Genomic DNA, 237482 nt, shown 5'->3' with positions numbered 1-237482 from the left:
CATTTATTTAACTGAAAGTCTACCACAAAGCATAAACAAAACCTTCATCCCAGCTTCCTAGTTAAGAGATTGAGTCAGACTCAGTCCATCTGCCCCCAGGTGAGTCTACATCTTGCCTCTATCCAGTCTCTTCAGCTGGAGCTCTCTCAGTTCAGATCTCCTGCTACCACCTGGATAGAGCCCTTCTCAAGAGTCAGGGGTCTGTGCAGATCTGTCAAGGGCAGCTCTTCCCCTGGACAGCTTGCTGTTCCTGGCAGGCCAGGTTTCCTGCCACTGTCTGTGACTCCCCCTGCTAAGTCCTCCTGGATCTCTGCCAACTGCAACTCTTTCTCCAGAATTCTCCCATCTCTAGGAGCATCCATCTCTAGAAGTTCTCTAGCTCCAGAAACACATCCTATACTCTCCCTGCCTTAGTAGCACACCTTCTACTTATTTCCCCAGGTAGCTCCCATCCCAAGAAACTTCCTCTTTCTCTCTCTCACCCTCTTCCTCCTTTAACTGAGCTTGGGGACCTTTATTAGGTCCAGGTGCTAATTTACTACTTAACCCTTAATTGGCCACCTGGCCAGTCAGTTGCCCCCAGATAGGCCTTCAAAAGGCAGTCACAGGCAGACTGAGGCCCCAATTTGCTTTAAGAGGTCTGTTGCCCTTTGACAGGCCCAATCCGGATTAGGGGGTCATTGTGCTCAGCACTGTACAAACGTATAGGTAAGCATTGTTCTTGCTCTAAATAGCTAACAGTCTAATTAGGCAAGACAAAGCAAGGCCTTGATCCTGCAAAGACACACCTTTGCAATGCAATGGGACAGCCTGTATGTACAATTAAGCATGTTCTGTTAGTGTTTACAGGATCCAGGCGCAAGTGAGCATGTAGCCACCTGCATAGAACTTGGGGGGAGGAGCATAGGTTGCAGGAGGAAAATGCTTGGAGGAGGCACCAGGAAGTCAGTCTGTGTGCACAAGGCTGGTACTCTAGCTGCAGTTGTTGTGGTATTAGTAACTAGTATGAGGTACAGGAAATGGATTGTAATAACATCAGGAAAGAAGTGGGATAGGAGGGAGAATGTAAGAGTGCTAAGGTCAGACGGTTACATAGATATACTTTCTGCACAACATGATGGTTCCAATTCAATTAAACTTTTTTTCCAATCATTATTTTAAAAGTTCCCTTTCACACTATACAGGCCGCCCCCACACACAACCTTCCTAAACACTGCTCATCTTTCCCAACTAGAAAACCTGACCCTGGGCCTCAATGCCTACTATTTTAGTCATTTTTCCCCCCCAACAACCCCTCTGCTGAGTATTGCTAATTCCTTTATAAAAAATGAACTACCCCTATAGTTCCATCAGCCAGTGAGTCCTCTTTCTCCATGTAAGATCCCCTCTTTGTAAAATGGGTAAGCCACCAGGGTTCCATCACTCTGCCTAATGTCCAGGGAAGGCAGGAGTTGATCCCTGCAGGTATCAGATGCAAAAGGGCAGAAAATCCATTGATGAGTTATAAAGCATACACTCTGAGGTCAGAGAATGTGAAAGTGCCATGAAGGTTTGTCTATTACCTAACTCGCAACACTCTTCCCCCCATTTTTCCCCACTTCCAGAAATCATTCTCCAAACCCACCAAAGAGCTCAGAGCTCAGCAGCAGGGCATCTAAGGCTGTAAAGAAAAAACCCTGATGTGATCTGGGGGGCTGCATTATTGCTTGGGCCACGTGTCCTCAAAATTCTGCCTCTGGAAACCCAGGGCTGAACTAATACCCTGCTCCTTCGTGCTCATGACAGTTGCTGTTGGTGTAGGCATTTCAGAGGAGAGAAAAATACTTTAGAAAATAGGAAAATGGTTATAAAACCACAAAGACTAGCAGTGGGATTCAGAGGCAGATTTAGTACCATAATGGGCTTTAACTCTTAGCTCCTTTTTGGATATTCACAAGATTTTTAAATGCATGGTGTCCCTTTTAAAAGAAATATTATCAAGCTAAAAGTAAAGGGCCAGATCACCCACTAGATCTGTCCCTGGGAACCTCCCTGTTTGGCTCTTACCCCCTCTTTGAGAAAGGGAGGCCCAGCCACTTCTGTATCACCATGTCCTGCTGACCCCCGGTGCTGAGGAGGGCACTCCATGTGATCCATGGTTTGCACAATAGTGAGGGTAGAGACTAGATGCACCAGGAAGAGGAGCTGGTGGGCTGGGATCAGGTTCAAAGGAGATATGGATTGTCCCTATCCAACCTCACTGAGAATTACAGGAAAAAGTAACAGCGTGGGGCTGTATTAACTTTTCTATGGAGTCTCCCCATGTGGGGTACAAAAGCAGCTGCTGCCAGACTGAGTACCTGCTGGGACTGCACTTGCTCCTCCACCTATTGTAAATGCTAAATTATACTGTCTATCGTAAAGCCAGATTTGGCCAGATTTTCACAGGAACAGAAAGATGCACCCCTGACACAGGGACCCCCCACCAATTTCAAGTCACTTCTCCAAGGCATAAAGGCACTGAAGTGTCTCAACAAAATGGTGGTAAGAATGTTTTTAACATGGGCAAAACAATACATTTTTCCCTAATCTTATTCAGAAAAACAGCTGAACCGTTCATTTTAGGTGAAATTTTTCAAAATAATTCAGCCTGAGGCAGACATTTGGAATGGAAAAATCTCAACCCAATTGGTTAAAGTTTGGAAAATTTGTACACAGCTGAAAAGAGGGTCTTATAATGGAAAGTGTCAGGGAAACTTAACTATCAATGTTGCTACTAGCCCTACTTTTAATAATAAATCAGCGTACCAAACCTATTACTGCTCACAGATAGGAGCATCTTGGAGATGAAATGGAGGGAAGAATTTGGTTTGATCTTTCTCCAGTCCTGAGAGGTCACAACAAGAAATATTTTTTATATCCACTCTTCCAATGTATGCACCAAGATAAGTGGATGGCATCTCTTCCCTCTAGGCCTGTGGCAGTGTTTCAGTTCACATAGTTACAGGGCAGTGTGGAGAGATAATCAGTTTAAACACTTCCAGGACAATCTCACTACAGTGGCTCTGGGCTTAGCTATAAACAGGGTTTTGAGAGTTCCACCACAGTACAATCCATATAATGCCAGAGAATTGTAATCCAGAATCTAAGCTTCCATTTTAAAAATAACACTTTTCAAATATGAACAAATGCAGCAGTGCTGCCTTTCTAAGTATGCAGACAGCCTAAAATAATGGCTCTGAGGTGTAAGCTGCTCCCATTCTTCTTACTGTGGTGTTAACTACAAATCCTAAGGATCCTAAACAAAATGTCAGCATTATTAAATATTTTGCTGCTAAATATGTTAGCAGAAACATCTGATGTGCTTATTTTACATTCCCAAATCCACATTTTTCTGGGTGCCAAAAATCACCACCCGTCTCTTTCCCACTTGCCAAAACATCCAGATTCCCCCTTGACAACTCCTAGGCTTTTGGTTAAACCTCACATTAGTAAAGATTTTTTTAAAAATCTACTTATTTTACTACTTCAGAAATGCTTTTCTATCTACTCAAAAGATGAATAAAGATGATCTCAGTGTTGAAGAAGAATTGAATGAATATCATGATGAGGTTACCAGAAATTATTAGTTTTACTACAGGAATGAAAGTAAGATATTAAGTCCCTAATTCAAGAAAGCATTTGAACAGTAGGGTCAAAGCAAATAAACAGAATTTAATATCAAAATGAATAGCACAAGTAATACTTTACTGACTGTAATACCCATTTTCATATTGAATTTAATAAAACTGCCATCATTGAATTTATCTGGAACTTTGGCACAAAATGTTCAGTCTGCTGAACCAAAATGCCACAGAAACCAGAAAGATTTTGCCACAGTGCCTCAGAAACTTGCAGGAGAATTTCAGTCCAGTTTGCTGCAGAGTTCATAACAGAAGGCCTTGGCTACAAATGTACTATCATACACTACAGTGAATATTTTCTAGGAAGGTGTCTGACAGTCACTGATGCTTCCTCCCATTAATGCTCCTCCTTCAGTTTGCCTGTAATGTGTGCTGTGTCAGACTCCATACTCCAGCTCAAGCAAAACATTGCCAAAAAATTATTTATTTATTTTGCCATACTTCTAATGCTTCTCTAGAGCTTGGGTCTGAAGCACAAGGATGGGTTGGTCTTCTCAAGTTAAGGCTAAACTTTCAAATTTTTCCTTGTCCATGAAGAGTAATTTGCATTTTCACAGATAGAGCTCTGTGTTGCAAACTGTGTTTGTATATAAAATCTCCCTGAATGCACTTCTGTACTTTCAAATCAGAAAACATGAGTAAGGAGAAACATTTCAAGATGGGACCAAATCTTCCACAATACCCTCCTTCCCTTGATACCAGCTACTAGGTCACTACGATGGTTGCCTATAATAGGCATGGCTGTGAGATATGGTTGATATGGATGCAACACTATGGGTGCAGGAAAATGTTAGTTAGAATCATGCCAAACAATGATTTGAAGGTATAATTGAGGCTATGTTGTTTATGGTTGCTCATGTCTTTGCCTTCATATTTCTCTTCTTACTCTTGATTCTAAAAACTGCCCCATTATTTTCTAAAATACCAAAAGTATTATCCTTATATTAGCCATATAACTATAAAATATTTTACAGATGTTTTGATATAGCACAAAAATCCTAGATTTAAGGAAAAGCTGGTCACTGGGCTGACTCTAGGGGAAGCAAATGTTATGTTGGAGACTGCAGTGATGAGTTTGTTTAACATGAATATTTCCAGGAATATTACTGAGATATGAATAAATGATAGACCCTTCAACCTGGTTCTGCAGTACCACTATAGGTGTAACCTTACTGGCATGGAGTTACACTGGTGAAATGGAAGGAGGAATCAGACCCCACAGCATAGCTATCCTTAAAGGCTTTCAGGTGAAGCCTCTGCTTCTGAAGATATGCCTTGCCAATGGCCAAAACTACATGGAATGAGAAGCTTTTATGTCAAGACATGAGTTTGTATAATCACTGCTGTAAAAATCAAATTAAATATTTCTGTACTTCCAAATCAGAAAATATGACTAAGGAACAACAAAGAAACATTTCCAAATGGCACTAAAATTCATATTGAAACACCCCTTAAGCTGCTAGTCAATATAGCCTCCGCTATTGTGTCAAACTTCCCCAGTCTGTCACTTTGCTAGAAATAAGGAAAAACCTCATCTGAACTAGATCCCACTGTCTGCTTGAAATAGACTCTACTTGTGGTCTTGGAAACAACTAATCAATAAACACTTTAAGATCAAGAATTTATTTCCCGTCACTATCATACCTTCTATGTAACTGGCATGAAACACTAGAAACCTTCTCTTCTTGTGTACTCAGTAGAAGTCCCCTTTCCACTAAAGTTAGCATTTAGTTCAATACATCCTATTTTGATCTCTTATCATGGAAATATAGCACGGACCATTGGTTATATTGGCTTACCACCAAGGCCCACTTGACAATGAAGTGGCAGCAACTTTGCCATCACTTCTGAAATGTTAACCTAGTAGAGAAAAAAGAATTGGTAAGCAGGCCACTCTGTGTTGGAGGATACTCAGGTTTGCACAACTGAAAGAGTGGTATACAATGTTACAACCAAACCCAGGGAGAACACGTTTCTAGCAATACCATACTTTATTTCATGATCAGTCAATCTGTACATCTTCCTCACTATCTAGTTAATCTTCTCTGAACTCTCTCCAATTTGTTAATATCTTTCTGGTCTTAATGTGGTCAGAGCTGGGGAAAGAACTCCTAGTTTTCCTCAAGTGATATTTTTTGATTAGGTACAACAGATATTATTTTAGTACGTCTGATATTCCAAAAATATTGGTATTTAAAATATTGGCTGGTCTGATTTCATACTGAAATATTCTTTTTGTATCTCTTGGGAAGTGGGGGATGCCATTAAAGAGAATTAAAAAAAAAAAGTCTGATTCTGCCTCTGACGTAATAGTGCAGAACTTTTCCTATGTAGAAAAAAAAAGATTAATTGTATAAATGCATAAGTAATTGAGTTGTATAAATGCACTCTGATGAGGCAAGATTTCAAAAACCATCAGCAATGGAAAGTACAGCACTATAGATCCACTGAACCACTTAACAATTGTATCCAAACCTCTGAGTACTTCTGACATTTGACCTACAATAAAGATAATTTATTTGGCCTCTTCCCCTCCACAAAGAAAACAAGCTAATGGCTTATTGTTTGATAAGTGACTTCAAAGGAAACATTTCTTATTCTTCAATAACAATATAAAATCAATTGTAGAGGTCTTTACTAAAGTGAAAGGTTGTGAAGACTGTTTCAAAAGTCCTTAGCTTAGCTCAAGAGTTTGCATAAGTAATGTGACTTTTTTCCCCTCTGAAAACTGTTTTCACTGAAAGTGTGAAATCCATTCAGTTATCACAAAGAAAATAATCTAAGGTCTGATAAAATTTATGTTCTAATATAGTCAAATACCAACTATTTCCTCCTACTAAAGCCTTATTAACCAAAATGCACAATTGATGTGTTTCTACTTCTTCCCATTTGTTATTGCAATGTGATTTTGTTCAGCTTATCAAGGAATTGCTATTTTCTCTAATTTTGTCTCTTGCAACAAAACAAAAACCAAAGATTATCAACAAGCAACTCAGATGAAAAATGCTCAAAGTTGTAGAAATTAGAGTGGTTATGATGTTTGCTGGGTAACTTATTTCAGCAAAGAGCCAAAAGTGTTGACTCCAAAGTAGCAGACTCGTGTGCATATCTCTTATGCCCTAATACTGCAAATGACAGAGAAATCCTGAGATCTAATTTTAAAACACAAATTAAACTGGACCTCTTTACAGAAGATAATAGTAAGGATTCCAGTCTCAAACACTGGAGTTCCTTTATAATTCTCTGAAAGAAAAACTATTTAATAGGCCCATATTTAGATTTAGTGTAAACAGGTTAAACGCCATTGAGCTCATTGTAATTGTACCCACCTACATTAAGTCTGAATTTAATCATTAACATTTTATATCAACTGCCTCAGCCACTCACAATATGAACCAAAGTTTGAAGTCTATTTTAGGAGTTACAGTAGATGGCTTGAAATTTTATAAACAAGACAATAAGGGTAACACTTCCAGTCCCAAGATATTCATTCTGGAATGAAAATGCTTTCTAGGCAAGGGAGAATATGATTTTAAATTGAGAGGCAGATAAAAATTGATAGTTTGTGTTTTCTTTCAAGAACATTTACCATAGACATGTCTGTAGGATTATGTGAACAAATCTTGTACCTTAAGTGTAAAATTCTGAAGTTGAGAATGTTTGGCTTAGTCTATGAAATCTTTTATTTTGAATTGTGCCTTCACTGGTCCTACATGTATTAGGTATGAAAGGTTGTGCAGATGACATTTATAGTTTTTTTTCATTTCAGAGTACAGTCAGAAGTGTTTTCATCTTTCAGGAAACAAATTTTATAGTGAAAGTAATCTTTGTAGGTTGGTCTTCTACTGTTGCTTCTACTGTAAAATTCTTGAAACTTCCTGACAAAAAAAATGTTATAATAATTTGATTGTAGTTTGGGGACTAAATTTTTTAAAGGATATTGGACAAAAACAGTGCAATTTCTCTAGGTCTCTCATGTGTACATGGAATGAACTGAAGTTTCTGTATTTGTTTTAGAATTTTTTCTTCATTTTATGGTAAGAATAATCCATAGTGTCATGAACTCTTCTTGACAGTACTAGAAGAGGAATCATGGCAAGAGAAGAAAGGGTGTTTACCATTTCCATCATGTTGACTGAATTGTCTCCCAACACTTGCCTTTCAAAAGAATGCTGTTTGGCAATCAGGATCCGTTAGCCATTTTGTTTCTGTCCTATTATACACGTAATTGGAACTGTCAAATATGGTGACCAAAAATTATTAGTTTTACTATAGGAATGAAAGTAAGCTATTAAGGCCCTAATGTGAGAAAGCATTTGAACGTGTGTCTAAGTCCATCCATGTACAGGAAAGCACTTAAAGCATGTGCTTAAGTGTACTTTCTTGAAGAGGAGGCTTTCCTGAATTAGGGCCTAAGGCACTGTGCAATTTCATCTGAAGATCTTAAAGCACATTCAAAATATTACAATAAATAAGAAAAAAAATGTGCAAATTGTGTGCTTGGGTTCTGTTCAATCACCAATAATATGAAACAGTTCAAAATGTAAGTGACAATTCTAAGCACTCTGTTAGTTCTGAAAGTGCAGTATGTCCTCTGAACTGGCACACTTACAGACTGAGTAATGGAACAGAAACTTGTACAATGCACAATCAACCTTCCTGCAGAAAGTGTTGAAGATACCTTGAAGATGTCTCATTTCCTGCATGGAGCCAGCTCTAGCCAATGCCAATTTACACCAGCCAAGGATGTGGTACACAGTGTGAAAAAGTTTAAGGGTTGGTTGAAAGCACCTCAGAAAGATTTTTAACACATAGATTAACTGAATATGTGAAAAAACAGATTGGCAAAACAAGCGTAACAATTGCTACATAGATAAATATATAGGCAATATACATAATGTCCTAAGAGAAAGTATACAGGGATAAAAATACTAAGATACTAAATAAATGATACTAAGTTGCACAAATATGTCATGGTTTTCATATACACAATATGTATGTGAAAATATATGGAGAATTTAATTGAATGTTTAAAGAAAATGTCTGTAACGAGCCCACTCATAGATTGCAAAGCCAGAAGTAACCATTGTGAATATGTAGTCTGACCTCCTGCATAACACAAGCCATAGAACTTCCCTGAATTAATTCCTGTTTGAACTAGAGGACATATTTTAGAAAAACATCCAATCTTGATTTAAAAATTGCCAGGGATGGGCAATCCACCTTGGTAAATTATTCCAACGGTTAATTACTCTCACTGTTAAAAATGTGCACCTTATTTCTTGCTGTATTTGTCTAGCATCAATTTCATGAGTATGAGCAGACATGATTCCTCTCTTAACAAGTTCAGCCCCGATCCTGCAATTCTTTGTGCTTCAGTGGACTGCTACCCCATTGATGTTGTGTTCCATGTATGTGCAGAGGTTTGCCCACAAAGAATAAATGGCAGGATGAGGGTACAGTGACCATATTTCCCAAAGGGAAAACAGGACATCATGTGGGGCTGGCCCCAGCCGTCTCTGCTCCTGCGGGGCTGGCCCGAGCTGTTCGCCCAAGCCCTCCTCCCCATACTAGACAGGGTGACCATATTTCCCAAAGGCTGGGGCTGATGTCGCTGCTCGATTGAGCCCTGTCTTCCCCCAGTGTGAGGTTGGGGCTGGCATCGCTGCTCACTCAAGCCCTGCCTGCCCCCTGCCGGAGCCCAGTCTCCCCGCTTTGCGGGGCTGCATCACCGCTCGCCCCCTGCACGTTCCTCCACACCCCCCTTGATCAGTTGGCAAGAGCAAAGGGTACAAATGTCCACTTTTGCCAAAAAAGTCAAGAGGGCAGGGACAGGGCTTAAAAAAGGGACTGTCCCGGCTGAAACGGGATGTATGGTCCTTCTAGATGAGGGCCTTACACTCAATTTTTCTTTAACTATAACTTAGTTAATTTTACACTCAGTCTTTACATGCATATTCAAGTTATAAAAGAAATGAGTAACAAATGTCACCTTCTCACTTGATATCTGCTCTCTGTGGGCCAAAGTTTCAAAAAAATGGCTAATTAATTCACTGAGTTTATATCTTTTGGTTAAAGATTCTCTACCACTTGTGGTTAAACCTCATATTGGTAAGATTTTTTTTAAATCTATTTATTTTACTACTTCAGTTATGGAATGCTTTTCTAGCTACTCAAAAGATTAATAAAGATGATCTCTGTGTTGAAGAAGAACTGAATGAATATCTGTGATGGAGTGATTAGGCCCAGAGACCCCTTGCTGGGGGCCTCAGTCTCTTGCCACACCTGTCCCAGAAAAGGAGCAGCAGAGGAGCTCTCCAAGCAGCCTATAGTGGCAGCAGGGAGGCAGCCAATCAGGGCCCAGGAGGGCCATATAAAAGGAGCTGCAGAGCCAGCTGGAGGACAGTCAGTTCCTTGCTGGAGTAAGAGGAGTGCAGGTGATACTCATGACTGGCCAGTGGGAACTGCAGCACCATGGACAGCTCAGTGATGGCATGCACTGGGAAAATGAGGAGTCTTTCCTAGCTGGCTGCTGGGCCTGAAGTTAGAGGAGCCCTGACGTACGGGTGAAGCTTTAGCAAAGGATGGGGCCGGGGGGAAGTGGCCCCGTGAACTAAAAGCAGTGTAGTTAAAGGGACATGGTGGCATGTGGCTGCTATTTTTAGGGTCTCTGGACTGGGACCTGGAGTAGTGGATCCCTCCCATAGGTCACTGGGGAACTGGCCTACAATTGGACAGTGATAAATCCCAGAAGGGGAATTGAACTACTTAGTGGCCATGATGAGGCCAGAATAGACCAAGAGGGTGAAACCATTGCCTCCCAGAAGGAAGCCTGATACCAGGGCTAAGACTATTTAAAGACTGCAGACACACCTGACCAGAAGGGGCACTCGTTAGAGCTGGATGCCACCCTGTTACATCTATCCAATTCATTCCTTCCAGCGTTGAGTATATTTAGTTTTAGTGTCTGCAGCTGGTAAACTTTATGGCAGTAGCCCAGAGGTTTTCAAACTGGGGCATGGCCTCTTGTGGGGGAGGAGGGGAGCATGGAGGAACGTTTGGGCCAGCAATACCAGGTGGCTCAGACTGGCGACATACAGCAGGACTCAGGGATACTTGCCACCTCCACTCTCTGACTCACCTCAGTGCACCACCCAGCCTGACTACAACCAAAAATTGTAACTCAAAGGGGAGGCTCAGCTCAAAAAGTTTGAAAACTGCTGCCAAAACAGTAGCCAAATATGCTAAAAGTGTAATATTTGAACCTAATCAATATTATTCAATGATGACCTACCTTTTTATTTGTGGGGTCTACTTACTACTCAAGCTGATTTGAAGTTGTTTGTATCTCAGACAAGGACCTAATGAACATTAATAACCTTCCTCCTTTTACAATAAGTGAAAGACCTACTTATGATCCTGTTTCAATCATTTGTGTTATTTTTCTTTTAAATTAAAATTGAAAAAAACGTGTGTGGACTCAGACATATTTCCCTACTAAAGAATTATCACATTTCTTCTATCATTGATGCCAAGAAAATTAGTCTTGCCCATTCTCTTTTTAATAATACTGTGATAGGATGTAAACTCCACATTGGCACTGAAAGATTAAGGGGAACTAAGGAACTCAATTAGTGTACCCACCTGGAGAATGGACCAGGACTAATTTAGAATGAGTCCCAGCTAGGGAGGAGCTAGGTGGTTACTAGAAAGGAAAAGCTTCAGAGTGGAGGGACAAGAAAGTATGTGGGCCTTGGAAGTCTTGCCTAAGAAGATGCTCTGGTAAGGGTCAGCAGAGACATGGAGCAAGTTCCAGTGGGGAGCTCTGATAAAAGGGCAGGATCTGGACCTAAAGGGAGAGAGTCTTGGAAGATGTTCAACTGAGGAATGGAGCAGGGGAAAAGGTCAAGCCTGAGGAGGGCAGAAGTTGGTATAAGTTTATATCTGCCACTGGAATTGTTGGAGGACCCTTGTGAGCCTTGGGCCTGAAGAAGGGTGAATCCTGAGAAGAATGCAGATACACAATGCTCCCAAGAAAAGGCTGTGGGAAAGGCCTGATGACAGGCTGAGGCAGGATAAGCCCAAGAAGGTAGTAGAGGATGGGTCTGAATGGACAGTCCTTGGCTGCTCACTATAGAATCCCTGGGCTGGAACCCAAAAGACACTGCTGGCCTGGGTTCCCCTATCATGCAGTGAGGAAGGTTGTGGGAAGTCCCTTGACATAAGGAGATATGGACTCTTGAAAGCCCGGAATCAAGAAGGTGTATGGATCATGGGGCCCTGAGTTGTGGGCTAAAGACCTGATGTAAGGACACTGGATTATATTGTTGGTGGAACTTTCTGTTAAATCAGGAAGGAGCACCAGAGATTGGGGGGAAACTATAAGTAACCTGGCTGGAGGGCGGAGTTAAGAGAAGAGGATGACCAGAGAAGGGCTGGAGCAGTTATCTGTGGGGGGCATTAGATGAAGAGAGCTATACCATGCCTAACCACAACGGGGTGGCTGCCAGTAGTGAGTCCACTCTTCTACATGCACATGTTCACTTCTAAGTGAATCTCCTCTAGCTGTCAGGAGGTTTTATCGTTCCCTTTTGGAGGCTGGAATCTGCAGGGTGATCAGATATAAAGACCACAGTATAAATGCTCAGTTAGATCAGCTACTAGACCAATGGCTACCTTTTGCACCTCCGATATGTTTTATTTTATGTTATATATGGTCTCCAAATTAATAATTTTCAACATTCACAATGTATCTTTTGCAGTGAATCTAGATTCATGAACTATAAAACTGTAAAAACACATACAATAACATAAATTGCTTTAATGCTAATAATAAGAATAATTGCATAGATACTGCATTTACAATGTGGTCAAGTTATGGCTGCTATGGAACACTTACCTTTGAATTTCTTGACTTTTAGATACAATGGGAAGAAAAAGAATATTAAGGTATTTCTTGGTTTGCTTTTAAGGAGAAAAAGAAGCTGCAGTAAGCATGTAGGTAAGATACATTCTTAAGTACACGGGATCTCATAGTAAACTAAAAACAGCTTAATTTATTTCTGTATATGGCTCCCCAGATAAATGCATGTACATGAGGGTATATCATTATGGGCTTGTCTATGTTAGCAGATTTAGAACCTGTCACATATAGTCACGTACACTGGACTTAAGCATTTTCAGCACACTGATTCTGCTTACCCTGTACTCAATGGCAAATCTTCCCGTGACTTCACTAGTACAGGGTTGGGATATATATCCTTTAGCTCTGCTCTGTCAAAGTCTTCTGGACCTGGTGCTCAAAGCACCTGACTTCCTGCTTCATTTCTAGCAACACAGCTGGTGTACCAGTGCTGAAACAGAGGCACAACATTTGCTGTTGTAGAAATAACAGAGGTCCACAGCGTGACCTATGCTGAAAAAGGAAGTGGAAACTCATGGATCAAGAATGAACAATATGCAATATTCAAACACTTATGAAGTCATTCTTTCTAAACCAAATTTCTTTAGGCTGCAGGTTTGTCATGGTGGTCATGGAAGTCACGAATTCCGCAGCAGCAGTAAAGTTTGGGTGTGGGAGGGGGCAAGGGGTTGGGGCACGAGGTGGGGTGAGACAAGCTCTGGGTGGCGCTTACCTCGGAGGCTCACCGAAAGTGGCAATGTCCCCCTCGCTCAGCTGCTAGGTGGAGGCGTGGCCAAACAGCTCTGCACACTGCCTCCACCTGCCGGCACCACCCCTGCAGCTCCCATTGGCCACGGTTCCTGGCCAATGGGAGCTGCGAAGCCAGCGCTCTGGGCGGAGGCAGTGTGCAAAGCTGCCTGGCCACGCCTCCGCCTAGCAGCTGAGTGAGGGGGACATCGCTGTTTCCAGGGAGACCCCCATGTAAGTGCTGCCCAAAGCCCATCTCATCCCATCCCATGCCCCAACCTCCTGCCCCCTCCCACACCCAAACTCTGCCGGTGCTGGATGGGAAGGTGCAGAGCCAGGCAGAGAGCCTGCTGGCCCCACCAACCCCCCACCCCATCACCAGCGGGGGTCCCAGGCCATGCGCTTCCACCCGTGTCCCCCACCCCCAGCTGCTGGGCCACCCTCCTCCAGCACCCATGGGGGCCCCTGGACAGCCTTCCCGTTACCCCCCCCCAACAAGTTTTATTCACTGATATTTTTATTAAAAGTCATGGACAGGTCACAGGCCCATGACCTGTCATGACTTTAAAAATACCCGTGACTAAAATGTAGCTTTAGTCATAAGGCCTTTGTTCTCACTAAGGACTAAGGGCCCACCTCTGTTCTCTCCTAAGTTCATGGAAATCTTCCATTACTTCACTGGTGTGTAATTAAGCATTAGAAACTTAAAAAATAAAGTTTTGCTCTTCACATAAAAATGTACATGCAAAAATACCTTAATATAATTTTTATATGGTCAGAAATCAAAAATGATCATTTAAACATGCAAAATTAATATAGTCTTTGGGCTGCATGAGAAACTTCAACTCAAAAGGTAACATTTTGTAAAAAGTTGAAAAGATGAGCTTATAATGAAGCATTGCTTCTGCGATAGCATAATATCCTGAAGGTATTTGTCGTGTCATTGAGGATGACACATTTTCCCTCCATTGCAGCATTCCTGTAGACTGCTCCAGGAAATCAAGCTGTGACAAACATCTGGATACCTCTGGACACAAATGGCATCACATTTAAAGATGAGCAGCTGGCAACAGAAAAATCAGTGGTCCATGTAAGATTACACATTACTACATGTTCTCAGTTCAACAGGAATATGAAGAGACTGAACTGCTGACGTCAACTGAGATTTGTGTGTCAGCAAATGTTCCTTTTCATGCCACAGACCATTCAGCCATGAAAAACTTATCTGGAGAACAATCTAAGGGATAGCTGACTAATATTTTTCCATTTAAAAAAGCTGTTATGACTGCATGCTTTGAAGAGCACAAGGAAATGGGAGACAATGGCACAAAATACTGTCTGCATTGAAATGACAGGTGTATAAGCCAAATGCATTCAGAGAAATCAGACCAGCCTAATCTTAAGAAATTCATCAGGCTGGAGCTATTGAAGCAACTGAAAGAGTTATTAACACAAAGTAGAGGTTGCTTCGTTATTTGTCCAACAGTGGGCCATGGATTCCTGGGATGAGATTTTCCATAAAAATGAAGCATGAGAAAACGGCAGCGCTATCTTTGTGAAACCAGAGCTCATCGTCAACACAACATGTATGATGGAGCAAAAGAGTATCGGTCTTGACCGTCAATATGGACAATATCTACATAACATCCATTTATAAGCTCCCAGGGGAGCGACTTGCCTTAGAGTCCAGGAAATTTAGGTCACAACAAAGCACACATGATCACTGGTGACTTCAATAGCCACAGCATCACATGGGGTTATAGCGAAAACAATGAGAATCGTGACTTGGTCAAGATGTGGACCGAGGTATACCACCTAAATCTGATCCATGATTCAAACCTCTCCGGGTCCTTTAATAGCTCCCGATGGAAAGGAAGATATAATCCAGACCTTGCCTTTGTTGATAGCAACATAGAAGTTATGTGAAAAAAAGATGTTGGAACCCATCCTGCAAATACAACACAGACCAATTGCAATCAGTGCCACAGCAGCCATAACTCCAAATCTGACATCAATGCGTAAACACATCAATTTCAAGAAAGCAAATTGGAGTGGCTTCTCTGAACACCTTGACAAAAAATGACTCGCATTGATCCAGCCTCAGAGAATTACAGTCTGTTTGTGAATCGTACTGCACAACACCTCCAAGAGGTATATACCTCGAGGATGTAGAACTGAGCACACAGTCGGCTTCACTCCCGTGCTAGCAGCTGAATATAAAAAATACCAACAAATGTTCCAAAGAGACCCCTTTTGGGAAGACACTATTGTGGCAGGGACAGCCTTCACAAGCTTCAAGAAGAAAGGCAACAGAAATGGAAGGAATACACGACCCACACTAGTAGGAAAGCATGACTGACCATTCACAAATTGAATAATGATTCAAAGAAAGTAGAGCAACATCATAGACCAGCTTCTGCTCAGTGTGAAAGCTCTGAACAAAAAGCCTAAAATATTAATTAGACAGCAAACTGATCTGGAAGAAAATTGTTTCAGTGCACCATACACAATAGATGAACTCAATGCCAGAATAAGTCACTTGAAGAACAGCAAAGCACCTGAACTCAACATATATGCATGGAGCAGATTAAGCAATCTGGTACTGCAACCAACTTATGGGTATTGTGCCTTTTTAACAATTGCTCGTCAACCCTTAGAATACCTAAAGTATGGTCACAAGCCCATGTGATAGCTCTATTGAATCCAGGGAAGGATGCCTCTGACCCAAAGAACTTCAGGCCAATTTCACTTCTATGTGGTATGCACACCCCATCCTCCTTTGGGGCATGGCAGGGTTGTGAAACCACCATGGTTACAGTCTTCCTGGAGGTCTTTAGGCTGAAAGCGGCACAGCCCAGAGGCCAGAGACAATATGGTGGCCCTTGGGGTCAGGGCAGTGCAGCCTAATGGCCAGAGTCAATTACAATGGGCCTTGCATTCAGGGTAGCACGGCCTAGCGGCCAGAGTCAATATAACAGTCCACCAACACAGGGCAGTACGGCCTAGTGGCCAGAGTGAATTACAGTGGCCCTTGTGTTCAGGGCAGCGTGGCCTAGTGGCCAGAGTCAATGTAACAGCCTAGTTGCCAGGACCAGGGGGTAGCCACCAGTGGGGCGGCAGCCTGGGTAGGGGGGCCTGGGCCCACCTGACTCCACTGGGCCCCGACCCAGGGCCCTAACAGTGGAGGAGTGGTCTGCCAGTGGGTCAGCTAGGAATCCCATGGAAACATGCTGACCTTACATGGGTGGGGGATACCATTCGCTCACCCTCCCTAGGTCACTTCCTACCATGCTTCCAGAAGCTGCAGTCCATGGGGCATCAGGGCCTCTGGACTCCTCAGTGCAAATGATTCCCTGGGACCCCATTGGCCACAGACCTGCAGTCCTACTGTCAGGATCTGTGGCTCTCTTCAGCTGGAGCCTCCGCCAAAGGTCTTTCCCCTCCAGCGGTCAGCCTAGAATGAGCTGGGCTGCTCCCTCTTATACTGAGGCAGCAGTTGGTGCATGACCAGCAAGGTCTGAGGGGCAGGACTTCATTCACCCATAGTGTGGGGTTAACCCTCTCTTGTCCAGTGCATGATATGCACACATACCTTTATAAACTCCTCATTCTCAGTCACCTCTCAGCTCATATCGAACAGCATCTAATACTAGAACAAGCCAGATTTAGACCAGGAAAGTACTGTACTGCCCAAATAGTAAATATCACCCAACATATTGAAGATGGATTCAACTGAGGAATGAACAGGTGCTGTGTTCATAGATCTATCAGCAGCATACAATACAGTCAACCACAAAATTTGCTTGCCAAAATCTACAATATGATGCACAACTACCACCCAGTGCAGCTTTCTCTTTTGGAGAACAGACACTTACAGAGAACTGTGCAAGAAACAGAGCCATTGGAGACAATAACTAAATGGCCTCCCACAGGACAGTGTGTTAGCCCAATCCTCTTCAACATATACACCAATGACCAGCCCATACAGAGCAATACAAAGAGCTTTATATACGCCGATCTATGCATCACTTCACAGGAGAAGGACCTTGCCACTGTCAAGAATAGACTGAAATGTTCACTGAGCAACCTCTCGACTTATTACAATAAGAACCAGCTGAATATGGTTGCCCTTGGGGTCAGAGCAAGAATATGACAACCTGACCAAGACACAGGTGATGGCCTTTCACCTACGCCATCAAGATGCCAAGTGGAAATTAAACATCACCAGGGGTGGAATCCCATGGGCTAATCATCTGAACCCTGTCTACTTGGGGTGACATTTGACCAGACCTTTTTCTTCAAAGCACACGTAGAGAAGACGAAAGGGAAAGTTACCACCCATAACAACATCCTCAAAGCTGGTCACCTCAAAGTGGGAAGCCAATCCATTTACTTTGTGAACCACAGCTATCACCTTGTGCTACTCCAGAGCAGAGTATGGCTGTCCAGTGTGAGAACAATCTGGCCATGATAAGAAATTAGACCCTGTTCTAAACAACAGTTGTCACAGAATAACCGGAAGCCTAAAGCCAACACCAAAGGAAAGCCAGTACTTACTGGCTGGCATTGCACCACCTGATATCAGGAGGAAGGTAGGAAGCCAAAGGAAAAGATCACAGCAGATGGAAGATCCAAGACATCTATTATATGGTCACACAGGAGTAATCAAATGCCTTAAATCGCAAAAGTGTTTTGCCTTTGACTCCAGCAGCTGGTAAGGCACAACTGAGGTTATGGAATGAAAGACTATATGTGCAGTCAGATGCACTGAAATAGAGCTGGAGCCTCAGGAGGACCTTCCTGGAGGGCTGATACAGATGGTCAATGTGGCAATGCCTGAACCACCTGTGCACATAAACTGGCAGATCAAAGACTATATGAGCAAATGGGGCTACTCTAATTACAAGAATATATTCAAGTGCAGTGAAGTGCAGACTATGGAGCACCTGCTTGTTTGCCAACTCTTTGGGGACACCGGTACAATGGAGGACCACGCTGAAGAAACAGAAAGAACCATAGCTTGCGCACGGTTCTGGAAAAACATTTACTTTGCAGCAAGGACATGAGAAGAAGAATTATTTGTCCATAAAGGAAGGCATGGTTCCATATCTTTGTGAAACAAAATGAGATGCCAACAGAAACTCGGAGTAAGGCTATAAAGTTAATATGTCCTCTTAGCCTTTTGTGGTGGAGGGGATGAGTGGTGGTTTGATGGGGGCTGCAGGGGTCTTACTCCTTTTGGGATTTATGGAAACATAGTTTAAGAGTTATGCTATGAGGATTATTGTGGATTATATGATATTGCAGTTTGATATTTCCCCTTGGCTGAGCAGCTAGCCAATATTCAAGCCTTTGCTGGGTTTGTTTCTATTAGGAGGAGACATTTATAACACTTAGGTATTTCTTTAGTGCAATCATTTTTCATTACACAGAATGTCCCCAAAGTCCTGTTTCCCTGAACATAGTAGGAACAAACTGGAGGCAGCTTCCATGCTCTCAATTTTTAGGAAGGCCTTTCCAGCAGTCCTGTGCCCTAAAGGTGCTCTCTCAACTACCTCTTGGGGTTACACTCCTGCAGCTTCTCTCGCTGCCTGCTAACTTCTTGTTTCTTTTCAAACACACTTGGACACAGCTGCAACCAAATCAGTGCAAGAGTCCCTGAATTTGAAATTGGTCCCCAAGCAAAATCCTTGGGCCACAGGCTCATCTTCTACTCAGGTCTGAACATAGAATCATAGAATATCAGGGTTGGAAGGGACCTCAGGAGGTCATCTAGTCCAACCCCCTGCTCAAAGCAGGACCAATCCCCAATCAAATCATCCCAGCCAAGGCTTGGTCAAGCCTCAGCTTAAAAACTTCCAAAGAAGGAGATTCTACCACCTCCCTAGGTAACACATTCCAGTGTTTCACCACCCTCCTAGTGAAAAAGTTTTTCCTAATATCCAACCTAAACCTCCCCCACTGCAACTTGAGACCATTACTCCTTGTCCTGTCCTCTTCTACCACTGAGAATAGTCTAGAACCATCCTCTCTGGAACCACCTCTCAGGTAATTGAAAGCAGCTATCAAATCCCCCCTCATTCTTCTCTTCCGCAGACTAAACAATCCCAGTTCCCTCAGCCTCTCCTCATAAGTCATGTGTTCCAGACCCCTAATCATTTTTGTTGCCTTCCGCTGGACTCTTTCCAATTTTTCCACATCCTTCTTGTAGTGTGGGGCCCAAAACTGGACACAGTACTCCAGATGAGGCCTCACCAATGTCGAATAGAGGGGAACAATCACGTCCCTCGATCTGCTCGCTATGCCCCTGCTTATACATCCCAAAATGCCATTGGCCTTCTTGGCAACAAGGGCACACTGCTGACTCATATCCAGCTTCTCGTCCACTGTCACCCCTAGGTCCTTTTCCGCAGAACTGCTGCCTAGCCATTCGGTCCCTAGTCTGTAGCTGTGCATTGGGTTCTTCCGTCCTAAGTGCAGGACCCTGCACTTATCCTTATTGAACCTCATCAGGTTTCTTTTGGCCCAATCCTCCAATTTGTCTAGGTCCCTCTGTATCCTATCCCTGCCCTCCAGCGTATCTACCACTCCTCCCAGTTTAGTATCATCCGCAAATTTGCTGAGAGTGCAATCCACACCATCCTCCAGATCATTTATGAAGATAATGAACAAAACCGGCCCCAGGACCGACCCTTGGGGCACTCCACTTGACACCGGCTGCCAACCATTGATCACTACCCGTTGAGCCCGACAATCTAGCCAACTTTCTACCCACCTTATAGTGCATACATCCAGCCCATACTTCTTTAACTTGCTGACAAGAATACTGTGGGAGACCGTGTCAAAAGCTTTGCTAAAGTCAAGAAACAATACATCCACTGCTTTCCCTTCATCCACAGAATCAGTAATCTCATCATAGAAGGCGATTAGATTAGTCAGGCATGACCTTCCCTTGGTGAATCCATGCTGACTGTTCCTGATCATTTTCCTCTCGTGTAAGTGCTTCAGGATTGATTCCTTGAGGACCTGCTCCATGATTTTTCCAGGGACTGAGGTGAGGCTGACTGGCCTGTAGTTCCCAGGATCCTCCTTCTTCCCTTTTTTAAAGATTGGCACTACATTAGCCTTTTTCCAGTCATCCGGACATGATAGTCTGTGTCTTGGGAAGTGGCTTTTATTGTTTCAGCTGTCACTAAACTAAGGGGCATTGAATTTCTCCCTCATTTAGCCTGATTAATAGATGGCTAGCATGCCCAGTACACCTAGGTGCTGGAACTAGGGGGTGAGTGGTGCTGCCGCACCCCCTGGCTTGAAGTGGTTTCCATTTTATATACAGGGTTTACAGTTTGTTTCAATGGCTCTCAGCACCCCCCACTATACAGATTGTTCCAGCACCCCTGCCGGTGCACTCCAGCGAGGACTGTGATTGCTCATAGGTCAACAACTTGCTTGCTGACAGCCACCAACACTCCAGCACCACTGTATAATGCAACAAAGACTCCCTGGATTTGTAATTTAATTGTATTAAGGATACATATCCGGTGTGTCTGGTTTGGACAACAGCTTTGGTGTGGACTGCTGATCCATTACAAGGGAGAATGCTTAATCTGTGGTAGTGCCATTTCACTTGTAAATACCTTAATTTGTTTAATCAAAAATATGGCTGCATACCATTAACAGTGCATATTTTTGTATTGAGGAGAATTCTACTCATCTCACACTTCACATATAAATCTCTTTATTAAAAACAAACGTACAGTAGACCATCTATAATTTCCCTATTGATTGGGAGACCCATTGTGAATTACTCAATCTTACAGGTTAGCAAGTAAATCAATATACACACAGTGTAATGGTGATGCATAACTCATTTGGAGCTGGGGGGAAATTTTGGAATGGCACTTTTTTCAGTGAAAAATACAAATTTGGGTTGACTGAACCATTTCATGAGTATGTCAGTTCTGGTAAATTGCTTTGGTTAAAAAGAAAAATCTTTGGAGATGTCGAGATGTCAAAGTGACCCATTTTGCAATTAATGAAATGTCCCGTTTTCACATTGGGTGGGTTTTTTTCTGGGCTGGATTCACACATTCTAGATTCAAAGATTCTAAATCTTTAGCCCAGAGGCTAGAGCACTTCCTGGGATATGGGAGACTCAGATCTATGGCAGGGATTTGAACACAAGTCCCCCCCTATTCCCCGCTGAGTGCTCTAATTCCCAGGCTTTGGGTGTTCTAGGGTCGAGTGTTCTCATTCTCTCCTACTGAAGCTGTTCTGTTTTGAATAGTTATTGGGCCAGAGAGAGCCACTGTAGCCCAGTGTTTAGGAAACGCCCCAGGGGAGGGGTTGGGATACCAGAGTTCCACTCACTGCTCCTCTATTTTGTGAATCTAGCTCTTCATTTCCTTTGCTTTTATTCTACCTATCCAAAACAAAACACTTCATTCAACCTGAAACATTTTCTGACCTTCAGTTTGACCTGAACCAATTTTTTTCTTTGGAACAGTCAGCAAACTGAAAAATCAGGTATTGACAACTCTAAACTCAATTTACTCTGTCCATGTATTTAAACAAGTGTAACATAGCTTAATACATTTAACGATATACTAATAATGAACTGTATAGTTTGCTAGTCAATAAGTCTTAGTAATATGAGACTTCAGTGTAATATTCTGCTGTTCATCTTTGAGAAATGGGGAGAGACTGCTGTTTAGTGTGTAAACTAGTGATGTGGATAAGGGAGGGTCCACTGTGAAATCACATGTAAGTGTAGTTTTTACTACTGTCTCTAGGGGGCAAGCTCTGGAAGCGGAGACCTCAGCATATCACAAAATGAGGCCCCAGTTTTGTAGCATATTTAAAGCATTTCCAGTACATTTCTCTAATCTGAAATTATATGTTTTAGAAGAGTGAGTTTCTCATGGAAATGTATAGCCTCATGGTAAAAAAAAAAGAACGTTGTGTTACAGTGAAAGAGCCACACTGGGGAAAACTCCATTCCATTGGGTGAAAACATAGCATACGATTTTAGAACATAAAGCAGCATATATTGTGAGTATCTAATCACAGAAATCAGATCTACAACAGACCTATCAGATTATCCAGTCAGTTTCTTTGTCAAGACTGAAACGAATTTTGCACAAACTTTATATATGTTTTGTAGGGAGTGTTTGTGCTTTCTGCAAATCTGAAAAACACACTTTTGAATAAAAGTAACTACTCTGTTTCAGAGGTGAGTATGGGAGGGATGAAATCTCTCCACTCCTCCACAGCCCAGGTAATGGATTAACATAATCAGTGTTGGTCTTCCCTTATAGTTTATTCTTATTTGGGTTTTACAAGAAAAATGCTATCAAGCATTGTAATCCAGTGCAAGCAGGGCAATCAATGGCAAAACCCACATTGACTTAAGTGGGCACAGAATCAACACTTGGATTGTAAATTCTTGAGGCAGGGACCCTGTTTTACAGTTTTTGGAAAGCATCAAGCACATTTGACATTATAAAAAAGAATAATAGCTTTGGATAAGTCTGATCTAAAATAATCCTGGCCCTTGATTCAGAAGCAATCTCTGATGGTTGGAACATTCTAACAAACTATTGCTTACCGAACCAAACATACTGCAAGGCTCCCTAGCTTAAAATAGAGGATTTAGGGTTTTTTTCTATGGCTTTTTAATCTAAGGCATTCAAATTTTTCAGGAACAGATTTGCAGGGTAAGGGAAAGAGGATTCGTGCTGCAGTGGCAGGTCTCCATGTTATGCATTAAGGGGCAGATAATACCAGGTATGAGTATCACCAACTATTATCCTAGTGGAGATTGTAACCTAGAGAATACAGAAAGGACTTTCTTTACTGAAAACTCTTGTGCAGTAAATGTGATATCCCTCTTTTGTTCAAAACAAACTTGTTTGTAAATGAAACATTGAGATTCAATTAAAGTAAAAATCCATTAGAGCAGTTCCAATAACATTAAGGGTCCATAAAAGTTTGGATATATGAGGCCAGTCAGACAGTACTGTTGTGGCCCACACCATTGCTAAGGACTTCTAATGCTGGCAAAACACTTCGACCAGATTCTCATCTTATTTATACTGGTTTTGTACAGTTGTAACCACATTGATTTCATTGCAGTCATTCCAGATTTACACCAGTGTCAAGAATCAGGCCCTTTATGGCCACATGCGGAAATTCTGTGAATATTGCAGATGAATTGTTAGTGCTCTTATGGTTGCCCCATCTCTGACAAAGTCTCAAAAATGCCTTTGCTCATGTTGGTTTAATTCTGTTTCAGTGCTACTACAGTAGGAATCCAGCGTTTGCAACTGTATTGATGCAGCTATTCCTCCCAGTGCAATCCCACCATGCTCCAGCCTTTCCTTCAGCAATTATTAAGGATGAAACTCCCTCTGCATTCTCTCTTCCCTGCCATGGTGAGGGTTATTGGCATTCAATTCTGTGAGATGATCACCTCCCCAGCTGGATTCAGCCACTGAACTAAACCACTGGAACTACAAACCAAATTAGCAAAAAATAACTATAATATTAGTATTATGGGATGGCTGGTAGCATACCTCTTATAAAGGTCGACTGAAGTTTCCCATTATAAGAACCTTTTACAGTTGCATATAATTTTGTCAAAATCTAACTGTTTGGGTTGAAATTATCCATTCTAGCTCTGCCTCAGCTAGAATCAGTCCAGCTGTTTCTGAGAATAAGGGTAGAAAAATATACAGTATTTTGCAATGACAGAAAAATGTGACCAATTATTTGAGAAGCTCGAGTGCCCCTGTGCTTTGGATAAGGTCTTGATATTTCGCAAGGCAATGACCTTTGTGGCAATGATGTGCCTTTTGCTATTTCTGTGAAAATGCATCCAAATTTGGGAACATTATAAGCCTCTGAAAATAGCATTTCCACATGCTCACTAGAGACTTGCTAGAGTTAAAGATTCCACCCTCACTGAGCGTGCTCAAGCCTCTCACATCTCCAGTGCTGACCAGACTGGTCACACACTATCCTCTACAGCGCAACTTTCAGGGTACATTATATATTGTTATCTCTTTTGACCCAAGCAGTCAGCCAATATTGTCTGTTGGACACTAGTCTCATGTGACGTAGAAGGTGGAAGGTACACAGAGAAAGAGGCAGGGAATTTCAAGGGAGGAAAAAAGGATAGTACAATGGTAGTGTAGTTGAATGCTGCCCTGGGAATCCAGATTCTACCCCTGCCTCTGCCACACAGTTTGTGTGTGATGCTAGGCATGTCACTTAAACCAAACTTTTCAGAGATTGTCACTAATCCTGTGATCTTCATTTTCTAGGTGCTTAACTTGAGATCTTGGGGTCTGACTTGCAGATCTGCTGAGCACTCACAGCTGCAACCGATGTCAATGAGAGCTGTAAATTCAAAATGTAAACTCTATAATGCTAAATACTCGGAAAAAATCTGGCCTTAGGTGTCTCAAATTGGGCACTTAAAATACGCTTCACCTTAATTCTCTTTGTGTATCTGTTCCCCATATATGAAATGGAGATAATACCATCCACTCACTTAATAGGGGCTTTGTGAAGGAAAAAATAGTGTGTGAAGCACTCAGATACTACAGTGATGAGCTCCATAGAAAAGTTCATTAGGAAATTAATAATCCTGTATTCAGATTATTTGAATAGTGTGCAGTAGACAAAGCATGGGGTTACACACTGAGTAGTGAGCACTGTCAGTCCTGTGCACTGAATGAGGCAAGGATCCTGTAGGAAAAAGTATATGATCATGTAATTAAAGCCTATATCACCATGCATACACACAGTGGGGCAACCCTAATTCTAGCATTTCCTAATGTTGAGTGCTTGAGATTCTAATCTTAAAATACATCTACACAGCAGGTGGGAGGGTGCTTCCAAGTGAAGGCAGACCTACACTAGCTCTGCTAAAGCTAGCACACTTTAAAATATCAGTGTGGCTGCAGTGGCATGGGAACCAGCTTGGGCTAGGTGTCCAAGTCCAACCCCATCTGATCCCAGGGTACTTACTTCTCAGAGACTAGGAGGTGGGCAGTCATGCCTAGTGTTTAGAGCAGGAGTCACTCCTAGTGGTTGAACAAAAAGACACTAGCCAGGAATTGGAGCTGGGTTACTTGAAGTGAGGGAAGGCAGGATCAGGGTTGGGTGCAAGACAGGAGCAGGAGCTATTGCAGCCAAGGGTGAATGCTTTGAGCAACTGCCAAACTGCCATGGCTTCTGGGCTTAAGAGCTGGTCTGCTGACTCTTCCCACCAAATCAGGCAATGTTGCCACTCAGACAGCCTACTACAGGCCAGCTGTGTTCATTAGGGTGCTCAGAGACTGGCTCTGCAGGCCCTGATTCCTGACAGTATGGCCCTTTGAGGTTGCCTCAGGGACCAGTTTCTGGGGATACTTTCAATAGAACTCTCGCAATAGGTCTGCGGTGTGGATGTTCTCTACTGGTTCCCGAAGCCATTCATCTGGCCACTCTGAGTCTACCAGGTACTGGATCCTTCCCCTAATTCACCGAGAGTCAAGGATTCAGTGGGCCAGGTACTCTTCCTGTCTGTGGACTGTATGGGTGGCAGTGGCAGATTGGAGTGGTTTGGGTTTGGGTTGTCAGCGTAGGGCTTTAAAAGTGACATGTGAAAGATGGGTGGATCTTCAAGGATTCAGGCAGCTGTAACCCTAAGGCCACTGGCTTTACCTGTTCTAAGATCTTGAAAGGGCCCAGGTATTGGTAGTCTAATTTAGTGAATGGGCAGCTCGATTAAAGGTACTGGTCAGAGAGCCACACCTTGTTCTCTACAGACAGATCAGGGGCCAGTCTGACAGTCTTGGTTTGCATGGTGTTTATAAGGCTTTTCTGGCAGACTACAAGTGTTCTCTGAGCTCCCAGTGTAGGTGGGAGGCTAAATCTGCAGCGGCTGGTACTGAGGAACTCATGGGTAAGTCTGATTGGAAGTGGAGGTGCAAACCATCGTTTGCAAAGACAGGCTCTTCTGGGTTGAGGCAGGGGTTGAATCTGTGAATTTGGCCCAGCAGGAAGAGCCAGTTGTCCTCGTGGTAACTTGGAAAGCAGCAAAGATCATCAACTTTTGGAGCAGTGACTCTCTCTGTTTGCCCATTAGTAGGTGTGTGGAGGGATTTGATGCTAAAGAGTCTGAGAAATTTCTACAGGAATCGGAAGACAAACTTGGATCCCCATCCAACACAGTGCCTGTCAGTAACCGTGGTAGTGAAAGCTCTTTTCTAGGAAGAGCCGAGCTGTCTCCCATGCAGTAGGAACAGCAGGGCACAGGATCAAGTGTACCATCTTAGTTAGAAGGTCAACACCAATCAGGATTATTGAGTGTTCCCAAGAGTATGGCAGTTCTACAGTGAAGTCCACTGATATAATAGACCAAGACTGCCAAGGAATGGGCAGAGGCTGGAGGACTCCTAGCATTTTTGATTCTGGCTTCTTGGTACAGGTGCAGAGGTCACAGGACCTAATCCTTGATGTAAGCTTGTAGGACTGGCCAACAAAAGCTCCTTGATACTAGATTCAAAGTCTTGAATTGGCCAAAATGGCCTGCAAATAGCAAATTGTGGTGCAGTTTCAATGCCTGAAGCTGAGATTGTACCTCCAGAACATACCTCCTTGAGAGAGGAGGCTTGTGACAGAGTGTGCATACCCCACATTGGACAAGAGGGGGTTAACCCCACACTATGTAGGAAATGTAGGCATGTAGGAAAGATATCAGGAGGGCCAAATCGCACCTGGAGCTGCAGCTAGCAAGAGATGTCAAGAGTAACAAGAAGGGTTTCTTCAGGTATGTTGGCAACAAGGAGAAAGCCAAGGAAAGTGTGGGCCCCTTACTGAATGAGGGAGGCAACCTAGTGACAGAGGATGTGGAAAAAGCTAATGTACTCAATGCTTTTTTTGCCTCTGTTTTCACTAACAAGGTCAGCTCCCAGACTGCTGCGCTGGGCATCACAAAATGGGGAAGAGATGGCCAGCCCTCTGTGGAGATAGAGGTGGTTAGGGACTATTTAGAAAAGCTGGACGTGCACAAGTCCATGGGGCCGGACGAGTTGCATCCGAGAGTGCTGAAGGAATTGGCGGCTGTGATTGCAGAGCCCTTGGCCATTATCTTTGAAAACTCGTGGCGAACGGGGGAAGTCCTGGATGACTGGAAAAAGGCTAATGTAGTGCCAATCTTTAAAAAAGGGAAGAAGGAGGATCCTGGGAACTACAGGCCAGTCAGCCTCACCTCAGTCCCTGGAAAAATCATGGAGCAGGTCCTCAAAGAATCAATCCTGAAGCACTTACATGAGAGGAAAGTGATCAGGAACAGTCAGCATGGATTCACCAAGGAAAGGTCATGCCTGACTAATCTAATCGCCTTTTATGATGAGATTACTGGTTCTGTGGATGAAGGGAAAGCAGTGGATGTATTGTTTCTTGACTTTAGCAAAGCTTTTGACACGGTCTCCCACAGTATTCTTGTCAGCAAGTTAAGGAAGTATGGGCTGGATGAATGCACTATAAGGTGGGTAGAAAGCTGGCTAGATTGTCGGGCTCAACGGGTAGTGATCAATGGCTCCATGTCTAGTTGGCAGACGGTGTCAAGTGGAGTGCCCCAGGGGTCGGTCCTGGGGCCGGTTTTGTTCAATATCTTCATAAATGATCTGGAGGATGGTGTGGATTGCACTCTCAGCAAATTTGCGGATGATACTAAACTGGGAGGAGTGGTAGATACGCTGGAGGGGAGGGATAGGATACAGAAGGACCTAGACAAATTGGAGGATTGGGCCAAAAGAAATCTGATGAGGTTCAATAAGGATAAGTGCAGGGTCCTGCACTTAGGATGGAAGAATCCAATGCACCGCTACAGACTAGGGACCGAATGGCTAGGCAGCAGTTCTGCGGAAAAGGACCTAGGGGTGACAGTGGACGAGAAGCTGGATATGAGTCAGCAGTGTGCCCTTGTTGCCAAGAAGGCCAATGGCATTTTGGGATGTATAAGTAGGGGCATAGCGAGCAGATCGAGGGACGTGATCGTTCCCCTCTATTCGACACTGGTGAGGCCTCATCTGGATTACTGTGTCCAGTTTTGGGCCCCACGCTACAAGAAGGATGTGGATAAATTGGAGAGAGTCCAGCGAAGGGCAACAAAAATGATTAGGGGTCTAGAGCACATGACTTATGAGGAGAGGCTGAGGGAGCTGGGATTGTTTAGTCTGCAGAAGAGAAGAATGAGGGGGGATTTGATAGCTGCTTTCAACTACCAGAAAGGGGGTTCCAAAGAGGATGGCTCTAGACTGTTCTCAATGGTAGAAGATGACAGAACGAGGAGTAATGGTCTCAAGTTGCAATGGGGGAGGTTTAGATTGGATATTAGGAAAAACTTTTTCACTAAGAGGGTGGTGAAACACTGGAATGCGTTACCTAGGGAGGTGGTAGAATCTCCTTCCTTAGAGGTTTTTAAGGTCAGGCTTGACAAAGCCCTGGCTGGGATGATTTAACTGGGAATTGGTCCTGCTTTGAGCAGGGAGTTGGACTAGATGACCTTCTGGGGTCCCTTCCAACCCTGATATTCTATGATTCTATGATTCTATGGGCAGCGGAAGTCCTGCCCCTCAGACTGTGCTGGGCATGCTCCAACTACTGCCTGAGTATAAAGGGGAGTAGCCCAGCTCATCCTAGGCTGCCAGGGAAAGACCTGGGGTAGAGACTCCAGACTAAGAGCCATCACAGCCTTTGCCTGTAGGAACTGGACACTCTGAGACCCAGACTGGAGGGCTGCAGCTGATGGAGCTGCAGGGAATCACCTGCACTGAGGAGCCCTGATGCTCAATGGACTACAATGCCTGGAAACACGGTAGGAAGTGACCCAAGGAGGTTGTGTGAGTGGTACCTCCCATGCGAGTGAGGTCAGTGTGTTTTGGTGGGAGTCCTGAGCTTGGGGATAGGTCCTGCTTTGAGCAGGGGGTTGGACTAGATGACCTCCTGAGGTCCCTTCCAACCCTGATATTCTATGACCTAGTGGCAGAGCACTCTGCCACTGTCAGGGCCCTGGGTCAAGGCCCAGTGGAGTCGGCTGGGCCTCCCTACCCAAGCCACCCCCCCCCCCCGGTGGTGGCCCCTTTCTCCTCCACCTGATGTGCTGAGACTACCTCTGAGCCCGTTTTCCCTGCCAGCTTGGGACAGGGACAGTACCCTGGCTTGTTGAGCCAGACATGCTAGCCTCTGCAAACACAGACCCAGGTCTGAACAATGTCCCCCCCAAAAGCTGCAGACTTAACTGAAAACAGCTTAAGAAGTGTCTCTAGCACCCAGACACCCAGTTCCCAATGGGATCCAAACCCCAAATAAATCTGTTTTACTCTGTATAAAGCTTATACAGGGTAAACTCATAAATTGTCCACCCTCTATAACACTGATAGAGAGATATGCACATCTGTTTGCTCCCCTGGGTATTAATTGCTTAGTCTGGGTTAATTAATAAACAAAAGTGATCTTATTAAGTTTAACAAGTAGGATTTAAGTGGTTCCAGGTAATAACAGACAGAACAAAGTAAGTTACCAAGCAAAATAAAACAAAAACATGCAAATCTAAGCCTAATACAGTAGGAAACTGAATACAGATGAAATCTCACCCTCAGAGATGTTCCAATAAGCTTCTTTCACAGACTGGACGCCTTCCTAGTCTGGGCCCAATCCTTTCCCCGGTACAGTCCTCGTTCCAGCTCAGGTGGTAGCTAGGGGATTTCTCATGACTGCAGCCTCCTTTGTTCTGTTCCACCCTCTTATATAGCTTTGGCACAAGGCGGGAATCTTCTGTCTCTCTGGGTCCCCACTCCTCCTTCTAAATGGAAAAGCCCTAGGTTTAAGATACACCAGTACCAGGTGACATGATCACATATCCTGTGAGACCCCAAGCCTTCATTCTTCCTGGCCTGACTCACAGGAAGGCTTGCAAGTAAAAAGAGCCATTTACAACAAATTGTCCTAGTTGATGGTAGCCATCAAGATTCCAAACCACCATTAATGGCCCACACTTTGCATAATTACATACATACATAATTACAATAGGACCTCAAAGTTATAGTTCATATTTCTAGTTTCAGATATGAGAATGGCACATTTATAAAAATTGGATGACTATACTCAGTAGATTATAAGCTTTGTAATGATATGTTACAAGATACCTTTTGCATGAAGCATATTCCAATTACATTATATTCACACTCATTAGCATATTTTCATAAAATCATATGGAGTGCAACGTCCCATTCTAGTGACAACGTTGGACACTTTGAGCATGATGGCGGATGGTAGAGGTGGTTTTGTTGAACTCTCTCCACATCAGAGCATACATGATGATTGTGGAGGGCTAGTCTTTCAGAGACAATTAGGACATCATTCAGGTAAATGATGACACATTGGTTCAGCATGTTCTGAAGATGTCATTTATAAAATGCTGGAAGATTGCCGGAATATTGGACTGCCCAAATGGTAAAACCAAAAACTCAAAGTGGGCATATAGAGTATGGAAGGCAGTCTTCCATTTGTCTCCTTCCTGAATCCTCGCCCAGTTACAAGCTCCATGGAGGTCAAACTTTGTGAAGATCTTGTCAAAGCGGAGTCTTTCAAACAGCTCATTAATATGTGGTAAGAAGTAGGTAACTGTTTCAGACTGTAATCTTGTTCAGAGTTCAGTAGTAGTCAGAAGGCCAGAGGGATCCACCTTTCTTCACCATAAAGGTGACCAGGGCCCCCACTGGGGACATAGAGGGGGGAATGAACCCTTTCTGTGGGTTAGCTCTGGAGGGCCTGAAATTCTGAAAGGGAGTAAATACACCTGAAGGGAACCTCTGCTTCCAGCTGGAGGTTGATAGGGCAGTCATAGCTGCAGTAGGGTATCAGCTTTCTTTTGGCAAACACATCAGCATAGTGTTGATATTTATCAGAAATCCCTGGGGCTGTTGGGGAGGTTCATGGGAGTTGCTGGGGTTGCCTTTGGATCCTCTTCACTTCTCTAAATTCTTTGGAGTACCTAATCAGCAACCTTTTATAGCTTGTCCCCAGTTGGCACTCAGGAAACAGGATTGTCGGCAAGACAGGAGTCAAAGCATGTGATGGCTGATCGCCAGTAGATGCATGTGTTGTGGGCAATGAGCTAGCCAATGCTAAGGCAAAGCGCTGAATTTGGTGCATGAATTAGCTCAGATTGGAAGGCCTCAGTGGCCTCAAAGGGTAGTTATCTCTAAGGGAGCCCTCTGGTGGTCCCAATGAGACGAGTGACTCTTCTATAGAATCCACTAACTCAGGGTGGGGTCCTTACGTTGGATGAGAGTCTTGTGTGCTCAGGTGAACTCCAGATCCATTAAACTGCCTGAGGCATCCTAGTCCACCAGCGCTTCTAGAGTGGTATCGGGTATCGCAGAGTGCCAGAGCCAGAGTTGAAGTTGGAGATTGTTGGATGCTGATTGGCCATAAGCAGGATACTGGTGGACAAGTTTTGGTGTGGACTGCTGGGGAGGAGTGGAGATGGAACTGGCAGGGCTGGTGGAAGTCGGGAGGACCAATTTTTTTTCTTGGCAGTGTTTGGTCAGGCAGTTGTTGATCTTGATTCCTAAATCGACTAAGGCATCCAGGCTGGTCAGTGATTCCACCCTGCCAGTTCATCATTACTATAATCATTTAAGCCAAGTCGAAAATAACCCTGGGCAGCCTTGTTCCATTCAGTGTCTACTACCAAACATCAGAACTCCACTGCATATTTAGCAACTGGCCAGTGTCCCTGACACAACACCTGAAGTGTGGCTTTGGCCATATACTAGTAACTTGGGTCATTAAAGATCACCACTATTGCTTGAACAAAGTCCTCAAATTGTCCCAGAATCAGGCATGATTTTTTCAGGTGCAGAAATGCCAAATCAGGGTCTCCCCAGTAACTTATCCCATTTGGGATTGCAGACATAGCAAAAATGAGAGCTGACTTCATTTAGGAACCCATGCAATTTGTCACAATCACCAAACTTGTCAGGCAGGGGAATCTTGGGCTCATGGGGAACAGCAGTCAGAGCTGACTGTCATGCAACTAAAGCTTGCAGGACTGCATTCTGCACCTGGAGGGTGGCAACCTAGCCTCGCAAGATCTATAGGGCTCCCACTTCCTCCATCACAGAGATATTGGGCCTTTGTAAGGATCTCTGGTCACCAGATCAGCTCTAGTTCCTTTATGGTTGATTGTTTTAGGGCTGCTCAAAGTGTCAGGATGTGGGCAGTTATGCCTAGTGCTAAGAGCAGAAGTCAATAGCCAGGAATAGAGCCCAGGTTCAGAGTTGGGTTACCTAGAGCAAGGCATGGCACAGGCTAAGGCTATGTTCAAAGGAGGGGCAGGACTGGGAACAAGCACGCACAGAAGCTATCACAATCGTGGGCAAATACTTTAAGCAACCCCCAGACTGCTGGGCTTAAGAACTGGTCTGCTGACTCTTCCTGCCAATCAAGCAGCCTGCTACTAGCCAGCTGTAGTCATTGGGCTGCCTGGAGACTGGATTTGCTGCAAGCTGTGATTGCTGACAATACTTAGGTGATTAGCTCATACTGCTACCACCACATTTTAGCATACTAGCTTGAGTAGAGCTAGTGCATGTCTGTCTACCTTTGTGGGGAAGCACCCTGCCAGCAGCTGTGTAGACATACTCTTGATGTTTTTCTACGTAGTTTTTTGTGTGTAATTATATGATGGAGGTTGGGTGGCTCCCAGCAAGCATGTCTTTGATGGTTAGTTAGATCTTGTTGAGGCTATGGATGTGATAAATGCTGCTCATTCAGGCCAGCTGAGGGAACAGTTAAATGCTCCTACTGAGAGCTGGGGATTGATTTGGGTGGATCTGAGTCAGAAACCCCTAGGATGGCTGAAACACCCAGGAGACAGCAAGGGAAGCACTGGAAGCGTGGCCCTGAGTAAAAGCCAACAGAGCTTTTTCAGCATAGTTCTGGCTGGGGAAAAAAGCTTGGAACTGGGAGCAGGCAAACTCTCTTGTCACTTGATCCTATTATGTTAAGGGAAACAGAGCTTTGTGTATCTTCTTTATAAACAGAATTGTCTTATACTTAGCTATCATCAATTTCTGCTCCTAATGGAAACCCACACGACCCCATATATCAGCTAACTGCTAGAGTCAAAAGGAACAATATATAATGTACCTTTTGAATTTATTATAATATGTATTCATCCAAGTTCTGGGGAACTGTGCAGAGAACCATAGGATAAGTGTTTTAATATACTAATGTAGCCATAGTTGGCTGAAGTGCCATGAACAGACATTTCAGTGGATTTATTTACCCAAACCAAAATGGCTCACTGTGGACACACCAAATCACTGCAGGAATAAGTGATGCTTGGCTGCAATTTTTAACACCCTTCTCTAGTATAAATGGCCTTGTAGAGTTATGTTGTAAATACCTCCCTTTGTGCACCGCATTGTGCTTAGATATAACATTCTGCATAGCTTTTGGGAGTTTAAATCACAAGCAACATGAATGCCCTTCCTGTCATAAGCTCTCTACTTCATATCCAATATTACTGCAATATTACTTGCTAAGTTAGTGTAGATCATATTGATGATACTTTAGTGTAGTCTTTTTGTGAAATTTTTCATTTTAGAAACAGACATTCTGCTTTATAATGTGTTTATATTAAACACAATACATATTAAAATGGTTTCAGATCAATTACAATCTATTATGTAAATATGTATTAAATATCTACCAACTGGACCATTAGTTGGAAAGATTTGTCTGAAATGCTGTAATAGGGTGATATGTTGGGGTGGACTAGGCCCAGAGGCCCTTTACTGGAGGCCTCAGTGTCCTGCCACACCTGTCCCAGGAAAGCAGCAGTAGAGGAGTCCTCCAAGCAACCTACGGTAGTTGCAGGGAGCAGCCAATGAGGGCCCAGAAGGGCCATATAAAAGGAGCTGCAGCGCAAGAAACAGTCAGTTCCTTGCTAGAGCTAGAAGAGTACAAATGGTACTCTTGACTAGCCAATGGGAACTGCAGCACCATGGACAGCTCAGTACTGGCAGGGAGTGAGAGAACTCCTGGCTGGCTGCTGGGCCTGAATTTAAATGAGCCTTGAGGTAAGTGTGAAGCATTGGGGAAGTGGCCCAGGGAACTGAAGGCAGTTTTGTTAAAGGAACATGGTGGTGTGTAGCTATCATTCTTAGGGTTCCTGGGCAGGGACTTGCAGTAGTGGGTGGGCTTGGGTCCCCCATAGGCCACTTGGGAATTGGCCTACAATTGGACAGTGATTAAGCCCCCAGAAGGGGAACTGAACTACTTAATGGCCCAGCTGGGGCCAGAGTAGATCAAGAGGGCAGAACCATTGCCTCCAGGGAGGAAGGTCTGAGAGTGTGGCCCAATATCAGGGCCAGAACTATTTGAAGACTGCAGGCCCACCTGACCAGAATGGGTGCTCATAAGAGGTGGGTGCCACACTGTTACTGGTGAACTTTTTTTTTTTTTAAACCTGTCCTTAAATACAGTCGTGTCCTGAGGAGTACAATAGCTTGATAAAACTAAAAGCACAAAGTCAGATTTCTCTTAGCAGGCTTTCTGACCATTAGAATGAATATTTTTAGAACTCCTCACTATTAGGGCCTTTAATGCCTCCACAACTGTGATTGGCAGGGGCCTTTTTCCCCACCAGCATGAGTCAGCCTTTTTTTCCAATTTTTTTTAATCAAACTATTGCCCTACAGTTCCCTAAAGCCAGCTTCTTCTAGTAGTACTTACATAACAACTGCTTTCCCTGATGGCCATCTTCCTGCTTTTAGTCTCCCCCGTACAACAATTCTCTTGATTCTTTCAGATCTTCCCAGTTAAAGGCCCCTGGCTACTTTCTTTACCACAGGCCTAAACTACTCCTGCTACTCTGAGGTACCTACAAGTCCTCTCCACTGAAGCTGGTGTAAATCTGCACAGCTGTGTTAAACCTAATGGGGCTAGGCTGATTTATGCCAGCTGAAGACCTGGGCCTAGTTCTCTAATCTGTTGTAGGCTCCCTCAGCTCTCTCAATACAGCTGGTGTGGGTCATAGAACTTGAAGGCTCCCTATGCTTATTCCGGTTTCTCTCTACTATGAAGCAGCTGAGGAAAGGAAAAATCCTATTCAGCCAAATGGGACACCAAAGCTGCCAACCAGCAAGTTGTCTGGTCGTCAGAAAGGAACTGCAAACTAACTTTAAAATCATGCATGTTAATCTCAACTAGCTATTTATACTTGGCTCATCACCACAGTATCTGAGAACCTATGTCTGACCTCAGTCTGAGAATTTAAACTGGTCTATTCTCTTAGGTCCCAGTCCTGCTGGTGAGACCTTCTGCAGAGTCCTATTGATTTTATTGGGACCCTACAGACACACAAGGGTCCATGTTTGTGCATCCCAGTGTAGAACTGTAACATTAGTTTCCATGTAAATTCTGCCAAGCAGCAGAAAGAATGAAGGCATTCCTATTACCCAGCTATTTAGTAAATTCTTTCTCTCTGGCTCTTCTTAATCCATTATGTCAGACTCCAAACTGGGAAGTTTCACAAAGTTAATTATATGTAGCTGCCTGGGGGGAAAAAAATGCAGACAACCAGCAGCCTTTCTTGACACAACTACATTTGATATCAAGATAACCTGGCTGAGTCAGCCTAAGAACATCTTTCTTAGCTTATCATGAAACAACAGTCTTGCCTTATAAAGCAATGGTTCCTAAGTCTTTGCCACTGGTACCTGGCTAGCTACCCTTCCCTTATGCAATGATCTCCAGGGTATGAATCCTCTGAACTTAGGGTTACATACAATTTTAAACAGCCTCAGTTATAGGGGAATTGAAAGTCAAAGCTGCAGTAGGAGCTTTTGTAGGCATGCCTGAGACAGACCTAATGTCTCCAGGAGCTAGAGTGCAGCTGCTGGTACAAACTCTGAAAGGCTGCAATGGGTACCCCCCTCTACTGCCTCGTGCTCCATGAGGGAAGGCAGAAGGCATTGCCTCTACCCCTTTAAGAGGCTAGTACCACAATGGACACAGGCACTGCACCATCCTTGTGTTTCCTGAATGCAGCGATTCTGATTGTGCCCAGCACGGAGGAAGTGACTTGTGACTATTCCCCTACCTCATGCACCTCTGTAGAGTGGGGCACAATTTGGATCTTACTGACCTACTCTTATAAAAAGGACCTACATTATTACTGATCCAGAACATTAGAATGACTGCGTTCTGGGTGATTGCTGCAGAATATAGTAAGGTTTTTTTTGGTTTGTTTGGCTGGGCTTTTTTAACAAATATTTGCAGACCATAAGCTGCCCTCAGACTCAAGGGCTGCATGGCTACAGCTGTGTCCTCTTTTCTTTCCCTGACCTCTTCCATTCTATCCTCCTCCTAACCTCAATGTGCTTTTGTGCAACTAGGATTGCCCATAACTTGGACAAAAGAAGGGCTTTAGCAGGACTGCTGAGGGAAGGGGGGAGACAGTTGGAAAAAGTAGGGCTTGAAAATCCCACCTAAATACAAAGCCCATGTTACATAGCAACAGTCCTACCTATTAATAGTTGAAAGGTGACTTCCCTGGGTCAATTACTGGATCCTTCTTTACTGCACAAATCATTATTCTCGCTCTGCAATATTACTAATTGTATTAAACTATTTTGTGTTATGCTGCAGAGGCCAAGATCAGATCATTTCTACCATTACTGCTAAAAGAAAAGGAGGACTTGTGGCACCTTAGAGACTAACCAATTTATTTGAGCATGAGCTTTCGTGAGCTACAGCTCACTTCATCGGATGCATACTGTGGAAATCGCAGAAGACATTATTATATACACAGACACCATGAAACAATACCTCCTCCCACCCCACTCTCCTGCTGGTAATAGCTTATCTAAAGTGATCATCAAGTTGGGCCATTTCCAGCACAAATCCAGGTTCTCACCCTCCGCCCCCCCACAGACAAACTCACTTTGGATGGGCTATTACCAGCAAGAGAGTGAGTTTGTCTGTGGGGGGGCGGAGGGTGAGAACCTGGATTTGTGCTGGAAATGGCCCAACTTGATGATCACTTTAGATAAGCTATTACCAGCAGGAGAGTGGGGTGGGAGGAGGTATTGTTTCATGGTGTCTGTGTATATAATAATGTCTTCTGCGATTTCCACAGTATGCATCCGATGAAGTGAGCTGTAGCTCACGAAAGCTCATGCTCAAATAAATTGGTTAGTCTCTAAGGTGCCACAAGTCCTCCTTTTCTTTTTGCGAATACAGACTAACACAGCTGTTACTCTGAAACCATTACTGCTGAGACTGGTCCCTAACATGCTTAGCTGAGGAAGATAGCTCCTGTATTGTTTTCCCTTTCTGTTCTCTACTCCTTGTAGAGAGGAAGTATGATGCCTGGAAATCTGTCACTGGATTTCCATGCATACCTCTTATAATTTCTGGAAAGGTGTGGGAGGGGAAGTTTATACAGCTGCCAGTCCTCTAATATGATTTTTCTAGAAGGGCCTGTCTAGCCCATCAAATAAAAACAGACCTGGCCACTCTGTACTTCAGAACATTGTCACCAAGAAATGAGAGAGGTGAAAGGAAGTGTCCCCTTCATTCTCCTGACATGATACAATTAGTCCAAGTATCCTCAGAGCTGTAAAGTTCTGAGCAGCCTGTGCCTGGAACTAGATTCTGATTTCGCAGGGGGAGAGCTGGCATTGGGCTTCTTAAGCAGGCTGTGTGCAATTGCTTAGGGCCCCAAGCAGCTCCAGAGGACCCCCCTTCTCATTATTAGGATGTGTTGTGTGCAAGCGAGCGTTCTCCAAAATATTCCTGCTTAGGGTCCCCAATGGGCTAGCATGGGCTGGGTGTAAATGCAGAATAGCGCTTCAGGGTTACACCAGTGTAAATGAGATCACACCCTCTGTCCAAACCCTCTCCCCATCCCGTCCCAGCCATGTTTGCAAATTCATCCCTCTCTCTCTGCCTGGGAAGAGCCGTGAGTCATGCAAGCAGCAATTCCCCGAAGCCCGCGCTCGCCCACATCCCACCACCTCTGCTGCAGAGCGCGGCGGCAGCCCGGGCTGCGCCCAGCAGGCAGGGAGGGCGGGGAGCGCAGGGCGCACCAATCGGGAGGCGCGGTGGGCGCGCGGGGCGGGACCGGCGTGACGGGCTCGGGCGGGGCTGACTCCCAGCCCGGCGAGCGCTGCAGGTGGGAAGTTGGTGCCGCCGCCGCTCGGCTCTCTCCCGCTCCCGCCGCCTTGGGTGCAGAGCGCGTCAAAGCAGCCGGGGACGGCGAGAGAGCGCGCGCGCCTCTTCCCGGGTGCCGAGCCGCAGCTGGGACTTCCCTGCCCTGTGCCCCTTGTCCCGGAGAAAGGGGCGAAGGGGAGCATCCTCCGGAGCGGCAGGAGGACCTGTTCCCTTGGAGGGCTCAGGTGAGGTGCCTCAGTTTCTCCCCCCTCTCCCCTCCCCTGCTCCTTGCCCTGCTGAGCCCCGGTTGTATTTGCACGCCCCGGCCAGCGCCGGATAACGATGCGCAGAAGGAACCGCTGTGCTGTCCTTGGCTTGAGGTCAGTGGGAAAGGCTGGTGGGCATCGGCTGCTCCTGCTTCCCTGCCTGCCTTCCCCAGTCTGTTCAGCCGGGGGGATGCCAGGCGCGGACTTCGTCCCTGCCCATGGACATATCTGCCCGTGCCTTGCCCTGTGTCTGCGGAGCTATAGGTTAAAACAGCTGCTCGGAGCGGGTATAAAATCTCACACTAGACTGCGGTGGCAGCGGGCTCACGTGCAGCAGCGCGGGTCTCCCAAGCTCTGTGAAGTGCGTCTTCCGTCGGGCACGGGGCTGCAGGAGCTGGGCGATCCTCTAAGCTGGGCTCGAAGCGGGTAACCTGCAGCTTTCAGCAGCCGGCTGATTTCATTGCTTTGATTTTCTTCCTTCTGTGCAAACCCAGGCTTTTCTCTCGCTCCCCCGCTAATAGGTAGTTTCGAGTTGCTGTGGGGCTTGTCTCTTCACTGTCAGTAGGAGTTGAGCTGCAAGCGCGCTTGCTTTCTGCTTCTCTCCAATGTTATCAGCTGCTGCGGCCAGCGACGGGCGCGGAGCGCGATCCTCCCTCTCCTCTTTGACTCCCTTCTCCGCTTCCGAAGCGGAAAGGTGAGAGGGGCCCGATCCTGCTCCCACTCAAGCCCACCAGATGGGGAAGCTCCCAGAGGCTTCCGCTGGAGCGGGTTCCAAGCGCAAGTTTGCTCCAGTAAAAGCCAATGGTAGTTTGGTTGGTCATTGACTTCACTGCTCCCAAGATCCTGCTCTGGAAGCTTGTGATCTATTATTTTGAAGGCTCTGACTCTTTGCAGATTAGGCTGTAGCGTTCTGTATGCTGCCAGTCATGTACAACTGTCTACTGCTGTAATGTAAGAGTCGTCTTTGAAATCCCTCGGCGCTGGGGAATGCCGCTCCCCCGTTTATATAAGGTACCCTAACTGAAAGAAACATGAAAGGCTTTAATGGATATAACGTAGGGGATTGTAGGTGGCTGTTTACATCTCCAGCTATTGATATCATAGGGTGGCTGGAGGAGAGGGTGTGCGATCTTGTAGGGTTCCTGTGAGTGTCCTACGGGCATTACTGGGCACGTTGCCTAAGCTAATGGACTCGCTGATTGTCCGAGCGTGTTGCTGAGATGAGACTTGCCCAGCCACTAATAGCTCGGTGGTTTCATTTCATTGTGGTTAAAAGGAGGCGCGGGTCGTTCAGATGCGTCTAAAGGGGAGGGCTGGGAATCTGCTGAAAGTTGTTTCCAGACACACGGGGAGCCTTAAATAGCCACAGGCGCAGGGTTGTAGCGCACTGATGACAAGCAGAGATCCTCAGAGTACAAAGTTAAACACTGAATCAGCAGATTCAAGGTGGGTTTTATCAGTGACGGGAGCTTGCTGGAGGTTTTAGCAGCATTATACAAACAACTCATTGCCTGGGTGCATGATGCTGATGTTACTACATGCATTCTTTTTGACTGCTATAAAAAGAGCCTGCGTTGTACACGTGACTCGGACCCAGGACTACAACGCGCTATAAGAACACCATTTTAAATGGTCTAAAAATTGTCCATTTATCCTTTTTTCTTACAAAATATAATGTTTATACTCAATATTAAATTCTAATTATAAATATTGGATATGTCCTAGCATGAAAATAAGATATATAATAGGAATATGAATGGATAAATAGAATGAACAACATGATTCTAAAAATCTTAACTTCCACTGCCTCAGGAATGAGTTCTTAGGGGCAATTTATGACTTTTAGAAGCATTTTGAAATGCATGTGGGTTGTGAAAGATATTGTAGGACTCAATACAATAACTTGAGCACTTAGAACTTGGCATTTTGTCAACAGTTCAGCATTGGGAAGCCATTTTTCTAACTTTTCCTGACAATTATAGAACCCAAAATGATTATTTTGGGACTTCAGGTGTGGTTTAAAATGGTTTTCCGCAGTTATTTGATTTGTAAGGCCTATTTTAACACCTGACATTGGCATTTTTGTCTGGCTGCAGGCTTTTGCCTCTGGCAGCATAATGGGAAAAGAAGAATCCCTAGTGCCACTATGTATCTCTGTAGAGTTGGGGCTACTCTCCTAATGGAAGTGTTAATAGTCTGGCTTTTTTTTTTTTTTTTTTTTTTTTTAAAAGGAAAGCCCTAGCCTTTTTTTGTTTTAAGTTGATTGTGGGTCAGCTTCCATTTCTGTTACATGAAAAATCTAACACTTGCTCATCCTTCTGACCAGATACATGGGTCTTTCATAGTAATACAAATACCATATACTTCCAATGTGTGATTCGCACCTCTTCATGTATAGTCCCTCTCTACTATTGTATGGATACTTTAGCTCAGGCATTGCTGCTTTTGATCGGAAAATGATGCCCACTCCAGCACTGAGATTTTTTTAAGATACAAAACCAAAACTTTTGCAATAACATTTTTTTCAAAAGTACTTCTGTAGAACAATCTTTTTTTCCTTTTGGATTTCATCAGAATGCAAATATCACATGTTTTAAGAACATTTTTCTATGGACTATTCTCCTTTTTCCTCTAGGACTTCCCACCTGGCATTCCTATGTCAGATCACACAAGCTGAACACTGCACTATTCTATAAATACTGTGCATTCCATTTTTTTTTCAGGAACGAAGTATGACCACTTCCAGCAAGTGCACTTAATATGAGGTTGTTTGCCAAATGGCCTTATTTTTCCTTGGTTGTAATTATAAGAGGAACATAGGAAAACGGATTAATTGATTTTTTTTCCCCCCAATCCTCCCCCATCCTTGCTGCTACAACATATCCTCCAGCGTGCGATTTATTGCAGACTCTTAAGAGGGAAAATTTTGTAGGAGTCCCTTGTTCAAACATTGGCTGCACACTGCTGCCTAGAACAAGCTTATGAAGGCACTTTGTTATCTAACATAACCTTATCTGCCATTCCAGAGCTTCATAACAAACTTACTGGAACATGGAATGACCTTAGAAAGGAATCTTTCAATATGACATGCGGCGTTCTTCTACTTGGAATGGAAATGCTGCACATAGAACTGACATTTTTAGATTGATGCTTCTAAACTGATTCTCTAAAGAGAGTATAGAAATGGGTGGTGCATTAAGTGGAGGGGGGATTTTTTGTTTTGTTTTGTTTACTTGTGGCAGTACCTATTTGAAGAATGGGTATATTGAGAATTTGCAAATTATCATGACATATATATTAGAGAAGAAAACAGATTGCATTTTAAATCTAAGGAAAATCAACACTACCTCTGTCATTTGCGACAGCCTTTATCTTACTAATAGTCTAGGAAGAGTTTGCTTCTGACCATTTATGCACACCTTCAGAAGCCCCAGGTTATTAAGACTAAAAGCTAGTTTGGTGTGCTAAAGCCTGACGGCAGCTCTGTTTTTAAACTTTTTATTATCTTACATTTTATACAGTATATTTCTTCCATTAAAAAAAATACTTCAGAGTACTTTATAAATTGTACGCAGGAATCACTTCATCTACTGAAATGCTGCCATCTCTGGAAAGGAATGCAGCAGTAGTTTCAGAATGCACTGGAACACTATGCAGCAGCTTAAGACAAGAACGGAGGAAAAATATTGAAACTGTAGGGGAAATTTATGCAGGCAGAATATAATGACCTAAGATGACATTTGGCCTGGGCACTGAGTCTAATAACTCTGCTCTTGCAGAGTTTAATGACAACTGGAGCATTGGTTTACATTTTGTCAGAAAGATGAGCCCTTTGTTTGCACAGTGCCCCCAAACATCATGCTGGAGTATTGTTTGAGTGCTGACTCAGTGGTAAGGTCCTACTGGATCTTAAACACACTACCACCTGGGGTATTTTTGGGAGGGTCTGACAGATATCATCCAGAAGCAATCCTGCTTAGCTTGTGAGATCTGATGACCTTCAGGCTGAGATAGTGTGGCTGTAGACTAAAACAGTACATTTGGGTTTGAAATTTTTAGCTGCAGATAGAGGAAATTTTGGGATTTGCATTTGTTTTATTGAAGGACAATGTAATTGGGTGAGTACCTCCACTTATGCTATATAATGTGTGAATCAAGCTGTGAAGACCTCTCTTGGAGCACTGAGGTATAATTTGAGAAAGGTAAACTAGGCATTACACTATGTAAAGTCTGCTGTGTCACATTTTGAATATCCAGAACACTCCATAACAAATTAAAAAACTTAGTAAGAGAACCAACAAAGTAAAAACCAGAGGCAAAAGGGCATCCTTTAAAAAGTGGAAGTTAAATCCTAGTGAAGAAAATAGAAAGGAGCACAAACTCTGGCAAATGAAGCGTAAAAAATATAATTAGGACATCCAAAAAAGAATGTGAAGAACAGCTAGCTAAAGACTCAGAAAGTAATAGCAAATTTTTTTAAAGTACATCAGAAGCAGGAAGCCTGCTAAGCAACCAGTGGGGCCGCTGGACAATTGAGGTGCCAAAGGAGCACTCATGGCCATTGCGGAGAAACTGAATGAATTTGTTGCATTGATCTTCATGGCTGAGGATGTGAGGGAAATTCCCAAACCTGAGCCATTCTTTTTAGGTGACAGATCTGAGGAACCGTCCCAGATTGAGGTGTCATTAGAGGAGGTTTTGGAACAAACTGATAACTTAAGCAGTAATAAGTCACCAGGACCAGAGGGTATTCACCCAAGAGTTCTGAAGGAACTCAAATGTGAAATTGTAGAACTACTAACTAGTCTGTAACCTATCATTTTAAATCAGCTTCATTACCAAATGACTGGAGGATAGCTAATGGGATACCAATTTTTAAAAAGGGCTCCAGAGATGATCTCAGCAATTACAGGCTGGTAATCCTGACTTCAGTACTGGGCAAACTGGTTGAAACTATAGTAAAGAACAAAATTCTCAGACACATAAATTAACATAATTTGGGGAAGAATCAACATGGTTTCTGTAAAGGGAAATCATGCCTCACCAGTCTACTAGAATTCTTCAAGGGGGGTCATCAAGCACGTGGACAAGGAGGATCCAGTGGATATAGTGTACTTAGATTTTTTGGAAAGCTTTTGACAAGCCTCACCAAAGGTTCTTAAGCAAAGTAAGCTGTCATGGGATAAGAGGGTAGGTTCTCTCATGAATTGGTAACTGGTTAAAAGCTAGGAAACAAAGGGTAGGAATAAATGGTCTGCTCTCAGAATGGAGAGAGCTAAATAGTGGTGTCCCCCAGGGGTCTGTACTGGAACCAGTCCTGTTCAACATATTCATAAATGATCTGGAAAAAGGGGTAAACAGTAAGGTGGCAAAATTTGCAGATGATAGAAAATTGCTCAAGATAGTTAAGTCCCAGGCAGACTGCAAAGAGCTACAAAAGGATCTCTCAAAACTGGGTGACTAGGCAACAAAATGGCAGATGAAATTCAAAGTAATGCACATTGGAAAACATAATCCCAACTATACATATACAATGAAGGTGTCTAAATTAGCTGTTACCACTCAAGAAAGAGATCTTGGAGTCATTGTGGATCATTCTATGTAAACATCCACTCAATGTGCAGCAGCAGTCAAAAAAGTGAACAGAATGTTGGGAATCATTAAGAGAGTACGGATGTAAAAGGTTAGCTGATAAGCATCAGTCTTATTGGTTTCAGTTAATGATTAAACTCCGCTGCCAGCCAGAGCAGCAGCCAAGAGGGGCCTCCAGGGGTGGCAGCCAGCAGCCCCATGAAAGGTGGGGTGCCAAAACACACCTCCCACACCCCTAGTTCCCCAGATAAACATTTAACCATGTAACCGATAACATTTTAATCGATTAGTTACTTTTTTTAAATAGCTATTTACATTCCTATAAGAAAGGCATAGATAATAAGACAGAAAATATATTGCCCCTCTATAAATCCATGGTACGCCCTCATCTTGAATACTGTGTGCAGATGTGGACACCCATCTCAAAAAAGATATATTGGAAAAGGTACAGAAAAGGGCAACAAAAATGATTAGGGGTATGGAACGGCTTCCATATGAGGAAAGATTAATAAGACTGGGACTTTTCAGCTTGGAAAAGACAACTAAGGGGGAATATGATTGAGGTCTATAAAATCATGACTGGTGTGGAGAAAGTAAATAAGGAAGTGTTATTTACTCCTTCTCATAATATGAGAACTAGGGGTCACCAAATGAAATTAATAGGCAGCAGGCTTTAAATAAACAAAAGGAAGAATTTTTGCACATGATGCACAGTTAACTTGTGGAACTCCTTGCCAGAAGATGTAGTGAAGGCCAAGACTATAACAGGGTTCAAAAAAGAACTAGATAAGTTCATGGAGGATTGGTCCATGAATGGGTATTAGCCAGGATGGGCAGGGATGGTGTCCCTAGCCTATGTTTGCCAGAAGCTGGAAATGGGTGACGGGATGGATCACTTGATGATTAATTGTTCTGTGCATTCCCTCTGGGGCACCTAGCATTGGCCACTGTTGTAAGACAGTGTACTGGGCTAGATGGACCTTTGGTCTGACCCAGTATGGCTGTTCTTATGTTCCTGGTTTCATTTCTTTTCAAGGCATTAGCATCCTATTCTGACATTGCTTAGCACTTTATTTAAAATTTACATTTGCTAAAGATTCACAACATACAGAAAAGGTTAATATTTGGCAAGGAAAGCTTGTTTGCATAAAGCTTTTCCATTTATTTTAATATTCTGAAGTTGTCTTTACCAATTTAGCTATGACAGTAAAATATAAACATCTTCTATAGTGAAACTTTCCTTTCTTTGGCACCTCAGACAATAAAAATCTAAAATCATCAACGATAATGAAGACTTCTATTATCTTCCCTTTCTCTCAAAATATAGGAATATGTAATGGCCAGATCCTGCAACTGGACCCTAGTCCCCATGTGAAACAAGTTTCAGGATCAGGGCCTTGTAGTACTTTGTGTATTTCAATATAATATTACTGAAAGATGTGCAGTGCAGTTTGATTGTTTTCTTCATTGGACAGCTGACCAAATTGAGTCTGATAGTTAATACTGTGTCTGTGTACTGTATTAACTCTGTGCTAGACTGACATTCTTGCATTTCAGTGGTATATGATTCGTTTCAAATCTTTCTTACTCCTACCCATGCGTTAGGATGGATCCAAGATGAATCATAAATGTTTTTAGCTGCAAGGCTTATATGCATGTAAGTGTGAAATAAATGGCTGAAATTTTGCACAACACTTTGAACACTTACTCCTTTATTTAGGATTTGTGGCATGATGTATGAGTTGCAGTTCTTACCACCAAATAGGCTCAGTGGCAATGCAACAAGTAGTACACTTGCACATATCATGAAGACTGCAAATTGGAATCAGACCCCAGCAATAGAAACTAAATAGATATTTTTAACAACAAAAGATTCTTATGTGGGTTGTGAGTAGAGGATCCACACTGAAAATAGGAAATAAAAATCCACTGTCCTCTGAAACATTTACAGCTAATATGATGCCTGAAAAACTGATTTCAGCGTCTGGTGAAGAAGTAATTGACCCTAAAATTGCTGCCTGGAGCTGAACCAACACTTTCAGCTTCATAACCGTTGTCGTGCACAAATGGAGAGGGGAAGGGTGGAGAGAGAGTACATAAGGAGAGCAGTGAGAATTTAAAAAAAAAGTCTTAATTGCTCTGTAGACATAGTCTAATGTATCTCCTTCTTACCCTAAATCAAGCAGCTAGCATGTGGTATGTACAGCAGAAAATCTAGTAGCGACCTAGAAAGTGGGAATGAAAACATGGGCCATCACCTATTGCTTCTGCAATATTTACAACACCAGCACCAAAAATCATGAGATGGCTCAAATTTGAGATTTAAAAACTATATCTCTTTTTTCACATGCCTTCTGATATATATATATTTTAATTTTAGTGGGAAGCTGCCAACTCAAAATCTGTGTGATCATCTCGGGTTCAAAACTGAACCGTAGGTACATACTCAGAAATTCAGACTTCTCTGCTCACTATGTGGGGACTCCATGTAGCCGCTCCTATCCCCTAAGGTTGGGAAGTTGACATTCTACCCCTCTCCATCTCTACCTAAACAAGATAAAAAGAAAAGGAGTACTTGTGGCACCTTAGAGACTAACCAATTTATTTGAGCATAAGCTTTCGTGAGCTACAGCTGTAGCTTATGCTCAAATAAATTTGTTAGTCTCTAAGGTGCCACAAGTACTCCTTTTCTTTTTGCGAATACAGACTAACACAGCTGTTACTCTGAAACCTAAACAAGATAGGCAACTACCCCTCTGATATTCTCCCTCCATGCTTCCCTGTAGTCACTTGCCCCTTCCCTTTCTCCTCACATTCTCCTTCTCTGCCCTACCACATTTCCCTGCATCCCTCCCAGTCTGTCCCCCCACCACCACCCATGTGCTTTCCCTGCACCACTCTGTCAGCTGCTGCTTTCCCATGTTTTCTTGACTCCTCAATTTCCTGAACATTTTACTAACACATCCACTTTTCTGCATCTCTGCATTCTTCTGTCACCTGTCTGCCTTCCCAGAGTGATTAAATGCCCACCATTTTTTGCTGGGGGTAGTCTCGCTTTCACTTGTGAAGACTGAGAGGATATGGTAACAATTCTTGCTGAGCACAGCCTGTTGCTTCAGTCCTATGGATAGTAATGGTAGACAGTAGCCATTCTGAATAGGGGTAGAATGTCACAAGATTGAAGGCAGAAATCAGAAGTTAATGAGAAATCTTTCATAAAAATGTTCACAAGACCATCAGTAAAATCCTGAGAGTTGGCAATGCTGCTTCCTCCTTCACCCTGCCGCATTCTCCAAGAAAATTTGTTGGCTAGTGTCAGGGTTCCTCCCCCACTCTGAACTCTAGGGTACAGATGTGGGGACTCACATGAAAGACCCTCTAAGCTTATTCTTACCAGCTTAGGTTAAAACTTCCCCAAGGCACGGATTTTGCCTTGTCCTTGAACAGTATGCTGCCACCACCAAGTGATTTAGACAAAACAGGGAAAGGACCACTTGGAGTCCTATCCCCCAAGCCCTACACCCCATTTCCTGGGGAAGGCTTGATGATGCTATCCTCACCAATTGGTACAGGTGAACACAGACCCAAACACTTGGATCTTAAGAACAATGAAAAGTCAATCAAAATTCTTCTTTTAAGAACCTATTTAAAGAAAAGGTAAAAGAATCACCTCTGTAAAATCAGGATGGTAAATACTTTACAGGGTAATCAGATTCAAAATAGAGAATCCCTCTAGGCAAAAAGGCCTACGTTACAAAAAGACACAAACAGGAATACACGTTCCCTCCAGCACAGCGAATTTACAAGCCAAAACAAAAAACTTTACAGGAGTTGGAGGGCTTGCATCCTTGATCTGTTCCTGGCAAAGGTATATCACACAGACGGACAAAAGCCTTTTTCCTCCGCTCCAGATTTGAAAGTATCTTGTCCCCTCATTGGTCATTTTGGGTCAGGTGCCAGCGAGGTTACCTTAGCTTCTTAACCCTTTACAGGTGAAAGGATTTTGCCTCTGGCCAGGAGGGATTTTGTAGCAATCCTGTATACAGAAAGGTGGTTACCCTTCCCTTTATATTTGACAGCTAGCAAGCTGGCAAATATATCCTCAATTAAGAGCTTGGGGGGGGTCGGGGGGAACACAGTTGAGAACATATTTGCTAATTTTATTTTTATGGGTGGAAAGCAAGGAAGGTAAGTGTGGGAGAATTCTCCCACTGATTGCTTTGGGGGAAAATAGTGAACTACTTGTCTGTCACTTCTGGGAGCATAAACTACAGGAACAGACCTAAAATAGAAATTTTACTAGGGTTATTTTTAAGAAAATGAGGTGTGAGCAATCAGGGTCTTTCATTTTTAGTCTGTTGCGGTGCAGCCAGTGGCACTGAAGGACATACTGCTTGGTGAGTGAGTAGGATTCTTCAGACAAATGGTAATTCTTGCCAGTTGGCTACCTCTTAGTTCTATTTCCAGTTCAGTAGTATGTTCTGACACTTGCAGCCTTTTCATTATAGACATGAATGGGAATTCAGTTTTGTACCTGCCGCAAACTGTGGCCACAGTTTTGTATGTACAGTTCATTCTTACTTTTCCTAGTCATTCACTTGTGGGTCCAAATTCAGTTCAAAATTGCACCTGAAAAAATGTAAGCCTGATGTGAAACATCTAGTAGCCTATGAACAGGTTGAACTCATTTCATTTGGGTCACTTGCTCTGGGTTCATGACTGGTGTGCTGGGGTGTGTATGGCAGCATCCGCTGGCTTAAAGTAGTAATAACCAAATACATGGTTTCTACTTGCAGCATACTTAGTATAAAAATTGTTCCTGCACCACTGTTCATGACACAGGAACATTACAATTTTGGGTGATAGATTGTAATTCTGTCCTTAAAACGTGGATTAAGCAGTGTTGTCTACACATTCCTCTTTAATACTTATTGGATTGGAAAGTAAAACATTTAACTTTAGCTCATGGTCGCATACAAACTAGAATGTAGATGTAAAGAGCTTTTACTTACTATGCCTATTGATGCTAAAGCTGGTTATGAAGATATAGTTAAGGTTGTGGTCAAATGTAGACCGAATGACTTTGTTCATAATGCCTGATGTTAGAGAGGATCTTGTTGCTGCAACAAACCCGGGATTCTTCTGGCTCTGGTAAAATGGGTAGTGTCTGATCATAACATAGTTATTGTGAAAGGAATAACTGATGAACAGTGTGAAACATACGTGTGTGTGACTGACTGACCATTGTGTATTGAATACAAATATAATGACCTCACTTTATAATATAATCTAGGGTTCAAGAATCTGGTAGGATTTGTGACATCAAGAATCAGATTTACTGTGGCAGATTACTACTAATCTATTACAATTTATATATCATGTCACTTCAAAGTGCTTTACTTCATTTCAGCCACCAGCTAAATATATTTACTTCTGGGATGAAATGTGGCAGTTTTATAACAGCACTTTAGGAATAGAAATGACAAACACAGCTTCAAGTTAAAAATGCATAGGGAATCCAGGTAGGTTAAAATAGACTAATCTGTAATTTAGTCAAATTGGCATACAGCTGAGACACTAAACTGACATTTTTTTTTTCAAAATGTCATGGGCAAGGCTAAAGTGGTGGATGGATGCAAGTGACATAGGCAGTACAAAGGGAGTTGCGATAAAATATTTGCATAAAGTGGTCAAAACAATTTATCAATATATCTTTTTGCTTCTTGTAACCTGTCTCTTTTCTCTCACCATTGTATACACCAACATTCTTTACTTCCATAGTAGTAGACATTGGAAGTACTGTTGGGGAGGGCGGGGGGAATGACAAGTGACTCAGCAACTGCCATCCATAGGAGTGTTGAATATTAGTGATTGCTGGTTGCAGTCTCCTTAGAGCCAGTAGATTATTTTTCCCCTGATGGCCCATTAAGGACATTTATTTCAGCACCAAGTCAGAAGGAAAAAGTACCACCTTCTGCATTGCCAGTTCTGCTTTTTTGCAGTGCTTTGAGTCTTCTGGACATCTAAACACTGATCATGCTAGATTCTGCTTACCTTGTGATCTGATCAGATCTCAGCTCAATATAGACACAGTGCAGCCTATTATAGTGCTTTATATTTTCCGAAGACACTGAGGGCTTGTCTACACTGGCAATTTACAGCGCTGCAACTTTCTCCCTCCCAGGGTTGTGAAAAAACACCCCCCTGAGCACAGCTAGTTTCAGCGCTGTAAAGTGCCAGTGTAGACAGTGTACCAGCAGTGGGAGCTATGCCCCTTGTGGAGGTGTGGGGTTTTTTTGTTTTGTTTTTTTTTAGTGCTGGGAGAGCTCTCTCCCAGCACTGCACTGCAACCACACAAGCCATATTAAAGCACTACTGCGGCAGCACTTTAACATTGTCAGTGTAGACTAGCCCTTGGTTTGAAGAATCTGGGCAGGCCAAAAATATCTGATGGGAAGATTATTATAAATCTTTGACAGCAGATTAAACAAACTTTATCTTCTTGGCACATTTTCAGTATTGGCAGTTTCTTATGGTACAGGCAAACTGTGGTGATCAAATCATTAGTATAATAAAGCTACTGTTTCTTTCTTGTCCTTTCTTTCCATTAGAGTCCATGTTGTCTTTATCTGACATAGTAACTCTGCACTTAGTACCTCTAATTCTCCCTTGAATTCCAGAAACAATCAGATTATCCATCTAGGAATATAGATTTTGCTCTGCTATTATATACACACAAAATATTCTGGTTAGTCAGAGATGCATCTAGAAATTTGTACAGTGTCTCAAAATAATTCCATCCCCCAAATTAAAAAAAGCATGCTAGTTAACTATTTCAGGATATATTTTAAATTTCTTTTTCTTAAATTCTGCAAGTGCATTCTATTAGGCAACTTGCTAGCTGGAGTTAAGAGTGAAATTAAACTTCCCTGAATACAAGAGCTCTATCAATGACCTACAAAATCATTGGTGGGGTGGGGTAAGCTTTAATGGGAAAGACTTTTCTGGATGATTTTTTTTGACCATACAAGCACTTCTTGACAGCTCCAGTCAATGGAAAACCTGCATTATTTTGACTTTGGTTACCACATATCTGTTGAAATTACGAGAATTCGGGATGGATGTGATAACTTCTTATAGATAAGGAGTGGGTGAAATCCAGCAGCTTTCAGTTGCACAAAGCTTTTGCATATATTGCTAGCCCCCAGTAAATCAATTCACATGAGACAGGATCCTGAAAATTATCATTCGGTGTGGTCCTAAGTCTTTTTTTTTTTTTTTTTTTTTTTTTAATTCTGTCCTAATAAATAGTATATCTCAGTATTTAAGGGGTTAGGTGTGTGTATTATCTGTGAAAATGGCATTCCTTTTCTATGCACTGTGTAGATGCAGTCTTTGCTGCCTAGAATTGTCAAATGAAAAAAATACAAATAAAAGACACACTTCTTCTAAAGCCTTGTTATGTCATCTTTGACAGACCACTACTAAACCTTAATTTTTTTTCAATGCTAAAATATGCTATCATGTTTCTTTGGTACTGGATTATTTTATGAAGATAATTTTTCTGTGTTCAATCCAGTTAGTCAATTGATAGAAACGATTCTGTAATGTAAATTAATGTTTGTTTTTACATAAACCAATGACGCTATTATCAAATTACTAAATTGCTTTTCTTTTTCTTTTGTGTTTTTACCAATGGTTATGGCTGACTGCAACATGAACCTGATATACTGGATGAAACTCTGGCACACGGAATGTGGATAACTTTGGGGTGAGTCTTGGAATCCTCTTAAAGTCATTAGTGGGGGTGTTGTCCCCCCCCCCCAGTGGAAGGAAAAGAGCATTAGTAAACTAGGATTGGATTTAATGAAAGATCTATTTTGTGTGCCAGAAAGAACTGCATGAGTGTAGAAGCAAAATGAAATTGTTATTAAATCTGATGCTAATGTTGCTGGGGTCTATTTTTCCCCCATAAGCTCAGTTTTGATACTGGCAGAAATGTGGAAGATAACATTAAGAGGATTAATTCTAAATGATAATTTTATGAGCTTTAGTATTTATCACTCTTACATAATTGTTGACATGAAAATAATTTCTAAACTATTTTATGACGCTTACAAACAATTGATTGTACCTAAATATTTTCCTAGGCTTATAATATTGTTTCTGTAGACCATTCAAATTAATTCATTGTGTGACTTTTCAGAAATATACTATGCAAATCAGTTCATTTTCTCATAATACCACTGTTGCTTGTGGCATGAATCCCTAGAAGAGGTATATAACATTGTTGACTTGTTTGCATTAAATACTGTACCACAATTCTTGTGTATGTAAAGGATTTCCAACCCAACTAGTCTCTGAGATTGTTTAAAAGTAAAGCATCATAGCTACTCCATATTCTTCACTTTACACACAAATTGAGGGTAGAATACCAATGCCAAGGTAACTGATTTCTCTCTACAGATGAGGCTAGTATATCTAGCATTCTGGACTTTCTGTTAAAGGTGGTTAGACTGCTGCAAATAAAACTGTTTGCTGCAAACATATCAGCCAAGAGACCCATTCCAGAAACATGTTTGGAACGCTTAATATTCACTCAGAATTGTTATAGGATTAAATTTGCCTCTTTGAAAAACATAACTCAAAACGTTTTTCAGTTTTAGAAAGCTTTAAACCTAACTCTTGGAATTATCAGTGTGACTCTTATTGTGACACAACAGCATGAATCTTTCATTTAGGGCTAATAGATTGAGTTTTATAACTAGTGGGCTCAATTCAGGAAAGCATCTACTTAGATCTGAGCAGAGTTGAGCATAATCAGTGATTTAGATAATGGCATAGAGAATACACTTACAAAGTTTGTGGATGATACCAAGCTGAGAGGGGATGCAAGTGCTTTGGAGGACAGGATTTTAATTCAAAATGATCTGGAGAAATGGTTTGAAGAAAATAGGATGAAATTCAATAAGGCCAAATGCAAAGCACTCCACTTAGGAAGGAACAATCAGTTGCACACATGCAAAATGGGAAATGACTGCCTAGGAAGGAGTACTGCAGAAAGGGATCTGGGGGTCATAGTGGATCACAAGCTAAATATGGGTCAATAGTATAACACTGTTGCAAAAAAAGCAAACATCACTCTGGGATGTATTAGCAGGAATGTTATAAGCTAGACACACAAAGTAATTCTTTGGCACTACTCAGTCCTGATTAAGCTTCAGCTGGAGTATTGTGTCCCGTTCTGGATGTCACATTTCAGGAAAGATGTGGACAAATTGGAGAAAACACAGAGAAAAGCAACAAAAATGATTAAAGGTCTAGAAAACCTGACCTGTGAGGGAAGATTGAAAAATGGGTTTGTTTAGTCTGGAGAAGACTGAGAGGGGGCAGTTTTCATGTACATAAAAGGTTGTTACAAGAAGGAGGGAGAGAAATTGTTCTCATTAACCCCTGAAGATAGGACAAGAAGCAAGGGGCTTAAATTGCAGCAAGGGAGGTTTAGGTTGGACATTAGGAGAAACTTCATAACTGTTTGGGTAGTTAAGTTTTGGAATAAATTGCCTATGGAAGTTGTGGAATTTCCATCACTGGAGATTTTTAAGAGCAGATTAGAAAAACACCCGTCAGGGATGGTCTCCTAGATAATACTTAGTCTTGCCATGAGTGCAGGGGACTGGACTAGATGATCTCTTGAGGTCCCTTCCAGTCCCGTGACACTCTAAGCATGTGCTTACCCTGAATTAGAGCCATAGAACATAACCTAAAATTCAAAAGTGGTATGTTGTAGATTTTCCACTAAAATGCAAGTAGTGTGGAAATGTGAGTAGACGTTTCTATTCTCATGTTTTAATTCTCTGTTAAATGTGCACAGACTTCATCATTAGCTGCTCTTTGTATTATAGTTGGATTTAGTTATTTGTGCATTAACTCCCTTTGTTATTGATTTCTATCTGATATGCAGCAAAGATCTCTCTTCCATCCCTCTTCAGATGCGTAGGTCTTAGAAGCAGAGGGAGATTATCTGGGCTACTTCTAATACAACAGAAGAGGGTTAATTGTGGCTTCTATCAGAACTCATCAGCTAGAGGTGATTGCTCAGAACCATTAAGGTACCCTGGCTTGTCATTCCCCCTTTTCACTGACTACACAGCTTCCATCCATGGCACTCCCCACCTCTGCTGGCCTGGGGGTAAGAGAGTGAAGGACAGGAACCCCATTTGGAGAAGACAGACATGGCTTTTTAAAGAATTCCCTAATAAAAATTGGCAAATTTATTTTTTATTGTACCTTTCCAGGGTGATGCCTCTTAATCCCTTTTTATTGACTCTGTGCTCGGGCCGCAGAGCTTTTTGTCTCAAGGCAGTAATATGAGTTCAGGGTCCTGGAGGGTAATGGCCTTAATCATTTTCCATATGTTTCATGCTGGGTGAACATATGTTGCACTGCTGCTACTTCTCATGGATACCTGTTATTCCTCAGAAATGTAGCTAAAAATGCAGTTAAGTGGCCTTCTGCATGACTGATGCAAGGTAATTTCATAACTGAGTAGCAGTGGGCTCTGTAAGTGAGCTGCTTCAGATTCCCCTTCTTTGATGTGCTAAGAAGCCTTCATCAACCTGAGAGAGTAATGACTCCTGTGCCCAGGAATATGTTGCATATTTTTTCTGCTATACATACTAATAAAACCTCAAGTCTGAGAACTATTGAAATATATTGTTCACTATCAAACTTCAGCTGGTATTTTGTTTTACTTTTAGGCTACCTTAGTTAATATTTTACAATGTAAAAGTATAACTGACCATTCATATGCTGCATACACAGATGCCACTTTTAATACCTTGTTTTGTGGGGCAGAAGCGCTTCCTCATACTGTTATAACTAATGATGATTAAAATGGACAAACTTTGTTTCACCCAGTTTTCATTGTTGTAGTTTTGATTAAATCTGGGGCTGAGAAAAAGCAATCTGGTTATATTTGAATGTCACCAGAATATAACATTTTTATAACAAAAATGTAACAATTAGAAGAGCCCAAGTCTTGGTAAACAAGCTAAGTGTTGTGTCTGGTGACAGCATGGTTCATTAGTGGTTCTGAATAAAGTTCACTTTAAGCACACACGCACAACAGAAATGTGATATGCCACAAAATCCATGCCAAACTACTGGCAGAGCTGGCAGCCTTTACTCATTCAGCTGCTGCCTTGAAATCTTGTATGATCCTTGCTTTCTCGTGGTCCAAAGAATGCTTTGCAGTCTGATCCTGACGAGAATCCTAGGTTATCTGATGTGAAAGCCGTAGTCAAACCAGCTGTTGTAACCAGGACAAGAAGGGTGGTTTTTTTTTTAAGACGTTACCAGTAATTTTGGTTGTGTGTTTTTGCGGGGGGTGCCTAATTGAAATGCCTTTATAAGGCATTTTTTAAATGGTGGGTTCTCAGCAGTTTCTGAACACTGGACTTCTTTAAGGTGTCTTGGGTTAGGCACTGAGAATTCCTAGTTACTTTTGAAAACTTTGAACCTAAGATCTTTTGAGATCCTATGAGAGAGAGAGAGATTGGGATATCAGCAAATGTAAGATGCAGATTATTGTTTTGGGAGGAAAAGGGCATTGGTGACTTCACAGAAAATGTGTGAGTTGGTGGTGGTCTGGAATCAACCAGACCATGGGTTGTAAAAGGAGGGAAGGGAAGAGAACTGGCAAAATGGATTGAGAGGCTAAATGGATGGAAGAGATAAGATTTCAGGAAGAATTTGCACTTGTAAGGTGCAAAGTTGGTATCTGGAGGGGAAGAGACTTCCTAGCAACTCGTGTAAACTCTGACTAAATATCCAAACTTTAGGAAGGTGACCTGTCAGAATGGAATCACTCCCCCAAATGCTTTGAATTCAGCTTCTGCTGGAAAGAACAGAAAGCCTGAGGATACTGAATTTATTAGAAACATGTTAAATCATCCGTGTCTTGGGGTTTTTTTTTAAACTGCTTGAATTAAACAGATTTTGTTAATAGCTTTTTGTTTTGTGAAGGGGCCTAGGATAATTTACAAGTAGCTTTTCCCTTGCTTCATATAACCCAACAAATGGGTGGAGGAGGTGGGTGGGGTGTCCCCAAGACAGTGGTTAAAATACAGATTTATCAACTCGAAATGAGATTTCAGAGGCTTTGACCCACCACTTTATTCTACGCTTCCTTTTTCTACCATTATCCCATCTGCTCCCACCCACATAGCAGCTGAATTCTCTGTGGTAGTCATGATCAGGTCACAACAGGACAAACTGTAACCAACAGTGGAGGTCAAAAACACAGTATATGCTGCACACTTCCATTTCCAGAGACTGAAAGCATAATGACCATAATATTTTCATCGTCCCCTATGAGAAGCTAAAGCCCTGAGGTTTCTCCTCCACTTGAGTCTTTGAATATGGCAGTGTACAGTGACTGTCCTCAGAGTTGTATTTAAGGAACAATTGTGTCTTAATGTTCACTTTTCTGTTAACCTCATATACTATGCAGGCAGATCAAGCTGAAGAATTTGCCTTTTATTTTTAATTTCTTTTATATATATGCAGTGTCTTTGTATTTTTTTTTTTTTTACCATGGCTGTTCATTTTCAGTTGTTGCCTGGATAATAGTGCTGATGAACAAGTATTTAGTCTGACACACAAAGACTTAGCTGTAAAGAAAATGAAGCAGAGAAAATTATGGTGGCAAAGGTTTCTAAATTATACTTGAACAGGAAGATGTTGATAAGGAAGTAGTTAAAAATTACTGTTTAGAGAAGGAGAAAAAAGCTCTTATGACCTATATTTTAGCTGTCAGCAAAATGAGGAAACAATTGATGCATAAGGTCAGTGAGATAATTTTGGTGCTAATAAAGTAATCGCTCTGTTGAATCTCAAGTCTGATCCAAAGCACACTGAAGTTGTCATTCCACTGTTGTCAGTGGGCTTTGGATCAGGCCACACATGAATATAAGTGCAAGTTATTTTCATTTGCTTTGAAAATAAAAATTAAATTGTATATTTTAAGTACTTGCAAAACATTTGTTTTACTCCCACTTGGGCAGGCTGAAGATTTTTTAATTAACATGTGCATTGAAAATGCATGTAGCATAATAGTGCAATTGTTGGGACAGGGAATAAAAAATTTAGATGTTCTAGCGTTGTAACCAACTGTATCCTTATTGAAGCTAATGACAGAAATCCCATTGTCTTTGAAGGGAGCAGGGTTAGGTACAAGCCCTCATGCTACAAAGCAATCCAGATGCAGTTAAAGGTCTGCTTACCCAGATGGCTTTGTAGGAACAGGGCCATTGTTTGAGAAATTTTTTTGAAGATTTAAATAAAAGGCATGGTCCACTAGCAGTAAATCCTTTACGTAATACCCTTCACCTTATTTCAAACAATCAGCACTAAGTAGCTAATGTAATAGAATCCATATATTATTTATGGTCCCTTTTCCTCATCCAGGATGTGGGATAAAGAAAACATACCTTACAAATCTTTTAACCGAATAATGAATAAGCAGGGTATTTCTTTGATGGCTGATCCCCTCCCTATACACACTCCAATTCTGCTTCTGGAAATTGTATTTAGGATCCAATAGTGAATTTGGATTAGTAGTAATGTCCTCTGGCAAGACCGGTCCTGCCAGGTCACTTATGAAAAGTACTAAGGCAAATGACAACCACAAAATATAGCTTCTGTGATTAATTTAGTGTGAGCAGAACAAATCAGTGATTATGAACAAAATGAAGTTTCTTGTAATAAGCATGAAGGCAGTTAGCTCTGTCTTAATCTTGATTAGCCAATATTCATAGCTTTGTTGGAAATGAGTTAAGTGAGGCCAAAGGCCTGTACTGTTCAAAGGTTAAAGTAATCCACAATAGTTCAGCTGTCAGCCAAACTGAACCTTGTATAGCCTAGGTTTCCATCTAAGGCCTTAAACTACTTTTATTGTTCCCTGAGCTGATAGATGTTAGCTGACATGTCCTTTATCAGCCTGAGAAAAGGCAAGGGTTGCCCACTTGTGAGTGGTATCTGAACTTTGCCTTTTGAGACAGGTGAGACAGAAGTCTAGCTGAAATACTGCAGAAGCGGCAGTCTTTTGGAATGCAGCCTGAGATAATGGTTTGGATTTATCCCGTGGCTGTAAGTGACCACCAAGTTGCATATTGTATCTTAGAAATATATTTTTTCCTCTTTCTCCAGCATGGCTGTACAGAGGTGTTGTGCTGTTGCAGCCTATTTTTAACACCAAAGCTCACGTACGATAGCTAATCACAGGATGTGTTGTGTTCATTGAACTGGCATTTTATCAAAGGCATCCCAAAGTATTTTAGCTTTCTGATTACAACAAGTGAAAGCTAAGCAAAATTCAATTGGATTTAAGCTATTTTATAGATAAGAGAATACTAGCATAGTCTGAGTCAATAAATTTGTATGTCAAAATGGAGACCTCTGACTAATCGATTTTACTCTTCCATCTGTCTCAATACATTGTTTGTCATATGGCACTTTAAGTCACTATGTTTCTAGTTTACCAAACTACTGTAGCTCTTTTCTTTTCAAAATAATATAAAATGTTTGTGGCAAATTCACATTCTTCTAAATAATCCATTTTTACTACTGCCCAGTGTTAAAACCAGTGATTTTTATTCAGGGATATAATTGTCTAGTATATATTTTGGCTGTAATAATTGCCACAAATGTTTGGGGTGGTTTTTTTTGGGGGGGGGGGTTATGTTTATTCATAACCAGATATTATAATAGGTTTATAAGAAGATGTTGTAAGGATAGTTTTCACTTTCAGTTTTGGGAAGTGGGCTCCACCTAGTGTTTAAATTATAGGATTAAATTTCTCAAATTCGTTTTCCTGAATGCCCTTGGTATATAGTTAAAGGACACAGAAGCAAGTTGAGATGGGTATCGTTTTCAGTAATGGCTATCTAAACTATGAAGGTTATAGGTACAGTTAGTATACTAATGATGATGACCTGTATTACTGAAATGGTTATCTTTCACAGAGAAAATATAATATTCCTGTTCTATACAATGGAAAGCATTTTGAAAAGAAATTAAAATGGCATGGCAATAATATGTTCCTAGATATTTTGCAGTTGATTCCCATATATATTTTTTTGATGTGGAATATTCAAAAATGGCATGATAGTTGATTTAAAATCTGATGCAGAAAAACTAAAAACTTGAAAAAGGCAATAAATGAGCGTTTATCTGGATTAATATCAAATCAACAAAATATTTTTATAGTATACAATACCTGTTCATTAACACACATGAGTTCTGTTCTATTTCTTAATTACACCATAATTTTTCAGTAAAAGCAATTTATAGTTAGTCTTTGAGTGGTTGCAGATGTGTATTCCACTCAGGTACATGAGTGCCCAGCACACCAAAGCCAGAGAACTTTGCCTAGCAGTGCTCATAGGGATGGTGCTTGGGCCCCGTGGCTCTCTCCCCTCTGCTGGCTATTTAAGGTTAAGGTTAGTGCTGCCCCAAGGCATGCCTCATTCCTTCTCTTCCCCCCAGCCCCCTTCCTTCTCACCACCTGTAGCTAGAGTTGAAGCATTCTGTGTGAGATTTACCTCACATGTTCCCCCCCCCCCTTTTTTTCTTCTCCCCTCATTCTTTTCTGGGAATTTAATTTAATTTATTGTATGTAGTTAGTGTAGCTCAGTGGTACCCCTTATGTTTAGTTACAGTAGTTAGGCTAGATAGTTAATTGCCCTGGATAATGCCCTCACTGAGGTTTAAACGTGGAGTTGCTATCCCCAGTAGTGACCACCACCTCCCCCCCCCCCCCCCCTACACACACAGAGCGTTTGTGGTACCTGGTTAAAGGGCACATTAAGGAAAAGTGATTGCCTGGTCCCACTACGGAGCTATCATGAAGTGTGGCTCCTGCCTGAAGAACCAGTGCTTCCCTTATCAGGAAAAGGGATTGTTCCCTTGCATCACCATTGGTACTGGGATTAGCACCATTCCAGAAGTATGGATATGGGTCCTTGGCCTGCTACCTACTAGCCACTAATACCTCACCCTTATTCCTAGTTGTGTCCATGGAATCCTTGGCATGTGCCTTGGTCTGGGAAATCCCACTCTTTGGGAGTTCTGGGCAAGATTGCTGATTCCATCTGTGGTTTCTATCCTGGAGCTGCCTCTATTACAAGTGTAATCAGAGGTTATTCTTCCTGAGTCACTCCAGACTGACCATCTCTTGCAGAAACCAGCCCCTTCACATCAGCCTCCATTGATCATACACCCTTCTTCCTCTCTGCAGCACTGGATTCTTGCTCACTGATGCTTGAGGACTTTAAGTTATACCAGGACCTTTTCAGAGTATGGCTTCTGTAATGGAATGCTAAACTGTATTATACTCTTCAGCCACTAGGTGACACTGTGTATAAGCAAAAAGAAAAGGAGGACTTGTGGCACCTTAGAGACTAACAAATTTATTTGAGCACAAGCTTTCATGAGCTGCATTGGATGCATCCGATGAAGTGAGCTAGCTCACGAAAGCTTGTGCTCAAATAAATTTGTTAGTCTCTAAGGTGCCACAAGTCCTCCTTTTCTTTTTGTGGATACAGACTAACACGGCTGCTACTCTGAAAACTGTGTATAAGAGATCTTATTTAAACGAACCTCAGCCATTCTTGGCAGAGCATTTAAGGCTGTTGTGATGACCACATCTGCTGCATATCTTGCTCAGACATGACTAGGCCGTATCTGGTACAGAAGTACATGACCACTTCTTCCTTGCAGTTCCAGGCCGAGTATGTGCAAGAGAATGCCCATAAGTTGCTGGATATTCTCCAGTCCTCAGCTCCGGGGAGAGTGGTTTGCCAGATAAATGAAGTCTACCAGGTTTCCTTAGAATACACCCATTACCACCTACAGCTAAGTGGTCTGAAAAGCCATTTTATGTCCCCCTGCAAGACTTCAGGTGTTTACTCTCATTCAGCTCCTAATTCAGGGATCGGCAATCTTTGGCATGCAGCCCATTAGGGAAATCCGCTGGTGGGCCAGGATGGTTTGTTTACTTGCAGCATCTGCAGGTTTGGCCAATTGCAGCACCCACTGGCTGCGGTTCACTGTTCCAGGCCAATGGGGGCTGCGGGAAGTGGCGTGGGCCATTGGAAGTGCTGGCCGCCACTTCTCCCAGCCCCCATTGGCCTGGAACGGTGAACTGCGGTCAGTGGGAGCTGCAATTGGTGAAACCTGCGGATGCTGCAGGTAAACAAACCGTCCCGGCTAGCCAGCGGATTTCCCTGATGGGCCACGTGCCAAAGGATGCCGATCCCTGGTCTAATTCTTGGTGACAGCAGTAAATGACAGGTCACAGCAGGGGAGATATAAGTCTCCCACCAAGAGGTTGGACTTGATGGGGAGGAAGAAAAATTTGAGACTTCTTCATTGCAGATGAGGATTGCAAAGCAGAAGGCACTGTTACCCAAATATGACTTGACTTGGAACAGCATCCCAATTAATTAACAGAGAAGTTGCCAGAGGCCTCCATGGGGGATTTGAAGGCTTTCACTACAAAGGGCCATCTGGTGGCCAAGACTTTGCTGCGGTTGGCTCTGGATGTGGCGGATGCTTTGTCCTGAATTATGGCATCAGCTGTGACCATGAAGGCCCTGTGGCTATGGAATTCTGGCATTGTTGCTGATCTGCAGAACATGGGGATTTACCTTTTGATGGTGGTTTTTGCTTTCAGAAAAGACTCACGCAACTTTACATTTTTTTTTAAGGACTCTCAGGCTACTTTACGTTCTTTGGGAGTTTGTACCCCAGCCACAAAGTGGTATCATTCTTCTGGATACAATTTCAATCAGCCAACTTGTTCCCCTCTAGCATCCTGCAAACATACATTTTGACTTGCATGTCCAAACAGAGTTTCAGTTGTGATTTTCTGCCATCTCTATTTACTCTGTTTTGGAGACACACTGTCTCACTTTTATAATGCTTTGGGATATGGTTACCACAGACAAATGGATCCTAAGCTGATCTCACAGTACTTATGCCATTCAGTTATTGTCCATCCCCTTGCCTCTGCCAGCTCCCTATTCTGTCCCTCTTCGGGGACCCCCCTCACACATCACTGCTTCTGCAGCAGGCCCAGACTCTGTTTTCCAGGGGAGCTATAGGGGAGGTTCCTCTATAGCATTGGGGAAAGGGGTTTTAGTCCCAGTATTTCCTGGTCCTCAAATCCAAAGGAGGGATGAAACCTAGGGAAATACAACCTAGCTGGAGCTACTATAAGGTGGGTGCATATTTCCCATGGCTCAGGAGACTTGTCATGTGGAGACTTAAGATTTTTTTTTTTGACAGGCCACCACTATCAATACACCGTGCTTCATTTCGGCTTATCCTTGGCATCTTGTTTTTTTTTTACAAAATGCATGACACTAGTGTCAGCATTCCTCAGAAAAAGAAGAATTCTTGTTTTCCTGGGCCTTGTTGATTTTGATTAGTGAGAAGAAAGTCCAGAGAACAAGTCCTCTCCCATGTCCAATTCACACTACTGCTTTTCAATCATCTGGGTCTCGTATTGAACAAAGAAGTTGCCATTAACAGCAACTCAAATTCATGTTTATTGGGACCTTACTGCATTCTATGACTTAAAGAGCATTTTTGCCAAGAATGATTTCAAGCAATTTGGCATCTGTCTGGCACTACAGCCTCAAGCTTCAACTATGATCTGTGTATGCCTAAAGTTACTGTACTGTACCATATAGCTGCAAGCATTTACATCATCCAGCATACAAGATTGCACCTTTCCCCTCTTCAAGCATGGCTGAGGTTGGTCTGTCGCCCAAGTTGTCATTCATTGGACATGCTTATCTGAGTGCCTCCAGAGATCCTGGACTACTTATGGTGGTGGACAGTTCAGAGCAATGTATGCCAGTGTGTTCCCTTTCCATGTCATCCTCCAACCAGGACTCTAATCACCAATGCTGCCTCAATAGTTTCACAATTTCACCTTAACCAAATGATTTACTTTTCAGTGTTCTTTCCTAAACCACACTCCAATGCGGACAAACAGTGCTGTCACTCACTGGATGTGAAATGATGCTTAGTGTTCTAGGAACTAAGCTTCCTAAGAACTAAGCATCACTTCATTGGTTTGTATCCTGTGAGTGATCAGGTGATCTCTGTGCAAATGATTTCCAGATGGATAACTTCCTGTATTACATAAGGATATGACACATGCAACATATGCCTCCCTACATTGGGGGGGAATCCCCAAGTGGTCTGTTAAAACACCTTTTTGCCTGTTTTATGCTACAGGAGTGATTGGAGAAAGGGGTCCAAGATCTGGTCCTGTATCTTTGGCAAAAGGCCAGTTCTTATTTCAGCTGTAAAACATTCAAAGTTTACAGATTTTCCAGCTTAAGCATGTCTGTGCTTAAACAGCAAATATAACATGAACCATCTGGTGTCTAAATGTTTTCTACTGAAATGTGTTGGGTACAGTGCCCATTTAAAAATAGTAAGTTGGTAGCTGTTGTGGTGGCTCAGCATGCTGAGCCACCAAGTTAAATTGTACTAAAAGCTTGAATTTGTATAGTTCAAACTAAGCTCCAGATTTTGCCTCCTGACTCCATGGAGGGGGAAGAAAAAAACAAAAAAACCACAGCTCTCTGTCTGCAGCAGGGGGCTGGGGGGACAATGTAGGGTAGACTGTTGCTCTGTAGCATAATTCCCACCTTTCCTTCCTCTCTCAGCCCACCCACTTCCCCAGAATTTGTGGAACCCCTTTGCTGGAGCATAGAATCCACACACAAAGAGTACAGTTAAGCCACGACCAGGGATAGGAGGAAAAGATTAATTCATTATTAACACTTGTTTGCATCTCGCTCCACTCTCTGGGGTCTCTCCAAGAGGGCAAGGATTCAGGGACGATGGCAAGAAGGGTGTCCCTGACAGCATGGCTTCAAGAACCCAGTCCTAGGAAAGCTGGAGTGGGAATAACCTCACAACTAGTGCAGAGGCAAAGTGCCTCTGGAAGACGCACCCAAGTTCAATTTGGAGACCTAAAGCTCTGCTGCATCAGATGGTGGGGAAGGCAAGTTATGCCATCACTCCCAAAGGAATAATGTCCACCAAATTCTGAGTTTTCATTGCCCCATGTGGGAGGCTTCCTTTATACAACAAAGCTTAGTCTTGGCCTTTGTAATTGGTAGAGATGATCAAAAATATTGAAGTCGCAGTTAAAGAATTTTAAATGATTTTTTTTCATAGTTTTGTCATTATTCAAACAATTCCATGTTAAGAGGAAATATTACAAGTGTAAAATTATTTTCCCTGCTTCTTCACAAGATAACCCTTCACTCCCAAAGGGATCATGAGGCCCAAAATTTTCATTGGCATTGGGTCCTAAATTTTGTAAGCAAACACATTTCTTTGTTACTAATAATGTGTTTAAATTACTTAAAATGAAATGTTTGTAAATCCAGTTTTCTCTTTGCTGTATGTCGTACTTGCTTTTTGCATTTCTCCTTGCTTGAACAATTAAAATTAATGCAATCTGTTTCATTTTAAGCTACTTATCACTTCTGCGGATTGTTTATTTAGAAGCAGCAGTTTCCACTGGAATTTCAAAACAAAAACATGGAAACCTATTTGTTAGACTTAAATTCATTAAGTTTGGGTTTTTGTAATCTAAATTTTGGATGAAATTTGAGTTCATGGTGCCCATCTAAAATCTACTTGTAAGATGTAGTGTCCCCACTCCCCCCTTTTTAGAATGTGAGTAAAATTGAATTGATGTATGGAGCACAGTGCCCACAAAACAACTTACATAGGGACTATTGGCACACATTATTTGAAGGGTCAAATTTATCACAGTCCAGAAGGGCTTGACGCCTCTTAAGACCTGTAGTGAGATGTTGCAGGAATCAGCTATTGTAGTGGATACTAGTAGAATAAATGGGCCTAATGCAAAATAAGGAAGTTGTATATGACTCCTGAAAATTATCAGTCCATTAAAAGCATTAAGTTACAATAATAAAAATATTTCCAACAATTGGTGATACTAAAAATAACTTGGTGGTAGTTCTGGAGCAGTTTAGGATTAATGGAGTTAATAAGTGACCCTACAAAGGTCTCTATTGGGGGTTTAGCTTGTTTACCTTGGTACAGAAAAGGCCATGAGGAAGGTAACATTTTGAAAGAGGCTAAATTTAGAAAATTGCATGCTAAATTGAAAATGAAGTAAAAACAAAATGGAAAATTTAAAAAAATGGTGTATTGTGGCTTATGTTCTGTATAAGAATTGTTCAGTGTTGAAGTGTAAAGTAATGAGATAAACACCAAATAATCAGTCTGTCCTGGGAAAAGGTAATGTGGAAGATAATCTGGAAAAAAAAAAAAAAGTGGAACCATTTTCAAAATAAACAGTTTATGGCAGCAATTAACAAAAGCAAAACAAGTTTTGGGAACTTGGAATGATGATTTGGGCAGAAGGAAATCACATTTGGAGCTTTCTGTGCAAATACTGGTCACCCTATTGTAGGACAGGAATTGCTGAGATGAGACAGTGCAGTAGACAACAGAACAAGATGCAGTAGACAACAGAACAACAGGTTGTTGAGGTTATGAAGAAAATGTAGTCTTGACTGACTTAGCCTTGGGGAAAAAAAGAGGGGTATTTCGGGTATGGACAACCTTGAAATAAAAGGGATGACCGGATGATAAAAATTGTTTGAGAGAACTGTTTCACTCTGTAACTTCAGTTCATGAATGTGAACGAGTATATGAACCATCCAATCAGAATTTCTTTACAGTATAGGTGGCAGGAGTGTATACCAAATTGTTTAAATAATTAATAAAGATAGGCAGTCTATATCAGCTAATCAGAGAACTACACTGTTTTGGGGGAGGTATGAAGGGAAAAAAATACTAATACATCAACTAACTAGATTATTGGCATCCACATACGAGCCTTAATTAGATCTGTATTTCTTGCATTTGTGAAGGCAGTCTGTGTTGGTCTGAACACACAATCATGTTAGAATGGATTTTTCACCCTGTATGCTAGAAACATCATCATTAGATTGTAATACGTGCACACAGTTGATTCATTGTTAGGAACTGACCACTGATTAGGTGTCATTTTCATTCCCCTTTGTTTCTCAATTTCCTGATTCTAAAAACAAATATGTAATATCTTCACTTTAAGGATTGTTCAGAGCGACTGCTAACCCCTTGAGTCTATACCATCATGTAATACAACATTAGAGATGTATGCTGTCGAAGACTAATGCCAGCAAATAGACACATTCTGTTCTACAGTAAAGAGAGTTAGACAATTTTATTACCAAAATTGGTCAAGATTGTTTGGTTTTTTGTTGCTTAAATTTATTTATTTTTGGAGTGCATCAGAGAAAGAGTTGTTGGGTTATAGCAGGTTGCCAGCATTCTGCATTCTTACTGTGCTTGCAGAAAATTTGGGATAATAATGGAATGGTCTTATTTTGTCTAAAATTCCTCATTGTGAAACACTTTTCTTCCTTTTTATAGCTGTTTAAATTATTTTTTTTTAATTCATCCAATTTTTAGTTATTAATTTGGTAGGCATTTATTTGTCTGTTGTAATAGTTATAATTTCTTCTCTGGCTGGCCACTACCACCTCACATTGGAATCATATTACTGAATGTAATTTAAAAATTGCTAAGGCTAATGAAGAAGAGGTTAGCTGTAAGTGTTTTGTTGGCTCGATTCAATCTGTGTTCTTTGCATTCACTGTGGGTTTGTATCTAGCTCTTCAGTGCTGACAAGCGCCATTTAGCTTCATTTATTCATTATGGGCAGAACAATTTTAAGAGGTTAGTTACTAAGGCTACCTTCTGAAGGGGAAATAAATGAAATTGCCTCATCCTAGAGATATAAGTTGTATAACCCAATATAAAAATCCAGAACAGCATGCTTAAGTCAAATTACCACTATTAAAAACATTAGAGGCTCATTATGTTTATGAAAAACAAGAATATCACCTTCCATCTATAATAGTTTGTAAGGCAAAGAAGCCAAAAATACACTGTGCAGATAACTTCATATAGCAAGACACCTTGACCAACAGCAACTGTTTTTGTGCATAAAACAAGTACAGCTTGTAGCCATTTTTCTTACTAAATAAGAATAATACATATGCTGTGATTACTGTGGGGTTTTTTTTAGGTATCAGACTCAATCATGCTGGGTTGTGGAAAAACCTGTGGTTTTACTGTTTTACGCAATCCAGCATAATTTAGTCTGATACTTTTATTTAAATAAGCATGACATATGCCTGAACATTTTTTGATACTAGAAAAATTAGGACCTAATCTTTATTTGTGAATCAAAATTTTACTTCCCTTTGAATTTGTTAGAATAGTTATGAGAATATTGAGGTACTTTTTATGCCTATTAGCTTTACAGTTTTCGTAGGCTTCCTATCTAGAAGCCTAGACAGAACATGAATTGGTGGAGTCAATGGTGATTGGAAAGAAGTGTAAGGTTAGCAGGAGGACTTGACTGTCGCTGGATGTTGAAGTGACCAGAGTGGGCACAGTTATGAACTACTGGAGGCTTGCTAGAATCTACAAGGCCAGATTCTCAACTGGGTAAATCAAAGTAGGGACATTGACTTCAGTGGCGCTTGCTGGTTTACCCTTGCTGAGAATCTGGGTCAGAGATTTCTGGAAGGTGGGCAGGGAATCTGATAACACAATTCTGTATAAAGCTGGCTGTCCTACTTTTAGTTTTCAGGGTCTAATTCAGAATGAGATGGTTTCTCATAACCATGGTAAATCTGAAAACTGCTGGTCAATATGGCAAAAGTGTGAGTCAAAATTTAATTAAATCAAATATTTAAGCTTTTTTCACAAAATTCATTTAACTTTTTGGCCAGCTCTAGTGATCAGTAATTACCAAACATTAATGTATGAACTCTTGACTTACGATGCTGGAAGTTGATGGAAAAAAGGTGTTTTCAAAAAAAGATGAAAACAGACCATTCTTTTAAAATAAAATGTAAATGTAAATATTTTCAAGAGTTAGTGAGATTTTTAAAAAAGAAGACTGCTGTACATCAGTTTATTTGGATTCTTCACGATTAAAAGTGCCATTGAACGAACTTTTGTGTGTTGACTAGAAAAGCAACATACTGCTGATATTGATACTGCAGGTGAGGCATTTTAGATGCCATTGTCACCAAAACGTAGACTGGTGATGATTTGTCTTGTTCTGGGCCTTCCATCAGATCTTCAGTATCAGATTAATTCCAGAGCAGTCTCTTTGGCTGCTGTAGGATTCTTCTATTGATTTCAGTGTTTAACTTTCCACAGGGGGGGAAATCAGTGGACTTTTTTCTTCAGATTTGTGAAAATCACAACAGGTCTGAGATCCGATACACAGGAATTTCCTCTCAAAGAACGTGTGGGGTCCTAAATACCTGATAGTGTGCAACTCTATGAAGGAGTTCTTCTGTGGGGGATCATTTAAAAAGGTCTTAATTTGAAGACTTGATTCAATAATGTCTTATTGTTGAAAACTTCTTCTCTTTTTAGTTACTTGACTAAAGGAAATGTTCTGGTAAATTCATTGACTGTGGCATATTAGAGTACTAATTTCAGGTGGAGCAGTAGATTTTCACATACATTATCAATTTAGAAATACAATTTATTTCAAAATTTAGTTTTCCTGATGTTATGACACACTTCCAACTGTTTAAGTGTTTAGCGGTAACATTTCTATTACAAAAATGCTATTTTGATTGAAACAAGCACACACAACCCCTTCCTGTTACAGATCCAGGCTTTTCTGTGAAAAGTAATCATGTAAGGGGGCATACAGAAGGGAATGAAATAGACTCTTGTACAATTAAGGGTTAAATTAAGGCACCAAGCCTGTAAACAGTATGCACCTGCTTAACTTTGAGCATTGGAATATTCCCATTGAAACTGAAGGGGCTATGCATTGCTTATAGCTAAGCAGATACATAACTTTTTGAATAATCAAGGCACAAAATCATCTCCTAAGAACCTGATTCTGAAACACTTTATCAACCTATAAAGTATATAAGAAGAAATGTTAAGCATTTTGATAAACTACAGGCCAAAACAAACTTAAAACTTAAGTTATGAAGCAGGTTATTACAGAATAGTAATGCAGGATAAGTGTCTTCTTAAAAAAAAAAAAAAAAATACCCATACTACCGCAACTGGCTGCCTCATACTCCTAGTCTTGCAATTATTGATACTACATAGAGCAATATTTCTAGTGGGGGGTCCCACAGGGTTTGGATCTTAGGCCTATGCTATTTAAAAAAAATTAATGAAATGGCCTAAAGAAAACACAAAATTATAACTAATAGTTTGCAGATGACCCATCACTGGAAACTTTAAAATCAAGATTGGATGTTTTTCTAAAAAGACAGTTTTCAGAGTAGCAGCCGTGTTAGTCTGTATTCGCAAAAAGAAAAGGCATACTTGTGGCACTTTAGAGATTAACCAATTTATTTGAGCATAAGCTTTCGTGAGCTGAGCTGTAGCTCACAAAAGCTTATGCTCAAATAAATTGGGTAGTCTCTAAGGTGCCACAAGTACTCCTTTTCTTTTTTTCTAAAAAGATGTGCTCTAATTCAAATAGGAATTAATTAGGTAAGTCTTCTGGCATGTGTTTATACGGGAGATCAAACTAGATGATCATAATAGTCCCTTCTGGCCTCTTAAAAAAAACAAACAAACCTCGGAACTGATCCATATGGCACAAGTTCTTAAAATGGCTTGCTCATCCTTCAATATAGTGAAACGTGTATGACAGACTTTCCTTATGAGGCTCATCTCTTAAGAGCCTATCCCCTAGAATCCCGTATGCACGGAGTACAATTCTTCTCCACCTTTACTGGAAGACCACTTCAGTCAGTTAATAGCTTTTGCTGGTCCCTTGAGTGGACTCTGAAGACAATTTTTACCATGTAACCTTTTAGAAAAGATACTTTTCCAGTAATTAAATTTTACCCCTTTTTGCCAATATTGCAGACATGTGGGTTGTTTTGTCTTGTGGGAGATGGGAAATGTTGCATAGGAAGTTCAATATTTTAATTATACATTGTACTTTCTTAATTTATTGGAAGAGATTTGCATTTCACTTAAATTTAGTTTTGTGCCCTATTGCAGGGCAGAAATGAACTATCAGATGTTTGCTTTGTCATTATATTTCATCTTTAATATATTCTTTATAATCTCTCCAAATTTTAAATTAATAGAACATTGTATGCCCAAATCTCTGGAGTACAATATGGTGCAAATAGTTATTGCTGCTTATATGTAATAGATTAGATAAATTAATCATTAGTTCATGATAATCACATTCTGACTGAGACCAAGAAATTTACTGCTGTACTGTACAAATATGTCATGAATCATGACAAAGCTTTTTTCTCATTAAGCATAACTCTCTCAACCTTCACTTACTCCTGCTATCCCAATTCCCTTTAATGTAAAGTAGATTTTTTTGTAAGTACTCTTAAAGCATGGAGTAATGGCAGCACAATAGTAACCAATTTATTTTTATCACTGGTTAGTGATAGCATTAATATGCTACAATCTGTCTCTGGTGAAAATCCCATGATCAGGCTGACGTCCTTCACTACAGATTTGTTCTCTCCTTGTTCAGTTCTGCCATGTTCCTCGCTAAACATCTTTCGGTTTAGTTGACTCCCATGTCCTCAATCCCAGCTGCCTGTAATTCACTCCTCAAACCCTCACATCATCCTGCCTCTACTTCTCTTCCAGCACAGGATCTCACTGTTTTCTTCCAAGAAAAAACTGGAAAAATATGATATGACCCTCCTCCTCTTGGTTTGCTTTCCTTTCTACCTTCCTCTCCTACAGCTCTCACTGCCTTTTCCCCATCACAGAAACAAGAGTTTCTCCTCTTCTCTTCCTTTGCCTTTGTGACCCCATCTCCTGATCTCCCTCATGCCCACTCTCAACACCATCCTTACTCTTCTCCTTAACTTCTCATTGTGCTCTGGTTCTTCCCCTTCACAAGCACAACAATGCTTAAATCTCTTCCATCTTATTTTTTTTAAACAGTCTTGACCCCACCTGCCTCTCAAACATCTGCCTCATTTCCTTTCATCTCTAAATTCACTGATTGCATTTATAACCACAGTCTGCATTCCTGTTTTCCAGTTCCTGCCTCAGTCCTCCCTAATGCAGATTCTTCCCTTGCTCACCACTGAAACAGCTCTCAGAAAGGACCTCTTCCTAGCCAAAGCTCAGAATTCCACCCTCATCCTTCTTGACCCGTCAGCCACCTTTGACAATGCTGAGCCTTCTCCTGAAAATCTTGCCTTCCCTTGGCTTGGCTGTGACCTCTTTGTTCTCTTTCCACTTCTCTAACTGCATCATCAGTGCCTTCTGAGAAGGAGCCTCCTTGTCAGCCCCAACAGAAAGTTGGGGAGGACCTGTACTTGGTCCCCTTCCATTCTCTATATGCTTTTATCTCTGTAGTCTTATCCACAGACAAATTCAACTACCATCTCTATGCTGTTGATTCACAGATGTCCCTCTCTAATGCAGACCAGTCTCTTTCTGATCAAGCTAAAAATCTTGGCCTGTCTCTGACATCTGTTTGTGGATGTCCAGCTGGCAGCTCAAGCTAAACATGGCTAAAAGAGCTCTTAATCCATCCCCCTGTGAATCCTACCTGCTACCTCATTTCTCGATCACTGTGGACAACACCACCATCCAGCCCTTACTGGATTTGGACTTCTTTCCAGGCTATATCTAAATCTTGCCAATTCTTTTTGCATAGCATCTCTAAGATATGGCTGTCATGCTCTTTGGAGCCACTCACGAGCATGAGTGCCAACCTCAGGGCAGACTGTCAAAAACCAGGGCAAAACACCCAGACTGACTGAATGTATGTTCTGTAATTAGATTTTACCAACCTGGTAACGAGTGTGAACTCCTAAGACTGATATAGTGCTTTGCCATGGAGGCAGTCTCCTATCTTGCCACCCAGGCAAGCTGGACTATGTGATAGATGATCACTGTGACCAGGGTCCTAGTGGGAAGCCAGCTGTGGTCACTCAGTTAGGGTGAACTGCAAAGAATGGGGCAGACAATCCCCAAAAAGATGGTGGATATTCCAATACTTAGAATTACCAAGCCAGCATAAAACAGCTTCTTTATTACCTCACTGGTTACTCAAAAGTCCAAACAACACATTCCCTTAAAGTGATCCAGCCTCAGGCCTCCATCCAGGTACCTAAGTCAAATATGATGACTTCTGAAAATTTGATTTCATCTCATAAAAGAAAAGGTTCTACCAATCCCAAAGGATCAAACACATTACCTCCCGCTTCATGAATGTTTCAGAGCTTACCCAAAAACACGCTATAGCCAATTCTTATTAACTAAACTAAAATTTATTAAACAAGAGTACGGTTAAAAGATCAATATACATACAGACATGAGTTCAATTCATTGAGGTTCAGACTCATAGCAGAGATGGTGAGCTTTGTAGTTGCAAAGAGTTCTTTCAGAAATAATTCATAGGTTATAGTCCAATGTCAGAATATCCTATTCAGGGCTTACCAGCATAACTGGGACCTCAGTCGTGTGAGTCAAACTTCCCCTGATGAAGCCTAAGCAGATCTGAGATGATAGAATCAGGACCCAAGGATCTTTTATACAATTTCATGTCTTTTGACAAGTTGGGAGTTCAAAAGGTTACTAGCATGACTTTGAAGGAGGTCCATCACCAGAATTTAGCTATAGAATTAACATAAAGCAATTTGCTTGTTCCTCCGCTATTCAGTTTATTTGCTATACATTTCAAAGAGATGAATACAGAGAGATCCCATGTTTACAATTCATTTAAATGTTAGGATGTTTTTTTAAATTAGAATGATCAGAATACAGCATATACAGGGACTATTGACTACATTGTCGACCCTACTCATACATCTGTAAATACACAAAACCACAAACATCATCTCCCCACCTGTCTTTTGAGGGTTATTTATTTTGCAGGATGTTTAACCCTTTCTAGCCATGCATCTGTCACTTTACATCAAAAATCATAACATTCAGTTTATTCCCAGTCCTAAAAGGACCAGTCACTTACACCAGGTCAGTTGTACTCGGATCTCAAACCAAAGACAACACCTGTAGCCAATCCCATAATAAACTAAAGATTTATTAACTAAGAAAAGAAATGAGCTATTTAGAAGGTTAAAACGGGAAGCATACAAACACAAATGAGTTAGTCTTAGATTTTTAAAAGATAATATAAGCTTCTATAATAAGCAGCTCTCCTCTTATCCTTTAGGGCTGACCCATGCCTAGCAATATGGGGCTCTCTTGCTTATGTTTATGAATCTTTGCCCCCAGACTCCAGACACCATAAAGATCCAGTTTCTCCTTGTCAGGGATTTTTATCTCCATCACCCCAGAATTCATGTTGATGGGGTGAGTTCATGCACAGGTCTTCCCTTCCTGTAGGGAGTAAGGAATGCAGTCAACAAGGTCTCTGTCCTTTTGATGCTACCAATGACTCCTTTGCCCATCTTTGTGTGCAGGACGAGCACTTTACCTTAATTAATGCTGCTTTTCCTGTTTGGGATGTTACAGGACAGAAGTTTACAATGCAAACACTCGATATTTGTATCCCATAGTATAAAGTTATATAAGTATATAAGCATCCTACAAGTATTCCATAAAGTCTAAACATATTCTTTTAACACTCATATCTGAGTAAGCAAGACTAGTTTCCAGCGATGCATTTGTCAGTGTTCAGTGAAGCCCTGGGCCTCTGCATGAGCTGGCACCTGGTCTGTCAGCATCACAGTGCTTTTCCTATCCATCCACACATCTAATGCTTTCTCATCCAAGTTCTCATCTCACATCTCGGTTATTGCAACATCTTTTTCACATGCAATCTTGCCTTGCTCAGCCATTCAGAATGCTGCTGCAAAAGTCATTATAAGGTCATCTTGTTCGTTTGTTCTGTTTGTATATCCCCTAGCACAATGAGGTCCTGGTTCAGGGTGCTTGGTGTTACAGTAATACAAATAATAAATAATTATAGATTTCTAGGTCTAGGAGGGAATGATTGTTAGGTGGTCTTTGTGAGAAGTAACCAAATCTTAAGATCATATCTCAGGGTGAGGAGGTGGGGTTTTGCTCCCTAGAACAAAAGGGGAACCTTTCTTCACAGGAGGGAATTAAAAAAAAAAAAAAAATCTGCTTTCTCTGTGTCATCTTCAAATCCCCCAGGCCTCAGGGCGGATTGTCTGTGAATCCAGGGATCTCTGGGAAGGGCTGGTGGAGAGTTGATGAGAATTGGGTTTCCAAGTGTGAGGGGCTTCCATGGCTTTGAAGATTACCTTTCTTATCCAGCATAGTAGTATCCCCCCCTCCCCGGTTTGAGTGGTTTCCATTATATAAAGGTTTACAGTTTGGCTCAATGGCTCTCAGGATCCCCAGTATAAAAATTGTTCCAGCACCTCTGGTGGCACCAGGAGCCATAACTGTACTGGGGGAAAGAGCCTCTGCATATATGGCCCAGTCATACGAAAGATTTCCCAGGATCCACACACATCCCTGGAGATCCAACTGATGTCTGGATAGGTCCTATGCCTATTTCACGGATGTGTGAACCCTTCTTCGACAGTAACCTTCCAGGAAGAACTCTGTGAGAGGTTCCTCATGGAGACTTCTCCTTCTTTGGGTTTTATTGTGGGAGGAATGAATCCACCCTCTGTTTTTATTTAGCCCTCACTTGAAGGCTATGTGGAAGAAAAGAGGAAGTCAAAAGCAGCTGCATGAGTGAAAGATAATCCACTCTCCCCCTGAATTTTAGAAAACTTTATAGGAAAAAATGATTGCTGCTATTAAAATATGCTAGAATAACTTTAAATCAACATTGTTTTGGCTATTGAAGCCTTTTTTTATTTTATCATGCTCCTTTTTCATATTTTTCCATTTTTGTTTAATGAAGTCCCTTCTAGTGGACTGGTTAAAAATCCTACAATGTAGGAGCTGAACAATGTTATATCTGAAATGCTGTTAGTCATATGGATGCACTTTGTTTCACTTAATGGATATCTTGACAGATTTTTTTTTTATGAATCCTGGTTTTAGAGACTGCAAGCAAGCATATAAATATAAATTCTATATATGTCCTTATAGCACAGTAAAGAAATACCATCAAAACAACTGTCACACTTGTGTGTGATAACTTGCTACTTAGTATAACAACAACTTAATATAACAACTAACACCTTAGATCTGTTTGTCTGAAAATGATTAGCACATAATTCAAAAATAATTCTCTGTTTGCTCAGTATGCTTACTTTGTGCATTTAAAAGCAGTTTGGGTATCGTCAGTTTCACTGTTTTCAATTCTCTAGTACGTTTGTTCAGTTTCCCCGTTTGAGTGTGTCTTGGATTTTGTTATAACAAAGTACATTGTCGAATATGAAGGTACAGCATGGGAAACTGGAGATTGTCTATGATTGCTGGTTAAAGATATAGTGGCATTGTTTAATGTTTAAATTTCCTTCTTCCCACCTTACCCAGTCAACGTGATGCAAAATTCAGTAGAGGGATTAGAGAGGCTTTTCACTCTCTCCTTCCCCGCCCCACCCCCCTTCTGTCCCAGAAACTAAATAAAACACACTCCCACTAAGCAAGAATTTTGGCAATTACCTAAGCAGAAGTATAATACCCTGTTCTATTTGGCAGACATGAAATACAGTAACTGTTAAATCGACAGTAAACTGGGCAGTTACTTTTTAATGGTGTTGGACATCACTAAGGAATCAAGAAAAGAATGCTTTAGAAATGGCAAATAAGTTCCAGTAGTGTGTTGTGTTACACAAGCTGTGAAGCTGTTTTAATTTAGAATGCTTTGCAGACATTATCGAGCTTATCTGAAGTTTCACAAACTCAGTTCCTTATCTACAGGAGGTAGTTTCAAAATATATGAACTCCTTAGTATAAAATTTTGCTGTAAATGTACAGTTAGTATACTCATTCAGTTTCCCCTGTTTGAGTGTTTCACAGTAGTGGTTAAAGTTTGCAGCTCTCCTTAGCTACCTTCCCCTCTTCCTGCACTAGTATTTTTCCTATGTGTATCCTTCTGTGACAAGGCCTGGGCTTACTGGTGGTGGTGTCTAGTAGTTAGGTTGCTGGACTTCCCACTTTGCTTGGTCACTGGTGCCTCTCGCCAGTAACCATTCCAACGCTGAGACAACACGCCTCAGGCCAGGTCACCAATTTGTTCACCCCCTTCTGGGGTAACAGAGTTCAAAGAAATATATAAAGCCCCACATCCTTGCAGCAATGAAGGTCTTAAATCCATCTCCTGCCTTGGGGCTTTCAATATCTCTATCCTCTCCTTACTGCTGAGAGTGGGTTGTGGAAGGGAGGTTTATGCCCTCTGTGCAACTAGGGTAGCTGTTAAGGGAGCTTGGGCCCTCCTGCTTTAGTAGGCTCTGGCCCAGTGCCCTATCAGAAGCAACACTATCAGATGCCCTGGACTTTCTCGAGGTTGGGTCACTTCCTACCATTCATCTCTCAAAGTCCAACAGAAGATAGCAAAAAAGAAAATAACTAAACCTTCAGCCCAGCTGGGCTCAGCTGGTAGTCACTTCCTGGCAGAGAAGGCTTCTGTAGTTCACTTGTTCAAGAGCTTTCAGGATAGGTCTATCTTCCTATCCTATATGTCCCCTTCTGAGCAGTCTGGCTCCCTTTTTAAGTTCCTTCTCTACCTAGAACAGGATCTGCAAGTGCGAGAGGTTGAAGTCAGCTGGGCCTGGGACTGCTTCTGAAGCCCTTCAGTTCCAATGTGGAGTTTATATACCCCATCTCACACTCCTTTAAAAATAGTGGTCCAAAATATTGAAGTCAGTGGAGCTGCACCTGTTTACACCAGCAGAGAATTTGGCTCAGTATTCATTTAATAGTTTATGTACTGATGAACTTGGAGAGTAACATTGCATGACCAGGTAAAAATGGAACACTAAAGAATAATACAATAATTTGTATATCCCGCCACCAGGAATCTGTGGCCATATGCAGATATGTCATTGCAGAAGAGCAAACCAATGGCATCCATTGGTTCTATTCCATTGGCCTTCTTAGAAGATATGCTGTCAGAGTTATTCACTCTTCTCCCTGTCTTCCAGCTTCTGTTGTGTTTAGTCAGCTTTGGCAATTAAGGGAGCAAGAATCCCAAATTTAATCTTGGATTTAGCACATGGCAACGCAGCACACAGCTGTTCGTATTATGTAGAGGAAACTGATTTTGCCTAATTATATTGAAACATACATTCTGATGAAGCCCCTTAGCTCTACTATGGGATGAATTAAAAATTGTCATTTAGAATTGCCTCAAATTTGATTGGTGCTGCAGTTTGGTTTAACTGTTCCCTACAGGACAACTAATCAATCACTCTTTGACAGCTAGTTGGTTAAGGGCAAGATCTTCACATTATTGTAGCTTATGTGTAGAATTTCAAAAATACTGCTACAGTGACTGGTTAACAACGAACTCTCGGTGACTTCAAAAAAAAAAAAAAAAGTTGGGGACAAACTTTTTTCCCTTCTCCTTTCTGTCCCTCTAATCTACTAGGCACTTGCATTTTTCTTGTTCAGATTCTTACACTCTTCTCCCTTCAGGTGAATATATTAGTATGATCAGACATGAGTAAATTTTGTGATTGCTGGCTCCTTTGAATGGATTGGGATATTTCCCCCCTTTAGCTTTATTGCAGGATGGATAAAAATTATTTTTAAATGGATTTTTAATTTATAATAGATTTATTTAAAAAAATAAACCTGTATTTATTTGAATTTGACAACCATGAAAAGCCTAAACTTTCAATAATTAAAATAAAATTTAAATTAAATAAAAATATAATATAATAAACAGTACATGTTTGGTGCTAAGTTTTAAAGAACGTGAAACTATTCGAGCAGTGAAAGTTGCTGGCTAAGCACTTGAAACCCTGAGTTCCTTGAAGTGCTAAACTAGCTCTTGGCCGCAGTAGCCTCTTCTGCTTGTTCAGGGAGAATGTTCTTTTTCAGTTGATTTAACTAGTTCAGTTCAATGATTAATTCATTCAAAGTTAAGAAACTAAGGGAAACTGGAAGAGGAAAATAAGCTTTTCTGCTTTTTCAGTCTGAGTAAATACCTAGGTGTGAGAGGGTGAGATCTACTAGTTCTACAATCTTGAACAACATGGTACCCAGAAATAATTAGTTCAGTGCAATAACTACATTCTCTTTCTAATAAATCAATTAGGTTTTTAAATGCAAAACATATTTTTGACAAACTTCTTTATGTATCCACATTTAAGAAAGCTTTATGTAACTAATAAAAAAGCATTTTAAAATGCTGATTTTGTGCATTTAATTGAATTTGAATTTCCATCCAGGTAGAGCTTGATACAAATCACAAGTAAAAAATAATCATCTAGTAAATTAGAAATGTATAGTTTGCCATTTTCCAGCATAATAAAAATGTAAAAATTAAGAATTTGAATTAAACTATATAATTGCTTAAACAAATGTGTACAGATGTTGTGTATCCACCTACTTGCAAAAAGCACCACATTTAGTATAAAGACTATATTTGGTTGCAAATCAATATGTTTTAATGGTTATTGACCAATGAGAATCAACCTTTCTTTAGGAAAATAACTAAGTACAAATACAAAACATAATTAAAGTTGATTGATTAAATCAAGGTTTTCTGCTTGCTGATTTCAATCATGATGGACAGTTGGTGATTTAAATCAATTCACCCTGCTTTATTGTGTGCAGCAACATAAGAACGGCTGTACTTGGTCAGGCCAGTGGTCCATCTGACAGTGGCCAGTGCCAGATGCTTTAGAGGAAACAGACGAGGGCAATTATCAAGTGACCCAGTTTCTGGCAGTTAGAGGTTTAGGGACCCCTAGAGCATGGGTTTGCATTCCTGACCATCTTGGAAAATAGCCGTTGATGGACTAGCCACCACAAACTTATTTAATTCTCTTTTGAATCCAGTTCTCTGACTTCAAGGTCAGAAGGAACCATCATGATCATCTAGTCTGACCTCCTGCACATTGCAAGCCACAGAACTTCATCCATCCAGTCCTGTAATAGACCCCTACCCTCTGGCTGAGTTACTGAAGTTCTCAAATCATGATTTAAAGACTTCAAGTTACAGAGAATCCACCATTTTACACTTATTTAAACTGCAAGTGACTCATCCCTATGCTGCTGAGAAAGGTGAAACTCTCCAGAGTTTCTGCCAACTTGACCTGGGAGGAAAATTTCTTCCCAGCCCCAAATATAGTGATCCGTGTTAGACCCTGAGCATGTGGGCAAGACCCTCCTGTCAGACATCTGGGTAAGAATTCTTTCTAGTAACTCAGAACCCTCCCCATCTAGTGTCCCATCACCAGCCATTGAAGATATTTGCTGCTAGCATTTACAGATTGGCTACATGCTACTGTAGACAGTCTCATTATGGAGGGGATGGTATAAACTTATCAAGCTCAGTCTTTAAGCCAGTTAGGTTTTTTTGCCCCCATTGCTCCCTTTGGAAGGCTGTTCCAGAACTTAACTCCTCTGATGGTTAGAAACCTTCACCTAATTTCAAGCCTAAACTTGTTGATGGCCAGTTTATATTCATTTGTTTGAGTCCACATTGGTGCTTAACTTTAACACCTCTCTCTCCCTGATATTTACATCTCGGATGTATTTGTAGAGAGCAATCATATCTTCCCCTCAGCCTTCTTTTTATTAGGCTAAACAAGCGAAGCTCTTTGAGTCTTCTCTTTATAAGGTAGGTTTTCCATTCCTCAGATCATCCTAGTAGCCCTTCTTTGCACTGTTCTAGTTTATCTTTCCTAAATATGGGAGACCAGAATTGCACACAACATTCTAGATGAGGTCTCACCAGTATCTCGTATAATGGTACTAACACTTCCCTGTCTGTACTGGAAATACCTCACCTGATGCATCCTAGAACTGCGTTAGCCTTTTTCACAGCTGCATCACATTGATGGCTCATAGTCCTCCTGTGATTAGCCAATACACTCAGGTCTGTCTCTTCCAACTGATACATCCCCAACTTATAGCAAAAATTCTTGTCTAGTCTCTAAATGTCTGACTTTGCATTACTAAATTTCATCCCATTTGTATTACTCCAGTATACAAGGTTGTCCAGATCTTCTTGTATGATATTCTGGTGGTCCTCCTGTATTGGCAATACCTCCCAACTTTGTCATCAGTAAATTTTATTAGGACACTCACACTTTTTGTGCCAAGGTCCGTAATAAAAATGTTAAATAAGATTGGTCCCAAGACTAATGCCTGAGGAACTCCATTGGTAAGCTCCCTTCAGCCTAACAATTCACTTTTCAGTATGACCCATTGTAATCTCCCTTTTTTTTTAACCAGTTCCTTATCCACCTTTCAGTTCTCATATTCATCCCCATCTTCTCTAATTTAACTAATAATTTCCTGTACGGAACTATATCAAACGCCATATTGAAATCCAGGTACATAAGATCTACTGTATTGCCTTTGTCTAAAAAAATCAGTTACCTTAAAGAAGGAGATCAGGTTGGTCTGTCACAATCTATCTTTTGTAAAACTATATTGTATTTTATCCGATTTACCACTAACCTCTATGTCCTTAAATACTACTTTCAAAATTTTGTTCAAAGACTTTGCATACAATTGAGGTCAGACTAACAGACCCGTAGTTTTCTGGATCACTTCTTTTTCCTTTCTTAAAAATAGGAACTATATTCGCAATTCTCCAATCATAGAGTATGACCCCTGAGTTTACAGATTTATTAAAAATCTTTGCTGTTGAGCTTGCAATTTCATGTGCCAGTTCCTTTAATATTCTTGGATGGACTATTTTGAGGGGCCCGGATAATCTCCCTTTAAGCTGTTTGAGTTTGATTTCTATCTCGGATGTAGTAGTTTCTACATCCATAACCTCATTCCCATTAGCCACTCTGCAACTACCCGCTATTTATTAGCCTCATTAAAAGCTGAAGCAAAGTATTTGTTTAGGTGTTGGGCCATGCTTAGATTATATTTAATCTCCATCCTCATCCTCCACCTCATCCTCTTTCCTTGTTTTCTTTTTATTTATATGGCTATAGAACCTTTTACTACTGGCTTTAATTCCCTTTACAAGGTCCATCTCTGCTTAGCTTTTGGCAATTCTCACTTTATCCCTATGCTTTTTGTCCTCCAAGAGAGAGCTTTCCTTGCTGCTCCATACCATCCTCCATCCCTTGTAGGCTTTCTGCTTTCTCTTAATCACCTGTTTGAGACGGTTGCTCTTCCATCTTGGTCTGCAAACCTTTCCTATGAATTTTTCCATTTGCTTGGGATGCAGGCTTCAGCTAGCTTCTGCAGCTTTGACTTAAAGTAATTCCAAGCCTCCTCCAAATTCAAATCCTTGAGTTCTTCGGTCCAGTCCACTTACCTAATTTTTTTAAGTTTGCCCTGTTGAAATCAAGGACCCTAGTTGAAGATCTATTTTTGTTTATCCTTCCATTTAGTTTAGTTGTGGTAGTGCCGAATAGCCCCAGTCATGGACCAGGACCCTGTCCTGCTTGGTGCTGTACAAACACGGTGTACTTGGCTATATTTGGAAATTCAGCGCTTGCAAGGGGAAAGACCACTTTCCTGTAGGAGAGCAGAACACCGATTATAAGTAGTTTTCTTGGCTGTTGATAGTAACTGTAGCTGGAATAGTGTGGTATTTTTTTGTTTTGTTCTCCTCCCCTCCGCCCCCAGTAGTTGATGGGATTCTTTCCTTATGACACTGACCAAATATTCTAGCTACCTAAATCCCTCCTTTTTCTTAAGCAGTGCAGATGTGCCTTGCCCTACCTTGTCTCGTTTGCTGAGGCACAGACCATTTCTAGTAGGAAGTGGACATAATTATTCTGCTTTATAAGTGTACAAGTAGAAATACCCATCCCAAGACCTGAATTAAACTCAGAATTCAATTAATCAGTGTCACAATACAACACCTTTATATCAATATCACACAATACTGGGTAAGAGGAAAAACATACATCTGTAAAAATTGAAGTCTTTGCTATTTATTTCCACACCCAGAGAAAACATTACTTTTAGTATTGGGGGACTGAAAGGGTGCTAAGATCCTAGTTCCTAGAACCAGATCCTAGTTCTTTTGAAATGTATTTTGTCATACCCCTGCCACACAGCAATGGGAGTCTTTGGAGGAATTCTAGCTGACCCAGGCAGAATTCCCCAGGGTTCTAGGGGAGCACATACTGGAGCAAAACCTCTGACACCCTTTGAAAGCATGTGTGGTTCAGGGCAGTTCTGGTGGGAAAGTTGAAGGGGGTAGGACATGGCTTCATCCTACCCACCACATCTATCTTGGTACATGCACCCTCTTTACCCTTTCCTCATCCTCACACATCCCAGTTAGGCACTATGCAATGCCAGCCACTAACGCAGATATATGCTAGCAAGAAACTGCACTTAATAATCGGGAAGCTGCATTCCGAACCACCTTCTGTTCCTGACTGGCCTTAAGGTGTGACTCCATTTAGAATGCATTGCAGTAATCTCATTTTGAGATGTTACCAAACTAATCTAATTTACTACATCTGAAATAACCGGTTGCACTCTTCCCAATTGTAGATGGAAACCATAAAATTATGAGAGAAAATATATGGAATGGTACTGGTTGATATTAGGCAAACTTGATAGGCTACATTGACACCTTTCTATGGGACATTCGTTTTTAAGGTTTCTCTTATACAGGTGCCATTATTTGAAACCATGGAATATCTTTTATAGAGCACAGTCTAATTGTGTCATGTTTAAGGTTTCAAATCGAAATATTTAATGTTGTGGAAGACTAAACTATAGGTTCCAGATGTGATCTAATTCTGTGTGAAAAGGGATTTAAAGCCAATGATCCCTTACTAGCTGTGAGTCAACCAACCCATCTCTTTTATGTTCTTCTGTTATCCTGGTGAGGAATTTCAGAATTTACTTCCAACTTGATTTGCTTTCTGTTCTTTTTCACTTTTGCTGGCAGCTTTCCTGGGCTGTGTGTCAAATTGTACCTCCCTGAGGTTCCTCAACAATTTATGCGTAAAGCTGCTTGATTGTGACATCCCCTGGGGCTCTGAGTTTTTTGACTTGAGAATGTGCTTGTGCTCTGTGAATACGGAGCCACTGCGGAAACTCTGGCTGAGATGTCTAGAGGCCTTTGATTTACTTTAAAAATGGATTGCTTAGAAAGTCATTAGTCTGTCTCTGCTCTTGCTACCCTTTGTACAACCTTTCACTGTCATTTGCTTTCGAAACTGGAATGATGAGGCAATCGTGACACAAACAAATTGTGACCCTCTTATCCAACCCAGTTACAACAAACATAGTTGAACTGCATGCAACCAGCAGCTTTTTTCACAATACAACCATGTGTGTCAGCCATTTTCCACATCTACCTTACTGTCTAACTGTTGGTGTATTCTGAGAAAACTGGGCAGGTATTTGATACCTGCATGACATGCACACAAAGCAGCACCAGCAGGACATGGGGCAATGTACTCTGGGATTTCACAAAGAACTTAGAGGAAGGAGGATTGCCATACTAGATATACAGCCATAGTTCAGGGGTTTTGTCTAAAGAGCAAAATACTGTTATGACCTGATTACAGGAAGATAACCATATGACAGGCTGGGTCACTAGCAACTAATATTGTGTGCTACGAGTACCATGTTTAGAGCCAACCACGTGTCTCGATGGTTACAAATTTAAAAGTGTAGACACAGCCTAAAATGACTGTTAGCATCACAGCATCAGAACCTAGCAGCAGTACATGTAGACGAAAATGATAGACCTCCCACTCTAATTTTTATTTTAGAAAAAGATGGAGTTTCTAGTAGTAGAAGATGGGATGTAGCTTTGTTCAAAATGATGAAACTGAAATCTCAAATACAGGTCAAGTAAATTTAAAAAAACTATTTTTTTTAATCTCCACTTGCTATCTCTTCCTCTGCCTTCATGCCTAATACTTGTTTAGCTGTTTTAGACAAGTAATTCAAATTGATTCAGTAGCCCATAAATGTTAGAGATGTGTTGCCAAATTTTACAAAGATACTTCCTCAAACTAAACAACAAACCCTCATCAACTCTATACTCTCTCTTCTTGCAGCAAAAATATCTCTTAATTCCACACACAGCCATGTCCACAGATATATCCATTAGTCGTCCTATTTCCATACTTAGCCCAGTACTTTCTGACCCACATTACTTTTCTCTTCCCATTGTGACTCCCTTACATGGCAGCTGTTCCTCACAGCAGGAGTGGTGTTGGAAGGAGAATGTCCTGAATCTTGTGGTGGCAGGCAGGTTATCCCGAGACCTTTGCAACCATCACTGCAAATCAGAGGCCCTGGGATGACCTACCTGTCACCACTTGTTTTACATAACACTTATTTTGCTCTCCATGCCTGAATGTTGGTGCCTTCTGTTGGTTGGCAGGTTCTGTTGATGCCTTCTGTTTTGCTCTCCATGCCTTCTGTTGGCAGGTTGCGTTGTTAGTTTGGAAACATGTAGCCTTGAGGTGGACAGCCTTCCCTTGATGATGAAAGGAATGGGAAGATTGGATGGGGAATAGGAAATAGTGGAGGAGGGGGGATCCAGGTTTTTTCCTGATGCCACCTATTCAGACTTCAAGCTTGGGCTGGGCCAACAGGCACTGGAAAGGAGAGGAGCAGACTGCATGACCTCTCACTCTGTCTAACATCAGCAGCTTGGTTCCACGTCTACCCTTCTCCTCCTCTGGTGTTACTGAATAGGGTGTGGGAACTACATGGCAAATCCCCAGAGCAAAGCTTAGATACAGTGGTGAAGGATACACATGCAGAGTTCCTTTTGCATTAGTGGTCAGATCATGAAAATGGTGGCAGCATGGCAGCTCCCCTTGTGAGCAGCAGCCAGCTCAAGCCCAGACTCAGAGAGAGCTTAACAGTTTTTAACAAGCAGGATCAGCAGTCACAGTTCTGAATGGGTCTGCCAAATGACATTATAATCCCTAGACATTTCCCTCTCTGAATGTAACCGATTCCTGTCCATAGTTATTACATTGCTATGCAAAGGGCTGACTAAATGATTTCTGAGGAGAGTTAGCAAGATCCTTGGAATGCACTCCAAATTTAAGTGACTTATTGTAGATGGCACTGGTAGCACTGCCCATTATTAAGGTTGCCTGATGCTCCCCATTAGAAGACCCTGTTTTCTGTTCCTTTTATATTTACCAGATTTTAACCATTTGGGATAAAATTTTCTCTGTTGGATATCTGTTACATGCTGATTTATTCTAGAAAGTTTCAGCTAAAACGTTCCAGCCATTTCTGAGAACAAGGCAAGGGGAAAATAGCATTTTGCCAGTTTTTAATTTTTCTTTGAAAAGCTCTCCTATCCCCATGTTTGGGAGCAGAGAGTGGATTGGCAGAGTGTTGGTGTTTGTGTGAGAGAAGTGCCATTTGTTCATGTGAATTTGGCCAAGTTATTAGTCTCTTTTTTTTTTTAAATCAGGTTTGCATATATTTAGCCTGAGGCTTCTTCAATTTTAACAGCTAAAATCTCGAAAGAGTCTGTCCTTGCTGCCCCCTCTGCTGGCACCCATGCAGTATGGAGGAGGAAGCCATAGGATTGGAATGCAGAGGAAACAAAAGCCAGACATGAGAAGGGAAAGGAACAAGGCAGATTGACTTAAGTCAAAGTGATTTTTAAATCAGATTTTAACTGTGACTTAAATAATTGATTTTAATCGTGTTTTTCATTTGTACTTTTTAGTTATTTTCCAAAAGAGAGGTTGATTCTGATTGATAACTATAACATGCTGATTTAAATGTGAAATTGGATGCTTCCATTTGCTGACCATGAGGATACACATTTATTTAAGCAACTGTATAGCTTAACATTTATTCAATTCTTATATTTTGCATATTTTTTATTTTAGAAAATGGTGAATAATGTATTTCTTATTTACTAAATTGTTTTGTTGTGATTTGTGTCAAGCTCTACTTGAATGGAAATTCAAAATCAATAACATTGCACAAAAACAGCATTTTAATTTTTTATGAAATAACTACCTTAAATATGCTGAAAACATATGAAAGTTATCAAAACTTGTTTTCCATTTATAACTGATTTATTAAAGGAAGAAGCATTATATGTAGTTAGTGAGCTGAATTTATTTTTTCTAGTCAAAATGGCCTTCAATAATTTAGAACTCATAGATGTCATCCTCTCACACCTAGGTTGAATTCATAGATTGGAATACGAAAACAAGTTTTGTTTTTTTTGTTTTTGGTTTTGGTTTTTTTTGCCTTTTTCAGCTTCCACGTGGTTTCTTAACTTTGAACGCACTAGTCATTAAACTGAACTAGTTGAATAAACTGAAATGGGGGCGGGGGGGAGGCTACTGCTGTCAAAAGCTGGTTTAGTACTTCAACAAACTCCGGTTCCAGTGACATCCACCAGTCCAGTGATTTGACTTTCTTTTGAAACTTGGCAGCAAATGTGTATTGCTTGACATTTTTTGTATTTAATGTAAATTGTTTTAATCTATTATGATAAATTTAGGCCTTAGCATAAGTTGTCAATTGAAAATTAAATTTCAATATTTTTAGAAGGCAAAAAACTAAACTTTTAAGGTAAATTTTAAAAAATCCAATTATGTTTGGGGTTTTGTTTTGTTTAGATCATTGATTTTTATCTTTCCTGGAAAGAAACAGATTGGGACAGGAGTCTGATGAGATTAGGACTCTAGGGGGAAGAGAAACTGTGTCTGGGAGTTGGAGGAGGAGACAGAGGTGGGCTGGGAAAGGGCCCTAGGAGCCAGAGTGAGAGGGCAGGCTGGGACCAGTTTGGTGGGGAGGCCGAGGCTGGGAGCTGGGGGGAAAGGGAGGGAAGTGGGGACTGGTTGGGCAAGGAGACAAGGACTGAGAGCTGTGTGTGGGAGGGAAGGAGAGGAGGGAACATGGGTATTGGGAGCCAGTTAGCTGGTGTGTGAAATCAGATGTGGTGCAAGGGTATCTATGTTAGTCTGTATCAGTAAAAACGAGGAGTCCTTGTGGCACCTTAGAGACTCACAAATTTATTTGGGCATAAGCTTTTGTGGGCTATAACCCACTTCATCAGATGCATGGAGCGGAAAATATAGTAAGCAGGTATAAATATACAACACATGAAAAAATGGGAGTTCCCTTACCAAGTGTGTGTGGTAGTGGTGGGGGGGGTCACACCTTTTTGTCAACTGCTGGGAATGGGCCACATCCACCTTGATTGAATTGGCCTCATTAGCACTGACCACCAACTTGGTAAGGCAACTCCCATCTTATTTCTTCTTACAGACTGGACCCCCGTCTCAGTCTGGACTCACCCCTGCCTTTCCCTTCAGGTTAGCGCCTTTGTCCCTTCAGGTTCTTTCAGCACTCCTTCTTCTTGGGTAGGCAGAAGAGGAGAGTCCCGTTTGCCTTCCTCCTCACCTTTAAATAAGATTTACATAAGGTGGGAATCCTTTGTTTCCCAAACATGACCCCCTCCCCCTTCCCTTTTAGTGGAAAGATACAAGAAGTCCAAGATAATATTTAGGTCAGGTGGTCTTGTCACTTGATACTAGTAGAGTCAGTTATATCCCAGGACGCCTTCCAGGAGGGGGAGAGATTAGTATCTTCACAGTTGTCTTGTCAGGTTTCAGAGTAGCAGCCGTGTTAGTCTATATCCACAAAAAGTCTCTAAGGTGCCACAAGTCCTCCTTTTCTAACACATTTACTTGAGCATAGGCTTTCGTGAGCTACAGCTCACTTCATCTAAGCTGCTACTAGACCTCTTGAGGTCCCTTCCAGTTCTATGATTCTATGAAAAGTAGCACTAGAAACCAAAACTCCTTTGTCTCATTAGTAACAGCCTTGAACCCTGCTGCATACCACTATAAACTTTAAATTGTGTCCCCTTACTATCAGCAGGTACTAGTCTCCTATGGTTTCCAGCTATCTACTCCACAAAGGGGGTTAATTACTCTTTCCATTTAAAAATAAGTGCGTTTAGCACACCCATGGGCATTACCCTCGTCTGTGATAGATGGTGGCCACTAACACCTTCCAGCATAACAGCGTAAAGTCAGCATGGAGAAATATTGTCCTTCAGTGGTTGCGGTGCAAATAGCAACTTTGCTGGTTTGACTACAGCATGCATTAACTCAGGACGTGGCCATGGAGGTGGTAATGTCATCTGGTTCCCTCTCTGCATCTTTTTGAGACAGAACATCTTTTAGGATTGGGCTCAAGTCCCTGCAGTGTGATAAGCAATCACTGGATCCCAACAGTAAAGGGGAGGGAGACGGTGAGGAATTCTTGTTCCTTCCTAATGGCCCATCAAGTCTGGCCTGTCCTCTGGTGGGTGTCTTCCCAATCCACACCCTATTGTAATTGTTACAAGTCCACATTCCAAACTTTAGATACAGAAATGATACATGCATACAAATTGGATAATCACATTCAGTAAATCCTAACCTTTCCAATGATATCTTACATGAGCCATCTTGCATAAAGTACATCTCAGTTATGTCATATCCATATAAGTGTATTTCCATAAAGAATATGGAGTGTAATGTCACAGGGAAATACGGAAAATGTGTACAAAGAGTTGAGTGGAGATTGGGACTTGGACCGCAAGCCTGGATGGGGCTACTAGGACTGGTTGGGCAAGGAGATTGGAACTGGGATGACCAGTCTGAGGAGTGGAGACTGGGACAAAGAGCCAAAGGTGGGGAAGAGCCTGGACAGGAATAGGGATAGGGACAAGATGAAGGGGATGGAGTAGAAGGGTTCAGTTTTGGGGCAAATGGGCAGAAGATTTGTGCCCATTAGAGCACTCTCAGCTCCAGTGCCTGGAATGGAACTAAAGATTCTTGAGTCTCACCATTCCTCTGCTGTCACCTCACAAAAAATTACATTAAACATTAAGGCTGTGAAGTCAAGCATTCCAAAGTTAGGAAGCCAGAATTAAGAAAGCTTATAGTTTTTGTGTGTGTCATTTTGTATAAAGTGTGGTGGCGGGGTTATCGTTATTTCCCCTCCTTCTCCCCCAGTCCCTGTTACACGAGCAGGACCAAACTGCTTATTCCTCTCAACCCTAGCAATCTGTTTACACTTAAGGGCTAGAATCTTGTTTTTAAACAAAAGCTGACCTTTTTCGTAAGACAAATAAGCCAGCTCTATAAACAAGGGGTGTGCACAAGCCTCCTCTGTCTCATCGGTACTAAATCTATATTTCCTCCACATGTAAAGTGGCTTTATTCACACATTGGTTCCTGTTTTTGAAACTATGACTTCTTTTTATTTTTAGAACGCTGCTATCTTCGGTTCCCTTTCTGCCATGTCTGTCCATGGCTTATTGAACTCATGCCAAGATACACTTGTTCTACATACACCAATTTTATAGTTACATGTAAGCTTCAACATAACTTTTCTTTTGAAATATTGTTAATCTTGTTCTCTGGAGTCCTTAGGTGCCATCACAAAAGAATGAATAACAGTATTTAAGTATTTCTACATTAAAATGCAGTGATTTCCAGTTTTCAACAAATAGTTCCAGCAATAGAATAGTTGAGATAACTAATTAAAACATATATAAACAATTGATCCAATAAAACTTGACATAGAGAGAAGCATTTATCCACTACCTTTTAAAAAATGTCAGTGAAAGTAAGTGTGTGTGTGAGAGAGAGAGAGAGAGAGAGAGATACTAGGGGCTACAGAGGAAAAGATTTTACTTGGTGACTGGTTGATGTCTTTCTACCTGGTGAATATAATAGTCCCCTGACTGTACAATGAAATGAATAGACTTCTAGGCATTCTAAAAATCAAAATTCTTGCCCTAAAGGATAACTTTACACCTTTTTCAACCTTCTTTTAATTGTAACAGCAAAATAAAGAAATGGTGCTGTCAGTGATGATTCAGTGGACACTTATTTCCATTTAGCACTGAAAAGCAAATACTTTTCAAGCTGAAATGTAATAAAATGTGTTACCTGGAAAAGTGCATTCATGACACATTCACCTGTGCAAGTGTTACAGGAAGAATAATTTATTAATGGTCTGGATTATGGTATTCACTCCAGTGCAGACACAAAATTGGTTTTAGCTGCAGAGATGTTTTGTTAACTATGAAGCACGTTGAAAGTTAATTGTGTGGTACAAGTAAAGCATGAAAGTAAGGTGTATGTTATAAAATGAACAAAAACATACATTACAATATAACATGGATCTGTTGTGTGTTCCCTCTCTTCTCCCATATGATAACTTGATAGGCTGTGACCTGATTGGCCTAACTTAGACTTGATTGCAATGCATGCTGTTAATTTTATCTGGTAAGTTCTCAGTTGTAACAAATATAGTGCTCAAAAGTGGTAACAAGATGCAGGAATGAGGAACTGTTGCTCCTTGTTTGTACAATTATAAAATGTGTCAGGGCCACTGTCCTCTTTAGGCAGACCCTCGTGTTGGGGGTGGGTGGAGCCAGACAGACCATAGGCTGAATTCCTCTTGAGCGCTCCCCTGTATGCACTTCACTCCCCAGGTTGCACCAATCCTGCTCTATGGGTCAATGTGGAGGGATTAGTGGGGACCATGGCCCTGCCTCCTTACAAGTGTTGTGCATCTGTCGGGAAGCAGGAAGGGAACAGCCTCCCTAGGCTCACAAACTGCAGTTATGCCAAGCCCTTGTGCAGGTTGCACCTTGGGTGGCTGCAGGGGAAGAAAGGATGCACTTTTCACTCTTCTCCCTATCTCCTGTGCACCCAGGTAAGGGCCAGCCACAGTCAGGCCCTCACTGAGGGCAGAAAATAAGACATACTCCTATTTAGAGTATTTCAAGATAGCATGTAGATGTGAAATGGATTAGCTTGTTGTAAAGCTTTTCATCTTGACAGAGATAATACAGGCATAAAAGAAAGAGGAAAGATACAGTGGTTGTGTTATGGTCTGGTCTGTTTCTATTCACATAACATTCATTTAAATTCACATTATATTTTCCTGGCTTACTCATCTCCTTTGTGTCCCAGAGCTATTTTAATTGAATTTACTTGTTCTGTTTACTCGGGAGCTGAAAGCTTTACTGAGTAGACACATTACCAATGTAACAGCAAGGCAGACTATTTTACTAAATTTCTGGTGTTAAAAGCAGCTGATCTTTATGTAGCGCTTGGAGCGGGGGAGGGGAGAGAATATAATGGGCCCAATTTTGAGAATTATACACAAATATATGCACATGAAATTGTGCACCTAACTTGCATGTGAAATCCCTGCAACTGCGCAACTGGGGGATTTACACATGCAAATAGCATGTTATCAACCTAACTGGCCTTTACTTGCACGCGTACTGCTATGCACATGCAGTACCTGCATGTATTAAGCACAAGATTGAGAACAAGATTATTAATACAGGGAAATACCTGTTAAATTTGGTAATTATCAATTCCTGCCTCATTGGAATATTCATTGGAAAAGTTGTTTGGAGAACAACTGCTTGCTTGCATAGCTGCTTCTTTCCACCATGCTCTGCTGTAGCCAGCAGTCGTTCATTTTTATGCTCTCTCTCTCCGAATACTAAATTAGCAGGACAATTTTAAGTTGAAGTGAAAGGGTTAATGAACAATTTTATATAAACTCATATTAGTTCCTTGTTTATAGCTGTTGGTTCCAGTTCTCAGAAGCTGTAACAAGGGATTATTAAATAACAGTTTAAAGATAAAAGGAATTACAAAAAGTCTGTTCATCTCAAGGGGATGTTGAAACAGAATTTGAGGATAATAGTAAATATTTTGTAGTACTGAAACAGATACTAGAGCTTCATGGAAACCATTCAGATTGCTGTTGAAACTGGTACCCCCAAAATTGGGCTTTAAATGGGTTCACAGCAAAGTGAACTATTTAGCCATATATTTACATTTTCTCCTCATTATTAGCCTGATACCATTTCTATTGTAGGCAGTGAAAGTCTTTCCAAGATAAGGTCCCCTCAAAAATCAAATGGGGTGGAGACATGCATTGTATTCAAATAAATGGACACATTCTCAGTGCAAATGATGAACATTAGAGGACAAAATAGAATTTTTCAAACTTAAAGTATTATTTACCACTTATTTTGTCGTAGTGCCTAAAGTCCAACCAGGTCAGGGCCCCATTGTGCTTGACACTCTACAAGCATGTATAAAGTGATAGTTCCTTCCCCAAAGAGCTTGGATAAGCGCAGTTCCAATAAATTAGCTTAACATGACTGTGTATATATGCAATTACTTTGCCCTATTGGGAAGTCAAGTTTTATAAAATGCAGGGTTATTATACGAACTTAAATTTAAAAAAAATACAGTTATTGTTTCTAGATTAACAGACCCTACCATCCAACATGATTCATCCCCCAACTTCTCCTTTTCATCCTGAATTTGTTTTTCTTTTGCTGGCAGTTCTTCTTCTTGTACTGTTTCCACCCAGTAGGACAGATGAGGAACTCCCTCCAAGAGCTGGTAATTGCCGGTCTCTGGATCAGTCAGACAGTGAGTCCTGTAGAAGTGCAGCTTTGCTATCAGCTATTTCACACACGCAGCCTCTTGTGGTCTGGATTTTGGACTCTCAAGACATTTCGAATTGAGATTTTTATATTCTGCGGCACAAAGCTGTCATTAATCAAGTTTACTGATCTTATTCTACCTCTCACTTTAATCAACCACTCACTCCTTTCCATTTCTACAGGGCCCTTACACAAGTGCTCTCAAAGTGCTTTACAACAGTCATATAATCCAGAAATGTAAAAAGCTAAATCAAATAACTAGGTTGAGAAGGAGGATGGAGAAGGATTCATAAAGGAAGTGCATTGAGTGGGTGTCTGATAAATAGGCTTCATAAGGTAAATACACGAAACCCAAAGGACAGGAACCATATCCACAGTATAGGCAAAGTCTTAAAAAGTGAAGAGAGTGCCCTGATAAGCATGGGCCAAACCATTGGGACTTGAGGGGTTTAGATCCTAAGAGATTAGAAGATAACATACTGCACTGTCGTGTAATAGTATTTTTCTGCTCACTGCTGTGCTCTGGGAGAGTCTATGAAGTTCTTTTGAATATGGGAATTGTATGACGAATATTCTCTAACCCAGCAAGTACGCTGGCTGATAAATTCTGCACTAGCTCTAGAAATGCCATAAAACTGCAAAATAAGAATTCTATTGGTCTAGTCTAATGGAAACTGAGATATGAATTAACATTTCAGGAAATCACTACCGGGAACACAAATTTTAGCTTTAAATGGGTTTCAGGATGTAAATGAATAAAATAATCTTGAGGATGATATGGGCTTTAAAAGAGAGCTCAAATCACACAAATTCCAAGATCCTAAAAATTGTTAGAAGAATGAACAAGGTAGTCCAGCACCAAAGGAAGCTATTAGTTTTAATCTGTGCAGGTAGGAAATCTTTTTCACTCTTTTGTGTTTTTTAAGATTAAAAACATTTTGAGGACATCTAAGAAGGATATCAGGTAGTTGTATAAGAATGTTAAACCTTTCACTGAGATTGCAGAAACTGGAGAGAACATTTTATCCCATTCAAATGGCATATTTTTGTTCTAAGAAATTATTTTCCAGACTGCGCCATTGCTATTCTTACATGATACTAGTAATACATTTTTTTTTACTGATGAACTGAAAGACCAATTTTTGAGATTTGCTTTAGAATACATAAGGATTGCCTTCCAACTTGCCTTTTCTTTCTGGATGACTTTAGCAATCTTTGAAGGAGAACCTGGAATGTGACCTCACAGCTGGATGTGGAAACCTGATCTGGAGCTCTTGCTAGCACAAGACTTCATATCCCCTCTTCATTCAGTTGGAGCTACAGTTCAGGTTTCCTCATGCATCAGTACTGTCACATTTCAGGTCCTTCAGTTTACCAGGATCTTCCAGGAAAAAAAGATGACTGGTCCTGGTATTCCTGGTATCCCCCTTCACTACAAAAACACACAAGGAGAAGAATAACTATTCCTTAAGCTCCAGAGTAACAGCCGTGTTAGTCTGTATTCGCAAAAAGAAAAGGAGTACTTGTGGCACCTTAGAGACTAACCAATTTATTTGAGCATAAGCTTTTGTGAGCTACAGCTCACTTCAGATCCGATGAAGTGAGCTGTAGCTCAGGAAAGCTTATGCTCAAATAAATTGGTTAGTCTCTAAGGTGCCACAAGTACTCCTTTTCTTATTCCTTAAGCTGAGATTTGTGCAATAGTTATTCAGTTGTACCTGCATTGTTAGATCACCGCGGTTAGCCCCCAGCTCTCCTACTGCCTTCAGTGATCTTTCCAGTGGAGATACTCCATAGCTAAGGCTACTTAAAATTGAATCAGATAACCACATTGGCTTTTGTTGTTTCTCTGTTGGCTTCTGTCTATGCCATAGGGGAAATATGCCACTTAGGGCAGCTGTTTCACAGCCACTTCCTTCCTATGACCCCTTTTTCCATGCAGGTTTTCTGCAAATGGGGAAGCAGCAGCTTGGCAGTGTCTGATGGAATAACTCTGATAGTTGCCTTTCCCCTCAGTATGGGTCATCTATGGCTCCTTCTACAACTTTGTCATGCAGGATATAGGGGAGCATAGGGGGTCTTATTCTGAAAGCTATTTTCTTAATCCTAGATCATGTCTTTAGCTCATCTGTGTGCCTGTTTCATTTCTGTCACTTAGCATAATTCTTAAAACTATGGATTAGGTTCTGCCTGGAAAGATACAAAGATAAAATAACAGTGAAACCCCAAAAGTGCATTTGGAACCAAAGATGAAATGGTATTTTGTTGTCAGCCAGGTGAATTGAATGAATGTATTTTCTAGTAAATGTAGACCAAATGAATTCAGGGAATTGAACTTCTGATAGTCTAATGTTCAGCATTGAGATCTATCACAAAAAATAAGTTTGACTTTGTAATGCCATACCGTACCATACCTTCCCTGTGAGGAAAACACATTTGTGGCCATCATGTCGGGTCATTTTGCAATATACACAGGATCTAACTCTGATTTTAAAAATATGTTAAAGTTTTGAAAATCATGGACTTCTGGCACTGCAGTAATTAGGAGTAGCTCCACAGAAGTCAGTGGAATCATACCTGTGCAAAATGTAGCTCAGATAAGAGGAAAATCTGTTTGCATCTGTTCTCACCCAGACTCAATACTCTGTCCACATACAGTATGAATATCTTTTGTTCATAAGCTTTTTTTCAGAAATTAATGCTTTCTGATTACATGTATGTGACCCCAGTCTAGCAAGGCACTTAAGCATATGTTTAAACTTTTAAGCATATGTAATCCCGTTGACTAAATTACGCATGTGCTTATGCGTCTTGATGGATTAAGACCTATGTCTTCAACATTGTGAGACAGGGAGTGGAAAGGCAGTACGTGCTACTCTCCATTTAAATTTCCAGCACCATAGCTAAAAAGATAGAATGCACATTGCAAATTAGTGGTGTTTAGATTCTGATTTCAGCCTAATGAGCTTCAAGCATGGAAAGTTATTTTCCTTCTAGTCATTGGAATCTTGTTAATTTTATTTCCCTGTTAAAAAGGGACATAAAGTGCAGACAATATTTGAGATTTTGGTCATCTGTTGCAAATGTTAGGGGTGCATATTCTTGAGAGGCCTTCTGTAGTTCAAGTTTGCCTCATGTTTCCTAGCATTAGGCAGCTTGTGACTTTTTTGACAGATGAGGCACAAATCACAAAATAGCTATTTCCACCGCTGCCTACTGTATTAATTTAAAAGCTTACCTTGTTTATAGTGAAACAGCAGCAGGTGGGCCCAGGAGCTGCAGCCGCCATTGCAACCCAGGCTGGCATCAGGTGCAAAGCATGAGGGAGTCCAAGGAAGGGGCTGGGAAAGTTCAGGGTGCAGCCCCAACCTCACCCTCTGTAAACTTCTTGCAGCCTGGGCTTAATTGCTACAATCTTGTTGTGGCCTCAGCAAGCAGTGGTTACCACAGCTATTCCCTGATAAAGAGACTCCTGGGTTGGTAAATTGCCATGGTAACAAGGCAGCTTCCTGAGGAACAATTAGCTGTACCAACATCTGAGCCTCACACAGCACTACATTTTTCAAACTTCCTGGTGCTGAGTTTTGCTACTGGAGAGAGTGAGTTTTGACATTCAAATCAAAGCATAGTTTGTCCTTAAGTCTGTGCATATTTATCAATTAAATAAAGAATATGCAAAATGTATTTTGTAGCTTTGGGGAATTCTTGGTTAGGCTGTGCCTTGCTGGCCTGGGCTGATGAGCAGCCCCTGGTAGGGTGTGTACAGGGCAAGGGAAGACAGAATAAACATAAGAGACAGATGCCATTTGGATCCTTAGAGTTTTCAGCTGTTGTTTGGCAACGTTGTGTTATATCTGTTACTCTCCAAAATCAGTAAGCCAAGTGTTTACGTACAGACTGACCTACACCTGGCATTTGATAAGTAAACAAATCATGGTACTGAATTTATCTAGCCTAGTAGTTGGGGAACGGTTCTCAATTAAAATGTGTGCATTATAGGAAGCTGTTCGTCACTGTCGTTTATTAGCAAAGCATAAAGAGGTTTTTGTTTTGTTTTTAAAGTTTTGAGAGGTTATAGGTGTTGGGACTCAGGTCTTTATAGATAGGACACACAAAATTATTAAAATACCTGTAACTAATGAGAACATGAGTTTTTGGACTACAGTTTAAGCTTTTGAGGAAGAGGGAGAAGCTTAAAATACCCTTCGTTCTCTTGGAGTAATGACAAAACCCCTTAAATATCATGACCATTAATAGGGTTAAGCTCTAGCTGTATTTCAGTTAAAAAAGAACCTGACTGATGTATTGAATCTGTTTTTATTTAGGGCTGTCAAGCGATTAAAAATTAATCGTGATTAATCATGCGATTAATCACATTTTTAAATAATAATAGAATACCTTTTTATTTAAATATTTTTGAATGTTTTCTACATTTTCAAATATTGATTTCAATTATGACACAGAATACAAACTGTACACTGCTTACTTTATTGATTTTTTATTACAAATATTTGCACTGTAAAAAACAAGAAATAGTACTCATACAAGTACTGTAGTGCAGTCTCTTTATCATGAAAGTTGAACTTACAAATGTAGAATTATGTAGTTACAAAAAATAACTACATTCAGAAATAAAATAATGTAAAACTTTAGTGCCTACAAGTCCACTCAGTCCTACTTCTTGTTCAGCCAATCGCTCGAAAACAAGTTTGTTTACATTTGCAGGAGATAATGCTGCCTGCTTCTTGTTTACAATATCACCTGAAAGTGAGAACAGGCGTTCGCATGGCACTATTGTAGCTAGCATCACAAGATATTTACGTTCCAGATGTGCTAAAGATTCATATGTCCCTTCATGCTTCAACCACCATTCCAGAGGACATGCATCCATTCTGATGACGGGTTCTGCTTGGTAATGATCCAAAGCAGTGTAGACCGATATATGTTCATTTTCATCATCTGAATCAAACGCCACCAGCAGAACAGCAGAAGGTTGATATTATTTTTTAGTGGTTCAGGTTCTGTAGTTTCTGAATCGAAGTGTTGCTCTTTTAAGACTTCTGAAAGCATGCTCCACACCTCATCCCTCTCAGATTTTGGAAGGCACTTCAGATTCTTAAACCTTGGGTCGAGTGGTGTAGCTATTTTTAGAAATCTCACATTGGTACCTTCTTTGCATTTTGTCAAATGTGCAGTGAATGTGTTCTTAAATGAACAACATGTGCTGCGTCATCACCTGAGACTGCTATAACATGAAATTTATGGCAGAATGTGGGTAAAACAGAGCAGGAGACACGGAGTTGAGTCACAAATTTAATTAACACATTATTTTTTTAACGAGTGTCATGGGCATGGAAGCATGTTTTCTGGAATGGTGGCCGAAGCATGAAGGGGCATACGAATGTTTAGCATATTTGGCACGTAAATACTTTGCAGTGCCGGCTACAAAAGTGCTATGCGAGTGCCTGTTCTCACTTTCAGGTGACACTGTAAATAAGAAGCAGGCAGCATTATCTCCCGTAAATGTAAACAAATTTGTTTGTCTTCGCGATTGGCTGAACAAGAAGTAGGACTGAGTGGACTTACAGGCTCTAAAGTTTTGTTTGAGTGCAGATTTGTAACAAAAAAAAATCTACATTTATAAGTTGCACTTTCACGATAAAGAGATTGCACTACAGTGCTTGTATGAGGTGAATTGAAAAACTATTTCTTTGATTTTTACAGTGCAAATATTTGTAATAAATATAAAGTGAGCACTGTACACTTTGTATTGTGTTGTAATTGAAATGAATATAATTGAAAATGTAGAAAAACATCCAAAAATATTTAATAAATTAACAATGCAATTAAAAGTGCTATTAATCAGTTTTTTAAATCGTGATTAATTTTTTTGAGTTAATCGCATGAGTTAATTGCGATTTATCAACAGCCATAGTTTTTATTTATTTGTATTGCAGTAGCACCTAAGTGCCTCAGTCCTAGACCAGGACCCCATTGTGCTATCTATCCACTGTACAAACACAGACTGAAAACATGATCTCTGCCCCAGAGATTCCTAACATTCTTCTTGATGAGAAGACTGTTTTTCGGGTGTGCTGCTTTTTCGTATCACACAACCCTAGGACATTGTCATGTATTCTATGAAATGTGATTTAGAGATTACACCTGAGTCTGGGTCAATGTCTCTTTATTTCTCCTTCCTCATGAAACATGAGGATAAATTGTGGGGGGAAAAGTAAATTACCTAAGCTGAGAAGAATGATGTAATTGTTTTGCTGTGTTCCACTTGACTCATTTTTATGTTTGAACTTTTCCTTGCAAACCACTTGCATTCCTTCCTGTCAGTCAATGTGAATTTGAAAGAGAAACAAACTACAAATTGAATTGAAGAAATAATATGAATGTAAGAGACGGTGCTTCTTGAGAGGGATTAAGATGCTACAAACATAACAAACTAGGGCCCAGTGGAACTCCTATTACAGCCACTGGGAGTCTTTCAGTTGGGAGCTGGATTAGATCCTGTGAATCTGATCATGCAAATACTTAGGAATGCAAGTACTGATTTGAGCAGTCCCACTGATATCCAGGGGACTGTTAATATGAATAAAATTACGTGCCGAAGGGCAAGTCTACACTAAAGCACTACATTGGTGCAGCTGTGCCGCTGTAGTGTATCAGGTGAAGATGCATTAGGCTGACGGGAGAGAGGTCTCCCGTTGGCAAAATTACTCCACCTCCGTGAGAGGTGGAAGCTATGTTGGTGGGGGGAGCGTCTCCCGCCGACATAGCACTGGTGTGGACAGCATTTAGGTTGATGTAACTTTATATTGCCTGTGGGGGAGGGGTGTCTTTTTCACACCACTGAGCGATGTAAGTTACATTGACTTAAGTGGTAGTATAGACCAGCCCTAAGATTTTACAGGATTTAAACAAAGACTGGGTATATGAAACCGACTGTAAACTGCTCACATTGGAGGTGATCATTCATAACTGCCCCTTAGCTCAACATTAGTGTTGATTTAGGCCCCAGTGAAGTCCATGGGAGTGTTACTGGCTGGGCTCACCGGCAGTCTTGCCTTGTAGTTAGGTCACTTGCTCCCCACTTGTCCTGCCTCTAGTGTCTAACTGGTAATTACTACCTCTGTGATGGTCTGCCTTTTTGTGGGTCACAACAGGGCTCTCCAGCCAGATCACCAATTTAGTCCTGCCCCTCTCTGGGGTAGTAGAGTTCCAAGGTATACGTAGGGTTTTACACCCTCCTGATTGCCCTGGTTATTAAAGAGACTAAAGAAGTGAACCAGTAGATAATAGCTACATGTCTAAATAATCTTTTAAATTCTCGCAGTCAGTAAGTTGCTACAGGTATGAAAATGACAAAGGGCAATGCTGAATTAATTACAGTAAGTGAATCCTTACTCAGCACTTTAATTGTAATAGCTCTGGAGACAGAGTTCCTGGTTGTTCCCTCAGTAATCTTAAAAGGATGGTTTTGGCTCTGGGTTGGAAGGCAAGACCAATTTCAGACAATTTCCTGTGTCCCTTGTATAACTCCATTGAAGTCAATAAATTTATGCCAGGGGTAAATTTGACCTATTGAATCACCGAAACTGGCATATTTATCTACTGTATGTCATGGGTATGTACGTATGGCATCCCAGAAAGTGGTCTCTTCAGTTAATAATCCACACAGCTTTATTCCCTAGAGGGCATAAGGCCTCTTCTGTTAAGATCCAGGGATCAGGGTACAAAAAAGGAAAAATCCCCTTGAAAAGATGCGTGCTTCTGATACCCTTAAAGAGCGGGGAAATAAGTCAAAAAATAAAAGGAGCACAAAAACAAATTCAATAAATGCAAGATTAACCCTTCTCGGAATTCATTCTCTAATGCCTCCATTGCTGAGAAAAAAAGTTTTATATGACTCTCTAAAAAGACTGTCACCGATTATTTTTGACTGTTTAAAAGAATAATTAAAACTTTAGGAGATATGAAAACAGGAGGAGCTTCATACAATCTTGGAAGACTAGAAAGCACTTGAAAGAATGAGCTGTTTATCCCTCTTAATGCAGCTTTCAGAGAGTCAATACACTCTAATGGAATAGCAGCCAGTAAGGATGTAAGACAAAATATTAGTTATCTGTTGGTAATACTGGGCCTTGAAATAGACAGAGGTTTTGGCTGGGTTCCATTTCTTAGCACATCCTGTTACAATCAATGGTGAATCACACCATTTGGTGTGTTATAGCACTGGGAGACAATAACTGTTTAGTTCTATTACCAGTTCTTCCATTGACTCATGGCATATAGATCTGTTATATGCCAATATGAGCCTTGTGAGAAAAGATACAATTAATGGCATAATCTTCATCATAACAGATCTGTTTGTTGTTGTAATTTTGTTTGGCTAACATGATGTATGTTTTTGAATGCCTTACATTTTGTAGCCATATGTATGAGGTGGGGTGTGGGGGGGGAACTTGATATCCAGAGTGCATATCTCACCTAGAATTTTATTGTCTTACAATATTTATTATAACTATAATATTAGCTTAATATAGATGTGTAGGTTTTATATTTGCATAGAGAAGGAAGGAAGTATTAGAAGGCTCCTTCTAACTTCCAGAAGTCTTACTTTCATTCATTGTCACACAGTGATCACTCTTAATTATTTGAATTTTGTTTCATTGCCATGCAGAAGGCTAAGCTGCAGGAGTCATGAGCAGAAGTTTGCTTTTAATAAACTGAAAATATGGGAATAAAATTAAAGTAAACCTGAAATCAACTGACTGTGTAGACCTGTAATGCCAAAGTGGTATTTACTGAAAATGTTACTAATACTCTCAGTTTTTCTGAGTGCTGTCTCGACTAACTAATTGCTTAATGGGAAAATGTACTATTTAAGAAAAAAAGTTAAATAGTTACATAACTGTATCAGGGTAAAGAATTGCAAAAGAATTCTTTGTTGTTTTGGTTTTGATTGTGACTGTTAGTGCTCCATGAAAGAGAGAGACAATGGCACTGGCGAAAGCTAAATATAGTACATTCGGGTATTACGTTGCTGATCCTGAAAACAGGCATGTGCATAACTTTACCATGAGTGTAACGACTCACATCATAAAGTTATGCACATGCTTAAGTATTTGCAGGATAAGAGAGGAACTGTGCAACCTTCTTTGCATAGGTTTGTCATGATACCACGAACGCACTTCCAAGCATGGATCATCTTTTGAGCGGAAATGTCCAATTGTGACTAATTGTACCAAACTGTAGTGGTTATTGAAGACAAACAGATGCTAACATAAAACTATGAAACTAATTTTCATTTGCTACTGACACCTAAATTTGAAAGACAAAGTGGGTGAGATAATATCTTACATTGGACCAACTTCTGTTGATGAGAGAGGCAAGTTTTTGAGCTTACAGAGCTTTTCTCCAGGTCCAGGTGACCTGAAGAAGAGCTCTGTGTAGCTTGAAAGCTTGTCTCGCGTATCAACAGAAGTTGGTCCAAAAAAAAATTACCTCACCCACCTTGTGTCTATCTAATATCTTGGGACCAACATAGCTACAACAACACTGAATACTTAGATTTGAAGACAGTCTCCAGAGGTGAAAGGAGTGATCTGGGGTCTCTTCCTAGTGCTGCCTAGACCTTGTCTGATTCTTCTCTCTCCTAATTGAACACTACTGTAACTTCAATCACTACAGTGGAGTTATTCATGATTAAGGCTATGTTTTAGTCACAGGTATTTTTAGTAAAAGTCATGGACAGGTCACAGGCAGTTAACAAAAATTCATGACCCCGTGACCAGTCCGTGACTTGTACTATATAACCCTGACTAAATCTTGGGCAGTGGGGGTGGCCCAGGGGCGCCGCGGGTTCTTTGGGAGGAGGGGGCGGTCTGGGGGTGCCGCTGTGCTGGGGGAAGGGGCTGGCAGAGCTGGCAGGCTCCCTACCTGGCTCCTCACAACACCCCCTTAGGTGGAGGTGCGGCCAGCCAGCTCCGTGTGCTGCCTCCACATTGGCTCCGCAGCTCCCATTGGCTGGGAACCATGGCCAATGGGAGCTGAAGGGGCAGTGCCTGCATGTGGGGGCAGCATGTGGAGCTAGGAGATGAGGTTAAGGGCATGTCGCCTTTTCCAGGGAACCCCCTGAGATAAGCGCTGTCCAGCACCCCAGCTCCTTCCCATGCTGCAGCTCTGAGCCCCCTCCTACACCCAAATGCCTGTTGCTGCTGTGGGGGCACGGCGGCCCAAGAATGCCCCAGTAGCAGCCGGTGCAGCTGGCCCAGGGGCTTCCTGAGCTGCTCAGGTGGCTCCTGGGCTAGCCGCACCAGCCGCTGCAGAAGTCATGGAAAGTCATGGAATCTGTAACCTCAGTGACAAACTCGCAGCCTTATTCATGATTTACAACTGAGTCGGAAGGAAATACTAGAGCTGGGTGAAAACTTTTCAACAGAACAATTTTCTGTTGGAAAATGCTGAGCTGATGGAATTGAAACATTCTGCGGAAATGTGGCTATTCCATTAAAACTTTTGAGGAAAACCGGGCAGGGAGGCAGGCTGGCTGGCCCTGTTCAGAATTGAACAGCTTGAATTTTTTGGAAGAAAGGAAATTCTGCTTTCAAGCCAGCTCTGGTGGAGACCTTTTTGTGAGGGCCCGGGGAAAATCACAAAGACCAGTGTTTTGAAAAGTGGCCCAGTGCTTTGAGGTGGGAGGGTGTTTAGCTTTTGGGTACAAAGATTTAAGACTCCTTAGGCCTGAGCTTCAGCGATACTGAGCACTTGAAATATCCTTTGTCTTCCAGGGGAGTTGTGAGTGCTTAAAATCTTTGAAGCTCAGGCCCAAGAATGTTAAGTTTCACATCCAAAGCCCATGGCCACTTAACCTTTCTGTTGCTAAGATATCTTATTTCTAAAAAAATCCAGAAATCAATGCATCTAAGTGCAGTGCTGCAAAATTCCAAATCTGGATCCTGCCAGATAAAATGGGATCCAGATTATTCAAGTGTACTAGGCAAAGCTGCGTATGTACTGAAGTTAGACGGTAAAGCTGGAGGAATGCAGTCAAAAACTAGCCCGATCCAGGCGCTAATTTAGAGATTGGGGAAGAATAGTAGAAGCAAAAACTAATCTTAGTGTTGCTACAATGTCTGGTTTATGGTCAAAATTTGGCAGGCTCCAGAGCTTGGCTCTGAGTTTGTTGTGATACGGTTGAGCTGCAGTGTAGCAGGGTCCAGATTCTGAAGGTGCGTTAGGAGCAGCTCCGCCTTTAGACAGTCTCTCTCTTTAGACAGTGAACGCTGGGGGTTTGGGGGGCGCCGGGTCCAGGTGCTGAGTCCGGGGTTGGGCGCTGCCTCGGCGCGCAACGCTGTTCAACGCCGTCGGTCTGCGTTTGGGCGCGGGCGCGCAAATCTGAGCCGCTCCACTTGATCTCCGAGCCAGTGGTATTTGCCCGGAAAGGGGCCAGATTTGGGCAGGATCCGGCCAGGGGACAGAGCCGGGTGCCTGCCGCGCGGACTACACTGGGATACATTAGGGTGGGAGCTCCGAAGCGCCTCTTTCTCCGCGGGGCTGCTGCGCGCCAAAGCCGGCGGATTCCGGCGGGCTCCAGCTTTTCCCGTTTTCCGCGGCGAGGGGCTTTTTGGAGGCGCCTGCCTCCCCAGTCCTGATTTGCTGGGCTACCGCGGAGGGCTCGTCCTGGGCTGGGCTGCTGACGCGTGGCGGCGGCGGCGGCACGTCCCTCTGACGCGTTGGACCCAGACCTGGACCTAGCGGAGACCCGGGCTCCAGCTCGCTGCTGCTGCTGCTGCTGCTGCTGCGCCGGCTTGCCAAGGTACCTTATCCCGGCACCTCGCTTCGCTTTTACCCTGGCTGCCAGGGCGGTTGCAGTTTCCTCTGCGGGGGGCGGGCGGGTGGATCTCCGCGACCAGGGGCGTTTTTACTTTTTTTTTTTTTTTTTTAAATCTCCTTTCGAGGAGCCATTTTTAAAGTGATCCGTGGCGGGGGGTGAGGGGGAAACTAGGGCGAGATCTGCGCGCAGAGCCCTGGGTGTCGCTGCCCCTTCCCTCCGCACCGCTGGAGAGCCGCTCGGATAAAAAGGAAAAAAGCCATTGACCCGCCTGCCCTCCAGCTGCGGCGATGCGGCTCGCCGGCCGGCCAGCCAGCCGCTCTTCCGGCGCCTGGCTCGGGTGGTCCCGGGGCTGTGATGCGGAGGTCTCAGCAGCAGGGGAGGCGTCTGTTCGTGTGCCTCGCCGCTGGGTTTGCTGCGGTTGCCCGGGATCTTCCCGCCGACGCGCTGGGAAAAGCCTGGGCTGGGCAACGGGTGCCAGGGGAGGGGGCGGATAAGGGGTGTTTACACAAGGCATCGATTCCCCCCCCCCCCCCCCCCCCGAGGAAACTTCTCTTGTCTACGGGACAGCTGCGCCAGTGCGGGGAAGTGGGGTGCGTGGATTGAGCTCTCTTGTCATGGCACCTCCATAAAGCCCCCGCCCCACGCTGGGCAGCCTCCAGTCGGGTTGTTCCCATTCATCCCCGTGCTGAGCGCAGTGGCGTGCCCGCTGCATTGTTTACCTGGCGGGCTGGCAAGGGGGGTTGTTGCATGGGTCGTGTGAAGCCTGATGTGGCGGCGGCGGTACTTCTGCGAGTGAGCAGGGTTGGGAGTCAGCTGTCCGGCTTTTCCCCCCTCTTGAAATCGGTTCGGCTCTTCTTGTGCGTCGTCTTGTGGCGGCGGAGTTACTGCTTGTTGTGTCCCCCCCCGCACTCCAGCCCGTGGCTTCTGCAATGCGGTGGGTGTGGTTACATAGTAACTTGGAGCTCTGGACCTCTGCAGTGGCAGCGCTGTCTCCTCTCCTGTTTTTAACGTTTCCAGTTCCAAGGTTTCTCTCGGCTGCACACCGGCCTGGCGTCTGAAGTTGGGGAAGAGAGGTTCTTGCAAGCGGAAGGGAAAGATCGAGGGAAACAGATGGTATTAATCAGATGTGAGGGATGGGGGTAGGGAGGGAGAGAAACAAGGGGTCGGACAAGTTTTGCAAACGTGTAATTTCAGTGCTTGTGTTTTCAGTCGTAGCGTTGGGTTGAGGTGGGTACTTGAAAAATGTTGCAGAGATAGATGTGTGCATGTTCTTCACCACAGCTTAGACAGCAAAGATAAACCAGGTGGGCTAGAAAGTTCACAGTGTGCTGTCATACAGATGCCGTATTTTCTTGTGCAGTTACAGAATTATTCATACTCTTTTTTGGTTTTATTCGCTTTAACAGGAAACTTGAGGGTATATTGTGGGATTTAAAAAATAGAAGAGGGAGTGGCTCTGTCAATCTCGTGGTACTAGGTTCTGTATTTAGCTCAGAACAGAGTTTGTGGAGAAAGAAGGGATAGCTGGGAGGGATATTTTTAATTGTTTAGCTTTGTCAGATATACACTACACTTGAACATTTACACTTCCATAATAATTAAAGGCAGTAAAATCAGTCTTTTGTAGTTTTTTTAATTTTCCTCATAGCATTGTCATTTTATTGAAATAATAGAATGTACTGAAAGACTCGCATTACTCTGAATACTACTTCTGAATATGTGCCAAAACCTTATTTATACTTGAGGCAAAGCTGGAACCCACTTGCTAAACTGAACCTTGTGCATCACTTTGAGGTAGGAACAAGCAAAAGTACTTATTTCACTTGACTTGTAATTTTTTTAGGGAGAAGAACTGAAGAATCACAGGTCAAAGGTGACACTCTCCACAGTAGTGTTATCTCGTACGCAGTGAACCATTTACAGTTAAATAATCTAGAATTAAAGTAGGTGTTTTCACTCTTAATTTACTGTTAGACTTTGGTTAAGTTAATATAGTGGCTTGTTCAAAATAAATATTGAAGATAACCTTTAAGTACGATATAAGAAGCAAAGCTAATCTTCCTGTGTTAGTTAATTGGTTAAAATCATTGTGTGACAATTTGCTGCATCAGTATTTTTTTTCCTTCATGTTGTTGTACCACTCTCCTTGGATGGGAACTCTCCACTCTAACATGATGATGAAATTTGCACATCAGGAATAATATAGTGGATGGAAAGAGAGGGATCACCACATTAGAGTGAAGAGCGACTGCAAGTTTATTCTGTATGATTCCATGAGAACAGGAAGGCTCCTTTGATTCTGTTCTGCTACAGTCCTGTTCACTGCAGTGGTGAATGATTAGAACCAGAGAACATTAGCTTAAACACATTGTGAAATATTTTTAATATATCCTACTTTATTTAATCATACTAATATAGCCAACATTGAATCTCCCTTCACCTAATTCATCTTACAGTGGCGTCCCCCTATTAAAGTGATGTTTAATGATGCAAGTGATGTTTTTCTTCTAAAGGGTTAGCCAATATTATTGGAAACTTGACAGGTACATTATAAGAGCTCATCTGATGTGAGTCTGCCTTTGACTTGCTACTGTGGTCTAAAGGTTTTGTCTTTGTGGTGAAGAAGAGAGGGGGTGCGTGGCCAGAAGCAAGGAGAACTGTAGCAATGAAGTCATTGCGCTGCCTTGTTATGACATCACTCTGGCTCAAGGAAATGAGGGTGGGGCACTGAAAATCAGACTGTCTGAACCATCTTTGTTTTAACTTTGTGTCTGCTACATGAACGAGACTGATGCAGCCTTGCCTTAGGAATTGCAGCACAGCTGTTGGGCATTTTTTGTTTTTCCCAAAGGAGGGACAAGTAGAGGTGAATCTAAAGTTTGTATATATTTACAAATAAAACAAGATGAGATGCAGGTTTTCATCTGTAGTGGAAACCTGCAAAATATTTACCCTTGCTGAACAAAAATTTCCTTTAACAGGTATTTGTGTGAGGACTTCGTTGTTTATTTATAAAACAATGAAGCTCTCAAACAATGTGAATATTCACAATCAGTTTGGTATATGGAAATGTATTCATTTAACATATTTCTTTACTAGGTATATTATATGTTTTGGTGTACTGGAAATGATGTATTCCTTGTTAAAATTTATGTAAAATGTCTTTCTTGTATTTTAAGTATTTATTTTGATTTAACTAACAGTAAAATAGAACTTGAAATCGGGTATTCATTCAGTGGGTAATATTTAAACTTGATTCATGTAATTCTCATGTACCGGTAAATGGTGGTATATGACACGGAGGAACAGTCAAAGAATTTTTAAAGTATGTTACAAAGAACATTTGGTTCCTAAGATTCAGTATATCAGTGGTATCAGTTACTACTCTGACAACATACTCAAAAGTACTTGCTTTTACAACCATGAAGTTTTTTTCCTTTGAAATGCAGAATTAGACCTATATTCTGTAAGTACACGTGACTAACCTGGAGTAGGTCCATTGAAATCAGTGTGGCTACTCGTTTAAGTACATTTATTTTGAAGGATATGATTCTTTAAATGTAGATGACAATGTTGTGCTATGTTTTGTTTCAGGATCCTATTTATCGCATTTTATACTGGCAAGACATTACATTCCTGAAAAAGTGTTTGAATTTTCAGAATGTTCTGTTAGGGCTTTGACTTCTAATTTAATTTAATCAATCTGTGATAAATATTAATATAATTGTGAAAAAAGTGATTACTTCCCAGCTGCACTGAGAATTGAGTGATGGGTTCCTGAATAGGGTATGTTAATTCTCTAGGTGGATTGTTTATACTAGGTACACAACCTGTAGAACACGCAAAAAAGTCTTATATTATTATTATCCACAAATGTAGAATGCTAAATGAAAATAGATTTAGAAAAGGGTAGTTAATAGCTGAGATGTTTACTGCAGCAGCAAACTTTTTTTAAAGACTTTATAGATATGAGCAGGTTAAAAAAAAAAAATCCTGAAAGCTGTCTAACATTGAAAATGAACTTCTAACCTTTTTTCCCCCCCCCAATTTGTGGTGATGAGGGAAGTATTGACTGATTAATTTCTGAAATTAGGTGTTTAATATATACTCCTGTGTGCACTTGTTGAAAACAAGAAGTCTGGCTATAGTTCTGATTCCACAAGCTTGTAACTAAGAGGAATCGTATCGATTTTTCCATATTATCAGAAGGTCCATATGTGGGTCATAAAGGGACATGAACATTTTCTTAAGCAGAGCTTCCATTTCTTACCCTGGCAATGGACCTAATATTTCAATTATCTAGTGAGAGACTCCTAGATGTGTAATAGGAAAGAGGCTGACCTTCCAAAGCTCTTGACATCTGGGAGAAGGAACAGCTCGGGTAGTAGAGAAGAAATAATAGCTAACCCAATCTGCCTTCAGTAAGAGAAGTCCTGCAGGCTTATTGCTCCTGCCCCTGCCATTACTAATGGTTGTCACTATGGGCATCAGTGCAGAGGAACTTCAGGAAGAATGTTTAGAACTGATTGGCTGGAAAAAAAACCCAGAAATGGGGTCACGGTATTTGAGACAACTGAGTTAATATGAGGATAATGTGAAAATGTCGCATGCAGATTCAGTGTTTTTCCCCTTATGAATAACTGAATAAATAAACTCAAATAATTGACTTTTTGCCTTTTAACCTAAATTAAAATTTAATGTTCACATTTCACCTGGTCATTGTTTATTATTCTATTGTACCAGCAGAACTAAATGATTATATTTAATTCTTGCTTTCATGGACATTCCATATCTTAGCCTTCTAAATCACTTGTGACTTGCTTAGGGTGCAGTCAGTGAGATACAATGTATGAAAGGTGCTACATAAATAAAATGAGGCCTGGTGAGTGTTTCCTGTCTGTAGGGTGCTTATATGAAATATCTGTTTTCACTTTCAATCATCACAGTCTTACACCACCCTCTACTGTACAGATTGTTCATTTTGAAAGCACTCTGCTTTACAGAAAGACAGTCATTTTTCATTGAGTTCTTAATCCATAAAATTTGAATCTCTGTGCAAGATGAGAAACCAAGGTAGTAGTAGTAGTGTGTGTGTGTGTGTGTGTGTTGGGAAGAGAGGGAGGAAACAGGGGAAGGGAGGGGAAAATTGTCTACCAGATGTCTGATACCACTGTGAAAAGGTTTTCATTTATAGGGCTAAAAAAGAACGTGGAAACCAAGGGGACTTGGTATTGGGGGAAAAAAGGGCTAGAAGAAAATTAAAAGCATATGTGATCAGTGTATAAAATTTTAGGGGAAAAGAACAATTGAAATAATGTGTACTGTTATGAGCATATACAAGTATTTACATATGGGGAGAGGGATAGCTCAGTGGTTTGAGCATTGGCTTGCTAAATCCAGGTTGAGAGTTCAATCCTTGAGGGTGCCATTTAGGGATCTGGGGCAAAAATTGGGGATTGGTCCTGCTTTGAGCAGGGGGTTGGATTAGATGATCTCCTGAGGTCCCTTCCAACCCTGATATTCTATGATTATGATTAATGTGTGTCTGTGTGCAAGCACTGTAACATTGATAAATATAATAGCATCCATAAGTGGCATTAGAGGAGGTCTATAAAACTCTTGAATGGGGTGGAATGAAGTTGAAGTTCCTGAGTTAAAAGCTAGAGAGACTACCCTCGTACGATATATGTACATTGTGAAGTAGATTTGGCTCTTAATACAGCATTTTGTCCTAAAAGAGGTTGTCAGTGGCAGCTGGTGCCCAGGATAGCTGATGGTACTGTGGGGAGCAGTCTTCCTGTAAGGGGATTATATTTTTCAAGTGGAAAAACTGACATGCTCTGGTAAGTGGGTTGGGGGTACAGTAAGAGGAGTGTTGGGGAGGAGGGAGAAAAGGAAAAGGGGTACTGTGTTTTCTCTTCTCTCTTACCCATTCTCTCTTTCAAACTGAAAAACTGGAGCAGTTCACAGTAAAGGGCAGGGTAGACGATAACAGTATATTTATCATTGTCAGCACTTCACTGTTGTCTCCTAGTCCCAATCTCTTCTCTTCAAATCTAGCTCTTACCCTACCATCTCCTTCCTCCACCCACACTGCCAACTGACCTACAACTTAATTTACCAACTGACTTCTTCCTTGCAGAATCAACCATGCCAACTAAATCCATCCCCTCCTGAGTCAGAACCTCTCCAACCCAACCCCTATTGGCTCAGGAATGCTCCTCGTCCACCGCCCTCAGGAACACTCCTCACCCTCCTTACTTAACCTCTCTACAGCTCAGAACCACACACTCAGCTCTTAACCCTTTCCTATCGGACAATCCTCAGAACAATCCCTACTCCTGCCTCACACCCAAGGTTAACCATCTTGCCACCGCTCTCAGAAATCCCATATTTTGTGCTGGGTCTGGAAAAGCAGGAGCAGAGGCAAAAGGGGGATGAGCGTGCAATATGCGGTAGTCCAAAAGAAGCCCCTGTTCCTTGCTCATTTTCTCCTCGCACTGCTGAGTGCAGCCTACATGCTTCAGGCCAAGAAGTCCCTGTGGAAACCACATGTATTGCAGCCTCAATGGGCTGGAACATCTCCAGCCCCTGCAAGAGTTTCCCAGTGGCAGCAGGTGGTACAGAACCTTGCAGCAAATCAGCCACACAATGCAGTTGTGACATTATTGGGGATTATTTATGTCATTGATCCCTGGTGGGGGTGGTGATGTCTGGTCCTCATGAAACCAGGGGCAACTGTAAGTGACACCTCACTGTTTCCTCAGGAGTAGTGGTTGCAATCAAAAATGTTACTTAAAAAGACTGTAACAAACAAACTGAAGAGAAGGTTCTTGCAGACCCAGGAAAAGTATGTTTTAGACTGACTTAGGGCCGGATTCCTGCACCCTCACTTGTGCTGAGTAGCACCTAACTCTGCAAATAGTCCCATAGAAATCAGTACGCCTATTTATAGAGCTTGGAACTATTCAGTAAAGTAAAGGCATCAGAATTTGGGCCTGTGAACATTAGTTAGTTATACTGAGAGCTTCCCTAAGCGTTCTGGAGATGGTAAATTCTACTCATCAGATGAAGTAATCAGAGAGGTTAGCATTTTTGTTGAGTTATTACCGTTCAGCTTTTCAGAAGTTGATAGCAATATATCACTTTAAAGATTACCTTTTATACATAATTGTATCTTTCCTTTCTTCCTTTTTCCTTTGTGCAGATATGGTTTTGTTTGTTAATAGCAAGGAGCACTGATTTAGAAAAATTGGCTAGTACTTCTGCTCTCACCCAAAAGGGAGAACCTCTCCCTTCCCTCCCATTATTGTATGATTACTTTCTATACTTTTCCTGGCCAAGAGTCTGGAGTCAATTTGAAATAAATGTACGTTAGCGAATAGTTGTTTATAATGGAGGGTTTGTGTCATGTTGCAGTGTCATCATCTTTGATTTCCATCTCTCAGCTCAGCAGTTGCTATGGGGCCGAATTTCTATCTTCATTCAGTTTCTGTGGTCTAATATTTGCCAAGTGTTCAACCATGACTCCTTGGCATGCACTTGGAGGGCCAGACACGCCTTTTGCTAAGTGGTCACCACCGCCAGCTACTCTCACTAGATTTGGATGAGAGTTGAGTGAATTGCCAGCACAGGCTGCAAGCAAACCACCCTTTCTGGGTGTGGATGTCTCTTATGCAGTGGTATTGCCCGTTAAATTCACCCCATACACCCCCATTATGCAATGTATATTATCTTCAATAAGAAAAGGCATAACTGGAAGTTCAGATATAAAAAGGTGATGTTTCTGAATAGTGATAGTAGTATTATATTTATTATATCTCACTGTTTGACTGGAAGTCCTTGTGTCCTAGGCACTGTATGCATAGTAAGAGAAGGACATAGAACCCTTGAACCCGACCTGAACCTAATGGGACCTGACTCCAAGTGTCAGGTCTGGGATGGGTGGGGTGGGAAAACAACTGGACCATCTTGGGCTCAGGTCAAGTCAGCTGTCCTTCTCCTGCCCGTGCTGGCCACCACCACCTTGCTGCGCTTTGTGTGATGGGTGGAAGAGTCACAGCACCCCTCACTCCGCAGAACGTTACTCCTGCCGTGCTGACCCCACAGGCAGGGGGAGGTGAGCTGACCCCATGGGCAAGAGGTGCTGAACTCACAGGCAGGAGGAAGCAGCACTGACTCAGATTCCTGGAAAGGCTCAGGAAATAACTTGATCCTCTCGGACTAAGATCGGGCATAATTAGACCTCTAGACCCTGGTGCAAAGACCTTTTGATCTAAACAGGTAAGACAGACAAGGTGTGTCTACGCTGCCATTAGACACCCTTGGCTGTGCCAGCTGTCTCAGGTGTGTGGGACTGTGTCATTGTGGTGTAGATGTTTGGGCTGCAACCCAGGGTCTGGGACCCTCCCGCCTTGCAGGGTCCTAGAGCCTTTGCTCAGGCCCGAGCCTGGATATTTACACTGCAATTGAACAACCCGTTAACCTGAGCCCCACGAGCCCAAGTCAGCTGGGAATAGAACCCATAGCTCTTGATTCCCAGTCCTATGCTCTATCCACTAGAGCAAGCTGACTCTCAGCCAGTAGTCTTCGGATACCGGGGCTTGATTAACCAATATGTTACTCCAATGTTGTGCTGGTGTCAGGGGTGAAAGTAAGTCAAGTGACTTACTGGTACTCTGTGGCCAGCTCTGGCCCCCGGAAGGGGCGGGGCCTAGGGTGGAAGGGGTGGAGTTGAGGGGGTCAGAGCCAGCTCCAGCCCACCCTGTAAGGTAAGTGCTCTTTCCCCCCCCCCCCTCCCCCCCCCCACCGGGGTAGCAGCAGCAGCCCGGGACTCCGAGGGCTATTTAAAGGGCCTGGTGCTCCCCTATTCTACCACCCTGGCCCTTTAAATAGCTGCCGGAGCCCTGGGGAAGCGGCGGGGCTCCAGCGGCTATTTTAAGGCCCGAGGCGGCAGAAGCAGCTGGAGCCCCCGCTACCCCAGGGCTCCGGGGGCTATTTAAAGGGCCTGCGGCTCCCCTGCTTCTACTGCCCCGGTCCTTTAAATAGCCACAGGAGCCCTGGAGTAGCGGCGGTGGGGCTCTAGTGGCTATTTAAAGGGCCCGGGCGGTAGAAGCAGGGGAGCCCCAGGCCCTTTAAATAGCTGCCGGAGCCCTGCAGCCACTACCCCAGGGCTCCAGCAGCAGGGCTCTGGAGGCAATTTAAAGGGCCTGGGGCTCCAGCCAATGCTGGGAGCCCCAGGCCCTTTAAATTGCTCCCTGGGGAAGCCGGGCTGACCCAGTACGGTGCACCGGCCCTTGCCGGTACGCTGTACCGGGGCGTACCAACTTACTTTCACCTCTGGCTGGTGTAGTCATTGATTTCAGTGGATTGATACTAGTGTAAAATTTAAGACAAGAAATGGAGCATCAGGCCCAAAATGTAATAGTCAAATATGTGATAACATTGTTAATTCCTTACACTGCAACATGCATTCTCCATGTCTCTTTATGGATCACTATAGAATCCAGAAAATTTCTGTTAATTATATATAATTAAGCCCCTTCATTTTCAGTTTAAACCGATTTTTACTGTAAAATACTGGGTTTTACAAAAAGCATTATTCGTGGGTTTTTTCCAGTTTTCACCCCATTTTTGTATCATTCAAATATATAAAAAAACTTGTTTTATTAGGAAAATACAGTACATTGCATGAGATATATGTATTACGAGAACACATTAGTCTGTGTGTATATGCAAACCTGCCTGTTGAAGTAAGGTTATGTATTAGTCTAGAAAATACACACAATAAACAAACAGGCATGCATGCAAGCTCTGAAGTGCATACGCATCTGAATGTACTGATGAATCTCATGCCTACCACATACATATTTCAGGCTGTTAGCAGATAAATATTTAAAGACCTGACACACTAAAATGGGAAGAAAATGAAAATCCGTATCAGAATTCATTTCAGAACACAAGGAAATATTCAAAAGTTAAAAAAAAAAAAAAACAGGCGAAAAGGATGAAGCTGAGTGTATGCGCTGCAAATGGTGTGTCCCAATTATTAAATGTAAATATTTATAAGCTGATAGTTCTGTCTACAACAGTAAACTATTTATTCAAATTAAAAGTTTTATTTGGATATTAGAGATGTATTGTTTTCTTAAACTCAGAGGTAGCATTATGTTTTGACTTCTGTTTTAATTCTGCAGCAAACCACATTGAATTCCATTCATCAAAGCATTAATCTACTGAATACTTTTTCCCCTGTCCTTCCGTCCACCAAAATAAACCCCGATATTTAACCAGAAAAATTAATAGCTTTTTCCACTGATTTTCATCTTTTTGTTGTTGTAATAAACGCTGATAAATTCCTGGGAAAAATTAAATAAAATAAAAACCAAAAATGAAGGGCTATCTCTCTCTCTCTCTCTCTCTAAAAGAGAACAGTAATGTTGTTTCCATGTATTGGAGCACTATTGTAGTACAGCTCTAGTTGGTAGCTTTTCATTCCTTAACCGCCACCTTTTTCTCTTAAAAATAGTAGCAAATTTTAGCGGACTACAGGAGCGGCAAAAGAAAGTTTTTTGAGCAAAAATTTTAGTTGAACAGTAGTATTAAGAGCAGATTTAGGATGATCCAGGGGGTATAAATAGGGATAACATAATAAAATTGAGCAAAGGAAAAGATGGGCTGGATAATCAGGGGCAAATGTGCTAACAGTGAGACTTATTGGACTGTGTAAACAGTCTCCTTGGGGAGCTAGTAGAAAGCCCATCGCTTGAATCATTTAAAAGTTGACTAGACAGAGCACTCAGCAGTACAATATAGGAAACAAACTTGCGGTGGGGGTGGTGGAGATGGATGGACAGGTTGACCTAATTTCCATCTCTGATTTCTATGATTTATTAAAGACTTTTGCAGGCCTTCTGCTAGAGGGCTAATGGAATTTGAAACATGGCAGTTATAATGGTCCTTTAATAGTGTGCCAGCACACTGTTGTATTTGGTCGCTTAGTTGTAGCATTAGTGTGGATAATTCATCCCATTGCTGCAGACTGAACAGACCGCAATTACAGGCAGGGATTTCCAGTTCATTTTAGCACTACTATTCCTACTGGTTTGAATTCTATGTTGAGTCACAGCTCTGCAGTCTCATTGCCTTCAAAAAAGCCTCAGCTGCTGCAGGGTGGTTTGGCTGATTTAGTTTATTAAGAGCTGTGAGGCCTGATGCTGCTTGTGGATCCTTTGAGGTGGGGTGCTGGGGAAGAAAAGCCTCTCGACCTCCACTGAGAGAACCCTGATGCCTTGAGATAGGAAAGAGACAGCCCCCACCCACTTAATTCAGAGATGTAAATATATTCAGTTAGGCTCTCTCTCTGCATATATTAAATGCATGTCTACTTATATATGTGCATAATTGAATACACCACATCATTAAATATTGATGATATGGGGAGACACTGCATTCTCCAAAGTTACATCTAAAGCCAGCCTGATTTTGACCCATCCCTACTGACCCCAGTTCATACAAAACTAAACCATCCATCTGACATTTCACAGGCATAACCTCATACCTGGATACAAATTTTCTCACTCATTTTCTTAATGGGGATAGCAGGACTCCTCTTTGCTAGGTTGTTGATGCTTTGCCCTCTTGCCTGCTTTTGTATGCTGCATGCAGCTCAGAGAAGGAACTTTTCCATAGACTGGATCACTGAGCAGCCAGGGGAGAAGGGAAAAGAAGATGCAAAACCACTAGGAAACTGTGGACCCTTCCTTGAAATAACAGGTTTCCCTTTTTTCTAAGATCCTGTGTCTTGGTTTTTTTCCTCCCCACACGGAGTGCTCTCAGTGCTCTGGTCTACAGGCTCAGCCAAGAGGCTATATCTACACTGCAGTTAAAATCCCACAGCTGGCCCGCACCAGGTGATTTGGACTAAGGGGCTGTTCAATTGCAGTGGAGATGTTTGGGCTCGGGCTGGTGCCTGGGCTTTAGGATCTTATCACTAAGATAAATATCTTGATTATGCCATCATCTCTACTTTTCCCAAGCTTTGCTCAGTGTATTTACCACAAGCACAAAACTGAAAGAAAAGCTGACTTTCACGTTTTTCATCAAGTCAATATTTTTTTTATGGAGAAAGATGAAATTTATATTTTCTCTTAAATCCATGCCAAATGTTTAATTCTGTCTCCATCATAACTCATGAATAAGACTCTGTGTTTGTTACGGAGGTCACAGATTCCGTGACTTTCCATGACCTCTGTGACTTCTGCAGCAGCCCAGTGCGCCTGGTCCAGGGGCCGCCTGAGGAGCTCTGGCAGCCCTTGGGCCAGGCGCACTGGCCACTGCTGGGGCAGTTTCGAGTCTCCCCACCCCAGAAGTAGGAGTTTGGGTGTGGTGAGGCTCAGGGCTGGGGGTGCGGGACGGTGCTTACCTGGGAGGGGCTCCCCAGAAGGACAACAGGAACTCCCCGTCCTCATCTCCTAGCTCCATGTGCTGCCTCCACCCGTAGGCACTGCCCCCGCAGCTCCCATTGGCCGTGGTTCCCAGCCAGTGGGAGCTGCAGAACCAGGGCTTGGGGGCAGAGCGGAGATGGAGCTAGGAAATGGAGGTTGTCGCTTCCCGGGAACTGGGTTGGGAGCCTGCCCCATCTCTCCCCAACCCAAGCACCCGCAGTGTCCCCCCGAGCCATGACTCCCCCCGCGTACCCCCCCCCCCGCCAGACCACCCGCGGTGCCCCCTGCAGCTGCAACTCCCTCCCCAGAACCCGTGACATCCCCAGGGCTGACCTCCTGAGCCGCCCCCCCCCACCACCAAGTTTTAGTCATGGGTATATAGTAAAAGTCATGGACAGGTCACACCCTATGAATTTTTGTTTACTGCCCGTGACCTGTCCATGACTTTTTCTAAAAATCCCTGTGACTAAAATGTAGCTTACTAATGAATGGTTTGGCCTAGAAACACCAAATGTGTTTGGTCTTGATGAGAGTGGTGCTTTGAGTAGCCTTGGAGGTTATGAGGGAACTTTATGTTGTGAAAGCTGCTTCCTCATATGTTATGAAACGTGCCCCCTCTGGAGCTTCTAACTTTGCACAGATTTAGTTGATTTAAGACAACCTGCATCTGCCCACTGAATTTCTTAAACTCCTTATTTTTTCCATCAAACTGCATACTTGTAGATAAGCTTGTATCTGCATGCTTGTAGATCAGAATTAAGGTTGTGTAGGTTACCTTAACTCTGTACTTCCATACTTTATCATTCTTTTTCTTTAGGTGAATCTTAACATACAAATTCCATGCTATCAAACGTTTGTGTTTTCTGCGAAAACAAATCTTTCCTTAAAAGCCTTTCCCATTAAGTAACAGATGGACATTTGCAAGCTTAACTCCAGCTTATAGTTTTGTTTGTTTTTGTTTCTTGGTGTTTTTTTTCAAACATGTGCCTCCACAAAAAAACCCTAGTTTTCCTGCGGGTTTGGGATCCCAGAGTAGGTAATGCCATCTCTTCACTGCACCCAATTAATGAAGAGGGAGGTGCAGAGTTAAGCAATTGTGGAGGGATTCTGGTTTGTTTGTACAATACTCAGCACTTTAGGGTATGTTTACCCAGCAGCTGAGTGCGAGTCTTCCAGTCTGGGTGGACAGACTCAAGCTAGCATGCTAAAAATAGCAGTGTGGATGTTGCTGCACTGGTGGAGGCTCGGGCTAGCTACCCAAGCTCAGGTGGCTAGCTTGAGCCTCCGCCAGTGCAGCTGGGTCCACGCTGCCCTTTTTACCTCGAGCCCTGGTAGCATGAATCTGCCTATCCTGGCTGGGAGGCTCACTCCTTGCTGCAGCATAGACAGATATACCCATAGAGTGTTGGTCCATGAGTAGGGCTCCTAGATGCTATGGTAATAGAAATGATTAATAATAAGGATGGTATTTTTTTTAAAAAAAAAGTCGTGCTTAAATTCTCTCTAATGTTCTGTTAGCAAATGGTTTGCTCTGGAAATATCTTAAGTATTTAAAAAGCTCCTGTGAGGTAGTTTTGAAAACCATGCTTTGCATCTACGCTTCGCTTGTAGATTACATTTAGAATGTTTTTAATTAATGGGCGTTTATACTACCACTGCATTGGTTAAAGGTGTGTGTAGACTACATAACAAGATCCTCTGTATCAAAGTAGATTCTTTGGCTGTTCTTGCATTCAGTCCCTTCTGATTGCTACTTTCTCTTTAATTATCCCCTCTGTCGACAAGAGCAGTGCATTTCCTGCAGTACCTCATTGTTCTGAGTATCGGCAGTGTCTCACCACAGTAGCAGCTGTACTGCGCCGCTTTGCTATTTGCCCTTCCTTTTTTCACTGACATTTTTGTAATCTTGTCAGTGTTTATTCTGTCCAAAGGGTAAGGCAACATGTAGGAATGAGGATGCCTGATACTCCACTCTGATTTTGTCACATTACTTTGAAAAAACTCACTCCAGAATGCTTGGCCCCAAACTTGACTTGCCCTTGTAACTGTTTGCGAAAGTCTGTGCAAATATTTGTTCCCTGCCTCCTACCCCTTCCGAATTGAAACACCTCTTTCTATGGTGTGTTTTCATAGAACAGATACCAGTATGTATTAGATGTTATAGCAACAAACCATTGTGTACATGCCATGGTGATACAAATTTCAATAAGGAGACAGATGTCATTTTCTAGCTTCCAGGGGGTTATAAACTGTTAAATAGATATATTTAGATTATTAAAAATGCCTTGCCACATTCCTTCTAAGCAGCTCTGGGGCTGGTTGTCTCTGTTCATAACCCCAGAGTTGAGGATATGTTTCCTTAATAATGTCCTTTCGGCTTATAAAGTTGTAAAAAAATAAAAACACTGTGGGATGGAACTTGGCAAATGAGCCAAGGTCTCAGCCAAGGAAATGCATTGTCTACTAATTTTCTAAACAAAAGTAGTTCAGCTGAGTGCAAATTTCCCTTTCTCTGTTTTGGATGCTTTTCACACTGGTATGATGTGGGTAGATTTGATTTTTGCAAAATAGAATTGAGAAGCAGTTATTAATTTCTGTGTTGTAGGAGATTGGCATTAAAAAGCTGCTAAGATAGTGATTGAATGGTAGTTACTGTGCATGAACAGTAACTTAAAAAAGAAAATAAAAGTTTATACAGTACATAACCTTGAGTGTGAATGTGTTTGCGTGATAGCATGAACAGAATGGCTTCCTACTTAAAAATTACATTATCACTGATCGGAGGTGTTAGTTAGGCCACTATTCAGTCCTTGACCATACTATTTGAAGTCCAATATCTGGCAACCCATCAGGCCTGGAATCCCACTGTCCAGTTGTATCAGGCTTTTATTTCTAGCTCTCGTAGATTTCTGTAGATCTGATCTTGATATTGTGTGACCTTTTGTATAGAAAAGCAATTTTAAGTAACTTTTTTTCCAAGTTTTAGTTGTTTTCTCTGTGAGCCCAGAACTGTTGGACACCTGTTCACAAAGGCCCCTAGCTTTAAAAATTGAGGGATACAAAATTAGTACCAAAGACTAATGACTTCAGACATTATTAAATATTATTTCTGTAAAATATGTAGCATATGCTGAAAATCTGATGTGGTGTGGAATAAATGTTTTTTAATACTCTCTTGGGAGGATTTTCTTAAGACACTCATGGCTTCAGTGCTTGTGAGTAATGGAACCATCCCAAATTCATGTGTGCCATTCCTCACCAGCAAAAGAAGGCAGCTGTTTGAAACTTTGCAGAGACTTAGAATATTAAAAATAGTCCAGTGAAAGATAAAATGAGTGAGCAAAATACAGTGAGGCATTCAAAGATGAATTTATCACACAGTTCCACAATTTATTACAAGGAAAGCACCAAAACAGAATGACCAGATGTTTAAGGCACAGCGCTCTCTCTATCCCTCGGAGAGCAGTTCAACCAAGCTTCTTCTCTCATTCCACCATTGCCCAAAACCAATGCATCCTGCAGATGGGGGTGTCTGCACATGGACTGTAATGCATAGGAAGGTGGGAAAGCAACATCACCTGTACAATTTTCACACAGAGTCCCCCCCTGTTGCTGTAGCCTCTAAAAACCAAGCTTCATTTGCCCAGTGCTGGTCCACATGTGACCTACTACCCCCTGCACTGGCAAGTCACAATTGTCTGGAGTTCTGTAATTGACCACTGATGGGAGGAGGGCGAGTTTTATCCTCTTCATCATGTAACCAGGCCCACCACTTGAGAGTTCTGAGCAATGCAATTTTTTCCCCAAGAAGTCATTTGTATTTGATTTTTACATACAGGTAGCATTGTTACCAGAAACAAATGAATCATAATGGTGGTGCCCATCGTGTGCTAGACATTGTACAAATTTACCAGGACCACATCAAAACAGTAGAGCAGATTGCAGACTTAAATTAGATCGGTAAATTTAATTTAACCCCGCATTGCTAAAGTTGCACAGTGAAAGCCATAAAGTCAGGAGATGGAAAAACTGGGGGTTTAACCACCACAATAACTTGGCTATATTGCTCGTTCTGTGTGTTTGATACATATGTTAATTGATTTAAAGATAATATATTAGACTGCATCTATAATGAGGAAAACAGAAGCAGGAAATACGTGTGTGTAATGCAGCTAATTAATAATGTATTGGAACCTTGCCGCTTTCATTTCCTGTAATTTGTATATGGTGGAACCTTAACTTTAAAAAAAACAAAAACAAAAAAACCAACCTTTTAAACTCCCCCCCACCCCCTGCGTTTTTAAGGAGTTAGAAAGGGGGTAGTCCCATCTCCCCCCCCCCCCCCAAAAAAAAAAAAAAAAAAAAAAGAGAGAGATTTAAAATGAATAAAAGATGGAAACAGGTACAATCTAAAGCTCTTCACTTGAGAATCATATAAGGTCCTTGCTCTGGGGATTCAGGTGGGAAGAGGTTAGAAGCTCTGCTGACTTTGCCAGGGTACCTTGTAAACTCCTTAAGCAGCTACAGTAGCACTTCTACGCTCTGTCTGCCATAAAGAATAATATTTTCTGCTAATAATATTTTCGACCTATGTGTAGAAGTGGTCCTCCACGCAGGGATCTCATTCCTCCCATGTGGAGAGCTGGGTCAGCACCTTGTGTGGCACAATCCCCAAATCCTTTTCCTGGGCCCAGTGAAATCTCTCAGCAGGGGTAGAGACTGATCAGGCTGCGGGGGGGACTGATCAGGCCAGGAGTTGGGTGGAGGGTGAAAAAAACACAGAGGGAGCACAAACCTCCTGGATCCACCAAGATTAAGCAAAAAGTGCAAAACAGCCCTATGTATTACCTTTTGTATACAGGCCTGTGACAGGATGTGGGCCCAATTCTGGGGGCAGCCTTTTATTAGGGAAGACTCTGACTGGATAGCACCACTGGAGCCTTATGGACAGGAAGTGGATTGGGTGCCAAGGACATAGAGCCTCCACGTGGATCCTCCCTGCCTCCTTCAGATCCCCCCTGGATATTACATCTGAGAGCCAGACTATGTTTGGGGATGTGGCAAACCTCCCTTTCCCAAATTACATAGTAGCTGTTGAGTTTAATATTGTCAATATTTAATATTGACAGAAATTGTCAGCTATAGTGAACTAGATTCTGTAGACTCCTAAAAGACTAATAATTCTGTTTCAGCCATATGAATATTTAAATTATGTCACTTACACTGCTAGTAATGACCATTATAATTAAGACGTGCAAACAGTTTTCAGTTCATCATAACTCTCCAAAAAAATTGCATTTGAAGTTTAAACAGTTCATACTCTCTCTGTGCTCAAAGGTGATTTAAAAAAAAACAAAACAGTTTAAGGTAGGGGGATGGAGGGAAGGAAACTTTCAACTGTGTTTTTGAAAGAATTACTAATACATTATTTCCCCACTTACCCCCCTCCTTCCAAACTACCACAAGGATAACTCATACATGGACAAAGTGTAAAACTTCATACATGACTTGTTCATAATCCTTAGCAAGGAGTGATTTTTTTAAAACTTGACATGGCTGAAACAGAATTATTAATCTTTTAAGAGTCTACAGCAAAGAATCTAGCTCATTTTAGCTGACAATTTTCTGTGTAATTATTAAGGTTGGCTAGAAAACAAGAATTGTTACATGAACATTTCGTTTTGAGGTTTCCATTCTGATGCATTTGTTTCCATTCTGATGCAGAACAAAACCAAGACCTTTACAAAAATTATAGAGAACTCTATCCCAGAATAGCCAAGAGCCAAGCAGCTAGGGCACTCACTTGAGGTGTGGGAGACACATGTTCAAGCCCTGCTGTGCCTGATTTGAACCTGGTCTCCCACATCCCAGGTGAGTGTCCTTACCACTGGGCTATTGGCTATTCTAGGGTGGATGCTTTCCCACACCTACCAGAAGTTTCATTTGGGACCAGAAAATCTATCCCATTAGTTGGCATTTTTTTCAACAGAAAATAATTTTACCTAGGGCGGTGATGGAATCTCCATCCTTAGAGGTTTTTAAGGCCTGGCTTGACAAAGCCCTGGCTGGGATGATTTAGTTGGTGTTGGCCCTGCTTTGAGCAGGGGGTTGGACGAGATGACCTCCTGAGGTCTCTTCCAACCCTAATCTTCTATGATTCTATGAAACATTCCCAACCAGCACGAGTAATTATTAAACTGAACAGCTAGCATGTAATTTTTAGAAAAGTCTTTGCCATGTGAATATCTGAAGGTAAGGCATCTTAGAGAAACTCAAGAAGAAAATCAACAACCTCAACAATAGTGTAATTTTAAAGTTAATACATTCCTTTCCTGTGATGGTGCCCCCATTTTGTTTAAATAGCAGATAACTTTTAGAAAGGTGCAGCCTTAATCTCATTTTAAAGCATTCTTTAGTTTCAGAAACATGAAAGCTAGATCAAAGTATTCAATTTATCTCTGACATACTAGGCAAGACTTAAAGTCAAAGAATGTTGTGACTTCTAAAAGTTTTAAGACAAGACAAGGGAGTAACTGACCTAGAATGTTCATCAACAGGCTAAATAATTGCTTCATGGTAATATTTTATTGGGATTGTTGATGGACCTTTGCCAGTCTTACGGTGAATAGTCTTCTTGTGAATAGACTGGCAAAGGTCCATCAACAATCCCAATAAATTATTACCATGAAGCAATTATTTAGCCTGTTGATGAACATTCTAGGTCAGTAACTCCCTTATCTTGTCTTAAAACTTTTAGAAGTCACAACATACTTTGACTTTAAGTCTTGCCTAGTACGTCAGAGATAAATTGAATACTTTGATCTCACTTTTTTAATTATTATTTGTAAGAGTGCTCTACTGCTGAAGTGCTAATGTTCCTTTTTTGTATTCTGAAACTGAGTGCTCCATCCTGATTTCTAATGTATGGAGTACAAGATCTGTACTTTGAAAATAAGCTACTGCACAGCCTGGTTGCTAGCATCACAGTGAATTAAAGCAAGAGCGTATGATAGGTTTTGCAAACCTCTCAAGCTTATTTTATTTTCTGGATACTCAACTAATCAAAATTTGACTTTTTTTATCTGTCAGTTGTGTAATATTTTTTCTACTGTTTCTGTGCTATGACTGTACAAGGGATAGCATAATTCCCCCTACCCAAAAAGCTACGTTGTCACAAGTAGTTACCGTAGTTGATATGTGGCATATAAACAGAGTATTTGGTTTCTTTTTATTTCAAGCATTTTTGCTCCTTTTTCAGTTGCCAATTGAGTAATGTTTAAGTAAATCAAAATTTTGCAGCCATGATGTTCAAATGGGCTCAAATTCAGGAAAAAAAAGTTTATTCACCCCTATTCAGAAGACAGGGTATTTATTGATGTGTGAAAAGCAGTCTTTTCAGGTGGTTGTGTATATATGTGATCCTAATCCAAATTAAAAGCTGCAAAGTGAGATGTTCGGTCCTTCACTTGCATTTATTCAGAATGGCCTTCCAGACCACAGCTATTTCATTGTAAGAGTGGTGTCTGAGCTTTAGAATTAAACTGAACATTTTTGGAAATGGTTGTGGATATACTGTTCTTTTCAGAATATTTTGCCATTCATAATGTGGAAGAGTTTACCCACTTCCAGCCACCATTCTTCAGTTCTTTTTCGCACTCAGGCTATTAATAAATCCACTTTTTAAAGTTAAATTAATTAATAAAAGATGACCTGATTTAGAAGATAATGAGCATATTTAATAGAAAACTTGAATCTCAAAAGGGGTGTGGTTCCAGTGCCTGCTCTTAAAAACAGTAAAGAGAGCTTTTTTAGGAAATATTATAAAACAAGTGATGCATATTGGTGCCATCTATGAGCGCAGCAGCTGGAAAGTTTAATTATAGGCTGGGAAGCCCTTCAGGGATTAAGGGAAGTGTTAGCAGAAGGGGTGAATGTTAATGACAGCTGTTTGCCGCAGGCCTCAAAGAGGCAAAGTGAATGTAGAATAAAAATAAAGTGCGGTGTTCAACATATGGTGGCTTTAAACATTTTAAAGCCCCAGCTTATTTGGCTCTTGATATATGAAACTGATTTATGTGAAATCATTTAAAGAGCTTAGGCAAGAGAAGATTTATGTATAAGGAAGAAAAATGCGTATTAATTTCACAAACAAGTGTGATGGTTTGCTCCTTATTCAAGGATAAAGCATGAAACTGCATGACAGCACTTGCACATGACCAGATATAAATAAAAACTAGAGAATAAGCATTTTTCACCTTGAGTTTGGTTATCAAAACGCTAATTATAATTGCAGTTGTGCTGGGAATCTGCATTAATGGTTAAAATTGGGTAATTCCAAATCCTTGTGCTCTTGACAGCAAATGGCATGGGGAAATCCTCCATTTCTATTAATAGCGCCCACTAGCATCACTGCATAGTTGAGGTTGGGTCAGTATTCCATTAATGCCTTTTTTTCTTGGGTGTGGGGTGGTTAATTATTTCATAAAATAATTTGATCAGGCCTGAACCTTCAAAATACATTTTCCTTTTTAAATACAAGTTCTCCCAAAATAAGTTGATCAAAACATTTTTTACACTTGTATAACTGCATAATTGTTTTTCAGTTGATAAATTATTAATTCATGGTATGCTCTAATCACTGTTGCTGGTTCTTTGGGAGAAGGAGGGGAACAATAACATGTCCAGATTATTTAATTTTGCATGGTGATTATAGTACATGTGTTGTAATTTCATTTCATCAGGATTTTTACTCTAAATACCTCAGAGAATAATGGCATTTAAAGAGATGTTATTGCTTACCAAAGGAAATAAAGTGTGTTAAGATCTGTGTTCATTAGATTAATGAGAAGTATAACAGATCTGCTGCATCTCTATTATAGATCTTATGGTGTGGAAGCATTGGTACATTGGTGTGAAAGTTCATTGCTGGGTACAAGCTAATTTAAATATGTAGCCATTATTTTAATATATTAAATAGTAATATCTATGTCTCACATGATCTTATTTGGCGATTTAAAAAAATACACAGTCTCAAGACAATGTATTGTAAATAAAAAAGGAACCTACGTACCCATATACATAGCACATTTTTCTTACTGTATGAGGTCTCTGGATATTAGAACAGTTATCCCTGGAGGAATTTGCGTATGAATACTGATATTAAATGTATAGCTAAGAGATAAGTCAGTGCAACTGACTTGCTGAAAAAGAATTAACAGTTTTAGTTTAGTATAGCACGTTTTTTGTAGTTTTTCATATTGTCTGTTATACTTGTACTCCGAAGCTGCTTGCTAGTGTGACCACATAGCTCATGATCCTGCAACCCGTACTCCCACAAATATTCACTACTCACATGAGTGTTCAGTGGGACTACACATGTGAGGAAGGATTGTAAGCTCAGGCCCACGTCCAAAACTAAAGCTCTTTTGCGGCAGTGAGTGATTGTTGGCTATGAGTCTAGTGCAACTGCTTTCCGCTTGACAGAAAAGGACAAAAATATTTACACCTCTTTTTCTTAAAGTGCTTATGTTCCTTGGTAAACTGTCTGGCAATGGAAGTAAAGCACTTCACTTGGTATTTAAAATGCTGGACAAGAATTTGCAGCTGGAATTTCCTGTCTTTCTGAAGTGCAAATGAACAAAATCCAAAGAAAATGTAGTGCACTCTTGAGAATGGTGAAAAATTTTACACTTTTACCTCCTTATTACTTAAGGAAAGCATTCCCACATTCTTTGTCAGTACGAAGACTAATGTAAGTCAAGTGATAAAGTGAGTTGGTGTTCTACATTGGCAGCTCAGTCTATCCCTGGAATCCAAAATATCATGAGTCAGTCTTAAAGTAGGGAGAAATCTTGGGTTCAGGATGTTTGTTTTGTTTTTTTTGTAACTCCCTCTCTCAGCTTATGGACTGATTATGGGGGTTTTATCTGATTCTTCCTCTGCCTGATGTACCAAAGCTTGGAAAATCATATGAATTACAACAGCAACTCTAATGACAAGAAGTTATCTGGGTGCAAAAGATTCTGTCATGGATCCTGTTTTATCAGTATTAATGGAGTCTGATTATACAAAAATCCTGTATCTACATCCCTAAAGTATTCTGGTTGCTTTTCCTGTTAAGAACTCCTAAACACCCTAGTCCACAATAATATCTGCTAATCCCAGCTTGAGGGAACTTTTCTCTAAGCTTTCACCAGAAGAATCCTTTGAATGCCAGTCATTGTTTAGCAACTGGTGTGCCAGTTTATGGGAACTGCATCATGTAATTGTGTGTCAGCCAGTTGTCTGGCATCTCATCCAAATGACAATTGCTGTGGATAACCCGCTTTCAGAGAAACTAGGTTTTTTTGGCTGATTGTTTCTTAGGGTCTGCTGTCAATTGAAGATATTTAATTGCTGAAAGAGAGGAGATGGAGAAGGCAAAGCAGCCAAGCCACTCCATAGTTGCTAGTGCAGACCTAGGGCTGCACTGTTTCGTAAGGTTTCTGCGCCCCTGTCCTGCAGTGGTGGAAAGATCTAGTTAGTGGCACATCCTTCAGCTCCATGTTTATGGCTTCTCTGCTTTTCCTTGTTACAAATTTCTGTAGTGAGGAGATGAAGAGGAAATTGCTATGGAGTTGAACTCTGCAGGGTGTGTCAACCTCCCATGTAGCCTCTCAAACTTCTTCTCAGTCTTTCCCTACAGTGCAATGAAACTGCACAGCGCTTGGTCCCCTCATAGCTCTAATGCTGTCTGAATGTAATCAGAATGATGTGCACCTACACTCCACCTAATAGAAATGCTTTGGCAGAGCAGAACAAAATTAAGAACCCATAAAATCAAAACATACTGGACTTGGACCAGTGAGCATAAAGAAGAAAATCAGCCAGTGTTTGAGCATTTTTTAGTTCTGAGGCTTAGCATATAATACTTTAAATGAGCATATTGAAGTGTAAAATGCACAGAATAACATGAAGTTTTAATCTGTGTTCGCCATTCTAATCCCTGGTTCAACAAGAGTTGAAAGCATGCATTTGCCAGCATGTTTAAGGAAATCTGAAGACTCTGTTGTTGCAAATAGCGTCTCTCAGAAATCCTTTCTGATGTTGCAGTAGTCTCTGAACTCTGGATTGTATCTGTTAATCTAAACATGTTACAAGAAGTGACAGGTAGATGGAAGTAATATATATTTAAATGTTCTTGAGTGGGATAGAGGCCAGTGAATGGTATAAACCATCTTTTGCTTTTCTCATGGACATGGATTTACTCCCAATTTATTAATAAATTATGATACTGTCAGCACTGCAACTCAGGTCACCATATGTCCTAGGAGCTCTTAAAACGAGATAAGAAAGATCCCCCCCCCCCAAATATTAAAAGTGTTTATAGTACTGCAACAGACTGGCCAAACAATTATTCATTAATCCAACACCTGTCAGATCTTAAGGCAGGTATTTCTTGTATCATTGTTAGATCAAAGGCAGATAACTGAAGGGGAGTGAGGAAATATTTCTAAGTAGTTGCATTCACTGGCACATTTTAATAAATAAGCAGAGGTAAACAAAAGAAAACATACCTATTTGAGTTTGCTTTAGCTAGACAAAATATGCCATTTTAAACCATGGATGGAGAGTACTTCAGTGTTGTTCTGTTATGAAATATTTAATATATTCTGCTTTGTTTGACTAAGAAATATAAGCAACAAACTAGGCAGGAAAATCTGATTTATATAGATGACTAATTCAGTCCAAAATATTACTAGGGAGTTTACTGCTTTTTTTTTTTTTTTCCAGAATGAAGACATGTAGAATACATCTCACATTAGATCTGATCCAAATTCCATTCACGTCAATGAGAGTTTTTCCATTGGCTTCAATGGGCTTATTATCATGACCAATGTTTAAATAGAAGGCATGTTGAAATTACCCCAAACTTTCTGCCTTAAACATTTAACTGAATATAATTCTGCAGAAAATATATGTAGAAATATTTGTCCTCCAAAAAGTAGACAAGTTTGGATATGTAAACTGTTGAACTGAAATTCTTTGTCTCCACTAAGGCATGCCCACTAACTTGGCACTGAGTTGGATCAGTCTCTAGTGTCTGGATTCAGAGTAACAGCCGTGTTAGTCTGCATTCGCAAAAAGAAAAGGAGTACTTGTGGCACCTTAGAGACTAACCAATTTATTTGAGCATAAGCTTTCGTGAGCTACAGCTCACTTCATCCGATGAAGTGAGCTGCAGCTCACGAAAGCTTATGCTCAAATAAATTGGTTAGTCTCTATAGTGTCTGGAGACAGTCATGCAGCTCCTGTGTATTCTTACGAAATTGCTGTGTTTTGTTTATTGAACAAATTCAGGGAAGTGAGATCAGTGTATGCAACTCTCAGAAAACAAAATGTGCTTATTTTATATTGGTATTGTCAATTGGCAAACCTAAATAGGATTTTACATTTTTCTTTTAGCTAAGGTTAGCTCAGCAAGCACTGAGAGGTTAAAAAACCAATCAAAGTGCTCTTTATGGAATAGAATTTTACTCTTTTGTAGACTAAGGACAGTTTCTGTGGCCTTGGTCCTCCAAAAGTGTACATATGTGGTTAATTTTAAGCACTGTGAATATTCCCATTGGCTTCACAGTATGTAAACTTAAACACATATATAAACTTTTGTGGGATTGGGTAAGAAATTTCTGATTTTGAAGAGGACATCTAGGGAGTAATTAGGTTATGTCATTTTTAGGTTCAGGTGCAATAGACATGTCAATCTTAGATGCCAAGGTTTCCACCCCCACAGAAGAATAGGAAGATTTGCTGGAAGGCAATATGTAGAGTTAGCAGAAAAGAAGAAAATTGAAATCCCTTATTTTCTACTTCCAGTCATTTGGTTAGCAACCAAACATGGCTGTTAGGAGAAGTTTGTTGGGATCTGGAAGGGAGCACTTCTCAGAATTATTTGCCGTTTCAGCTTTCTTCTTTGATTCCTGAAAAGTTTGGGTAACATGTTAGGATATAAAAATTGATTGTTACAGGTAAACTTTGAGACTACAAACACATTATTGGACAGATCTGATAAGCGCTCCCTAAGAGGAAAGCTGGTACAATTCTCATAGCTCTTTTTCTCTGAAACCACCAACCAAAGAGTCAAAAATAAAAAGGAAGAAGAAATCGTCTGAATTTTTCATTTGTCTGTTATGCTCTGATCTGAAGGGTGCTGATCCTAGTGCACAAGTATATCTGTCCCGATGTTTTGAAATGATGCAGTGTAAACTGATATCTGGGTTGAACATGAAATGTAAATCATACAAAGCTGATTCAACAGGTGCCAATGTTCAGCAAAGGCTGGCTGTGTCCACATTCTCTGTGGACATGTTTTGTTGGGTAACAGAACCATTTGAGAAGACATTCGCTCCCCTTTGCTAACGGGAGTAACATATGTCAAGGCCGAGAGATCCAGATCTGGCTAGTCCCCTGTGATAAATCTTCTCCTGCCACAAGCTGCTAATAATATAGTTAGTCCTGTGGCTCAAGCTTTGCTGAAGGTTCTGTGATGCATACCACAATTGCACATAAAATAATTTTAACTTTAAAAAAAAAATTGGGAAATTGCATGTGAGAATAACTATGTGAAAAGAACATTACTGAGGTGGCAAGGTCATTCGCTCACTGAGTATGGAAATGTTAGAATGTAGGTTGTCCATTTAAATGGGCATCATTTCAGAATAATTTGGCAGGGGGATGGGGAGGGAAAGTTGGGTCAGCAAATAAAATATTGTATTACATCCTGCAAAGTCTGGTGGGGCAAAAAGTGGAAGACATAATGGAGCATATAGGCTCATGAAAAATTTGGGGGGCAAAAAGGTGTAACTGCCCCTCTTCCACCATAGCAAATGATGCCCCAGCATTTAAAAAAGCTAAAAGGAGACTGTGATCAACAGGCTCAAGTCCGTGGACAACAAGATTAATTTATGTCTGAATTATAACCTCATTTACTTCTACTCCAGCAGATCTAGGAAGAAGCCAGATTTGGCCAGATGTATTCTGTATCTGAGGTAGTGTGATCCAGTGTACAGGGCATTGGGTTGGAAAATTGAGCTAATAATAATAACCTTTCTTCATGGTGGAGCACTTTTAGATCTGTAAGTGAAAAGTAGAAAAGCATCCCCTTCAAAAATAGCAATTTTTCAGAATTGAACTGATCCACTTCTCAATGATGGACTTTATAAGATGCCAGTCTTAGTCTTTAACTGTTCCTTGAAAGTAGCTGTAAAGACCCATTTGTGTACTGGATCTATTACTGAAAAAGTTTCAATGTCCTGCTTCAGGATATCAGGGATGATACAAGGTGTTTGGTCTTCATTAACAGTGGAATTGATCATCTGTAGAAACTTAGCTAAAACAGTCCTATTGTATGTTCCAATGGCATATATACTGTGTTCCATAAAGCATCTTTAACAAGTAACTGAGCAAAAGTGAACCCATTCTGTGAAACTGGGATGGTGTCCCATTTGCTCAAGGATTTTAAATTAGATTGCTGTAATATGCAACTCCATGGGTCCATCATAAATGTTCTCCTAAATAATGCAATTCCATTCTGACTGCTTAGTACATGGAAGTTTTTGCTCCCACACCATCTGTAAAACTTGATTTGAATCCAGCAAATTGTTTAACAGCTGGTACATTTTAGAAGTTGATAGGGAGGAGTTATGTATTTGACACCACATGGACCACGATGGATGGTTTTGTGGTACATATTTGAGTTTTAGCGATACTTCCAGCAGCAAAAGCACATTTCAACAGTATCTCCCAATTTGATCATCTGGCAAACGGTAGTCTTGTTAGAGCTAAAGAAATGTTTTCATAGTGCCATTATTAAAAATGTATTTTGGAGTATGGATATTATGGTCCAGTTAACTTTGCCAAATGAACAGGATTCTTGTAATCTGTAGTAGGGGATTAAACCGTAAAGGAACATAGGAGACCTAGAAAAGGTAAAATATAAAATTATGGCTATCTGATGCCACGATTTCTGGCTGTTTACACTCATAAGATTTTATTTGTTTTGAGGAGGAAGTAGTAATTATTTCAAAAGCCAATGGTTTGCTTAAGTGAAGCTCCAAATTGGAAAGCCTGTTACTTGCCATTACAGAAAATGCTTTACATTTAGAGCCAGCTAACATGATCACCCAACAGATTAAAATATAACCGTAAGAATGGCCATACTGGGTCAGACCAAAGGTCCATCTAGTCCAGTATCATGTCTTCCGACAGTGGTCAATACTACGTGCCCCAGAGGGAATGAACAGAACGGGTAATCATCAAGTGATCCATCCCCTGTCACCCAAACCCAGCTTCTGGCGAACAAAGGCTAGGGACACCATTCCTGTCCATCCTGGCTAATAGCCATTGATAGACTTATCCTCCATGAACTTATCTGCTTCTTTTTAGAACCCTGTTATAGTCTTGGCCTTCACAATATCTTCTGGCAAGGAATACCACAGGTTGACTGTGCGTTGTGTAAAAAAATACTTCCTTTTGTTTGTTTTAAACCTGCTGCCTATTAATTTCATTTGGTGAACCCTCTTTCTTGTATTATGAGAAGGAGTAAATAACACTTCCTTACTTACTTTCTCCACACTAGTCATGATTTTATAGACCTTTATCATATCCCCCCTTAGTCATCTCTTTTCCAAGCTGAAAAGTCCCAGTTTTACTAATCTCTCCTCATAGGACAGCCGTTCCATACCCCTAATAATTTTTGTTGCCCTTTTCTGAACTTTTCCAGTTCCAATATATTTTTTTCGAGATGGGACAACCACATTTGCACGCAGGATTCAAGATGTGGGCGTACCATGGATTTATATAGAGGCGATACGATATTTTTTGTCTTATTACCTATCCCTTTCTTAATAATTTCCAACATTCTGTTCATTTTTTTGACTGCCACTGCACATTGAGTGGATGTTTTCGGAGAACTATCCACAATGACTCCAGGATCTTTCTTGAGTGGTAACAGCTAGTTTAGACCCCATCATTTTATATGTATAGTTGGGATTATGTTTTCCAATGTGCATTACTTTGCATTTATCGACATTGAATTTAATCTGCCGTTTTGTTGCCCAGGCACCCAGTTTTGAAAGATCCTTTTGTAGCTCTTCACAGTTGGCCTGGGACTTAACTATCTTGAGCAATTTTGTATCATCTGCAAATTTTACCATCTTACTGTTTACCCCTTTTTCCAGATCATTTATGAATATGTTGAATAGGACTGGTCCCAGTACATACCCCTGGGGGAAACCACTATTTACCTCTCTCCATTTTGAAAACTGACCACTTATTCCTACCCTTTGTTTCTTATCTTTTAACCGGTTACCAGTCCATGAGAGAACCTTCCCTCTTATCCCATGACAGTTACTTTGCTTAAAAGCCTTTGGTGAGGGACCTTGTCAAAGGCTTTCTGAAAATCTAAGTACACTATATCCACTGGATCCCCTTTCTCCACATGCTTGTTGACCTCCTCAAAGAATTCTAATAGATTGGTGAGGCACGATTTCCCTTTGCAAAAACCATGTTGACTCTTCCCCAACAAATTATGTTCACCTATGTGTCTGACAATTTTATTCTTTACTATAGTTTCAACCAGTTTGCCCTGTACTGAAGTCAGGCTTACTGGCCTGTAATTGCTGGGATCACCTCTGGAGCCCTTTTAAAAAATAGGCTCCACATTAGCTATCCTCCAACCATTTGGTACAGAAGCTGATTTAAATGATAGGTTACAGACTACAGTTAGTAGTTCTGCAGTTTCACATTTGTGTTCCTTCAGAACTCTTGGGTGAATACCATCTGATCCTGGTGACTTTTTACTGTTTAGCTTATCCGTTTTTTCCAAAATTTCCTCTAAGGACATTTCAATCTGGGACAGTTCCTCAGATTTGTCACATAAAAAGAATGGCTCAGATTTGGGAATATCCCTCACATCCTCAGCTGTGAAGACCAATGCAAAGAGTTCATTTAGTTTTTCCACAATGGCCTTATCCTTAAGTGCTCCTTTAGCATCTCGATTGTCCAGTGGCCCCACTAGTTGCTTAGCAGGCTTCCTGCTTCTGATATACTTTAAAAAAAATTGCTATTACTTTTTGAGTCTTTGGCTAGCTGTTCTTCACATTCTTTTTTGGCCTTCCTAAATACATTTTTACATTTAATTTGCCAGAGTTTATGCTCCTTTCTATTTTCGTCACTAGGATTGAACTTCCATTTTTTAAAGGATGCCTTTTTGCCTCTCACTGCTTCTTTTACTTTGTTGTTTAGCGACAGTGGCACTTTTTTGGTTCTCTTACTATGTGTTTTAATTTGGGGTATACATTTAAGTTCAGCCTCTATTATGGTGTCTTTAAAAAGTTTCCATGCAGCTTGCAGGGATTTCACTTTTGGCGCTGTACCTTTTAATTTTTGTTTAACTAACTTCCTCATTTTTGTGTAGTTCCCCTTTCTGAAATTAAATACTAAGTGTTGGGCTGCTGTGGTGTTTTCCCCTGCACAGGGATGTTACATTTAATTTTATTGTGGTCACTATTGCCAAGCGACCTATCTCTTGGACCAGATCCTGTGCTCCACTTAGGACTAAATCAAGAATTGCCTCTCCCCTTTTGGGTTCCAGGACTAGCTGCTCCAAGAAGCACCCATTTAAGGTGTCAAGAAACGTTGTCTCTGAATGGCTCTGAACACAAGTTACACCTGTAAAGATGATCAGTCCCAACATAGGCACAAAGATGTTACTGCCCAGAGGTGACATGTATCCAGTCAATACAGGGATAGTTGAAATCCCTCATTATTATTGACTTTTTTATTTGAATAGCCTTTCTAATCTCCCTGAGCATTTCATCATCGCTATCACCATCCTGGTCAGGTGGTCTGTAATATATCCCTATTGCTATATTCTTATTATTAGAGCATGGAATTACTATCCGTAGAGATTCTATGATACTATTTGGTTCATTTAAGATTTAAGAACCATGAAGTGAATAATCTGTTTTAAGGGGAGGGGAGGTTTTTGCCTACTTAACACCAGGTGAAACCTAATAACATTGTCCTGCCGTGGCAAACCCACTTAATTTCTCAGGAGGCTGAAAATCCGGAGAGGGGGAAGGTAGAACATTCAGAAAACTCTAATAAAATTAAGTTGGAAAATTTTAGGCCTTGATCCTCCCAGTTGATCTCTGTGGGCAGACCCCGGAACCCACATGAAGCTCCATTTATTTTAGTGGGACTCCATATGGGTGCAAGGGTCCACCCATGCAGGTCACCTACCAGGATCAAGGCCTTAGAGAGTTTCTTCTGATTGACTAATGCTCCTACTGTCTCAGTCCTTACGTGCCTGTGGGTAATGGCAGCATATGAGGGTCCGTAGGGGGGGGAAAGAACGAAGCTGGGAAATCTGGGCTTTGCCTGTTGGGGGAGGGAGAGGGAATAGGAAAGGACAGGAATATAGACTTAAAATTGGCACTAGCAAGAATTGTACCTAGCCACGCCTTTTCATTTTGCTCGTATATTGCACCCCTTTGCTCCATCCCGAGCCTGTATATTGCCTGCTTATACTGTAAGGACTTCAGGGAAGGGACTATGGATGAAATCCTGACATCAGTAAAGTCAATGGAAGACTCATGCTACCCCAGTAGGCCTGAAGCTGTTGCCTTTTTAACACGCTAAACATTGACTATTAAGGGGAATGAGGAAATGAGAGACAATATTAATTGCAATCCACAGTATAGAGCTATTGCTGAAACTCGTTTTGTCTGGCCTGACTGACATTTGAATATTCTTTTAATGTGCATGACTTCACCGAGGTCAGTGGAGTTTCCTCACTGGTGAATTTAACCCAATTACTTTAATCCACCATTCAAAAAATGTCATGTACTGTTCTTGAAAGTTGTTGTTAAAATTGGAAATATTTGAATAGTTTCTATATGGCTGGAAACTGTGCGCTGATCTGGTACGATGACTAAAGACACATGGGAAAAGTAGTCACCCAAGCGCCTCGTTATGCATGCGCTCTGCCAGCTGTTTCCTTGTGACATTCATAGTCTAAAAGATTGATTACATTTTAGAAAAATCTTCATTCTGGACGGGTTTACAAAAATGAACTGGCACCTATTGAAACTGAATATAAAAATGGGCAGTAACATCTTTGTGCCTATGTTGGGACTGATCATCTTTACAGCTGTAACTTGTGTTCAGAGCCATTTTCAAAAATAACGCATTAGCTACTCGTATAGACTAACAGCAAATGATGGAAAAGATAGGCACTTACAGTACTGAATTTTTCCAGCTGACTTTGAAATCTTCATCTTCTCTGTTTCAGATGCTTTTCTCCTTTCTTTTGTGATACTAGGTGGAAGGGGAAGATACAGAAATATCGAAACCAGTAAAAATGGGGAAAATATCCACTTACTGTAAAGGCATAAGAATCTAAAGCTACATCTTTCTCATCATGCAATAGATTCATGAGTGTATAAAGCAATGGTGCATGGTATTTCATGAATAGTTTAACTATATAATGTAAAGCAGAAGCAGTTGATTTTTTTAACTGAATTCTAGTTATTAAGATGCCATGGAAATAAAAGCAGGCATTTAGATAATTCTAAATTATGTTCTATAATGTGAGGTGTGGGGCTTTCCCCCCTCTACTTTGTAGAGTTTTGCATAGAGTTAGTTTTTATTTCTCTGAGGTGGCAAAATAAATGGGTGGGGTCTGGAGAAAAGGCTCTTGCATGGGATGTTGCTCTAGTAAGTCCCTTGCATTTCTAATTCTCTAATGTACATAATGATGGACTGGTCATTTGCCTATGAGTGCTGAGGTATGATAATTATATATGAACAACTACAGGTATGTAGACTGTTGGTCCTTTTAACACTTAATTCAGTACAGTGTGTTAGCCTGAAGGGTGAGTGGTCACTGTAGCCATCCACCTCCCCGTTCATGTGTGAGCAGATAGTGCAATTTTTGTATTAAATGCGTTCTCTTGTCTGTACTCAAGCTAAGTAAAAGTGAAGTCTGAAGAGCTGATGCCTGAAGCGCATTCAGTTTTGTAAAACATTAAATGAAGCTTTTAAGCGGTCAATGGTGCATGTGCCCCCCTGTAAACAAAGCATTTCACAGCAACCGTTGAGGCAATGGCTTGGGACTGATGATCCCCCTTCCTGCAAGAAAGTGATGAGGCAGTAACTTGAGCTCTTTCCAGAAACTCATCTGTACCCACTGAGGTCTTTATAGAGCGCTCACTGCAACCTTCATCAATCATAAGGCTGGAGATATTGGCTGATCCATAGCGATGAAAGTAGGATAAATGAACACTTGGCTCTTTAGTTCTTCAGAAAGGTCAAAATCTCAAGGAAATTTAAACCTGAATATTCAAAAATGCTTGTCTACAGAGAACCATAATATGCCATTTCTGTGGCTCTTTCTACTCTTCTTAATGGCTTGGTGAAATATTTATCATTCATTTGTATTCACAGTAATAATAGCAGTTCAGCTGTAATTTCTTCTGTATGCATTTTTGTTATGTACATGTAGTAACAGAAACCAGCAATGGATGAAGTCAGCAATTTCTGCTAGTCCCATTCCCCTCCCCCTCAACCACTTCCTGATCACTTTCTGTATCCTATATTCTTGGTTCCTTCACTTCCTTCTCCTCCCCCTCATAACATCTGTTTTCTTGCTCAATCCCCCATTGTTTTTCTGCAGACTCTATTATTTTACTATCTCACAGCACCTTATTGAGATCACGATACAAGATGTGGATTAACGCTGCTCAGTAATAGGCAGCTTTATGGAACACCATTATAAACAACAGGAGTTTCTCAGGTTTTTCAAATGAACTTTGATATTTTTATACTGAATGAAATACCCGTAAAAGCTTTGTTATAATCTGTGCAGTTTTCAACAGTTAAATTAAATTCAGAACCCTCTGGAATGCTTACGTTTGCCAGCTTTGGTGTGTAGATTTCTTTTAAACTGGAATGCTAAATGAAACTGCAGCATTTGCGGGTAGGCAGGGGAATGATGCAATACATTTTATGAAGTGGTGGGAAAAACTCAGGGACAGATTCTCTGCTGTGGGAGGTGTCAGGGAGCTGGTTAGGGTTCCCTGTTTGTCCTTCAGCCTTTCTCCCAGACAGGTTAGAGCAGCCTAGGGGCTATTCTAACCTTTGCCAACTGGTAATGATCTCAAGGGGATTATTCATTAGCTGGGGAATAGCTATTGCATGCTGTTCTCTGGCCACGCCCTATTTTATTTCTGTGTCCTGGAGCCTAGGCGCTGTGGCAGTGTAGGATGCTACTGTTCTGGTTCTGCTCCTGCTGAGAACTGTTTCTCATTAGAGAATCTCCTACAGAGCCAATGCAGTAATTTCTGACTGCTTCCTGCAGTTTACTGACTTTTTAAAAAATGTATGGATTCGGCAGTGTGATCTTAGACACTCCGTAATGCACAGCATGCTAGCGACCTAAATTCAAACACAAGAATCAATAGGCAGCAGGAGAGTAGGCAGCCTACGTGGAAAAACCAAGCGCTGAGTCGTTGATGTGCACCAGGGAGATCATAACACAAAGTGGCAATGGTACTTCCAACTCACTTATCAGAAGGGAGATAAGAAAGAGATTTTTTTTAAACCCTGCCCCTGTAGGGCCTTAATGGGGGAGATGATGAGGGTGGGGTAGACAGGTGCAGCTTGGGCCAGTATAGTCCCAAACACCCACCATAAGTTCTTATCTACTTTTCCTGGAGGTCCTTCTCTCCCCAGTTCAGTGTGTGCAAAACCAGTAATCAGCCCTAAGTTCTTCACATACATGAACACAACATTCACACAAGGTAAGGCAATAAAAAAGGAATATACTACTACTTCTTCGAGTGCTTGCTCATGTCCATTCCATATTAGGTGTTTGTGCTCGCCACATGTACTGGTGCCAGAAATTTTTGCGTCAGCAGTATCCGTAGGGAATCGGCTCTGGCACCCTCTGGAGTGGCGCCCGCATGGTGCAGTATAATGGGACCACTGACTCCCCCCACCCTCACTTCTTTCTTGCCACCAGTGATGGTGCTGGAACATCTGCTGCTTCACCTAGCATTGTGTCGTTCTCTGTTCTTGTGAACTTTGAAAACCTATAATACGGTTGTATATAGTCAGTAGTTTCTTACTTATGCATAGTAGTAGTTTTCAAACTCTTTGTTAGTCCCAAACAGGACTTATCAGGGGGACAGGGCATGCTACGGTCCCCAGGCTTTAAGCCCTGTGATCGCTGCAAATGGCCTATGCCCATCAGCGATCCATAGCAGCTGCCTAAGGTGATTAGGTGAAGGACACATAAGTGAAAAGTGCATATCTGCAAGTCCTTTAAGCCTAGGACAAAGAAGGAGCGCGATATCCATCTGAAAGCGCTCCTAATGCACCGACTCTTCACTGAGCACAGTACTCTGCCAGCGCCATCCATGAGCCGGCATCGGTTTCCCTCAATGGCTCCAGTCAAGAAGCCGAAAAAGACTGGGGGGTATAATCTCCTACCTCTTGTAAGGGAGAGGAGAGGGCTGGGGACGAGCCATGACCGATGCAGGGCAGCTCAACGCCCCCTTTGGGAAGTTGGGCTCGAGCTCAAGTTGAGCGGTGCACCCCATCCCATACTTCGCCTGCACTCCAGATAGTGGTGCAGGCCCCGGACAGCTTCAGGTGCTGTTGATGCCTGAAGCCCTTCAAGCAGCTCAGGAGATCCTGACGCTCCTGGTGCCTCCCACACCGGCTTCAGCAGTATCCTGGTCTTGGGGAAAACCCGCGTTGGGACCTTTGTGTGTGTCCCTGCTTCAGCAGCACCATTCCCCAATGAGCGGGACGTCCCGCCATTGCTCACCCGCCTGAAGCCGTCACGCCTCAGGACTAGAAAGTCAGGCCCAGCGGAGCCCTTTTCAGTCTCTGCACAGGGGGCACCGATCGAGGGACTCGAGATGTACCTTGCTGGTAGATTGGTGCAGACACTCTGAGGCATGCGCCATGTGGCAAGAACTCCCAGACCGGCCCCGACCATCTCTAAGGGCCTGGTACCAATCATGGGACCGTCTGAGGATCAGAGACCACAGATCACTGGGCCATCATCGCCCGTCTCCAAGAAGTAGGTCGCCCTACTCAGGAAGATCCTCCTGGCAACCAGCCCTTGGTAGCTTCCGGTCCCAGTCGAGTAGCATGAGGCATGGATCGCCGGGTGTCCAACGCAGATCCGCCAAACGCCATCAGTTCCTGAGATCCGGACGAAGACTCCAGTCTTGCTCAGATGGGTCAGCTTTGGGACGCAGTGACCAGCACCAGTCGGACAAGAGCCACCACTCCGCCTGATCCTGGTTGCCCAGTACCGACCACTCCGTTTATACCTCCAGCACGGAGCAGGGTTCCCTAAGTGTGGGACAGGCCCCCGTACTGACAGTGCCGATTTACATTATCAGCACCGAAACCTGTCCCATGGCCCCAAGCACAGTAGCCTGCATTATGGAACCCCTGGGGGTTCACCCAACCTTCCCAGGCTGTCCGGTGGCTGCGGGGGGGAGGGGAAATGAATCTGATGAAGTGAGCTGTAGCTCACGAAAGCTTATGCTCCAATAAATTTGTTAGTCTCTAAGGTGCCACAAGTACTCCTTTTTGCTGTTAGGATATAGATATTCAGGCCTGTCTGTAAAGGCCTATACTCTAAGAAAGTAGGTATGTTTATCATTTAGCTAGTAATAGAGGTATACAAGAAAGAATCTGTGTAAGGGCCTTCTCTGACTGTGACAGTCTGAGGCCCTGTTCTTAGGCCAATGCCTTTGGCTAAGCAGCAGAGGCAGCCATAAGCTGGGAAGCATATGGTCACAGCCTCACATTCCAAACTAGTCAATATGGGGCTGTTAGGAAGGTGATCCAATCTATCACCTCCAGAGAAAGGGAAGAGCCTAGAAGATGTAAAAGGAAATTTAGGTTGATAGTTTTCTGTCTGATAAGAACTCACTTATCAATAGACACCGCTGGGAAACCCTTATGTCTTTATAGATGTAGCTGTGAAATTCTCACTTCTGTATTGTTTGTCACTATAGTTCCCACTTTGCTATTGTTTATTTGCATGGTCTCTGGTTCTGTGATTGTTTCTGTCTGCTGTATAATTAATTTTGCTGGGTGTAAACTAATTAAGACGGTGGGATATAATTGGTTACAGTATGTTAGGATTGGTTAGTTAAATTTCAAGTAGAATGATTGGTTAAGGTATAGCTAAGAATATTATTATATAAATTAGGGGCAAACAGGAAGTAAGTTGGGATTCGAAAATAAGGAAAAAGGAACTTGGATTTAAGCTTGCTGGAAGTTCACCCCAATAAACATCGAATTGTCTGCACCTTCGGACTTCTGGTATTGTTGCTCTCTGTTCATGCAAGAAGGACCAGGGAAGTGGGAGAGTGAAGGAATAAGCTCTCTAACAGCCCCTATCTCTAAGAGGGCTGGACGCAAGTATTTTATGCGAACCAAGGGACATGGGTACTTATACTCTCACCCTGCCTCCAACTCCCTTGTAGTCAAGGCGGTTAACCACAAGGAGAGGCAAGGACAACTAGGGGCCACCCCCAAAAATAAAATCTTGAAGAGGCTGGATCTCTTTGGATGTAAGATTTATTCGTCTTCCAGCCTTCAGCTGAGAGCGGGCAACCACCAAGCCCTCCTTGGCCGATATGACTGTGGCAAGCCATGGCCAGGTTCGAAGGATTGCTCCCCGAGCCTTCCAAGAAGGAGTTCTGAGAGATCCTCGATGAGGTCATGACCGCGGCCAGGGCGGCCCTCCAGGCGGCATCAGATGCCGCTGATGCTGCTGGCGCACCATGGCTTCTGCTATCTCCATGCGGCGAGCCTCCTGGTTGCTTCTCTCTGGGTGGTCCTCTGAGGCCCAGCAGTCAGTGCAGGACTTGCCCTTCGATGGCCGAGCCCTATTTGCGGAGCAAACGGACAGCAAGTTGCACGGTTTCTGGGACTCCCGCACCACCCTGAAAACCCTGGGTCTCTATGTCCCAGCTCCAGTGCATAAGCGGTTCAAACCGCAGCAGCCTCAGGCCCGGGGGAGCCAGCCTCAGAAGGATCAGCCCCCCAAATGAGCCAAGGGCTACAAGCGCCGTCTGAGCCACCTGGCTCCACCCCCTGTCCAGTTGGGCTTGACCCATACCAAGAAAAGGGCCAAATGGTCGTTTGAGAGTGCGCCAGAGTGTGACCTACCAGATTATTCCCCGGATCCATCTGTCCCAGTGTTCTGCAACCGCCTTTCCCTTTTCCTCCTTGCTTGGACCACTATAACCTCGGACCGTTGGGTCCTCAGCACAGTGGGGCAGGGTTATATCCTCCAGTTCCTTTATACCCCACCCCCCATTCCCACCCGCCTTCCCTGTACCTCTTCAGGGACCCCTCTCACGCGACTCTCCTCGCACAGGAAGTAAAAGGGTTGCTACAGCTGGGTGTGGTCAAAGAAGTTCCTTTCGAGCACAGGAACAAGGGGTTCTATTCCTGGTACTTTTTAATCCCAAAGGCCAAGGGCAATCTATGGCCCATCCTGGACCTGCGAGATCTCAACAAGTACCTAAAGAAGGTAAAGTTCCGCATGATTTCCCTGGTTTCTATTATCTCCTCCTTGGATCCGGGAGACCGGTATGCTGCCCTCGACTTGAAGGGCACACTTCCACATCGTGATTTTTCAAGGACACAGATGCTTCCTCCGGTTTACGGTGCGGCCCCACCACTACCAGTTTGTGGTCCTCACATTCGGCCTGGCGACAGCACCGAGAATGTTTACCTAGTGCATTATGGTGGTAGCAGCTTACCTCAGGCGCCAGGTTATCCAGATCTACCCGTACCACTAGCTTTGATGAACAGAGTATTTTGAAGTTTTGTGGCCTGCATGTATAGGGTGAAAAAAGATCTGTGTTTTATAACTGGAAGGCAGGGTCTGAGACTCTTAATGACCGTGTGAATAAGGAAGGTATAATAGGATTTTTTCAGTCAGGAGAAGGAGTGTGGTAGAGTGGACATTGCCTCACAGTAGAATGATAAACGGGACAGAGTAGTTTCTGAACTAGTACTCCTGGGGGAATTCTGCGCCACTGTGCAGGTGCAGAATTTATGTCCCCCACAGATTTCTTTGCTTCCCTGCAGAAAAATAACTTTCTCACTGGGAAGCAAGGGGAAGCCACAAGAGCAGTCATGCAACCTTCCCCAGCAGTACGTTTTGGGTGCCCAGGGCAGCTGGCAAAGAGGTAAATCCCTGTGGTGCAGGGGGCAGGACTAGGGAAGACCTGGCTCCCTACCCTGGGCTCAGCTGCTAGTCCTGGCTGGGCTGGGAAGGACAGGACTTCCTCTTCCCCTGCACGGCATCCGGGGCTGGGTCAGACCCACCCCTATATTTCTCCCACAGCTGCAGGAAGCTCTGCAAACTTCCCCTTCCTCGCTTCCTGCACCCATTGCTCCTCAGCTGCAGGGGGGAGGGATCCCTGTACAGGGAGCTGCTCCCCCGTCTGCCCTAACTCCATGCATCCAGAACCCCTCATGCCCTCCTGCCAATCCTCACTTCCCCACACTCAGAACCCCCCTCAATGAGCCCTACTCCCCCTGCACTGGACCACCCCAACAAGCCACCCACACCCAGATCCCCATCCCACTGAGCCCCACTCAGACGCACCTGGATCCCCACCCCACTGAGCCACATTCCCCCAGTATCTGGACCCCCACAATGATCCCCTGACACCCAGACCCTCCTGCAGAGCCCCAACAACCTTCATCTGGACCCCTTGCAGTGTCCCATTATCACTGCACCCAGAACCCCCCCCCCCATGCATCCAGACCCCCCTTCACACAGATCCCCCACTGAGCCACCCTCACCCAGATTGTCCCACACAGAACCCTCTCAACCCACACCTGGATCCCCCCCACACTAAGCCCCTTTGTACTTGAATACTGCCTTGCTGACCCTGCCTGCTCATTCCTGGTGCACCTGGCATGCAGGCCCAGTCCTTGTGTCAGGGTTTGGTGCAGCCTCACCACTGAGTCCATGTCTGGGGTGAGGGGAGCTGCGCAGTGATCTCCCACCTCTATGCAGAGAGTGGCCTGTGCTCCCCAATGCCATGCTGGAGCCTCCACATTTATTTGGCAAATAAAATTTGCAGAATTTTTAATTTTTTAGCACAGAATTTATTTGTTGGTACAGAATGCCCTCAGGAGTATGAACAGTATATGGAGAATGCGGTGATAGGCTGTTTTGTCTTAATCATAACAAGTAATTGGAGAGGGGGAGGGTAGAGTCTCTGGTCTGCACATGGAAGGTAAGAGATAAGTTGTTGGTGTTTCTACCTAACACTGATTAGATAAACTGGAGGATAGTTATAGGCCATATGTGATGTGGGGAATGGTTTGCAAGATTGAAGCCCATATTGAATATGTGTGCATATGCAGGCTAAAGTGGAGAGGTATATGAGGATTTCTTGTCTATAGGTTGAGGCTGAAGAGGCATACAGACGACAGAATTATGATTATTTTTAGCGTATGCTGTTTGTGGCATTTCATGTGTGTATATTTAGTTAAAATATTTTTACGTGTGAGTGTACATTAATATATATTACCTTCCCTTTATTGTTCAACTTGATACTTTCAAATGCTTAGACTTTTGTTTTTTAAATGTAATATTGCTTGGTATATACAGTATTTTTTAACTTCAGTGTGAAGTAGTCCTTTTTAATTAAAGTGAACAGTCTTTGCTACATTCTTCAAAACAGTAAACTGTATATAATTCAGTAAGCATATTGACTTCAACTGGAGCAGCCTTTGCCTATTCAATGGCAATAGCATTTTTATTAGGGGTGAGAATTTAATTTTTGGAATCTTTGGGTTCAGAATTTTTAGGCAAAATTGTATTAGATACCCAACTATGAATCTATGTATCGAATCATGTCACACAATTTGTATCAAACGGTGACTTGTTTATTTAAAAATTGACTTGACTTTACTTCTGATTAACCATTCCATCAAGTGTGCTTTTAAACAATTCATGTTTAGGAGGAGGAACATGACCCCAGGCTTGTACTAAATACGGGAAAATTTCAAATCACTTCAAATGCAGTTTCTCTTTGTCTTAAATATATTAATTACTGCCTCAGATTTGTTTCCCCAGTACTATGACTTAATGAGTTCAGATCACAGGGTCATGTTTTTGGCACCAAAACCTATTGATTAGCTAGAAGGGAGTAGTAAAGTGAAGATAAGAAGTTATTTCAGCCAACTGCATTATGTTTGACAATCCACAAGTGTGGTTATGTGTACATTCCTCTTGCTATGTACAAACAAAAGTGAAATAATTTAATTTATATCTTTGCTGCTTTTTAACATTCCTATTCTATTTCTTCTAAAAAAAAAAAAAAAGTTTCCGTGTTTGTCATGAAGGTCACGAAAGTCACGGAATCCATGACTTTCTGTGACCTCCGTGACTTCTGCAGTAGCCTGTGCAGATAGCCCAGGAGCCACCTGAGGAGCTTGGGCAGCCCCTGGGCCAGCCACACCAGCTGCTGCTGGGGCAGTTTTGGGCCCGCCCCCCAGCAGCAGGAGTTTGGGTGTGGGGAGGCTGGGGGTTGGGGTGTGGGATGGTGCTTACCTGGGGGGGGGCTCCCCGGAAGGGCAACAGGAACTCCCCTCCCTCAGCTCCTTGCTCCACATGCTGTCTCCACCTGCAGGCACCACCCCCGCAGCTCCCATTGGCCATGGTTCCCAGCCAGGAACTGCAGAACCAGGGCTTGGGACAAAAGCCATTCAAAAATTGCGCACACAGAGCTACGCATATACAAACAGAGCCCCTTCAAAAATTTGGTCTTCAGTGTGTAGAAGATGTCGACCAACAAACAAATAATTATCAAATTATATTTTCAAATACCTTACAAAACATTTTCATTTAAACAATGGAACCTTAGTAAATGATCTGGAAAAAAAATAAAGCTGTTAAAATGGAAAAAACAAACAGAGATAACCAAACTTATTGTACTAGCAATCATCATTAGTTTAATCTAGGTATTGATAGTGGACTTGTATACCAAATTAATATGCAGCTTTATGTTCTGTGGAATTGCTTGTAATTGGAAAGTAACTATGGTTACCAGGTTAAAGAAATTATGACTTGGTGATGAACAGAAATAGATTGCAAGAGCCTGATTTTTTTAAAAAAATAGCTTAAAATCAAAATATAGATCTATAAGACAGTAATGGCTAAGAAGGTGCAAATATTGAGGATAATGTTAGATTTATTCATTGCGCCACTTGTGCTAATGTAGAATCTGTTCTTTCAAATCCTTGTTAGATGTAGAATGGTTGTGACGGTATTTAACTGGGTTTGGCTCCTCTATGGTATGAGGCTCTTTTAATGGGAAATATTTTCTTGCTAATATTTCATGTTGATTTATTATTGAATCAAAATAAGCTCAAACACACACTTCATACTGAGGCCCCTTGCTGTTTCCATTTTGAAAAAAAAACGCACAAAGTTTAGAGGTCTTGGGATAAAATAACAAAGTTTTGGGTTTTTTTAATATTCAGGCGTATTGAGGGGAATGATAAAAGTATGATTGAATCATATCCATGTGGGGCTGAATAAAATATAGGGCCAAATTCTGCTTACTCATTCAATTAAAGCCTCATTGAAGGCAGTGGGACTGCGGGGAGCGCGCTTAAAAAGTTCATACTGATTTTAGAGAGATTGTGGGTTTCAGAGAGATTCCTTTGACTTAAAATGTGAAATAGTGCTAGAATCAATAATAGCTCGAGAACCAGAATGAATTTTTATGTGCATCCACTGAACCTGTGTAAGTATAACCCTCTACCCTCTAGTTCAGGTCACTGAGCAGAATTTGGCTCATAGTAACACCTTCATTAAAAGCTAACCATGTCTCACAGCTACAAAGGGGTTAATTTTCATGCAATATCTCTCTATATCAGTTAAATATTAACACTAAAGATACTGGGTAAAATTTTCAAAAGTGCCAAAGTCCCATTTTCAAAAGTGACTTGGGAACTAAGGACCCAGTATCCCATTGACTTTAAGTGATACTAAGGAGCTCTTAAATGCTTAGGAAAATCAATGGGACTTAGTCTCCTGTGTCATTTACATGCTTTAGAAAATTGTACTCATTGGCTTTCACACTCTCTATCCATTTATTATATCTGATTATTATTGTATTAACGTACTTTTGCTACAATATGTTCATTAAATGGCAATACAGAGTGAAACTTAGTGGACGCGTAAACCTCCTTAAAATTCATAAATGTAATTAGTCTAGTCCTCTGCATCAAGAGATGCTTTTCCAAGAAACCAGACAGAGTGGGCCATAAATGAATATGATCCACTGTACACTACATTTTCAGGGCCAGGAACAATGAGACAAAAACTTAGCGATTGTCTTTCTCCATTTTCAAATATAATTGAAAAAGAGAAAATAGCAACAGCTGCAAGAATAACACTGAGTAGGTCTGGCCATCTTGTTTTACAGCATAATCAACCATGACTACAGAATCGGGATCAGACTCTGAATCCAAGGATCAAGACCAAGACCAGCAAGAAGCCCCTGCTCAGCAAGGGGCAGCTGGGGCACAACCTCAAGACCAGCAGCAGGAGCGGCAGCTCAGTGAGGAACATCAGAACGCGATAGACCAGTTCTCTGCCGTGGCAGCGCACAGCACACCTGTGAAAAAAGAGCAGGCAAGTGAACTATTTCTAGGTTTGGCGAACATGGTTGATTAATTGCTATCTTATTAACTAACGGCTAGGAGGGACCTGTGGTTTTGTCAAAACAATTTTTTTTTCCCTGAATTAAAAAGTTTCATTCGTCTGACGACAGTTTTTGCAACTTTTGCGATATTGATTGACTGGTCCTTCGGGCTTAAAAATATTTTAGTTCACAGTCAAGCAATTATCTTTTGGAATTAATGTCAGATCTCCTACCTGATGCACTTAATATCAGAGTCCAATGTTATCCTTAAAGGGAGGAGAAAACCCTTCAGTCTTTCACGGCATCAGAGCACACTAATATTTTTTTTAGAAACTGAAAGAATTTATAGGGTTTATTTTCACACTGACATCTGCTGAAAACTGATGCTTGTCTGATGTGTGACCCATGTAAAAACTCTGAGGTCTTTTAAACCACTATAGTTTTAAAACAACTGCACTGTAATTACTTTTAAGTGGTGCTATTTTAGCTATGAGGGGTTATTAAATGGTTATTATTTTTTGTTCATTTATACATTTATTGTAGTTGTAAAAAATTTATCACGTCAAAATTTTATCTCACCCTTTTTAGTCAGTAGGTCAGGAGTGCCAACAATTAGCTTTAGCAGATAAGAGACCCTCCATTAGCTTCTGGTGTCTGGAAAACACAGCTCTGAGTGTCCTAGGGTTAATGACCCTTGTCTAATCTCATTCATCTTTGAAGTATAGAATAGAAATCAGTTTAAACCTTTTAATACTCCTGTATTAAACCTTTTAACAAGTTCAGGGCATTGCCTTTGAAGTGAGGACATGTTATTTTTTAACTGGACAAACTATTTATAAGTTTTGAGAACATATATTTAAAGCATTCCTAGTGACCTATGACTGCTCCTGTGCAGGTTGTGTATTTGTGGATTTGAAGATATCTCATTTGGTTTTTAAATGTGTGCCCACAGTGTTACATCCAAATTTACTTTGAGAGCAAAATTGTAGGTACAAGTAATTTCTGGTGCAAATGATAGCATTTTGATGTCTGCCTGGTTGACCTGGTGTATTTGCATAGTTGAACACCCAAATTCTGTCATTTGTGCTAGCAAATGATTGTGGTGCAAAATTTGATTATGTGGTTATAAATCTGTTGCCTTATGTCAGAGTTACTACGCACGTTCACTATTTGATTTTAATTTTCTCCTTCAAACTTATGCACCAGTTTTTGCCATCTTGGTCTCAACTTCCCCTATGAGACTGGAGGGATAGCATGTTCTCACAAATTACTTAATTCTCCAGTTTCACAGTAGCAGCCGTGTTAGTCTGTATCTGCAAAAAGAAAAGGAGTACTTGTGGTACCTTAGAGACTAATAAATAAATAAATAAACAAATAAATTTGTTAGTCTCTAAGGTGCCACAAGTACTCCGTTTAATTCTCTGGGTAGTTCAAGGCTCTTAAAGAGCTGGATTTATCAGTAGATGGGTAAAGGAATATGGAACCTTTTGCCTCTAGGTCATCAGTTTGACTTCAGAAGTCATGACTGTGAGATGGCTGTATAACCTATTTGAAATAATGCTTGTAGAATATTTCCTAGTGGACAAGTCACAGAAAATACCATTAAAATTGTCATTAATCAGCACTATTGTTGGCTGTTTCAGCAAAGAAGGCAAAAACTGATTGGGCAATGGGCTTTATTTTCTTCTCATCCCCTACCTGCAGTACCTCTGTCTCAGAAGTGAGAGAGACAGTCAGAGAAAGGAAGTTTGTACTGTCGTTATTACCAGTTCTGTGAAAGAATCCCTGGGACAGGATATATTTCATTGCCCAATTACAATGGCTTTCCTTACTGTCATTCCAACCACAAGAAAAGTTTTGTTTTGTTTCTTTTTTTTTTATTTAAAGGAAGGAAAGTACTGTGTATTTTTTACAGTGATGCCAAGCCCCTCTCTGAAATCTACTCCAAAAATGAACATTCTTTCTATCCAATACAATAATTTAATCCTCCCATCTTTCTGCCTTACCCCAAGGTGACGTAGTGAGAAGAAAGTCCACATGCTGGGCTCTAAATGCTAATCATCTACCTAAATCTAAGACATGCAGATTTTCGGCAAATTTACTAGTATTTCATGCCTGATGCAGAGGCTGGACAGCATCAAAGAGCACTGTTGCTAGATTCTGTAACTCTGAAGTGTCTGTCAAAAGGGATTCGAGTTTCAGAGGGGTGAAAGCGTGTTGCATCAGAGCAACATCTGTTCATGGATGGAAAAGTCACAGGCCTAGTGTGTCAAGTAATATATATATATACGCCTCGGCCTTGACAAAGGCTGAGGCTTGTGTGTGTGTACACACACACACACCCACCCACACACCCCTTTCTTGGTTTTTTTTTTAGAGCACTGAAACGTGAACTGGCACTCCTCTCCAGACGCAGTTTTCTGCATGAAAGATTTCCATTATGTAGTGTTTCTAAAAATACACAGGTGCAATCAGTTGCAATAAAATTTGTGTTCCTTATTTACTGGGGTTGATCCTGAATTATGAGTTAGTTGTAAAAAAGTAGGGGTGGAACAGAAGAAATTATTCTGGTTTTACTTGCCCAGTTATCAAGGGCTTTTCTCAGTCATAACAAGAAATAACCAATCTCTGCTGAAATTCATTAAAAAATGTTAAGCTTTTTTTATATCACAGTCATAACAGTGATAATATGGAGGTGTCAGCATACTCATATAACTGTGCTAAAGGAGCTGCAGTAATATACAAGAGTTACACACCTTTCAGGTACCCTGATTTGATTTACATAAGACAAATTGTTAGGCCCTTTATAGTTAATGAACAGTGAAGTGGAAAGCCAAGCAAGCTGTTCTTTGTATTTGCTTAAAGCTGAGATGGTCATACTGTTTTTAAACCTGTATTAAACCCCAAATCCCAGTGATCTACCATTCTGGTTTTTGACACTTACCCTCCATTATTTTTGAGGGAAGATAATTCTCTAATCCTCTAGACTACTGTGGAAATCTCAGCCTGTGGGTCTTAAATGTTTTTTTGCCATTTTTGCCCAACTCAAGCTAAAAAGATAACCTCCTCAAACTGCACATCCCAAATAGCCCAGTGGAGTCCCCTGACTTGTACCAAGCCCTGACTCACTTCCTGTCTTCACAATGTTCTTACCACCTGATGAGGTCCTTTCAATTATCCATTTCTTGTCCAGTTTGTGAATACTGGCCCAAATCTATCACTTTAGGGGCTCCACCTACACAGCTATGACAATTCTCCCACTCTGATGACCTCTATAGTTAATCCAGTTTTCCATCACACACCTCCATAAATCCAGGCATCTTGAAACTTACCAATAAATGGACCTGTTTGGGGAATTTTCCATCAGAATGATTTTTCAATGGACAGTGTAGTTTCCACAAAAATCAACATTTTCTGTGGTAATATCTTGATTTTGCTGATATATTTTTGATTTTTTTTATCAGGAAAAATGAAATGAAATTTCATTTTGGTTGGTTCAACCCAAATTGGGATACTTCATTTCTCGAACTGCCTTGACATTTTTAATTTAGAATCAGTTCAGTAAAACATTAAATTGCATTTCCTTATCAGTGCATTGCTTTATGGGAGTTGTAGTTCAGGCCCTTTCTCTCCCATAATGCAATGCAGATTGCCCTCTGACCAAGCTATGTGTGATGCATAATGGGAGTTGCATGACTGTGGGTGTATCGTGGGAGATGTAGTCCAACCAGGTCCCCAGGGAAGGTGAGGTCTTCCAGTTTCTGAACTGCAGCTCCCATAAAGTAATGTGCCACAATGGGAAAATGCAGTTTTATGTAGAAATGACACAAAACATGTTGGGTAATTTCAACAAACCAAACTAGAACAGATTTTGAGAATGTTGAAAAGCTTTTTGTGTTTACGTTTCTGAATCAAAATTTTTTTCAGAATTTTCATTCCACAAGCATTTTTGCAACTTCAACTTTTGGTCCCAATTTGGGATTAAAAACAAATGTTGGAATTTCTCACGGTATGAAAATTCCAAATCCCTTGCGGCTCCACCAGAACAGCATTCCTCCAATGCACCAGAGAAGGAGAGAAAGTCAGCCCAATCTTCCAAGGAAGGGAAATATTTTTTCATTCTCAAGTAGGTTGCTCAGCTCTACCTGGTGCAGGCAGCAGAGACTTCAACCAAAAGAGGTCCCTGTAAAGCAGCACCAACAAAATATTGAGCTAACTCAAGCAGAATCACACCAATATCTTGACTGAGGGACAGAAAAAACTTTATAGTTGGCCTCCTCTGTTGCTATAAATGGTCCACAGCCATGTAGCTGGGTCCTTTAATATACCCAATCCAGTACACCACTTAAGGCCAAAAAGTCATGCGATGATGTGATGACTGGCCCTTCACTATATGCCATTTAGAAGGAGCTTGGGCATGGAGAAGAGGCAGAAGCAGCTCCTACAGGCTCCTTGAGATGGCGGGGCTCAGGGGAAGACAGAGCAGGGTGGCCTGGCAAATGAAGAGGAAGCCTCTGTTCTTTGAATAAAATCTGTTCAGCTTTGAGTTAAGCAAGTATGAAAGATATACTTCAAAAAGTGTCCAAAGTATTTTTGCTGTCTCATTTTAAAAGGGATTTGTTTAAAAACTTGTAGCTTTATGTGTATATTGTTTTTAATAAGGAAATTAGAACTGATTTTGAAGCATGTGGTGCACACTGTACTTTGTGTGCCGTAATGAAAAAAGCACTTCAGACTTTCATACAGATCCATAAGCACGGCAATTGCATGTTCAAATGACCACGGCAATGTGAATATTCACGTTTTTATTTGAATTGCCTGCTTATGAGGGCCCCTTCAGCTGCATGATGCTGTAACTCAAATCTTCCAAACCAACTGCAGTTCATGATCTCTCTCCCACACTTTCTTCATCTCCTGGTTCTCACAAAAATGTGACTCTCCCTCTGACTCCTCCTTTATTACTCTGTGTGGCTGTCATATATCAGTATCCCAGGACTGTGGGTCTTCTCTTTGATGCTTCGCTTTTCCTTGACCGCTCTCCCAGTCTTCCACTATTATTTTTAATCTTCTGTGTTGATGACCCTCTCACTGCAGAGAATAGCACTGAACTCCTGCTGACTTCACAGCGACTGGAAAAAAATGTTACTACTTCTTCACACATGTTTTGGAATTTCCAAACTTTTTTCCCTTCTGAACTAATCTATTTAGTAAATCCACCAAGTTCTTGGAGGGTGAAAGACTTTTTGAACAGACCCCATTTGTACCAGACTACTATCCAGAGGATTTCTGGGATTTGACACTGTTCTCTCTCAGCTTCTAAAGCCAACAAGCTGAAATGAAACCAATGAAAATGAAATGGGGATATATCAAACTAAATACCAGATACCCGCCCACCCCTGAAAGATTCAGAAGTAAAACAATTGAGTACAAAACCCTTTATTTATTCACTGACTCTGAATCCCAGAACTGGCAGTAAATTGCTTGAACAACGCCCAAATTATATGATCAGAAAACAGCCCTGCTGCTGTTCAGCTATTCTGTCTGTATCACTGATGCTGTAACTGCAAAAAATTATGTTCCAACAACAGCCCAGAAGCAACTTCTGCTCTGTTAGATGTTGATGGCATGGCAGGCCGTGGCATTGAAATTCTCCAAAAATATAGCATAAATGGGCCATGAAGAGAATGTGGCTGGGAAAGAATGCACCTGTGCATGCAAAATTAAAAATATCCTAGTGAATGCAGTTGCTTCTCAGTGGTTGCTTTTGCCCTAGATAACAGCACCAACAGAATGTCAAGTTTCTTTAAGAGGAGGAGGCTTAATTCACTTTGAAATCATCTCAATGCATGGACATGTCATCACGGTTTTGGGGCCCTCTCTAATAGTTCCTGGCATGTTTTTGTGCTCTGTGCAAATTATAGAAAATCCTTTGTTTCTAACCTTGGACAAATTTCATTTAGTTTCATGTGGGTCTACTTGATTAGTCCAACAAAATAATACCAGTGCCACCTCTTGTATGCATATGTAGAGAAATTAATGTCTGTTGTAGGTTGCAGTGAAACAAAGGAACAATGCATAAGGAGGCGGTCTGGGAGTTTTTTCTGACTGAAGATACCTCTTACTCTTAAAACAGCAATCTCTTCTGCTTTTGTTATCATTGATCTTTCCTTTTGAGCAACTTACCTGCCTTCTTAAGGGATGTTCATTCCCTTCCCCTCCAAAGCTTTCCTTCATCTACGCACCATGGGCACTGTCAAGGTTCCTTCCCCACTCTGAACTCTAGGGTACAGATGTGGGGACCTGCATGAAAACCTCCTAAGCTTACTTTTACCAGCTTAGGTTAAAACTTCCCCAAGGTACAAATTAATTTTACCCTTTGCCCTTGGATTTCCACTGCCACCACCAAACTTTATCTGGGTTTATTGGGAGATGTAGTTTGGACACATCTTTCCCCCCAAAATCCTCCCAACCCTTGCACCCCACTTCCTGGGAAAGGTTTGGTAAAAATCCTCACCAATTTGCATGGGTGACCACAGACCTAAACCCTTGGATCTTAGAACAATGAAAAAGCATTCAGTTTTCTTACAAGAAGATTTTTAATAGAAGTAAAGGAATCACCTCTGTAAAATCAGGATGGTAGATACCTTACAGGGTAATTAGATTCAAAACATAGAGAATCCCTCTAGGCAAAACCTTAAGTTACAAAAAAGACACTCAGACAGGAATAGTCATTCTATTCAGCACAACTCTTTTCTCAGCCATTTAAAGAAATCATAATCTAACACATACCTAGCTAGATTACTTACTAAAAGTTCTAAGACTCCATTCCTGTTCTGTCCCCGGCAAAAGCAGCGTACAGACAGACACAGACCCTTTGTTTTTCTCCTTCCTCCCAGCTTTTGAAAGTATCTTGTCTCCTCATTGGTCATTTTGGTCAGGTGCCAGCGAGGTTACCTTTAGCTTCTTAACCCTTTACAGGTGAGAGGATTTTTCCTCTGGCCAGGAGGGATTTTAAAGGGGTTTACCCTTTCCTTTATATTTATGACAGGCACTATGAACATTAATTGTTCTACGAGGCCCTAATCCCCTGGCATACTAAATGCTGTCAACCCCCATTAGCTTTAGGGGGAGTTGAGGTTCTTTGCCCTACGTGACTGAAAGAGAAAGCGCTCAACTAATACCTGGCTGAGCTAAAACAGGAGACCCAGCTGAGATAGCAGGGATTGTTTTCCTATTGTCATCCCTCACCACCCGCAGCATGTTTTATTGCTGTTAAGAGGATGTGCTGGATTTTGAAAGAGACTTCTCTATTTCTTTTTATATCTTTCTAGGCTGACTCTCCTTCTTGCATTCTGCTCCAAGATGAGGGCCAGACTGTGACCCTTACTGTGCTCCCACACAGGGGAGCAAGAGGCATAAGGCACTGCCTTACTTCCATGGGGAGACCAGTCTCTGCATATGGGAGAGGTGTGAATTAGCAGACAGGGACGTGGTAACGTAGTAACCAGCCAGTGTATTTAAACGGGCACAGGAGGGGAAATAATGTGAGCTAGATATAGGGCTGTTCCCTGTTAGCTCCTGCCTGGAGGAAGGGGGGAACCCAGGACCAGATTGTGACTGTCATCACAATCTGGTTCCTCACCTGCTCCTGGGACAGCACTGCTATGCTCTGCCCCTTGCCCTGGGGCTGTAGCAAAACCACAACTGAGCACTATATTTGCAGGTTTAGATCACTTGGCATGTATCCGTCTCCCCTTCAAACAGAATAAAGAAGGAAAACTAATGTTAGGGAGACCTTTTTCAGGCGATTCCTCAGAGAAAGATGCCTGCATTTAGGTAGAATATTGTGGTGATGCAGTGTGTGTTGTACAGTCTTGTGCACTACCAGTGTGATGAAGGACTGTTTTGGTTTGAAAGCAGATTAAAGCCTTTGGACAGATTTGATCCAGTCTCATGAAGGCTTGTTGCGCTGAAGGAAAACAGACTCAGAGGATTAAATTGTGATGAATTTCAGTGCTGCTGGCTGCTGATTATATTGAATTTGTTCAGAGCTAAATCAGATGTATTTATTCATGGTACTGAGATGACTAAAAGATTAATATTTTATACTTTAGCTTAGGTATTATGATGCTTTTGCTGTCAACATTTTGTCCGGAGGCTAGCTGGGGCACAACTGGTTATAGAGGTAACCATTATTGGAATGGAGCTACAACTGGTGTAATGTTTTTTACTATTAAAGGTGGATATATGAAGGTTAGAGTGGCTTTGACAATCTCTTCCAGGGGAAAGGACCACAGTCAATGTTGCATCATAACAGCTTTATAGATGTCTCAAATGCTGACCCAGGGGTAAGCCAAAAATAACACTACTGCAGTGGGTTTTTGTCTTTCAAAGTGGCAGTTACAGGAAGTCACACGGTTGTTTTATTGACTAAAGCAAGCTTTCCCAAACAATAAAGATGAAGTTCTTGTTTTTACGCTGCAGTTGGGTAACTGTTAGTAGTGAATAGTCTCTCCATATGATGAAAGCCAGTTGTGCATTTTGATTCTGAATGGCTGCATTGTACAGCCACTATTTTAATCTGAAATTGAAACTTAATCTTCCCATTTGCTCTTCACAGGTCACTGACAGAGAACGGGAGTTTGCTGCTGCTGCTGCAAAACAGCTGGAATACCAGCAGTTTGAAGACGACAAGCTCTCTCAAAAATCATCATCTAGCAAACTCTCCAGATCTCCTCTAAAGATTGTTAAAAAGCCTAAAAACATGCAGTGCAAAGTGATGCTCCTGGATGGCTCTGAATATGGATGTGAAGTGGAGGTAAATTGTTATTTCCTCTATTTTGCTTTATCTGTTCTTACCTGTATATCCTAATTAATTCTATTGTGGAGAAAAATTCTTCTACTAAAAAAACGAGTAGACTTGTGGGGCAAGATTTTCAGAAATGAGAGCCTAAATCTAGCCCAAACCCATATTTTGGCATCTAAATAAATAGTCTGTTTTTTCACAAGTGCCAAATCCCAATGTCTTCTCTAGGTGATTGAGGACTGAACTCAGATTTAATCCACAGAGCTGGTATATGAGCACTCTGGGGAAGGAGCATGGGATTCTAGATGCATGTGACTGTCTGTGACACTCAGTCTGGACCACTGACAGTGAAACTCATTAAAGAAAGGGAGCCTCTCATCTCCAAGGGCTTCCCCTTTCCCTGGTCCTGTAGTTACCCACATAGCACCTGACTGAGCTAATGCTCTATAAACAGAGTGTAGCCACCACAGCTCGAATGTCAGGAGGAGGCTGATGGCCCCAAGTATGTACTTGTCCAAGACACTAGCATTACAATCTACACCTGTCATGGGCTCAGGGTGGCTAGCCTCTCCCGCCATTCATGGTGCCATTGCTGCATTCTATTTTTAGCACACTAGCTTGATCAGAGCTAGTCCAGGTATGTCTCCTTGAGCTGGAATTTACACTTGCTGCTCTATGTGTAGACTTACCCCGACTCCCAGCAGTAGAGAGCCCCTGGCAGCTTTATAGCAACCCAGCTTCCTTGCACACTCTCTTCAGGCAGGCTGCCCTTTTATGTGCCATGTCAGTTCTCCCATTTGCAACCCGTAGGCCTCACACAGGAGCCATTTGCTCCCTCTACCCAGCATGGATCCTTTTGGTAACTGAGGAGGGTGTGGTAGGGGAGAGAAGCCACCAGGTACAGAAGAGGAAGGGGGCAATGAGACAGTAAAAGTGTGGGAGAAGGTGAAGCAGGGAAAGGGAAGAGTAGGGATAGAATAAAAATGGAAAGCATAACCTGTAAAGTTGTAAAAAAGAAAAAGTTTGATGGGGGGGGGGGGGGGGAGAGAAGGCTGGGGAAAAACAGCACCAAAGAGAAAATGTGGGAGTGGAGAGAAGAAGGTGAGATGTGGCAACCACACCAGGGGAGGACATGAGGGGCCCTAAACAGTGAAGCAGCTGTTACTCCATCACATATTTGGGGGCTATAATCTAAAAAGGTCGGGAGCCACCACTCTAAAGGTAGAAGGTTGCTGCTGCAGGTGGGGCCAAATTCTGAAGTTCTTACACAGTTTTCACTCAGTCTTGACTGTTGATTTCGATGAGGAACATTGCTTGAGCAAGGACTTCAGAATTTTGTTCAGTGACAATACTTTAAAATTTGGAGCAAAGGTATTTTTTGCAATGCTAAGAGCTTAGCTGTAAACAGCAGGTGTGATTTATTACATATAGCAACTTGAAAAATATGCTGTCAAGTGCATTTTAGTTTTATTGGCGGAGTACTCTACAGTTTCTTTCTAGACTAGCAATAGATAGCTGGTGTGATACGCTGCTGGTACATTACCACTAATCTCAGATTGTTGCTTTACTTTTTTACTATTTTTGACTTTTTATTTTTGACTCGTTTTTATATCTGACAGCAAACATGTGGGTTTCCACACATAGGTACTTGTTTTAATGGGAAGAGTTGAACTTACTGCAGTCTTAATCACTGAGGTGGAAAATCAAAGTCACTGTGTGGAGTGCAATCAAGCAAATTTCACTAGACAGATGGAAATATTATGAGTAAGACAAGTTTTGAGGCCATAAGATGCAGTAGAAAGAAATTTATTAAGTTACTACTTTATTTGCAAAAATCAGAGTCTAAGAATAATGTTTTCATCTAGGAATTTCTTCTAGGAATTTGCACTCTGTCTCCAAATATGTACTGAATGTAAGCTGAAGTGTCAAAATGCTAGCATATAGATGTCATTGTCTTATAGCCTGTCTTATTTCTCTCCTATAAGTCTGTATGATTACAAAATATCCAATATAAATTGCACTATGATTTATCAACTCAGATAACTAAAATATCCTTTTATTCATAATCACTATAGTCCAGAAATTATCCAACTTAAGTGGATAGCACTTCAGCCATTACATATGCAAGGATATGCAACTGCATTCACCAAAGCAGCTGTCAGTATAGGTACTGGAAAGGCAAAATTAAACATATTTGAGAGGACCAAAGTTCTGCTGGTTTGCAGATTTGTACATGTGAATTTGTGCACATGGCAGACGACAATATTGGCATTGCAGTTCTGTATCAGGCCTTCCTCCCAATATATTAGACTATCAGCATGTTTGTGTGTTAAACTTGTGCTTTCTCAAGCCAACTGCGTGCTACTGTGCAGCACCCTAAAATGCATGGTAGATCCCAGGGAAGTCTAATTTCTCTGTGCAAAGGGTTCCGCTGCTGGCACAACTGATCTGGCAAGGGAAGGATGACATCATGCCGAGAGGAATGATGCCTCTTTAACTCTATACACGGACCTCTCGAGAAGGGTTAGTTGGCCAGGGAGACTGTAGAAAGAAAAAGAAGAGATCTCAGGAGAACTCCATGCCTCAAATAGAAGTAGAGGGAAAAGTTTCTGTGCAGCAGCTCTGGCTAGCAGTAGAGTTATATGACTGATCCAAAGAGACTATCGCATAATAAGGGATACCTCACCTGTCACATCTCCAAAAAGCCCTGTCAACATTTTAAGGACAGCCCCAAAAAGACACAACTTATGTTCCTGGGCAGAGTTATGCTAGTTCCATCTTGGTAAGCTGAACAGTAAGAGATCAAGGGGAAAGGCCTAAAAAGTCATGCATGGATGTGATGTGAACTCCGTAAAAAACAGATGCTCTTTCAGGAAAAAATATACTCAAAGATTAAATGCTGAAGCTCCTTGGGCTTCTGTCCACTTAATTCCAGCTTACAAGAGGTGTAGTGTTCATTTTTAATTTTTAAGGCAGTGAGTCAACATGAAATGTGGCAAACCATCAGCTGTTGACAGAAGCATCACCACATAGTAATAACCCTATCAATGCTATTGGATTGAATGCATCATGTCCCATCCCAAAAGGGGCCAAGAGGAAGCAAAATCTCAGAAAGTTAGAATCCCAGTCCTGAGTTACAATCACAGCTTTGCCAGTTGCTCCTTGTGTGGCTCTGTGCAAGTCACTAACCCTTTGGATCTGCATTCCACACTCTGTAAAACAAGGATAATATTTCCCTACTTGACTGTGAGGACTGAGGGGATCAATTAGTTGGTTTGTAGAGTTCTTTACAGATGACAAGCACCTTATAGAATGCTAAATATTAATATTTAAAGGAGTATATTGCTTTCAGGTAGAACACAACCTACAGTATATCAATTATGTGCTCATCAGGATAATAAGCTAACAGTTAAAACTGCACAAACTCATGGAGTCAGTCACATCAGAAACAGGTTTTACTAATACATTACCTCCTTGCCATTCTCTGCATAATCAGTCACACCCTCTTCTTCCATCATTACTGCTTAGGAGTCTTCACCTCCTACTAACTTAACTTTCTGTCTCTCTCATGCTTCCAGTACTTTGTTTGACACCAGGATACTCTCTTTAGGTCATGCTCCAGTGCATATTTGCAAAGAACTCACCTTGAGTGTAACAGTGGGCAGACCCAAAGTTCCTGTAAGGTGGCTTGTATTCACAGAGAAAAAATTCTAAGACTCAGCTGAAAACTTCCTCTTTTGGTCCTCCAGCCTCCCTGTCTGTTGTGGGGGGTTTTTTTTTCCTGGCCAGGGATATGTTTTTCATGGCATGAAGACATTCCAAACCAGAAACAGACAAAGATAGGTCACAAAACCTCCTTTTTGTTCTGCAAAAAAACATAAAACAGTAGGTTCAATGCCACAAACTCCACTGCACTTTTACATTATGAATCTACTGAGGGTAGCAGTTGGCTTATGTCTAAGGATGCCTTTCTTTTGAGGTCACAGAGACTGTGTAACTGTAGATGGGGAGGGGCATGTATTTTGACCCCAACCCCCCCCCGCCCGCCCCCCAGCCCCGAAAGAAACAAAAATATAAACCCTGGCAGAAAACTCGGGGGGCACGTGACCAATGTGCTCCCTCCCCGGTTTCACCTCTGGATGGTCAAATACGTTTGTAGTCACTTCCCAGGAACTACTACTAGAAGAGCAGAAGTCTTTATTCATACATTGTTCCTATATGTACAATACAGTTGTCACTGAAAACACAAAGTGATAAAAATAAAAAATTAGGAGCTGCTGTATATTTCCGGGATAGGAGTTCCATGCCAAAAAAAAAACGTCTTGGAATTTCACTTTTTTCTAGAGTCCCTGTCTCACCGATAAACAGACTTCCTCTCAGATCGTCTGAGGTGTCTACTCCTGGTGAGAGTTCCATCTTATATTCTGGTGCAGCTATTGTCAACCAGGTTAAAATCCTCATCTAATAGTTCAGAAAATACATCTCCTGCCACAAAATAAACTGTGCAGTAAAGAATTAGTCTGTGGAAGACTTAAAAAAGTGGGGGAAAGGAAATAAATCCCTTCCAAAAAACACAACAGCCACTGACTTGGAATACGCTACAAGGAAGAGAGCAGCTGAAGGAAAATAGGACAAAGGTTGCTTAGAGCATTGCAGCAGAAGTCATAGGAAGCATGCAATCTGATACAACAGTGAACTTGAGCAGCCATATGTAAAGTATGTGGTATGTAGCACATCTAGCAGCACTACAGAGGTGGAATACCAGGCCCAAACATGGTGCAAAAGTGACAAACTCTTGGGAGAAGGAATAATCTCACAAATGCCTGAAGGAGGAAAAGATGATTGACACCTAGAATGGACTCAGGATCGCTCATGAATTGCTGTGCTTTCTAGGAAGATTAGACAGATGAGTGGAATGAAGCAGAAAAGGAACAGGTCCATGGTTCAAATTGTGAAGGATTAAAGTACTTGCCAGTTATGAAAATCATGAACTTGTCATATTTAGAGGCTGAGTTGGAAGGATAAGACAGAAAAGACTCCCATTCAGTATTGTTAGATACACAATTCAAGGACTTGCTCTGTGGAAAAGTGAAACCTGAGCTAATCTAGTTGAATAAGAGAGACAGACAAATTTTAACCTCTAATGGGGAGATTATAGATGAAGAAAATTGTAATTATTTTTGTTTGTCAGACAGTGCTTCTTAGAAAGACTACTACATCAGCTAGATAGCCTGCTATACTAAGCATCCTAATGAGAGAGAATCTATTTTTTAGCATCTCTAATGTAAAATCACAGCCCAAGAGGAAAGGAATCCATCTAGTGCTGTACAGTTTAAGAGCTTGATTTATGAATAAGCAGTACTCAAAGTACAATTATTTTAGACTTTTATATTCCCTGGGTTTTGAATGTGAAAGATTTGTTTTGATAAAATGTATTATTATGGAAATTTCCTCAATAAATTAGCTCAATTTAGAAATTATTTCTGCATTTCTGAGTGTAAAACTGATATCTAGATATATATTTTTCTGCATGCAGCTGCAGTGTTATAGACAAATTTGAATGTTCATGTGCACAAGCTTACAGCAGGTTGTAATGATGTGGGACTCTTCCTTGCGGCGCCTCCTGCTGGCTGTCTGGGAATTAGCTCGTTTTCCAGCTCCGGAGTGCCCTCTGCAGGCCGGTGTCGCCGCCGCCGCTGGCCCCCCCAAGTCCTTTCCGGACCCCAGTGCCCCTTTGTCTGGGGGTTCTGCTCCAGCACAATCCCCTCAGTCTCTGGGTCTCCCCTCCCTGGGGAACCGTTAGCCCCCTAATCCCACCTTGCCTCAGTGCCTACTGCCAGTCATCATTTCGCCTCCGCTCACTGGGGCCAACTTCAGCCTGTAATGGCCACTCATCATTGGCAGGGGAGGGGAGGGGGGTAGGACCTGCTGCCTCTGCCTAGCCCCGGGCTGCCGCTTTGCAGCCCCAGCACCTGGTTTAGGCCCTGCAGCCTGGGGGGTTGTCAAGCTGGAGCTCCCCAGCCCCTCTTACCTTTCCCCCAGCGCTGCCCTACCTCAGGTCCCTGCTCAGCTCCCTGGGCCAGGGACCTGAGCAGCCCCCCCACCCAGTGTCCCGGGACCCAGGCTCCCCACTGCTGTCTGCGCGGTTCTCCCAAGCCCGGCTCCGGCTAGGGGGGTGGCTCGGAGCTGCAGCCCAGCCACGATAAGAGCCGGGCAGGCCCTCCACCTGCCCTGGGCGGGGGGCCCAAGTAGCCCCTAGCCTGTGTCCCTGCCCCCCAGCCTCCTGCCCAGTGTCCCTGCCCTCTGCCCAGGGCAAGTAGAGGGACCCAGGCTCCCCACAGCTGCCAGCACTTCTCTCCCCAATCCGGCTCCAACTGGGGAGAGGCGGCTCGGAGCCACAGCCTGGCCACTATAAGAGCCAGGCGGGCAGCTGTGCGGAGCCACAGTGGGCCCTCCACCTGCCCTGGGCATGGGGCCCAAGCAGCCCCTGGCCCAGGGCAGGTGGAAGATCTGTGCTGTGGTTCCTCACAGCTACTCACCCAGCTCTTACCGCCGGAGCCTTGCACAGGTACAAAATTTGTATCCGCATCCACGCTGCTATCCGCAAAAATGGTCCACAGATATTAAGTGGATACCCGTGGATTTGCAGAGCTCTACAGACAGGGTTTCAGGAAAGGAAAACAAAAGTTTCCATGGTAACTATTTCTGTGGTCTCTATAACATTAAATAAAACAAGTTGGGTTATTGCCATATTATTTTGATATTCCATAGAAAAGTTAGATAACTGATATTTCAAAGAGCACCGTTAGTTTTGTGTCTCACTTTTCCCCAGGACTGAATCTTTCTTTCATCCAATTCTTTCAGTCAACTTGATGTTCCTGGGTAATAATGGGAATAACATGTCGACTCCATGTATTTATTAAAAATGTTCTATGAGAAAATAATGAAAACCCCACATCTTAACACCAGAGGTTTCCCCGGTTCCCCAGGCAGTATCATATGTTCATGCTTAATTTGGAATTAAATAAGAGGTTTTATGTTCAGACATTTGTGTCTGGCCAGTTACATGATTTATTAGATACCTAGCGTTTCTCAAAATAGTATCCTAAAATGAAAGGGGTAGACTGGAATAAACAGATTATTTGTTCCACCAGTGCGTGATGGAATTCCTATTTGGGAGACATACTTTTAAGCTAGATAAGTAGTGCCTCACATATCACAGAGGCATATTATATCTCCTTCCCTTTTGAGAGAAAGTTCTTTAAGTGGGAGTATGTAGATCCTTTCCAGGAAGAACTAGAAAGGTCAAAATGGCATCTAGTCCTAAAGGACTATCACAGGAGAGATTTCAAATGTATACAATATGCAGTCTCACTTTTTTCTTTACCACCATTGCAAGCAATTAAGAGGCATAGAAAATAAAATTTGGTAATTTACTTTAGTGGCACCTGTATTTATTTTTCTGCATTTTCCACATCCAGCTTGTAATACTACTTTTGCATAGAAGATCCCCCAGAGATTTTTTTTTTGCTTGACAAATGGGTGTAGTACTTCCCTTACCTCCCAAGGAGTTCATGAAGCTACAGATCTATTGGTGATTGAGATGCTCAGATACTACAGTGATGAGAGCCATATAAGTAGACAGATGCATTGGCCCTCTTTAGGGAAGGAGAATATGGTGCCTGCATACAGGAGCTCAGGAGACACTGTCTCTCTGAGGCAGAATGGCTCTGTATGACCTCCAAAGCAGGCTGTGCCTAAGTGGCATGATCTGTTCTTTCGCTATAGAATCATAGAATATCAGGGTTGGAAGGGACCTTAGGAGGTCATCTAGTCCAACCCCTCCTCAAAGCAGGACCAATCCCCAACTAAATCATCCCAGCCAGGGCTTTGTCAAGCCTGACCTTAAAAATATCTAAGGAAGGAGATTCCACCACCTCCCTAGGTAACGCATTCCAGTGCTTCACCACCCTCCTAGTGAAAAAGTTTTTCCTAATATCCAACCTAACCTCCCCCACTGCAACTTGAGACCATTACTCCTTGTTCTGTCATCAGCTACCACTGAGAACAGTCTAGATCCATCCTCTTTGGAATGCCCTTTCAGGTAGTTGAAAGCAGCTATCAAATCCCCCCTCATTCTTCTCTTCCGCAGACTAAACAATCCCAGTTCCCTCAGCCTCTCCTCATAAGTCATGTGTTCCAGTCCCCTAATCATTATTGTTGCCCGCCGCTGGACGCTTTCCAATTTTTCCACATCCTTCTTGTAGTTTGGGGCCCAAAACTGGACACAGTACTCCAGATGAGGCCTCACCAATGTCGAATAGAGGGGAACTCGATCTGCTGGCACGTCCCTCGATCTGCTGGCAATGCCCCTACATATACTTCCCAAAATGCCATTGGCCTTCTTGGCAACAAGGGCACACTGTTGACTCATATCCAGCTTCTCGTCCACTGTAACCCCTAGGTCCTTTTCTGCCAAACTGCTGCCGAGCCATTCGGTCCCTAGTCTGTAGCGGTGCATGGCATTCTTCCGTCCTAAGTGCAGGGCTCTGCACTTGTCCTTGTTGAACCTCATCAGATTTCTTTTGGCCCAATCCTCTAATTTGTCTAGGGCCCTCTGTATCCTATCCCTACCCTCCAGCATATCTACCTCTCCTCCCAGTTTAGTGTCATCTGCAAACTTGCTCAGGGTGCAATCCACACCATCCTCCAGATCATTTATGAAGATATTGAACAAAACCAGCCCAAGGACTGACCCTTGGGGCACTCCACTTGATACCCGCTGCCAACTAGACATGGAGCCATTGATCACTACCCATTGAGCCCGACAATCTAGCCAACTTTCTGTCCACCTTATAGTCCATTCATCCATCCCATATTTCTTTAACTTGCTGGCAAGAACACAGTGGGAGACCATGTCAAAAGCTTTGCTAAAGTCAAGGAACAACACGTCCACCGCTTTCGCCTCATCCACAGAGCCAGTTATCTCGTCATAGAAGGCAATGAGATTAGTCAGGCATGACTTGCCCTTGGTGAATCCATGCTGACTGTTCCTGATCACTTTCCTCTCCTCTAAGTGCTTCAGAATTGATTCCTTGAGGACCTGCTCCATGATTTTTCCAGGGACTGAGGTGAGGCTGATTGGCCTGTAGTTCCCAGGATCCTCCTCCTTCCCTTTTTTAAAGATGGGCACTACATTAACCTTTTTCCAGTTGTCCGGGACTTCCCCCGATCGCCATGAGTTTTCAAAGATAATGGCCAATGGCTCTGCAATCACATCTGCCAACTCCTTTCGCACTCTCGGATGCAGCGCATCCGGCCCCATGGACTTGTGCTCGTCCAGCTTTTCTAAATAGTCCCGAACCACTTCTTTCTCCACAGAGGGCTGGTCACCTCCTCCCCATGCTGTACTGTCCAGTGCAGTAGTCTGGGAGCTGACCTTGTTCGTGAAGACAGAGGCAGAAAAAGCATTGCGTACATTAGCTTTTTCCACATCTCTGTCACTAGGTTGCCTCCCTCATTCAGTAAGGGGCCCACACTTTCCTTGCCTTTCTTCTTGTTGCTAACATACCTGAAGAAACCCTTCTTGTTACTCTTAACATCTCTTGCTAGCTGCAACTCCAGGTGTGATTTGGCCTTCCTGATTTCACTCCTGCCCGAGAAATATTTTTATCCTCTTCCCTGGTCATTTGTCCAATCTTCCACTTCTTGTAAACTTCTTTTTTGTGTTTAAGATCAGCAAGGATTTCACTGTTAAGCCAAGCTGGTCGCCTGCCATATTTACTATTCTTTCTACACATCAGGATGGTTTGTCCCTGTAACCTCAATAAGGATTCTTTAAAATGCAGCCAGCTCTCCTGGACTCCTTTCCCCCTCATGTTATTCTCCCAGGGGATCCTGCCCATCGGTTCCCTGAGGGAGTCAAAGTCTGCTTTTCTGAAGTCCAGGGTCCGTATTCTGCCGCTCTCCTTTCTTCCCTGTGTCAGGATCCTGACCTCGACCATCTAATGGTCACTGCCTCCCAGGTTCCCATCCACTTTAGCTTCCCTTACTAATTCTTCCCGGTTTGTGAGCAGCAGGTGAAGAAGAGCTCTGCCCCTAGTTGGTTCCTCCAGCACTTGCACCAAGAAATTGTCCCCTACACTTTCCAGAAACTTCCTGGATTGTCTGTGCACTGCTGTATTGCTCTCCCAGCAGATATCGGGGTGATTGAAGTCTCCCATGAGAACCAGGGCCTGCGATCTAGTAACTTCCGTGAGTTGCCGGAAGAAAGCCTCGTCCGCCTCTTCCCCCTGGTCCGGTGGTCTCTAGCAGACTCGCACCACGACATCACCCTTGTTGCTCACACTTCTAAACTTAATCCAGAGACACTCAGGTTTTTCTGCAGTTTCATACTTGAGCTCTGAGCAGTCATACTGCTCCCTTACATACAGTGCAACTCCCCCACCTTTTCTGCCGTGCCTGTCCTTCCTGAACAGTTTATATCCATCCATGACAGTACTCCAGTCATGTGAGTTATCCCACCAAGTCTCCGTTATTCCAGTCACATCATAATTCCTTGACTGTGCCAGGACTTCCAGTTCTCCCTGCTTGTTTCCCAGGCTTCTTGCATTTGTGTATAGGCACTTGAGATAACTCGCTGATCGTCCCTCTTTCTCAGTATGAGGCAGGAGCCCTGCCCTCTTGCGCCCTCCTGCTTGTGCTTCCTCCCAGTATCCCACTTCCCCACTTACCTCAGGGCTTTGGTCTCCTTCCCCCGGTGAACCTAGTTTAAAGCCCTCCTCACTAGGTTAGCCAGCCTGCTTGCGAAGATGCTCTTCCCTCTCTTCATTAGGTGGAGCCCGTTTCTGGCTAGCACTCCTCCTTCTTGGAACACCATCCCATGGTCAAAGAATCCAAAGCCTTCTCTCCAACACCACCTGCGTAGCCATTCGTTGACTTCCACGATTCGACAGTCTCTACCCAGGCCTTTTCCTTCCACGGGGAGGATGGACGAGAAGACCACTTGCGCCTCAGACTTCTTTAACCTTCTTCCCAGAGCCACGTAGTCTGCAGTGATCCGCTCAAGGTCATTCTTGGCAGTATCATTGGTGCCCACATGGAGAAGCAGGAAGGGATAGCAGTCCGAGGGCTTGATGAGTCTCAGCAGTCTCTCCGTCAGATCGTGAATCCTAGCTCCTGGCAAGCAGCAGACTTCTCGGTTTTCCCGGTCGGGGCGGCAGATAGATGACTCAGTCCCCCTGAGGAGAGAGTCCCCGACCACCACCACCCGCCTCCTTCTCTTGGGAGCAGTGGTCGTGGAACCCCCAACCCTAGGACAGTGCATAGTTTTGGCTTTTAGACTTGTTTAATAATGTTGAACTTCCTACACGTGCTGAGGGAGCATACTGAAGGGGAAATTTCAAACATAGTCTGTTACCCACAGCATAATACACTAAACTTATCGCTGGATACAAGAGGGAGTTTTTACTCATGCTGCTTCTGTTGACTGAGTCCTCACTTACAATTCAAGCAGCTTAACAAAAGGAGTTTTGGTTTTGGGGTTTTTTTTTTTTTTTGGTTTTGGGGTTTTTTACTGAAATATCCTTGGTAAGGAGTGAAAATGTAACTGGATTGAAAAACATCATGATACAGAATGTTTTCTTTCCCCACATTCCCTAATTAGGGCAGACTCAGATTATCCAAGGAATTCATCTAAGGCTATGTTATCTGACACATGTCGGTAGGAGCCTTCCAAGCTTGAGTGTGCTCTTTAATGAATATAGTTACGCATGCAACTTTGCTGGCTTTCTATATAAAGTTACTGTTTCTGAATACAAATACTTAATTTCAAAAGCAGAGTATTCCAGAAATCATTAGCCAGGCTGTGGTATTTTCCAGCTTTTTCCTCTGTTTCCTTCCAGTCAACGAACGAGTTGGAAATGGGCTAATGGGGGGAGCCTTGCTACCATCTGAATAATGTTTTTGTTTGTGACACGCCATGGAAATTCAAATCTTATTGTACAGCTTGTAGATAGCCCCAAGTAAGACTTGGAGAGGATAAACTGCTCCACCATCACTTTGTATCTCCTGTGCAAGGGCAGCCACAGATGCAGTCATGCTTTGACCTGGGCATGAGAACTGCTCTTTGCTAACAAGGAAAACTAATCTCCTGGAGAGCTAAGGGAGTAGGGGTAAGGCAGGGTTATGCCTTCCTTCCCATTCACTCAGCGCAAGCCTGCAGAGCTTGCTTGATGTACAGGGGAGTGTGTGCTGCACCTTGACAGAATGTTGCTGTAAGGGCACCCCCTCTGTGCATTAGGGAGCACTGCAGGAAGCAGTGTGACTTCTGAAGCCCAAATGCCTCTGTTACTTCTCCTGATTGTGGCTAAAAGCCACTGCAGTGCTTTACGGGTCCCTAAAATTGTTCCTTAAAAAGAAATTATCCATGGGTCTTTGCCCAGGTTAACCCTTAGACGTATATTTGTCATGTGTGAATTGCCCTGTAGACTAATACTGTATGTTTCTCCACGAACTTTGCTCTAGACCACCCGTCAGCTACTTAACATGGAAAGCAGTATGGTGTAATGAATAGGGGACTGGACTGGGGGTTCAAAGACTGGGGTTCCTGCCTCAGTTGCTCACTGCCGGTATGACCTTGGACAAGTCACTTTTCTCTGTGCCTGATTCCTTTCCCACTCCAAATGTGTCTTGTCTACAGAGATGATAAATTCTTTGAGGGCAGGGACTGTCTGTCTCTTACTACGTGTTAGTACAGAACCTAACACAATGGGGACCCAATCTTGGTTGAGAACTTTATGCACTACTGTAATATAAATAATCAAACCTATCCCCAGTAGCTGAAGTGTCCTGTTTAACCTTTCCTCTCCCCGGCCAAGGAACCTAACTTGTAACTAAATCCCAGAAGCTAAAGCCTTTTGCTACTTCTGAACCATCTCTTCATTTCCATACCGATCCCAATTCTAGGTACTCCATCCCAGACCTTTGACAAGAGCCATTATCCAACCCTCCCAGATGTCTGATTTTCCTGCCACCTGCCCAAATCACCCTGCCAGTGAGCCTCCCTGGTGTCTCCTGGCACATGTCCTACCCGTCTTCTCAGTTGCTGAATTGTCCTTTTACTCATTCCCCTTCACCCCTGAACAACCTACATTAACCTCCATCTCAGGAATCAATTGCTCCTATTTTCATTCATATGGAAATAACTGTTCTAAGTGATAACAGTCCATAACAAAAAATAAAAACCCACACCCATTTGTATCTAAAAACATTAGCTGCCATATATATAAAATCCTAATGTGTCAGCTGGGTAACTCTCCAGTCAAACCCAGTGCAATGTTCTCTGGGTTTTCAAACAAAGGCTGTATCTCTGAGCTTAGGCTGTGATTACCAGCTCGCATAGACATACATACCTGCACTAGCTTGATGAGTGCTAATGTGAATGTAAATGGTAGTGGAGTTGCTTTTAACGCGGGCGGCGGCGGCTCAGCTTAGCTGTGCCGAGCACAGACCCGCCGGAACCCTGTGGGTATGTACTCAGCGCTGGTAAGCCATGCCACCACTGCTTCTGCCGTTGCTGCTATTTATATTCACATTGGCGCTCATCAAGCGAGAGCGAGTATGTATAAGCAAGCTGGGAATTGCACCCCATGCTCATAGTGTAGACACAGCCCAAAAAACAACAGCGAATATTAAAATAAATAAATATATATATATATAGTCCAAGCTATTTTTCTTGACGGCTACAGGCAGTGAATGGTGTGATTATTTACAGAGGAATCTCAAATCTAAAAACCTGAATGCCACCACCACCTGTCCCATTGCAGAAAATGGCTGGCTGTGCTTTGGTTGCATTGTGATTTTTTTTTTTTCTTTCCTGCATGACAATGTAGGTCAGGGATAGCGCCATGGTTATTAAATTCAAATGGCAAGATTAGACATTAAATCATTTTGTATTGACAGGAGGTTTCTTCTTGTTGAAAATAAACAAAAATGTTAACAATACAACAGACATGCTATAAACTAGCCCAATATGTAGTGCTTGATTACTCTTCTAATGCAGGAAACAATCAACTGTCTTTTAATGCATGTTTACAGCAGTGAATCCTCTGCATCGTCTTGCAACAGATCGACATAACAAATGAACGGTGGCATGCAGCACAGGAAAGAGGAGAGTTTGCTGTTGCCTTTTAAGAACATGTGGAATGAGGAAAATGACTACATTTATTATGCCAATAGGGAGGCTTCAGCTGCTGCATTTGAACCCGATAGAGCCATCTAATTACTGCAGAACTTTTATGGAAGTATCTAGTGCTGTTTTTAAAAAAAGTATCACGCAATTTCAGAAAAATACCCTGGACCCCAAGACCATTGTACATAACTAGTTTCATGTTGATCAGGAAGCCTCCAGATGCACAGTCTGATTTATCTCCTTTATGCTGTCATTTATTTTATTATATACAAGAGCATAACAAACAGACTGGATATTTAATTCATGCTTCAGAAATATTTTCCTGATACATTTGTTATTTGGAATGCCCAAGTACTTGATAATTATCACATTAGACAGTAGAAATGATGGGCTACTATACATTTAAGCAGCTGGCATGCATGTGTATCTGTGGCTTGTTTCTGCTCCCATGTGCAGAGACACATACTCTTCAAATATTTGTTTATTATTATTTACATAGTTCCTTTTGCTGCTTTGGATTTCAGTACACAAGTTATTCTGAGATGTGCATTTTATACAAAAACATGCAAATTCTGTGAGCCAAACCAATGTAGTCAGAGCTCATATAATGCTAGGTCTAGTGTGATCTCTGCTGCTGATGTAGCAAGCAGGCAGAGATCCTAATTTGGTCCAATTCCAGAATTGGGACTAGGTCACCAATCTTCTTAGCAGGATTTAGCAATCCTTTTTTTTTTTTTTTTTTTTTTTTTTAAAGATTAGTGCTGGCTCTTTAGAATTGTGAGCTCCAACAGTATTAAAAAAGGTTGTCCCCAATAGAAAATATGTCGTGTTATGCAATGTCACTGACACTTGGCCTATTCATGTTACTATAGCGTAGCAAGTGCTATGTATTCATCTACATACTTCACTTCAGGATCTAGGTAAGATATTTTCAGGAATGGAAAGGTGGTTGAAGATGCTAGATACAATGAATGTGAAGAAGCTTGTATATTATAGTAGCAAAATACACAGAAGAACTAAATGAAGGCAAATGAACACCCTTAATTGTAGGTGTACATCAAGGTGGTACTTTCCAATCTGTAATAAGAGGTTTATTTTTTATGAGGCATTAATTTAAGTTTGACCCTATGTGTAGCACTGAAGTAATTGGAGATATAGTGGAGTTTTTAGTGTAGCAAATACATTTCTTTAACAAATAATTTCTGTAATGCAATTCTTTAGTGTTCAAGATATATATCTTTTAGTCACTTAGTAAGAAATATATATATTGTGAATAAACAAATGGAAGTACTGCTTGCATTATGTGTGTGCAAAAATGTGTGCAATTTTTATTAAACTAAATCTTTTTGGATCGACCAGTCCTCAGTGATTTCTCATGCCCAGTTAAATACTGTTCAGTCAATAGATTTCATTCTGATGTGCACTTTTCAACATCTGCCAGTGGATTTACCATCAAAATTCTTGAGTGCACAATTAGTGATAACTATAGTTAATATATTTACTTGAAAAATTAATGTTCATTTTTAACTACCATAAAAACTAATTTGTTTATTCTCTCTCTTTCTCTCTCATTTTATGAGGAATATTTTCAGATTAGGAGCCTGAAAGATTGGCAGAAAGTTCTTTTTACATGCTGTGTAACTGGTTGTAAACTGAGCTTCGAATTTTATGCTGGTCCAAGAGAAGCACATGTCTGCATAAACATTTATTTACAGTAGTCTGCATATCTGTTTGATTATGGAAGTGAAAGGACAACAGTTGCAGTAGAAAGAGACAGGTGGCTCATTCCTTATATACTTCAGTGTGATTACTCACGTGTAAAGGTATACATGACTGCCTCAGACTTTTCAAGATGGCAATCTGAATTTTGATTTAGTAGGCTTTACCAGTTTATGGCAGAACATTAGCATGATTTCTTGGATTTTAATTTTTTGGTGACTGAGTAGTGAGCTATTTATAAAATGTTTCACATAATCCATAGGATATTTCTATCAGAATGTTTTATTTTCCAGGTATGTCAAATTTGGGGTTTAGGTACCCCTCAGGGAACATTTTCACAAAGCACCTAAGAGACTTAAGAACCTAATTCAACAGTTCAGTCACATTGGTGCTTTTAAAAATTCTGTGCCTTAATCTGTAAACTATGTATTTGCAAGCTTAAGGATGAGGCAAGTGGCACGTTTGTTAAAAATGGCTTTTGCTCTCATTTGATTTAAATAAATGTTAATATTTGAAAATATGAGGGCGTTATTGGGAGTAAGAAAATAACTGTTTTCCTTTAACAATGTGCTGAATTGTGTAGGCATTCTATGTGTATATGTAATACACATGAGTGCAGAATCCAGTTCAGGGTCTCTGCCCTAATATTCAAAGCTCTCCATGGGATTCATTGGCCATAGCAATCTGAGAGATCACACCAAGCCTCCATGACCAGAATACCTCTCGACAGCTATGTTGACCAACAGGGGAAAGCTTATATATGTGGGAGACAGAACTTTCACAAAAGATGGATCTTGAGTAGTGGGGCCGTCTTTTCAAGCCTGAGGCTAAACCTACTTCAAAAAGGTCAAGATGCTCCATCAGTACTTCGGGACAGATTCTCTGCCCTATTCTGTTCCCTTTGCACTCTTTAGATGATACAAGTGGAATGGAAATAATCCACAGATCTCTTGATGGGGATTTCCCCAACATGGGGGGGGGAAGTAGGAAAACAGTAAGGACATGGGAGAAATATGTTTTATCTCACTTTCACGTACTTTTTCCCCCCATGCAACCCCTCTTTAGTTCATAATCAAATACAAATATTCTTCTTAACATAGTTACCCTTGAGGGTCCAAATTTAAGACCACAGGTTAGACACCTCAGATTAGAAAAGGGAGCTAATTCCCAAAGAGATATGAATGATTGCTGGCTTCACTGCATTTGAAACTAAATGCAAAATTCAGTTTTCATAGCGCGCGCTCTCTCTCTCGCGCTCTCTCTCTCTCTATATATATATAAACGCACACACACACACACAGCAAACAAAAACGTAAACTCATCAAGATAGTTCTTCTACAGTCTGGGAAAGAAGGGAGTATTGTTTCAATTTTTAAATATTTGGGAGGCACTCAGATAATACTACAGTGATTACCCTGATCCTGGAGACTTGTCTGTATGTGACTAGTTCCACTGACTTTGGTATAACTAATCATGAGAGTAAAGACTAGGTTTTTCAGGATTGGTCCCAGTTTTTGTAGAAGACCTCTGAAGTATGAGGAAAGAACGAGTGCAATTGTATTGACATTAGACTGTCATGGAAATCAACAGTTCAGAGAGTGACCTACTGTAGAGAATAAAATCTTTCTGCTAGGGGAAGGGGAGGGAATGCTCACTACACCAAATACAGAGTATTTCTGACAACCAGCTAAGGATTTATGCTTGTTTCTGCTACAAGGTTAATTGTGGAAGGTGAAGCATGGGGGAGATGGGGTGGATGGGTGGGTGTGTGTACCAGAGAGAGAAGGTGGGTGAGGTCATATCTTTTATTAGACCAACTTCTGTTGGTGAAAGAGACGAGCTTTCCAGCCACACAGAGCTCTTCTCCGGGTCTCAGCTCTGTGTAGCTTGTAAGCTTGTCTCTTTCACCAACGGAAGTTGGTCCAATAAAAGATATTCTCTCACCAAACTTGCCCATCTAATATTATGGGCCCAACAGGAGTACAGCAATATTGCAACACACACACACTCTTTTTCCATTTCTCTTTTTGATTAGCAAAAAGATCGTGAAGAGGCTACCGTGTGATTTTTTGCAATGCAAAAATGAAAGTGTATAAGAAAATCTGCAAAACTTATGGAGCCAAATGCTGTCCTCCTTACTCAGACAAAACTCCAGTTAAAACAGTGGGATTGATTAAAACTATAAATTAGTGTTAAGGTAAAAAATTAGCCTTTTCCGTAAGGCACATTGTGAGAGAAAAAATGGTCAATAGACCTGCACTGAAAAGAATGAGAGGAAATGGAAAAGGTCTGTACTGCCACATGCCAAAACATATTACGCTATGCAAGATTAGAGTAAGTACATGTTTATATTGTTAAGATCCACTGGAAAGTGCAAATGCTAATTAGGAATGAGAATCTGATAACCTCAGAATCATTCAAAATCCAATTATTTCTACCAACGTTGCATGATGTTAATCTGTGTCTTTGTTCCAGCGGTCATGCCCACTGTAATTTTCATAACAGTTGTGTGCTGAAATAAACAACCTAAAAGTCACTCGTGCTAATTCTGACTCTTAAGGGCTGCACTGGCAACTTTCCAGCTGTTTGTGTTTGTGGGTGAGTGTGTGTGTGTGAGTGAGAGAGAGAGACAGACACACACACACATTTTCAATTTAAAATTAATCCCCATAGCCACAGTATTTATTTGCACTGCTGTGCTCCTTGGTCGATGAACAGAAAGAGTGTGTTTGAACTCTGTTTTGTTCTGGCCCCATAGTTATCGTACAGGGAGAAGATGGGCACCAGTGATGAAAATAAATTCATTTATAGCTAGCCTTTTGTAATGTTTTTTCCATCTTTGCTTCTATCTTGCCTATAGAACTCATGCTGAATGTGATCACTTTTAATTGCCTTCAGAAGACAGACATTCCTTGCCTACTGCAGTGGGCTGTGGCTTTTTGTCTTCCTTGTTCAGCATTTTGTATACACATGAGACTGCAGCATTGCATGCAAAAATAGCTTCACTCTAAAACGTGGCATTTTGGCCGCTGTAATAGCTTTAATTTCTAAGAAGATGAGAATGTTATGTTGTACTCCTAACCTGCTCACCCTATCTCTGATAAATCTGCAAAGGGAAAGTAATCAAGCAGTGAATTAAAAATAGAGGAAGGGGGTAGCCTGCCACTCTACTACTCAAGCAGGTATATAGAAGTCAGGGTAATTCACTCTTAAGTGACTGTACGCACACACATGTAGATACAAATATGAATGGTGTGTGAATTTATAGGGATGAATTCTGAATGCAAATGGCCAGCATGAAATTCCCCTGACATAGGGGAACTTCCCCCTGGGATAAAGCTAGCAGAGATGGCATCTATGCAGACCCATGCTCTCCACACTAATAGTAGATTGCCAGGGGAGGGCAAGGACAAGGTGAGGCATGACAAAGCTAACTGTGCCAATGTTGGGGCACTTCCCACTGGCATAAAGTTTGTAGACGCAGGTCCAGTGCCTGCCACGCATCCCCACCCCATAGGGGATGTATCTGGGAAGGAAGGGAAAGGAGCATGATGGAGTACATTATGCTATGCTATGCCATGCCTGTCCCATGCGCCCTATGCCGGGGCAGAAGTTAAAGCGGCATCTTGGCTCTCAGAATTAGGAGCTCCCTGCCATCTCAGCCTGACCTTTTCAGTGCAACTGAGAGAAGGCACTCAATGTGCTTTCTGCCTGGCTACATTTTTGCCCTCTCACCAGTCCCATTATTATACCTTAAGTCCTCCTAAATTTTGAAGAGAGAAATTTTCTGTGATCCTCACAGCACCAGCATGACCAACAAGACGATGGCATCTCTTACTGCTGGAGGCAGTGGACCACCATTCTGTTTGTTGTCTATCCTCAGTAGACTTTCACTAAGATGCAGGATCTTGTCACAATTCAGTAACTTTTGGTTTGACAGCCCAGTTGCTGTAGCACAAGGGTTGAGTGAAAAACTGTAGTAGGAATCTGTGCTCAACATGTTTCACTCCCCCAGAGAGAGATTCAATACCATGGCGTAAGCCAGAATCTGGAAGAAGATTAGATAGTGGGACAAGGATAAAGAGAAACGTGTTGAAGGATCAGATTCCATGTATTTTAGAAGAGGGAATATGAATTGGTTTTACTCTAAGTGCCCTAACGATGCAGCAACTATTGCTAGAATTCTCAGCTAGAACAGAAAGTTTGGTTAGCTTCCTGGGGGCCTCTTGTACCTCTCATCTTCAGAATATCTCTCTTTTGCAAAGTCTTAACTTGGCCACCTGTGCATTGATAGGTTCAATACTCACTGTCCCCATGTCAATTTCCTGGAAAGAAACTAGCACAAGGTGGATGTTACCCTAAACAAATAACATTCAACCCTGATGTCATTGATTCATAGATTTATAATAAAAAACGCTTTTCTAGTGTAAGTTTGATGAGAATAATTCACAATACTTATTTTGGTGACTAGAATGGCATAATGTATAAGGAACAAAAGAATATACAAAAGCTTTTTCTACTGTGTCCCGTTATGTCCTTTCATCTTGTCAAATACAATTCAGTTCATGAGTTTAATGCATAAGTGAACAAAAACTTCCTCCTTATTTCCTTGCTCTAGGAAACATCAATAATTGTACCCTACTGTTAACAAGTGAGAATACTTGGCCTGATGTAAGCCTGTTGTCCATACAATGCTAGGCTGAAGTGTTTAATTTTCAGGCTTCTCATTCATGTCTGATGAGTAATGTGTTACTTCAGTCTCATATTTTATTGCTGAAATGTGAGGTGTGGAAGTGTGTGTCTATCTGTAATGGCTTGGATGAATACTGTGGTATGAGAGGCTGAAGAGAATTTCAAACCTCTGTAACTTCCTCCAAGTGGGCATGTATCTAGAGAATATAAATTTGTTTCACTAACAAGGATATTATGCCATTATTTTTCATACTGTTAGTCCCTTCACTCCAGCCTTTCTTTTCAGTATTGTGGGGCTGAAGAAATCGGTGGCTCGGAGACACATAGGGAGTGTGTTCATGGGCAGGGAAGGGGAGAAGGGTCAGGTGGGTTTTGACTGCTGGGGATGCTCTTAAACAATGGGAAAAAGAGGAGAAGCAGTCAGGAGAAGAAGAGGGAACTGGAGAGGGGTAAGGAGGGAAGCTAGAGTGACCGGGGAGAAGGGAGGTGAAGTGGTGGGTAGGGATTGCTGAAGCAGGATAGGAAAAAGGAACAGAGTGGGAGAGGTAGGCTGTCTATCATGGGAGGATCTGCAGAAGCCAGTTGGGGGAGCTTGAGGAGGGAGAGGTACAGATCCAAGAATAGAAAAGGGGGTAACAAAGAAAAGATACATCTTCTCCTCTCCCTTGCATATGGGAATCACTGACAAGTGTGGACCTGCCAAGTCTACTGCTTTTAGCCCTTTCTACTAACCCTCTCTTGACCAATTTACTGCTTTTTCTGGTTCCCAGGTCAGTGAGAATTGTGGGTTTCGTATGAATTCAGAGAGCAGAGTATGTGTATGTTTTGAAGTAGACCTGGAACTACAGTTCTGAAGAGTTACCTTTTTACTTCACAACTTCTCTCCTACTTTATATTATCCAAATCTAGATTTCTCATACACTCTATTGCTCACTCAGTCACTCTCAAACTAGTTCTAAGCAAATATTTTTCTGTGACTTCTAATGGCCACGTCTCATTTAATCCCTTTCATGTTTGAAATGTGTTTGAGAATTTGTTGAGGAGGGTGTTGTTATGTTTGAATTGTTTAGGGTGTTCTCTTGGATTAGAGAGCAAAAGTTCTAGAGGCTAGAACTTTTTGCAGACAGGGAAATTGGAATATATCTTTTTTGATCCATGATTTTCCAGTGTACGGACTTAAGATCTCATTCTGATTCTGCTAAGCACATCAGTACAGATTGTTGAGAATGACCTGATACTTTTGGCATTGAGAGAATTAAGTTATGAGTCTTACTAACAGACAGTTGTTCCCCCATTACTTTACTTCTTAAGGCTTGTCACCAGGGGACAGATGATAGGAATCATATTAGAAATATTATGGCATAAACGGAGAAGCTCTGCGATCTTGTTGCTGTACCCACTGTCCTTCCTCCTCTCTCTTCTCCTCCTGTTTGTTATCCTTCTTAAGGGGCAGGACCATGTCTTATCTCTGCTGTAATGTGCCTAGCACACCTTTGGGCACTGCAAAATAATATTAATTAATAGTGGCCTGGAAGTTTTGTTTGTTTTATTTATTTATTTGTTCATTGATACATGGCATATAACTAAAACACTGTGTCCTATCTATATATGCAATTATCTCCCCACATTAGTATAATTTTCAAATGGGAAGGCGCACACGTCTAATGGTGTTTGTGTGCTAGAACTGTTTGGGAATTTATCAGTGAAATGTTTTTTTCCAATAGAAAATGCCAATTTGTTGACACTGAAACTTTTGATGGAAATGTATCTGTTACAATGACGTTTTCATCAGGGAGGTTTCTCAGGCCCATGGTATGGGGGGACAAAGAGGAAGAGAGGAGGGGTGAAGGTATGTGTCCTGCCTGGTAGTTAGGGCAGTCACCTGCAGTGTGAGACCCAAGTTCATGTCCCAACTCTGAATCAGACAGGGATTTGAACCTGGGTCTCCCACATTCCAGTTGAGTGCATAACCCCTTGACTATTCTGGAGTGTCTCTCTCTCGTGTGTGGGGGTTTGGTTTGTTTTGCTTTGTTTTGTTTTGTTTTAAAGAAAAGTCTGAAAGGTCTTGTTTTCATTCCTGTGTGGAACAAAAACAGATTTCAAAAGCTCAACATTTTTTATTAAACGGAGTTCTTGTTTTATGGCCAGCCCTACTGTACACAGGAATTTGTGCAAATATATGAACAGTTATGCAAATCTGCACAAATTGTTTGACTGTGGCTTGTGGGTGGGAAGCATGTGTCTCCTTTTCTCTTTTCTTGCTGTTTGCAGCAGGAGGTCTCTGATATAGGTGGTAGCACCTCTTCCAGAACTCATTCATAGACTGTATAACAAGGGCCATATAAGTACTCAGACATACAGTGTGAGATAATTTACAGCGACTTGTTAAGATCTGATTGCGGCAATGGAAGGGTTTGACATATGAAGCTCATCTATCCTGATACCAACAGGCACTGATGTGATGGGAAGGTAGGAATGTCGTCCCAGCAAGGCGCCTCTCTTAACCACCTCCTCATCACAGCATCCTTTTTAGCAGCTGCCATAGTAACAAGAAGCTGATTTTGCCATATTCTGTTCCGATGGAGCTACAATGCTGTGGAGATTTCCTGAGTAGGTAATGGGTATCTGCACGGGGCGGGGAAAAGGGCTAGAGAAAGTAGAGGACATTTTATAACAGCTAAAACATGAACCATCCAGTTTTGCACACAGCTAGCCAAACTTTTTGCTCTTACCTTCATCACTGAGCACAGTGGGACCCTGATCGGGCCTTTTGGTTGACACTTCAATAAGAAAAGTGATCAGAGATCACGTTTGGTCTTTAACTGTACTTGGCTGCCTTATTTTTATGCTTATTGTACAGTGGAGCTACACATTAAAGGCAATTTCCATTCACACATGTCTTCTTTAAAACACCTTAACTTGCAGCTGCTCTTTTTGTCAAAGCTGCAACTGCATGGATCCTCCAGCTGAAACAGCTTCAGTTTTGACCTTGTGTGATAAATGAAGGGGGGAGCGGGTAGCTCCCTTTTATGGACATCCAGCCAGCCAGTAGCTATAAAATCCCTCTTAGTAGCTGTTCTCTAATTGCTCTACCTGTAAAAGGTTAAAAAGTCTCACTGTGATGCATAGGTAAAAAGAAGTGAGTGGGCGTCTGGCCAAAAGAGCCAATGGGAAGGCTAGAACTTTTTAAAATTGAACAAAGACTCCCCTTTTGTCTGTCTGTCTGTCTGTGGCTCTACCGGCTGGAGAGGGGCAGGGCAACAGCTGTGCTGTAAGAAGCTGGGGGCCAGGTATGAAAAATCCTCGGTATCATACCTAGAAACTATTTATTTGAAACCCCGGATATGTAAGTAGATCAGGGAATGTCTAGAATTAGGTTTATCTCTTTTTATTTCTTTATGGCTTCTGGATACCTCTGTGCTAACCCCAGGTGCTTTTGTTTTGCTTGTAACCTTTAAACTGGACCTCAAGAAAGCTGTTCTTGGTGCTTATCCCTTGTATTGCTCTTTTAAAATCTAGCAATAGCCTGAGTTCCCTAATATGTTTTCTTTCTTTTTTTATTAATAAAATTTACCTTTTTTAAGAACAGATTAGGATTTTTGTCTTAAGAGGTTTGTGCACGTTGTTTAATTAGCTGAGGACAACAGCTGATTTCCTTCTTTTTCTTTTCTCAGCTCTTCCCCAGAGGGGGGGTGAAAGGGTTTGGGGGTACCCCACAGGAAAGAATTCCCAAGTGCACCTACCTGGGCTCTCAAAGGGGTTCTGCACTTGAGTGGTGGCCGCATCTACCAATCCAAGGTCAGAGAAAAGCTGTAACCTTGGGAGTTTAATACTAGCCTGGAGTGGCCAGTATTAATTTTTAGAATCCTTGTGGGCCGCCACCTTCTGCACTCAAAGTGCCAGAGTGGGGAATCAGCCTTGAGACTTTGCATGACTTTTAAATGACAGGACACTGAGCTGTCATAATGTAAATACATGTAAATGTAACAGTTGTGTTGTATTATTTTTCTTAAGACAAAGATTTTTGTAGATTTAAATCCACCACTTACTCCCATTCAGAGATCTCGTCATTTAGATTGATATTAAAAAGTAAAACAACAGTGTGGGGAAAACCTGGTGTGGTCTACTGTTTTAAACCAAATAGTTGTCAGATTTCTGCTAGAAAGTCTTGATTTCCTTTCTTCTCAGTAGTAGGTTCTGTCTTTTGGATGTAATTAAAAAGCTATATAAAGTTTAAAAAGAAAACCAGCCAACTTCTATTATCTGTTGAATTCTGGGGTTTAGGAGAGTGCATCTGTTGGCTGGAGGATAAATATTTGTTTGAAAGTCTACAGCAATAGTGTCTATATAGCCAAACACTTCATTTAATCTAATGTTTAAAGCAAGTGACTAGTACAATGCCCTGGGGCTACATCCTCAGCTGGCATAGGAAGGCATAGTTCCATTATAGTAAATGGAGTTACGCCAATTTACACCAGCTATGGAGCTTGGCCCTGTGGTCTATGCCCTACTCTGTTGCAGATTTCCTGTGGAATCTTGGACAAGTCACTTTAGCAGTTGTGTGCCTCATTTCCCCATCAGGAATAATTTTTTCCTACCTTTTTAAAGTGCCCTGAGATCTTAAGAAGAAAATGTCAAGTAAGTGTAAAGTGTTACTTTGTTGTTGTTAATGTGCAACTACTCTTACCATTTCCAAAATGTTTTCTCAAACACTTTGCGGAGAATTGCACAATAGCATTCATTCACATTCATTTATTTGTTTGATTTACTTAAAACAAATCTAAAACAGTTTGAGACTTTAAATGGCCAGCTTTCGTGGAGTGACAGACTGTAATGGATTTACTCCGTGTTACTCAAAACACAATTTACTGTCATACAAAGTAGACTGAAATAATAATATCTACAGTGCTCTTTATTTTCATTAAAATAATGAACTAATGAAATGAAGTCAACAAGTACTAGCGTATTACTATTCGCTTATATACTTGTTGAATTTTACTGATAATGAAACTGTTCCGCTTATATTTATGTTAAACTAAAAAGTTGTGTGTGCATATATATGTGTGTATATATACACACAGAATCAAAGAAACAGAGGTATTCATGCTTAATATAAGAAGATTCTGCAAAGGGTCTAGCTTTGGGGGATATGTAACACAAGATGAAATGGTCAGCATGCTGCTTGAATTCTGTGTAGTATGAACTTTAGATATGACTAAATAACATAACAAGGCATAACTAACGAGTATTGCATTGCCACACAGGCAGATTATAAAAAGGGGTCTTTTGCCTTCTAAACCTTATGCTTAGAGTAGGAAATAATTTGAGTTCTTAACATCCAGCCCAAAATTTGCTGAGCATCTCCTGCTATGTGTGGAATATTTACCACTCCCATTAGTCTCAATGGGAAGTGCAGGTGCTCAACAGTTTACAGGAGACACTTCAGTGCCTCCGAGAATCTGGCTCTCACGCAGCGTAATACAGCTTAAATATTCATTGATAAATAAAATACTCATTGATAAACCTTAGATTTGATTGACTTAGGTTTCATGCTCCTAGCAGTGTTGCCTGTTGAACTGTAATATCACTCACTATTGTAACAGTTTTACTTCAGCTGTTTGTTTATTAATAGAAGCTGTTCGCCTCCAGGTCACCAGTTTTATCTGGCTCAGAATTACAGCTTTTGAAAGTTGCTATAAACTCATGGCTCTCTTGGACTCAATCTACCGGTACTTTGTAAGGGGCATATGCTCATATAACAAAACCATCACCACAACTGGTACAATCTCAGCAGATAGCCGGGTCCTAAATGAGCATAAAAAACTAACTATCCTCTCATAGAGGAGGTCTGGGCTGAGAAATGTCAGTGGGATTCTGGAGAATCCTGCTCTTTCACTTTCTTAACCCAGTCCAGCTCCCAGTGATGGTAATGGGAGTTTTTCCATTGACTTTTGGGGGTGCAGGATCAGCCCCTTCCCCCCCATGTGTAAACATAAAAGAAGGACTTCATGGGGGGGAAGGGACTTCAATCCACACAAAGGCCTTTGCTCCATCATCCACAGGTTTCAAACCCACTTAGGTGCGTATTTGGGACCAATGTTTGTTACTACTGTTGCATATAGAGAAGGCTATAGTTCTACTGCAGTATAAGCTCAGAATATATTAAGTGCCAGTATTGGTGAGATAGAAGAAACCTTCTAAGCTACCCCTTGAATGTTACATCTATTGATTTATTTTTAACTCCACATTGAGACCTGAATTTTTGCAGGAGGCAGATTAGCCCAGTTCGGCAGATTTTGTACAGTTCCAAATCAATGGTTTTTGAAAGGTGTGTAGGTTAAGATAAATCAGTATTGGTTTCGTAACTTTATTATGCTCAAGAGGGTTTATTTAAATGTTGCTTTACCTTGAAATTTATGAAAGTGTTCTTTTGTTTTCCATAGAAACGTTCCAGAGGTCAAATATTGTTTGACAAAGTATGTGAACATCTGAATCTTTTGGAAAAAGACTACTTTGGGCTAACGTACAGAGACATGGAAAACCAAAAGGTAAAAAAGACACTTCAGTTAGGGTTTTCTTGATTTAAAAGGAAGTAGAAAGAAAATCAACAGTACTGGAATCTTGCTAACTGGCATTGATCTTGAGTTTGCATGGGATAAGAAATGCAGCCATCAGATTTTTTTTCCTGGTGATCAGTTACCTACAATCCAGAACTGATGTTTTAGTTTTTCCTCCCAAAGGATGCATCTTTATTTAATGTCATCTTATTAAATGCCATTTTAATTGTTTGTGCCTCCCAAGAACAGGAACAATATTCTCCTGTCTTCCTTCTACCTTGGTTATTTATGATGTAAGAGAAGTTAATCGTGTAGCTTTTCCCTTTCTAGTATGGTTTGTTCCAATACTGCCTTGAAAGTCAGATTTACATCCATAAATATATTTAACACTAAAAACGGTTTATTTAATGTTAAGGTTGTGACACAGACAGGCAGAAGTTGATTCACTATTGCTGCTAATTCCCTTTCAAGACTCACATTATCTTTACCTGAGCGTTATTGCACAATTAGTGCTGGGATACGATGATCTAAGATCCATACAACATGTACATTGTACACTCAGGCGCATCAGAGAACCCTCTAAATATTTCTTTAAAGTATTTTGTTAATTCCCTTTTGATATGTCTTGGTTAAAATGTATATTATAAAAGAGTCCCCTAACAGGTTTTCATATAAGTATGTGGTGGTTTTCTGTCTTAGTGAGAACCCTTGCTTTCTATATTTGTGAACTTTTTAAAATGAGGATTTTGGTACTGATGCAAAAAGCAATTAAGCAGGTGCTTGGTCCCATCTTGATTCAAGAAAGCACTTTAGTATGTACTTAACTTTAAGTTAAAGCTCAAGGTAAGCATGTGCTTAAGTACTTCCCTGAACAGTCATGCTTTCCTGAAGTGGGGCCAAAATAAGTGTGTATTTAGAGATCCTGTCAGATTATTAATAATAATGATGTTTAACATTTACAGATCTCAAGTTACTTTACAAAAGTGGCTAGAATAAGTCAATAATTAATTTTAAAAACATGTACATGATATTCTCAGAGCAATAGTTTATTTTTTATTTCTACATATATTTTTATATTTTACAATGTAAAAACAGCTTGTTCATCTCCCTTCCCCCGCACCCCACCCACACACAACACAGAAAAAACGTCTTCCAGGCTGAAGATCTTTATGATGTATAAGAATCCACATCACATTTTTCCATCTGAGTTACCTGAGTTACAAGTATGTGAAAACAGGGCTTTAAAAAGAAACCCTGAGGCAGTCTTAATTATAGTGGCATATTATACTCTTGTAGCCTCATACCTTGGAGTACTGACTAATTGATTCTGGGCCGCTGCCAGCTTATTAAGGGCTGGGGGGGAGGGGGTTAGGTGCAAGGGTTGTTCTGGGATTTGTTTGGTTTTGGGTTTTGCTATATTTGTTTATCTTTCCTTGGAGAAAGTGGAATTTTTCCTAGGGGATTAACAAACTGTTTTTGTTATGAACTATATGCATATTAAATATTAATTTGTGTTGGTTAAGACAATGCTGAAGGCCAGGGACATAACCTCCCAATATCTGAGAGAGAAAAACAGGTACAAAGCAGTCCAGACTGTGGATTTTAAACCATGCTGCCTGCTGAAATGGTTAGCGATACTATGCTGAAGTAAGATATGCCAAGCAGAATTGTGATGCAGCCATAATTCCTCCTTGACTGCCAGAGAGGATGCACTGCAGTGGCAGTTCCCCCATCCTTTCAACAGCTGTATTGTACAGTTCTCTCATACACCTCACAAGCTCTGCTGACGATGGCACTGCACAGGCCACCTCACCCTTTTGGGTAGCTAGCACTGGTAGAAATTCTAGCAAGAGACAGTATCTGCGCTCCTCAGTGGATTAGAGCCTGATTCCTCCACTGGGGCACAAATAGAGGAGAGGCTCATGTCCCCTTCCTCCTCTTTATGTACCTAAGCAGGGCCAGACTCTTCAGTCCCTCCAGCCTTTCAAGGTTTAAGCAAACAAGAGCCTCCTGGTGTGCTAATGAAAGGTCAGTGGACATGCTGTCACGGGATGCCTGTGTTCTAAGCTAATCTGCAGGTTCCTGTGATCTAAGAAGTTCTTACGACAACAACGAAACCCTCTAAGGAATCAAATAAATGTATTAACGTAAAATAATTGCTGTAGTGACAGTATTCCAAAGGAGAGAGATGGAGCAAGAAGTTAATTTAGCCAACAAACATGGCATCTGCTGCTGAGTTTTTAAAAGGCCACTGAACACATTTAACATTACTTTGTCTCATTTCAGTGCTATTAATATCAATGTTTAAAAATAATTTTCACTGTATTTTTAGTCAAATTAAAAAAAAAATGTCTTTTCAGAACTGGTTGGACCCTGCAAAGGAAATCAAAAAGCAGATCCGAAGTAAGTTGTAATTAATCATGTGTCTGTGTGAGGAGATCTAGGAAATGTTTTAATATGGAGAGCAGTGTTGATAATATGAAATACTTTTGAACAAAATTAAAACATTTATTGAAAAATAACTTTACACTGCTTTGTATACAATTGGAAATGCTGCGTTCCCTGGTATTCCACATTGTTTGCATGTAATAAATGGTGTGAGAAAAGTCTTACATACTCATACAAAGAATTTCACATTAACATACTTTCCCAATTTGAGAGAACATATTGCCAATGTAAGTGACTTTATATAAAGAAGCAGTAACAACTGAAAGATCACCATCCAGGTAGAATCCTACTAAGCACACTGACACAACATTTATGGTTTAAGGCCTCCAGATGCAACTTCATTTATGAACCAAGTTAACCTGGTACTTAACTATTAATTTGTTGCCCAACAAATAAATCCACCAAGCAAACTAATGGTTACCCAAAAAAGATTCTCACGCTCTCCATGGCCATCTCCTTCTGAGAGAAATTAGGGAAGTGCCCCACACCATATACCTGTTGTTATCTCATCCAGTGCTCTGGGGGCCTTTCGGACATTAAAAATAATATCCCCCTTAAAAGAGCCAAAAAACATCATAAATACCTCTCACCGTAACAGATTGCTACCCATCCACCTACATCATCTGCCTACACCAAAACACATGTTTATAATTATATCAGGACTCTGCTGGATCAAGCAGGGAAGTGGAGGACGACCTGACTCCAAATGTGACAATCTGTCTAACCTGCTGTAAGGCACAGAGACCCAAAAAGAGTGGAGGACAAGGACAATTGAACTCCACTAAACTGAGCTATAAATAACATATTGTCTCAGTGGGAGATTCCAGTCCAGGCAGGTATAGTGTGTAGGGGTGGATTACTGCAAGAGAAGCTCTCTGGCTGGCAGCCTGTGGAGCAGGAATGTTCCTTACCCAAGCATGTGGTTCTTTAAATGCCCTCACCCCTTGGGCCTGAGTTACCAGTTAGAATGACCAGGGGGGTGCAAACCTACCAATCATTTGCAGGCCTGAGCTCCAACCTCACTCTCCCTACCCTCAAGGACTGGTACTGTATGGGGAAGGCATGCGGGGAGCCACAGGTAGTTGGAGATGTCTCCATGAATACTGCACTCCCCCTTCAAGAGAAAACATCACTTTTATCATGAAGCCCCATCTCAAATGTTAAGTTTCATATTATTTATTCAGGTCTGTTTCTGAGTCTGTAGAAGAATTGTTGGACGTTTTTCTTCATCTTCTTTTTACCCTCTAACAAAATCAATCAGTTGGTCAGGATCATGAAATATAAATGTCTCATTGCTAAAAACAACTTGACATTTACAGAGAGGGAAAAGTCTAAACTGAGCATTAAGCAATATAATCTTTGGGGCCTGGGTCACAAGATATATATTGTTTTCTTTGAATTACTGTCATTTGGGTCATGTCTGGGAGCACTGCTGGTCTCACATACCAAAACACGTAACTCTGTTAGTACAGATATCCCTCTACCCAAAACATTTTTATCTCGTTCCTGCATTTCTCCAATAACATGAACTTTGTTCCTAAGAAGATTTACTGCTTCACAAGGAGAATCAATTTGCTGCTTCATGTGAATATTTTAAAAGGCTCAGTTGTTAAATTTAGCTGTATGCTGTGTTAGTAATCCAAAAATGTCTTGAAGGGACCCTGTGTCAAGGCTGCTAGGCTCAAAATGTGACCTGTCTTTCTTTTCCTCCAATAGCTCTTTGGAAACCTGATGTAATGTTTATAAATGTGATTTTTATTTTGGCAAGAAAACTTCACTATTCTCCTCCACACACCTTATAAATAATCACGTTCAGCACCCTAGCATTTACAAGCAATTACATCTGGTAGTTAGTGTTTCTAGGATCAGGCCCTAAAATAGTAGGTTGCGATTTCAAGATTCAAAGGTTTAATTTAAACTTTGTGTGGAAAATTTCCCTTAATCATTACGAAAAATACTTTAACTTCACCTTTTCCAAACTATCCTAGATGTTAATATATATTATCTAAAAACGATGTGTAATGAAAAATAATTAAAATCTGTGTTCCATTGTGTAATTTTTAATAGGATACTGAAAAGTTATCACAGGAAAAGAAAGTGCTGTAGACTTTGATAAGTTATGTAGATCGTTGATGCAATTAAAGCAGTCCAGCTACTTACAGTTGATGGCAATGTATTTAATGTGTGTCATATCTAAGAGCTAGATAATGAAAGATTGTGACAGCAAGAGACTAACCAGGGCAGGAAAGTCTAGTCCTACGGTTGACACTGGGAACAGTTAGAGTTGTCATAGATGACAGTGTTAATTTGCTTGGTTCGGATAATTCTGTTAAGAACTTTGGAATAATAAAACTATCTTACAAGTTATATATCTCATGAATGATTAAAACCATAATCGTATTGAATACTAATGAGAATATAGGACAAATTTCTGCTTTCAAGAGTGCTCAGTTCCACTGCAGGCAGGAGGAAATCCAAGCCAGTATTTGAGAAAAGAATTTGGCCAACACTGTTTACAGAGTTTCTGGGTCTCATTCTTCTCACACCAGTTTAAAAGCATTGACTTCAATAGAGTTATTCTTGATTGAAACCAGCATAAGCGGAGGAGAATCAGGCTGTTATACTTTTTCTTTCTTACAGAATCATACTCCCAAGGCACACAATACGGATTTAAATTTATTTCTTGTTTGTCAAAGGAATCTTCTCTCTCTCCTCTTTCTCAAAAGAGGGCGTGTATCCAAAAATTTCACAGAGGATTTGGGGCTATCTTCCTCAGTATTAAATTTCATCCTCTTTTAGCATATGCAATCTGTGCTCTCAAATAGATTCAATAAATTAAGGCCGCTGATCCTGCAATGAGATCTGTACGGCTAAAGATCTGAAGGCCCTGAAGTCAATGGGGCCTTCTGCATAAGGCAAGTAATGGATCACACAGATCTCATTGTAGGCCCTAAACAAACAGTCCCAAATACATGATCAAGAAAACTTATGGAATTTTAAGGCAATTTAAAAGTAGCATTTGCAATATAGTCAACATTAACACTTCCTCTCTTCTATCCAGCATAACATCCAGTAGTAGAAGTTGACACACCTTCAAAACATATGTTCATCACAATTTAGACAGTGCAAAATACCTATTAGTTGTGCTAGCATGAAAGAATACATTGTAGAGTTTCTAAAGAGGAGTCCTGTTTCACATAGTGGCCACAAAAAAATCTGTAACCATCATTATAGAATATCAGGGTTAAGGGACCTCAGGATGTCATCTAGTCCAACCCCCTGCTCAAAGCAGGACCAATCCCCAGTTTTTGCCCCAGATCGCTAAATAGCCCCCTCAAGGGTTGAACTCACAACCCTGGGTTTAGCAGGCCAATGCTCAAACCACTGAGCTATCCCTATACCAGTGTGTTGGGCATTTTTTTTAAAGTGTATTTTTCAGTTCAGTGCTGTATTTTAATAGGTTACCATATTTTAGAAAATAAAAGCATCTTGATGTCCATTTCTCAATTCCCGCAGTAATGTCACCTCACATATTGGTTGTGTGTAGGGGGGTGATCAACTAATACAGGGTCTCTGTAGGAGTAGTATAGGTGAAGAGCTATGTAATTAATGCAACAGAATCTTGGTTGCTGGTAGGCTGTACCAGAGGTGTGGGAGAAGGTTGGTTGTTTTGTTGTTTGTTGGTTTTGCTAGTTAGCCAAGCATTTGGCTTTTTTACCTGTGCCATTTATTAAACATGAGACATCTGTTTTATCTTCTAGGAATCCTTATCCCCTTAAATTTTCCCTACTTTTTTGGAATGTTCTTGGTATTTTTTTATCTATAGTACTGAAAAGTAAGGTCCTATTAAAAATGTCTTATAAGAGGTGTAAAGTTATTGCCTGTGACCTAAATTGGTGACTGACATGAGTTATCTAAAGTACTACAATTACTAATGTTTCCCTAGTGTTAAAAATTTGGGTCCATTTTTTTTCAGTAATGGCCTCTAAATTTGTCCTTGCAATTTTGTCTATATGATAATTTATGCCAGCTAAAGAGACAGAGTGTGTGCTAAGACAGCAGTCAGACACTGCTGAATGGGGGTTTATAGACAGATAGAATTATCTATTTTGCACATAATTGTGGTCACATATTTAAAGCTCATTTTCATTTTTAGCCTGTGGTGTTTCCAATGCTTATCTCCACGTTTTGTTTTCTTTTTATTTTATTTCTATAGGCTACTTTTTAATATATCTAATCTCAGTAAACAGACTCTTTTCTTGCTAAATTTTCAGAGCATTAGAAGTAAATGACGGTTCACTGTGCAAGAAAAGAACTGTAGGCCTAAAACTGTAACTGTGAAAAGCAGGAAGGTATCTTAAATATTGCATACAAGAAGAAGAATATAAATCCTGTCATTACTGAGTATTTGACTGGAATATTTCCTAATTTATCTTTTAGATTGCTAGTAACTTAACAGTGTGAACATCTTCATTTTTACTTGGGTAGGCAATTTCACTGAACTTGTGGGTTTTTTTCAGGTGGTGCTTGGCAGTTCTCCTTTAATGTGAAATTTTACCCTCCAGATCCTTCCCAGCTGTCTGAAGATATTACCAGGTATTTGAAACAATAAATACCTTTCCAAAAGTGCTTTTAAACATACAGGCAAAGGGTGGGAGAAAGGAAGACTTATGATCCCCCATTATTCAGATGTGGACTCAGATGCAGAGATTAAGCAATTTGCCCAAGGTCTTGCTGTAACTCTGTGGTACAGTCAGGATTTTCTCTCTCTCAGTTCTGTGCCTTAACCACTAAACCACCCTTCCTTTCTTGTTCCTCTGAAACTGTTTTCGGTTTCTTCCATCAGGCCCTCACATTGCATGATTAATGGAATCATTCTTAGCAGCATAGCTGCCTTTTTGGGAAGTAGTAATTTGTTGATTTTGCTTTTTAGCTAATCAATTAACTGTTATTTCTAAAGTGCTTATTACAGAAAATTATAAATCAAATAAGATGAATTGCTCAGGATATCTGCATGACAATAGATACCTTAGTATAGTTAATATCTAATGGGGAATTTTCTCTGTAACTTATACCAGTGGTTCTCAACCGGGGGTCCGGGACCCCTTTGGGACCATGAGCAGGTTTCAGGGAGTCCACCAAGTATGGCTCTCATTAGACTCTCTAGGGCCCAGGGCAGAAAGCCAAATTCCGCCACGTGGGACCGCAGCCTGGGGCCTCGAGCTCCACAACCCGGCGTTGAAGCCGAAGCCTGAGCAACTTAGCTTCATAATGCCTCCTGTGGTGTGGGGCCCCGGGGAATTGCCCTGCTTACTATCTCCTAACACTGACCCTGGCTTTTCTGTGCAGAAAACCAGTTGTTGCAGCACAGCTGAGCCGGGGAGTTTTTATAGCATGTTGGGGGGGCCTCAGAAAGAGAGAGGTTGAGAACCCCTGACTTATACTATACTTATAAAACACAGAGAGTGGCCTATTTCATCAATGGATCTCAAAGTGCTTTTCAAAGATTAGTTATTTAAGAGTTAGGACTCATTTGATACATAGGCAAACATTTATCCCAAGTTCCTCCACGTGTAAAATTGGGTGTTTTGCCCAGGGACTGTCAGTGGCAGAGTCAGGGAAAGAACCCAGAAATTCTTACTAATGATTGAACCACATCACTTCTCTAAAAGTGCTGGAAGAACTCCTATAAACTCTTGCTTTTATTTATTGTAGGTACTACCTCTGCTTGCAGCTAAGAGATGACATAGTGTCTGGACGGCTGCCTTGTTCTTTTGTTACTCTTGCTCTTTTGGGGTCCTATACTGTTCAGTCAGAACTTGGAGATTATGATCCTGATGAATATGGAAGTGATTATGTCAGTGAATTCCGGTTTGCACCAAATCATACTAAAGAGCTGGAAGACAAAGTAATCGAGCTGCACAAGAGCCACAGGTGAGCAGCGGACCTGAAAGTAAAATCCAGCTTCCACTCAACTTTGGAGCTTGAGCATCCTCCATGTGAAATATTAGAATCTGCTGGAAAGTGTTATTTTTAGGGAACTAACAGTTCTGTACAGGTCTTTTGAAGGAGTGAGACTGTTTTGCTAGCAAAAAAAAAAAGTTCTTTAGCATGGAAGATAATGATGTAAAGTGTGTAATGGCTTTTAGCTAAATTCTGACAGAATGTGTTTCCCATGTACTGAAGTTTATTCCATATTATGCTTGCTCAAAACTGACACTAATAATGAGTTTTTTCTTCAGGGGAATGACACCTGCAGACGCTGAGATGCATTTCTTGGAGAATGCCAAAAAACTGTCTATGTATGGAGTGGATCTACATCATGCCAAGGTCTGGACTACAATTTAAAACTATTTGTTTCATATTATGGGCCCATTTCTATACCCCTTCTCAGCTTGACTAGTACGCTATTTCACAAGGTCCTGTTGATTTCATTTTTCTTACTGATTTCAGTGGAAAAACTTGGAGATTAAGTAACTACTCAAGGAAAGTAAAGGTGGCAGAAATAGGCCCAAAGTGATTAGTGTGTCATGATGTAAACACAGCTACATTGTGTAGTTGTTGCAGAATTTAACTAATTGATTCCAGTTCCATCAATTGTTGATACACGTTTCAAAAAGTCTGTCAAGCTGATTAAACAAATCTTTTTTGAAAGCCGTGATCTAAGAAACAGTTAATGTAATGAGCCTCAAAGCTATTGACTGGATTGGTTTGAAAAATATGCATGAATTTGTATGAGAAGACATCCAGACAATGATCAATTGTCATTTCATTCAGGTGAATTTTCCAATTTAATAAAGTCAATTATGGTGTTATAGCTAGACAAACGGACCACTTCTAACACTACAAAAGTACTTTGAAGCACTTTGTTTACCAATCTGATTAAGTTCCAATATGGTTGTGGTAAAGGGACTGACGGTTAGCTCTCATTGAAAGAAGTGTATTTGTTTCAGTTAGCCCAATGATTAGGAACTCTTGGAATCAATCTCCCATGATGAAACTGTCTCTAAAATCATCAGCTAGCTTAGGTACATTCACAGATCAAGAGGTACTCACTAAGTGTGGTTGATGAGAGATCTCCAGTCATTTTGTAGTCTTGTGGGAGGGTTATTTTTTAATTTTTCTGTTTCACTATTCAGAAAAAGATTAATAGATTCCAGCAACTGTAGAGTGAAGTCAGTAAATGTCCTTGGCAAATTGATGCTGGATGAAAGAGCCAGAGCTTTGGAAGAGCATCACATTTTTGGTGAAGGGTCAAATTTACTGTAGAGCCATTTTCATTCTGCATCAGATCCTTTCAACAGTTGAGATAAATGTGTTGCTTGGATCTTGAAAGGGCCTTCATCCATGTGCATGAGGCATTTCGTAGGAACTGTATATGTGTATTACAGAATTCAAGGTAATCCTTTGTAGTCTATTAATTGCCTACACTGAAAACAAAAATGCTGACTATGGCTCAGTGGACAGCATTCTCCCAATAGGCATGCTGTTGCTTTTCTTGTCTTTTGCATGTATGCACAAGATCTTGAGGCACATTTGCAGCAAAGCTAGAACTGGAATAGGAAATTTCACTCCTTTCTTTGTAGCATTTTATCATCCTCCATCCCTCAGAGGGAGATCAACAAAGAACATTTGTGAGTTTTTGTGCAAAATATGTTTTGGTCTTTGATACCAAAAGTTAGTTACTTTGCAATAGGGCCTAGTTATTCTATCAAAAAAATCATGCAATGCTGGAGAAATGCTGGTAACTAGAAGAGTACAACTATTGGAGTAACCTATTCGTGCAACAAAGACCTTGTTACCCAGTTTTATCTGACAGAGTATGAAAAACAAAAGGGATCACGGCAAAACTTTCAGTAAAATTGATGTGTATTTGTATCAAAGCTGCTTACTATCTAGGAACTAGGGGTGCTTACTAGAAAAGATATCATAATAAAAGATGCATCAATGAGCTGAAGGCTGCAAACAATCACTAAGTTAATTATTCTGTTCCTTGATTAAGTGCTCTCCTTGAAAACTGGACTGACAGTTGTGTTTATAAATAGGAATTAATATTTTGATGTTAATTATGTAAGTCGCCTACATATGCAAAACTGTACAAGTATTTGTAATGTATTCTCCAATGTGGCTATGACCTTGCTGCTCGTTAGAGCTGCCTTGAATAGTCTCTTCACCCATATACTAAGAGCCAGAGTCTGCCACTCACATTGAGTAATACCTTCTTCCTCAAGTACACCCATTTAAATCAGCAGGGCTGTTTGGGGAATAGAGGTGGCAGGATCTGGGCCTGAATGCAGTTATAACTGGTACAAAAGTTAAAGTTCAGGAAAGAAATCTTTTCTTAAACAGGAAATGTGAAATAGTCCCTTGCATCTGGGACATTGTGTGTGCATTTTGCATATGGACCTCAAGCCTTTTTTATTTATTTATTTAAATCTGTCTCAGTATGTTTAAACATTTCTTTGTTCTTAGAAAAATGAAAAATTGAAATACACTGCAGACACTAAATTTTATTTTTGGATAGTACATCCCAACACTGAAATCTAGTTTTATTTAGGTGTCATTCCCCTTTGAGGGCCCCGCGCACATTATTGTTGTATCTCTTATTGATCTCTTTCATGGTGCAATACGTGTTATACACTGTCTAGTTCTTTGCTGTATATCTCACCTTAAGAAAGTTCCGCATAAGCAATTTTTGAATTGCAGTAGAATTTTCAGATTGTGCATGTCCTTTACATGTCCTAAATTAACTATGCCTCTGGTCTTTTGGTTCACCTTAAAATGAGCCAGATTTTCAGTGTATCTTTAAAAGATGATTTGCTAGAGGACTAAAGGAAACCAATTCGCTCATTTTATGACTGTCATAGTATGAACGTTTTGTAAGTTCTGTTGTCAGATTGCTGTTAACTTAAAATAGTTTTTAAAAAAGCCTCCGAGCTTAAAGTGATAACCTTGTTTCCGATGGCAGTTAATAAGCTAGATGACACAAATATAATGAGAAATGAATCCTTGACAAATCTCCAGCTGCATGCATCTGTAATAGTAAATGGCAAAGATAGTTTTTTAGACTATTTTGTAAGATTTCTAAAGGGGTGCTTTTGACACCGCCTTAAAATCCTGAGAAATGTGAACTGCAGCCTGGTTTCTCAGGCAAAATGAGTGAGAGCACAAGCTCTATAAGCTTTAAGGATCCATTCCATTCTAAATGCTTCCTTCTTTTTCTTTTCTTTTTTTTTTTTTTCTATTTATTAATTCATTTACACTGGCAGAGAAATGAGGAAGGAAGAGTATTGGGCATAGGTGCAACTACATAAATAAGTAACCTTGGGAAGAACTAGATGTGAAACTGCACAAGACCAACAATCTTGATGATGAGGGCTATAGTAAACAGGATAGTAAAGAAATGCCCCTCGTCACTCCAGGTCTCATGGTTGTGCTTATGGCATTAGGGAGGTAATACTGTTTAATAAAGCAATTATCAATATAGTTAAACCTCTTATGCTATCTTTTTTTCCTTTTTGGAGTCTTTCAGATAAGTTTTTATCATTCAGTGAAATCATTTTCTTTGTATATGATGTCGTTAAATATGGCACCTTACAGCTGTTTGTATAGATATGAATAGTAAGTAAATAAGGTTACCTGGTGAGTCACCACAGCAAACACAGTTTAAATATGTAGCTCAAATAGGAACATGACATATAAAAACTATGGAACTTTGGAAAAGGAGAGAAGAAATCAACAAACTATGTTGCTTACTTTTTCAGGATTCTGAAGGAGTTGAAATCATGTTAGGGGTTTGTGCCAGTGGTCTTTTAATATATCGAGACAGACTCAGGATAAATAGATTTGCTTGGCCAAAGGTTCTGAAAATTTCGTACAAGAGGAACAACTTCTACATTAAAATCCGACCAGGAGAGGTAAGCAGATCCTGACACATATACTAGAAACTTATTCAGAATACCTTGTGACATCGTGGACTGGTTTGTTTGCCATTGTTCACAAGTTTGTAGCAATACTCTTCATCTAAATTAAGATGTATTGAATTTTTTCCCCTTTCTTAGGAAAGATTAGGCAAACCCCTTATTTAAAATATGTCTAAAATACATTCTGGGTCATGAAATTACACGAAGGATGAATTTGTCCTGTTGCATTTAAAGATAACACTCTCATATACCTCGTAATAAATATTTTGTGAATATGAAAAATATGTTGATAAAATATTAGTAAATACACTTATTTATTTGGTGCTTATCACTGTAGCTGGTCAGAGATTATACATGGTTTAAGCTGGGCTCTGTTTGCCCTTCCCAATCAGAGGAGCACATAGGCCACACATTCAGAGCTTTACAGATATCCTGGAATACTAAATCAATGAAATCAAATATCTATCCATCAGTAATATTGGTACATAAGAATGTTAGTCGTTTCAGATCTACAGCACTTCATCTTCTGAAGGGCTTGAAGATGTTATGAACTATTGTACGAAGAGTGCCCTCTGGTGGTTTGACTGGATGCATAGCATCCACCACAAACCCTTTCAGTGACCTGCCCTTCTCATTTGCTTCTGAAGGTATTCATATTCATAGAAGGTATTCATAGAGATAGATTAGCCAAACGCTTCCCACTCTCATTTACTAACTCTAGTTCCTTTCCTATATACCTCCTTAATCCTAGTGGTCTCTGAAACCCAAGTCAGTCTCAGGGGACTCTCTCACCTCAGGCTACTGTCAGAAAATCCAAATGTTTTCTCATTGCGGTTAAGTTGTTAAAACATTAGAGCAACAAATAGTTGAGGAGCACTAACCACATAAATCTTTCTCCTAAATCTCCCAAGTCCTTTCTTAAAAAGTCTGTTCTGTGCTACAATGCATAGAGCAGCCATCTTAATCAATAAACTCTCACTCCTCATTCGGAGTCCTAACAAACTATTCCATCACCACCCAAGCCGGGATTTCAAGACAGGAATCAGGAGAATGTATGTGTATATATTTGTAGAAATGTGCAGGTATGTACATACGGGTAATGAAGCTATATAGGTAGAGAAAATGAATATGAAACTGTATCTAGACAAACTGGAGAAATGGTCTGAAGTAAATAGGGTGAAATTCAATAAGGACAAATGCAAAGTGCCTCACTTACGAAGGAACAATCAGCTGCACATGTACAAAATGGGAAATGACTGACTATGAAGGAGTACTGCGGAAAAGGATCAGGGGGTCATAGTGGATCACAAGCTAAATGTGAGTCAACAGTGTAACACTGTTGCAAAAAAAGCAAACATAATTTTGGGATGTTTTGATGGGGTCAACTAGGCCTTGAGGCCTGCTGCTGGAGGCTTTGTGGCCCTGCCACGCTCCACCCCAGAAAAGGACAATAGAGAGGTCCTCCAGACTGCCTAGAGCGGCTGTGTGGGAAGCAGCCAATCAGGGCCCAGTGGGTCAGTATAAGAAGAGCTGCAGGGCAAGAGTGAGGTTCAGTTCCTTGCTAGAATTGGAGGAGTGTACATGGTGTGTGCTGGCTGAGGGAGCTGCAGGATCTTGGATGAGGTAGTGCTGCCAGAAGCCAGCGAGGGTGAGAAGGAGCCCTGAGCTGGTTGCGGGGACTCCATCAGGACAAGGCCCTGAGGTAAGGGTGAAGATGGCATGGGGCCACAAGAAAGGCCCAGTGAATTAGAGCAGTAGCACAACTTAGGCTATGTCTACACTACCACGGTAAGTCGACCTACACTACGCAACTCCAGCTACGTTAACTCTCCTATTGGCTTACCTTACTCTTTTTGTCAGGGGCAGAATACAGGGGTCGACTGTAGAGCTATCTGCTGTCGATTTGGCGGGTCTTCACTAGACCTGCTAAATCGACCGCCGGTGGATCGATCTCAGAGGGTAGATCCTGGCTGTAGTGTAGATGAAGCCTGAGATAAAGGGACAGTGACAGCTGCTATCTACAGGGTCCCTGGGCTGTGACCTGGAGTAGTCGGTAGTCCCCAGTTCCCCCCAACCTCCCCATTAGTCATTGGGGGAAGTGGCTAAACACTGAGTTACCACAGAGTGGGAGCTGAACTGTAGTAGCCCAGCTGAAAAGCTGGGGCCACAAGGGCCCTGAGAGGGCAAAGACATTGCTTCCAGGGAAGGAGCCCTGGGGCACCACTCTATTCCGGAGCAGGGTCAAACTGAGGCATTACTAGGACTTGTACCCCAAAAGGGATTTGCTTTGCTTTTAACACACAGACTGTGTGTGACTTGGCTGGATGGCTGAGTCATCAAAGACACACCACAGAGTGCAGGCGCACACACGCTTGGCCGGGGCGGGGGGGGGGCACGTGGACTCGTGAGAGGTGTGTGTGCCCTGTTATAGATGTATTAGCAGGAATGTTGTAAGCAAGACATAAGAAGTAATTCTTCTCTGCGCTGATTAGGCCTCAGTTGGAGTATTGCGTCCTATTCTGGGTACCACATTTCGGAAAAGATGTGGACAAATTAGAGAAAGTCCAGAGAAGAGCAACAAAAATTATTAAGGGTCTAGGAAACATGACCTAAGAGCGAAGATTGGAAAAAAATAGGTTTGTTTAGTCTGGAGAAGAGGAGACTGAGGGGGGACATGATAACATTTTCATGTACATAAAAGATTGTTGCAAGGAAGAGGAGGTAAATTGTTCTAGTTAACCTCTGAGGATAGGACAAGAAGTAATGGGCTTAAATTGCAGCAAGGGAGGTTTAGGTTGGACTTTAGGAAAAACTTCCTAACTGTCAGAGTAGTTAAGCACTAGAATAAATTGCCTAGGGAGGCTGTGGAATCTCTGTCACTGGAGATTTTAGGAGCAGGTTAGAAAAATACCTGTCAGGGATTGTCTATATAATACTTAGACCTGCCTTGAGTGCAGGGGACTGGACTAGATGACCCCTCAAGGTCCCTTCCAGTTCTGATTCTATGATTAGAAAACATGCTTTATAGCGATAGACTCAAGTAGCTCAATCTTTTTAGCTTAACAAAGAGAAGCTTAAGGGGTGGTTTGATTACAGTCTATAAATACTCACACAGGGAACAAATATTTGATAATGAGCTCTTCAAAAAATTAGCAGAGAAAGGAATGGCTGGAAGTGAAGCTAGACAAATTCAAATTTGGAAATAAGGTGAAAAATTTTAACAATGAGGGTAATTAACCAGTGGAACAAGTTACCAGGGGTTGTGGTGGCAATTTTTTTAATCAAGGTTGGATGTTTTTGTAAAAGAGCCATACTATTTCCAAAAGGAATTAATTTAGGGAAGTGCTATGGCCTGTGTTATGTAGGAGGTCAGGCTAGATGATGACAGTGGTCGCTTCTGGCAATCTATAACTACTCAGTTTTTCTTTCTTTTTACCTAGTTTGAACAGTTTGAAAGCACTATTGGGTTTAAGTTGCCAAATCATCGTGCTGCGAAGCGTTTATGGAAAGTATGTGTTGAACACCATACATTTTTCAGGTATGTGGGGTTTCCTTCCTAAAGGTTTAGAATAAAGCCTGACCAAAAAAAAAAAAAGAACAATTGTGCTAATACGGCCAAATGACTTGGGATCAAATTATTACCTTTCTGATTGCTGATCTGGAACCATATTTGGAAAGATTACTATTCCCAAAGTATTTGTAATGCTTCACCAAAATTATTCCAACTGTGGCAGGTCCTTAATTGGACCTTAAAATATCACATGATTTTGATTGCCAACTTGACATTTTTCATTTCATGTGCACAATGATGTTATCAGCTAACGGAGGGGTGGCCAACCTGAGCCTGAGAAGGAACCAGAATTTACCAATATACATTGCCAAAGAGCCACAGTAACATATCAGCAGCCCCCACATCAGCTCCACCCCTTCATCCCTCCCTCCCAGCGCCTCCCACCCACTGACAACCCCACTGATCAGCGCCGCCTCCTCCCTCCCCACACCTGCCAATCAGCTGTTTTGTGGCGTGCAGGAGGCTCTGGGGGGAAGGGTGAAGAAGCGAGGGCACGGCAGGGGAGGGGGCGGGAAGGGGTGGGGTGGGGCCGGGGCCTGTGGCAGAGCCAGGGGTTGAGCAGTGAGCACCCCCCGGCACATTGGAAAGTTGGCGCCTGTAGCTCCAGCCCCGGAGTCGGTGTCTATACAAGGAGCCGCAGGTTGGCCACCCCTGAGCTAACATTTGTCTGACACCTACAGTTAATGGGCTGATTGGAAATTTGGCCCATAATTTCTGTACCCGTTCTCTTTCATACACACACAACTTGTGTGGCAACTGGAAAAATTTTGGCAGACTTGAGTAAAAGTAAAAAAAAAAAAAAAAAAAAAATGAGATTTTTGGTTGAATTAAATATGAAACTGCGGAATTCAATCGTGATTCTTGGGATACATGTGTAAATGTTTTAATCAACTTATTTTATCCATCCCATAATTTTAATCATTTAATGTGCCTTGGGCACCTGAGGGATTTAACAGCTGTGAAGATACAACCAGGCTTTTGTCACCCGAAAATGCCTGAGAGACAGGTTGGGAATGTGGGAGAAACACACTAGCTGGATGTTTTTACTAAGATAATAAGCAATGGGATATTTAGTAATGTTTACCTATGAGAGTGGGATTTTCAAAGGCACCAAATGCATCCAGTTCCCATTGAAAATCATCTAATTCTGTTGGGTGCTCTTGAAAAATCCCACCCTAAATTAACACCTTTACATTTTAAGGTAACACACCATTGAAATGAATGGGGGATTTCACACCTTTCTGAGAGCTGTTGTTTCAGGCTGTCTGTAGACTCAGGCAGATATCGCTGCATTGGTTAGCAGGGTAGATTGATTTAAATCACTTCAATTTAAATCAACAGGCAGGAAACCTTGACTTAAATTATTGATTTTAATTGTCCTTTGCATTTGTACTTTTTAGTTATTTTCCTAAAGAAAGGCTGATTCTTAGTGGTTGGTAAACATTAAAATAAGATGAATTGAAACTAAAGATATATAGCCTTTATACTAAATTTGGTACTTCTTTTTTCTCACCAGGAGGGTATGCTATATCTATATAGATTTATTTAAGCAACTATATAACTTAACTTACATTCATCCAGCTTGTTAATTTTCTACATTTTTGTTATGTTAGAAATGGTGAATGAAGCATTTATTTACTAGACGATTAATTTTTTACTTGTGATTTGTGTCACATTCTGAATGGAAATTCAAATGCAAATAAAAATGCACAAAAACGGCATTTTGATTTTTTTTAATTACCTTAAATGTTCTGGATACATAAGAAAAAAAATTTATTAAAACTTGTTTTGTGTTTAAAATTAAGAAAATATTCTCTATAATTAGTGAATTGAACTGATTGTTTCTGATCATCGTCCTTCTAGATTTTAGAACTAGTAGATCTTATCCTTTCACACCTAGTTTTTTATTCATAGATTGGAAGAGGAAAACTAACCTTCCTGCTTTGTCAACTCCCAGTTGGTTTCTTAGCTTTGAGTGAACTAGTAGTTGAACTGAACTAGTGGAATAAACTGAAAGAATATATTCTCTCTGCACCTGCAGAAGTGACTATTGCTGTCGCAAGCTGGTTTAGCCCTTCAAGGAACGCTGGTACTTGTTGCCTAGCAGTGGTTTCCACCAATTCAGTGGATTGATTTTCTTCATGACTTGGCAGCAAACATGTACTGCTTAATATTATTTTTTGTATTTAATGTAAATGATTTTAATATAATACAGTAAATTTGGGCTTTAACATAGGTTTTGAATTTCTAATTTCATTTTAAACTGGTTTATTGTTTAAAAATAAACCCGTATTTAATTTAAATTTAAAAATTCCAATTTAAATTAAAAAATCTGATTATTTTATTTTTTAAGTCATCAGTTTTTATCCATCCTGTTGATTACATTCGGAAAGTTTCTTTGCAATCACACGGGGAAAAAATGCGTTACTCCCCCTCCCCCACCCCCAAAGGAAAGATTAGTTTTCGCAGTATGACTCCATGGTAAGAAGGGGATTCCACTAGCCATGTAATTGTAGAGTACAGGGGGCCCCAACACCTGTATGCATGTAGGGCCTTGTGTACATTGGGAATCTGGCCTGACTGCAGGGATCGATGGCTAGTCTCCAGTGTAGCTGTATCAACAAAAACCTAAAATGTACACAAGGGCCTTATCCTGTTTTCAAGCAGCATAACTGACAGTCCCCAAGAACATGAAATTTTTGTTTCTCTTTTTGATGATTATAAAAAAACAGTGCTGATGTGTATCTCTTTATTTTAATAAAAAAAGAGATTCATTCATTAGATAACCTGATTTCCCCTATAAAGACTTTGTGAAAAATTCAGCCTTTCTGTATATCATGACAAAATTACTTAGCCAATGTTGAGGGCATGCTCTGTGTTTCCCTTTACAGAGAGGTTTACAGAACAAAGATAAAGATACACAACATTTTATGCTTTTTTTTTTAATCCATAAAATAAATTCTTTGTGTTTGGAATGATATTTTTACTGTTCTGTGTGTATTAGGCTGTTGTTACCAGAGGCACCGCCAAAGAAATTCCTTACACTGGGTTCCAAATTCCGCTACAGTGGAAGAACACAAGCCCAAACCAGACGAGCCAGTGCACTAATAGACCGTCCTGCACCTTACTTTGAGCGTTCTTCCAGCAAACGTTATACTATGTCTCGCAGCTTAGATGGGGGTAAGATGCTCTTAATTGTCTTCCTCGGAGTTTTGTCACAAGTTATAATGGTAAAGGACAGTGCTAGAGAATAGCTATAAACCTCTTGTGATCTCATATCCCTTCAGCTTCTGCTGAATGAGACTTGTAAGTATATTCACCATGATTCTTTATTGTAAGTAGATAGCCTTTAAATAAACATTGGCCCTTCTCCTGCTTTTAGTAACTTTGCACAGTCTGTAGCATAAGACTTATGTGGCAAGAGAACCAAACATTTTTCTGTATTATTGTTCATCTAGGTGGATTTTAAAATGTTTTGATTCTGGACAGATGTTACGTGATGCTAAATAGTCACACCACTGAGCACCTTTCTCCAGTTAAACAAGCAGGGTGCGATTTTCAAAGGCTCCTAAGTCACTTAGGCACCTAAGTCACCAAGATTTTCAAAGGCCCCTAAGTCACCAAGTCCCACTGACTTTCAAAAGAAGCTGTTCTCCTCTGTCACTCTGGGCCTTTGAATGTACCATGTGCAGTCAGTTATACGTAGTCATGTCTGGATTAGGAAGTTAATGAGCTAGTTATTGTCTTGAACTAAAGGGCTGGCCAGCTCCCCCTTGCTTGCAAGTGCACGGGCTGTATCCTGGAACCAATGCCCATCTGTTGGCTACTGGTGTATAAGGAGCACAAAGTATGTTGGGACAAGACATAGAAATAGCACCCTGGTGACTTCTGCTCTATGCTGCTCATTTTAGTTACAGTAGAACCTCAGAGTTACAAACACCTCGGGAATTGAGGCTGTTTGTAACTCTAAAATGTTCATAACTCTGAACAAAACGTTATGGTTGTTCTTTCAAACGTTTACAACTGAATATTGACTTAATACAGCCTTAAAACTTCACTATGCAGAAGAAAAATGCTTCTTTCCTTCTTTTTTTTTAATAGTTTACATTTAACACAGTACTATACTGTATTTGCTTTTTCCCCCCGTCTCTGCTGCTGCCTGATTGTGTACTTCCGGTTCCAAATGAGGTGTGTGGTTGACTGGTCAGTATGTAACTCTGGTGTTCGTAACTCCGAAGTTCTACTGTATGAAGAATCTCAGCAGGCATTCCTGGCAGCAACCTGCGTAGGCCAACTCCCCCCTCGACGCCTCCTGGCTCTCAGCTACAAAGATGTTTCTTACCATTCACCTTGCTATCCAGACAGGGTGAGGCAGAGGCCCAGTTCCCATGTGCTTCCTATGGTGTACCTGATCTCCACGGGAGAGCAAGAATCCCTTACACTGATAGCTCCCTTTCCAGGCCTCAGGAGGAAAAGAGATGATCTTGAGGGAGAGCAAAGATTCCCTTTGCTCCATCAGCTTTTTAATCCAGCCAGAGAAGGAGAACAACAAATTTCCTAGCCTCTGAAGATTGTGAAAGGCACCCAGCCTAGTATGCCCCTTCCTTTCAAGATACGTTGCAGATGCAGTAGCCAGAAAAAGGGATGAGTGAGTGCCTAGAGGAGTGGGTGAAGTTAAGCTGGGTGTGAGGAATAGCGAGCGAGAGATTTGAGTCCGCGTGCAGAGGTGGACCGTGAGAAGGAGAGGTTAAAGCTGGGGTAAATACATAATTTAAAAAATAGTGAACAGAAATATGTGAAGTTGAATGGAAAACAGTTACAATAAAATACAACTGTTGTCAGATTTTACATAGATAAAAACTCTTGCTGTCTTTCCCATCTTGGAATGTTACTAGTCCATTCCTGCCAGTGATGACTTTTTTATCCTGGACTCATAAAGACTCTTCTGAAGAACACTTCACAGAGTATGGGACGCACTAAACCGCATGTACAATAGTTTAAAAAAATTGTTTGGAGGTTATATCCCTGGAAACATCTTTCCTGGGCTGCATTCCTCAGCCCCATCACTGCAAAGTACTTTTGTATTTTGGGGGCTGTTCAAAAGTGTTTGCACAGGCTGCTAGCATCTGCCCATCTGTGTGTAGCAAACCAGCATTCAAAGTTTTCTCCAGGATTTAGATGAATTATAGGTTTCGTACGAAGGTTGTAATTTAATTTTCTGCATGGAAATGGTATAAGAATATGATAGAAGTTCACAGGTGAATCATTTCTCTTCAGTGAGTAACAAATAGCATTTGTTTCTTATTTCCAGTCTAGCACAGCTGCTTAGCATGATATGAGATATAGCTTTTTACATAAATTAATTCAGATTATGTAATATTAAGGATAATATGGCATAGGTTAATATTACTTCCTTCCTCCTTCTCTGTAGCTCATGGAAATCAAGGTTCTGCTTCTCCTTTAGGTTAAACCAGCATGCTGTTCAGAAACCTAAACTACTTGGTCAGTTTTTAGTACTGTACTGTTTCACCCCACATTCATAATTGGTTTTTGAATATTTTTTTATGTGAAAAAAGTATTTTAAGAAGCTTTATTTGAAATGACTGCATTTTTAAAAAATGAATGCTGACAAAAGGATATCACAAATGCTACACAGATGATACATAATGAAGACTACTGAGGTTAGGGAAAAAATCTGTGATTTAAACATATTAGTGACAATCCCTCCCTTCTCCCCATGAAATGGATGCAAACGGTGCTTATTTTTCGTTAATTTGGATCCTTCTAATTCTCATATGCTTCATACTGGTTACCAAGCAACTAGTGACCTGACTGCTGTGCATGTATCTCCAAGCACAAATTACCCTTCTGTGTTATTTTATTTTATTTTATTTATAATATCCAAATGGTCCCCCAGGTCATCTAAGAGCCAAGAAATCTGAAATGCTTTCTTATGAGTGTATTAGGATCTGCAAGGTTTAAAAATATGTTAATTTGCATAGATAAACCTACTGGGGTGGCATTCATTCAGATTTTCTCATGAAAATTGTTATGTAATGCAAATCTGACTGTAACATTCAGCATTGCATGAAATTGCAGGATCAGGGCTAGTGTAAACTTTCACATGTGATAGTAACCTTATGGGTGTGAGCAATCCCATTAGATTAGGACCTGCTTATATGCATAAAGTTATTCCTGTGCAGGATCTAGGCATATAGTTGTATTGTATTTGTTAATCCGCTACTTCTTTTGGAATCGTTAATATGTATTTAGGTTTATAGATTATTGAACATTTAAGACCTCAAATACTGAGAAAAGCCATATCCTGTTTGGCTTAATCACATAGATAGTCAATGGACCTGAACACAATATTTTTGCCATCCTGTTTTTGAGGCTGTGGGCTTATTTGACTGTCAGATTTTAATTCTGAATAATAATAATAATATTAAGAGAGAAAAGCTGTTTCTTGCTTCTCAGATGTTATGCATGTGTTACATTAAGAATGTCATTTTGTGAAATGCAGTGCAGCGATATACAATGCATTTGATTTGCATTAAGTTATATTGTAACAGAGATTCAAAAAATTCCTTTGTTCCTCTACCCATGGCTGAAGTCATAGTTTTTTTTTTTCTTACATTCCTGACCTACTAATATGGCAATGCACTAATTTCATTCAGATATTAAATCATGGTGAGCGCTTTAACAGCTTACTAACAGTTCAAAATAATGCGTAATGCATGCATTATGAATGTAGTGTGTGTATACACATACATCTGAAAAATGTATGTATGTCTATACAACCCAGACCTTTAAAGTAAGCACATAACACTTTTATTTAAGTATATATGCATGTTTGTGGATTCCTGAAATATATTTTAATGTTTTTAGCAAAATAATGTTTTACTAACCCAGCTTCTAATTTTATTCAGATCTGCAGAACAAGCTATTTCAGACTTGATCTCTTTAAATTATATTTGCTTTTAGCATCAGTGAATGAAAACCATGAAATGTACATGAAGGATTCTATGTCTGCTGCAGAGGTTGGTACTGGCCAGTACGCCACAACAAAGGGCATCTCTCAAACCAACTTGATAACCACTGTGACGCCAGAGAAAAAAGCAGAGGAAGAAAGAGATGAGGAAGAGGGCAAAAAAAAAGGAGAGGAAATCACTCCAGTCTCTGCAATACGCCATGACACAAAGGTAATGTTTTCAGGTTTACTATTTAACTTACCCAGCTGTGAAGTACTTGGTGCACCACAGTAATTATTAGAGAGAGAAGCAAAATTCAGTAAGGATAAGAAGAAGCATAATGTGTATTAAACGCATAACAAGAAAACTTTGTATGGTGCTATGTGTTCTCTGTGAGTGAGTAGGTGATGTGTTTAAAGTTAATTCATGCTTTCTGCTATTTGATTTAGAAACAGTTTGGTTTAGCAGTCAGTGTGATCTGACTTTCAACAGGGAACATCTAAAAGAAGTGGCATTTACATAATACACTTTGGTCTTTCTTTTTTGTTTTTGTTTTATTTATTTATTTTTTGTTCATTTTTGAATGGGCAACAATATTTTTTCAGGTTTTTTTGCACAGTTCAGTGTTTGAAGAACCACTTGGGGTTTTTTTCTGGTCACATTCCATACCTCAGCACATACTTAATGGGCATATATTCTCTACACCTAACTGTTCAGCATTAGTGTACTGTAGCATGTTTTTTTCTGGCTTAGTAAGGTGTTGGCTTCCCTTTTATGTAGCTTTGCACTGAAAAGCCTATTTTTACTGGCATTTCTCTACTCCTCAGTCATGTGGTATAGATTTCTGTCATTCACCACATCCTGTCCTCCTCTCCCAATAACTCTGGAATTCAGCTTGCTCTATTCTTGATAAAGTGTAAATCAAACAGAGCAGATGCTGTACTTCAGAGATTAGCACTGAGGAAAAGGCAGGTAGAATCGGGAAATATGCAGCCAAACCATCTTCCTGTTCCCCTACATCAGAAAAAAACAGCATGTGAAATATTTGTATCTAGGATATAATGCAAAGGGACATTTCGTGAACTTTGATGCTCCATAATAAGGAGTACATTTTCAAAAAGGGTGAGGGCCCAGCCTTTCTGCTTAGAAGCACAAAATTGCACCCCCACATTTTATAACCCCCACAAAATGAATTATGGATACAAATCTGAGAGCTTGCACTTCTCACTACCTGAGATATGCCTGCAATGAGGTAAGTAATTGGAGGTTCGAGTCCCTAAACAGACACCTGCAATTAAGTTGCAGGTGCAAAAATTCAGGAAAAAAATTTACAGATGCAAATTGTACCCCAAAACCGAGACCATCCTTTAGAGCTCTCTTTTTAAAAAATAATACCTTTGTAATTTTTAACATGGATTGTGAATGGAAAAGACTATATTAAAATTCAAATGTATGGGAGAAAAAAAGAAAATGTCCACTGGAAATAAATGCTGTCCCTTTAGGATTGTTAACTTAGGTCAAGCAGGAGGGTGAGCTGCAGTTCAAAGGAGACATATAGCTGGAAATTGCTAATGAGAGTTTCAGAAGAACATTGTGATGTTACTTACCCACCCCCAGAATACATAATTGATTTTCCAAAAATAAAAATTGTGTTTAAGTAATCAATTAAGTAATGCAATTTTAAAATATTATTGAAGACCCAGTTCGGTTTCTATTGAGGACCATGGGAGTATTGCAGTTGACCTAAATGGGTATACGGTTCAGGCCTGAAGAAGCAACTGGACCAATTTTCAATTCGATTCTTATTCAAAGAAATCTAAACTTTTGTATATAGTTTTTCAGCTTTTCTGATAAGGAATTTTACAGTTTGAATTAAGCATTGCAGGTCTAACTAGTGTACCAGGAGAAATTCTAAATATTCATTCTCCAGGCATGTAAATAAATGCATTAAAATATTACTGGCAGAGGAAGAATTTACAAATTATGACTTTTGGCTTCATATTGTAAAGAAATATTTATGTGCATACATCGCATATAATAAAGTAATTTCATCCAGATTTAATCTGTTTGGACATTTCAGAACAAGTATGGACTTGAACATAGCACTTGAACATGAAATTATTGGCAGATAGTTAAAAATGGAATTCATTTTGAATAATGTTTAAAATTGATGTTATATTAAACTTAAGAATCTAAAATTTATAAAATGCTTTTTACTTACTTGTTTTTTTAAATTCTGGAATGCTATGAAATTGAATGCATCATTACCTAAACTAACTGGAATCAGGAAGTGTGTAGTTATGTGATCTGTTTGAAGACTAGGCTAAAGGAAAGTAATGGGGAAAAATCTGTATTTTTTTAAATGTAAATGTTCATCTTAAGGGGACCAGCTCCTGCTACTAAAATACGTAGTAAGGTTTACGCATAGTAACCAGTGATTGCAGGATATGGCATTAAGGCCCCTTATCTTCCAGTTGGCTCTGTTGCAGGTGCCTGGTCCCACATGGAGCTGGTTTTGGGATCCAGGTGTAAGACTGTAAATGCATGTGAAATGTAGAAAACTGGTCTGGGAAGACAGTAATAATGGGCGCAGTTCAAGTTGTCACAGTTTGGGTAATGGAGCTGGTTCTCTGTTCCATTTATTCACAGTGGGCCATTTTGAATTTGACCCAGCGTGTCTAAAAATAAACAAACATTATGCTAAATCTACTGGCCCTCTATTTTTTTTTTATTTTTTATTTTTTTTTAAGAATGCCAGTGAGAGGCTACAAGGGAATGTGATAGTTTCACAGCGCATTAATAGAGTGCATTGCCTCATGGCAACTCGCACCATTGTCTTGTCTTATTTGTTTACATTTTAAATATTTTGTTGAATGCCCTTCTAACATTCTTGCATCTCAATGAAAGAGTGGTAAATCCTGCCTGTTCTTCATAGGTAGAGCGAACTTTCTAGCAAGAGTATTGGCTGCATTTTTTTGCCTGTGCATAAAGGGTAAAAAAAAACAAAATCACTCTTCTAGCGCAAAACCAGAGGGATTTGGCTTTGTACGGAATTCAGCCCTTACCCACGAGGCTCATGTAGTTAGAATCCTAGCACATAGACTGCAATGACATTCCCTTGCACAGCCAATGAGGTGCTGTTGGGGACATAGGATCCTTGGCTATGCAGATGCAATGTCCTCTCCTCCAGTTTGCTCCCAAACCTCCTGTACCTAGTGGCCTGTTTGGGGCCAGTGCAGTTACTCTTTCCAGGGGATATTGAAGTCACACAGTGTACTCGTGTAGCCCTTGGTGAGGAGGGCCATTCCTGAGCCTTCTGAAAAGTTATTTAGAACTATTATTTGATTATTAGATGAGGCTTCTTTCCATGTGGCCAAATTGATTAGGGGTTTGATGGCCCCAATCACAAAACAAAAGTGAGACCAGAAATTTAAATACACTGAGCAGATCTTCACCTGTTGTAAAGCTAGCTGAGGATCTGTCCCACTGTGTTCATCTACTGAGTATGATTTTTCTGCTTAGTTACCCACCCATGAAACTGGCAACGGCTGAACTAGTAATTTTTCCCAAAACCAGAGTAAGTTTTCATTCTTGATCATCTTTAATTTTGGGACATTTTATTCTGTTAGATATTCTGTGGAGGAGACTTGGGAAAATACTATTGAAAGCCTTGATTTTTCAGTCATTTTGGGGGAGATTTTCAAAATCTTGGATGACAGGCACCTAAATGTCTTTTGTGCTTTTGAAAATCTCCCACTTTGTGTTTAGTCCTTGCCTAGGCTAATTTCCCACTGACTTGACTGAGTAAGGACTACAGGACATGTCATAAGCAGAATAGTTATTAGAAGTTCTTTCCCTTGTTTCAGTGCCTTTTTTTGTTTTGGGATTTTTGTTTGTTTTTAGGGTTTTTTTGTTGTTATCCATGTACTTCATGTTTGAAAGCACTTATGATAGATGGGACTCCACAATATCTGGAGGTGCACATAGGCTAGGTTCCTTTAAAGGAGTTTTATTTAAATCGTGTACTACATATGACTGGACAGACAAATGTTGAATGAAGAAATTGCTTTTGTAAGCTGCAACCCTCCATCACTAATAATTGGCATGCGACTTGAGAATTCGTCTCATTTAACGCAGTGAAAAGCTTTGGTGTTAAAATTCTGTTTTGTGAGTTTTGTATATATAAACACAGAAGAAAATTAACTAATTACAGTTTTCTTTTTGTCCTTTTGCTTCTGCACCTTGTTTGCTGGTCTTTCTCTTTCATCAGTCATCTTTGCTTGGCACTGATTCATTTAATTCCTCATCAACCTCACAGTCTGGTCCCCCTGTATTTTCAACAAAGCTTCGTAGGAGATGTAAGGAGAATGCTCAAAACCCATTAAGTTATGAGTCATCTAAAGACATTATGCAAATGCACAGTGAGTCTGACTTGGACTCTGATAGAAAAGGAAGAGTTTGCTCTGATGAACAAGACGTGGCTTTTAGCTATAAGCAAAAAGCTGGTAACCGCGGAACACTGTTTTCCTTCTCCTTGCAACTTCCAGAGTCATTTCCTGCTCTCCTGGATGATGACGGCTACCTTTCCTTCCCTAACCTCTCTGAAACCAACTTCCTGCCTGAAAGTGTGCAGCATTACCTTCCCATCCGATCACCATCCCTTGTGCCTTGTTTCCTTTTCATCTTTTTCTTTCTGCTGTCTGCCTCATTCTCAGTGCCATATGCTCTCACTCTCTCCTTTCCTCTGGCTATGTGCCTCTGCTACCTGGAGCCCAAGGCGGCCTCCTTGAGTGCCTCACTTGACAATGACCTGAGTGACAGTTCAGAGGAAGAGGTGTGTACCTCGGCATAGAACACACTTCTTTTTGTGTTCAGTGCTTCAGTCCTAAACAGTGTTAGAATGCTGCAATAGTGGTCCTACTTTCAGAACCTCATTTCTGTCTGTGCTGATATGTAAGAGTTTTTTGTGTTGGGAGTACAGCTTGGGTCCCAGGGTTAGGCACAACACTGTGAATGAGGTAACAGCTTGGTTCAAATTTTATCAGTTGTGCAGTGAATTACACTTACGATTTGCCACAAATCAACTCTAAAGAACAATATCTGAAATCTCTCTCTCTCTCTCTTCCAATCAGTTTTATTCCCAGTTAATACTAGTTTTTACTAAAGACAGTAGAAGAGTTGTTTAAATAGCGAGTAGTTAAGTACAATTGCATGCATAGTTACGTATCAAACAACTAATAATTGGAACTATCCCAAATTTTGGGGGTGCTCAGAATCCAAACCAGAGTCAGAATTTTTAAAATGGCCTTTAATTTTGTAACAGGCCAAGCAAAATCCCCAGTTCCTAATATCCCAAACTTTGAATGTCAAAATCTGGATCTGGTCTTTGTGGCTTGATCCTGTCTCTACTGTAGATTCAGCTAGTATCCCACTCAGTGCAGCATTCCACTGAAAATTTGCATTGGTACGTTTTTCAATTGCAACGGTAGCATTTCCTAGTTACCACTTGGTGCTTTAAATTAGCACTACCAGAATTAGTGCTTTCTGTCAGTAAACTGAATGGGCTTATAACAAAATACAGCTAAAGCAATTTGCCTGGCAACAAGATCTGTAGTGCTGGTGAGAAATTTGGATGTCATTACATAGAAGAAGAAGAAGAAAGGGAATCTACTTGATTGTATAACAGATACTGAGTGATTGGTACCTATTTTACTCCTGAGCCTTTCGATGCTGACAGAGTAAAAGCATGGGGTCAAATTTTTAGAATCTTTAGATGCACAACTACACGCCTGTTTTGTGCACACAATTGTACTGTCCTTGCAGACACAAATCAGGTAGATGCATATATAAATTACCATTAGCCATTTGTACATGCAGTTATTAGTCTGACTTGCATTGTATGCACATTCTGTTCACCTCTAAAGATTTTTAAAATCTGCCCCATGAGTTTCAGCAACATTTGGCCATAGGATTGTGATTCCCTTTTATGGAATGCCAGAGTTACATCTGTTTGCACCAAAACATTTTCTTTAGATGTTCTTAGTTCCAGTCTTTAAGAAAAAGAACTGCAATTTAGGATGAAAGGCATCCAAGATCAATTTTACTATCTCATTTCATGTCTTCACTTTGAGATAGCATTAAATTTCAACTTACAATAGCTCTGCACTCAGATGATTACAATAGTAAAAACATAATAATGTATTGTCTATTATAGAAGCAGAGTGTATAGCCAAAAATAATAATAAAGCAGTGTTTATATAATCCATTTGTGTATTCTTCTTTCAGAAATGACCACCTCTTTTGGTATTAGACTTAGTGGTCAAAGTGAATATCATCATAATAACAGTGTGTAAAATAAACTTTGCAATTTAGTCCTTTTGTGATAATGGTTACCCCAGAATCAATACTTGTATGGCAAATTACACAGACTTGTGCCTAATCAAGGGTGTATTTCTTGTTCAAAATATTGCATGAAAGTTAATATGTTTTAAAGTTGGGCATGTCTGCATTACATCGGCAAAACAAATCACAGCAGTTATTGTCACAAACTAGAGGACAAGCAACTGAAGCTTATCAGAATATAGCTATCTTTTTCTTTCGTATCCCCTAGCCTGCCAATTAGTTCCAGCAGCTGCATATCATTCAGAGCACTACAGGTGGTCTATAATTTTAACCAGCCATTCTTTTAACTCTCTGTTCCTAGTGAAATCTGCCTTGCTGAGCCTCTTAAACCTCCATTTCACTGCTTTTTAAATGACTTCAAATCTTTATTTGACAAGTAGTTCAATAACATCAACTTTTAGCCTCTTGGTGTAGATTGGTTTATTAGTAGATTTGTCCATCGTGGTTATATACTGATTTCTGTATTTCATTTAGAATTTCAGTTTCATTAAGAAAGAAATAGAAAAAAACTCTGTATGAACGTGTACTTTTAGTTAACAGTAGTGTACCCAATGATGTGCATGACATATTTAAGAGCTACAATAAGTATCCTGCCCCTATGGACCGTATTCTGATAAAACTACTTCTTTGACCACATTCTATCCTGAGACGTGCATCGGTGTCAGGCTGTGTGTCCAAGGGCAGAATTTGTTCCTTTACATTTCATTAGCTGCTTGATCCACACTTTAGTGATTAAAATTCTTGACAGCCTTTTCTTTCCAATCGTAACTGTTGTAATAACAATCTGTGCCAAAATTTAGCATTACAGTGTCTTGGCCCCAGACATTTTTTTATTTATTTTTAAAAAATACCTGGACTCCTCTATTCAGATGGTTTTTAAGTTACAGGTGTAAACTGGATTTCAGTTATACTGTTTTAACTCAAAAACAGTTTTGCTTATAAAATTGTAATGATATCTAACGTTTTAGTTAGTACAAAAAAATGAATGATTGATTTACTAGCAAAGCAGCTACTTTTACAGAATCTTTTTATAACACTTTATGTTTATAATCCATGTATTTTGATTTATGAATTATTCTGGCACTAAACTTTCATACAAAAAAAAGTAACCTGTCCAGTCAAACCCACTTACTAGAAAATTGTATATAGTATTTTGTATGTACCCAGTAGACCAAAATGACCTAACCAGTTCTGGCTAGCATATGAATAATGCACATTCTGTACCCTTTATTCAAAACAAGGAGTGATAGCCAAAGGCAATGAAGGAAGTATCAAAAGTGTTTTTAAGGTAACATTAAAATTGTCACAAACTGACTGAAGAAAGGAAATTCAAAGTTGAGTCTGACCTTCCATCCATACCTTCAACTGTGTTGCCTTTTTTCTCTCTCTTCATGTTGATGAGACTTAAGGATGAAGAGTGTTGTCTTAACTATAAATTACTTGACTTTTATTACTTTATATATAGTCTTATGACCATTTATGATCCTTGGTCAGTTGAAGAACCTTCATTGATTTTAGTGAAAGTTGTGCATGCAGATCAAGGGCAGGTGACTTAATGGTACTTAACGATATTTAATTTTTGCTTTTAAAGTTGTAATTTGGTGATCTGCAAGCCTATTAACCATTTTAACAACCACCTCATGAGGAGTTACCTAAATTTGGCTCTATCTGTGTTAACTTATTGACACTCATATTGTCTATTCCAAGATGTACCTGACTGTGTCAATGTTCTACTTGTGCAGCCTGAAAAGTAGGCTTACATTAGGCTGCATGATGCTGTGCTTTGTTTCATTTTTACCACTTGTACTTGGTTTGGTTTTGGTTTTGTTTTTTGCGGGGGGTTGGTCAATATTTTTAATTGGAATGAAAAGTGTTTAAAATTGTGTTCTTTTTTGAAATGGTAAGTTTGTCCCTGTTTAATATTAGAAACAATATTGGCAGCTCTATCTTGCCACTAGCAAATGGGGGGTGAGCCATACACATGACATAGGGGGACTGTAGATAACTGTGTATATACTTATTTGAACTCCTTGGTAATGCAGACAGCCTCATAATGTTTAAATGTGGGGACAGTAATAAAATCTGTACAGATGAGGGGCTGAAAGTCAGGTGACTGTTAAAGTAGCTTTTTTATTTTAAAAAAAAAATTATCATCTTTTCCCCCTCGAACTACAAAATCAAACACCGCAGTAACTATGTATACTAGCATGAACAATTGATTAACAGGATTGTATTTATTTATTTTTATGTTGTGGGGGAAAAGTTTGTTAATTATATATATTTTTGCAAGGTTTTAGTTCTTTAAAAAAGCCACCTGGCTTTCTTAAGAGGAAAAACCTGTGATTCAATTAACGTTTTTTCAGATAATGTTTTTTTGGGCTAATCAAGCTGTTATGGTAAAGCCATATACTGTGTACAGTATGTCTTGAGTCTTCCTCTGAGTCTGTTCTGTTTATTAAATATAGCATTTTTATGTTGCTTCTTTAAATTATATATGGTTTAAAAAGCCACGCCACAGGGATGTAGAGTTAGCAATTCAAGCTGTGACCTGCATTTACTGACAAGTTGGGTTTATTCTTTATTCCTGCTTACTTCTTGGAACCTGGTTACTTGTGTAACAAAATAGACTGACAGTGAACAGACGGATACTGCAGCTGATGGTGAAACCACTGCCACAGAGGTTTGTACAGTCACCAGCATATAGTTATCAAAGAATGTAGCATGTAGCGTCACCTCTCTCAGATCCTGTATATTAGCACTATTCTGTGCCTCTGTTGCTGTAGTTTAGATACCTTTCTGTATATGTGTGTGTTGAAGAGTTTATTTGATTCCTTAAGTTTCAGACATCCGTTCTAGATTCATTTTATTTTGGGTTTCTGTTTGAAAATTCTGCTAAACTACTTTGTGTATTGTGTAGGTAACAGATGGTAGTAAAGTAACTTGAACAAATGCTGTTTTCTTGGGCTGTAGTGCTGACTGAGATTGAGTTATCCTGTTTTTAAGATGAACATGTTGAGGATAATTAAATGTATAAAAAGAGAGAACAGACAGATATTCAAAAGTTTCTCCTGGGACAGTTTTTCTCCTCCTGGAGTGTACTCAAGTTTGCACAATCATATCTGAGACTGTGCCTTGAATTCTGATTAACATGTAACATTTATAATACATATATTGTTACATGTATTATTTTCAGAGGATGAAAATAAGTAGCTTAGCCCTCTTCCTCAAATAAACAAACAAAAACTTAAAAACGTATACAATATAGTAAGTATACTGAATACACAAAATTCAGCCCTATTAAAACTCCAGTGAAGAGGGTGTAACTTCTATGGAGTTAATGGAGTTGCAACTGCATACACCAGGACTGAATTTGATACAATATGAGGTAAAGCCGCACAGGGTTATCACATACATTATGAAAGGGTTTCAAAATGATCCAATCACTATTTCAAATTATTATAATTAAAATCACCATCAGGGAAATATTCTGTATGCAGCATATCAATGGCAATCAAGTCTTGCCTGTAAATACAGGAGACTTGAATTGAGTGATAAAGTGAATGTCAAATACTGAATTTGCAGTTATTTGAATAATTAAGTGTAAATTTAAAAATATCAACAAGAAAATATGGCCCAAAAATCAGCAGAACCATTATGAAACTGTGACATTATGAATGTTGATAACCAGTAGGAAAAATATAATTCTGTATTAAGTGTTTCCTATCTAAAATTTTATTTTTAACTAAACAGAAAGGATATATTGAAAACATTTAAGCTAAATTTTCACAGGTAGAGATTTTGGAACCCTGAACTTTTGAGTTCCCCAACATGGTGTCTTATTAGGGACCTGATTTTTCATAAAGTGTTGAGCACCTGACAGCAAATAAGGGCCTGATTTTCAAATGTCTCAAGGTGGGCACTCACAAACTGAAGCAACCGAAATCATCAGTCACTTCAAAAAATTTAGGATCCCAGTGAATATGCCATTCCATAGTGCAGTTCCTAAAAGTGGATCCAGAGACAGTGTATACATAGTATAGTTAAAATGTGTGTATAAAAACACTCAAGGAGACAGAGAGAGAATGAATAAAATTAGTGAAATAGCATTTTATGGAATTAGATGATGCTTCAGCTTTGTAGGCAGCATTGTGCACTGTTACCCTGCTTCAAAGTTTATAGGAGACTGCTAGTGGACCATTATTTATAATTTTTAAACTCTTGATGTCATGTAGATCTGAAGCTCTTACTATTAACATTAAAGTATAATACATTACATCTCGGTAAGAAAGTCTGAATGCTGGCTCATAAATGAATAGAGGGGCCTGGGAATATTTGAGCACACAGACATACACAAAAATGAAGTTTTAATATCCTTTTTTCACATTTAGCAAGTTTAAAAGAAGGCTCTTGTATTAGATCTGAGAATTATGCAAGATTGGGTTGATAAATGTGTCCACCCATTTCTCCAGTGCTCTTAGTGGAGAGAAAATGTGATCTTAGCATTATAAAATATACGGATCAGCTTTTGTCACCTTACATTGATTTGTGTTGGTAAGGTTTTGTTTTCAAATCTTTCCTGTGCTGGCAGTCGGATCAAGAGGAAGATGGAGATCTCAAGGCACAGGTAAAGAATGGAAGGCCATGCACATTACTGAATTGTGGGTGTCCGCAGTGTTCATATCTCTCAGCATGCCATTTGCCAAGTCTCTGTAAAGCAATGCATAGAACAGCATTTTGTATCCTTTGAATATTGTGTCCCTTACCTTTCCCTTTCTTTTCACTTCTTTCAGAATAGTCTGATTAAGCGAATAAAGGGTGAAAATGTGTATGTCAAACATAGTAATCTTATGTTAGAGGTTGGTATTGTATATACCAGTGCATGTACTGTACATGTGTGTTGGTTTTAGTGGTAAACCTGTGGATCTGCACTATGATGCATGAACCGTGTACTCCCACCTTCTAATAAATTAAATGGCTATTTTTTTCTCAGATTATGATGGCTTTCTCTACCTTGTTCCATACATTTGTGTGTGTATATATATGTTCAAAGTTTCTTTATCAGGTATAGCTGACAGTGTATATGGGTAAACTTAGGAGTATTTTATTGCTCACACGAACTAGATTTTTCTGTACAGTTATCCTTCAAAATACCACATTTTCACAAGTGTTGTGTTAGTGCTGTGATCCCTGATTCCCTAAAATACTTACTACCTTCTTCACTAACCAATTTACACATTTTGATTTTTACATTTTGGCAGCTTAGGTGAATGTTACAAAATGCCCTTGTTTTTATATTATCCAGGAGCTAGACAAAAATCAAGAAGACCTGATGAAACACCAGACGAATATAAGTGAACTGAAACGAACCTTCTTGGAAACCTCCACAGACACTACAGTGTCTAATGAATGGGAGAAGAGGCTTTCGACATCTCCAGTTCGGCTTGCTACAAGACAGGAGGAAGCTCCTATGATTGAACCACTTGTGCCTGAAGAGGTCAGTGCCCACCTTTTCATCAGACTCAGAATCATAGAAATGTAGGGCTGGAAGGGACCTTGAGAAGTCATCAAGTCCAGCCCTCTGTGCTGGGGCACAACCAAGTAAACCCAGACCATCTTTGATAGATGTTTGTCCAAACTGTTCTTAAAAACCTCCAATGTTGGGGAATCCACAACCTCCTTTGGAAGCCTGTCCCAGAATTTAACTGCCCTTAGAGTTAGAAAGTTTTTCCTAATATCTAATCTAAATCTCCCTTACTGCAAATAAAGTCCATTACTTTTTGTCCTGCCTTCAGTGGACATGGGGAAGAATTGATCACAGTCCTTTTTATAACAGCTCTTTAACATATTTGAAGACTATTATCAGGTTCCACTCTCCCTCAGTCTTCTTTTCTCAAGACTAAACAGTACCGGTTCTTTAACCTTTCCTTGTAGGTCAGGTTTTCTAAATCTTTTATCATTTTTGTTGCTCTCCTCTGGACTCTCTCCAATTTGTCCACATCTTTCTTAAAGTGTGGCATCCTGAATTGGAAACAGTACTCCAGCTGAGGCCTCACCAGTACCGAGTAGAGCAGGAAATTACCTTCTTTGTCTTTCATACACACTCCTGTTAATATATCTGTCAACTGCTCTTGGTGCAGTCTCTCTAGGGGTCCCAGCTTTTTCCTAATTGGTCCTGTTAAATTCATCTGCACTTAAGCCAGTCTATAAATTCTTAACTTAAATTGAGTCTACCAGCCTTTAAACTCCAGGGCTTACAGTCTCCTTTTGTTAGTTTCTCAGAGGCCGCCTGTTGCCCCTCTTCTATCCCAGACCTTTCTGCCTCCTTTCTCTCTCTGTTCTCCATCCTTTATAGTTGGGCTTGTTTTCTTTATTGGTCCAACCTGTGGATGCATGTCTCCACGATTGACAGTTCTAGTAGCTGTGCTGGGATGTGATCAGCCTGATTACCTGTAAGCAGGAAAGACTCTCCTCTTCCTTCTGCCTACGCTCAGTATGGGGTTGCGAACCCCATTACATAACCCCAGAATGATTATTTGCCTTTTTTTTCAACTGCATCACGTTGGTGACTCATATTCAATTTGTAATGCACTATAACCCCGAGATCCTTTTCAGCAGGACTACCACCTCACCAGTTATTCCCCATTTTGTAGTTGTGCACGTGATTTTTTTCCTGCTGAAGTGAAGTACTTTGCACTTACATTTATTGATTTCATCTTGCTGAATTCAGACCAATTCTCCAATTTGTCGGGGTTGTTATGAATTCTAATCCTGTCCTGCAAAGTGCTTGCAACCCCTCCCAGCTTGGTGTCATCTGCACATTTTGTAAATGCAATCTTCATTCCATTATCCCAGTCATTAATGAAAATATTGAATAGTTTTGGACTTTGGACTGACCCATGCCATGCACCACTGGATACGCTTTCCCAGTTTGACAGTGAACCATTGATAACTACTCTCTGGGTACCATTTTTCAACCAGTTGTGCACCCACCTTATAGTAGTTTCATCTAGACCACATTGCCCTAGTTTGCTTATGAGAATGTCATTTCGGACTGTCTCACAAAAGCCTTACCAAACTCAAGATATAGCATATGTACTACCCCTCCCACCCCCGCATCCAATAGGCCAGTAACCCTTTCAAAGAAGGAAATGAGGTTGGTTTGGCATGATTTGTTCTTGACAAATCCATGCTGTCGATTCCTTATCACCCTATTACTCTCTCTGTACTTTATTTGCGGTCGCTCCCATTAGGTGCTAGGTGCTTTCCAAGCCCTTAAAGGCATTCTCTGTTCTGAGGAACTCGCAATCTAAAGGCAGAGGTCAGGGAAAGGGGAAGAACAGTAGGCAATTTATGTGCAACTTACAGATGAATCAGTAAGGTTCACTGTAAGCAGCATGGCAGAGGTACGTCTTGAAGAGGGACTTAAATGTGGATAGGGTTAAGGGGTCTGATGAGCTTGGGGGGGCAGGTGTGAACCAGCCTAGAGGGCTTTATGAAAGAAGGCATGGAGGCAATTGTATGAAAATCTGGTAAATGCTTGGACAAAGGTCAGGAGCATTGGCAGAGCGGAGGAGGGGGTGACAAGAGGGAGTAGGTAGGGAGGAGCAGAGTTATTTAGAACTTGGAAGATGGTGATGTGTTAGTTATGCCTAATTTTCCAATTTCATAATCCGGACTAACATTTTGTAGGCATTAGCTGTAAACTATGTGATACATTTTTATTTGCGACCAGCTAGAAAGGCTAGATTGCCAAAAGTAAAAACCTGGGGCACTAAGTGGTCAGGAAATGCTCGTAGAAGAACTTTCCAACAAAAAGAAAAAGAGGACTTGTGGCCCTGAGAGACTAACAAATTTATAGGAGCATAAGGTTTTGTGAGCTACAGCTCACTTCATCGGATGCGTGCAGTATTTTCCACTGCATGCATCTGATGAAGTGAGCTGTAGCTCACAAAAGCTTATGTTCAAATAAATTGGTTAGTCTCTAAGGTGCCTCAAGTACTCCTTTTCTTTTTGCGGATACAGACTAACACGGCTGCTACTCTGTTTGTATGGTTTACGATATTGACAGAAGTGGTATTATAACATCAAAACAACCTAAGACACGAAGCTGCCTCACCATTCCTAAAAGTTCAAAGAGAATGGGGAATATGGAGCCTTCCACTAGTTTGAATCTAGTTCAAGTCGGTAGGGACTCAGAGTTGTTACCAGTGGTCTTCATGAGAAAACCCATACTCTTAATCCAGTTCCAGAAGCATTATCACAATTGTCAGTAACTGTTATCACTATAGGGCAGTGATTGAATGATCCTGGAAAGTGAACGCTTGTTGGGTTGTACTTACAGAAAAACAATGATGGGAAAATATGGAGAAGCTTGCACTTGTATTTTTGGAAACATTCCTCAGCTTCCTGTTCTTTGAACACCTGAAGACAGAAACAGTCTCTCACTCAGAAAAGCCTGGACCCCAAATATTACAAGGAACTGCTTATGCAGATCAGGGCAATGCATTCAGGGATTGTATACAATCTCAGACTTGTAGGGAAGCCTAAGCCAGGAATCAGAAGGGGATGATCCTAAGGATCTTTCAGCTTTCATCCAATATATGAAGTGCTTAGACACTATGGTGATTGGTACCCTACAGATGCCTAAGGAAGAGCCTCTAAAAATGCAGTGACATAGTAGGAATCCAGTTCCGGTATAGTGAAAAGGTGGTATTCCTAAACACTGTATTTAAGCTCTGAGTCAGGAAGTATAGAGCACAATGCGTAGTTTTAAGCATGCGAATAACCCTGTTGATTTATGTGGGGCTACTCAAATGTTTAAAACTATGCACGTGCCTAAGTATTTTGCTGAACTGGATGGGGCCGTACAAAGGAAATTCTGTACAGTTCTGCAGTGAGTAGTAACACCCTTTTCTAACAATGTGGTACGGTAACTTCCCTGCCATTATGTTTCCTAAATTAACTCTTTTTTTCCCCCAAAGAGAGATCACACTTTCTAACATCAGATAAAGTTTAATCCACATAAAGGTAACCAAGCAGTACTAAATGTATTAAATCTCTGAGTGCCTCTTCTATAAAACATAATTTCTTCATTGATGGTTTACATGAATATGAGAGCACAGATTATGTCCCCTTGTTTTGAGAAAATCCTCAGAGTTTATACTTGGAATAGCAGCTAATGACACCTTCATGAATCGGGCGATATCTTTATAGTCACTGTAATCTGTTATGTCAATACATCAGTGGTAGCTACAATTGGCTGGAATGCTCTTGCTGTCCTCCCCAAGGGATGAATCCCTGTGAGTAGATGACAAAGCATTCGTGATGGACAGCTTTAGCTTAAGAAATCGCACTATGCCAGAGTATCAGTTTGGCTGCCTTCTGGGATACAGTGCAAGACTCATCTGTTTACCTTGGCTTTTTAAAATCAGTGGCTGGGAAGCTATTTATTATCAGTGGAAGAGGTGGTTATTGAAATGGCTTTTTTTCTTACTACTATTTGATAGAAATCATTTTGGTTGTCATTTTGATAAATGTGCCCAAATATGACCGAGAGAGGCATGATAAAAATGTATAAGCAACTAAAAATCCCTGTTTACTTTTTTTATGAACGCACCATAAAGTTATTTATCTGAAACTCTAGGCACCTTAACAAAATAAAAGCCCAAGTCCATACGTAAGACAAAAGCCAGCAGTAGCAAACAAACTCCCCACAAAGACAGCCATTTCCCCCTCACCAACCACCTAAATTCTCTCTCAAAACCATACATGCCACCCAATTTCACCAACCTTAATATTCAGTTCTCCTCAGTTCTCCCCAAAATCCCACCCAATAAATGAGGTTCAGCAAAATGCTCTAAAGATTCACAGATGTGAGGGCTCTTGTGGACCAACGGTGAGAGGGGGGATTCCAAAGGCGAAGGGCCCTCACTAAACATGACACCTCAGTATGCTGTCTCTCTTATAAACCAAAGGGATTCCTGCTCAAGTACTGCCCAGAGAGGTGGGTGTCTGTCAGGCAGGTTCCAAGCAATTTGTAGGTCAAAATCAATACCTCAAATTCCACTTGGAAACCCACAGCCAGTGCAAAAATGGGAGGATAGGATACAAGTGCACCCATGTTGACAAAGGTCAAGGAGTATTCAGATACTGTGAGAATTGTCTCATGACAACAGTCTTCCCTCAGATAGTTTTTATTATTATTTCTCAGTCAGATAGGGTCAGATTACAATACTCTTTCTCAGATAGAGTATAATCTTTCTCTACTGGTAGCCCCACTGACTTTAATGGGGCTTTTCAACAGGAGTCAGGGTATCACAACTTGTCCCATAATAAGTTTCATTCAACTCAGCACACCATTTCCCACTTATTACCCTTGTCTTCCCCAAATTAGTCCTTGAATTATTGTTACCTTAAAATTGTTCTAGGCTCTCTACTGACCCATTTGGTAACATCTGACACAGGAAACTGGGAGATATTAGTTTTTAGTATCATCTACTGATTTTTGTGATCTGTATTATAAATTAAGTCATATTGGCCCCATTTACTTTGACTAAGCACCAGTGATCTCTCCAGTGCATTGAGTGATAGAGTTATGTTATTTTGTATGTACTGGAAATGTATGGTGCCTAAATAAATTGCCTGGTTCCTCTGGAACATGGTATATTAATATAAGAATTTTGATAACATCCAGTTGCACTTGTTTTATTAAAATAATGTAATCAATTCAAAGAGATACACAGTCTACTTAAATCTCACTTAAGAATTGTTTAGTACACTTAAAAATAACACTTAAGATTACTGTAAGGAAATGTATAGTCCATTAGTCAGTTTCACACAACACTAGGGGAAAGACTAACATTTTTAAAAATAGGAAAATGTGATTTAAAAAAAAAACACACACAGCTTTTGGCAGTGAGGTTCAACCAGTAGTAGCCGTTTGTTTCCTGAAGTTCAGCGAGTTACCTTTTCATGCATAGTTTGTAAATGTTCCTTATTTTGTCTGTTTTTTCATTGTTAAAATTTGTATTCTTCTCAAGTAACTAAACCATGTAGAATACATGTCACATTCGATGTTGAAAGATTACACTTTTATCACTTCAGCAATAATACTTGCAAAAAATATAATAAAAGATAATACACTGGATGTTATAGTAGATGTGGATTTTTCCACAATTCTACCTCTCTGCCTCATCACACTGCGGGGGATGTTTGGCCAAGAAAATGAATTGCCCTAGAAGTGAGGAGGGATAGAGCATGCCTGAGAAATATCCCCACCCACATCTCAACAAGTGAGATTGTGGGGTGTTGGACCAGAAAAGGGGATGGACCCCTCCTAGAAGGTATGGATGGAGTAAAACCCATGCCCAAAGATGCAGAAGTCATGTCCCTCCTCCTTGGGTTCTTGCCTCCCATTGGCTGGCTTTAGGGAGTGGGGGGATTGGGAGCTGATTGATCTCGCCACACCCCTCCCAACAATTTAAACTTTCCCCTGGACTTCAGGAGCCTCTTGCCTCTTCGTCTGCTCTCCCTTCCCTGCCTTCAGCTGTAACCACAGTGAGTTTTGTTTCCAGAATGCTGGATAGGAAGGGATAGGTCTGGCCAATCAGTCTTCGGGGATCAGGATTTTTTCCCCACACTGGGCCAAACTGTCAGTTTCCAAAGGGTTTTTCACTTTCTTTGAATCATTATGGAGGCACAGTTGAGGTACAGAAGAATAGGATTTGGAAGTCTTAGTTAGGGATTATTTAGGAATATTTAGTTTGTCACAATTTTCAGCCTGTGTCCAGTGTACATAAAGGCTAAAAGGGCCAGCTACCAGTGGTAAATGAGACCTAAGTTTTCACAGACCGAGATCCCCCATTTGTAACCTCTGTCCCCCTCATGGGGAGTAGGCGAGTGGGTGAGAGGACTCAGAAGTGGGCTCGGCCCTGTGGGACAGGTTGGTTTTGGTTATATGGTGGGAGCCCTGTAACCCCACACTAGACCCTGTTAAATGTCTGGTATATGAGATGGGGTGCTTATATACCATCCATACCCAATTGTAAGTTAATAAAGTTGTAGCCTGCTGCTTAAAATCCATTCCAGTGTCTATCTTTCATTCACCTGTGTGTCCTGAGCAAAGATGTACTCCTTGATATTTTTTTATTATTATTATTATTGCTTGGAAAATTCTTTGCTACAGTCATTCCTGTTTAATTCTATTTGCTATTTCTCAAATGAAATAGTCTGGCAATGAATGGTTTGCTTGTAATACATTAGAAATGTATGAAACATAGATAAGTTTGTGTAGAGTATGGAGTAAAAATGCATTTCAGTTATTAAGAGTGTCTACTCCCTGGCCCTCTCTTATTCATTAGACCAAAGAAGAAAAAGAAAAATATGAAAAACTTATATTTTTGCAGAAGGGAAGTACTACATTCCTGGAGTCCCAGGTAAAAACAAAACATACTTTATTAAAATGCAATCAAATAGACTGGCACAGAGTTACTCTTTTGCTGTCATTTTCCTTTTCAAAGCCACAAAATTATGTTAAAAAAAGCTCCACAAGTAGGTATGTTATTGTGGACAGAATACTGGGGAAGGAGAACAAGTACCCTCCAAAGTTTTTGTCTACCTACCAGAGATTTGTTTCCCTATGGTTAACAGCCTTGGGTGAGTGGATCTCAGGGGGAGAAGGTTCTCTAACTGTGCATGCATTTGCAGAGTACAGAAGTCTCACTGAAAATGTTACAGTGAATGAGGCACTGTTGTCATTAGAATGAATTTCCTTTATGGTGTCAAGTGAATTCAGATGATCTTGAGTGATGATGAAGTTTGAATTCTTACTGGTTTTTCCATTAGCCAAGGGAGATAGAGAAGAAGCTGCAGGAAGGAGAATCCACTGGCACTGTTACTTCTCATCAAATCATTTTCCAGAAAACTGTCCCATCATCCTTAGAGGTTATTTTTAATTCATTTGATTTAAACCAGTGCATTGGTTTAGTTGAATAAATTAAACTATTGTAGGGATAAATAATTGGACACTGTGTGCGTTGAAACTAAATCACATAGCATACTTGTATATGTATACAGGCACATTGCATTTGTATATTTTGCATTATGTTCAAATAAAATCCACAATACTCAGGGTATTTAATATACTGTATAGCTAAATTTAAACAATGCTAAGGAAGTCTGATTTATTCCCATAAAAGCAAGGAAAATCAGTTAAGACTGGCATATACAAACATGCGCTGTCCTGAGACCTCAAAGTACTTCCACAAAATAATATTTGCATGGTAGTGGGGTGGGGGGAGTGACTGAATGGGCTAATTTATCCTATTTTTATAATTTGACCTTTATTTTAAAGAAATAGGGTATTGTTATAGTGCATGAGCTTATAGCCAGCCAGGATTACTCAAAAACAGCCAGTCAAATGTGTGTTTAATTTTTTTTAAATGCTATTCAGCTGCAAGTTATCAGAGAGAGACTGTGCTTAATGTAAATGTTTGCAGCCACATTATAAATGGCCTCAAACGGGGGTCACAAAAGAAATTCTTTGCAGATTTTATGTTGCAAACAGTGATGCTGTTTATAAATTTAATTGCTGCTGTACTAGGTACAGCTATTACATGTTCTCAAAATAGCTACCTCAAATTTCTTAAGTTTTAATATTTTAGTGTTCCTAAAAGAAAAATAAACAATTGGATAATCTAATGTAGATTTTATATTTCAAATATAGGGCACTGAGGATTGGGTTATTGTAGACAAAATACCTACTGAGGTAGTTGATGGTGAATCGAAAAAAATTGTGACATACAAAGTAATGACTGTGAGCAGTAAAACTGGTGACATTCCACCTGAGATATTAAAATCCAGTACCATTGAAATGCAAAGCTTTGAGGACTTGGAAAATGAAATACAATCAAAAGAGGAGAATAAACAGAAAATGTACACCTTAGGAAAGTCCTATGACACTGTATCCGGGAAAATTGTAACCATGACAAGTAAAGCTAAAGAGGGAGAGAAAACAGTGCAGTCATCACTAGAAGCATTTCAAAAAATGGAGAGGGGAATGCCAGAATCTGTGAAAATCATTCCAGTAGTGGCTGAATATGAAATTCTAGAGCCCATCACTGACGAAAAAGCCAGGAGGGGATCCGATGTACAGAGTACAAAAAGAAAGCTGTCTGAATCTTTGACACCCATAAAGGAAGCAGAGTCTCAGTTGCATAGTCCTGAAGAGGAAAGTTTGAAGAAAGCACAAAAGATGGACCAGGATTTTCATGGTACACTGGGAAGCTTGCAGTTTGGCAGAGCTGAAAAACACCTTGACAGTGAAGCTCTAAAAGCAGGGGCATTTGGTCGGAAAGATAAGAGCCTATCTGAGTGGAGATATTCCAGAGAACAGCCATTTACCATTGCTACTGCTCACTATGTTACTGAATCGTCTGCATCAAGAGTAGTGGTAACAAGTGGCTTTGACTTTGTGCCACAATTTAAAGATTAAAGCATGACTTTTTTAGGCAATACCCTCACACTACCCTACCATTCAGTTCTCTTGCTGCTTGGCTTTATGTTGACAATAGCCAACCCAGCTTTTTTTTTTTTTTTCCTCATGATTTAAGTCAGTACCACAGTCCAAAGCAGGCATTATAATCCTTTAAACTTTTCCAATTTATTTAAAGTCCATGTTGCTGAAATGTAGCATTGCTGCTGTGGCTTGTAATTGGGGGTGGTGGGGGAGGTTTGCTTGAACCAGCAAAATCCCAGTGCTAACAAGTATGCTTTTAAATTACTGCTTATAGTCATTACAGATTTGTGCTCATTTATTTTCCCATTCTTTTCCTGTTTTCAACCTGTCTGTGTCCTTGCAACCTTATCCTCCCTTCCTCTATCTCAGCCTAGAGTTTTGTCAATTAACATATCTCTTTGTGTGTGTGTGTCTGTCTGTCTGTCTTTTGTGTATGACTCTGCATTTCTTTGTCCACTTAGACTAAACAGTCCTCCAGTGAAAAGACCTTGGATGGTTCAGATATCTTCAGTTTATTAGAGTCTGCAAGAAAACCAACTGAGTTCATAGGAGAGGTTACTTCTACTTCACATAGCAGGGCTCAGGTGGCCGTTTGATTCCATCTATGAATTTTATAACTACACACTACTGATTTTTGTTTTTCTTTTGTTCCCTATATTTGCACATACGTGTGTTTGACTCATTGATGTTTCAGAATCTGCATGGTTAATATTAATTCAAATGCTTGGTGTACCTTTTACTTCCTAAAGCTAGATCACAACTAGAAACCTCACAAGAAAATCAAGTTCTATTCCTTTTTTTTTTCTTTTGTCATTTTACAGGCTATTTTATTTGCGTTTAGAATGCTAGGGCATGGATACAAACGAAAAGGATAGTATGAGATTTCTTCTCCCTTATTTAAATGCTGGTTCATGGTGCACTTTTGCTATAATAATAATAATCTTAAAGCGAAAACTTAAGCAACTCAGGAGAAACAAAATGGCAAACTTTAATATCATTTGTTACTTATATTTACAGTACATTGGCATTAGGAGCTAAGTTTTATTTTTCACTTCTGACATTTAAATCCATTTCCCTACAGAGAACAGAAACAAAGACAGGCCAGGAGATAAGTGCCAGCGAAATGAAGGAAGAGATTCAGCCACATCAGGATGCAGTGAAGAAGGTTGTGCAGGAGACTGTATTGGTAGAGGAGAGACATGTGACGAATGTGCATGCAAGTGGGGATGCTGTTAAATTGGCTGGAGATCAGCTGGATGCTATGGCACAGGCAGTATCTGCTGTTGCTTCTAGTGTGAAAGGAAAGGAGGGTTCTGCTGTGACTGAGGGGGCTAAGGAGGAAAAAAGGGAGGAGGCTGATAAAGCTGTAACCAAACAGGAAGAAATTGCTGCTGCTTCTCATCAGCAAGAGGAGGAGCAGAGTGCAACAGTCCACGTTTCTGATACATTGGAAAGAAAACCTCATTTTGAGGTAACTAGTTATTAATAATCAGTTATTTCTGCATTGAAGTATAATGCAGTGATACTCAGACTGAGGCTTGGGAGCTGCAAGTGGCTCTTTAATGAATCTCCTGCAGCTCTTGGCAGCACATGATATTGAAAACCGGTGTGATTTAATTATTAACCAATCAGGATATTTTTACTATATTATTAACCAATTGTAGAATACTTGGTCAATCATTTTGCTATGAGAGAAAATATATATATATATTTATATACAAACACTCACATGCATGTGTGTGTGTATATATTATTTTAGTTATATATATATATAAATTCATTGTTTCATTTATTTTTTGTGTGTGTGTGTACACACACATATACATACATACATATATATATACACACACACACATATTAAAAAAAAATAAATGAAACAATGAATTTACACTACTGTGGCTCTTTTGGGTAATGATTGCTAATTTGGCTCCTGAACCGCTGAGGTTTGAGTATCACTGGTATAATGTATACAATATCGGACTAAATTAACTGCACTGATGAAGAGTTAAATAAAACATACACAGGTAGTAGATTACATTATCACATCTTTATAGTGGGCAGTTTGTTTCTCCTCTTATTTCCTTCTTGCATGGCAGTTCTGAGGCGTGTTGCTGGTTTCCATTATTGACAACATCAGGGCTGGCCTTAGGGAAAATGGCGCCCTGGGTGAACTTGTATTTTGACGCCATTGGCCCCCACTGCTTCCCTGGGCTCCCCAACCCTCTGTTGCCCCCAGGCCCCGCTGTTTCCTTCCCCATTGCTCTGAGCTCCCCTCCGCAGCCTCGCACCCCAGGTCTACCCCACTCCTTTCCTTTTTGAGCATGGCGTCCCCCCTGACCTCAGCACCCTGCGCGGTTGCCCACCGGTAAGGCCTGTCCTGGACAACATGCAATGTATATTTTACCTAAAAGAGTGGGCAGTGCTGAAGACTGATGCCTTTTATGTAGCTGATCATAAGGATAAGTTTCCACTGCCTTTGAAAGTTCATTAAAATGTATAGAGTTCACTTGTCCAAAAGCATCAGAAAATAATACATTCGCCTGTATTTGTCTCAACTGGAAATAATTTACCTTGTCTTAAACTACTAAGTTTTCTCATTTTAGCCTCATTAGAAGGATTTCTAGACCTATTTGTACTAAGGGGTTAAAAACCTTCACATTGTTTTGCTTCTCTTTCTGAGAGGTAACTACAAGAAAATAAACTTGTAATGTCAATCTGTTCTACTGTAATTCTGAAATAAGCAAATTTTTAATATTTGCATCTTTTCTAAAGTCAACTTCCACGAAGTACAGCTTAGCATTAGATATAAAAACCACCTTGGAGTATTGTTAACATATATACATGTATGGACCATTATGCTGACGTTTTTTCCTTCCTGTAATGCAGAGCACATTTATTTTATTATTTTTTTCTTCCACTCCCCAACAAAAAACATCTCTCTGAGAAATCCAAAAGCTTTAATAAATGCTCCAATTACTTTTCCATTGAAGCAGTCACCAGTTGTGAAGACTGAAACCATCAGCTTTGGCAGTGTTTCTGCAGGTGGGGAGAAGCTTGAAATTTCTACCAAGGAAGTTCCCATAGTTCATACAGAAACAAAAACCATTACATATGAATCATCACAGGTAAGAAACTTTGCAAGACCCAGGACCTAATTTACCAGGGACTAAAAAAATACCTGAGTGTCAGCTGTTTTAAATATGTTATAGTATTAAATAGTCATATCACCCATAGTAACTCTGTACTAAACAGAAAACTATATAAATATGTAGGCTTATCTGAAGGTACCCTTGTTTGTATCAGTATACGGTCTTTCGTGAACACTGGTTAGACTACAGGACTTTGATGTATATGTTTAAACATATATCCTTAAAAACTTTATGAGACACATTGTAATACAAACAAAAGTATTGTTGTAAACTTATGAGGTGATGCAAAATTCTGAAGTAGAGACGTAAGTAATGAAATAACATCTAAGTCCTACGGGACAGGTCCTGACCACTCCTGGCCATTAAAGAACCGCATGATTCTTTTTGTAAAAGTAAGGATATTAATTTTGGTCTTCAGACTAAATTCCAACTCAAGCAATTAACTTCTACCTCTGAATTCTCCAGGCAGTTCCAGTTGCATGTAGAATTCGTCACTTCATGTTCCAGCTGTTGATGTATATTGTTAAGCAGCTGTTGCATTCCACTCTAGAAGTGGCCAAAATAGGGACTATTTAGAAAGTACTTTGAACACCTCAAGACAGTATAGAAATGCTGCTGTTTCAGGCAAATGGAATAGCCTGTCGGCTACAAAGGAACATCCCAGCAGCAATTAGTTTATATCATCAGCCGCATTCTTTATGCAGAAGTCTAAAGACGGGGAAAGCTCAGCCAATATCCTCATTTTTCCCACACTATTTATGGCATTTTTTTTCTTTTGGCCATTTAGGTGGATTCTGGTGCTGACTCAGAGCCAGGTGTATTGATGAGTGCACAAACCATCACATCTGAAACTACGAGTACTACAACTACTACCCATATCACCAAAGTAAGAAAACGATAGGTTCAGTCCTTGAGTAGATGCATTTTCAGAACTTTGACATGACTCTGTAAATCAATATTTATTTCAGAAGATGGATGCAAGCTAATATTTTCTGTGTGAAATCCTATCTAGCTTATGTAGTTATGTAGTCCCTGTGGCTGTAGTGTCTGAGCACCTCACAACATCCCTGTGAGGTAGGCAACTGTAATCCCCATTTTACACAGGAGACCCAAAGAAACTTGGTGGCTTGCCCAAGGTCACCCAGTAAGTCTGTGGCAGAGCAGGATATTGAATCTGGGTCTTCCAAGTCCCAGGCTAGCACCCCAGCCCCTGCACCATCTTTCATCCCTAAGCATAACTCCCATTAACCTCACTGAGTATGTCTACACAGCAAAGAATAACCTGCGGCTGGCCCATGCCAGTCAACTCATGCTGCGGGGCAGTTTGATCGCTGTGCAGGCTTCCGGGTTCAGGATGAGGTCTAGGCTCTAGGACCCTAAGGGGTGGGAGGTTCCAGAGCTCAGGCTCCAGACCAAACCCAGAAGTCTACACAGCAATAAAACATCCCCACCGCCCAAGCCCGAACCAGGTGGCACAGGCCAGCTATGGGTGTCTAGTTGCTGTGCAGACATACCTATTGGGACCAGGATTTAATGCTATCTGGGTGAAATTCATCTCTGGGCAAAGGAGTTACACAAGACCACACTCCATTAAGAGCCCTTACAATGGGACGTAAGTGGGAGCAGAGGCTTTGTGTTTCTCCTATTGTGTGTGTGTGTGTGTGTGTGTGTGTGTGTGTGTAGATATTCTGTATATCCATGCCATTTTTCATATGTTGGATATGGAACTGTTTCTTGGAACAAGCAGCACCACTTTTAAATGTGTGCGTTTATTTGTATTTGTTCCTCTCTCTTTTAGACTGTGAAAGGAGGCATTTCAGAGACAAGAATTGAAAAACGAATAGTCATCACAGGAGATGCAGATATTGACCATGACCAGGTAGAGTATATAAGCTACGAAAAGCTGCCCTGAACTGAAGACTACCAGAGAGAGAATATTTAACCTTAAGCTTTAAAACACTGTTCCTACTGGCATGCCTTAAACTGGATTAGTATTTAAATCAATGATAGTATATTTTAATCATTTTTCCTCATTTGTAAATTGTGTAATTTCTCATGAATCTCTCCACCTTGCTACTGATCATGCATGTTCCACCTCCTTTTTGTTTTTGCCCTTCTGTGGTTTCCTTGGGCTAGGCGCTGGCTCAGGCAATTAAAGAGGCCAAAGAGCAGCACCCTGACATGTCAGTGACCAAAGTAGTGGTACATAAAGAGACAGAAATCACACCAGAAGATGGGGAAGATTGACCCACAGGTAAGAGGAATAGATGATTTTCCTAGGCACTCACTGGGCTGGCATGCAGCAAAGGCATACTCCTTCCATAATTCACCTCTAACTCCTTATTTCTTTCACTGGCATTTGCAAAAACCATGCAAGTATTAATTCTGGAATTTACTCTAGATGTAAATTATACACATTTAGTTCTATGTATTTTTCCTTGTTTAATAGTGCCAGTTAGAGAAATGGAAATTTGCTTTTGTTGGCTCTCTGGATGTTACTCATTATCCATGCTTTGATGTATTCCTAAAATTTCTAATTCTGCGATCAAAAATCTGTTGTCTGTTTATATATGTGACTTAAGAACAAAAGCATTTTGTTCTTAAAGGTACACTTTTAATTTCTTTTACAATGCTGAGGAAAATAACTATAGCTACTTACCCTATTTTAGGCACAAATATGGCACAATTTAGGTTTTTAGTTCAAACTTGTAAAGCTGTGTGGTCCAATTTTCTTTTTTTAAATCCAAATTAATTTTTGTGTCAATATTTGGATGTCTTCACTTCCTTGTATTTTGAAAGGACATTTTGTGTTTGAAAGTGGCATTGTTTCTCAGGATGAGATGATAATGCAGCTTTTCTTGTGTCTAGCTGTCTTCAGTAAAGGCATGCTCTCCAACTAAGTTTGGCTAAACAGTCATCTTGATAATATTGTATTTACTGTATGTGCAGAAACATATCATGCATACTAACCTGCTATGCAAGAGCTCTTAATGACAGCATCATCCATAAGCTGCTTTGAATGCTGTATGCACACACAAAAAGAGGCTGCTTGTCGAATTTGTCTGAAATGATAGCAGCATCATATTCTTGAAGCACTCTGTATTCCCTAGCATTTGGTATAAGTAACATAGTATGATGTGCAACATCTCTTGAAAGTTTACGACTTTCCTGCTTTGGATGAGGAAATATAAATACTTAAAGCAAATGTGAGTAGGACGACTGCTACTTATTTTGGAAGATGGAGCCAGTCCTTAAGGAATGAGCACCAATAACAGTTATGGTCTTCTGCTAATCAATTCAGAGAAAACAATGAAGTGGCCAGATGCAGAGCCCACTGAAATCAGTGGGGGTCTTTCCAATGCACCTTGGATCAGGCCCAAGGTTGGCAGTTACTTATACTGGAATGATGCGGTTATTATAATGTTGTCACCTGAAGTATTCAACATGAGCCCCTTTTCACCCTTGATTTGAGAGAGAGAGAAATTCAGTTGTTTCAAATAATTAACTCAGTTCTCTTTCCTGCAGGAATAATTTAGCTTGCATACGAATCCAGTCATGCACACCCTTAGGAATACCAGAGCCTATATGGAGTCTCAGTTCTAACCTGACTGACTTGTATCTGTCCGTGGAAAATTTCAGTACCGAAGAATTGATCTTAAACGCTAATAAAGACACTGGCAGAGATATTTTCCCATATAAAGCAATCTGAATCAGCATCAGTGAAACAATATTGCATGAAGCAACAATAAATTTACGGAAAAGCAGCATTTTTAATTTTCATTATATCTAAGTTTTCAGCTATACCTGCACGTTCATAAACAATATAAACAGTGATCTAATGTAACACACAAACAGTTCATGCCTTTCACATTTTATTAAATCTAAACATATTAAAATTTGTTAGGTGGCAAACCTTTTGTTTATGGATACTGTATATGAAGATTACCCGAAACTGCTAGAAGCTGTATAGGTACTGTGTATAATGTTTTATCACACATTAGATGTGCCAGTAACACAGTTTATTCAGGAAACAATTTGAATCTTGTATTTGTTTTATCTGGTTTTATTACTATTGCCTGATAAAAAATGATGAATCTCTAATCTTATCAAAATATTTAAATTCTTACAAAATGTGCTTTGCATACCTGATTTAATACCTTGTGAGGTAGTAAAGATTTCAGCACATTTACTTGACTTTAAGATTTTTTTGTCAGCAATGTTCAGAGTTTAAGTCAGAAAGTTTCCAGTCGCCCTTCAGAAGTTCTAACCCTGTAAATTATATGTAGTTATTTTGGAGAAAGTCTGTATTTTCCTTAGTTTATAGTGTTACAAAATTATTACTCTGAAATAACCTTGATGGTTTTTTATTGACTTCCCTTTTGTTCTCAGAGAAAAAAATGTTTCATTTCAGAATCTGGTCAGCAGCATTTACTATCTAGTTCAGAGCCAAGCCTTAAACTGTACAGAACATCCACTGAAAACTCATTAGTATTCCGTTATAATATCCATTGCAGGGATATAGTCTCCATTACACTCTCAGCTGCGTCACAACACATGGTGAATGTATGTTTCTGCATAGTGAAATAAAAGTGGTAAATGCATCCAAAATTGTATTGTTTTGTGTCTAAAAGAATCCATTGTTTTTTATATTCAAAACCCAAGTAATAGCTGTATGATATCAAAGGCTTTATTCATCTGCATAGTAGATGTGTTCTGTCTTACAATGGACCACAGTACACCGTGCAGACAACTGGAGTTGGCAGGGCAGCCTACGGGATAATAATATGAAAATGTACTCCTTTGGGTAAAATGATGATAGCGAAGGAAGGAGAACATTATGCTTTTTTCTATCGCTGTGTACTGTGTTTCAGTTAAATTAAATGGAAATTATTTGTGTTTGGCTAACGAAATTATAATGAAAATGTAGCATTGGCTCAAGATCTGTTTTCTTTTATATTTTTGCTCTGAATCTTGGATGAATTATCTATGTAAGAGAATCCTTACTTTTCTGTTTGCTATTGTTTGCTCCTTGACCACACTTTGATGACATTCCCTTAGTGATTTAAGATGAATTTGTAGAGGCTAACTCACCCTTCAATCCATAAACCCTAGTAGGATGCAAGAAATAAATACAAGTGAATTTGTGTACACAGGACTCCTTCTCATTGACTTCAATGGAGATGACTTCAGTGGAGGGCAGGATTTGGCCCACAGATTTGTTACAAGTATTTATTTTCTTAATTTAGAAAGAAAAGAGAATATATCAAGAGAATAATCTGTAGTTAATAATTAAAAAGAAATCTCCTGAGGCTTTGACTGCTCTACTCTGTCTCTCTAAAATGATGTTTTCAGTTAGCCATTCTTCATGTCTTTGTTGTTTAAGACCTCCCTTTATGTAACTCCCCTTCTAGCACATCAGTCATCTCTCACCTATTACCTAATGAATAATGCAAAGATTGTGTTCTTATGTCCATATTTTTGGAGTTATCTCTTCCTGACTCTCTTCCTAATAAAACAGAATATGTCTGTAAATTCTGTTCCTTCCCAGTGAAGGTAGAATTGGATTTATTCCCCCCACCACCACCTCGTCAGCTACAGAGAGAAGAGGTATCCACCCTGTTTCTCAGCAGACTACATTCCAGGCTCTTGCTTGTGCATCAGGAGTTTAACAGTAGACTCTGAAGCCATATTGATCTTCCCTCAGGTGGCCCTTTCCTTGTCAGCTAAGAAACAGCATTATGTTACCTCAGAGATGTGAGTGGCTACTATACTGCCTTCTGTCCAGAGTTACCCTTAGCATTATATTTTAGCATGGCTTGAGGGAAATGTACTATAGTGATTATGTATAGTATGTATGCTGTCTGAAGATACTGTATCTTTGAGGTTAGTCTCCTTAAAAAGCTAGGTATGGCCTAAGCATGTACAGAATAAGAGAAGATTAGAGTGGATTGGCAATGACATCTCAGTCATTGTTAGCAGCAGACCTTTGTTTGGGGTAATTCCTTGGGATGGTTCCCAGGAATAATAGTTTTGATTTTTTTTAGTGACTCTTTCTTGGGTTGTCTGCCTAATGCTGTGCCACATGAAATAAAAAACACTTCCCTGTTTCTACTAGATGCCTTTTGTCTCAGTCTCTTCTCACTTGTCCAGCTCTAAGCCGTACGACCGTCCCTAGAAACAAACTGTCACGAGACCTGCACCATTACTAACGCAGACCAATACAGAGAGAAATCTCACTCATTACAGCTGGAATAATAATTTCTGACAATACAGCACTGTCTGAATGGGCTGTTCTGCATCATTAAGATAAGGGATCCAAATGTGTAGGTGGAGTTTAGTGGAACTAGCATATCTGGTAAAAAAAGAAACATAGCTGGTATGACCATTCTAGATACAGAAAGTATAAATACAATAATC

The 237482-nt window shown here is 40.9% G+C and overlaps 1 protein-coding gene across 50 annotated transcripts; it reads left to right on the top strand.

Moving 5' to 3' along the window:
- Positions 1-38536: 38536 nt before the first annotated feature.
- On the top strand, positions 38537-237179 carry EPB41L3 (erythrocyte membrane protein band 4.1 like 3). 50 transcript variants are annotated; one of them, XM_043539798.1, is made up of 27 exons: positions 38539-38780; positions 147924-148111; positions 156742-156939; positions 183973-184077; positions 186447-186489; positions 191055-191130; positions 192250-192468; positions 192777-192864; positions 196299-196451; positions 199898-199995; positions 203033-203208; positions 207013-207230; positions 211270-211833; positions 216028-216081; positions 217990-218025; positions 218192-218257; positions 218704-218895; positions 225761-225835; positions 226245-226343; positions 227125-227850; positions 228378-228500; positions 228998-229387; positions 230907-231041; positions 231853-231951; positions 232864-232944; positions 233202-233319; positions 234591-237179. In XM_043539798.1, exons 3-26 carry the CDS (start codon positions 156886-156888, stop codon positions 233310-233312), a joined length of 3981 nt encoding a protein of 1326 aa, XP_043395733.1. In that variant the 5' UTR covers positions 38539-38780; positions 147924-148111; positions 156742-156885; the 3' UTR covers positions 233313-233319; positions 234591-237179. The 50 variants fall into 50 exon arrangements, with proteins under 50 accessions (XP_043395734.1, XP_043395733.1, XP_043395757.1 ...); XM_043539793.1 differs by lacking the exon at positions 38539-38780 and adding an exon at positions 104480-104896 and having other exon boundaries at positions 147903-148111; positions 207067-207230; XM_043539792.1 differs by lacking the exon at positions 38539-38780 and adding an exon at positions 104737-104896 and having other exon boundaries at positions 147903-148111; positions 230910-231041.
- The last annotated feature ends 303 nt before the right edge of the window (positions 237180-237482 follow it).

The sequence above is a fragment of the Chelonia mydas genome, chromosome 2 (genome assembly GCF_015237465.2).
Source record: "Chelonia mydas isolate rCheMyd1 chromosome 2, rCheMyd1.pri.v2, whole genome shotgun sequence".
Taxonomy (NCBI): Eukaryota; Metazoa; Chordata; order Testudines; family Cheloniidae; genus Chelonia; species Chelonia mydas.
The sequence above is the reverse complement of the archived record's forward strand: the minus strand, read 5'-3'. Positions and strand labels throughout refer to the sequence as shown.

Excerpts from the sequence above, each read along its gene's own strand:
- EPB41L3 (XM_043539787.1), top strand. The coding sequence starts at position 147,914 with ATGACTACAGAATCGGGATCAGACTCTGAATCCAAGGATCAAGACCAA. Across the intron at positions 216,082-217,989 it reads GTGAAACCACTGCCACAGAG|TCGGATCAAGAGGAAGATGG; the intron begins GTTTGTACAGTC and ends CTGTGCTGGCAG. Across the intron at positions 231,952-232,863 it reads CTACTACCCATATCACCAAA|ACTGTGAAAGGAGGCATTTC; the intron begins GTAAGAAAACGA and ends TCTCTCTTTTAG.